This window comes from Acomys minous (assembly GCF_964271855.1).
Source record: "Acomys minous genome assembly, chromosome: 7".
Taxonomy (NCBI): Eukaryota; Metazoa; Chordata; class Mammalia; order Rodentia; family Muridae; genus Acomys; species Acomys minous.
The window spans coordinates 63,405,874-63,676,561 of NC_140488.1; the positions used below are offsets into that span (position 1 = coordinate 63,405,874).

At 34.2% G+C, this 270,688-nt stretch overlaps 1 protein-coding gene and 1 pseudogene across 6 annotated transcripts; both read right to left on the bottom strand.

Annotated features, from left to right (window-relative positions):
• Nucleotides 1-2,124: 2,124 nt before the first annotated feature.
• Nucleotides 2,125-239,821, bottom strand: KLHL4 (kelch like family member 4). 5 transcript variants are annotated; one of them, XM_084790426.1, is made up of 13 exons: nt 239,692-239,821; nt 237,966-238,088; nt 101,116-101,180; nt 32,710-32,874; nt 32,016-32,152; nt 30,724-30,920; nt 26,322-26,534; nt 15,954-16,140; nt 10,675-10,899; nt 8,873-9,035; nt 6,962-7,174; nt 3,935-4,106; nt 2,125-3,449 (listed from the first exon to the last, which is right to left on the bottom strand). In XM_084790426.1, exons 2-13 carry the CDS (start codon nt 238,041-238,043, stop codon nt 3,390-3,392), a joined length of 1,875 nt encoding a protein of 624 aa, XP_084646552.1. In that variant the 5' UTR covers nt 238,044-238,088; nt 239,692-239,821; the 3' UTR covers nt 2,125-3,389. The 5 variants fall into 5 exon arrangements, with proteins under 5 accessions (XP_084646552.1, XP_084646553.1, XP_084646554.1 ...); XM_084790427.1 differs by lacking the exon at nt 239,692-239,821 and adding an exon at nt 238,319-238,397; XM_084790428.1 differs by lacking the exons at nt 237,966-238,088; nt 239,692-239,821 and adding an exon at nt 114,822-114,838.
• Nucleotides 104,643-223,770, bottom strand: LOC311601988 (thymidylate synthase-like; annotated as a pseudogene). Its single transcript has 3 exons — nt 223,459-223,770; nt 105,299-105,549; nt 104,643-105,078 (listed from the first exon to the last, which is right to left on the bottom strand). The product of its transcript is annotated as a thymidylate synthase-like (transcript).
• Nucleotides 239,822-270,688: the final 30,867 nt, after the last annotated feature.

Genomic DNA, 270,688 nt, shown 5'->3' on the forward strand with positions numbered 1-270,688 from the left:
CACTTGTTATAAGAATGTTAATTAAGAAATCATTTCATGTAGTGGTTTGAGTGAGAATGGCCCCATAGACTCATGTATTTGCATGCTTAAACCTTTGGTGCACTGTTTGGGAAGGATTAGGAGGTGTGTCTTTGTTGTAGTAGTTTAGTCTTTTTGAAGGAGTTGTGTCATTGGAGGTGGACTTTGAGAATTCCAAAATCCATTCCAGGCCCAGTATCTTTCCCTCTCTCTGTCTGCTACCTGAGGATCAGCATATAAATTTCTTAGCTAATTTTCCAGCCCCATGTCTGTCTGCTTCCCTCTCAGGACAAAAATGTGAAACTGTAAGCAAGTACTCAATTGAATATGTTCTTTTATAAGACTTGGTAGCCTAAGACCATATAGTGGGGGAGGAGGTCCCCCTCGGTCTTAGACCTAAGGAAGGGGAATAAGTTGAAGTGGGAGGGAGCAAGGAACAGGAGGATACAAGTGATGGGACAACAATTGAGCTGTAATTTGAATAAATTAATTAAATAAAAAAATATATATTTAAAAAAGTGTTACCTTGGTCACAGTATCTCTTGTGATAGAACAGTAGCTAATACATTTCTCTACCTTGGACTGCTTAAATTAGCACTGGGAAATGGTCTCAATAATACATAGATAGGAGGAACTGTTTTCACTCCATTTCCCAGCTATGTTTCACTAGACAAATATAGCTATGCTTTTGTGTTTTAGGCTTCTGTAGTTCTCGGATCCCTATTGGTCATTTGCACTCAGATTTTTGGACTTCATTTTGCTGCTCATTCTAAGCTAGAGTGGCTAAGCATGCTTTTCAAATGCAACTGTGAAATGGTAGCCCTGGGCATAATGTGCATTTCTCCTAGAAATCAATAAGCATTTAAATGGAACCAAAGCAAGTTGTAAAATAAAAGATGACATTCCATGAATACTTGTTTGACTAGGCATTAGCATGTACACAGTTCTTTGTTGATACCATGTAATCACTATTTTAACATTGCAAACCTGCTGTAAACAAAGGGGTATTTAAATTCTAACTTACAAAATTGTTCACAACACTGATTTGGGGAAAATTTTTTTAAATCTAAATCATCTTACCAACATCTCACCCATGTTATGGTAAACTAATGAAACTCATTCAGTAGCAAAGTTAAATACAAAAGTCAAGAAAGATGGGGCTAGGTGAGAAGAGGGATAACATTAGTAGGAGGGAGAAAACAGAGGGTAGTTAAATAAATATGATCAAAATACATCATGTACATGTAGAAAATGTGACAGTGCAACTCAGTATTATGTATAAGCAATATATGCTAAAAACATTAAAAATTCAGCAAGGTCTTATGTGTGTTTTATAGCCTCTCTGTGTCATTTTATCTCACCCCTAGACATGGAAACATCTGTAGATTTTGCTGAGAATTACAGACAAGTCTCTTCTTGGTAGCCTGCTATCCTTCCTCTGAGTGCCACCGGGCCTCCCCATCCAGGGGACATGGTCAAATATGGGGCACCAGAGTTCCTATGAAAGTCAGACTCCACTCTCCACTCAACTGTGAAGGATGTCCTGTCCATTGGGTAGATCTGGGTAGGGGTTCAAAGTTTACCACATGTATTGTCCTTGGCTGGGTCCCCCTCAGTCACAGTCAAAGGGGAATGGAGTAAGGGGAAAGTGGGAGGGAGGGAGGAATGGGAGGATACAAGGGATGGGATAGCAATTGAGATGTAATATGAATAAGTTAATAAAATATATTTTAAAAAGAAAATAATTACAGACAAAATAAAAACAACAGAGGAACCATATATTAGTAGTCAAATATTTTTGATATTGAGGCATTGCAGCATCAGAATGATCAGCATGCACTGGGCACATTCTAAAAGCATAGTCCAGTAAAAGGATAAAGATTTATACTATCTGAAATTCATTATGAAAAGTTAGTATGCAAGCTGTCACTGTGGGACAGTAAGCTGGGCTGGTTTGTGTGTCTGTTTTTACCATTTATAATGCTGTGGTGATTGGCATATTTCTTATATTATGTGTTGAATTTATTTTTAAATATAAATCTCCTTGAAATACTATAAGCAAATAAATGGAAATAAAATGTTCAACTAAAAAAAAAAGCATAATCCTTATAGCCAGAGGAAAAAAATTTTATTTAAATTTAACTTGTGAAAGTACAAACACCTTTGTGAAACTTTTGCTGTGATTTAAAAAAAATTGATAGGTAGCAGTAGTACATTTTCGAAGGATCTCTCTGGATTTTGTTTGTTGCTTTGATAGTCAACAGTACAAAGTTAATTGAAAAGAAGATATAGAAATCCTATAATGAAACATATAGTTTTATCATTAGGTAAGATGAATTAGCATAATAGTTAAAAGCTAAAATATGACTTAATAGTCTTTTATTTTTCAAAAAAGTAGTAATATATGTGTTCCTACAATTTGCTGCTGGACAAACATTATTATGAATTTTAAGAAAGCAAGTATTGATAGGGAAAAGGAAATTATAGAATTAACTATGCATATTAAACATATTAGTGTTTCCAAGTATTAACATTGTGTATCCTTTTCTCAATTATAATCTTCTTTAGAATTGTTTAAACCAATTTTTTAATTTAATAGAAGGTGTTTACAAAGAACACATTAAATGTTTGAAGAGAAAATTTCTGTACACATGAAGCCCTCACATTTAAAAGCTCAGGTCACAGTATGTATCAATATGATATTCACTGTTTCAGAATATAGATTGTATATGTGACATTATACTTTCCTGTAAATGAATCTAGCAAGACACCACACCATTAAATAAAACATCTACATGTGTATTTTGGCAGATAGTTAACTGAAAATAATAGGCTTGTGAAAAGTTTGACATAGTGTGATTAGTATAGTAAATTACATCAACGACTCTGTTTCAACTTTGACACAGAAAACCTTTTCTTCTTGGCAATGTGAGGTATTATTAGCTATGTGAGCTTTTATTTGAAAACTAGACATTATGCTTTAACACTTCTGTTGTTTTTTGAATTAAGTTATTCCAGACAGTTGAGTACCTTTATTAAAGCTTGTTTTTACTTCCCATATTCGTACATGAAAATTGTTAATGCAATCATCACCTCCATATATTGCCCACTACCAAATGTTCATTCAATATTTTTAAATTTTAAATAGCCCATTGGATTTCTCATTAGTCTATAATCTGAGACAGAATACACACTTAACATAAACAAGTAGTCCACTTTTAAGCTTTGTTTTCAGCCTTGTGATTGTTAACACTTTCAATTATAGATAAGAATGATACCACAGAATTTAGTTTGCTTATTAATTTCATAAAAGAGCAGTTTTTCTTCATTCTTGAAATAATTCCATTTCCTTGCATTAGCTAATGATAGTTTCAGTGTAGCTTCACAACTACAACACAGGCGCCAGCTCTTCCGATGTTCACAGGGACTTCCTAAGACAAAAAGAAGAAATGAAACAATGTCTTTAGCATAACTCAGAAGGTTGGCCTTCAAAGAGTCTTAACCTACTTTGAACTTTCACATTTTCTAAAAATAAGAAAACTGCAGCCCAGGTCATTGTAGACTGTTGAATGCTAATAGATCGTAGCTGGAAGAGTAGTTGATTTTGGATAAGTTTTACATTTGTGAAAAGTTTCTCAGTTAAAAGGGCACCACTAATGATATTGCTCATCAATTTTTGAGGATTAATAAAATAATGGATTCCAAGAGCTTGAGATATATAGTAATACTGCCATTCTCTGTTAGTGTTCTTTTATGCTTTGAGAGATTAAAGAATGAAAAAGTGATATATAAAAATAGAGTCTAGGTTTCTTAAATACTGTGTAAAGAAATATGAAATTAAATCCAAAATTAAACTTAAAATCTTTCTTTAAATTCTGAAAAATACTCATTTAAAGATTTTTAAAAATAACAGTACCTCTTTCCATTCATCTTTCTGCGCATCATAGGATTCAACAGTATTCAAATAACTATGGCCATCATATCCACCAACCACATAGAGTTTGTCTCCAAGAGGGCACACGGCAACAGCATCTCGAGGAACACTCAAAGGTGCCACAGTTGACCACGAATCACGTTTGGGATCATATCTTAAGAGATGTAGGAAGACAATTGAGAAATAAAATCCAGTAATGTAATAATGAAAATTAATAGGTTTTAATAAAACGTGTTATGGTGTAAAGGGCAGAGTTAGAAACATTGCAGCTATTAAGTATAGGATTGCTATTCATGAAAAAAGAATTTTCATTAAGGAACATGTATATGACATAACAGGCTTTAGTCACAAGAGGGCGCACAAAGCATTGGAAAATTTTCAGCAACTTTGAAGTGTATGTTAAAAACATATTATTGTACAAAATTGTTTTAGCTACTCTGGGATTTTTGTTTTTCCGTATGGAGTTGAGGATTGAGGGAACGCCTAGTAGCACTCAGAGGAAGGATAGCAGGCCACCAAGAAGAGACTTGATACCCTATGAGCATATACAGGGGGAGAAGGTCCCCCTCAGTCACAGTCATAGGGGAGGGGAGTAAGGGGAAAATGGGAGGGAGGGAGGAATGGGAGGATACAAGGGATGGGATAACAATTGAGATGTAATATGAATAAATTAATAAAATATATATATATTTAAAAAATAAATAAAAAAGTGTATAAAGTTAAGTAAATTATACATGAAATAATCTCTAATCGTGTTGAACTATTTGTAAAAGCACATAGAAAGTATTTTTATATATCACCTTATACTAATTTCCTTATATTAATATTACATCCTTTAAATTTTAAATTTTTCAATAGATATCTAAGATATCTCTTTTTAACTTGTATGTGAATTTAATATCAATTCAATAACATTTTAATACTCTTGGAAAACTATAAATTATCAAGACAAACTCTATGTATTTATATATTATTGAATGTCTTTATTGTATATCCTTAGATTGTTATAGTATGTTCAGACCTAGAATTAAATCTCTATAGTTGATGTTTTAAGTGCTGCAGCTTCCAAGCAATGTTGTAAGTTGAAGCTATAGTCAGTTAAATCAATGTACTTATTTGTACAGAGTGAGCCAGAAGTTGCAGAGGGGTGTCCATGCATATTAACATCAACTCTCAAGTCTTTTCTACTCATATATAATTAAGTCCATATTATCAGGTTATTACTTAATTCAGAAAATGTTGAACTGATAGGATTTTGGCTTATTTCTTCATTATTGGCATTCTTGTGGATTGAATCTGGGTTCTTAACATGGTTGACAAATGTGCTAACTCTATCACTTTCTATATCCACAGCCCATGAAATATTGAATTTTTGGAAGAGAGTGAAATTGTTATGTTTACAATCAGTAAAGACGTGAAGTGGTAGTTATCAAGCCACACATTATTTCATCATATTCAATTTAAAATAGCAATGCTTCTTTCCCTGAATCTCCTTTTTTTTTCAGTCAGTCTATACACACACACATAAATTCATATTCATTCTAATGGAAATGTCTAATGATCTTGAAAACACAAGAAAATTAATTATGATATTGTGAACAAATTATTTGACTTCTTGGACTGCATTTAAGTTAATATTATAGAAAAAATAATGTGTACTGTTTGGGAACCTTTTAAGTAAATGCTTGTATGTTAAATAATGGCTAAGAGAATTCCAGGATATTGGATATCCATTATTTCAACAAATAGTAATGTCAGAAAAATAAAGCAATTTACTGGTTAGTTTTTGACAATTAGATACAAACTGGAATCACTGGTAAAGTGAAAGTCTCAATAGAGGAATTGCCTTCATTAGATTTTTGCGTGTAGGCAGCTTTGTGGGTATTTCCTAGGCTAATGCTTAATGGGAGGTAGTGCAACCCACTGTGCCATCGCAGTGCCATCACAGGGCTGGTGGGTCTAGGTTTCATAAGAAAGCAAGCTTAGTAAGACTTGGGGAACACACAAGGAAGCAGTGTTCTTCCATAGTCTCTGCTTCAGTTCCAGGCCCCATTTCTTTCTTGAATTCCTGACTTGGATTCCTTGATCATGCATTATAAAGGTATAAACTTAAACAAATGTTTTCCTCTCTTAACTTAGTTTTGGTCAGTGTTTTCTCGTAACAGCAGAGAAGTAAACCAAAAAAGTAGAAACCTTTCTTTTTCTTTACTTTAGTGACTTTAAAAGTATGTGACTCATGTGTGTGTGTGTGTGTGTGTGTGTGTGTGTGTGTGTGTGTATGCATGTGCACACATGCTAGCAAGAAAATTCCAAAAGAAACTTATGTCTACAAAATACAAATTCTAAATACTCCATGAATTTCATTAAAGGCATAATCCCTATATCATCTGAGTCTTCTGATATCCAACGGAAAGTTTGTGACTTGGTGACAATACAGTTTTTGGAACTGTTTTTATACCTACACATGCTGTCTACTTTGAGAAGCAATGCAGACAAATGATCCTTATTTTAAGCAACACATCATGCTCTATTTATCTGAATGAATGTTTTCCACTCAAATTAACTCATCTTTGAGCAAGGAAATATTTATTTCAGTAAGTAAGGTCATTGTTCAAAAAATTAATTTTATTTGAAAATTCTGCCTATATTCCTTGGTAACACTTTTAAAAATCACTTTGAGAGTTGAGCTGAGTTCAGAACCAGTAAACTTAATTTGATTTTATTCTGATGAGTTGATTGATATCTTTTCATAAAATGCACTTAAGGTGTAAGGGCATTTATTTCTTTTGTGACAATACTTTATAACACAACTAACAGAAATATATTTCATAAAGTTTTATACTAAATTTTGTAGACATTTACAAAATACCTTGGGTCTAAGCATAAGGGTAGATAGAATGTTAAAAAGAGAAAATATACTGAAGAGATTAACATATAAGTATATTGCATTCTGATAGCTGCAAATTTTTCTCACTAAATTTTCCAAATAAGAACATACATAAAAATTACCTTTCCACACAGTCAGAGAGCCTGGAGCAATGGTTCGGAGCTGGGGCATCATGACCCCCTACAACATACAAGTATCCATTGTGTGTTGCTACCCCTACACCTCCACGTCTTTTGGACATCGGGGCACACAGACTCCACTTGTTAGTGTGTGGATCAAAGTACTCCATTGACTTGAGGCAGGAACTTCCATCACGCCCACCAATGGCATACAGCCTAGAAAAAATATAGACGTATATTCATTCATATATAGGTGCTCATATTCACACAAAATTCATTCACAGAAATGAGAATGAAGGCGTTTTTCTCATACTTCATAATGAATATTCTGTTTCATCACTATTTACAACAAAAAGTTTGTGGTTTGTGAATGGGTACTTATCTGTGGGACTTATTTCTGCCTCGCAAATTCCAGACATCCTCCTTTCATTTTTGTCACAGTAAATTTAATATAATACTAAAAGATTCAGAAAACAAGTATGTGCAGAAAGCCAGAATGTATCAAATGGTTTTACACATGTTCCCAACAATGATTTTCAACAATTACAGGAGGTCCAACTGCTTCACTTCACACTTTATGTCAGGCATAAATTGTTTAGTATGAAATATATCTCCTAAAATATATTGATGTAAAACATTTAAGAAGACAGAATAGAACTGAGAAGGTGGGTTACCATTAGGAAGAAAGTGTAGCTACTACACTTTCCTAGTTATTTAAAAATGTCAATTTTTTTGACATATAATACTTTAATTTACATTTCATTCTCTAATAATACAGATGATGAGCATTTATTAAGCCACATGCTTGCAACTTTCTTTCACATTGAATATTGAATAGCAGAAACTCAGTAAAAACAGAAACATAAGTTCAAATTGATTTGAACAAGGTGTGATGTGTTGAGGGGATTATGGAACTGAATCGCTTAATATCCTCAGGTTAGATCAATCAGTTTAGGGCTATGAGAAATCCCAAAATATTATGGATAATGGGCTGTAAATATTTTCTATTTCTTCTTGTGTTGAGTTCTAAAATATATCTGTGCTTATCCTTTGCTGAGCTCCCTTATTTGCTCATTTTATGCATAGCCCAAGTACAAATTCCAGAGTCACATAGCTCTTTTAGACACTGGCTACCCTATTGTATGAAATTACTATCATGTAAGCTGTCCCTGAAAACAGATATAAGTAACATTATAGAGACTAAGCATGGTATATTTAGTAATATATGTATAAACACATATGAATGTGAAAACAATTAATGAAAAAGAGGCCCTAAATTTGAATGAGAGAAATGAACAGGACAGTTTGGAGAGAAGAAAAAAAATGATGTAATTATATTATAATCTCAACAATAAGGAAAAAAGTAAAAATAACATAATTATGTGGTACTAATTCAATAAGTGGAAGCATCATTAAGTTTAGTTTATTAGCTCCATCTCATAGAAAGAGGAAAAAGTAAAATTTTCAGTAAAAAGCCAGATGGAATTTACGACTTATAAACCTTCAATTCTCTGAGGAATGATAGTTGAACAAAAAGTTATCTTATTTCTAAACACTGTCAAACAGATGATTTTATAAATTTAGAATAAGTAGCAATGCAAAATGTGCCATTTATTTGTGGTAAATTAGAAATGATTATTCACAACAGTGTTCCTCAAATATATGTATATACACTTTTCCTGATGATCTCATTAAAATGCAGATTATAACTCTTTTCATGTAGGGATAAGATGCAAAAATTAGCAAAAAGAATTTTGATATTTCTGGTCCTGGGACCAAAATTTGAATAGAAAGTCTACAAAATATTTAATGAAGCAATTATTTTAGACAACCATTTTCTATTACAATAGAATGTAAGGGAAGTTTCCCCAAAAACTTTTATAATTTCTAATAAGGATGTTCACTTAGGCTTACTTGTTGTTTAATGCAACAACTCCAACTGTGCTTCTAGGAGTTGACATGCTGGCTACGTAATTCCACTGCCGTCCCTCAGGATCCCATCTTTCTACAGTATTTAGATAACTCCATCCATCGTGACCTCCAACGGCATACATTGGTCCTTCAAGGGTGGCTACGCCTAAAGGATAACATAGTATGAGGGAATCACCTAGATATGCCTTATGTAATACTTGTATTTTCACTTTACACTCAACCAACTGCTTATTTTTTTTCTATTTTGTATCTGAAATAGTTTTCTGTTCATGTGAATATTTTACTGATTCCTGTATGAGACTAAATGTGGTTTAATTGCCAAAAACTTCCACTAATCACTATATATCATGGAAATCTATCATTCTTATATCACTAAAATCAAGAGAACTAGTAGAGTATAATACCAGTAAATCAATTAAAATGGAAAATAACATTTTTCTAGCATAATTTCAACACTTTATTAATGCAAACACAGACATGCTAGGATACTTAACATAAGATAAACCACTATTTTCATCCTTAATGTGGAATTCTTTTCAATTTAAATTTGAATACAAAATTAAAATTATTTCCTTGAGATAATTCAATAATCATCCATTTTTTAGGATAATCTGTAAGTTTCTGCCTCTCAGGACTCTAACTGGCCTTTTTTTTCCACTTTAATCTTAATCAGAATCTCATTGTGTTTTGTACACCCATCTCATGTACATGGTTACTTACACCTGTTAGACTGTATTTTTAAAAGTTTGCTTTTACTTTTTTACAGGACATGCACATTTATAAGAATTACATTGCTATGACAGATAATAACTATTTTAAATATTATTTAACAGAAAAATTTATCAAAGCAAATGAGGAGAAAATTCCAGTCCTGGAACTGATACTTAGTAGCTCAAAAGAAGTCTATTGAGCTAATTAGAGAAATAACTCAGTAGTTAAAAGTGGATACTGATCTTGCCAAGGGTTCAGTTCTAGCACTTATGTCTGGCAACTCACAATTGCCTGTAAATCCAGCTCCAAGAGATATTGAAACTTCTTTTGATTTCCAAGGCACCATTCATGTGTTAATAAGCCCACAGTTAGACATGTTAAGCTACACACAATTTTAAAAATCAACCTTAAAAGTCTATTGTGTAAAAAAACAATGAAATACTCTATTTTTCAAATATCATAATATTAAAAACACATGGAACATAAGATAAGGAAAAATGTATTTTGACAAATATTCAGAAGAATTAATTTTCCCTACTACTCTACATGACCTTACTCATTCTTAAACTGTTTAGAAAATTCTGCCTTGAATGTACTTTAGAGTTCTGATCAACAGAAGTCCTAATCATTAATATATTTATGCTAGACCTACACCCTAAATTTTTCAATGAATGCAAATTTGCTTGTTGTGCCATGAGTAATTTTCTAACTACAACTTACAATGCTTTGCCATTGTAAAGAATGCTATACTCTCAACTGACCTTGAAGAGAGTGTTGCATTTTATATTCTACATAAAATTTATATTGCTTTTTATATTCTTAAAATATTTTTTTCTGAAAATTATCTTCTCTGAGTTGGAAACCTTTCAAAAGTGGGTAGAATGGATATGGAATTAAAATATAACTTTATGTTAAAATTAAAAATTTCCTTGAGCTTTTCAGGTTTGCTTAACCTTCCAGGAACTTTGAAGCCACTGTGAGTCTTTAAATAATTCCTCATAAACTGCATCTAGATTAATTTTAAAAGCTTTCCTGTACATTTCTGAGAAATTATATACCTTCAAATATCTTACCTAACCCATGCCTATGTGTTGACATAGGAGGCATCACAACCCAGGCTTTGGTAACTGGATTAAAACATTCCACAGTATTCAAAGTTTTTAAGCCATCTCTTCCTCCCACAACATATAGTTTATTGTCAACAACCGCAACACCAAACTGAAGTCTACGTCCGCTCATAGTGCCAATTTGGATCCAACTGTTGGTTCTGAGGTCATACTTCTCAATTGTAGTGGTACCTGTTAAAGATGCAATTAGTAATGATAAAACCATGTTAAAATTCTGACTTAGCTTATTTCATAGTATGTGTTATAATTTACAACATAGCATGAGGAAAAAACTCAAATTAACAAGCTTAGATAACAGTACTAACTAAAATAAAAGGCAAGCAGTGATAACTCTACCACTTCTGGGTTAAACTGGAAGATTGAGAAGAAAAGAATTTAACATATGGGGCTCATGTCATCAAAATATGAGGTACATGCTAGTATTAAATATAATATGAAATAAGATAAAATAAAATATTACTAGTGGTACCAACACAGGTGTCAAACATATATAATAATAAAAAAGTCCATATCTTAAATTATTTGCATATGTGTGTGCGTCTGTGTACTGATTTAAAATGAATTAAGCTTTATATAGGTGACTACATAATTAGAAATTAAAATTCCTTTCAAGTAAGTTCTTGGCATTGGTTCTCAAAATGTTATATAAAGAATTGTGGCCAATGGTATAGAATTCTGAGGAACTATCTCACTGATAAAAGTTTTTCTTTAAACTTCTGAAATGTCAATTTAGTGAAATAGTATAATCTCACCAGTGCAATAGTACATTCTTTTTATTACTATAATCAAATTTTCACTTATGTAGACAATACATTTTGTCATTCACCAAAGTCACTGCTTAGTATGTTCAGTTAAGCTTGCTTTTTCACTATGGTAAGGCTTCTAATGAAAAAATAAAAGTGAAAGTTGGTCAAATTAGTATTCACTTCTTCAGTTTACTGAAGCCAGTGAATTGAGGTTTCAGGGAATCTTACTTGTATAAAATCAACCACAGGAATAAACAAAATACTTTCCATGCTCTCTTTGTGGGAAAATTAATTCATTGTGATGGTGAAGATAAAGTTAATATCTGTAATATTTTCATTGACTGTAAAGCTACACTGTAGGGTCATATAAAGGCAAAACTTCAACCAAGCATATATTGGTTCTAGTTAATTTACTTTGGCTCAGGTCATCTTTTCTTCACTAAGCATATTTAGATGATAGATTTAAAACTGAAATAGATACAAATTAATATATGATTGCACATTCAGTTTTTTGTGAATGTTTTATGGTCCTGTTTAATTATTCCAATTTTCATAAAAATTTCTTATCTTCTGGTCTATTTTATTCTGTTTTAATCATTGAATAATAGCATAATAAATTTATATTATTATTCAAAATTAAGCTGTGCTAATTATTAAGAAAATATAGGGTAATGGAAAGGTGATAGGTTAAAATATTAGCCAAGGCTACATGAATTAGCTATCACAAAAAAAATTGAATTTGAAATATTTAGATATGTGCCTTGTTCCAGGGCATTAGGGTAATGATAGAAGGGTTTTTTTTAATAACTTCTTTACTATAATCATAAAGTTTTGATTTGTAATTAAGTAACTTGAATTATATTTTCTCAGTTCCTTTATTCACTTTCACTGACAATTTCTTCAAAACTTAAAATTTGGCTCTCATCTTGGTACAGCTCTCTGATGCTTCTTTTATGATACATCATAATAGGTACTAAAGTTAGCATCAGATATTTGTGTGATATCTATGTCTAATTAAGTAATTCTGTATTTATGACATGATACAGAACCAAAATCAAATATGAGAGCACTATATTCCTAGCTATTAATAAATGAATTCTAAAAAGCATCTTTAAGGTAACTGAAACAATATACTATAATGCAAGGCATATATAGTAGTGTGAAAACTGTACTGAGAGATGCTTTTTCAATATAATGTTTATTTAATTATTTATTATTATTATTTATTTTTTACCAAAAACTGATATTTTTATTATTTGTTTATTTTAATTTCAAATTTTATTTTTATTTTTTTATTAATTAAACCAAAACACTAAGAATGTACCATTTATATAATTTCTTATTGTTTCATGGTTCTTCCTGCTAAAGGTAGTTTATTGTGTTATGTGTAATAATATAAAGATATATGTATAAAATATAATGTTTATTTATATAAGCAAATGCAACCATTTACTTTTTTTTTTTGCACTTAACACTTAGATTTTGTATCTAACTCTTTACTGTTTTAATGTTGTTCTTAAGGGTTCACACTGGTTTTTAAAGAGCCCATAGGGAGAGTTTTGTGTCTATCCCTTCTAGAATAGTGGCAATAGAGACAAAGGCATATATATATATTTAGTACAAATTCACTCAATAGCATTTCAAGTTTATCTAATCTTAAAATGCACAATGTTGAAATAATGGAAGCTCTTTTAATTACTATGGTCAGACTTATGATCTGTTGTCAAAAGATAATTGAAAATATGAGCTCTTATTGTTTTCCTAATTTTAAGCGTTTTCCCATAGAGATTTTTATGGTGTCTCTGTATATCAGGAACTCAGAGAAGGCACCTAAAACTGAAAGATTTGACTGCTTACCAAACTGAACTGTAATTGTAATAGAATTCATTTACAAAAATTTCCTACTTCCCTTATCTTTAGAATAAGATATAAAGCTGCATGTACTTATAACTACTTTGTTGTTTTAAAAAAAAATCCATCTTTTAAATTTAAAATAGACAATAAATTCTTGAAAACGACAAAACAGAAGTAAATGCAAAAAAAAAAAACATGCACACATAAAATGTTTCTATACTGTACCAGAAAAATGGCTCAGTGGATAAAGGTGCTGGTAGCTAAGCCTGATGGCTCGAGTTTGATCCCAAGGAGACAACTGCTGCCTGTAAATTGTCTTCACATGCACACTGTGACACACATATGCTCACACATACAATTAATAAATGAAATAAACAAACTCCTCAACATTTAAAATTGTTTCTATATTGCAGAGTGTGCCTTTACACAAACCACATGTTAGATAGAATTTATAGCTCAAAAGTAGAACAGTATCTCAGCATGTTCATTTAATTTAAGAACCACAAAGCTGTTAAGTTTTTTTTTTTTTTTTATTCAGTGCAATGATGCCAAGCATAGTGGCTCATGTCTGTAATCCTAGCACTTTAACTGATCCAAGAGGACTGCCATGACCTTTATGTCAGTCTACACTATGGAAAGAAAAACTAAACCAAAACTGAAAAACAAAGCAACAAAAAACAATAAAATACCAAACTTTTAAACAATTATGCTATCCTATAATATTTCTTATTTTCTGAAAAACACTAGTTGTATGATGTAGTTCTACAATGTTGGAAATTTGCATCCATTTATAAGCTCATTTTCAGAAGTGTTGAATTTGAAAATTAATCGTCTAGATTTCTGTCTTTTTGTTTTGATTCGGTTTTGTTTAGTTTGGGGTTTTTTGTTGTTGTTTGCTTTTTGAGAAGTTGTTTCTCTGTGTAGCTCCGGGTTTCCTAAACCATGCTGTTTAGATCAGGCTGGTCTTGAACACAGATATCCACCCGCCTCTGCCGCTCCAGTGTTAGGATTAAATAAGTGTACCAGCATCATCACCTGCTTTCTTCTAGAAATCATATATTGAAATTTTTCTCTATAATATGGCAACATTAAAGATGTTTAGATTTGAAGAAATGATAAAATGAAACTATTACCCTCACAAATGAATTAATTCTGCTCTCACAAGACTCTGGTAGTTATCATGAGAGCAGTCTATCCCAAAGTAAAAATTCAACAACATTTTTAAGAAAAGATAATAATAGGGAGAAAAAATAAGAGAGGTGAATAACAACAAACTATATAATATGTATATATAAAAGTGTCATAACTATTCTATTCTCAATTAAGGGACAATAATAAAAATCAGTTTTGCTCCTCTATGCTTTTTTCTATTTTCACTTTCTCTTTTATCTTTCTACTTTCCACTATGTTAGACTTCCAGCTCTATTTTTATAAGTTTCTATTATTTTAAGTTTCTCAGACTGAGACTTTTATAGTAATAGAAAATTCACTAATTGAAAAAGCTTTGTAATTAATTAACATATTTTCTATGTTCTATTAAAAATTTGAACTAATATAATGGATTTTCAATTTCTAGTTCATTTTGTCAATTTATCAAATATAATTTCAGCTTTTGAATTTTCAATATAGCTCTAAACATGATTTACATTATTCAAAATCAAATTATAGTTATAAAATCCTTGATCCATGTTGTAGAGATGATTCAGCTGGCTAAAGCACCAGCTGCTCTTCCCCATGACCCAGGTTCTATTCCCAACACTAACATGGTGGCACAATACCATTTGCAACTCAGCTTCTGTGGGACCTGATGATTCTTTTAGTCTCATTGAGACTATATTCATGAGAATCAAATATGCATATGTTTCCCAGACATGCATGAAAATAAAACACCCTTTCATATAAAATAAAATAATAAAAACTAAATCTTTGCTTCATCATATGAGCAAAATGTATTGCAAGAGTGAATAATCACTTACAATAACCAAAGTCATAGACAAAATATGTTCAAGAAGGGGAAGGCTAATGGATTCAGAAATTTCTTATTTCATTTCATGGAATTATTATTTATGTGAAGTCAAGCTTTTATTGCAAATTTGAAGTGATGATCTTACTTTCAGCACTTTAGTATTTTTATAATTAGTCTTTTAGCATGTAGCAGAGAGCTGAGAGCAACATCTATAGGTCACTATTCCATTTGTGTCAAAATACACTTGGATGCACTTATCTCTTTTACTTTTCACTTACCATATAAACCTATATAGATTATATGGATATAGATGATAGATAGATAGATAGATAGATAGATAGATAGATAGATAGATAGATAAACAGATGATAATGTCCCTGAAAAGATTTGATAGGGAAAACTGAATATTCAAACATAGAATTGTGTCCATAAAATAAAATCCCTATTCAGAGTTAATTCAATCCTAATTATAGGATTAATGATCCATAAGATAAGAAGGAAAATGAGATCACAAAACAATACCCTATTTATGAAAACCAACTTCAGATACAGTTAGATAATAAAGATTCAATCGCATCCTCATAAAGTGGAGTTTGTTAGAACTATCTCTTCTTTTTTAAATGGAAATATTTCTCAATTGATTAATGTGTTGCTTTTACCTTTAGCAGCATCCATACCTCCCACAGCATAAAGTGCACCCACAGTTGATTTTCTAGGTTTGGTACGAGGGCTTTGCAACATGGATCTTCTCTCAGGCAAAAGATGATACTTCATAGCTTCCATTAGTAGCTTCTGACACTCCAGATCATCAGTAAACATCGCACAGTTTTCCAGATCTGCAAGTAACTGGAAATAAATGGTACATTGTACATATATCAGAAGTCCAACATCAGAAATATTTTTCTGTCATACAAAAGAGTAAGTATGGAAAATGACACTTATAAAAATAATTACCAAAAGTAATAAAAATGATTAGCTATAGTCACACAAAGTCGAGTATCTTAATCCATTGTTTGTGCATAATGCAATAAATTGATATGTTTGTATATCTGGGCTATCAGAGATGTCATAGAAACATGCTGTGTTAAGATATAATCCACTGCAGGGGTACTGTATTTTCATCATTACTTGAGAGCATTATTCTAAAAGTATATGCTTTTTAAAATGAGGTAATGTATAATGTGAATAACCAGTCAAGACCATCAAAGTAGATGATAAATTCTATCATTATGTGATACAATATGGGATCCTAAATAACACTGATGAAATATAAGAAAATAATGCTCCCAAAATGAACTGGAGAAAAGTCATGGACAAATTTCATAATGCTAACATGTATTCTATTCTTTCTTTCTTTCTTTCTTTTTTTTTTTTTTTTTTTTTTTTTGGAGTATTGGATATGTGCTGTCATAGTACATGAAAAGAAATAGCAACCAAGCTTGCTGGAGTGAAATTATTAATCAAATCTCATAAGATTTCTTGACATTTCCTTCTTTTTTCCTGGAAAAGTGCAATTTTGTTTTCTTTCAACTTGTAGTTTCAGGTAAATCACTATTTTGAGTTGCCTGACAAAGTTGTAGGTTTTTAAAAAAATGTGTTCAGTTTATATCCTGATTGTAGCCCCTTTCCTTGTTTACCTCCCAGTCCCACCCTCTCTCATTTATCCCCCTCCCCCTTCCCCTAGTCTTCTGAAAGTGGAAGCACTCCTCCCTTATCATCTGACCTCAGCCTGTCAAGTCTCATATAGACTCCCTGCATCCTCTTCCTGGGTGGCCTGGCAAGGCCGCCCCATCAGGGGGAAGTGAACAATTAGTGGGTACCATATTCAAAATAGGTTTGAAGACTAAGATACACAACTTTTTCTAAAAAACACTTTATAGATTTATCATCTTTGTATATTTTATTTCTATCATGCTCATCACATATTAACTAGTCTAGAAAGCTTACATGTGCATGTCATTGCCTATCACTAACAGCATGAGGAAATTTTTACATAAACATATTTTAGGCCTACAGCATTATTAGAGTTGAGAGAACAAGAGTTGTATGTTTAGATATAACATATCCCTTCATTCTAATACACAGAGCTTTAAACTAATACCTACTGAAAAATATAAAATCTACATAAAGAACTTAAATTCATGAGCTTCAGATACAGAAAGACTTCTCAAGATTTTGCATACCTAAAAATATCTGATGCATAGGTTAAGACATATATTTGTAAAGCTGATGCTAGACTGTGATTGGCTAGTCTGAGTAGGGCCTAAAATCTTAGATTCTAGGAGAGGCCATGACGGGGACTCCAAAACAAAAGCATCTGAGTTTCCCAGATGAGAGGAGAGCCCAAGAGTGGCAGGAACTAAGTGTTTCAACCTCTGGCCACACAACTACTCCTGCCATCATTAGGAAGCCTTGCAGGTTCTGGGGCATACAATTCCATCTTCTAGTCACCTGAGTTCTGGGATCCAGAGAAATGGTCTCAGCTTGTGGTCCAAACCTCTACCTGCCTCCCTGATGAGACCTGCCAGACCTTACGAACACACAAGATCTTGCTCCAAGATGATGGTTCCCATTGTTCACAGTGTCTGGCCATCTGAAGCTAAGTGACTGTGAAGTAAGAAAGCTGGTGGCAGGGTTCCTGACTCCAGGACTTCCCATGCTGTCAGGAGGGCTTCTGGGATCATAAGGAGACCTGTAGGCTAGACATCCCACCTCCAATACCTTTCCTGTGGATCCAAATGAGACACAGCCACCTATGAATAACTTTGGCCTAATCCCTGAGATCCAGCTGCCAGGCCACCATACACATCATCCTGAAGAGGGCTGCTCCAGGAACATCTAGCCTCCTGCCCAGTGTGCTTCCCCAGAGAATCCAACAGGCACCAGAAACAACCAGCCAATGTTAGAGACAACCAGGTGGCTAAAGGCCAGCCTAAAATCAATCAAAAGAAGCCAGAGCAATATGACAACAACAGAACAAAGTTATGCCACTGAAAGCTGCCCTGGATACCATAACATACAAAAAATAGAATAAAATTACCTTAAATATATGCTTTATATGCTTATGATGATGCTAAAGAGGAAATTAATAAATCCCTGAAAGAAATACAAGAAAACAAAAGCAAACATATAGAGACCTTTAAAAAGGAAATTAATGAATTACTTAAAGAAATATAGAAAAGCAGAAACAAAGAGGTGAAGGAAATGAATAAAATGGTTCAAGACCTGAAAATTTAAATAGAAAAAGTAAATAAAACACAAAATGAGGAAATCCTAGAGATTGGAGGAAAACAGAAAATACAAGAGGAAACATCACCAACAGAATATAAGAGATGAAAAAATAATGTCAGGTGTAAAAGATACAATCTAATAAATAAATACATCTGTCAAAGAAAATGTGAAATCTAAAAAGTTGTTGACTGAAAACATTTAAGAAATCAAGGACACTATGAAAAGACAAAATCTAAGAATAGTACGAATAGAAGAATGAGACGACTCCCTTCTCCAAGGCATAGAACATATTTTCAATAAAAGCATAGAAGATAACAATTTCCCAACCTAAAGAAAGAAATGCTGATAAACATAAAAGAGGTCTACAAAACACCAAATAGATTAGACCAGTAGGGAACATCTTCCTGCCATATAATAAGTAAAACACTAATGTACAGAACAAAGAAAAAATACTAAAAGCCACAAGGGAAAAGGGCCAAGTAGCATATAAAGGCAAATGTACCAGAATCACACCTGACTTGTTAACAGAGAGTCTAAAAGCTAGAAGATATTAGGCAGATGCCTTGCAAAACTAGAGAGACAACATATGTCATCACAAACTACTGTACCAAGCAAAACTTTCAATAACTATAGATGGAGAAAACAAGATATTCAATGACAAAACCAAACCAAAATAATATCTATTTTCATGCCAAGCACAATAAAAGATAACTAGAAGGAAAACTCTAACCAAAGAAAGTGAACGACACTCAAGAAAACACAGGAAATGAATAACTTGACTGCAGAAAAACCAAAAGAAGAGAAACACATAATATACTGCAAATACCAATACAAAAATAACTGGAATTAACAATCCTTAGACATTAATATCTCTCAACTTCATTGGACATAATTTCGCAATAAAAAGACACAGTTTAAGAGAGTAGACATGTAAACAAGGCCCATCATTCTGCTGCATAAGCAAAGCACACCTCAACAACAAAGACAGACATCGCCTTTGAGTAATGGGCTGATAAAAGTTTTTCCATGAAAGTAGACCCAAGAAGTTAACTGGAGTAGTCATTTAATATCTAATAAAATACTTTCAACCAAAAGTAATCAAAAGAAATGGGGAAGAACACTTCATATTCACCATAGGAAAAATCTGCCAAGATGACATCTCAATTCTGAGCATCTGTGCGCCCAATAAAAGAGCATCTACATTTGTAAAAGAAACATTGCTAAAGTTTAAATCACACATAGATCCATATATACTAATAGTGGGAGACTTCAAGACCTCATTCTCACCAAAGCACAGGTCATCGAGACAGAAACTAAACAAAGAAATAATGGTCCTTATATTGTTCTTGGTTAGTGCAATAGTTTGAGCAGACCCCCCAGGACCCTGATCCACACATCACGATGTTCTTCTTGTAGGTTTCTAGGACCATCTGGGTCCTTCTATTTCCCCATCTCCTATATTTCTCTTACCTAGAGTATCAGAAGGATATCCTCACATCTATGCCAATCTCCTGGTAAAGGAAGACTTTTGTAGGACTTGCCTTTTGCATTGAACCACTACTCTGATCTACCCAATGGACAGGAAATTCTCCACAGTTAAGTGGAGAGCGGGAACTGACTCTGACATGAACTCTGGTGTTCCATATTTGACCACCTTCCCTTGGTGGGGAGGCCTGATGGTACTCAAAGAAAGAAGCAGGCTACCAAGATGAGACTTGATAGCCTAGGATCATATAGTTGGGGAGGAGAACCTCCTCGGTCTTAGACCTAGGGGAGGGGAATAGGGTGAAATCGGGAGGGAGGGCGGAATGGGTTGATAGACGAGATGGGATAACAATTGAGTTGTAATCTGAATAAATTAATAAAATTAAAATAAAAAATAAGAAAATAAATAATGCAAAGAAGAAAGGAGTCAAAGATACAGCAACAAGTGTGAAGGCCATAGAAATAAAATAGTAATGTGAGATCTGTTTTCCATCTCTATAATTTGACTCTTAAAAATGATATATGAATGGATTTGAAGTGGTCTGTTGCCATTGACACTGGCTTTTGTTTCTTGTCATAATGCTTTTGAGATCCATTCACATTTATTTCCTGTATCAATAGTTTGCCCCCTTTTAAGCTAAGTGATAATTCATGATATGAATATACAAGTGAAATATTTACCAGCTAAAAAACAAGTGGGGTGTTCTAGCTTCTAAACTTGAAATGTACCATCAGGCCTCCTCACCAAGGGGAGGTGGTCAAATATTGAGCACCAGATTTCATGTCAGAGTTAGTCCCTGCTCTCCACATAACTGTGGAGAAAGAATAAGCAGGCTACCAAGATGAGACTTGACAGCCTATGACCATATAGTGAGGGAGGAGGTCTCTCTCGGTCTTAGATCTAGGGGAGGGGAATAGGGTGAAAGTGGGAAGGAGGGAGGAATGGGAGGATACAAGTGATAGGGTAATGAGTTGTAATCTGAAGAAATTAATGAAATTAAAATTTAAAAATTAATTTGAGATGTAAACCTGGTTTCAAAAAAAAGGAAGAATGGTTCTAACAGATATCTACTGAACATTTCACCCAAACACAAAAGAATACACCTTCTTTTCAGCACCTTATGGAACCTTCTCCAAAACTGACCATATACTTAGTCACAAAGCAAGCCTCAACTGATACAAGAAAATTGAAATAACCCTGTATTTTATCACATCAACACATTTTAAAGCTAGACTTCAACAACAACACAAACAACAAACAGTCTACACATACATGAAACTGAACAACTCTCTACTCAATGACCACTGGGTCAAAGAAGAAGTAGAGAAATAAATTAAAGACTTCATAAATTCAGTGAAAATGAAGGCACAACATACCCAAACTTATGGGACACAATGAAATCTGAGCTAAGAGCAAAGTTCACAGTACTAAGTGCTTTCATAAAAATTGGAGATAGCGTATACTACTAATTTAATAACACACATGAAAACCCTAGGGAGGAAAGAAGCAAACACACCCGGGAGGAGTAGATGGCTAGAAATAATCAAATTCAGGGCTGAAATCAATAAATCATAAGCAAAAAGAACAATACACAGAATCAACGAAACCAAGAGCTGATTCCTTAAGACAATTGAAAGATAGACAAACCCTTAGCCAAACTAACTAAAAGGCAGAGAGACAATATACAAATCAACAAAATAAGAAATGAAATTGAGGACATATCAACAGACACTGAGGAAATACAAAGAATTTTCAGGTCTAATTTCCAAAGCCTGTAAGCCACAAAATTGGAAAATCTAAAAGAGATGGACAGTTTTCTTGACATTTTCCACTGGGCACAGTTTAGTAAAGATCAGGAATACAATTTAAGCATGAAATACTTATGAAATAGAAGTCATTAACTTCTTCCAACCAAATAAAGCCCAGAGCCAGATGGTTTCAGCATAGAAATCTAACTTGCCTTCAAAGAAGAGCTAATAAAAGATACTCCTCAAACTATTCCACAAAATTAAAACAGAAGGGCCATTGCCAAACTGATTCTATGAGGCCATAGTTACCCTGACACCTATACCACACAAAGAACCAACAAAGAGAATTTCAAACCAATTGCCTTGTGAACTGTAACAGGAAAATACACAATAAAATACTCACAAACTGAATCCAATAACAAATCAAAAATGTCATCCACCATGACCAAATAAACTTCATCCCAGTCATGCAGGGGTGGTTCAATATACAAAAATCCTTCAACGAAATCTACCATATAAACAAACTGAAAGTAAAACGACCACACATTCATCTAATTTGATGCTGAAAAAACATGACAAAATCCAACAGCTATTCTGTTAAAAGCCTTAGAGAGATAAAAGATACAAGGCACATATTTAAACACAATAAAGTCAATATATAGCAAACCAGTAAGCAACATCAAACAAAATGGAGAGGAACTTAAAGCAATTCCTCTGAAATCAGGAACAAGACAAGGCTGCCCTCTCTATATCTATTCAATATAGCACTTGGAGTTTTAGCTAGAGTAATAAGACAACTGAAGGAGACCAAGGGGATAGGAAATTAAGAAGTCAAAGTATCTCTCTTCATGGATGATGTGATAGTACACATATGTGACCCCAAGAATTCTATCAGAGAACACATACAGCTGATAAATACCTTGAGCAAAGTGGCTGGATACCAATTAACTAAAAAATCGTTATCCCTCCTTTATACAAAAGACAAATGCACTGAGAAAGAAACTAGGGAAAAATCACCCTTCACAAAAGCAACAATTATAAAATATCCTGGTATAACTCTAAACAGGCAAGTGAAAGTCCTGTATGGGCCGGGCGTGGTGGCGCACACCTTTAATCCCAGCACTCGGGAGGCAGAGGCAGGCGGATTGCTGTGAGTTCGAGGCCAACCTGGTCTACAAAGTGAGTCCAGGACAGTCAAGGCTACACAGAGAAACCCTGTCTCGAAAAACCAAAAAAAAAAAAAAAAAAAAAAAAAAAAAGAAAAAAAAAGAAAGTCCTGTATGACAAGAACTTCAAGTCTTGGAAAAAAAGAAATTGAAGAAAATATCAGAAGATGAAAAAAATATATCCCATGCTCAGGGATCAGTAGGATTAACATACTAAAAATGGTCATCTTAACAGAAGTAATCTACAAATTCAATGTAATTGCCATCAAAATATCAACACAATTCTTCAGAGACCTTGAATGAATAATTCTAACTTCAAATGGAATAACAACAACAACAACAACAAAAAAAAAAAAAAACCCAGATGAGCTTAAACAATTCTGAACAATAAAGGAACTCCTGAAGGTATCTCCATCCCTAACCTCAAGCTGTACTACAGAGAAATAGTAATAAAAACTTCATGGTATTGGTATAGAAACAGACGGGATGATCAATGGATTATAACTGAACATCAAGAAATAAACCCATACACCTATGGGCACCTGATTATTTGATAAAAAAAACTAAAACGGTACAATGGAAAAAGAAAACATCTTCAACAAATGGTGCTAGACTACCTAGGTATCTACATGTAAAAAATGTAAATATGTCCATATTTATCACCTTTCACAAAACTCAAGTGGATCAAAGACCTCAACGTAAATCCAGAAACACTAGATCTATCAGAAGAGACTTGGCACCTTAGACAACTTCTTGAACAACAGTAGCTTAGGCTTTAAGATCAACAAATAATAAATGGGACCTCATGAAACTGAGACACTTCTGTAAGGCTAAGGAAACTATTAATAGAACAACAAAATAGTCCATAGAGTGGGAAAAGATCTGACATCTGACAGATGGTTAATATCCAAAATAGGTTAAAAAAAAACCTCAAGAAATTAAACACCAACCAACAAAATAAACCAGTTAAAATGTAATTCAAAGCTAAACAAAATTCAGCACAGAGGACTCTCTAATGGCTGAGAAGCACTTAAAGAAATAGTCAACATCTTTGGTCATCATGGAAATGCAAATCAAAACAACGCTGAGATTCTATCTTAAGCCTATAAGAATGACCTGAGATAAAAAACTAAAGTGAGAGTACATGTTTTCAAGGATGTGGAGAAGGGGAATTCAACCTGTACAACCACTTTGGAAATCAATCTGTTGATTTCTCAGAAAAATTGGAACCAGGACTACCTCAAGACATAACTATACCATTTCAGGGAATATACCCCAAAATTGCTCCAGTATACTGTAAGGACATTTGCTCATCTATGTTCATAACAGCTTTATGCATAATAGCCAGAATCTGGAAATAACCTAGATATACCTCAAACAAAGAATGGATAAAGACAATATGGTACATTTACACAACGGAATACTACTCAGCCATTAAAAACAAGGAAATCATGAAATTTGCAGGCAAATGGATGGAGCTGGAAGTGTTCATCCCGAGTATGGTAAAGAGCACTCAGATAGGCACATATGGTATGTGGTCATTTATAAGTAGATATTAGCTATATAATAGAGGATAAGCATAGTATAATGCACAGATGAAAAGAAGCTTAGAAACAAGTAGGACATCCATGGATGAGGATGAGTTCAAATCTGATGCAATTTGAGGTGCTGGGGATGGGTTAGTGGGGGCTACCCCTTTTCTGAAGAGAAAAGGAGGGTGTAAGGGGGGAAAGGGTAGGTTCGTGGGACTAGAACGAGAGACGGGAGGGATCTATGATCAGCATGTAAAGTTAATACACAAATTAAAAATGAATTTAAAATATAACTTAGATTCTAAAACATTGAAAGACAATGTCATGATTAATGAACATCATTTTCCTTTATAGAGTCATCTGTTGATGGCCATAATGGTTTATTCTATATCTGAGATTGTGTGAATAGGGTTACAGTAATTATGACTAAGCAGGTAACTATGTACATAGAATGCTGAGTTAGAGTTCTTTAAACATATTCCTAGGATGGTGAAGCTGGATTATATAGCTGTTGCTCTCTATTCTACATTTTAGAGGATAGTTCATACTAATTTCCTTTTACTAGTTTAATTTCACTTATTAAAGACATAAAGAGGAACTAGATAATACCATTTGCAACATAATGGAGGGAACTACAGATGATTCTCAGCAAAACAAGCTAGCCATAAAGATGAATATCACCTTTTCCAGTTATATACAGAATCTAGTATTTAGTTATATATATGTGTATTTATGTGTATGTGCCCCTTCTACTTTCATGGCATGTGTATTTGTGGGGAATAAAAGAAAGGCAAGAGGAGGTGACAGTAAACTGAATATCAACAACCTATATTAGATGCATATGAAATGTTATAAGGAGAGCCATAATTTTGTATGCAAAATTAAAAATTAAAAATAATGTCAAGTAAGGATTTTTCACTCCATTAGAATGGGAATAACAGCCACATTAGAAAAGAAAATTTGCTTGGCTTTAATGTTTTTTTGTGAACACATATATAAATAAGTAACAGCTGAAAATTAAGGGAGAAATTATTTGTACATTAGCATTTGTTATACTTAATCAGAAAAAGTTTTATAAAATGTATTAATTTTGCATTAATCTTACAAAACACTTTTTTTCTCAAAGTAAATTATTTTGAACTTATTAGACCAATTCAATAAATAAAAAAATCCATATTATTAATATGTTCTTCTATATTGTACATATCATACTTACCTTTGATTAGTTTTCAAGAGAGATATAATGTGTGATTAATATAAATGGTACAGTTAAGCAATGGCCCTGCATTGTATTTGAGCAAAAGTTAATATTACAATTGAACAACAAATGAGATAATCTTGGATTTTACTTAAGTACATTTCCTTTTAGAATTATCTTTCCTTTAATCCTTCAGTTCAGTATGCACAGTGAGAATTCCATTATAATGAATGCATCTGAAAGGACAGGAGCTTGCTTTCAATTACCAGAGATAATTACCCATGTTTGTAGGTATTATCCATGATCGATTCCTCATAAAGCCCCTTACACAAAGCTGCTATCTTGATTATTACCACTTTACTTAGAAGGTGAGTGGAAATAGAAAAGGAGGCCCAGTCATTTTCCTCCATTTTTATAATGTATTTGTCAAGGGAAGAAAATGAAACTGATGGATATTACAACATTGGGCATCATCTAGGTTAGTCTTTTAAGCACATTTCTTTTCCCCCCATTATTAATGCCTTTAATTGAAGACCTTTTCTATGGAATAAGTTCTATACACACCATTATTATATATTCTTTGAAAGAAATGACAAATAATGACTGGTTTGATGCCTAATGGTAATTTAGAAATCTAATTTACTTTACCTTGATAAAGTTCCATACCTGTGGTGAAAGTAATGGCAGTCTGATATAAGAAAGCAGCTTCGCCAGATGTCCTTGCCTAGTCTGAGAATCATGACTGACCCACTGCATAAGAGCATGGAAAATTGTTTCTTCATCAGGTACATTAATGTCATCACTACACAGAAGTTTTGAAATTTCATTAACCGGAAGGAGAAGGAATTCTTGGTTCTTTATTACATCAATGAAATGTTCCTAAAAAGAAACAACATCTTCTGATACAGTAGTTAAGAAGCTGCTTAATAAAATAAGAACATTTTGGTCACAGCAGCTGCAGATAAAAAAAAATACAAAAACTTTATTTTGTTAACTTCCATAAAGTTCTGAACACACATTTTAATACATCTTATGTTAAATTTGTAATTGTCATATATTTCATCTGGTAAAAAAGTATAAGCAGATATGTTTCAACTTTTCATCAAAGCATCTCTGTAATTTCTAGTTCTTAAATATATATTTTTGAAAACAGTTTATAATATTTTTACAGATGAAGTTTAAATACAATAAATTATTGTACTCTTCTAATAATTAAACAATTACTTTTTTATCTGGACATCTATGTCAGATTCTAAATAATTGGGGACTTTGAATAAATCAAGTCATTAATTAGCCTCTATTTTAGGAATTAGTGAAAGCATCCTAAGAGCTCAATTTCCCATAAAGTAAAAAACAATGCTGATAATTCCATAATAATATGCACATGCTGTGAATTCCCAAACTTGCATGCCTATTTAGACAATGAACCTTTTGTGATTTGAGACAGAACTGATGTTCATAATGTAACAAACCACTCTAGCTGATAATACTCCCATTTATAGAAAACCACTGCAATACTGTTTCACACATTAATAAACAACTATGCAAGTGTTAAGTAATCTCTATGGGATCTCATGAGGGGGTGGCCTTACTTTAATGACAAACTTACAGTACACATTGCTTGATCTCCTATATAATGAGCTGAAAATCTGAATTTAAACATTAACATCTGAAATGGTGTTTACTATATTTTCTCAATTATATAACTTTCTTTTCTAGGTGGTAAAGTAGTTATAGATATGTTAAGGAAAAGTGCTATAATGTTCAAATATATAATTAACTGTCATTGTTATCTTGCATTAATCCTGAAACTGTATTCCTCAAATGAAAATGGGAAACCTGCAATGGAAAAATTCAATGTATAAATTCCACCACTTAGTGTGCTACTTGAAGTGCTATGGTGAGTTAGTGGGAGGCCCTACTTTCCTGGTAGGGGAGAGGGGAAGTGGGAAGAGGATGGGACCAGGAGGAGAGGAGGAGGAGAGCAACAATTGGGATATAAAGTGAACAACTAAATAAATTAACTTAAAAGTTTTTAAAAATCCTACTTTATGCCAAAGTGGATAATAGCGAAGTTTTTTTACATTGCCAACATTGAAAATTAAAGTAATGGTATATAATTATCAACATATGTAATATATAAGCATAAATTATACTTTGTGATGCAATTACTATCACTTAAATTTGTTGTCTCATAAGAATATTGAAAATGATGAGCATTACGGAGTAGTGTAAATATATCAAAACATTTTTGCATGCCACTATGGTATTTAGTACTGTAGAGAGTAATCATTTTAAATAATTTTATTTGAAATTATTGTTAACCTAGTGCACTTCTTATTATGCAATTTTGCCCAAAATCTTTTATGTTTCATTAATCATTTAAGATCTGTATTTAATTTCTTATAACATTTAAAAATAAATGTACTGCTTATCACATTGTGAGTACTTACATGACAGACAGAGACTTTTAGGTGCCAACTTGGGGTATGTATATGGGAGAAATTGCAGATGGAAAACCACACAAATCAGTGTAGGCAAGCTGCTTTCCTCATTTTACCAATGTAACAATAATTTATGTGCATTATAATGTATTAATGACTAACTCTGAGCCACCAGTAATGCATTGGTGTCATGTTAAAGAAAGAAAATAATTTCCCCTTGGAGACCCCCTTAAAGTCATTTAGCCAAGATTACAGATTTAATTCTCTCCTTCATACTCCCTGTGTGTTCAGTCCTTTCTGTTTTGAGTCTGAATTTGTGCATGAATATGTATCTGTGACTGACTCTTTGTATTTGTGTGTGTCTCTGTTCCTGTAAATAACAAAGAATGATATTTTGTATTAAGTCAACATCATAGAAAGCATCACACAGTGAAAGTATGGGATACTCTACAGAAATCCTTAGCAGAATTTTATATTAAGTCACTGGCTCCAACTGATCCCAAATGAGCCAGGCAACAAACATTGTTTATTAACCAATATTCATGCATATTTACTTTCAATCTTTATGGTAGACTTCAAGAAGTTGTTTTTAGCTTCTGTATTTAATGCTTTAAACAAATTATATACAGAAATAGTCTAGGTCAAAAGCATGGAAGAGGATATAACTTCAAATTGTAGGTATGCATTATCTTAGGTTGTGAAAGCTGATTACATCTGAAATGCAAAGGAACTAAGATTGTTTGGGACATTGTTTTATTAAAATCAGGCTAAACAAATAGTTTGAGTATATAGTAAGAGAGTCTTAAGTCTTAACAGACTTCAAAGTGTGCTAGTAACTCTTGCTGTGAGGTCCAGCAAAAGCTTCAATCTCATTAAATTTAATTGATAGTTTCATAATATTCCATAGCCACAATAATTGAATACCTACTTTGTCTAACATTATTTTCAGAAAGTAATTTTTGCATTCTAATCTTATCAATACAGAATTGTAAAAAAAATTAAGAAGCATATTTTTCTAACTTTATAGTATTCAGAATAGATGCTAATATTATTGGATAGAGGGTTAAAGACAAAGCCCTATTGGATTTTTATGGACATCCTGCTTAACACTCAGTTTGGAGAACACAATACAAAGAGGAAGACAAGTTCATTTTGACCAACAAAAATAATTCAAGTTGTTTACCAGAATTTAGTTTGTCTGCAAGAGTAAGATACCAGACAGGAAACTGTTAATACTTAGTTCAAGAATTTAAGCAATTAACAGGAAGTGTTCATGTTTGTCTTTTATGGTAAGAATAACCTTTGAACTACATAACTGCTTTTTTTTTTAGATTATATGGCAACTGTATTTAGGACAGAGGACTATAAATAGCATAATTAAATAACACATTGTAAAATGTCATCTGTGATAGTGTGATTCTCAACATACTGGTATTGATTCACAATTGTATCTGAATTTTATGTGCTAATATTTAGAAAACTGTACATATGAGTGCTAAAAATGTTAGTTGAATTGAATAACTCTACATTCAGTTATGTATTGTTCACTAGTATACAAATGCCTCTTTTTAAACTTTTAAATGATTTGAGTAATTTAAAATTTGTTCAAAGTATTTATTTTTTGATAAAGTTTAAAGAGACCCATCTTTTTTGTAACCTATGGCTTTAGAGGTTAAAAAAAGTTCATTCCTTTGTATCAGGGAAGCAATAGTAATCACAGTAAAAAATTATACTTTATATCCAATGTCCAATTTTCCTTGACCATCTATGTTCTATATGCCTTTTGATTGTAATCCAATTAAATAAAGATAGTCTTAATTAGTACAATTCTAAATAATGATTGAATGACATATTCACTTGATTCATTATAACATGGTAGAATTAAGAAGGATTTTTAAAGTTCAATGAATAAAATCAAAATTGTTTTAACCAAATCACAAGGTTTTTCTAAGATAAAAAAGCCAATTCAATAAAATCATTAGAGTTACTAATCTTGAGGATCTGATGTTATTTGCATTTTTCTTTTCTTCTCTTGTTTTCTGAAACAGGGTCTCATGTATCCCAGGCTGGCCTCAGATGCTGTATGGAGTTGAATATAACCTAGAATTCCTGAGTCTACTGCCTCTAGAATACAGGCTAGAATACAGATATTATCTACAGTGATCATTTATGAAATGCCTGTAAGTTGAACCCAGAGTGCTGTATATTCTAAGCAAACATTCTATAAACTGAGCTGTAGTCACAATCTTAGCACTTTTAATAAATTGATTAATATTTAATTTTAACAGAAATTCTAGTTTGTACAATTTTACAAAACTAATTGCTAATTATGCAGAAAGTCAGAGAGGTAATGTTTTTACTACTGTAGATTGAATTAGAAATACAGAGATGTTCAATTTAATAATAAGTAATATTTTAATTTTCTGGAGCTTAGAGATTTAATAAAACCTTTGTTGTTCTGAAATGAAAAATTTTGGCTGAGTATTACTCAACTAAACAAAAAGTTTTTCTATTATATATTATTAAAAGTTACCTAAAACTAGGTAAGTTTACACAGGTTTTCAGTTTTATCAGAGAAAGTATATATTTTTACAGTAAGTTAATTTGAAGCAAATGATTTTTACCATGGTGTACTTATGTGCCACATTCTGAAGCTCCACACAGCCCTGGGCATCTCCAAATGAGCGAATTCCTAGGCAGTTTGAAGGATGAAGCTGCTTTATGAGGAAATTGCAGCAGACATCAATGACCTGAGTCAGCTGTAAGAGACATGCTGCGGCCAGCAAATTCTCAATGGTGTCTTCTCTCAGTTGCAGAACACCTAAATGGTTTGAATTTGTAAAGAATGATTATACATCACATAAAATGGAACACATATATTCCAGGTGATATTTCTGTTGCCCTTTCTAGGGTATCTATGCATTTTAATGTTTAGTAGCATTGCTAGGAATGTGGCTTAAGACTAAGAAATATAGAAGAGTCTGTGTACTTATACAAAAGGAGGAAAACTGATGTTAGACAAAATTATACAAAATGACTGTAGCAAATGAATAGAGAATATTATAAGGAATAGTTACTTAATGTTTTCTTATTTGCTTAAAGCCTGCCTTTCAATTTTATATTAATCATTTTATATTTCATTCATACATAAGAACACCGCTTTGAATTTATTCAATTGTAAGTTATTGATCACATATAAATGAAGCTGGAAAACCTCACATTATGAGTTCTAGAATGTAGTATCATATTTCCTAAGAATGATAAAACTGCTCATAGGCATAGTAATTATTTTAATGGGCATAGATCTTGTAAACAAGGGATATAGAAATATTTTCTCTATATTTTGTATGTGCATTTACTATCTGGTAAGGTTATAGTTGTCCAAGAACTATGCTCAGAATTACCTCTGACACTGTCTCAAAAAGAAGAGACTATTGCAACGAGTTCACAAATGAAACTGCTAATTTGCCTTACCATTTTGACATTGTCACTTATGAAGTTATAATTTATACATAATAAGTTTAAATTGATAAGCTTTAATCATATGTTTATAATGCTCTATCTGTTGTTTTAGAAAGCATTACTGATATATTATTGTAAACATTTCTAAATGGACTATACTCTTATGTTTGTTTATAACATTCTGCAATTCCAATTCCAGGATCCAATAATCTTTTTTGGTCTTTCAGAGCACTTTCACATTCATTTATTGTCTGTTAATAGCTTTCTTCTCTCCTGATAGCAATATTTAGCAGTATACTCTATATTTTTATTATTATGATTAATCTGCTATTTTGTCCTTTTTCAAAAACTTTTAGAAAGTTATTAACTGCTACATGGTATATTTTTCATACTTGCAGCACATAAATACTTATAATGTGGAATTAATGTTAGTTAATAGATATTGAAAACTTACCTGTATAAGCATACTGCACCAAAGAATTAAGTGCATGTGGATCTACTCCTTCCATTCTGACCTCTTCCTGTCTTGCTTCAAGCACATCATTAGTAAACATTGCAGCAAAATAATCAGACACTGCACTGAGAACCAATCTATAAATATAAATTTTGAGTCAATACTTATGTTTGTCAATAGCTTCACAAGTAATTATGCAATGCTTTCAAAAGTTTGTAAACCTTATTAGTATGCCATCTCTATAAAAATTTACAATTTTCAGAAATGCTTGGGAGGCAGAGCCAAGCGAATTTGGTGAAGTCTATGTTAGCTTAGTTGACATAGCAACTTTCAGGCCAGAGAGGTATACATAGTAAGACTCTGTATTAAAACAAACTGACAGCCTATTGTATATGTGTGTAATAATATAAATGTATATGTAAAAATGTTTAACTAATAAAAGAGGAAAAAAACCCTACAAAATATCATTGATGTTAGGGTAATTAAGCAGGCTGACACTTTAAAATTTGTTATACTTTGGTTTTTATCATAACTGTCTCTAACTGTGGCTTCCTTAAATACTGGGCAAGAAAATATTAACTTTTCAATATTTCAAAAAAATGATCCCCCCATGGTCCAATATATAATCAATTTTCAAACTCTCCCTCATTCTTCTTATACCCATTAGATGTTCTGGCAGCAAAAGGATACCTACCGGTGAGCTGGGATTTTGAGAGGCCCAGCAATAAGCAGCACATCACACAATTTTTTCTCTTTCAAATAGTTTTCCATTTTACAGAGAGTATAATTTGCATGGTTTTGACAACGGAAGTGATCCTCACAACTGCTATTCATTTCTTCAGGTTCCTGAACCTGTAGTCTAAAAGTTAAGTTAAAATAAGAATATGAGTTATCATTTCACTCTTTTACACTTAAACTTTCTCCTAATTAAGAAATATGCATATAGTAGAAATCTACTCAAGACTTCTATATAAAACGTAAAGATGTAACTATTATTACTGACTCAACTTCTCAACTTACATTCAGATGAAGAGTCATAGTATTTTTATTCAGAACAACATTACAATTATATGTTCCAATCTGGTATTTTTATGTGTATAAATATAATCAACAAAATATCACCCCATTTTGTGCTTAAAATAAGAAAAACAATAAGAGATAAAATATCAAAAAGCAACAACAACTAACGCAGATAAACATGACATCTTTTTTTTTTTTTTGCAACTTCTACTAATCCTAGACATGAGGCTTGCTCTGGTGTGGTTGATGTACACAGTGACACTCAACTGGAGAACAGTGATTTTAGGTTCATTTATCCTTCTCAGTGCTCTGATTTTGTCTGGTTGAAACCTTACTGGTCCTATGCATACTGTCATAAATTATGTGAAATCATATGTGTATCAATCATTCTGTTTCTGGAAGAGACTATTTCTTTAGAGTAATCCACAACTCCTGGCTTTTACAATCTTGATGATTATAGTCTCAAAATACCATAACATTTTTTTACAATATAAAAAAAAATCAATACAGGCGGTAAACTTTAAACCCCTAGCCAGATCTAGCCAATGGTCAGAACATTCTCCACAGTAGAGTGGAGAGTGGGATATTACTTTCTCACATACTCTGGTGCCTCACCTTTGACCATGTCCCCTGGATGGGGAGACCTGGTGGCACTCAGAGGAAGGACAGCAGGCTACCAAGAAGAGACTTGATACCCTATGAACATATACAGGGGGAGGTAATCCCCCTCAGGAACAGTCATAGGGGAGGGGAATAAGGGGAAAATGGGAGGGAGGGAAGAATGGGAGGATACAAGGGATGGGATAACCATTGAGATGTAACAAGAATAAATTAATTTAAAAAAAAAATCAGAAAACAACCCTGTGTATTTCCATCATGAACATCCATCTTTCAATAGTTAGTATCTGAAAAAATATAAAGGTAATGAAATTGATACGAATGAAAGTTGATTTTAAGTATTCTAAATATTCAACAATTGTAAATTTATATACCTACACAAACAAACAGGCTTCTACTCAGTAGATGTTATACAGTTGGACAGTTGGATAAACTCATTAAAATATATAACTTATTTTCATGTACTAGTTTCTATCATTTATTTATTTGTTTTTTATTAGCCTATGTTCACTGTATATAATTATGAGCTTAATGAAAAATTTGTTGCCCTTTGTAATGTTAGGCAAAAGTATAGAATTTCAAAGATTTAAAGATATTTTCTTTTAAAATGTTGATGTTATAATTACAATGTTTTCCCCTCTCATTCCTCTTTCTGAAGCTTTCCTTATACCCTTGTGTTCTTTTTAAAATTCTTGCCACTAAAGACTTTTTCATTTAATCATACGTGTTCCTCTCCATATATTTTATTATCCTTTCTCTTCCAACCCATCCCACTAGCACACTATCTTTTCAGTTATATTCATCCTAATACTGTTATAAGAAGTCTCTATATGTGAGCATGACTCTGTAATCATAAAATATAATTATATTTCCCTACTTCAATCAAGTCTATATACTTTTGATGAGAGTTGTTTGAATGTATAAATGCCTATTTGACCCAAAGCAATTTACAAATTTAGTCCTGTATCAATAAAAAATACCTAGAATATTGCCCATAGATATGAAAAACTGTTAACATTCAAATGTAACTAGAAAAGACCCCACATAGCTAAAGCAATCTTGACTTAAAATTAGACTTCTGGATGGATTGATGAAGCATAAAATAATATCTATGTGTCATTTACTGTTTATGAAGTAAAAAGACTCCACCACCAATGAGATAGGGAAGTTGTAAACATCTGTGACTCAGAATGTTGTCCTGCTCTAGAAGATGTAATTTACATTATTATAACTTCTTTTATTTTGTCTGGGTGTAGTCTCTTAGAGACTCTCTTTTGAAGACGAAACTGACAAGGAGTGGATGTTCTGGGAGATGAGAGGTGGAAGGGAAGTGGAGGGAGGGGAAAATGTGATTGGGATGTATTGCATGAATGAATAAAACAAAAATATATTTTCAATAAAATTTAAATAAACAAACAAAAATAAGTAAACACAAATAAAATCTATTCCAAGGAGAATTCAATCTTTATATTGCTCTCATTTTTTCAATTCAGATTTATTTTACTGATACTTTGTTTTTCAATTCTTTGTATATTCTGAATATTAATACTCAGTCAGATGTATAGCTGGCAAATAATCTCTCACAGTGTGTACTTAACTTGATGTTTTCTGAACTGTATATAAGTGGGTTAGTTATATTTTTGGTTTTATGGGACCACAGTTATCAATTACTGCCTTAAATTTTTTACTTAGTTCAGAAATATTTCATATATCTATATCTTCTAGGAGTACCTATATTTTCTTTAGTGGTTTTAACATTTTGATTTTCAATTGATATTTTTTGACCAACTTGAAATTAATTTTTGGGCAGAGTAATAGATATGGTTCCAAATTCATTATTCTACATGTGAACATGCAGTTTTCTTAGAAGCATCTGTTGAAGATTCTATTGTTTCTTTTTGTACATTTTTAGCTCTTTGTCAAATATCAAATGACTACATTTACAAATAAGTCATTTTCTCGTCATCTATTTTAGTTCATTGATTGAAATATCTGTTTTTCTTTTAGTATCATGGTGTTTTTACTATTATTGTTTTATAATATATTTTGAAGCCTAAGATATATTTATATATATAGTAGAGTATATAAATTATATAATATTTTTTAAATATAAGATGTACATATACTGAAAATATATATAATCCCTTAAAATTAGTAATAATAATAGTAATGAAAATGATGATGACGCTCAGGATTGCTTTGGTTATCTCAGTTTTTTTCAGGTTCCCTAGAACTGTTAAGATTTAAAAAAAAATTGAAGAATGATGTGGGTGTTTTGACTGGGATTGCATTATCTTTATAAGTTGCTTCTTGTAGACTGGTTATTTCCACAATATTAATTATACTGATCCTTGAACATATAGTATCTTGATGTTTTCTAGTCTTTCTCAATCTCTTCCTTCAGAGACAAGAAGTTTCACTGTAGAAGCTTTTTTTATCTCCTTGGTTAGATTATTCCATGGTATCTATTGTATTTCATGTTACTGTCAATGAAAATATGTTCATAATCTATTCCCAGTGGAATTTTTGTGGTGTATAGAAAGGCCAATGAAATTTATAAGTTGATATTGTACCTTGATACTGTGCTGAAATTATTATTTTTTTTACATGTTTTCTGGAATCTCATATATAATATCCTATCTTTTGCAAGAATACCACAAAGTCTGTTGTGAAACTGTCTTTCCTAGGTATGGGTTCAAAAATTAAACCATAACAATGGTAATAACATTAGAGATGTTAATATGGAATTGAAAAATTCTTATAGAGTCCCAACCTTAGAAAAAATGACAGGCACACAGTAGCTACATGGTAGAAGAAGAATTAGCTTCTTCCATGCATGAGGCCCTTTATTGGTTCTGTAAAGCAGTATTATAAACTTTACAATCATATGCACACTACCAACAAAAGTAACTAATCAAATTGTACTGATATATAATTGTGCATGAAATACATCCACAAACACATATATACAAAATATAACATTAATAATCAATAAAAGGCTATAAACTTGAGAGTGTGGGGGCATGTGAGAGATTTAAAAGAGGGCAGATGGGAAGGTGAAGAGAGAGAAGAAAATCATTTATTTGTATTTCAAGTATAAACAATATAATTATAACTAAAAATAATAGATTATTATGTTTTCTATGAATGTGCTGTATCAGTTTTGAAAAACATCTTCATTGCATTGATATGTTTGAAAACGTTAGTACCTTTACTAACTCTGACTGTCTTCACTTGCTCCCTCTCTAATATTCTGCTTATTCACTTCTCAACTAGTTCCCTTCCTACTTTCACTAGCTTTGGTTCAAGGATTTTGCAGGCAACTTATCATGTTTTAATATCTCCTCTCCTTTAATGATTTAATTTACATTAATATGTCAATTAATAATTTTGTATATAATTGTTTAAGTTATTACCAAGTACTTACTAAAATAGAGGAAAATTCTCAATGGAGATGAGAGGTTATTTGGAATTGTGTGACAAGATATTATTTTATTCTGAGTTTCTTCAGACCAAATTTGGTTAAAGGCAAAATATTTTTAAATAACAATTTAAATTTGTACTTAGCTATAGTACCTTTTATTTCTATCATTCACTTTTGAAGCCTAAATTTTCTACAAGGATGAGCCCCACATACGTTCACAATCTTTCATGTAAGAACCACAAGATACTCAGTTGAACCGTGGGAGTGACAAGTTTTCAATATTTTAAAACAAAGACGTAAAACTATATTCAGTCACTTTAAGAAATAAGAAACTAGTGTTTGCAGAGGTGTAGATGAAATGTAGCACCCTAAATATATATCTTAATCTGTAATATTGAACACAAACCTAATATATGCCTTATAATTATTTGAGAAGAAAGTAATGAAACAAAACAGCAAGCCACAAACAAAGCCAGTCTATTTTCTTAACATGACTTTAGTAATTTCCTAGAGTTCATGACATTTTTCCTTAGCCTCATTTTAGATACTATATTATTAGGTCAGGTGTGGTACCACATTAGACTGTCTTTCATTCATGGTGCTATAACCACAGTTTGTAACATGAGAGTGGGGAGCATAAGTAGTCAATAGAAGCATACTCTATGAGGTTAAACAACTTACATTAAGTGAAATCATAACCACGTATTGAATTAGTTATGCTGTGCAAATAATTTTATCTTTCCTAACATTGACTTTATCTGACAAAATTGGGGTAAAAATAATATTGATTCTTCTGTCCCTGGGGACTCCATTAGCTAACAGTGCAGAGTCAGCTTTGTTCACTCCTGAGGACCATTTCAGCTTCCTTTCTAGCCAATTCCCATTCCTTTGATTGAGCCACTGCTATTAGAAAACACCTTCTACCAGGAACTCCATTGGCCACACCAAGCTGGGACTCAGGTAGGTATTTTCATTATTCTCTTTTTTTCTCAAATCTTTCCAGTGTACCCATAGTCCTATGCCCCCATCACTTCACCTCCACTCACTGAGGAGTCAGTCTTTGTGAGGACCCAGACTTACTCTCCTTAGAGCTTTTCAGCCCTCCCTTTGAGAAGATCTCCATTCCTTTGTGTCAGTTACTGACACCTAGAAACACTTTCCACGAGGGGTCCAAGGTAGCCACACTTGGCTGGGACCTGGGTAGGTAACTCATTATTCATCCGGTCATCCATTATGATCATTTTTGTCTCACCCTCAGCATTGTAAGAATTTGTTTACAGGTGACCCTCCTCCAAACTTCATTAGAGAAAAAAGACAACCTACTTAATAAATGGTCTTGAGAACACCTGGATAACTAATTGCAGAAGAAGAATATAATGAAGATCCTTCAATCTGTACAAAATGCAATTTACAGTGACTCAAAGAGCTCTGTATAAAGTCTGAAATGCTAGAAATTCTGGATAAAAAGTATTCAGGATATAGATTTAGGTAAAAAAAAATTTCCAAAGAGAATCCCAATACAACAAGAAATGGTGCTAATAATTAACAAACAGGATTACTTAAAAATAAAAAGTACAGCAAAATAATCCATTTTCAGAATGAGCAGACAGAATATATAATGGTAGAAAATCTTTGGCATCTATACTTCAAGCAAGGGCTTAGTATATAGAATTGATAATGAATTTTGAAAAATAACAAAATATATGATAATCATCTCTACTAAATAAAACAGTTTTCAAAAGAAGAAATGCAATAAATGTTCTTAGAAATGTTCAATACCATTAGCCATCAGCAAATTAAAATAAAACTTAATTTGTAATTCCATCCTATACCAGTCAGAATGGCTATCATTATAAAAAGTTTAAATAACAAATCAGTCAAGCAAACAAATGAAAAATGGCCCCCAAAATGCTAGTGAAGCTAGGGGAAAGAGAAAAATTTATTCAATGCTGGTGGGAATTTAAAATGGCATAACTATGACAGAATTCAGAATATGCTTCTGGGGGAGAATTTTATCAACAGTATTTGACATCACATACTGCACTTCTGACATACCAAGGAAAATACGACAACCAGTGCTCTAATGGTGTGACTTAAATAGGAGTAGCCACTTACTTTCTTATTGTATATGAGCCCTCTTCTACAGGAGAGAATTCATATCTGGTGCTGTAAGCCAAGTAAAATGTACATGCCTATGCTGATCATAAGCCCTACTTGTACCAGGAAAATATAATGATGATGATGATGATGATGATGATGAGATGATGATGATGATGATAATAAACCAAATAAATATAATGATGCTTTATGACTCAGTCATGTCCCTTTTTGGGATATATACACAAGTAACTTTATATCTTACCATATATATATCGCTGCCTGACATAATAGAAAGGAAATGAACTGAAACTGTATGCCTAGCAATAAATGAATGGATAATTTTTACCTATGTGCTACTTTTATCCACAAAAATTTTATTTAGCCATATAAAAAGACTAAGTTTTCAGAAAATGGGTGTGAGACAGATAAATACAAGAAATAGCATAAGGACCTAGAACATCACTTGGCTTAGGTTATATACATACAATACTTCTTTTTTATTATTATTTTTCTTTTTTAATATACATTCATATTATGACAAATATATACATTACACTACATACAGCAAGAAGAACCATGAAACAATCAGGAATTATATAAATTTTACTCTCAGAGTTTTAGTTATTTGTATTTGGCAACCTTGAAGAAAACATCTTTCCTCCCTTTGTGAATCTAAAATTGTGAATGTATGTCAGTACCTCTCATATCTCATCTCTATCAACTAAAAACATCTATCTAGACCTACAAACATCTTAACCCTTAAGCAAATAAGCTTAATTGTAAAATTAAACTATCTTGTCTTCAACTCCATCAGAGACTTGAAAAGGAATAAAATTAATTACCTGAGCAAACAGGAGGTACAGGTTAGAAGCTTCCAAAATGAAAAAAAAAATAACAAAGACAGTTTGATGCCTGATCAGTCACTCAAAACTCTCTATAATGTTGGAGGATCATCTTCAGCCTTCTAGCCCAATATATCTAATGGATATATTTCTGAGGCAGGAACTGTTGAGGATTAGCTTAGCCTGTCTTGTCAGAGTTCGGCCATTGACTCCTCCTGCACCCAAGCTTGCCCATTTTTAGGCAGAATTCTGTCTGTGGTACAAACAAGGACATTTTCCCCAGTGGCTTGTTTGCCACAATTGGAATCATATCCATAAAGAGGTTCTTTTATGCTCATCATCTTCTTTGAGGTAAGGTTGGTGTTATGAGAAATTAACCTGACTTATTGTCAAAGAATCTTTAAAATAATAAAAACATCTTTAAATGCCATATTCTGTAGGTCTTTGAGATTTTTGAAGGCATTGTCTATTTTACCTTATCTATCTATAGAATCATACTTATCTGTTAATCCTAGTATTTATATTCTTGTGATAAAAATAGACTAGCAATTGACATGACCATGATTTGATCTACTTACAATCAACTTGTGCAACTTAATTATCCTAAACAGCGTGCAATAACACTCTCAAGGTATTGGAAGGAAAACTTGCATTATAATTGAGTTTTATGGGTTTAATACCTTAGAATATATGTGTGAAGAATAATCTTAAGTTTGAATTCTATACCAATGTATCAAAATTAAACTTATTCTGGATTAATATACAAAATTCTGTACTAATAAATTAAAAATAGTCTTATTTCTGAGTAACAATTAAGGCCTTAAGTACACACCTCTTCTAATAGTGCACTTGCCAGCCTAAAACCTTCATCTATACGTACTATCCCATGCTGACTTGTTCTAAAAGTATACCTATTAGATCTAGGACCTCCACCTGTTCTGAAGTTCAGGCACCCTCCACTCTGAACAATAGAATAAGTTTCTTCTCCACTTCTGACAATATTTTACAATGAATCTCTAATACCTCTGAGATAAAGTTAAGGGTAAGAGGGACAATAGCCTGAACTAGTCTGGGATACATGGCTAATAAATGAGTCTATGTCTTTTAAGTAAATTCTTACAAAGAATCTCTTCTTATTATCTTATGTCTAGGCATATTTTCCATACATAAGACTAAAATTGAAACATCATGGGAAAGGACATATAAATTAATAAAAAGCTTACATAATCCAAAATAGAGAACCATCCACACTACATCTCTTTGCAACCAAATTGCTCTTTCTCTTAAACGTCACAAAAGAAACCATAAATAAAAATATTATCCCAAGATTTTTTCCACTTACGTAGATTGCTGTCAACTTTGACAGCAAAGCTCTTTCTTATCTGAACTATGTATTTGCTTTAAATAAAGTTTCCTCACAAGTTTTGCAATATTTCTGAGCCTTATTTCAATTTTAAGAATAAGAAGCTGGAAACAACTGACACACATGCTAAAATGCAGTATCAGATGGGACTGGAAAATATTACATTTAAATGAGGTCATTCAGGATCAGAAAAGTCAGTACTTCATGATAGTTTATGTTTTCTCTCATATGTAAATGTTATTAATTTAATGTGTGCAAGTGCATGCACATGTTCATGCAAACATACATGCATGCATGCAGAAATGAATGTGAGTAGAGTCTTAGAAATTAGGAAACATGCCCTTAGAAGGTTAAAATGAGGAGGGTCTTTAGAGGAGGGGCAAATGGGGCATGGGTAAAAATATATATGGTACGATAAAAGAAAGGATACTGGTAGTAGAAGAAAATAAGTAGTGACCGGGGAAAGAGAGATGAGAGAGAGGAACAGCTGGGGCAAAGAGTATCAAGTTAAGATAGTTATGTATGCAAATATCACCAAGCTTACATTTTATGTGTTATTTGAAAGCAATAAAGTAATGAAAACAGAAAAAAATAAATTACACAATATAAAATACTTCATTAATAAAAACACAAAGTAATCATCAATGCAATTCCAGAAACCCAACATCATTATATAAAAAGAATACATGTAGTGGCCAAATGGAACTTATCCTATGAAAGTTGATTCAATGTTTAAAAGTTTGCCAATATTTAAAACCCTTTAAAGTAATGAAAAGTAAAAAAATGTGCCAATCAAAAAATGGTGCATTTGATATAATCTAATAACATTTTCTGATGAAATATGGGTTTAGAAATTATCTTACTTAACTCAGTAGGTGATTATAATGATTAGAAGTTCACATCTAATTTAAAGATTAACAAAATCATAACAATATAAAACCACATGCCTCGCACAATGGATATTTTCAACAACCAAAATGAACCAAATATATTTTAAAGAATAATCAGTCTGTACAGCATTATTTGTACGCGTATTTTCAGAGCTAACAACCACCCCATCGCTGTGGTCTTTTTTGGAGAAGACTTTCTCCCACTCTCAGCCTTCCTTAGTTGCCTATAGTTCTATGTGTAGTGTTGAAACCTCATGGGCTTGCCCCAATCCACTTTGGCATATCTATTGGTGTCATCCTTGTTTAATTTTAAAGATATGCCTTAATGAAAAATAAGTATTAGAAACAAATAAGCATAAAAATTAAAGAAGCTATTTCTCCAAAATTTCAAATGTGGCATGTCATGCTAGCATCTGATTTCTTTCACCAGCATAAATACTTTGTTTAAATCATAAGCAAAATAATAATAATAATAATAATAATAATAATAATTCACATGTATTTTAAGAAATGAGAAATCTTGTACATTTTGAGCTACTCTGTAAAATGACACATTTGGAGAGAAACATTGTTACAGCTTCTCAAACAAGCATGCAATTTAAGCAGCGGTAATTCTAGATATGGACAAAAAAAACAAAAGCAGAGACTCAAGTAAATATTTTTACAGAAATACTTACAGCATTATTATGTACAAAATATACAAGTCATAAACAATGCACATACTCATCTACTAGTAAAAAAGTAATATATTATTAATAATATATTCATGGGATAAATCATTTTCATATTAAAAGGATTAAAATATTGACACACACTACAACATGATCAAGAAGACATGTTTCAGAAAAATAAGCCCCACAAAAAGTAGATAAAACTATGTGGTTTTATCTTTAATCTACAACACTCCACACCAACACAACAGAAAATATAAAGTTAAACAAAGAAGTGACTAACAGCCTAAACAGATCCATAAAAAATGAGGAGAGGGAAATAGGAATAAAAAGTCTTCCAACTAAAATCTGTTCAGGTATAGATGAATTAACAGCACAATTATATGAGATTTTCAAAGAAGAAATACAGCCAGTCCTACTTAAACTCTTCAAAAAAAAAAAAAAGAAAAAAAGGAACAAAAGGATTATTCCCAAACTCCTTATCTTAAACCAGTGTTGTTATAAAAACAAAACCATTCGATGAGCACACACACACACACACACAGAGAGAGAGAGAGAGAGAGGGGGGGGGGAGATCTCACAGTTATAAAAATCCCAAGTAAAATATTAGTAAACTGAATAAAAGCACATATCAAGACTATTGTGCACCACAGTCAGGTTGCCTTTATCTTTGCAATGCATGGTTGCTTCAAAAGTCAAAAGAATATTGAGGAAAACATAATCTAATGTTTAGCATTTGGCTTTAATGGAAAGTTGACATACTAGCTGTAAGAATAAACTTTTATTCCTACAAGCAGTGAGTAATAACATTTAAGCGAAAACTTGAATTTTTATTTGTACTTTTCATCCTGAGACGAACAGTAGTAAAGTTAATATAGTTGGCCCTTGGTAGAAACAGTGTTCTTTAAGGACTTCTTCAATTTCACAGCACAGCACAGTAGTATTCAAAAGCTCATATACACACACACTTCTCAGTGAATCATATTGCTTAAAGAACTATTGGGAACTAAAGTACATAGAGTACTGATTCTCGAGTTGTCTACTTAAATTGTTTCTCCTCTGGCATCAACAGAAATTTCATCATTGGTCTACAAGTATAGCCTTTCAATAAAAAAATCAATAATATACACAATGATCCAAGAAAATAATTACAAAGACAAGGTGGATTATACTATCTAATCTAGGGGCTTCTCTAGCAAGGAAAAGATACGAGTTCCTAATTTTTGTGCTGCTAATATTTATGTACATATGTGTACCAGAATTAATATGTTCAGAGGGTTATGTAAAAATTCCGTATTCATAATTTGTTCTTTATTTTTTACTAGGTAGGATGTCTGTTATCTGAAAATATGTATGAAAGAACAATTATTATAACCAGGATGAAAATTTTAAAAGAAAGCACTAGACACAAATTAATATTTCAAATAAAAAAGTCAGTTACTAGGTATATAGAGCAAATGCAGGTTTTTATAGTTAAACTTGCACTTCTCATAAACAAATACAAAAGGAAAGCATGTTGTCATAAATTATTTAAAACCAAAAGCATACAAGTTCATTGTAAGGAAGACTTTTTCTGTCAGAATTTTAATCAGGTATCAATTTGATGGCTCATTGAAATAAAGAATTTTGTTTTACTCAAACAGAAATTCTTTGACTAGATTCATATAGGCCAGTAAGATTTTATATGAAAAAATTTCAGTGACTATCAATGATATTTGAAGGCAATAAATGAAATTATAAATTCAGTAAAGGTAATAGTTTTAATTATCCATTGAAAATTTTATGATTAATATATTTTGATGATATAATATTACAGGGACAGAATTTAAAAAATACCTTGATTAATAAATTAGAATTTATCATAGGTCATTGGCTTTCAAACATTGATCAACTCCCAATAGAGAAATTACATTAGTAAACTGCTGGCAACATGTTTAATCAGCACTAGATCCTTAAGCCAAAATTTAGACTTGTTCAAGAAAGTGTACTACCCAGGTTATAATCCATAAAAAACAAAGTTGGCTGATTTGATATAATACTTTGTATTGTGTTTCAAAAATTAATTATTTAAAATTTTAAACATTATTTACTTAAACTAACAATGGTTTGTACAAAATTTGCAATTGAATGCTCTGATAAATTGCAACTTTAAACTATTTACTGATAGGTGGAAAGAGTTAGAGGGGATGAAGAAAACAAGTTCTAATGAATCAATATGTGTAAACTTTATATGAACTCACAGAGACTGAAGCAGCATGCACAGGGATGTGTGAATATGATGGATTTCAGTTCAGAGTTTTAATGGGACTCCTGAGTATGTGAACAAGTGACTGTGTCTCCCTTTCTCGTGCTGCAGTGGAATGTCCCACACTCATTGGCATATGGTCAGCAATATTTGGACTAAGAGGACAACTAGATAATTAATTATTTAGCTAACTCCACAAAGGAGTTAAGCCCAGAAGCTTGTCTTCTGGAAGAATCTACAACCTGTGAAGATAACACTAAATATTATCCACCTATTAGTTGTAACATTATTTACAAACACAGAAACACCTAAATTAACATAGATGAATTAAAGGATAAATCCCTGTGTATTCATGAAATATGAATCAGTACTGGAAAAATATTCTTATTATGTGAAATATAGATAAATTTGAAGGATTTTGTGCTAGACGGGATTATGTAGCAATAGCAAGACAAAACTACATTACTTGACTTATATGGTGTGTCCTCAAGACTCAAACTCATAAAAAGGTGGAGTGGAAAAGTAGGAGATTATGAGTAAAGGCAACATGTAATTGTTGTAAGATCATGTCAAGTTTCAGTTATGCATGAGGAATAAATTCAAGAGATCTGTTGTACAATATCATTATATAGTTAACGCTATAGTGTGCATTTAAATTTGTTAATAACTTATACATAACTTGAAGTATTTTTGTCACAATAAAACAATAAACAAGTAACATATGGAAAATGTATTGGTAGTCTACAAATGAACATGTTCCTACTGTAAGTAGTAACATAAAGGCCATGGCTATTTACAGCTAAACAAAAAACAATGATGGCCTTGAAAGAAAGGAAGTAACCTCCAAAAATAAATGCGGAAACTCAGCTAGATGTATGATGGCAAAATATTTGGGCTATGAACCATTTTTTTCTAATATTCCTTAAGTTGTATGCTGCCTATCTAGGTTCATGCTATGAGAAGTCTTAGAAGCAGAATAAACAATATTGTGAAAGGATTCTAAAAACAAATGCTACTTGGCAATGTTTACATTTAAGTATCATGATTTTATTTCAGTACAAACACATATTCCTTGTATACATAAAAGGGCTAGTCATTTATGAAAGTACCAGTAAGTGCTTATATTATACACTTCAACCAAGAAGTACGTATTAACACACACACACACACACACACACACACACACACACACACACACACATATGTTCATGAATATACATGTGTGCATACACTCACATCAGGAGTTAACATACTGGGGTCGAAAGTTTAATTCTTGTAAGCATGTTTTTCTACTTTAGCAAAAACATTGTTTATGACACAGTTTATACTGTGATTTAGAATTTAGTATTATAATTGTTGGTATTCATGTTTGTTATTCATTAAAATGTAAGTGAATAGAAAGCATGTTTTAAAGATATATTTTCCATTTTAACTTATCATACATTTATTATACATTCTACAAATATCTATTGGACTTAAGATCATGGATAGAGGTACCTTCTACATGCTTTTTTGCTGTTTTCTATCAATATCAATTTGCTGTAAGCTTTATTTTAGTTTTCTTGACAGTGTTGAGAGAATCCTGATGAAATAAAGTGAGTCTAAACACAGTGTGAAATCGAAACACTTCCAAAAGAGTAAGCTAGAATAATCTACTGAGAATGGCCAGAAATTTCAAAACTTTATGGAGCTCAAAAAAGTCTGTCAACCTAAAATTTTTTTTCATTTTTTTCTTCTAAGCAATAATAATTTTATGTCTCTCAGTATGGTTCTAGAATAAAGGTGGACAAATTACAGCTTGTGGGCTAAATAAAACCAGCTATCCACTTTTAATGCATCATGAACTAGGATGACACTTTATAATTTTGAAATGTGCTGTGGAAAATTAAATGTTCAATATCTATAAATATGGCTTTATTGAATCTCATCCGTGTACAAGTTACAAAAGAGCAAGTATTATTATTTCCTTTATTTAAATATTTATCCTCTGTGCTTTATAGAAAAGATATATTCACTTATATGTTAAAACATTCACTAAATTGATTTTCAGAATGTCCATCTAGAACACCTAGAAGAGACAAAAATAAGCTATATTATCATATCTTATACATTGATAGTTTGATTTAATATCATGCAAACAAGACACTGATAGAGGGAGGAAACAGTTGAATTTCTCTTTCTTCCTTAAAGCTTTAATTTCAACATATCATTAAAAACCTTATAGATATACACAAGAAAAATATATGTATATACAATTAAAATCATCTAATTAGAACATTGATGCCTACCATCTAATATTGAAGCTGATGTTTCTGGAAGTCTGGCTTTCTACATGGCTGAAAGGAATTGATTAGTATTCTTCCTTGATCACATTCTTTCTTTTTTTTTATGGACTCTATTTTTTAGTTTTTAAATTTAAGTTTATTGTAATTTATTCAGAATACATCCTGAATTTTATCCCCTCACTTGTATCTTCCCATTGCCACTCACCTCCCTTCTGACCTATTCTCCTCCTCTAGACCTCTGAAAGAAGAGGACCTTCTCCCCCATCATATGGTCACAGCATATCATGTCTCATCTGGATAGCCTGCTTCTGTTTCAAGAGAATACACATCAACTTCTAAATAATGCTTATCTAGGGGAACAATGTCTCCAAGTGCCTCAGAAATATCCCCATTTTCTTGCCCTTGTTCATGTACCAGTGCATAAAAGTACATTTGACATACATCAGTTGAAACTTGTGGTCAGGTAAGCCCAATCCTCAGCAATTGCTCTAGTATTGCTCAGCATGCAAACAGATCTCTGTACTTTGGTCAGATCTCCACTTTGTACCATAATGGGGTGGGGGGATGGTAATTAATGCTAACTCTGAAGCCAGTGGGATACCAGTCTGCAAACTTGATGTTGTGCTGGGTTTTGATGGTGGCAGTAGCAGCGCTGACATCTTTGGGAACCACATCACCACTGTACAATAGGCAGCAAACCATGTATATACTATGGGGAGGATCACATTTCTCCATCTCTTGGCCAGTTCATAGCAGGCATTGGTGATTCCAGCTACAGAAAGCTGCTTATAGTAATTTTTCCCATCTTAGATTACAGGGGCATATGTGGCCAGAAGGAAGTGCGTTCAAGGGTAGGGTGCCAGTTTGGTTTGAAATTATGACATATAAACATTCAAGGCTTCAACCAATCTGAGGGAAGCAGTGATGTAATCTACAACGTGGCTTTAAAAAGTAGTTATGATCAGTGTAGGTAAGGTAACTGTGGGTTGAGTCTCAATATTGATATTGCTAAGACAGATGCCATAGATGGCCTGATGTTCTACCATGAAGGCATAATCTGAGGTGGTGTGGTTGATGGGTAGAATTGTAGAGCTCAACAGTGGCAGTGGAAACCTAGGGTCTGGGAAAATTGAGAACACCAGCTTGGATTTCTCTCCATAATCAATAGAGAACCATTCCATCAGCAGAGAGTAAATCTAGGGGCAGTTCCCCTGCAAAAATCTGTGGAAAACAAAACAACAACAACAACAAAGCCCTGAAGATCTGTGCACTAGTCACACATCTTGAGAATTTGGTTCAATACAAGGTCAATGTTCTCTTTCCCAGTGGTGTAGTGGCCACTAGCATAGTTGCTCACAACTGCTCACCTGTGATGAGCTGGTCAAGGTGGAAGAGCTGAACCAAAATTTATCAATAACTGTGAGTCCTGTGACTACAAACACTGCCCTGGGCACATTCCTTCCTGGCTCACTAAAGAAGGTGTTGTAGGACTCATCTTCTCCACCAGTGGTCTTTTCATTTGGCATGTGGCCATTAGCGGGATGCTACGCTTTATGCAGTAGAGCTTTCAGCAGGCATTGTTTATCTGCACACCACCCTATCCAACATAGATCAAAATGCATTAACCCATGGTAGTTACAGGTTAAGGAGATCAGGGTGACAGAAATGGAGACTGGGTTCCAATTACAGTTTCCAACAAGCTACGATGTGAGGTAAGTGGCACGATCAACTGCTGAATTTCTTATATTCCATTCCTTGCTTATATAACAAGAAAATATTAGCTTTGAAATATTATTCTATAAATTTATTTTAGCAAATCATATTAATAATAGACTGGAATGTGGAAATCTCCAAATGCCAAGTGAAGGGATAATAAAATAACAAATATTTATCATTCTATAAAAGAACTAAGTGAATCAGAAATTACTGTTTAAGAGGCATTTTTTTCTTACCTCAAAGCAATGCTAGCTACATTTGCTTAATTATTTTCATTTTCTCAAAATATAAATGAAGCATACTCAAATTATTAAGAAATATGGACTGACAATGCTAACATTTGTGGAACATTTGTGGATAGGAAAATGTTTCAAATGTTCTCAATTTATTTTCTCAGCAAATATTTCACACAGTCATATGAAATATTTGTAGCTACTCTTCATTTCATAGATGAGAGAAATTCAGGCTTACAGATATTAAACAGTTCACTGGAGTTTATAATAGCATTAAATAGTATAAATGGCACTTGGAATTAGATACTTTGCAAAGGCATTAAACCATGCCTTTCTATACAGAATGTGCAAGAAACACAAATTTTATTTGGAGGCAGCAATTTTATACTCCATATAGTAAACATTTTGGGAAGTTGGTTTCCTTAATTTAAAAATAAATTTCACTGCTTGTGTCAGCTAATTATTCATTTAACATATTAGAAATCTAGTCAGATTGGTTTTTCCTCATTCTGTTAGTTTTGTAAAGGCAACAATGGTGAATATTTTAACAAATTGACTACAAACTGACAGACTAGGAAAACAAAGATGATGTCAGAGAAAACAAAGAGGAGTTACAATGTCACACTTTGTTATCCATAACAATTACCAGTTAATCTCTCCACTTGGAGCCAGCAGCAAACTGAAAAATCAAAAAGTGAGAGGAAAACTGTCTTGCATTTGCCTCCAGCAAGATAATATATTTAAAAATCAGCTCAAGGATGATTATAGTGATGTTTCCTTGAAATTCAGAGATTTAAGAAACTAATCTTGACAAAATTCCATTTCTGCTTGTTTAGTAAAAGATCACGATGAAATGCAAAGATGTATTGTTGAAATGGTATATGATTAGGTCAAGATCACTTCACCATAATTCATTCCTAATTATTAGGTAAATTGCACTTATGGAACTTCAATTTAATCATTTAAAGTAGTAGAGCATAGCCTCAGACAATTTTCAGTTAGAATAAAATCTCTTACTTCATCAGTAATGTCTATATAACAATGTATCTATACTTTATGATGTTATCTTTTATTCAATAAAATCATTCTCATGTATTCACTTAAAATTAAGAGAAGAGATGTTCATCTTATCTTTCTCATTTTGGTTGTGTAATTTTTATTCTATGTCCTCTTTTTAACAAAATTGCCATCCATGGTCAAAGGTAAGTCAGTTATAAAGATTGACATGGACAAGTGAAAATGCTGCTATGAGAGATGAAATAATAGCACCATCTTAGGATCTCAAGAGACTCACAATATGACCCTCCCTACCTAAGTTTAAATGATTCAGGCTGTTATTTGACATCATCTTACTATTAAAGTAGAAATATTGATGATATTGCATAAGTTCAAAACCAATTTATTTAATATTTAATATAAAATATTTAATATTTAATATAAAAAATATAAAAAAATAAAAAAGACATTAAATGTTAGGTAGTAAATGAATTATACATGATGTTATTTTAGAGTATAATGAGTCAATTTTTGAGAACTATTTTCATTTTTCCAGGAAAAAATTAAAAATGAGTATAAAATACATACCAATCTTTTCCTTTCCAAATGTCTACAGAATTTACCTTGTACTATTTTTCTTCCCATGCCTTGTAACTTCATCATAAAGACCAAAATTAAATAGTAAACAGTAATGAAATGTCATTTGATTGATGGTAATAAGTCAAGAGAATACTTATTAACAAAATTCTTTGTAATAAATCTTATTTCATCTATAATGGCATATATGAAGATTCTAGCTGCTTACAGCCTCTGATTAGCTTATTGTCACAATATGTGAAAAAGTTTTTGTACATATAGTATTATCATAGTAATTTGGAAAAATTATAAAATCAACAAACAGGTTTTATATTAATGTTGGAAGCCATACAATATGTTTTTCTACATTAGGTATATAGAACACTTAAGATTATGAAGAAATTATAAAACTGTGATGTTCAGCAGAAGAGATAAATTTATTTTCCATGTAGAGCCGAGGTTTTAAAACAACAATATTCGCTTGGTTAAAAAATGTTATATGCATTCTAATTATTAAAAAAAAAAGAGTGAGCTGGATGCAGTGGTGCAGCACTCAGAAGGCAGTGGTGGCAGAACTTTCTAGGTTTGAGGTTAGCCTTATTTACATACTAGGTTGTACAGCAGCCATAGCCAGAGTATACATTGAGACACAATCTCCTCAAGAAAATAGTGAAAATGACATTGAATTTAGAAGAAAGTATTCTATCCTCTTTATTCCTCTTTGGGGATACAATAGATGATATGTAATATCAAGAATACTGAGGAAATTGGAAATTACAGAGATAATAGCATAGAATTAATCAAAATGATTACAATATCTTACCATTACCACATATGAGTGTTCCTTTTTGTCACTGTCTATACAAAATATATATAATATATTTTCTGTATTCTTGTTTTAATATTTTTTAAAAGGACATTGCAAGCTGTTTTATCTATTTTAGGGATACTCTTTCAAATTCTAATATAATTACCTCTCCTCAACGTCCAGCTATATCATTCGTGTGCATATACTGAAAGGACTCTATGTCATACTCCAAATGTACTTGATTATCAATGTTTTGTTGCTTCTCTATTTATAGTAGCTAGAAATTAAAAACAGAGATTAGGCAACTATTAAGGGTTCAGCAGGGAGGAGGAACAGTTTCAAGAAGGAGGAAATAGAATACATACTTTCAGAAAGATAAAGGGAAAAGTAGAACAGGGCAATTATGGGGAATAATATGGGGGAGGGCAGGATAAAAGAGAAAATAAAATATAGAAAATGACACCATAAGGCCTTTTAAAAAGCCATATGAGAGCAGACTACTTATGAAGCTTCCTTCAATATATATGTATATAAAAGGGATTTAAATGAAGTCATCATATAACAGGAAACAATGCTTCAATTAGACATTTCATGCTACCAAGTAAAACTCTCCATGCCAGCAATGGGTTATATGCTGTTGAGTTATTGGCCGAAGGGGTCCTATAATACCATTAAAACATTACAGGCTACTGAAAATGCTATTGATTACCCTCCACAACCCAATGGTAAGTCCCTGTTGCTGAAGAACAATGTCATTCAACATGGAAATATTTAGCTTTGCCTAACTAGAAGCTTCATTCCTATCGATTATAGTACACGGTGCTGGAAGACACTTTCTACTCTACCAGAGGCAGAAAGTAATCATCATTATCACCGAACTATAAAACCTGTGACTGACATCAACAACCTAGCTGCAGAATGTACCATTGCAATACTGACACAAATGTTATGGGAGTAAAAAGAGACATTCTATGAGATGGAACCCAAGCAAAAGGTGGTTAATGAAGCCAAGAACATTATACTAGATAAGTTAAAGTCCTCGGTGAAATCCTACTGCCATTATTGTATTTATTAGTAATAAAGTGACTCCTTATTACTGATTACTATACCCATATATGTCAGTTCATCACTGAAACCCTTATAACAGAATCTTCTTGTAATAGATGGTAACTAACAGAGAGGTTCCCAACACAGCTAAATATTGTTAAATGGGATGGCTCCACCAAACAAGGATCTACATAGAAGAGAAGGTGGAAAAGTTGTAAAAGCCAAGTATGGTGAATGAATCCAAAGAAATAGTGCCTTCCAGAAATAACAGGACTGACACACGTGTGAACTCACAGAGACTGTGGCAGCACACAGAAGGCCTGCACACCCTCAAGCTATACAAAATCCTAGCACTAAGGTGTAATTAACACAAATTCCTGTCACTGATCAGAAAGCTATTTTCAATTTATATGGGCTAGAAAAGGAAAATAAGTTTTCTACAATATGGTGCCACTAGTTATATCAACCACATTCCAGGGCAGGCTTCAAGCCCAGGAGTAGTTGACCAACACAAGAAGAGACTCAACTTTTGTTTAGAAGTATTTTGTTTTGCTTTTTTTGTGTAACTGGCTCTTTGTTATGTCTCTTTTAATACTTGAAAGAGAAAAAAATGTGAAATTAGGAGCATAGATAGAGGGTGAGATCAGAGAAGAGCTGGGGGAAGGACTAGAAAATGACTTAAATGTATTGTATGAAAAAATACTGATACATATTATATTCATAATTATTCCTTAAAAGAAAAAATAAAGAATAAACATTTCATGTGGTCTCCTTTATTTACTCTGTAAATGACTTGACTACAATGTGAGGAAAAAAATGAAAGGATTTTGCAACACTGTCCAGAAGTAAAAGCAATTTGAAAACAATATCAGGTGCAGCATAGGGTCTGTTTTATCTTCTTACCTTGTTTCTTGCAGTAAACCCTTGAGGTTAAACTGGAGGAAAACAATAGAATGGACAGTGTGTGATGGTGAAACTCACTCACATAGTAAGTAATATTTAATAGTGAATTTGAGGACTTATTATACTTTACTGTAGAATTTTAGCAAACTGTCAAAAAATAGAAATCTTCCTTTAAAACAACATTTAATAAGTTCAAGTTTTGAGCACATCTTTTAATATCTGAGACATCTCTCCAGTCAGCTACAAATACTTTGAACTACAAGAATAACCTGCTTGCAATATACACTGGTGCAATAGTGGCACAAAGGATTGTGAAAATAATCAACTATTATCTGATTTATGTTAATGCCCAATCCATGAGATGGAACCCATCCATACACCTACAATTTTTGGATGGCCAGGAATATGAGACCAGAAATGCCAGGAACCTAGGGAAAACCCAAACATTACTGCTATGCTAAAGGAAGATACCAATAAAATGACTCCCAATGACTGTCTTCGATACTCGTAAATGTGTTCCTTGTTCAGCCATCTTCAAAAATGTTTCCTTTGGTAGCAGATGAGAATAAGTACAAAGAAAATATGCAGTGAGACACCTTGGAATATTCAGTCCTAGATGGGAATTCTCCGAGAAGTTACTCCACTAAGGACCCAGGGAACTCCAGGAAAAGGAAGGCAGAAAAAGTGTAAAAATTACATGGGTTAGAGGAATCAAGGCCTTCTAGACACAACAGAGCTCATATACATATAAACTCACAGAGCCTATGGCTCATGCAAAAGGTGTGCATGGATCTACATCAGACAGGGTCCTAGGGCTGAGAGAAGTGGTCACATGCCCCAGTCCTAATCCAGAAACTATCTCCAATTGATAGACACTTTTAAAAATTAGCTTTCTCCAAAAGAGTTTCATTGGGAAAGCAAACCATTTTTAAGGATGGGCTCCATGCCTAGCAGTAAATGGCAAATAAAAATTGAGTCAACATAATCATTGGAAGTTATTTGTCTCCTAATGTTAAACCAGGGTTTGTTTTAAAAGTTTTACATGACTAGTCCTTTGTGAATACATTATGCATATATATAATATATATGATAATATATGTATATATGTAGTATTTTGTGTATATTTATTATGGCTTCCTTTTAAAATGGAATTCCTGTATGTGTGCACATATGCCTGTGTTTATATGCATTTTATATGCTTTTTATTTCACTATAGTTCTTGTGTGATCTGTGCCCTAATTTTGTTTGTTTTCTTACTTATTGCATTTCATTATTGTTCCTTAGATGCATATTTATTATCTAGTGGGAGACAGAAAAGGTGTGGATCAGAATGGGAGGGGCAATAGAGGAGAACTGGGAGGAGTAAGAACACGGGTAATCATAATAAAAATATATTATACGACAAAATAATCTGTCTCAAAACCAAACCATACCATATCAAACCAGACAAAATACTAGAAAACATCACAAACAGCAATTCATTAACTTCTTTTTATCTATATTACTAACAGGCAGAAGCCAATAAACAATGGTCCTTCTTTACTGACTTAAATTCCACAGTATCTGCAAAGGCCCTCTTTTGTGATGGACAACTTACGCAGACTAAGACCTACTTACAAATTGACTACTCATTATCTATATTTGCCAAACGAGGTAGCAAGCTCATTTAACCACATATATTCTATAAAGATTTGTGAATTATCAAAATGCATCTTTGATATGATAGGATTACATTTTCAAATGGCACAGTTAAATTAAATACTTAATCCAACAAAGTTCTCTGTGCAAATTTATCTTAGTATTTTGTGTTTTTCGTATTTTTGTTCTGTTTTTGTTTTTGTTGTTGTTCTTGTTGTTGTTTAGTTTTGTTTTTTTGAGAGAGAGAGTTTCTCTGTGTATTCCTGGCTAACCTGGACTTGATTTTATAGACAAGACTGCCCTTGAACTCACAGAGATCTGCCTTTCTTTGCCTCCTAAGTGCTGGGCTAAATGGTGTGTACCACTACACCAAGCTAATTTTGATACCTTTCAACTATAATGCTAAGTTCAGACTGATAATTTTTTCAGAATGTAAAAACAAAAGATGAAATTGAGAAAGAAGTATGGTGAGCATCCAGCAGTTAGGAAATCTTGTTTACAGTTCTGTTTTTTCCTATAAATTGGCTGTGGTTAATTTATAGTTGATATTTACATTGTATATTTATGTAGTTCTTTAAAAGCCTTTCAAACTCAGAGATACCATAATATTTTAAAATGTGATTATTATGGGCAGCTCAATGAAAATAAAATGATCAGAATTCTGTGCAGCAGTATGGTTTAACCTCAGATATACAATAGCCATGAAAATTTGTTATGGGACCTGAGGAAGAAATGGAAATCCTTTGAGTACTGTGACAGAACATGATTGGCAGAATAAATATTTTCAGCATAGGTAGGATTATATTAGCAAACTTTCAAACTACTCATCAGAGAGTTGGGTAGAGTAAAGGTGATAATAGTACATTATTGGTTATTTTATTTTTGATATTGGAAAATGAAAACCAAATAAAGTTTTCACATTGCTGCATTTATTTCTATTCTTGAATTGAGCCTTTCCCCATTTGTATTTTGAATCATTAGACTTACTGTCCTACCCTAAACACAAAGAGACCTAAAGTAAGTTGCTGCTGTTGTAATTGCATTTAAGGCTTTTATGGAGGAAGTGTATTTTCTTTTTCTCACACCCACCATTTTTAAACCATTCTGAAGTGCATTGTAAACTCCTTAAGGAAATGATCTTTAACATATTTTCTTTTCTATAGTAGAACTTAAGTAAGCCCATTAAATATCAAAGTCGTACACGGCTTAAATAATGCTATGGACTATTTATTAAGCATTTTCCTTTCGAAATATTATGAGAAGTTGTTACTATAAATCCCAGAAGTTTCTCAAAGGAAAAGCTGATTGCAGTATCTTCTCTGTCTCTAAGGCTGCATTGTTGTGGTCTTTATAGCCTTAGAGAGTTACTAAGGGTGCTCAATTTTTTTATATTCAAGCTCAGTTTTTAAGATTAGCTTTACATTACTAATGCTTTTTGTGCTACTTTTACACCAGAGTCAGTTTCTAGTTTTATATATTTACCAAATAAAGTGAATATTGCTTCTATTCAACTCCCTTTATTTAATCAATTTTCACTACTCCTATATCTTGGACTATACGATTATGTTTCTCAGTAAAGTTTAGATGTGAAAATAAAAAGTGCTTGAGCTAACAACCTGATATTTAGAATCTAAATTATCTTAGTTTCAAGGGGATGAATTCTAACACACCAGGCCTAACATTTTCAGCATTTTTGCTTATTATCATTAATCTTCCCTTGCCTATATACTAATAGAGTAAGAAACTGAGAATAAAAAGTGTCTGGGATTAAAGACAGCTAATTATTACCCTAAATACTTGTATTTAAACACATTCTTAAACTTTATGGTAGGAAATAGGCCCATCTATTATCTTATGATATGTCTCATTTTTATTTTATTGATTGCAATTTCATTCGCAGAGGAATTAAGAGTATATTGCTTTTTTGTATTATAAAACTTTTTTAGGCCTTTTAGTAAAAAAATCTAAGTTTGTTCATTAACATTGATACAATTTAGAATTATAACATATAATGAATAGAAAAAAACAAGTTTCTTGGAGTTTTCAAATCCTGTCATGTTATGTTTTGAGATTCAGGGACAATAAATTATAGAATTTTCAAAGTTATGCTATTTTAAATATGCTAAATGGCCAGTTACCTTACTGGAGACCAGTATTTTGAATTGTTTTTAATTGAATATTCCTATAGGGTAGAATTGTAAATAATACTAAAATTAGGCTACTGAGAACAAAGAAGAGTAGGAAGAGTAAAAGGTAAGAGGTACATTTTTTACAATAACATTTGAAGGTTAACAAAGGTTAAGTCACTATGAATAATAAAGGTAATTAAATGAAGATTACTAAAAAATTTAAGGGTCATTTATGGAAGTTGCATAAACATGCTCATTGGCATTTTCCCTCCCAATGTAAATTATACTGATATATAATGTATTATATCTATTAGTGGATTTGGAAAACATAGTTTATATTGTTTCCAGAAAACACACACACACACACACACACACACACACACACACACGCATAATGTTTTTGTTTAAAATATCAGCAATTCCCTTTTTAGCATTACAGTTGGATGATTAAAAACAAATTGATTTAAATTTTTCTCACTTATCATTTACTGTTCTTAAGTACTTTTAAAAATACAACTAGAAAATTGTCTCTTCTATTATGCCTAAACATTTGACAGGCTCTTTACTAAAATTATCTGAATTGAATAGAATAAACATAAATAAATTGTACTCATTGGCTATATGATACCTGTATCATTGGAAACTAAAGTTTTATATAATGATTAATGTTTTATATGTATTGAAACTTACTTCTAAAAAAGCAGAAGACAGCAATGTAAATGAATTTTAAAGTGATAAGTGATGTTTTTATTTGCAAATATTAATAAATATTCACTGTTACTAGTATCCATAGTATATTCAGCGATTAAAGTGTGACATTTTTTAATGGGTAACTGTGTGATATTATGAGTTCTATACCAATATAATTGTTACACACTAAACAATAATCATGGAGAATTTCATCTGGATAAGACTATTCCATGTTGTTATTAAAACTTTAGTTAACTACAATAGGCTTGTCTTTAGAAAATTATATTGTCATAAAACAGAATATAATCATTGGAGAATGAAAATCAAGATCATTATCATTTTAATTGTTGTGGAAGAATACTAACATATTAAGAAACAGCAAATACTCACTTACCATAATTGTATATAATCCACTAGTGTTGACTTAGAAAATCTATTTAACATGAGGACCATTGGCTTTAGTTGCCAGAAAAGAGACTATGGTCAAAACAAGTTTAAATCTATTTAACATGAAGATAACTGTATTTGTCATAAAAGAGACTATGGGCAAAAAGAGGTTAAAAGTTGAGCAAAAGATTCCATTTCTAAAACGTTTGGAATTACTTCACTAAATTTAAATTAAAAATGCACTATATTTTCAGTGAAAGATTTTAAGAACTCATATATTCTGTATAGTTAACTTTAAGTCACATTCAAGAATTTGTAACCTCAGCTCTTCTATAAAAAATAACATTATAGTTTATTTCTAATTCTTCCATTTGAAATCAGTTTCTGTTGAATAATGCAGTGTGAAGTTAAATAATGCAGGCCTTGTTCCTTAGAACACCACACTATTTTTGCATTGCAAAAAGATATGAAACCACACATACCCAGACAAACATTTCACAGAGAAATATCAATTATCCATATGAATAAGAACTCTACAATAAAAGCTTTCTTTAGAAAGTACAAGAGAGGGAAAACATGTAAAGATTTGTGTGTGTGTGTATGTGTTCATATGTGTGTGTGTACCAGGAATATAGTAAATGTTGAAAGAAGGTGAATTTTGGATATGCCAGCTTAATACCAGTTACTACCATCTCCCTTTGCTATAAACAACTATACGTCACTATGGACTAGCTAATAATTCACATTCTTTTTGCATTGTTAATGCTTTTTTGCAAGAAATTTTACTTACAGCAAAGCAATTCTGAAATTATAGGATTATGAACACTTTAAGAGTTGTCATTGTTATTAGACAAAATTCATGAGGTTTTTAACCAAAAATTACATAAATGTTTTATATTATTAATCCTTAGAATTCTTTAGAATATACTTTTGAATGAAAGAATGGGGAAAAAAAAGAGTGAGACACCTGTGGCTGTGCCAGATAAATTATCACATTTGGATTTCTTAAATAGAAATATTGATGTATGTTTTGTGTATTTTAAACATGTACCATGCATATTACCCCAGATATAACAAACATGTTTGTATTTTGTTTGTATGAGAACACACATGCAAGAGCACAACTTTTTATTATGGAAATTGGAGATTCTGTTGTTAGAGAAAATTAGGCCTCTCAATTCAGTTTCTCTATAGTTTTATGCACTGAGCCAGGCATATGAAATAATCAGTGATAATATGCATTGTAAAATGAGATGTGGTAAACAAGTTTTTACCTATTCAGTTTTTAGAGCATTGCTATTCAGTACTATTTTTTCTTTTCTTCTTGGTTCTTCATTTGTGCCTAAATAATCTTCCACATTTTAAATTTATCATTTACTTAAGATAAAAATTTGTTTCTTTTTTTAAAAGATGTATTTATTTTTTATGTATATAGTGCTCTGCCTGCATGTACACCTGCTGGACAGAAGAAAGCATAAGACTAGATTGTAGATGGTTGTGAGCCACCATGTGGTTCCTGGGAATTGAACTCAGGATCTCTGGAAGAGCAGTCAGTGCCCTTAACCTGTGAGCCATCTTCCCAGCCCAAAAATTTGTTTCTAATGCATATAAAAATGTGTGATTTATAAGTAAAATTGCCTTTTAAGAAATATACAAACTCTGGTGCCCCATTTTTGACCACATCCCCTGGATGGGGAAGCCTGGTGGCACTCAGAGGAAGGATAACAGATCACCAAGAAGAGACTGGATACCCTATGAGCATATACAGGGGGAGGAAGTCCCCCTCAGTCACAATCATAGGGGAGGGGAGTAGGGGGAAAGCAGGAGGGAGGGAGGAATGGGAGGATACAAGGGATGGGCTAGCAATTGAGATGTAATATGAATACATTAACAAAATTATTTTAAAAAGAAATAGAAACTAAATTTATCTTTTCCATAAATAATTGCAAGGCTTCCTGTAATACTGTAACTGTAACCATGAATATTGTCCTGGTGATATTTATTGTATTTTAATGTATTCACGTTACATCCTGATATCCTCTCACTTTTATCTTCCTGTTCCCAACCTCACTCCCTCTTCTACCCTATTCACCTACACCAGATCTCTGACAGGTGGTGTCCTCCTCCCCCACCCTCTGACCACAGCCTATTAGTTCTCATCTGGAGGGCATGCATCCCCTTCCTCTGTGTGCCCACAGGGCCTCTCATCAAAAGGACAGTGATCATCCTGGTGATGTCTTACACACATATCATCCTACCTTGCAATTTATATTTATTTTTAAGGAGCATTAGACTAACGAGTGATTAAAAGACATATTTTACATCTTTCGATGTAACAATCACTTGCACATCTAAAACTGGTTTCTTAAAACACATTTCATGCCAAGAAATAAAGATGATGATGACATCTTTAAATTCCTCTCATTTGTGCATTATTATTTCTTTATTAATATTATCTTTCAAAACCTCTCTCCTCTCACTGTTTCTATTACACACTGTGCTAGAAGATTCTCTGGCCTTTTAATGCACCTAGTACACTTCAGTCATATGATCATTGAAATTATTTTACTTTCTACAAATACTACATGGCTGGCTCTTTATTTTATCAGAGAGAATATTAGAATAAGTTTGAGAAAGAATACTAGAATAAATTTCATCATTTTCAATTTAGACTTCCTCATATGCTTTAATATTTTCCAGGTAGTTTTCATATTATCGATTGGTTTTGGGAGAGAGTGAAATCCATATTGAATTAGTCTCTATGTGAGTAATTTTTGTGTCAAAAATTCAACTGCATGGTCAAAGGGTATACACCTCTTTATATGAGGCAAATTGTGTTGGACTGGAGTATCCAGTTGCTTAGATAGCATAATACCACCATGGATGCAGGATGTCTGGGAGGTCACCACTGTGTTCATTGAACATGGATATGATCATAATATCACCAAAATAAACAGAGAAATGTGCACGATTTTGTTCATCACTTAATCTGAGCATATTTTTTACTTCCTTCAAAGGGGACATATAGCACTGATTTACACAGAAAAAGTGATGTTAAGGACTCTTCTGTGAAACAGTGACAGTGACATCATACTTGTCTGACATTTGTGGGTAAGGAGCTTGGTGTCTTTCACTGTACTTGAATATTTGCTCAACTTTGCTTTGGATATCCTATCACTATGTGAAAGAATACTTCCTTTTCCACTCTATCCCCTTTAATTTTTTTAAGACCACTAATAGCCATTTAAAATGTGTATTTTGGCTGCTTACCCCCTCTTTTTCTCTGTCTATGAATATTAATTTATAATATGTATATACTGTGAAAATCGATTATTACTTTTGATTATTTTCTATTGCTAGCACCTAGCAGATTTCCTGAAGAAACTAGATACTCAGTATTTGTGGATTTACTTATTGAAAAATTCTGTCATTAATACAGTTCTCTTTTCCTGTTCTATATTGATATTTACAAGGACAGCTACAATTTTTCAAAACAATTTTTTGAAAAATAGAAAGTGATGAGTGAAGGCAGAATATTGAGTCATATCTCATAGTCTCAAACTAGAAAGATATACATATTAATACATCTATGCAGCTGTGAGTTTTCCAAAACCTTACAAGTCCAACAGATAGAACAGCAGCAACACGATCCTCATTCCTTTTGATGTTCTTAAACTAAGAGCTCTTTAACTGTCAGCTTAAGGTTTAGGCTAGTACTGTAAACATGTCACATTCATTTGATTTAATAACTGATGTCGATTATATGTGGGTTAATTTTAAAACTGTGATTTTTCACTAAACAATAACACAATTAATTACATAGGAGCATTCAGCTATGGCCATAGCTAAATATTGTGTCACTTAGAATGATCATAATGTAATATTAAAATGTTCTTCATTGGAAGTTTATAGTTGAAACAAAGAAGAGAAAAATCTTTTCTTGAACAAGGTAGTTACAGAAAAACAAAGATGCAGAGTTGGCAGATACACTGATGAGAGCAATAGTGATATACTCATCATCACAGTGCTTAACTTTTCCTTAATATACTACATACTTGTGATTCATGCTTGTAAGTATATGTATGAGATTTTAATTATTGTATCAAAATACTAATAAAACTACAACATGGAAAATTTAAAAATCTGGGAAAATTAATAAGACTTACTTTGTTATACAAAATACTTGTAAATTAGTCCATTATGGATTTAAGTTCTATAATACATACAGAAAGTAGAATATCTCAGCACTCTTTGCTAAGGTATCAAAGCTCACCCATACTACTATCATGAGTCTCCATATGAGTTGCTGTTTATTTGTTGTCAAAGTAATTGTATCAAGGATGTGGCACACTGATGCCAAATTGGCACACTCTTTTCTGCCAATTCTGCAATCTTGCTGCAGAAAAGAAAATAAAGTAGCAAGAAATCCCAAAGCTCTTCCTTGAACTCTCTTTGAACAAAACATGGAAATTTATAATATGTGCTAAGAGGATAATAAGCCATAACATTTTAATTAATAAGCTCTTCAACTTAGTCCTTTCCTGAATCGTTAGGCTTGGCACACTTATAAATACTTCCTGTGTTTATTTTAAGAAAATACTAACTTTCCTATGAAAATTTCAGTATTAGAAAAATTCTTTGGAATATAAGGAATGTCAAAATCATAAATAAAATCATCTGGTGATACTTTAGACTGGACATTTTCAGTCATTTTCTTCTAGCACTTAACTTACTTTACTCATTTCTATTCTATTCTGTTTTAGTCTCAGAAACTAAAATAATTTTCTTAGGAAATGGCAGTGAGTTTTTAAAGTTTGTATATAGCAGAAGTAAATATATGTATTAGTCTTCAAATTGTCCTTTAAAAAGTATAATGAGGATAGTTAACAGGAAAATATTTTGATTTAAAAACTCTGACTCTATATATTCTGAAATTCTTTTAGCTGTATTAAGTTCAGTTTTCAATCTTTAGGTAAAGAAAAAATGCATATGCTCAGAAAGAAACACCTGAAATCTTAAATGATCTACATTACAGGCAATCTAATATTATGCTTAAAGTTATCTCACAAATTCATTACACAGTTACATTTCATTAAGACCGAGTTCCTTTAAAGTTCTAATTTGATTTGTCTCTATCATAATGTATAGAAACTTATAGAAACAATAAAACATTTTCTAGATATACTGAACAATCTCACACAATGAGAAAAATACTACAGTCCTTAATAGAAACACATGTCAAGCTTCAAGATTTCCAAAGTTAGTTTCCCTTCATGATAGATTATTTTGTGATTTTTCAATACATCAAAACAGGTTCCTTTTTCTAAAGCAGTTTTAAAATATAATTTCAAATAAAATTCGACTGTGACTTAATCAAATTAATAATCTATCTTTTTGTACCGGCAATACAAAAATAAATGGTGTAGTAGGTTTACTTGTATTTGGCAATACTAGAAGACAGAGTAAACATTTCTTCCATTCAAACCATAGTGGTGAAAGCAATTTAGGATTAAAATCACATGTTACAATATTTCTACCCCAAATACACATTCTGTTTTCTTAGCTCATTTTAAGGCCTTGAAATACTTGGCATTTCCTATTTTAAGATCTCGCTCATGTGAGCAACTTTTTATTACTTGCCTAATGAACATTTCTATGTTTACAAACTAGCTGTGAAAGTCATGCCACTTTAAATGACTCTCAAATCCCAAGGAATTTTATATATTCTCTCTTTAAAAGATACACAATTTCAAAAGCATTACCATATCCTAAGTAGTAAGCAAGGATATGCTCAACAGTTAGAACTCGTATGTATTTTTCTCAAAGGTAACCCTGTTCATAAAATCAAAAAGCGTTCTGATTTAGTGCATTTGTCAAAACTATCATTACTGTTGGACATCTAAGCTATTTAAGATATCTGCAAAGGTTAGTCATTTTAAAAAATGGCTCTTAAAACAAAAAGAGAATTCTGAGTAGATAGGGAATGTAATAAAAGTAAACCTACCATAGGAAAAATAACTTCCCATTAATTATCAAAATATATGTGTGATTACAGTGTTCTTTCACAGGTAGGGGTTTATTGAAGACCCTGATTGGCTGCATACAACCTCAGCGATTATTGTAACACTTCTATTTAGCACGAAATGAGACTTTTCTAGAATAAGTTAATCTAGGCTAAAGCTTTTGCTTACATAACCAAAAACTCATACCTTGCTCTAGAATCTTCTATATTGTCATCACTCATCATCTGCAAATCTCGTGAGCGCTTGTCACAAGCTTCTTTGAGCAAATTTCCTTCTGGAACGCCTTTAGGAGTGTCTTCATTTGCTTGAAGATGTACTATTACGTTTTCTTGGTGCCAATTCTGAAGGACTCTTTGATGGGTAGGGGCTGGTCCAGGCACAGGCGTCAGTATATTGTGGTGGACAGGACTATTGCTTTTCTTCAGTCCGTTTCTGTCCCGTGAGTGGTTCTTCAACCTGCCCTGAACCGGGGTCCCTCTATGCTCATATCCTTCCTGCTGAAGGCAGCTTCCAGTGTTAGGCGATCCTTGAGAAGGATGACTAAACCATCTCCAGCGCAGCCTCAGGATCTGTTTCACATCAAACTCTTTCTTGCCGGACACTGACATTGTTGCTAGAGGAAAGACAAAAGCCTTCTCTAACAGAAAGGAAATGGAGCCTTTGTTATCTCTTGTTTCCCTGCCTCTTGTGTAGAACTAACAAAAGCACAAATGCTGAGAGAGAGAGAGAGAGAGAGAGAGAGAGAGAGAGAGAGAGAGAGAGAGAGAGAGAGAGCAGTCTTTCCTGCTTTCTCTCCCCTCCCCCTCTGCCTGTGAATACTTCCAGTTTAGCTGAAGCAGAAAGCTGCCGCTAACAGTGTAGGTGGGAACCCATACTGACAGGATGATGAGGTCAGACCTTAAACAAGTAAATCAGCTTAGCACAGGAAAGCAGTTACCACAAACACGCTCCAGCTGCTAGATTTGCAAACTCACAGCCCTCATGCCTAAACTCGTAAATATCTAATCCAGCTGCTTTGATGCCAATATGCATAGCTTCCACTTAAACTCAGGCTTGTGAGTAAAAGCAAACTGTTTAAAGTCACATCTACACCCCTCCCCCCACCCACTGTCATAGTCACTCCTTTATAGCCCACTTTTAAAACTGTGCCAATTTGTCCCGGGAGAATTAGTCATGGTGAATTCGTTATGATCTATTTTGAGATTCTTCTTATGGAAAACTTGAATATAGCTCATTAAGGAAAAGCATCGTATCCTCAGTCCTCTTATGCATATCTGCAGTTATTATTTGCAAAGCTCTTCTGAAAATGTGACGCCTTCTGTGTAAACATTCTACTCTAAAATAGAAGCTATAAAAATCATAAAATCATGTTGATTTGCTGTGACTACTCCCCCACATGCCTACACACACAAGCACACGTGCACGCATGCACACACACACACACACACACACACACACACACACACACACACACACTCATCCCACTAAGTTCTGTCGGAATAGAAACTAGCTTAAGCTAACATATGGAAAGAGAAACAGTGTTTTTTTGAGTTAGATTGAAAGAGATGTACTCTATTGTTGACCATAGCTTGAAAATAATCGCATCATTCTGACCATTCTGGCCTCTCACCTATAAAAACACCTCTTTATCATACCATGTACTATCACAGGCAGTGATAAGGCTTATTTTCTTTGTTCAGAAGTCTTTATAAAAGGATAGAGCAAAACATGTTTTAAATTAACTCAAAATCACCATACTGTTATATACTGTTATATACTTTGACATCTGGTTCAGAATAACTATTTTATGTCAAGGCAAATATTTCTAATTCACATTAACGTATAACAACAGTATAACGCAAACTTCATTGTACAATTTGTTTTAAAATATGCCCTGATCTTCCGTCTTACACTCATTCATATTAATAAAGGGGAACTTATCTTAGCACATCTTTAAAATCAATACTGAGTTTGTAAGATTTTGAGTTTTGAATTTGTAGTTAATGAGCTGTGTTTTCCTGAAGAAGACACTTTTTTGCATCTCAGTTTCTTCAGATGTAATATGGAGAAGCTGAATAGATCTCTAAGTATATACAAATACCAATATAAAATTATTTTTAAAATAAATTAGAGAAGGAAATTAACTCTTATAAGTTTGGGGTTTATCTCCAGTTGTGTATAAATAGAATCACATCCTTCCCTTTTCCATATCCTTTTGTAAATATGATTATTATGCTATGGCTAATTGACAGGGCTACACAGTATCCATATACTTGATTAGACATTTATTTGGCTGTTTCTGTGAGGGTGTCAGTGTAAGTTTAATATTTACATTAACAGAGTGATGAAAAGAGATTGGCATTATTCATTGTGATACAGCCAACTAGTGGGATGCATGCATCTTTGTACAGATTTGAACTAATGTTGGCTCTTCCTGGAATTTAGACCTGAAATAATTCTAACATGAACTACACAAGCAGAGCATGTGCATCTCCAGCTTCCTTGCTCCATATCTGAAAATCCCAGCCTCAATAATCATATAATTTGTTCCTTTGTCTTTATAATCTCTCTCTCTTCTCTTCCATCATGCACCCTATGAGTTATATTATCTAGAGAACTCTGGCTAATGCAGTAGGTTTAACTGATATCCAAAAGTAATTAAATATATACTAATATAATATAGAGCTCATTTTGTGAGTTATGGGTGATTTATTCTCATCTCCAAATTTCTAATCTATTTTCCCATAGATTCTTTAGTCCTAGTGTTAGCAATTATAATGCCTGTCAGCTTTATGGCCAGTACTCATCATGCTAATAATAAATAATTGAATAAAACATCTGAATAGTTCTTTTTATAAGTTCAATGTGCACAGAAATCTAAATCTGGAGTCCTTTTATATTATCTAAGTATGTAAGACTCCTAGTAAACACCCAGGATTCAGCTTATATGTTTTAGATTCAATATATACAATACAATGTTGCACAAAAACAAAGTAGACTGTTGATACCAGATGGAATAAATAAATAAATAACTTTAATAGATGTTGCCATGGTGTGTGGCAAGAATAAGGATAAGAAGTACTTTATCTAGTAAACTTAACTCCAAACAATGCTAAAGTTTGAGTGTAGGTTCCCCAACAAGAGTTCATGTTTTGGAAGCTTCTTTTGCTATGTATCAATGAGGAGCAATTGCCGGACCTTGAAGGGATGGGACTTATGGAAGTCAAGTGTGTAGAAAACCTAATATTAGGAAGAACTGACGTAGTTATCATAGAACTCAAAATTTACCAGAGCAAAAAAATGCCAACATTGATTCTTGAGTCATTCTTCAACTTCCTGCTTCAGTATGTGATTTTCTCCCCTCTTGCATGTGCTCCTACCACAATGAGGGCATTAAGCATATGCTTCTATTAACTAGAAGCAAGTTGCCAAAAGTTCTATTGTTTGGTACTCTAAATAAAAAAAATCACAACAGTTTAGATAAATTCAATTCCAAGATGATATCACATGGAATCTAGGAACATATTACAGAAGTATTAGATTTCTGAAACATTCTACAGCAGAAAAAATGTACAATGACAGAAAATTGGTTACTGTAGTTATTTAACTTTAATTATAATACGTTATATTTAATCATAAGTAATAAAATTGGATGATGTTCTTTTTAATTTGTAGTATGTTTTCTTACTTTACAAAAAATGTGATAAAATGGATTTTAACATAAAACAACTAAGTGTATGCACCCATGTGTGTTTTACAGTATTTTCAACAGACTCCTTTTTTTTCTAAAACACTTTTTCCCCGTACTTCATTTTGAAAACAAAAAAACTTGGGTATGAGTTGTATAAGACCAATTGGTTTAATATATCTACAGGTGTATATACATCAATGTCTAAACATTTGAAAAGAGTATAGTTAGATTTACTTTCTAAGATTTCTGGAAAATAAGAAAATTCAGGAAGAACTTAGAAGTGAATTTAGAAATTTCAGTGTAACAAAAAAATCCAATCTCAAGGTTTGTTTATTTTTTAATTTTTAATTGGTTCATTTTACATCCTGATTGTAGCCCCCTCTCTCATCACCTCCCATTCTCACCCTGCTTCCGTCATACCCCTTTCATCCCTCTTCTAGTACTCAGGAAGGGGGAGCTGTCCTCTCCTAAAATCTGACCTCAGCCTGTAAGTCTCATCTGGACTGCCTGCATCCTCTGCCTCTGTGACCTGGCAAGGCTACCCTGCCCGGGAGAAATAATCAACACGTGTGCATCAGAGTACATGTCAGAAGTAGTTACTACTCCTCCTCAAATTATGGGACCCACAAGGAAACTGTGCTGCCTATCTAGCACATCTGAGCAGATGGTGTAGGTCCTCACCATGATTATCCTTGGTTGATGTATAAGTCTCTGCATCCACCCAATGCCCAGATTTGTTAGCTCCATGGGTCTCCTTGCAGAGCTCCTGACCCCTCAAGGTCCTTCTATTCCCCAACTTTTCCATAATAGTACCTGACCACCACCCCAAAGTTTGGCTGTGAGTCTCAACATCTGCTTGGATCCCCTACTGGGTGGAGTCTTTCAGATGACATCTATGGTAATCTCCAGTCTTGTTCGTTCTCTATTTGTCTTTCTGAATGAAAATTAAGCATTCTTTCTGTAGTCCTCCTTGTTATTTAGTTTCTATATGTATGTGTATTGTACTGTAGTTAGCCTGTGTTATTAGGCTAATATTCACTTATAATTGAATGTATACCATGTGTATCTTTCTCTGTCTGGGTTACCTCACTCAGGATGATCATTTCTAGTCCCACCCATTTGCCTGAAATTTTCAAGATTTCCTTGTTTTTAATAGCTGATTAGTATTCCATTATGTATGCCTCAACTTTTTAAGTACAGGTTCAGTATATGTCATAATTACAAACCATGTGATATAATCTGAACATGGTGGAGCACACCTTTAACCCCAACACTTGGGAGGCAGGGGCAGGTGGGTCTCTGTGAGGTCAAAGACGTCCTGGTCCACAGAAGGAATCCTGGACAGCCAGAGGTACACAGAGAAACCTTGTTTCAAAAAACCAAAACCAAACAAACAACCCTGCCAAAAAAGTCCTGCAATGCAGTGTAGAGAGTGTACATTCAAGTGTTGAGATGCGGAAAGCTATACATACATTCATATAGCATAAACCAAATTATGTCTTGTAGATAAAAACTTTTAAATTTTAAAGTTGCAAATTCTCTATAAAATAGTAGTATAATATTCATTTTTTCCTCTACTACAAAAGTACACTGACGAACATACAAAACTTGACAGGGACAAATAGCATATGTGTGTACACATGTAAATTCATAGTTATTTTATGTAATATAAATTTAAGAAGTATAGACAATAATTAACCAGCTCTGCCAATTTTATTAATGTACCTACTCAATTTATCACAGTTAACAACTTAACAATGTACTTTGCTGATAATTAACACTTTTATTCAAAATGTATTCAAGAATGCGAATGTCTTTTGCTCTCCACAGCAAAGATTGGTGAAGAAATGAAAAATACAAAAATAGTAAAACCTTCTTAAATATAATAAGAGTATAGCTACAGTGTATGGATTAATTAAATTTGAAATTGATTGAATTCAGTATCTCAGGGAAATACTGGAATGCATAAATTGAAACTGTACTTTGAATATTTATTCCTGGTGTTCAATATTGATCAATTGTGGAAATAAAGATGTGAGGGAACTTTTATTTATGTCATTGTAAGATTTGAGAATTTTCAATGTTGACTTGCCATCAGATGTATGTGAAAATATACAGCATCTTCAGTAATAAGAAATTTAAATTACACATACAATGAGATATCATTGTTGCATCTGTTGGCTACTGTTAAATAGGTCCTGAACCTACGGTTTGGGAAACATTATAGAGGAGGGAGTACAAAGATGTTAAGCACCAGAAGACTAGGAATGACAGCTGTAAGATTGTGCCTCCTAGATATGGCTGCTTAATCAAGACTCCAAAAGTGTCAATATCAATAGACATACTAATGCAGATGGGAAAAATCTCATGGAGTCCCAACACCTAGAGAAAGAACTACAAGCAACTAATGACTGCTGAGTGTAAGAGAGTTAGCCTCTCTCAGAGATAAGCTTCCTTAATGGTTATCCGGTACAAAGTGGTAATAAAGAAAAAGAGGTTTTCTGTTTAAGAAGGAGATGGACATGGAAGAGGGGAGAGAGCGGGCGGGATGAGGTCATGTGGTAAGTGTTTAAGGAGAAAGGGGAAATGACATAATTATATTCTAACTTAAAATATGTAAAATAAAACAAAAGTCAGGGAGAATGGTCAGGTAAAGGATACTTTATACAGTTGATAGGGTAATAAATCATTCTTTGTAGAAAGAGTATAAAACTATCATATGAAACAAGAGTCTTACTATTAGATATATTGATAAAGGAGTTAATATCAGTACATTGAACAGACATCAGTACTACTATGTTAGTTTAACAATTATTCACAGTAGTAAAAATATGGAAAGAACTTAAATGCTCATCTATGGTTGGATATGTTAATAATTTCATGTAAGTACACAATGGAATACTCATTGGACTTCAGATAAAGAAATTATGTCACATGTGACAACATGACTGTATCTAGAGAACATTATGTCATGGGAGAAAAGAAGGCCCAGAAAAACAGAATTAATATCATCTATATATACATAGAATCAGAAGGAATTGAACTCACACAAGTAGAAAATACAAGGATGATTATCAGTGCAGGGGAGAAAAGGCTTCAATTGAGAAAGGGGAGATATTAGTCAATGATCACAAAGTTTTAGTCAGAGGCCAGAAGTGAATTATATTATTCTATTACACAGTATAATAGATGTAATTAATAATGATAGATTCAGTGTTCCAAAATAATTGAGGAAAAAACTTTTATGTTCTTACTATAAAAAATTATAAATATTTGAAGACAAATTCTGCCAATTATCTTTAGTTGACCCTTTAATAATATAGACATATCAAAATATTACATTTTACAACTTTATGTATATATATATATATATATATATATATATATAATTCTTTGCCAATTAATATAAAAAATAAACTTCTTTGCCAACTTACATATAGATGGCTGTCAAAGTGGGGAAAAAGGAGAAAAATTAATTACTGAGATTCAGAGGTTAGGAAATGTTTTTTATTAAGATTTTAACACAATATATTTTTATTCTTGTTTGTCCCTGCAGCATCCTACCCATATCCTTAGCACCCATCTAGCTCATGTTTTACCCACCCATCATGCTTTTCCATCATTCAATGAAAACCTATGTTATTCAACATGGAGATGAAATAAAAATAAAATGCAGGAAAGTGGAGATTGATGCTGCTACCCAAAATACACAAATTAAGAATAATAAAATAAAGATAACTTATTTATATGTATAATTCATATACTATAATTAGAATATTATTTAGAACTATAATGTGTGGAAGAGAGCACTGAGCTCATAGTTACAAAATTCTGTTTGTTCTTGTTTATATATCACATTGTTTCATGTAAAGAGTAACAAGTAAGCATATTTCATGAGTAATTCCTTATACTAATTACCTATAAAATTGAAAGAAATTTACATGAATTTTATATAACCAGAATATTTATCACTCTTGGCGATAAGAATTATGACAATACATGAAAACGAATTTAAATATCAGTTTTCACTGTAAGCATTCCAGGTAATTGGAAATCCCAATTAATATCAAGCCTGAGTGAACATATTTATATTGATGCTAATAATAAGCCAAGAGCTAAATTCACAATTCCTATTTCTTTCAAATATGATTAGTGTTCATTTGGTCATGCAGAAATGATGAGTTCCATCAAAAACTTACAATGTATATCTGAGATATTCTGAATAAAAATACATTTAAAAAGAGCTTCCTAGGTTTTTGAGAACAATTGCGTATAGCAATATTCCTGAAATACACAAAGACATACAGTGAAGCAATCATAGTTGCCTAAAGAAAAATAATTAAAGGTATAGTATTCTCAGCTTCCTTACCAATTCCATGCATGAGAAAAACATTATCTCACACTTCAAGTTTTCTCTATAAAAGAAAGCAAAACCCAATACAGATTTTTCTAGTGTATGAAATGTTTTGAAGAAAGGTTACTTAAACTAGAAAATATTATTTCTCTGTGTAACAACACTGGTTGTCCTAGGCTTGCTTTAAAGGAATAGAAGGGGAAAGAGGGAGGGAAGGTGGGACTAGGAGGACATGAGGGAGGGGGCTACAATCAGGATATAAAGTGAATAAATTAAAAATAAACAAACAGTATGAAACTCTAAATTATAAAATATTTATAGATATTTAGAAATAAGCAATGTATGTAAGTACCATTATATAGTTATTATTAATCTATTTGGAAGCATTTTTCTGTCTAACAACTGCCATGACAAAATATATTAAAGTCCTTATTTGTCAATCCTAAATAAATTAAAATATAACAGAATGAACAGACACAGTGGAATTATTGGAATTGTGGTTAAGTGTTACATTTAAAGAAATTGCGGTTCCTTTATCAGAATGTAAATAAAACATTCTTCAAAGAGCTAAAAATCCACCTAAATATTGCCATTATGTCTTGTGAGTACATGTGTTTAAATGCCAGTTTAGCATGATCAGAAACATGTAACAAGAAGACATATAAATATGTGTTGTCATAGAAAAATGCTACTGAATTAGGGTCAGAAATAAGAGAAAGGTGTCTTGATTTAATGTTTTTTCAAGATCTTTATCAATGTTTAAATTTTTATATTAGAAACAAATATTTCACCAACACATTTGATTAAATTTGTTTAATACAATTATATTGTCATAACAATATAAAAATAAACATCAGTCTTATCCAGCTTTAAGCCCTATAGACTGCAATATCAACTGGTCTGGAAAGACCTTCCCACTGATGCAGTAGTGGAACAAACCTCACAAAAGTAACCAACCACTTTCTGATTGGATTTAAACGCATCTCCAAAAGTTGAAAATTACACCTTGTACCATTGTTAGGGCATAAATCTATGGATAGGCAGGTTATTAGACCCCAGGAACAAATCTAAAACTGTTTATCTGCTAAGTACTCTGTTTATCACCACACTCGTAGATTGGTGTATCTACCATCTCTCAACCTGAAAAGCTTCTCTTTGTAGAACATGGAGATTAGTAAACTGACACACAACTCATCAATGTATAGAGAAAAAGAGACTGCAGAGCAGATGGAACACTTATATCACACCCCATTCTTCCAAGGTTCAGGAGTCGTCACAGAAGGTGAAGTGTAAAGTTTGACATAAGATTGAGAAATGTTTGATAAAAACAACAGGAATGTGGCATATATGAACTCTCACTAGTTTGTGATAGCATACATAAGACTTGAACAAAATGAAGTGAGAAAAAAAAAAATCCCAGCATGGAGAGAGGAGATGGGCATAAAATCCTACAACTAGATGAGGAGCTAATGGTGATTGACAGACGCTGGGAGAGGGAAAATTAGTTTTCTTTAATTATAAGGCCCTTAGTAGGATAACGGTGGCCAAGTAGAAGGCTATACATCAGAATGAAGATATGATAAATTGGTTTTGATGTTTAAAAAAAATGAGGACACACATTTGAGTGGGCAGATTTGGGAGGAGTTGTAAGATGGCCAAAAATAGTCTACCAGTGTATTTGGTAGAGAATGGAAGACAAGAATCTGCAAAACACAATAATGTATGGGTTAAAATATTATCTTATTGCATATATTAAGCAAAATAAACTAACATAAATACATATGTACATAAATAGATATGAATTCATGTACATATATATTTGGGTATATATTATAAGGTGTATACAGGTGAGGTTTAGAATATATATATATATATATATATATATATATATATATGTATATATATATATATATATGTGTGTGTGTGTGTGTGTGTGTGTTTGTGTATAACATAAATTTAAAAGAATGATATACTATTAATGAAATTTCTATCAATATTACTAAAGATCTTTGTAGACGTAGAAAGAATACAATTAAAATATATGAGGGATAGTATAAGCCTTTAATATGTAAAAACAGTATCAAAAGTAAAAATATAGAATACAGGTGAAATGAAACAGAGTTAAGTACTGTGAGATTAAAGTTTGAGTGGGAATGTGGTAGGCGGTTGAGAAAAAGGAGGAGATAGTAGGCCCTTTAACCAAAATTAAAGATATATATATATATTCTGTGAAAACCTTAAGTCAATGTGCTAATTTTGAAATACAACTTTATAAAAGAGAACTGGAACAGAATTACCCTAATTTGGGTTCAATACCACTCCTGGAATATATGAATTATTAAATAAAATCTCAGTGCAAGTTATCAGATTTCTCCTCATGAATTATTGATAAAGGAGGATCCACAAGTCATTAAAACAACATGGACTGCTGTAGTTTCCCTTGGTTATGTACATAACTTTATAGTACGGCCCTATTACATAAGATACCACATACTTTGGTTAGCGAACACATTTAAATAAATATCAAACCAACAGGGAAACTTCTTTACCATTGACTAGTTGTCATGGTACCAGAAAATGTTGTGTAAGCTGCTGAAAGAGAAAAGCCAATGGTCTTACCCAGCACTGAACTCAGCATGCTGCAATAATGAGCAGTCAAGCAAAGTATGCACACTGGTGGATTAGTGGCAAGGCTGTTAATGGGTAACTAACTACTCTCTGATTGGAATTTACATCTGCTCCCGAGGAGATGATTTCATGCCCAGTACCACAATCCTGGATAAAAGCCTTAGGGTAGGCATAAGCCCTAGGGTATTTGCTGTTGTTCTTTTACTTAATGGCTAGGTTGTGAAATTGCCACTAAATGTTTATGCTTAAACCTATAGACCTAGGCTACTTTCAAGCTTGGCTGGAAAAACTTCTTTTTTGCAATGGATGGCAGTTAGTGGAGAGGTGGAGAACTATTATAAATGCTGAGACTAAGAGACTAGGTCATGGCCGTAAGTGGGGCATTAATATTAGCCTTAACACCAAAGTTAAGGGAACATCAGAAAGAGAATGTTAAAGGAATGTAAAAGCCAAAGGACAGGAGTGCTATGAAACACTGTATTTGCACCATGATGAATCTGACACACTCATGATTTTATGCCAGATAGAGTGACCTGCAGAAGAACCAGAATTCTGCTGTAGATGGGATTGATAATATCAAAGTACTACTATGTCATGCAGAGCTACTTGTTTATAGTTTCTGGAAGAAAGAGGCATATTTTTTTTTTAAAGAATGTGATATCTGATAGGATTCACAAATTCCAGGTATGACTCCACATGTAAGCAGGTGGTGGTGTTGGTGGTGGTGGGGTGATATTACTGGATTTAATGGCTATTTCTTTAAGATAGGAAGTTTGGAAAGGCAAATAAAAAGACATGAAGTTTAGAGACGATAAATTGTAGAAGTTGCAGGAGATAAGTACAGGTTATTTATGATGTATATAATTCTCAAGAATATACAAAAATTTTAAGAAACAAATAAATTAATTAATTGAAAAGCAACAGAAAAACCAAACTCTCGTATAGTTCAAATGAAATTAAATTTTTAGAAAGAAAACAAAGGATTAAAAAAAATAAAAGTAAGAATAAAAATTAGGAGAAATTACAATACATAACATTCAACAATAGGGTTTTCTATCATATCTAACAGCAATCAGGACTTTTTGATGTTTACTGAGATAAGCATACATTGATGGTGAAAGTATAGAACTTAAAAATTAATACCGAGTTATGACCAGCTGAGCAATGTTTTTCAGTTGGGTCTCACTCTGTGTCAAGACAAATCTCAAAGTTTTGAATTCAAGTAATCGTGTCATCACATTTTTGGAGTAGATTGTACTATAGGGCTCTCCTTTTTATTCTAGCTCCAGCTGAATTTTGACAAACTTATAAAAGTAGCAAAATGAAAAGTAAGAATAAGAGTAGTGGAAGGATGTTTCAGAGGTTAAGAGCACCGACTGTTCTTCCAGAGGACCTGGGTTTGGTTCCCAGCAACCACATGGCACCTAGCAACCATTTGTAGCTCCTGTTCCAGAGGATCAGGTGTTTTTTTCTGGCCTCTGAGGGCACTGCACATACATACATGCACACAAAACATCTGCACACATTAAATAAAAATAAAAATTTTTGCAAGATATGTAGCTAGCAAGGGACTAGGATTTAGAACACATAAAGAACTCAATGATATGGAAAGACATCATTTAGTTAGAAAATAGACAAAAGGCTCAAGCTGACATAGTAGCAAAATGAGTATAAAGATGCAATTTTAGCTAGTACAAGGAGTTATTCAATATATTTGCTACTAAAAATGTAGATATACAACATGACTCCGGTACTGTTATTGTAAGACTATGGATTGCCATGTGTTAAGGACTTGATCTCAGTGAATTGTTTTCTAAAATAGTGAGATTTATGAGAACCAATAATATTATACACTGATCATGCTCAAAAATGGATTATTTGGAAATCTAAGATAGTGTGAAGGAGATATGATTAATTCTTCAAATAACTGTCAAGCAAAGTGGGCATCTTTTCTCCATTTCCTTCACACTGCTAAACACAGGGTAAAATAATATACTTTCATGTCTTTGCCTTCAGAACTGTGTACCAAAATAAATCTTCTCTCCTCTTAAATTCTCTACTGTTTTAGGAACAGAAAATGAATTAAGAAAATTACATTTAATGTTTTGGCAAAGATGAGATTGCAACACTGTCAGGTATTGGTGTCTAGAATGTCAATCAGGCATAGATTACAAAGCAGTAATACAAAGTGGTCTAACCATTTTGAGATAGTGTCTTCTAAAATTAAATATATGACTGCAATACTATCAGATAGTTATACTCTTGAATATGTTGTTCCCCAAATAATTAAAATTCATTTTCATGCAAAAGCATGAATCATGGCATATTTATTATTTTGATAGTCCAAAGTGAAAATTATGCATATTTATTTTGATAAATGAATAGTTAAAGAATCTATGGTATGCAATAAAGACCGATTTCAACAACTGAAATTAATAGAAAATGTACAAGCTCACAGAAACTGAACAACTCTCTATACAATGACAACTGGGTCAGGGGAACAAAAAAGGAAAGAAATTAAAGACTTTCGAGACCTCAGTGAAAAGAAAGGAAAACATATCCAAACTTATGGAACACAAGTAAAGCAGTGTTAAGAGGAAAGTTCATAGTACTGAGGGCTTTCATAAAGAAATTAGAAAGTTCTCATATTAGCATTTTAAAAGCACTTCTAAAAACTCTAGAACAAAAAGAAACAAACACACTCAATAGTAGTAGATTCTAGTCAATAAGCAAAATGAAATCAATAACTTAGAAACAGCAACAACAACAAAAATACAAAGAGTCAATGAAACCAAGAGCTAGTTCTTTGAGAAAATCAACAAGATAGAAAAACTCCTATCCAAACTAACTAAAAGGCAAGGGGAGAGTATCCCAAATAACCAATGTTTGAAATGAAAAGGATATATAACAACAGACATGAAGGAAATCCAAGGAATTATTAAGTCTTACTTCAAAAGCCTGTATGACACAAAATTGGCAAATCTAAAGGAAATAGATGGTTTTCTTGACAGATTTTACTTAGCAAAGTTAAATCAAGATCAGGAAACAGTCTTATAACCTCTAAGGAAATAAAAGCAGTCATCAAAAGTCTCCCAATCATAAAACTCCCAGCGCCAGATATTTTTAGCACAGAATTCTACCAAATATCCAAAGAAGAGCTAATACCAATACTTGCCAAACTATTCCACAAAATAAAAACAGAAGGAACTTTGCCAAACTCTTTCAGTATAGCCAGTCACCCTGATACCTAAACCACACAAAAACTCAACAAAGAAAGAAAATTGTAGACCAATCTTCTTTATGAACATTGATGAAAAAATACCCAATGAAATTCTTGCAAACTGAATCCAAGAACATATCAAATACATCATCCACTATGATCAAGTAGTCTTCATCTCAGGGATGCAGGCATGGTTCAATATACAAAAATACATCAATGTAATCTACAATATGAAAAAACTGAAAGAAAAAATTACATGATAATCTCATCAGATGCAGAAAAAACATTTGACAAATCTCACACCCCTTCATGATTAAAGTATTTGAGAGATCAGGGATACAAGATCTATAATTAAGCATAATAAAAGCTATATACAGCAAGCCAATAGCCAACATCAAATTAAATGGAGAGAAGCTAAAACAATTTCACTAAAATCAGAGACAATACATAGCTATCCATATCTCTTCAATATAATACTTGAAGTTATTGCTAGTGCAATAAGATAACTCAAGGAGATCAAGGAGATCCAAACTGGAAAGGAAGAAGTCAAAGTACTACTACTCACATATGGTATGATAATATTTGACACCCAGAATTCTATCAGGGGACTCTACAGCAGATAAACACCTTTAGCAAAGTGGCTGGATACAAAATTAACTCAAAAAAGAAAAAAAAAATCACAGTAGCCCTCCTGTATACAAAGGACAAGTGGGCTGAGAAAGAAATTAGGCATACAACACCCCTAATATTAGCTATAAATAATAAAGTATCTTATTGTAACTCTAACCAAGGAAGAAAAGGACCTTCACATCTCCGAAAAAAGAAATTGAATGAGATATCAAAAGTCGAAAAGATCTTCCATGCTCATGGATTAGTCAGATTAATGCAGTAAAAATGTCTATCTTATGAAAAGAAATTTATAGATTCAATGCAATTCCCAACAAAATACAAATACAATTCTTCACTGACCTTGAATAATTCTCAATTTCATATGGAAAATGAAAAACTCAGAATAGCTAAAACAATACAATACACTAAAAGAACTTCTGGTAGTATCTCCTTCCCATCCCTGAGTTCAAACTGTACTACAGAGCAATAGTGACAATTAAAAAAAGCTGCATGGTATTGACATAAAAATAGAATGGTTGATTAATGGGATCAAATCAAAGACTTTAAAGGAATCAAAAACCATACAATGGAAAAAAGAAAGCAAATTCAACAAATAGACCCACATTTATTATCCTACAATAAAGTCAAATCCAAGTAGATAAAAGATCATAACATAAAGCCAGAAACACTAAATCCATTAGAAGAGAAAGTGGGAACCAGCCTTGAACTCATTGGCACAAGAGACAACTTCCTTAGAAGGGCTCCTTCAGGCTCTAAGTTCAACAATTAATAAGTGGGCTCTTAAGACACTGAAAAGCCTCTGTAAGGCAAGGACATTGTCAACAGAACAAAACAGCAGCTTACAGATTGGGAAAAGATGTTCACCCTCTACATCTGACCAAGGGCTAATATCTAAAATACATAAAGAACTAAAGAAATTAAACACAAATAAACCAAATAATCCCATTAAAAATATGGTACAAAGCTACATAGAGAATTCTCAACAGAGGAATAACCAATGACCTAGAAACACTTAAAGAAATGCTCAACATCTTTAGTCATCAGATAAATGCAAATCAAAACGACTCTGAGATTCCATCTCACACCTATCAGAATGGCTAAGAACAAAAACCCAAGTGACAGCACATGTTGAGGAGGATCTGGAGAAAGGGGAACATCTCTCCATTGCTGGTGAGAGTGCAAACTTTTACAACCACTGTGTAAACCAACCTTGCACTTTCTCAAAAAATTGGAGATAGTACTAACTCAAGACACTTCTGTACCCCTTCTGGGTATGTAGTCAAAATATACTCCTTATACTATAAAGACATTTGCTCAGCTATGTTTATAGCTGCTTTATTCTTAATCTCCAGAAACTGTAAACCACCTTGATGTCCTTCAACCAAAGAACAGATAAAGAAAATATGATACATTTACATAGAGGAATACTATTAACATTAAGAATGTAACATTTATATAATTCCTGATTTTGTCATGGTTCTTCTTGCTATAGGTAATATATTGTATATATGTGTAATAATATAAATACATATGTAATTTTTTAATTAAAAAAGAAATGGAATGAATTCCAACCTGAAGTTCATATACTTGCTTTTGGCATTTGAATGTTGATAAATGGTGTCTGATTGTCACTTAGGAATCTTGAATGCATCTTTCCATAAGTTCTTTGTTACAATTGGAAGTTTCCATAGGTACTATACAAATGCTTAACCAGAATAATGGAAAAGTAATTATTATATGTTGGCTTTTTTGTGTTATATCTATTAAGGTTTTGAAAACAAGGAAATCATGAAATATTCAGGCAAATGGATGGAACTAGAAAGAATCATCCAGAGCAAGGTAACCCAGACCCAGAAGGCATATATGGAATGTACTCACTTATAAACAGATATTATCCATATATTAAAGGATAAATATACTGCATATCATAGACCCTGAAAAGCTAAGTAACAAAGAGGGCCCACCTAAGGGCCACCCTCCTTGAACCTCACTCTGATGAGGAAATAGAATAAACAATTGAAGAGGAAGTAGCGAGGGAACTTGATAGGAGAGTGTAGGGGCAGGTAATCAAATGTGGGGAGAATGGGAAAGGGATGTTTCAGGGCCTGGAGATAAAAGGGAAACCAAGGGGAGACATCACTGAGACAAACTGGCTACTTTGACAGGGTAGGCTACAGGGAGGATATGTGGATATCTTTAGCTGAACCTTTTACCAGAGTGAGACAAGAGACTGAGGAGACCACCTTCTAGTCAGGCAGGATCTATTGTGGTGGGAGAGGAATACAAATACACCTTCAACTTCAAACCAAAATATACCATGCCTATAAGAAGTGCTGAGTTGTAGTAGAGACTGAAAGAATGATCAACCAATTCCTGGCCCAACCTGAGACCCACCCCATTGGAGAGAGCCAGTAACTGACACCATTAAAGATACTCTGTTATGTTTACAAACAAGAGACTAACTTAACTGTTCTCTCAGAAGTCATCCCTGAAGCTGATAGAATCAGATACTGAGAATCACAGACAAGCATTAGAGAGAGCTCTAGTCTTGTGAAAGAGTGGGAGAGAAGGATAGAAGAACCCTGAGGAGACAAGAATGCTGCAAGAAGACCAAAAGAGTAAACTAGCCTAGACCCATGGGGGCTTAGAGAGACAGAAGCACCAACCAAAGACCATGGCTGGACTGAACCTAGATCCCCCTACACATATGTAACCTATGGGAAGTTTGATCTTCAAGAAGATCTCTAATAAATTGAGCAGGTTCTGTGTATGACATGTACTCTGCTGCCTGCTTTTGATCACCTCACCCTATGTGGGATGCCTTCCCTGGCCTCAGTGGATGAGGACGAGCTGAGTCCTCATGTGGCTTGATGTGCTGAGATGGGTTGTTGGGGTTACCCCTTTTCTGATGACAAGAGGATACACGGAAGATGGTAGGAGAGAGGGACTGGGAGGAGAGGAGGGTGGGCACTATGATCAGGATGTAAAGTGAATATATAAATAAAAAATAAAATTTAAAAAAGAATCTATGTTATGTATGTATAGTGGTATCTTATCAGGAAAAATAATGAATTTCTTATACATGAAACAATTTGTGTTAATTTCCAATAAATTGTGCCTATTTGAAAAGGGCTATATCCAAAACCAATTATTTCTATTATATTATGATTTTAATCATTATGATACTATTTCTATTATATTATTGAAAACACAAAGTTATAAAAAGGAAAACAGTTGCTGATTTACAAGAATTATAGACAAAAATGAGTATAGATTTGTCTTTTCTAAAATTTAGTTTTAATTTATATATATTCACTTTCCATCCCTATCATTGCCATCTTCCTCTCCATCCAGTTCCTCCCTACCATTCTCTTCCACCTATAGCCCTCTCCCTTGTCCTCAGAAAAGGGGAGGACTCCACCAACCTACCAGAGCATATCAATATGCATCCGGACTGAGTTCTTCCTCATCCCATGAGGATAGTGAAAGCAGCCCTGTGAGAGCAAAGTGATTGAAAGCAGGCAACAGAGTCCATGTCATCAATTTGTCTTATAAAAGGATATCACAGTGTTTCTCTTTGCTAACAAAACTATTCTGTGTCCTGTCTGTATCCTGGTTTAGATATCATACCCACTAGTGTTTTGCAAGATGTCAAACTGGGAAATTGAGTAACAATGCAAAGTCTTACTTTTATTTATTTTAATTGCTTGAGAATCTACAAAATAAAGTGAAACACACTGCCTTGGTATTGAAGCAATGACCTTATTTTTACCCTGGAAAATCACTTACAAAATACAACCACCTAATTTAAGCAATACGCTCATGATGTATCTCTTTTACAAAGTATCTTCCAGTTAAACTCAATTCAATAAATTGCTGAACAAATTTAATAGTTTATCTTAAATAGAATGAGAGAAAATATTCTGGAAATATTCTTAAATTTCTATTAAAATGAATCACATTTGAATTTGTATGACTCTGTTGCTAGCTAATCACTTGCAAAGTTGGAAAATTACTTTTATACAAAAACTAGGTTGAATAATTATTAGCAGAAATGGGCACTATTTAGAATGGTTCATATTCATTTACTGAGCTTTAACTGTTTGAAATCTATTTTTTGAACTAAGAATTTCATCACCTACTTAGTTGAGCAATCCAATGTCTATCAGTGGTAAGCATTGCTAAGTAGTTCAGCACAGCTGATTCAGATATACATTTTAAGAGTTTTACCACATGGTTTCATAGTCAATTATGCCATCTAAATCAGACTTTAAGCTACTTCACAGTGGTAAACAAATTAAATATTTGCAGGTTTTCTCACCCTGCCCAATATAGTAGGAGTGTTTTCTAAATCAAGACGGATGCTGCTCAGCTAGATGAATTATATGTGATGGATTTATTCATTCCCTGAAGTAGTAGAATCCAGGTGGCAGCACTGAATCTCCAAAGGCAAGGTGGTCATAGTCATTTTAATGGGTTGCATAGGCAAAGTAATATCATAATGGCTTGATCCAGAATGAGCACCACAGGAAATGTGATTTTTATGATTGCATGACTCCTATGGACCTTAGTACTGGTTAATCAGTCATGATATTTCTAGTCATGAAATAGATCAGAAGACTACTTGATATTTGTTGATCTGTAAAAGGAGAAAAATAAACTAAAACAAATTAAATACATTTAACATTATATTTATTCATGAAGGAATCATAGCCCATGATCCAATTATAGTTTTGTGGATCATGCATAGATATTTCTCTAACAGGAAGGATAAGTTATTGTACCTAGGACAACCCACCTTGAAGAAAGGAACACAATACAGCATGGCCCTACTTGGGTCAATTGCATTCCTTAATTGGATATATTACTGTGGTTCACATATCAAGTGACTCAGAAAACTGCTAGATTTAAGCAGGGTCTAGATAGGAGAAGGATATTCAATCTGTCCAGGCTGCTGTGCAAGTTACTCTACCAATTGGGTCAGTGGTATCCAATGGTACTTGAGGTTACAGCGATATATAGGAAATCTGCTTGAGGCCCTTACAAACTTCAATAGGTGACTCATAGGAGAGACCTTTGGGATTTTAGAATAAGGTAGTGCTGTTATCAGTAGATGACTATTTTCTCTTTGATGGGACAGTTCCTGCTCTGTGGACCTTTGAGTAAACTGAACACTTAACAATGTGCTACCAAGTTACCATGTGACTTGAATTTCCCATCATGAACTGTGTATTATATGAAAGATGAAGTTCTAAAATAGATGCTGAATAGTAGCAATACATTACCAAGTGGTAATAGTATATATTTGTTTGAACCCTAGCAGGTCCTGAATGCACAAACAAGTTATATGAAAAAGCTACTCATATTCCTATGGATTTTACTGCTGTTAAAATGCTGATTGTTCACAATCTGCGTCCGTAGTCTTGTGAGGTGACCCCTATTTGGTTGATTGATGGAGAGAATAAATGTATCTTGTTAATGATGGTTCTGCAAGTTATGCAGGCACCACCAAGAAGTAGAAAAATGCAACATTTTAACACATTTCAGGGACAACCCTGACAGACACAAGTAAAAATATCTTCACAGTGGGCAAAACTTCATACAGAACATGTCATATATTTTGTTTGGAAGAAGAAATGGTCAGTTTTGTGATTGTTCACAGGTTAGTGAGCTGTAGTCAATGGAAAGGCTAGATAGTCAGAAATTTTGAAAGAACATGATTAGAAAATTCATGAGAAAGACAAGTGGAGAAGTAAGTGGATAGATCTATCCAGTGGGTAAAGGAAGTAAAGATACCTGTATCTCATGTGAATGTTCATCAAAAGGTGACTTCAGCTGAGGAGGAGTTCAGCAATCAAGTAGATAAGATGGCCATCCAGTGGCTATTCTTCCTCTTTCCTAAGCCACTCCTGCCATTGCCCAAAGAGTCCATGACCAAAGTGGTCATGGGAGCAGAGATGGAAGTCATGAATAGGCTCTACAACATGGACCTCCACTCAACAAGGTTGACCTAGTTATAGCTTATGCAGACTGTCAGATATGCCAACATCAGAGACCAACTCTGACCCCCAGATGTGACACCATTCTCTGGGATGACCAGCCAGGGACATGATGGAAGACTGACTACATTGAGCCACGTCTTTCATGGAAAAGATAATGCTTTTTTCATTCTGGACAAGATCCCTATTCTGGGTATGGATTTGCCTTACGGTACACAATGCTTCTGCAAAAAATACCAAGTGTGGATTTACAGAATACCTTATCCACCATCATTTTATTCTACACAGCATTGCTTTTGACAAATGAACTCACTTCACAGCTAGAGAAGTGTGACAAATTACTATCACATATGTTTCTAAACTTTCATATGTGATAAGCGAAATTCAATTGATTTCATTAACTCGTATCTGCTCTCTTGTAATCTAGTACTAATGTAACAAATGTCTCTAATAAGTGATTGTAAGGCAAAGAACAATGTGTAGCAAATTTCGTAGTATTTTATCAAGTTAAGAATACAAAATCAATGAACAGATTAAATTGAATTGGGGCTTGAATGATGAGAAAATTTTTACAGGCTAATGATGTCAGAATAAAAGATGTTATAACAAGTATGGCAATAGATGGCACAGACCTATATGAAGACTAAGAAATATGTGGAATTTAGGCATGTCTAGAAGATATACTATAGGCAATCAGTAGCTATATGAAATTTTATGGTCTGTAATAGAGAAAGAAGTACTGTGACGCAGGTGTAATACTACCTTAAGGCTTTTTTATAGACTGAGGCTGTGTGTTTCTCCTTACTTCTCCACTCCATTAAAGCTGAACTTACCACCCTGATACACCATAATTATTTTATGCAGTGCAAGAGATGTTATTATAACTTAAAAGAATTATAATGACTTGGCATATGTATAAGTTGTCATTTTCTAGATAGCTAATAGTCGGCTTGCATTCACAATAATGTGTGACTACTGAGCATCATCTAAAAACAGTAAATTAATGGACAAATTCTGACATGAATAAAAGCTATGAACAATTTGCTGTACTTCAGAAAAAGCCAAACCTGTGAAGACTGGGTCAATTATTGTACATATGGCAGCAAAGTAAATTGTGGAATATGTTTTAGTTTCTCCTCTTAAAAGGCTCATCTCAAATTAAGTTGAAAATGTGGAACAAGAAACATGTTTCATTAAAAAATGGAAACAACATTGAGTTGAGATTTTCTTCATTAGTCCTTTAGGTTTACAACACTAGTTAAACTTTTAACATGATAATGATGAGATAGGAAAGAATATGAGTAAAATTGATTATCAAAATGTGTGAGCAAGTACTAAGTGGGCAGGAATCACGATTACTTTGTTCCTCTCACTTGGTGCATTGAGGAACCTTAAATATGCTATAGTTATATACCTATATTGATTGTAATTTCTTATTTGAGAGTCTCAATTCTAGCTATATTAGAGAACAATATAGTACTTGTTCTCAACTTTTCATCTGTTTTTACACATTCTTTTCCTATTTTAAGAATCACCATTTTTTCTCTAAACAACTCAAATATTGTCTTTCAGTACTTACATCTACTTGCCCCATATTCACTGATCTTTCCTCTCTTCTGAAATTAGGATTATTTTATCCTGGTACATAAGTAGTTTTCAGTATGTTCTTGGCTACTGTAAAAATATAGCCTTCATTTTCATTTGAAAATTTTTATGAAATTTCCAAAGATGTAATGTCATTCAGATAAAATATCAAATAACCAACAAAAGTTCCATTTAGCATAGTCATCATCTCTTTCCTGGCTAAATATGTCATTTCCTTTCTAAGTACTTCATTTTTATCAATTCACTTAATTCAAAAGTTATGTATCTATATGTCTTTTACCTTCCCAACAGAGAATAAAGGCTGATACACAAGTAGCTACTAAAGATATAATTAATTGATCTTTAAACTAATTTACATCAATGCTTTCCATATGATTATACCATGTTAAGTATTAACACAAACACTGTATCTTACTGTAAACAATTGTCATTAGAATTATAGCACATTTTTCCTTTTTTGTAATGTATACATTTATATTATTACAGATGAATAAAATACACTACATACAGCAGGAAGAACCATGACACAATCAGGAATTATATAAAAGTTATATTCAAAGTGTTTTGGTTATTTGTGTTTGACAGCTTTGAAGAAAACAACTTTCCTATCTAAGTGTGTCTAAAATTCTGAATGAAAGTCAATATCTATCATATCTCAGCATTATCAACTTAAAGCACCAATCTAGACCTAAAAACATCTTAACCCCTAAGCAACTAAGCTTAATTTTAAAACTAAAGTATGTGGTCTTCAACTCCATAAGAGATTTGAGAAGGAATAAGCCTTAAATTCCTGAGCACAGTTTATAGATGAATAAAACTTCATTGACTATAGTGCCCACATTTTCTTTGGAACAATGAAGTTACATCATTTCAATGAAACAAATGAAAACAAGGACGATAATTTTACATAAAGCAAGCCAAACATAGAAAACATTGTATGTCCTAAATGTGTATGACATACTTGTATAAAAATGTCATAATGGAAACTCATTTCATTTGTTAAAATTAACATATGTTAATAAAGAAAATTTGAAAGAATTCTATCATACTTTATGATTGAGAACCTAAAATGATGCAAATTTTGGCCTTTGAATCATTTTAAGTCACCTCATTAGGATTGCTTCAATAATGCAATCATCATTCCAGATAATAATAGGTATCTATAGAGAATAGCATTTTTATTACTCTACATTGTTATTAGGAGATAATTAATTTCATGAATATATTCTGAAATCTACATGATTCAGAACATTTCCATTTAATATTCTCTTAGGAAATTCCACAGACACATTCCATATATCCCTGCAGTATTACATGATTTTCCTTTCAAGTCAGATATTACAGTCACAAAATGACTTAGGAAACCTAATAGAACTACTGGGGCAAAGATTATAATTATTTGAAATTAATATTGAAATTGGGAGTAATGTTTCTTTGGAGAATTATATTATAAAATTAATAAAATAATATGGAGCAATAAGGTGCAGTTTTGTAAAAGTAAATTACATGGATGTTTCATATTAATATTAAGACATGAATGCTAGATGTAGGAGAAATAAATTTTTTGATATGTAAAGATACAGAAAGAAATTATGTTCAGGGAAAATAAGATCTCAGGCAAAATTAGAATAGGAGGCCCACAGTTATAAAATACAAATTTAACTATTATTAATAAAGTAGAGTACTTTTATTTGAATTCTAAAACATGGAGTCTGGCCACAGAACCCTGAGAGAACATGGAGACAGAATGAAATGATAATTGGTAAAAGTAAAAATGACACTTGTTTATACTGAGCGTTGCTTGGATCAGTAAAGCACCAGATAGAAAAAGATCCCATTGAACACAGTATCTCTTTGGAAAAAAAAAAAGACAGACCAAGGCGAATGTCCACTGGCAATAACTCAATGTACTGAACAAGAGATCCAGTATTAATTATGTTCCATTATTAAACAATAAGTATTGGGCTCATTTTTATTATGTTCCATTTTGAAAACAGAATGTGCTGGTTATTGGTATAGCTATACTTCTAGGGAAAGTAAGGAACATAAAAGGGGGCATCACACTGATGATTGCACAGAACTTAATGGTGCCTTTGGAGACATATGCACTAGTTCTGTCACTGGAGTTGTCACCAAATAACTTCACTCAAATATGGAGTTCCTCTAACTTCTACTGGCTGACTATGGAAGCAAATTATTATCACCAAAGATATTAAACTCCAAAAGAGACATCACACCCAAGCAGGGAGCCTAGCCAACAGTGAACTCTAACCAAAATCCTAAATAACAGCCACACCCAATCAGTGAGCCTAGCCAACAGCCTGCTTGACCTTGGAGTCTAACTGAATAAACAAACAGCAGCCCAAAAGCACATGAGCATACAAATCATACTGGTAAAATACATGTATAAACAAACTGCAACAGTGGTAAATAAATCAAGTATAACCTTAATATAAAAGTTTAAAGAAAATAATTAAAAATAACAAAAGCCACTAAGTTGTATTAATGGATATACAATGTAGAAAATATAAACATTTGTGTCAGTAACACAAAGCATGTTTGAGGAAGCAACAATGTAGAGATTTCATCTATGATTTAAGTTGCTACCAATTTTGTATCCATATATATTTTTCTGTCTATGTTAATAATCAGATGTGCTTTTCTATACCTCATGAATAAATTATTCCTCTTGTATAAAATAGTACCAAAGAAACAATAACATTTCATTTACAGGACAAATGATATTATATTGCTGATTGTACACAATGTACACACATTATAGTTTTAAATTAATTATAAACAAATTTCAGAGTGCTTGTTTCAAGCATGAGGAACTCTGAATCCTTATTAAGACTCCAAGTGTGGAAGCACACAATTGGAATCACAGGGCTGGGTAAGTGGAATGGTTTCATTCCTTAGAGTTCATTCAAATCTACATAAATTGACAAGCTTCAGTTCCTAGTGAAAGATCATCTATCAATTATCAAAAGGTAAAATATTAAATATAATAATAAATTTTAATAAATACACTAATAAACAAAAATGTAATAAATAACATCCTACAATATTAAAATATATTATTGAATTTAACAAACAAATTACAAAGAAAATAAGTTCAAAGCACTGAGAATAATATTACTTCAATTAAACAAGCAAATTACAAAAATAATCAAAGAAAACTTAAGTCAGATGAACTAAGTTTACTTCTACAGAAATACTGCTGAAACTTCCTGATATTTTTGTGTGGCTATATGCCCTCCACCCTGACTGTGCTTCAATGGTATTCAGATCTTTTTGTTTTTATCTTAACTCTCAGCATTTGAAACAACAGATTGATGTTTGGAGTTTAATCCTAGAGCCATTTAGTGTTGATGTTCAAATAGAATGTAAAATCAGGCCCATAGCTTAATCAAGTTTAGGCATTACTTCTCTGTATAGAATAAGCTTTCCATAGAGTTAGCAGGTTCTTGTTGCAAAACTCAGATGTTTATGAAATGTTCTGAAGGTTCAAATGGTAGTCCATAGGTGGCAGATACTAGGGTCATATCTGGAGTGGATGATGCTACCTGGAGAGGTGGACAAGGCATGGAGTCCTCTGGTTACAGAATGAATGTTGTGGGTGTTGTGGGTGTTCCGACCTGGTGGATTTCCTACAGCCCTCTTTATGTGGTACACAGGCCATTGTATATTATTTTTATATATTGGAGAAACATTACAGTTTTTTACTAACAATGATTTTCTAAAAAATTTATGGAAAAGACACATGAAGTAAGATGCTGTCACATGTAATTATCTTAACTGGCATTAGTTCCCCACAATTAATTCCAAGAGTATCCATACATTTCAGCATCAATTATTTTAATGACTCTAAAACATATATTTTTAAGTGAATAAAAAATCAACATCATGATTACTGTCAGTGATATAGCTTCAAAAATGATATCAAAAGCATTAAAACTAGGCAAAGTCTTACTTTATGTGGAAAAATGGAAACTAAATTATGTTAAAAATAAGCTTTTTAGCAATATTTCATTGATAGCTAGGTTCTAAATTTGGGTCTGAGACACATTTAATGTAGTAATTGGAAATTCTGAAGAAAATAAATTTTAATTGATTGTACAAGTATTCTTACATCTGGCTTCAAAGAGTTTAGAAGTATTATATCTATGAATAAAGTTTCTCTATTATGAATAATCACAAAAGCATATCTTCCTGTATAATGTTATGGTGTTAACAAAAGCACAAAAATACCTTCCAAAGTAATAAGCTCTTTGGTAACTGATAGGCAATGTACTTGGGGAGTTGTTAGTATGGAGAGATAAGAATCATTTATTTTTTTAATTTTAACTGATTTATAAATAATAGTCCATGTGTTCCAAATATAACTTTTATACTGTAATTCATAAGGTAACTACACTTTTGTATCATTCCTTACAATAGTTACACACACACACACACTCACACAAACACATACACACACACACACACCTCAGATTTCTTCAAACTCAAATAATCTATTATTTAAGCTGGAGATGAAATAGATAACAATATTTAGTTAGTATATAAAGGCAAATTTGTGATTATAATTAAAGTAAGAGCAAAGTAAATAATTACTTATATTTTTCTTCCTTCCTTGCTCATAATAATGATTTCTTAATTAATAACTACTATCTGCTAATTAATGGAATTCCACCAAAAATCAACAAAATAAAAGCTTTTAATAATAGAATTGTTTGTCACTGTAACAACAACAAAAATATTATTACTAGCCAATTTTACCCTTTGTCTACAACACTCAACTCCTTAAACTGATTAAAAACAAAAGCGCACAGGTTGAATCATACTACCCGCTGGCAGGCACTGCACTGAAAACAACCGTTTCTATTAGACTTCAATTGCACTTCAATAGATTGTTTTAAACTCCCTGGACTTCAACAAATTGGTAAAACCAAGTATATGAAATTACACTCTCTAGGTTGTTTTAAACTCCCTGGACTTCAACAAATTGCTAAAACCAAGTATATGAAATTACACTCTCTAGTGACATTTTAACCCACAGTGACAAGGCAGGAATTAGTCATCCTATATCTGAAAGTGTGTTATCAAAGGAAACTGATTAGCAAAAATCCATAAGATAGTAATGTATAGAAGTATGGCTTCCACTTAATGATATGTTTTTTCCTCATTACTCTAAGCACAAAAATTTATGTTGTACTGAAAGATACAGAAAAATTCACTTTAAGTGAAAGGAAGCTCCAGGAGAGAAGAAATAATTTAGAACACTGTACTTTTTAGCTTGGGGCACTTCTAAGATACAGTTGTTCAACAAATCTTTCAAAGTTTGTTGGTGAAATCCCTTTGTCTCTGAGCCAGTGATTGCAACTAGAGGGAATCAGACACAGGAAACTAAAAAAGGAGTAACTTGCTGCCTTACTGAAGTCATCATGAGCACAACTATATACACACTAATCCTTAATGTCCTTACAGTTCCCAAAAAATCTATAACGAAGTTATATAACTCTTTTTAAGTAAGTACTGGACAGTGTCTAACCACAAAATGACTCTCTCAATCTCTTACATTCTTTATACCCTGCTCTTCTTTGTTCACTTTCATCTAATTAGCTTGACTCTTAATTAAGAGAAAAAATAAAAGCTATAAGTGTCACCACATGCCCTGTATTTGGCACAGACCTTACTTGTAGTCAAGAAATCTTTAATACATTTTATAAAGTAAGCTATAGAAATCACAAGACCTGTATGTATTTGCCAAAAACAATCATACAAAGGATAATTTATTCTCTAAAACGGGAAACAAGAATATAAAATGTTTATCACAGACTGAAGTAGTTCCTTAATGACATAGATCACTCTTGTTGTTCTTTCTATCCCATGCAGTGCTTATGAATAGCAGGAGATTAATTAGCTCTATTAATTTTTTAAGTACAACTAATAAAAAATGATATTTCAGATGTTAGAAAAGATTCAGGGTTTATGTTAAATTTAAAAGCAAATGTACTGAATGTTTCAAATATGAGTCCCAAAGATACCTCATAAAATTAGCATAAAATTATGATTATAATATAATATTGTTTCTATAAAGCCATATCACTTGTCCAAAAATATCATTAGTGAATTTGAATTAAGTTAAAAAAAGGTACAAAGTGTTTAAGAAGCTTTGGATGCTGAAAACTATATAATTAATTTATTTCAAGATTTACATTTTTAAAGAAAATGAACATATGTAAAAGTACAGGTAATCATAATATCTACTAATTATGACAGTATGATTTTTTAATACTTTGTTACAATAAAAAAACACCTACCTTTAAAGAATTACCCTTTCAAGTGTTAGAAATTATAGTACCACAAAAATGAGACTGCTAAATAATATTTGTTGTATATGTAAAAAATATTTGAATTTATGACATAAGGAAAGTTTAAACAATTAATGATTACATTTAAATGTTTATATGTTTGGTGAGTATCTAAAAATTTTTGAAATGTCTGCAGGTCTGAAAATTATAGTTGCAAGTACATACATTAATACATTGGTTGATGTCCATACACATATAGGTGTTTTCCTCTTTCAAAGTAAAGTCTATTTTATTCAAATTTTATATGGTCTTTTAAAATAATATTCAATTACCCAAAAGTTTTTTACTTACTCTCAGATGTCTTCATTTTTATTATTATTGATAAAACTGAACAGACTATATGGTACTAATAAAACTGAAATAAAAATAATAGTGCTAGTACATTTCAAAAGGATTTAAGTTGTGTTAAACTGGTGACAGAAGTTTAAAATGTTAGAGGTGGGTGGAAATGGGGAAGAGGGCGGGAATGTGAGACCAAATGGAAAGGAGAGAGGGGGCTATTATCAAAATATATGTGAATAAATAATAAATTTAATTTTAAACTTTTTAAACTTCTCTACCATATTTCTAGAACATTCAATATATCTATGCAGTAAATTAGTAACCTTAATAATTCTTAAATAGTAATTTTCTGCTAGGCATATTAGCTCTTAAGTACCACATTGAAATTAAAATTATTTAGTTACATTAATTCCTTACAATATTATATTTAACTTCAGTCAAAATTTCTTCTCACATGCTATAATATTTGAACCATTAATTTAATATTTTCTTTAATTTATCATAATATATAAACCTAATTTGTAGCTACTGTGAACATTATGCTTTCCAAAATTTTTATTTAAATGTCACCAAATTTAAGCAGAGCAAATTTTGCCAAGACTTTTTCCATGGAATTATTAATTGTATCTTATATCAAAGAACATAGTAGTGAGGAAAAATCTTCCAGGTTATAAGAAATAGGCAATATTCTACTACGTATATTAATGCCTAATATATATTCTGGATGAAGTAATCTTGACTCAGAAACATAAATATTCCAAATTTTTCGTTTGGTTGGTTGCTTGGATATTTTTTCATCTGTGCATATTAGTTTTAAATGTTCAGAAGTGAGTGTTTTGTGCGGAATGCCCATAGAGGTAAGGAAATTACTAAGGGGCTATGAAGAAGACCTGTAAAGGGGGGGCATACAATGCACCAATATAAAGGATTAAAAGGGAACAATGGAAAGTTAAAACTGGAATGAAGGAGTGGAAGGGAAGGCAGAGGAAGAAATGTGGAAGAGAAATAACTAATGTGATTCAAGAAGCCAGTGTAGATCTACTACTGTGAAAGTTTCCTTACACACACACACACACACACACACACACACACACACATTAAAATGTCATTTCATATAACAGAGTCACAACAACTTTAATGTACATGTGAGATTAATACGAAGCTCAAATCTAGGAATGACTCCTTTTGGAGTTGTTGGCCAGTGAGGTACCATATACGTGCAAACTCTATAGGCTCTTGCCATTCCTCTTGGTTACTGTTTTAGTTCAGGATTTTATTGCTGTGATAAAACAACATGACCAAAATAGTTGAGAAGGAAATGATTGATTTCAGTTCATAGTTTCACATCTCAGTCTGTACTGAAGAAAGTCAGAACAGGAACTCAAATAAAGCAGGAATCCAGAGGTAAGAACTGATACAGAAGTCAGGTAGAAATGATGCCTAATGACTTTCTCTCACAGTTTACTCTTCCTGCTTTCTTATAGCACCCATGACCACAAGCTGAAGGGTAAAACCACTCACGGTGTTGTGGGCCCTCATGCAATGATCACCAATTTTTAAATTGGTCTTCCCAACAGACCAATTTTGTGGAGATGTTTTCTCAATTAAAGGTTTCCTCTTCTTAGATGATGCTAGTGTCTATCCAGTTGACATCAAACTAGATCACACAATTGATATCTTGCCAACTATATACTCAAACACATAATTATTCAACTGCAACCTTCTCTTTCTTTTTTTATTTCCAAGATCTCTTATTAATATTAATATCACAATGTAGAACAACTTTAAATGCCACAGCTTTCTAGCATTACTAAGAGGCAGTCTCACAGCAAACTCTTTGATTCATATTTGCTGAGTCTTAGATATCTGGATTTGTTTTCCAGATGTGTCTATTGGGACTGGATTCCACATATCTGAATTTTGATTGGTTATTGTATTCAGTTATGAATACCAAAACATGAGCTGAACAAGGACAGCAATAGAAATACTGTGCTGAAAGCAGAAAAGACCACATTACATCAACCCTATACAGAGAACTATAGGCATCTTAGAAGTGTTGAGAGTGTGAGAAATAGTCTTCCACAGGAAAGATCAGGAGCAAGAATTAGTTATCAAATGCCAAATGATGAACCCTAAAAATAAACCAGTATAATTATACAAACTATGCAAGTTGTATTTATGTATTTAGGAATATATGCACACACATAATCATATATTCATGCAATGACAATTAATGGAAAAGGAAGTCATAAAATTTAAAAAGAGCAAAGAAAGGTATATAGTGGGATATGGAGGAAGAAAAAGAGGGAATAATGTAACTACAATCTCAAAAATAAAGAGACATTTAAAATAGAATGAAATTTAAACATGATATTTTAAAAAGAGTGCAACATAATACATATTCATAACTTTTAAAGGTTTGGTTTGTTCACAATGTTAAAGTTCAAGCCTCACTAAACTGTCCAAATTCTCTAAAATATAAACAGTCTCTCTAAAATATCCACTGACTCTATAAGTGTACAGAGTACCCCTAAAACATCTATAGCATCTCTAAAATATTGATAGTCAACAATATCAAAAATTGTGCGTTTGAGTATGGTGGTGCAGGTCCTTAATTCCAACTTGTTCTATATTGTCAAGCTATACAACAGCCAAGCTACCTAGTGAGACATAAAAGAGAAAAATAAAAACAAAACAAAAACAACAAAAAACAGAGCTTAAAAATGTTAGTCAAAATATCTCTTCAATTCCATTTTTTTTGACTGTGGGCTTCTTTAAAAAAATTAAGTTAAATATTTTCTTACTTCAAGATGGAATGACCAGGACACATTCTCAATCAAATGAAAACAAAGCAAAATTCAATGGTATTAAAAGTTAGGTGCTTGATGTCTGGGACCGAATCACACTTCCAGGTTCTTAAGTCTGCCATTACACAGCAGGGACAACCTGTTTTTTAGGTTGAGGCCAGCGCCACCACACAGCTGCTGTTGTCTTTGGTGGTCATACTGGCATCTCTAAAATTCTGAGATCTCTGTCATTTGGCTGTACCTTCACTAATAGTATCTCTTAACATTTCTTCAGTGACTGCTACCCTATCACACAGTGCCAAAGCTCAGCTGCTTTCCATGTCCTCTTCATCCCGATAAGTCTGTTATCACTTTACACATTACCAACCTTGCCTTCCAGCATAAGATACAGCCTTAGCCCATTCTGGACCATAGCTTCTGTGTGCTGACTCTGTACAGTTGCTTCCCAAAAGATTAGCCAGATCAGAAATTCTGGTCTCTTCTTAATTTTAGCTCCAGGTGTTTAGCATCCATTGTTTCAGAAAAACTAAGGATTAACTCTAATGCATAGTCTCTAGTTAATCCTAATGCTTCATTTTCAGTGTAACAGATACTACATGTTCTTAACTCACATTGTCACACAAATGGCCCTGATAGTGTCTTAGCTTAGCCTAAAACTTTATAAGATGGCTTTCTTTATATGCAGTGCTCTCAGCATTATCTTTTAAGTTTCTATAAAAAAAACACAGTGGAGTAATTTACTCAGTTAATGGCCCCTCTTCCAATGACTCTAGTGTATATAACACTGATATAAAATTATCCAGCACAGTTACCATCCAGAACTTGATAGCAGGTGTCTATAGCTAAAATCAGTACATATTTGAGTTACAGAATATGATAAAACAAAACAACCCCTCCAAAAAAAACAGCCTTATACAAATCAGTAAGTCTTAACCATAATGGTTAGCTTTCATAGTGCTGAAAGGGACTGTATAAAAACCAGAGGAAAAAAGCAATCATCAGTGATACCTAGTGATGATGCTTGCAAGATGCAATAACAGGACTGAAAATACACCATGTAATTAAGGCATGTATATCATGGGATTGTTCAACCACTTTTTGATTGGATTTAAATCTCACTACACAAGATGAAACCCATAACTGGCACTATGATTAGTTCAAGAATCTATGGCATTCAAAATCACAGGTGATAAAGGAGAACCTATTAGTATTCCTAACTCCAAAATCTTAGCACAGATATTTACTATGTAGCTTAGGCTTGTCTTGAGTTTCTGTTCCCCATGCTTCCACCTCCCAATTGATGACACCACACCCAGCTAATAATAAATTTTATCAATTTTAAGAGGTACAGATGGAAAAGGGTGCTTTGAGTTTCTTTGTAACTGCAATTGTAATTTTTCCTTAAGGAGATTCACTAACTTGAATTATAAATTTACATCTTGCCAATGTTCTAATTAGCATAATACCTAATCTAGGAGTTCTAGGGCAGAGTAGAATGTCCCTTTCATAATTAAACTAGAAGAAAAGACATTTGAAACTGGTGTCCTACAACTATAAATTTAAGTCATTGTTAACAAAAGATGAAGCAATACAATAACTACATTTTAAGATTTTGATAAATCAAATGTTTCCTTATTTCTTATAATTTAGTTGTAGTTGATCATTTCTGGCTTCCCAACCTCTGATGATAATTTCAGTAAATATAAATACCTGATATAAACAACAATAATACATTCACCTAATGATTATTTATTAGTTGTCTATATATTCCAATTGTTATACTAAGCACTAGGAAATAATAAGTAATTTAGCTGTATGCTCTGCTTTCAAAATTACTAGTTCTAGCAAAGAAGTTGGACAATGAATTGACAAGTTAGAAGAAAGCAAGGTGTTGTATTAAGTACTTTGAAAAATACAAACATAACGCTATTAAAGGAAATGCTTCAAACAAAATAGATCCCAAACATCAAACTAAGGACTGTCCGTGGATTGGCCAGATGACCTGAGGTCAGATCCACCCATGCTCCACACCCTGAAATCTAATCTGGGCTAACAGACTCAGAGTATGGTGGCCTGAAGACCCACAGTTCAGTCTGTGACAGAGTGAGTGCTAGTGCAGCTTTATGGCTGGCATGTGTCTAGGCTTTGGAGATTGATCAGAGAAGTCAAGAGTATAAGCACAGAAATCAGACACCACATGAGAGAACAGTTTATAGTTAACTAAAACAATTTGATGAATACAAAATAAATAAAGATACATACATATATATATTTCAAAAATAAAACACAAAATAGTTGATGAATTAGATAGGATCACTAGAGGGAGGGGAACAAAGGAGTCAAGGATGCTCTCTTGGTTTCATTCTTGGTCAATAGAATTAACATTGGTGGTATTTTTCATAATGTGAAAGAAAAAGGTGGGAAATACAAAGTCCCAGTTTGGTTATATTTTTAAAGAATCTGTGTTTTCCTCAGCCAGGATTACCAAGAAAAGAATGGGTGTCTGACATATAGTTGTCAATAAAACCACTGTACTTTTTGAATTTTTTTCAATAAATTTTGGCATTTTAGAAATACAAAAATAGGCTCTAGTTAATTATCTGCCGAGATAATTATCCAGCAGTGGGTATTCATGTCATACACAGATAAGTGAGGACTGTGTCTACACAGTTGGAGCTCTTCAACTTAGGGATATTTAAAACCAGGAAAATGAATGAGAACACCTAGGAGAGCAGACAGACAGACAGGAAGGTGAATTGGGGCTCTTATCAGGCTGGATAAAGAACTACTTGAAGCAACTAGCACTTTCATTACTCTGACGGTTATGCTATCTTATAGATGCAGTTTTTGCTAACTCTGATGAAACCTTATCATCATCATGCTTCATAATCAACAAGTCTTTCATCAAAGTTTCAGCAGTAGAATCACTTACAAAATTTTATTAGTACAATGTCAATGTTTTCTTTAATATTTGTGTCATAGATTTTTATTAATGTTTTCTCAATTTTTTGACATATAGATAACTGTTATTCTAAATTCAAAGAAACTTTTATTTTTAATATTTTTTGCATAGATCTTCTTATAGCCTCAATATGTAAGTCAAATATTAGAAACAAATGCCTAATCTCTTTATAATTTGCTTTAGCAATCTTGCAACTCAATGATTCCTCTGTGAAGTCTCAGATGATTTAAACCTGAATACTTATGGAGTCTCATGATACTAAGATATGCTCATGTCCTTCCTATACAGGTTCCCAGATTTGCGCTGCCAACAATGGAAGTCATGTGTTTCCAGAGGAAGGTCAACGTCTTTGGCATTTCCTGCCTGCTGGGATTTTACAGATACTCACTTTTGTTTTTGTTCTTTTAGGTTTAAACAGAAGTTTAAAACAAGATCAGTTTTGAAAATGCCACATCACCTCAGTTATGTGACAAAATGTATTTTTCTTTTTTTTAACTTTAAACTTATTTTTTATTTGTTCATTTTACATTCCAATTGTAGCCTCCTCCCTTGTCCCTTCCTGGTTTCACTCTCCCTGCCTCTTCCCTCTTTATTCCTCCCCTACTCTTCTGAAAAAGAGAACCCCCAGCACATCAAGTCACACCAGGACTGAGCTCATCCTCTTCCTCTGCAGCACTGCCAGGGGGTGTGATCAAAAAGCATGCAACAGAGTCCATGTCAGAGACAGCCTCTGGTCTCCATAGTAGAAGATCCACATGGAGACTGAGCTGCTAAACTGAAAAAAACCTCTGTAAGGCAAAAGACATCACCAACAGAACAAAATTACCTCCTACAGACTGAGAAAAGATCTTCAACAACCCTACATCTGACAGCAGTCTAATATCCAAAATATATAAATAACCCAAGAAACTAAGCACTAACAAACCAAATAATACCACTTAAAAATGTATTTTTTTGTTGAGGGAATATCAAATGGCTGAGAAGCACTTAAAGAAATATTCAATGTCCTTAGTCATCAGGGACATGCAAATCAAAATAACTCTGAGATCCCATCTTACACCCATCAGAATATCTAAGATCCAAAACTCAAGTGACAGCACATGCTGACAAGGATGTGGAGAAAGGGGAACACTCCTCCATTGCTAGTGGGAGTGCAAACTTCTCCAACCACTTTGGAAATCAATCTGGCACTTTCTCAGAAAATTGGGAATAGTTCTACCTCAGGACAAGTTGCATTTTAAGTGCTCTTAAATAATGACTTATTCGCAATTCTGATTACAAATATTTTCATCATAAATGCAGACACATTTAATTCTTATTGAGCTATCCATATTAAGCAAGGACTTTGGACAAAGAGGAGGTGATTCTCTATGAGATACTTATATTTTACATAATTCATGTGAGAAAGCTAAAAGAATACAGATCTAAAAAATTCTTTAGTGATTCACTAATTGTAAATGGTGCAGTAAGAATTCCATTTCAGGAAGTCAGGTTATTATTTTACAGTATTTGCTGTGTGTCCCTCTGTCTCAAAATGGCTATTATGATGATTCCTGATTGGCCATGAAGTAGTTATACCCCACATCACATTCCATCTCAAAAGAACAAATTGTGCCTCAGTCTTACACCCTGGCCACATATCTAAATACTGTCATGAAAAATAAGTTTCCAGTATACTCAAATTCACAATAACAAGGTGTTTTCCTTGACCCTGGAAATATATATGTGAAACAAAACATGCTTCAACACTTAAATTTTAAAAGAAGTTACATTAAGCTACCTAACTGAGATTGTGACAGGAGAGACTTAGATTAGCATCATTGAACAATGTGGAAGATTTAATTTCTCTCCTGAAATTAACTGAAAACATTTAAGCCACAGATAGAAACTGAGATGCAAACACGAAATAATGTCTGAATGGAGTTTCTCCAGATGTCCACATACCGGTAATTCTGCGGGTTCTCCTGCACTCCTCTTTTCAGTAATGCAGCTAGATTTCTCCCAGTAGCCTGAAAATGAGTAAAATAACGTTTACATTCCTTTATCTTTCTACAAATACCCTTTAGATACACACATATACACAAAAGATGGATGCTACAATGACTGAAAACACATTCCTTCTAAAAATGTGTTCATAGTTATTAAAAAATGATCTCTGAATTTCTGTGGTCATGTGAGTAGTTTCAAAGCCTTTGATCTTAATGAATATGAAGACTATGTAATCGCGTTTCATGCATAATATGAAAATGTAAGATTTTGCTTAATTCAACTCAAAATAAAATAACATACATGTCAAAATGAAAGACACTCAAATATATAAAAGCAAAATATAAAATTTCTGCAATCCTCACTTACACCTTATTAGGGGATATTTGATTCTATAATTCTTCATGAAATTAAAGATACATTTTTTAGGTAAGAAGCCATTATAATAAAAAATATTATTCATCTTGATCTGTATGACTCAACAGTCAGCACTAGACATTGAAAAATATAATTAACTCTTTTGAAACATGGCTATTCCTTTTTATTCATTTTAAAGTTATATTGAATTATATGCCTAAATTATTTTATTTTAATTTCTAAGTCTTAGCTTTATAGTAAAAGACAACTCTCTCAATCACTCCTCCTTCCTCCTTTACAAAGGGATGTGTGCATATATGCCTCTGTCTATGTGCACATATGCCTTGATTGCACATATGTGTGCATAGGTGTGTGTGTGTGTGTGTGTGTGTGTGTGTGTGTGTGTGTGTTTCTATAAATGTGTCTGAAAATTCTATTAGTTTTCCTCTTGGATATTAGTTTTAAGCATTTAAAAAATTAATTTCCCTAACATTCTGAATATTTATTGTCATAAAGAACAGCTTTAGATATAAATATAACTTTTAAAATACTTGGCAGTGGTATCTGCTACCTATGTTATTCAGGTATTGCTATACTGACAGGAAATAGACAATCTTCTTTAAGGTACCCTTTTCACTGAAAACAGCAAAGGCAAATATGGTAACATGTATAGTACAATGAACACATTGACAATATATGAGGTTCCCAGTACCTAGAGATCATGATTCTTTTCACTTTTATTCAAAAACTGTGTATAAACACAGATGTTTGATACAATATTCTTACTTACATGAATGGACACAAACTGTTTCTGTAACAGAAAATATTTGATGCACAGAGCTCTGCATCACAGTATGAGAAAAATTCCCTCAAGAAATGTACTTTGTATTCCATTAACTGTATTACAATAACTTCACATTGCACTATTTGATGTCTCTAAATGAATTATTAGTCTGTTTTATATCCACTTCCCTGACTGGCTGAAATTGATATATTAGACTTTTGGTAGTTTTATTCTATTCTCTTTTTACAAAACAGAGAGTAAAAAAAAACCATTGTTAAAATATATCATTATATGAACAACATGTCATTTCAAGATCTTCTAAGAAGGAAATTACAATAGATAAGAGAGTTCACTGATGAGTTTGTACACTACATTTTTGAGAACATTTGAAAAAATTGTGAGGTTCTGAGAACAGCATTTTTCAGATCTTCAGTTTTTCCATTTATAAAGGCAGATCAAATTACAATTACTATATATGTAAAATATTTTGTAATTCTAAATCTCAAAATATAGGATTCTACATTTAAGTTAATAAATATATAAAATATTATTACAGAATAAATACAAAGATATAAAATTTCCTAGACTAGAAAAAAGAACAAAGATAAATAGATGTTTTTCATCCGCTGTAGTTAACAACAAATTTAAAATTAACATAATTTTGTAGTAGAGTGGTATGCATTAATAATTTCAATGTATACATAGGCCTAATGTCTACTTAGAAATAAGCTGGTATCATCCCCCAAATTACTATTATGTATACCTCTGTACAAAGTAGCACTGTTATTTGAGAGATTAAGAAGAAGTCACAGGAATAATAATATGCTTGTAAAATCGATATATCTTTTTACAGTCCACCTGACTTACAAAACACTAAAATATAACTTATATTTTAAAAACTTATGTGTGGCTATTTAACAAGTTAAATCATGATCAGTTTTTTAACACTAATCACATTGTGGTATTCAAAAATAGCAGTTAATATGACAAAAGGAAATCATGAAATATGCAGGCAAATGGATGGAACTAGAAATGATCATCCTGAGAGAGGTAACACAGACCCAGAAGGGCACACATGGTATATATTCACTTATAAGTGGATATTAGCCATATAGCACAGTATAAACATACCACAATTCACAAACCCAAAGAAGTTAAGTAACAAGGAGGGTCTCTTTGAATCTCAGTTAGATGGGGAAATAGAATAGATAGCAGACATGGATTAAGAGAGGATTTGGGTAGGAAAGTGGGCGAAGGAATTGAGGAGGCATCAGATGTGGGAAAGTAGGGAAGGAAGGGGGAAGAGGGTTTGGAGCAAAAAGGGAAAAAGACGGTGGGTGCATCTCTGAGACAAACTAGAGCTTTTGCACTAGGTAGGCTCCATGGAGTATATAGGGATGACTCTACCTGAGCCTCATAGCAGTGTGAGACATGGAGACTCAGGAGGCCAGGCAGGACTTATAGTGGTGGGAACTGAACACCAATGCACCTACAAATCCTTCAACCCCAAATTTGCCCTGCCTACATGATGTGCAGAAATAAGGATAGAACAGAGATGAAGGAAATGTCCAACCAATGCTTAGTCTAGCCTGAGACCCACCCTATAGGAGAAAGCCAACCCTTGACACCATTTAATGATATTCTGCTAGGTTTACAGACAGGAGCCAAGTATAACTCTTCTAAGAGGCCCCACTCAGCAGCTGATTGAATCCAATGCTGAGATTCATAGACAAGCATTAGGGAGCTTGGGAGGTCTTGTGGAAGAGTGGAAAGGAAGGAAGGAAGGAAAGACTAAGAGGGGACAAAATGCCACAAGAAGACCAACAGAGTCAACTAATCTAGTTAGACCCATGGGGGCTTACAGAGATGGAAGCTAAGGAGCATATATTGACTGGACCAAGGCCCCTTACACATATGTCACCTATAGACAGTTTGTTCTTCATTTAGGTCCCTTAGTGAGGTGGGTGGGCGCTGTCTATGAGTTGGACTCTTTTGCCTGTTTTTTGATCACTTCCTGGTAAAAAGGCTCCCTTGCCTGTTCTCAATGGATGAAGATTATCTCAGTCCTGATGTGACTTGTGTTGGTGGTGGGGTTGGGAGGTTGGGACTGGGAGGAGAAGAAGAATGGGGATACAACTTGTAAAGTGAATATATAAATTGAAAAAATTAAGACAAAAGTCAGGGACTGAACAGATAGCTCACTAGTTAAGAAGACTGGCTACTCTTCCAAAGGACCGGGGTTCAATTCCCTGCACTCACATGGCAACTTTTTAATTATTGGACGTGGATTATACCTTTCAATCGGAAAGTCTTCAATTTTGAAAACCTCAGTTGTCTCAAGTTTTCAAAGGATTTTGACCTTTGGGAAAGGTCTCGGTTCTCGCTGAAGCTGAAATTACAGCAGCTCGATATGGTGCAGGTAAACATGTGCATCTCATAAAATATGAACGAAATCACCTGGCTGCAGGCCTGTGGTATGGGCAATCATGTAGGTGAGCAGAGCATAGCTGTCAATGTTGAAGTGCATGTCTAGAACCATATCTTCTGACTGCTGGTACAACTGGCATGACAGCTCCTATTCACCACATAGAGTTGACTGAGGGCACGGCAAGGAGGAAGTGCCATCAGAGGAAGATCTTTTGTATTCCAGCACACATGATCGTTCTTCTGTCATCAGGATTGGTTATAATGGTGTCAATTATTTTTGCAGCTGTTCTCCTCCTTGCCCGAGTAATCTGAATCCATATCTTTAGTAGTTTGCTTCCCCTGGATGGGGAGGTCTGGCGGCACTCAGAGGAAGAGTCTTGATACCCTATGAGCATATGCAGGGGCAGGAAGTCCCCCTAAGTCACAGTCATAGGGGAGGGGAATAAGGGGAAAGTGGGAGGGAGGAAGGAATGGGAGGATACAAGGGATGGGATAACAATTGAGATGTAATATGAATAAACTAATAAAGCATATTTTTAAAGAAAGCAAAATGCCTCCACTAGAAAATTTAACCAGGGCCCAGGTCCCCTTCCTGTCAGCCAGAGAATCCCAGACTATCCAAAAAGTCTTTAGACCCATTGGCATTCCAGATTCTCACTCCCTTGGAAGACAGTTCTATAACATTTGTAGATCCCTTGAATAACCATACCAATTCCTCTAATACACCCTTCCAGAACACTAGATGGTTGTGAGCAGAGGACATTCATGTCTCAGGCTGTATCATGCCTGTATACTGACAGAGTGCCAGTGCCTGTACAGTACTCCTTTTTTGAAAATTAAACAATTTTTATTTTTTACATATACATTTATATTATTATACATATACACAATAAACTATCTGTATCAAAAAGAACCATGGCACAATCAGGAATTATATAAGTGTTACATCTAGTTCTGGCTATGTATATTTGACAGCCTTGAAGAAAACATCTTTACTATCTTGGTGTCTAAAATTCTGAGTGTAAATCAATCTCCATCATATTTTGCCATTACTATCTTAAAACATCTAGCTAGACCTAAAAGCATTTTAACCCCTAAACAACTAAGCTTCATTGTAAAACTAAGTTAGCTGGTCTTCAACTCCATCAGAGACTTGAAAAGGAATAAACTTGATTAGCTGAGTGTGCTGGGAGTGCAGGTTAGTAGCTTTCCAACTAAGAAGATGATAGAGACAGTTTACTATCTGAATAGCCACCCAAAATTCTCTATAATGTTGGAGCATCATCTTCAGCCTTCTGGCCCAATATATGTGACAGACATATTTGTGAGGCAGGAACTATTGAAGACTTGCTTACCCTGTCTTGGCAGAATTTGTCCATCAAACCTGCCTGAATCCAAGCTTGCCCTCTTTTGGCAGAAATCTGTTTGTGGTAGAAATGAGGATATTTTTGCCCAGGGGCTTCTTTGCCACATTTTAAGCCATCTCCATAAGGAGGTTTTTGATGCTCATGATCCTATTTGAGGTAGGCTATGCGTTGGCAGGTGTTACCCTGTCTCATTGTCAGTGAATCTTTAAAAATAAACTGATATCTACAGAACATTTCTCACAAACACAAAAGATTATATGTTCTTTTCAGCATGTCATGGAACCATTTTAAAATTGACCACATACTTGGCAACAAAGCAAACCTCAACAGAGACAAGTAAATCAAAATAATCCCTTGCATCTTATCAGACCACCATGGATTAAAGCTGGAACTCAACAACCAACAAAACAACTGAAAGCCTAGAAACTCAATGACATCTGGGTAAGGGACAAAATAAAAAGAGAAATTTTAAAATTCCTAGAATTCAATGAAACAGAAGGTACAACATACTCAAATCTATGGGACACAATGAAAGCAGTGCTAAGAGGAAAGTTCATAATGCTAAGTGCTTTTATAAAGAAACTGGAGAGATCTCATACTAGCAACTTAACACCTGAAAGTTCTAAAACAAAAGAAAGCAGACACATCCAAGAAAAGTAGATGGTTGGAAATCATCAAACTCAGGGATGAAATAAATAAATTGAAAACAAAGAAAACAATTCAAAGAATCAATGAAACCACGAGCTGGTTTTTTGAGAAAATCGACAAGATTGACAAACCTTTAGCCAAACTAACTAAAAGACAGAGGGAAAATATTCAAATCAACAAAATCGGAAATGGAAAGGGAGACATAACAACAGACACTGAGGAAATCCAATGAATAAAGTAATAAAAGCATTTTAAACGTCATATTATGCAGGTCTATGAGGTTTTTAAAGACCTAATCTAACTATCCTACCTTATCTTTCTATAAAATCATATCTATCTGCCACACCTAAGATGTACATTCTTGTGATGAAAGTAGGCTAGTACTTGACATGACTATGATTTGATCAACTAACAATTAACTGGAAAATATCAATATTTCTAGATCTTGGAAGCAAATTTGATGTTTAAGGAGAATCTCAGATACACACAGGATTAGGAATTTAGCTCAGTGGTAGAGTATAGGCCTCTGGATTTAAACAATTCTTAGCACTGTAAACAAAAATTACATCTTCTGAAATATTCATATATACTATTTTATAGTTCTGTTAATATTTTATTAGTATAATATTTTATAACATTCATAATTATGTCTCTCATTTATGTTTAATTATTGTATAAGTGGTATTTTTATTTTCTGCCAATATGTATTCCTAGTAGTTCACAAACTTAAATGGTTAAAAATTTGTTATGCTTCTTTTAATAAATAAAGAACTCTCATAATTCTTCTTCTCTTATTGTTTCAATGCTGTTATATTTCCTAGCCACTACCATCCAGGGTATAGACTATTGGCATATTTAATGTAAATAAAATATGATAATATAATTTATTTGTATGGCAACGAGAGAAGAAGAATATATTTAGGTTCATGTGATTGTACTACCTGCTATCAAGCCAAATAAAAATTATTTCTATTCTTTATTCTCTTAATATGGTACACAGACAACTAAATTAATTCTGTTGGGAATAAATTCTAATGACACCTTCATTGCAAAAAATAAAGAAATAAAATCAGTATGAGAATTCTGCATTGAGACACATAGGTACTACATGATTGTTTATTTTCTAAATTCCTAAAAATGAGTAAGTATATCTGATACAGAAGTTCAAATGTTTTCTAAGCAAAAGTACTTGCTTAACAAGAGTTCTTAAAATAGTATGTGGATATTTCACCTTTGTTTGTGAGCTTCTCACATTGTGTAGTCAAAAACTGTGATGAAAATTTTCTTCACACTATTCTGTCGGCAAGTCAGATATGTTTACTTTTAATTCTATTCTCTAGCACTTCTTTTTGTCAAATGTAAAAAAAATAGCAATCTTTGTCACTTTTTTTCTGATGATATAGAGTATAAACCCTCAGGAAAAATGATTAATGCAGCTTATGCTCTAAACACATTTTACAGGCACCATTAAGGAGGGAATAAAACGCATTCTGATACTGCATAGTAACAATGCTTTGCCAACTTAATTCTCAGAAGCGGTGCAGAGCAACATCTGTATTTGTGATTCTGATTTATTTATAAATATTTTCATCTGAGTTTGAAGAAATGTTATGAAAAAGTAAATATGAAATCTATAAATCTATCCTTTAGTTAATGTGCATATTATTTGTATAGTGGTAAAGAATTTTTTTTTTATAATTTCTTGAGCAATATATAAAAATAATAAAACTGCATCACTTATCTACTGGATTTACATGAACAGATTTTAAAGAGTTTGCATATGTTTAACTAAATTATTGCATGTGATTGCAAATTCAGTTTATATAAACATTCTCATAAATTTTGGCGGCCGCTGAAGTTTGTAACTGGGAACCCTCTGGCAGAAGCAATTGGTGTGGTAACCTGTGTGAATTGCTGTGGGAAGGGGGACTCTGTGCAGGTTTTGGGCCCTGAGACCCTAACTGAGCTCGAAGCGCAGTTTGGGACCCACAACCCAAGCTCAACTTGATGGTAGGCTCATGCCCTGAGACCCAAACTGGACTTGGTGTGTAATTCAGCCACTGAGACCCTAGCTGAACTTGGCGGGCAGTTTGGGTCCAGAGACCGTAGCTGAACTTGGCACAAGGTTTGGGCCCAGAGTCCCTGGCTAAACTTGGTAAGCAGCTTGGGCTTAGAGACTATAGCTGAGCTTGACACACAGTCCGGGCCCTGAAACTCTAGCTGAACTCGGTGAGCTCAGCATGTGGTTAGGGCCCGTGACCCTGGTTGGACTCAGCACTAACTGGACTAAGTGCGTGGTTAAGGCCCAGACACCCATTTGGGTCCAGAGACACAAACTGGTCTCAGTGTGTGTGGTTTGGGCCCCGTAACACTAACCTGGACTCTGTAAGCAGTTGGGGTCCTGAAACGCTACCAGGAACCACAGACCAGCAGAGCATCAAAGCTCTGGGACTAAGGAAATCTCAGGGAGACAGAGAGTAGAGTGGCAGTTAGACCATTTGACTCTTTTTGCTTCTGGGTTAACTCCCTCAATTAGACCACCTACATCTGACATGCTTCAGTCCCTGGAGAGCTCCAGTGCCACAAGGGGACATTGAAGGCTATGGATACTTTGTCCTGACACAGCACATGTTCTGAGACCCATGACAATTATAGGACCCACAGTCCAGGGAAACAAGGGATAACTGGCTGTGAGAGACCCAAAGTAGAGGGCTGCCCTGCTGCCATCCAGACCAGTGAAGCATCAGAGCATCTGGCCTAGGAAAATCATAAGAAAATGGGTGAATCTATCCTCAGACTCCCTCCACCCAACTCTGGAAGCTAGCTGCAAAAAAAAAAAAAAAAAAAATAGAGACTGCAAGATGACTAAAGGACACGGTAAAATCAATCACAAAAAAAGAAAAAACAAAAACAAACAAACATAAAACAAAACAATATGGTGTCTCCAGATCCCAGCTATCTCAAAGAAAACAACTCAGAGAACTCAAACACAATGGAAATACAAGAAAATGACCTCAAATCCTTAGTAATGTGGATGATACTGAAGGAAAAAAATAAAATTCACAATCAAATGCAGGAAGACGTAGCCAAACAGGTGGAAGACATAAAAGAGGCCTATTGAGAGGCACTGGAAAAAATTTCAGGAAGATACAAACTACCAGATGAAGGAAATCAATAAGACTGTTTAAGCTGTGAAGGCCTATGAAAAGGCAATAGAAGAAACTCAGAAACATATAAACAATCCAGATGAAAGAAATAAAACAGTTCAAGAGGTGAAGATGAAAATAGAATCAATGATAAACACACAGAAGAAAAATGGGAATGTGAGAGCTCAGAGAGGAAGACAAGCAACACAGAGGTGAGTCTGTCTAACAGAATTCAAGAGATGGAGGAAAAAATATCAGGTCTAGAAGATAAAATCATAGATCTTGAAGCAACAATTTTAAAAATGCTAAATCTGGAAAAATCCTGACACAAAACATCCAAGAAATCAAGGATACCATGAAAAGAAGAAATCTGAGGATAATAGGCATTGAGGAAAGAGAAGATGCCAGACTCCAAGGCCCAGAAAATATTCTAAACAAAATCATAGAAGAAAACTTCCCCAATCTAAAGAAAGAGATGCCTATAAACATATAAGAGGCCTACAGAACATCAAATAGAATAGAACAGAAAGGAAAAACTTCCTGTCACATAATAATCAAAACACAAAATATACAGAACAAATAAAAATATTAAAAGCTGCAAGGGAAAAGGGCCAAGTGACATGTAACCACAAACTCATCAGAATTACACCCGACTTCTCAGCAGTGACCATAAAAGCCAGAAGGGCCTGCACAGATATCCTGCAAACCCTAAGAGACTACAGATGCCAAGCCAGACTACTTTACCCAGCAAAACTATCAATAACAAAACAAAATATTCCTTGACAAAAACAAATTCAAACAGTACCTACCCACAAATCCAGCTTTACAGAAGGTACTAGAAGGAAAACTCCACCCCAAAGGGACAAGCTGCAATCAAAACTACACAGGAAATAGATAACTACACCATCCCAAAAATATAACCACACAAACGCTCTACTGAAACCAATATCAAAATTAAGACTCTTAACTGTCACTGGTCATTAATATGTCTCAACATCAATGGTCTCAATTCTTCAATAAAATACACAGACTAACTGCATGGATGCATAAACAAGATCCAACATTCTTCTTCATTCAAGAAACACATATCACCCTTAAAGATAGACATTACTTCAGGGTAAAAGGCTGGAAAAAATATTCCAAGCAAATGGTCACAAGAAGCAAGCACGTGTAGCCATTTTAATATCAAACAAAATAGACTTTCAACAAAAATTAATCAAAAGGATGAGGAAGGACACTTTATACTCATCAAAGGTAAAGTCAACCAAGATGACATCACAATTCTGAACATCTATGCTCCTAATACAAGGGCGCCCACATTTGTAAAAGATCTGCTAATGAAGCTTAAACCACACATTGATCCCCACACAATAATAGTGGGAGACATCAACACCCCACTTTCACTGAAGGATAGGTCATTGAAACAGAACTAAGCTGAGAAATAACATCATTAACCAATGCCATAAATCAAATGGACATAACATATATCTACAGAACCTTTCACCAAAACAAAACGGAATATACATTCTTCTCTGCACCTCATGGAACATTCTCCAAAATTGATTATATAGTAGGTCACAAATCAAGCCTCAACAGATACAAGAGGACTGAAAAAGTACCATGTATCATATCAGATCACCAGAGTCTTAGGCTGCACTTCAAAAACAACAGAAATAGCAAAAAGCTTACACATACATGGAAACTAAACAACTCTCTACTTAATGACACCTGGGTCAGGGAAGAAATAAAGAAAGAAATTAAGGACTTCCTGAAACTCAATGAAAATGAAGAAACAACATACTCAAATTTATGGGATACATTGAAAGCAGTGCTAAGAGGAAAATTCTTGGAACTAAGTGCCCTTAAAAAGAAATTGGAAAATCCCACTTAAGCAACTTAACAACACAGCTGGAAGCCCTAAAAAAAAAGGAACAGAAACCCCGAAGAAGTGTAGACGTCTGGAAATAATCAAACTCAAGGCTGAAATTAATAAATTAGAAACAAAGAAAACAGTCCAAAGAATCAACAAATCCAAGAGCTGGTCTTTGAGTAAATCAACAAGATAGACAAACCTTTGGCAAACTAACTAAAAGGCAGAGAGACAGTATTCAAATCACAAAATCAGAAGTGAAAAGGGAGACATAACAACAGACACTGAAGAAATACAAAGAATCATAACAACTTACTTAGAAATCAAATATGCAACAAAATTAGAAAATCTAAGGGAAATGGGCGATTTTCTTGATCAATTTCACTTGCCAAAATTGAGTGAAAAACTGATAAACAAGCTAAATAGTCCCATTCCCCCTATAGAAATAAAAGCAATCATCGATTGTTTCTCAAAAAAAAAGAAAAGAAAAAAAAAAAAAAAAAAAGCCCAGGACCAGATGTTTTCAGTGAAGAATTCTACCAGACTTTCAAAGAAGTGCTAACACTGATACTTGTTAAGCTACTCCAAAAGATAGAAATGGATGGAACATTACCAGATTTATTCTAGGAGGCCATAGTCACATTAATACGTAAACCTCACATAGACATAATAAAGAAAGAGAATTTTAAGAGCACATTCTCTTATGAACACTGATGTAAAAATACTCAATAAAATACTCGCAAAACGAATACAAAAACACATCAAAGATATCATTCACCATGACCAGGTAGGCTTCATTCCAGGCATGTAGGGATGGTTTAATATATGGAAATTCATTAATGTAATTCAACATATAAACAAACTGAAAATAAAAAACCAAGAAGAGACTTGATACCCTATGAACATATACAGGGGGAGGTAATCCCCCTCAGGAACAGTCATAGGGGAGGGGAATAAGGGGAAAATGGGAGGGAGTGAAGAATGGGAGGATACAAGGGATGGGATAACCATTGAGATGTAACAAGAATAAATTAATAAAGGAGAAAAAAAACCACATGATTATCTCCTTAGATGAAGAGAAAGCACTTAATAAAATCCAATACCCATTCATGTTTAAAGTTTTGGAGAGATCAGGGATACAAGGCACATACCTCAAGATAATAAAGGCTATATACAGCAAGCCAATTGCCAAAATCAAATTAAATGGTGAGATACTCAAGGAAAGTACTCTAAAATTGGGAACAAGGCAAGGTTGCCCACTCTTCATATTTCTTCAATATAGTACTTGAAGTTCTAGCCATAGCAATAAGACAACAAAAGGAAGTCAAGGGTATCTAAATGGGAAAGGAAGAAGTCAAATTATCCCTATTTCCACCAGAGAACTACTACAACTGTTAAACACATTCAACAAATTGGCTGGATACAAAATTAACTGAAAAAAGTCAGTAGTCTTCCTATATACAAATGACAATCATACAGAAGAAGATATTAGGAAAACTACACCCTTCATGTTAGCCACAAGCATTACAAAATATTTAGGAGATTAAGTGAAGGACTTGTTTTAAAAAAAAATTTAGACTCTGAAGAAAGAGATTGAAGATGACATGGGAAGATGGAATGATCTTCCTTGCTCATGAATGGGGAGAATTAACATAGTAAAAAAGGCCATCTTACCAAAAGCAATTTACAGATTCAATGCAGTCCCTATCAAAATACCTACACATTTTTTTAAAGATAATGAAAGGTCAATTCTCAATTTCATATGGAAAAACAAAAAAACCAAGATTATCTAAAACAATCTTGTACAATAAAAGATCCTCTGGAGGAATCTCCATAAATGATCTCAAGATGTACTTTGAAGCAACAGTAATTTAAACAGCATGATACTGGCACAGTAATAGACTGGTTTATCAGTGGAACTGAATTAAAGACCCACATATGAATCCACACACATATGATCACTTGATTTTTGACAAAGAATCCAAATCCATTCAATGGAAAAAGGATAGCATCTTCAACTAATGGTGCTGGTCTAACTGGATGTCTACATATAAAAAAGGAATTGGACACATATTTGTCACGATGCACAACTCAAGTCGAAGTGGATCAAAGACCTCAACATAAAACCAGAGACATTAGACCAGTTTGAAGAAAAAGTGTGGAAGAGACTGGAACACATTAGGACAGGAGGCAACTTCCAGAACAGAACACCACCAGCCAAGGACTTAAGGTCAACAATGAATAAATGCGACCTCATGAGGCTGGGAAGCTTCTATAAAACAGGAGACACTGTCAACAGAACAAAGTAACAGCCTACAGACTGGGAAAAGATCTTCACCAACCCTACATCTGACAAAAATCTAATAGTCAAAATATATAAAGAACTCAAGAAATTAGACACCACCAAACCAAATAACCCAATTGAGAAATGGGGCTCAGAACTAAACAGAGAATTCTCAACAGAGGAATATCGAATGGCTGAGAAATACTTAAAGGAATGCTCAACCTCCTTAGTCATCAGGGAAATGCAAATCAAAACAACTTGAGATTCCATCTTACACCCATCAGAATGGCTAAGATAAAATATTCAAGTGACACCACATGTTGATGAGGATGTGGAGAGAGAGAGGAACATTCCTTCATTGCTGGTGGGAATGCGAACTAGTACAGCCACTTTGGAAATCTATATGGCACTATCTCAGAAAACCAGGAATAAGGCTTCCTCAAGACCCAGGTATTGCACTCCTTGGAATATACAGAGAAGATATCCCAGCAGACAACAAGAACATTTTCTCAACCATGTTCATACCAACCTTATTCATAATAGCCAGAAACTGGAAACAGCCTAAATGTCCCTCACTAGAAGAACTGTGGTACATTTACACTATAGAATACTATTCAGCTATTAAAAACAAGGAATTCCCGAAATTTGTGGATAAATGGATTGAGCTAGAAATGATCATAATGAGTGAGTTAACCCAGAAGCAGAAAGATTCAAATGGTATATACTCACTTATATCTGTACACTAGCCCAAGGGGCATGTCCCACGAAAGCCTTCACTTACCAGGAAACTGAGACAGAGGGGAGGACATTTTATTGGGACTCTAGATGAGAGAAGCATGGGAGAATGGCAAAGTAGGAGGATCCATAATAGCTTTTTTTCAATCAATATTATTCAGTCATTTTCTCCACTATGGATTTTTCCTTTATTGAATTTTGTTTATGGATGTGGTGCTGGTAAATTTTTCACTTGCCTGAGATTATAAAGAGATTCACCTTGACCAATCACGGAGCCATGCTACTCTACTTTAGTAAATAACAAAAACAAAAAACTGCAAGGCAAGTTTTTTTTCAAGATTCAATAGTAGATATTGGTAATGTCCAACAGTTGCCATGGCTCCCTACAAAATAGCATATTTAAAGTTCACCATTTAAAAGAAACACATCAAAAAGAGCATCATGCTTACAGAAATTTGTGATTATGATAATTTACTGGTTATAATTTTATTGTACAAGGCATACTATAACTTTAAACATAGAGGCCTAGAAAATAAGGACATTAGCAATAAATAGTTCAAGCATTCTAAAACAAGTCATTAAACAACATTACACAAGATAAGCCATAACCACCTAAAAGCATTGAAATTGAAGAGTTATTTTTTATTTCTAAAAATAAATTTTTAAACCTGAAAAACTTGTGAAAAGGGTCAGACAAAACATAATCCATAATTTCCTCAGATTATCTCTTAAGAATAGAAGCTAGGATACTGAATCTTTTGTTTAAAGTTTATGCTTTTAAAATAACAATTTTAAAATAAACAAAGCAAAGAAAATATCTGTCATTTAAATTTTCTATTTGCACCTGAACTGTCCTAAATTAACTATTTAGAACTATTTAAAAACAAAAAGAATGTGAACTTTGTGTATTATTTCTTTTATAGACTTGTCTTCAAGTCAACTTGACATATCTAGAGACATTTTAGAAGAGAAAAACTCAGTTGGGAAAATGGTCCCAAGAGATTTATCTGTCAGCAACCTTGTAGTGCATTTCTTTGACTCATAGCTGAAATGGGAGGCTCTAGCTCACTCTGGGCCACACAGCCACAGTCTGGTGGTCCTGGGTGCTAAGCTGCTAAGCAAGCCAGTAAGAAGCATTGCTCCATAGCCTTTGTAGACATTTCTACCTTCAGGATCTTGCCTTCAGTTTCTACCCTCACTTCCCTGGATCATGGAACACAAGCTGAAAGATGAAATAAGCTCTTTCCTTTCAAAGTTGATTTTGGTCATAGTATTTTATTGCACAAAGGGAAACCCTAACTAATTATCCTTTTATTTTCATTAAAGTGTTGTATTTCTTTTGACCTTGTCCATGCAAGGCAACTCTTCTATCACAAATCTATAGTGCTAGACTATTTTCAGCTTTAATTTGTGATAAGGAATTGCTCTGGTTAGATTTGATACAGACTTGATAGATCTGTAGCCAAGCAAATTTTGAATATGAACTCCTAATTCACCCTACTTAACTATATTATTCCATAATATATTTTGCTTTTTTATATTTTTTGCTTTTTTGTTTTATATTTGTTTTTGTAGAAAGAGGAGGAGAGAGAAAGAGAGAGATCAAGTTGAATGGGTATGGGAGAATATGGTTGGAATGAGGGGAAGGTGAATCATGAAAACATATTAAAAATATATCCTATGAACAAATTTTAAATAATAACAAACATGGACCATCAAAGGCAGGTAAACTTCTTTAAATATTGCTTTAATATTCAGGTAGGACTGTATTTTAAACATACTACTACCAATCACTAGCCCTGCAGTTAGAAAAGAAAGGAAATAGAAACAAATTGGAAAGATATGTGTCTACGCACAGATGATTAACTTTATATGTTGAAAACCCTGATGATCACACACATATATGCATGAACACAAGTGCAGCTAATAGAGAATCATGAGAAAAAAAATAATGCTGAGTAACACAAATCAAACCATCAAATCTGTGACTCTTCCAAATACTAACAATGAATACTTGAAGAGTAAATTCAAACAATAATTCATATCACAAAATTTTAGAGCATAATATTTAGGAATAAACAAAATGAAATAGGTAGAAAATCTTGGAAAGTGACAACTCCAAAATATTGAGAAAGTAATCAAATGAGATAAATATAAATGGAAAGATATTATTTGTTTATGAGTTAGAAGAATTAATATTGTTGGGAATCTACTCAGACCTAGATTATTCAGTACATGCCTTTATGCAAAGCCTTTTCAGTGGATTATGGAATCAAATTTTAAGTCAGTTTTGGATCCATAGAGAGACCAAAATAGTATATAACTATGCTATGCCAAATTATGTACTGATTAAAAGCAATCTTCATAACAATTTCAGTAATAATTCTTGTGAAAAGAGGAAATTCTCTTAAAATTTGCATGAAATCTCAAGAGACCCTGGGCAACAAATTTAACTTGAAAAAGAATATTAGGGGCCTTATATATCCCAATTTTTAATGTAGTTTTTCTCAGAGGACAAAGTTATTTCTCTATCCAATTATGATTAATAATTTGGAGATAATGAATCTAATAGAACTTGCATTACTAGGACACAGGAGTTAATATATTTCTCTACGACAATGTACAGATATGGCTTGCTAAATAAGGATGAGTTTTTGTTGTTATTTTTCTTAAGAAAAAGCCTTCTATAGGTAATTAAATGGATTCCTAGACATTCTGAATAGAGTACCAATGAATATGGTTCAACAGTGAATTAAAGAATAGGCTATCTTTCTGGTTCTGGGTTACTTCACTCAGAATGATTGTTCGTAGTTCCATCAATTTGCCTGCAAATTTCAAAATTTCCTTGTTTTTGATAGATGGACAGTATTCTATTGAGTAAATGTGCCATAGTTTCTTTATCCATTCTTCAGTTGAGGGACATCTAGGTTGTTTCCAGATTCTAGCTGTTAGAAATAAAGGTGCTATGAACATAGTTGAGCACATGTCCTTGTTTTATGGTAGAGCATCATTCAGGTATATGTCCATGAGTGGTATAGCTGGGTCTTCAGGTAGAACTATTCCAGATATTCTGATAAAGTACCAGATTGATATGGTGTGTACAAAGTGGGTGTACAGGTTTGCAGTCCCCCCAGCAATGGAGGAGTGTTCCTCTTTCTCCACATCTTAACCAGCACATGCTGCCACTTGAGTTTTTAATCTTAGCCATTCTGATAGATATAAAATGGAGTACCAGGGACATTTTGATTTGCATTTCCCTGATGAATAAGGATGTTCAGATATTTTTAAGTGTTTCTCAGCCATTCGCTACTCCTCTGTTAAGAATTCTCAGTTTAGCTCTGTACCCCACGTTTTATTTTTTTTTCATTTTTTCCTCCTTTATTAATTTATTCTTGTTACATCTCAATGGTTATCCCATCCCTTGTATCCTCCCATTCTTCCCTCCCTCCCAATTTCCCCTTATTCCCCTCCCCTATGACTGTTCCTTGTGGGAAGCCGCGCCCACATTCGCCATTACAAGATGGCGCTGACACCCTGTGTCCCATGCTGACAAACAACTAATCTGCGCATGTGCGAAGGGATTTTCCACTCGTTGTGCTCTGCCTCTCCCGTGGCGTCATCTCGCCCAATGAGCAACAGCCAATCAGGGACTGACACATCCTAAGCAGAGGACAGTTTCCTATATAAGGGATGGGTTTCTGCTGTTTGGTCTCTCTGTCTCCGTTTTTCGTGTTGTAAGCTTATGCTCTTCCTCTCAAGAGACAGTAAAGCTTTACTGCAGAAGGATCCTGTTTGTGTGTGCAGCGTCGTTCTTGCTGACGAGACGGTAACGCTAGCCACATATGGTGCTGAAACCCGGGAAGACTACACCATCGTCAGCACCTTCAGAGAGCCCCTGACTACAGGGAGGATTCAGAACTGCAGGGTTGGTAAGTTCGGAGAGGTATGCATATTTCTGAAATTCTTGGGCTGATTCTAGCTGTAATATTTGCTGCCGTAATTGTTAAGAAGGCAGTAGATGAAGGACAGGTCACCCTAGAAGTTCAGGATAGCATGTCAGAAACTGAACGTAGTGAGAGGCTGGGTGCGGGCGGGAAGAAGAATGCCCGTAAAAAGAAAAAAGCTCAGGACCCTCCTGTAAAAGGAGTGCAACCCCCCTCAGGACCTAGTTTACCGCCGAGAAAAATATCGCAAAGGTTTTATCCTTTAAAGGATCTTGAGGCATTGAATATTGATGGCTCTACGAGCTTTAATACCTCTGACAATGAGACTCCTGATTCGGAGGAAGAAGCCGAATTAGAGGAAGAGGCAGTCAGGTATGAGGAAGAGAGATACCACCCAGACGAACGAGAGGGTAATAAAAAACCCTCCCTCAATTCATCTCGCAGGGTGGCACCCACTGCTCCTCCACCCTACGAACTGCCGTCTGGATTTTCCTTCTGGCCGGAAAAGATTCGTAAAAAATTACATAATTTTTTTTTCTGTGTTTGAAACAGAGAACGGGGGTCGAGTCCATGCTCCAGTGGAGTTCAATCTAATAAAGGACTTGGCTGAATCTGTTCACAAATATGGGGTTAATGCAAATTTCACCCTGGTAATGTTAGAAAGAATTGGCGCTAGTGCCCTAACTCCTTCTGATTGGCAGATGGTGGCCAAGGCCGCACTTCCAGATATGGGCCAATATATGGAATGGAGAGCCCTGTGGTTCGAGGCCGCTCAAACACAGGCTCGGGCCAATGCCCTTGCACTTACCCCTGAGCAGAGGGATTGGACCTTTGATTTGCTAACAGGTCAAGGTCAATTTACTGCAAATCAGGTAAATTACCATTGGGGAGCTTATGCTCGGATTTCACAAACTACAATTAGACAAGTTTTTCAGTCCGCGGTAGAGTGGGGGAGGGTTCTCAGGTTGTTGAGACAAGTTTTTCAGTCCGCGGTAAAGCGGGCGACGGTCAGAGACCCTTTAAAAGTGGGAAACTCTTCGTCATGTCTGATCAGGGCGGCTCAGAAAGGGCTGCTGAAAACTAAAGACTTGAGAGACTCATGCTAAAAATGGAGTCGCTCGCGCAGAAACAGCACGAGGAGGGTAGGAGGAGGAAGAAGGCGGAAGAGGCCACGCCCGAACGAGATAATCCACCATCTTGGCGTGCCTCGGAACTGGCACCGCTGCCTTATGCGGACACTTCACCTTTATCAGCACCACAGGGGAACTATCATTCTCTGTGCCCAGAGGTTTGGAAGCAGGCTCGTGCCACCTTCCCAGTGTTTGAGGATGCCAACACCAATGGCCATGATTAATGGAGGAGCATTTGGTAATGCTACTCTCAGCTGGAATACATCTGATCTTTTTAAAACTTCTAACAGGTGGTTCAGCTCGGATGCAAATGGAAATGTCAGGGTTATGCATTACATCTGTGCCATATAACAATTTTACATGTGCTGCTAATTTGTCTAAGAGTCTTTCAGCTTATCTCCAGGGGAACTGGTCCGCAGAGTTTGAAGAGATCTGTGCACCGCCATTGTTACACTCGTGGATGTATCTGCAGCTGATGGCCTTGCCTCTTGGATTCAACAAGCTATGTATCATCTTAAGGAGTGGGCAGGTATCGGGGCTTTAGCTATGGCCCTTCTGATTATCAGCTTCCTCTGCCTTGTGTTTCTTCGGCGCTTGGTCATATCCCGAAACAGAGACCGTGCCCTAATTGCACAAGCCTTCTATGCTATTGAGGCTGGACAGTCCCCTCAGGCTTGGCTGGCGGCCTTTAAGTCCTGATCCTCGTCACGTTCGGGGTGCAAGGCAAAGCACTGCACAGGAGGTACATTGTTTGCAGTTAATGGCTTCCTGGAGAGCACGTCTGATTGCATGTGGGCTGACACCCAAAATCCCACCTCCAGAAAAAGGTGTCGGTCGGGTCCAGAGCTAGGCTGGGGCCGAGCCCCTAGCTGAGTTCTGTTGTACATCAGTGGCCAAACTTCAGGGCGGGTTCCGCACATGATCAAGGTGAATAACATGGGTTATGGGCGGTCATACATCAGTGCCCTCTGGAGATCAGACCTCTACTCTCACCCGTTTCGTCCTGTTCTTACAAAATAAAACAGGGGGGACTGTGGAGAGCTGTGATGTGCCATGCCTTAACAAGGCGCAGGCTTCCGCCTTCCGCCATCCCGACGGCGAGCGCTCTCTAAGATAAACAAGTCCTTATGTGGCAAAAGGCTGTGCAAGGGTAACTGGTGATCTGATGACGAGCAGTCCTGCTCTGACGCTGACCTATGAGGAGGTGACACCTGGCATGAGCTGATTGGCCCTTGAGTTGTACTTAAGCTTGGCCTTTCCCTTCTTCGGGGCCATTCCCACTGAGCTAAATCCTGAGTAAAGATCTGGAGAAGTCTGGTTGTTGGCGTCTTATTTCCGCTGGACGGTCCGACGCCGACAAGTGGTTTTAACTGGCCCAACTGGGCTGTGAACAAAAATTCCCTGGATTATGTGTTACCTCGGTTCAATATAAAAATTTCACTAAAGCAGCTAATCTGTCAAAGAGTCTCTCTCAGTTTATTTTACAGAATTGGACAGCGGAGTTTGAACAGACCTTAAGAGAATTGCGGACTGCTATCATTCAAGTCAATTCCACACGGCTGGATCTGTCACTTGCTGAGGGATTCTTGTCGTGGATATCCTCAGCCTTCTCCTTCTTTAAAGAATGGGTTGGGGTTGGATTGTTTGGAGCTGTAATCTGCTGTGGATTAGTGTTGACCCTATGGTTGGTCTGTAAACTCAGGGCTCAAACAAAAAGAGACAAGGTGGTTATCACCCAAGCACTTGCTACTTTAGAGTCTGGGACCTCCCCTGATATATGGTTAACCATGCTTAAGCAATAAGTCGCTGGCTGCTCAGCTCTTGCACCTTCAGAGTCTCATCTCATTGCACGAGGTAGAGTGAGTAAGCTTCAGCAGCCCTGGAGAGTTGCATAGCGAAGCATTGCAGTAGAATGGCTCTGCGGCATATATGAGCTAATTCTAGGGAGGCATGTCATCTTGCATGAAGGTTGCGTGCCCCAGTGTCCTTCCCCCAGAAAAAACGGCACAGGGCCAGGCTATGACCTCTCCGGGTGAAGAGCTTAGGGGAGAGTTGTGTATGCAGGCCTGATATTTTGTTTGGGGATTTGACCTCTGTCTCCACTCTCCCTATTGGGTGTCTTATTGCTTCTTAATAAAAAGAAATGGGGGAGATGTGGGAAGCCGCGCCCACATTCGCCATTACAAGATGGCGCTGACACCCTGTGTCCCATGCTGACAAACTACTAATCTGCGCATGTGCGAAGGGATTTTCCACTCGTTGTGCTCTGCCTCTCCCGTGGCGTCATCTCGCCCAATGAGCAACAGCCAATCAGGGACTGACACATCCTAAGCGGAGGACAGTTTCCTATATAAGGGATGGGTTTCTGCTGTTTGGTCTCTCTGTCTCCGTTTTTCGTGTTGTAAGCTTATGCTCTTCCTCTCAAGAGACAGTAAAGCTTTACTGCAGAAGGATCCTGTTTGTGTGTGCAGCGTCGTTCTTGCTGATGAGACGGTAACGCTAGCCACAGTTCCTGAGGGGGATTACCTCCCCCTCTATATGATCATAGGGTATCAAGTCTCTTCTTGGTAACCTGCTGTCCTTCCTCTGAGTGCCACCAGGTCTCCCCCTCCAGGGGACATGGTCAAAGGTGAGGCTCCAGAGTATGTGAGAAAGTAATATCCCACTCTCCACTCTACTGTGGAGAGTGTTCTGTCCATTTGCTAGATCTGGGTAGTGGCTTAAGGTTTACCGCTTGTATTGTCCTTGGCTGGTGCCTTAGTTTGAGCGGGACCCCTGGGCCCAAATCTGCCTATCATAATATTCTACTTGTAGGCTTCTAGGACCCTCTGGGTCCTTCTACTTTGCCTTTCTCCCATGATTCTCTCATCTAGAGTCCCACTAGAATGTCCTCTCCTCTGTCGCAGTTTCCTGGTAAGTGAAGGCTTTTGTGGGACATGCCCATTGGGCTAATATGCAGATATAAGTGAGTATATACCATTTGAGTCTTTCTGCTTCTGGGTTAACTCACTCATTATGATCATTTCTAGCTCTATCCATTTATCCACAAATTTCGGGAATTCCTTGTTTTTAATAGCTGAATAGTATTCCATAGTGTATATATACCACAGTTTCTTTATCCATTCCTCTACTGAGGGACACTTAGGCTGTTTCCATGTTCTGGCTATTATGAATAAGGCTGCTATGAACATGGTTGAGCAAATTTTCTTGCTGTGTGCTGGAGCATCTTATGGGTATATTCCAAGGAGTGGAATAGCTGGGTCTTGAGGAAGCCCTATTCCCATTTTTCTGAGATAGCACCAGATAGATTTCCAAAGTGGTTGTACTAGTTTGCAATCCCACCAGCAATGAAGGAGTGTTCCTCTCTCCCCACATCCTCGCCAGCATGTGGTGTCGCTTGAATTTTTGATCTTAGCCATCCTGATGGGTGTAAGATGGAATCTCAGCGTTGTTTTGATTTGCATTTCCCTGATGATTAAGGAGGTTGAGCATTTCTTTAAGTGTTTTAATTGGGTTATTTGGTTTGTTCATATTTAATTTCCTGAGTTCTTTATATATTTTAGATATTAGCCTTTTGTTTGATGTAGGGTTGGTGAGTATTGTTTCCCAGACTGTAGGCTGTCATTTTGTAGTGTTGACAATGTCTTTTGCCTTACAGAAGCTTTTTGTCTCATGGGGTCCCATTTATTAATTGCTGACCTTAGAGCCTGAGCTGTTGGTATTATGTTCAAGAAGTTGTCTCTTTGCCAATGAGTTTGAGGTTCTTCCACATGTTTTCTTCCAACAAATTTAGTGTGTCTGGTTTTATGCTGAGGTCTTTAATCACTTGAACTTTAGTTTTTGTGCATGGCGATAAATATAGATCTATTTGCAGTTTTCTACATGTAGACATCCAGTTAGAACAGTACCATTTGTTAAAGATGCTATTTTTTCCATTGTATTGGGTTGCCTTTTTTTTTTTTAAATCAAATGCCAATAGGTATGTGCATTTATTTCTGGGTCTTTGATTCAATTCCATTGATCCACCAGACTATTTCTATGTCAATACCATGCTGAGTTTTATTGCAGTTGCTCTATAGTATAGCTTGAGATCCAGGATGGAGATACCTCAAGAAGATCTTTTATTGTACATGCATGGTATATACTCACATATAAGTGGATATTAGACAAACATAGATGTCCTCTGAAAAAATCCACCCAACAAGGGATGGGGACAGATACTAGGACTTGCAGCCAGACTATAGGTGAGGTGTTTCAAGTTGTATGGAAGAGATGGTGAATGGAAGGATAGGGGGAGTTTTCAGGAACTCCACAAGTAGACTATCAAGGCTGACATTGTGTGAACCAAGTGGGGCCTGCAGGGACTGATACACCAGCCAAGGACACTGCAAACAGAGGACCTGGACCTCTTGTTCTGGTGTAGTCAATGGACAGCTCATTCTCCACCTGGGGAATGGGCAGTGGGGGACAGCCTTTGAGAAGATCTCTGATGCCCTGGATTTGCTTACTCTCACTTGACAGAGCGGTTCTGTCAGAACATGGAGGAAGGGGATGCAGGCTGTCTTCACGAGATATGCTGGGCTCTGGTCAGACAGTAGGGGAAGAGGACCCCACCTGTCAGAGGTCTAGGGGAGAGTAATAAATCAGAGGGTGGGGAGAGTGGGAAAAGGAATACAAGAATGAGGGTATTACAAGCCAGATATAATGTGAAGAAATAATAATAATAATAATAATAATAATAATAATAATAATAATAATAATAATAATGGAATGTTGAGTCCTTTTTTAAAAAGTAGAAAATTTGGATTTCCTATTGGGTTAGGAACACAAAATTGTACAAATACTATAGAAAACAATAGAATAGTTCCTGAAAATAAAAATATTAATATTTTTATATGGATCAGAAATTCTGGTGTATATACCAACAATTGCTATCAAGGAGTTGATTAATGATATTTGTATCCTTATAATCATAGAAGCATTAGTCACAATAGAGAAAAATAAATATAAATATAATCCAACTGTCCACATACATAAAATATTTTGTTACTTGGATTTAGAAAAGAAGAAAATTCTGGCATATGATACAACATATGCACTTTTAATATATGATGTTAAGTGAAATTATACATGAAGAGAACATAAATTGAGAAAATGCCTTCTTTCAGATTGTATGTAGGTAAATTTTTAGGTTTAATGACTGATGTGAGTGTGCTAATCCAATTAGAAAGGGTACCACCCTTGGAGTTAAAGTTCCTGAGTTATATAAGAATGAGGACTGAGCAAGTTATGAGGAGCCAGCCAGGAAGCAGTGTTCTTCCATGGCTTCTGCTTCCATTCATGCCTCATAGTTCCTGCCTTGAGTTTCCAGCCTGACATGTCTCAGTGATGGTGGACTGTCACCTAAGAATTATAAGCAGAAATAAACCCTTTCTCCTCATATTACATTTGACTATTGTGGGATTTCCCCCCCTCCAGCAATAGAAACCTTAATTAAGATACCAGAGTACTCATATTTACAAAGACAAAACATTTGAAGGGTGATTGCAAGTGCTATAGAAGAGGATGTGATTTGAGGAGTTCAGTGAATATAGTTACAGTTTTGTACAATAAAGGAGATTTTAGTAAATGGCTGCTGGTGTGACTTTATACCAGAATTACTGAATATGTACATAAAATGGTTATGATTGTAATTTTTGTTATTAGTATTTTGCCACAAATAACGGTATAAGAGCTCAAGAATCTCAAAAGCATCTGTATTACAGGATATGGATTTGGATTATTTTCTTTTCTATTAAAAACTTTCATTTCAAATCCATAGTCTTTCCTTTTTATTGAAAATAGATTATTTTCATAAAATTTATTCCGATTACAGTTCCTGTACCACCATCCCCATCCTTCTCAATTCTTCACTCAGCCAAATCCAAACTTTTCTTTCCCTTTTTAATTAAAATATAAGAAGTTATCAATAAATATAATAAATAAATAGATAAGGAGACGATGGATAGATAGATAGATAGATAGATAGATAGATAGATAGATAGATAGATAGAAAGACAAATCAAACTAGAAAAAACGGATAGGAAAAACAACAAACAGAAGTAGTCCTTACTCCCCATATTATGGAACCCACAAGGATACTGTTTTGCCTATCTACTATGCCTGAGCTGATGGTCTAGGTCCAAACCACGCACAGTCCTTGGTTGGTACATCAGTCTCTACAGAATCCCATACTCCACCCAGTTTTTTGGCACCATTGGTCTCTTTATGGAGCTCCTGATCCCTTCAGGTCCCTCTATTCTCCAACTCTTCCATAAGACTCCCTGTCTCTTCCCTGGCATCTGATTGTGTATCTCAGCATCTGCTTGGATCTCTTGCTGGGTGGAATCTTTCAGAGGACCTCTATGGCAAGCTCCTTTCCTGTTCCTTTTCTTCAACTGCTTCCAGTGTCTAGTCTATTTGTACTTCTGAATGTGGTGTTCTTTGCCATGTGGCAGCTTTTCAGTTTCATGTCTATTAATTGATGTTCCCAGTGCCCCTGGTATTGGTGTTCTATTCAAAAAGTGAGTTCAAAGTTATTCACTACTTTCTCTATTAGGCTCAGTGTATCTGGTTTTACTTTGAAGTCTTTTATACATTTGGAGTTGAGTTTTGTGTAGGATGATAACTGTAAATGCATGCAGATTCTTCTACACACTGACATCCAGTTCCTTAAGCACTATTTATTAAAGATGTTGTCTTTTTTCAGTGGGTATTTCTGACTTCAATATCAAATATCAAGTGTCCATAGGTGTGTGGGCTATTTTGGGGATCTTCAACTTGCTTCCATTGATCAGTGTGTCTCTTTTGTGCCAATATTATAGCTCTGTAGTAAAATTTGTTATCAGAGATGGTACCTCCAGCATTTCTGATATTACTCAGGATTTTCTTGTATATCTTGGTTTTTTTTTCCCATATGACTTTGATGATTGCTTTTTCCAGCTCTGTAAAGAATTGTGTTGGTATTTTAATGGGAATTACATTGAATCTATAGATTGCTTTTGGTAAGATGAGCATTTTTACTATGTTGGTCCTACTGATCCATGAACATGGGAGATATCTCCGTCTTCTGATATCTTCCTCAATTTCTTTCTTTAATGTTTTAATTTTTTTATTTTACAGGTCTATAAGTTGCTTGGTTATAGCTGTCTCAAGATATTTTTATCTTTTTTGAGGCTATTGTGAAAGGGCTTTCCTGATTTCTTTCTCAGTCGAATTGTCATTTGTTTACAAGAAAGTTATTGATTTTTTTTGTATTTATTTTGTATCCTACTTTTTTGATGAAAGTGTTTGTCTGTTGTACACATTTCTCTGTGTGGCTTTTAACTTTACTTATATATACAAACATCTCATTTACAAATAATGATATTGTAACTTCTTCCCTTCTTAAGTGATCCCCTTGATGTCCTTCAATTGTCTTATTGTGCTGAGACTTCAAGTATTATATTGAACAGGTACTTAGACAGTAGACAACCTTGTTTTGTTGCTAATTTTAGTGGATTGATTTGAATTTCCCTTCATTTATGTTGATATTGGCATGATACTGATGTAAACTGCATTTATTATGCTGAGGTGTATCCCTTTTATTCCTACTCTCTCTAGGTTTCTTCAACAAGGGGTAATGGATTTTGTCAAAGGTCTTTTTCTCCATCTAATGAGGTAATTATGTGATTTTTGTCTTTCAGTCTGTTTCTAATGTATATTATTTAAATCAGTTTACTCATGTTTAATCATCCCTACATCTCTGAGATGAGGCCAACTTTATTGTTCTTTGATATTTACTTGTATTCAGTATACAAGTATTTTATAGAGACCTTTGTATCATGTTCATAAGTAAAACTGGTCTGTAATTTTCATTCATTCTTATTTTTCATGTGGCTTAGGTATCAAGGTAACTGGGTTTATAAAATGAAGTGTACAGTGTTCCTCCTATTTCAATTTTAAAGTATATTTTAGGATTCTTGGCATTAATCCTCCTTTGAAAGCATGGTAAACCTATTTGTCATAGCATATTTTAATTAGATCTTATGTTTCTTTTTTTATATATTTATATATTCTGGATACTTATTTATTAGATGTTAATTTGAAAATTAATTTTCCAAGTTTGTGTGCTTTCTCCTCCTTTCATGAATTGATTCTTGATATACAAAAGCTTTTTAGTTTTATGAGGTCTCATAAAATAAAATAAAATTATATTTAATAGTATGACAAAAAATTAATACATTACCAGTGTACCAGTACATTATTCAGACATGGAACATGGAAGAATAGATCTAGAAGTGACTTGGAAACCATCTTCCTGAGAACTAACATTTAGAGTATCAGGAAGTGCCATATAAATTACTAAAGGAGAAATACAATAAGTAGGCCTATATAGCAATGCATTCCTAAAGACAATGTTTTAGTTTCTTTTCTATTGATGTTCAAAGAATCATATCCTAGAGTAACTTAGAATCAGGACAGTAAATAGGACAGTAGAAAGGCATACATAACACTGGAGTAGTGGCCAAGAACTTACATCTTTAGCCACAAGCCAAAGAAAAAAGAAAAGAGAGAGAGAAAGGGCCTGGCATAGGTTTTTTGAAACTTGTTTCTGTCAAAGACAGAATTTTGCCAAAAAAGTGGGCATCCTTGGATGCAGGCAGAGGCAAAAGCCAAACTCTGCCAAGACAGGGTAAGCAAGTCCTTAATGGTTCCTGCTGCACAAATAAGTCTGTCATATATATTGGACCAGAAGCCTGAAGAAGATGCTCCAATGTTATAGTTTTGGGTAACTGTTCAGGCAGCAAACTCGCTCCATTATTTTCTCATTTTGGAAGCTACTAACCTGCGCTTCCTCTCTATTCAGATAATTAATTTTATTCCTTCTCAGTCTCTGATGGAGTTGAAGACTAGATGATTTTCTTTCAAAATAAGCTTAATTGTTTAGGGGTTAAGATGTTTGTAGATCTAGATAGATGTTTTAAGCTGATAAAGATGAGATATGATAGATATTGATTTACATTCAGAATTTTAGACTCACCAAGATAGGAAAGATGTGTTCTTGAAGGTTTCCAAATACAAATAGCCAAAACACTAATAGTGTAACATTTATATAATTGCTGAGTATTTCATGGTTCTTCTTGCTATATGCAGTTTATTATATATGTGTGTAATCATATAAACATATATTTGAAAAAGAAAAATAATTAAAAATAAAATAAAATAAATAAAGAAAGAAACCTTGAAGCCCACTCTGAGTCATATATATCCTCCAAAAAGGCCACACCCTCTAATCCTTGCCAAAACAATTCCAACAACTAGAGACAACAGCATTCAAATATATTAGTCTATGGGTACTATTTTCATTCAAACCACTACAGGTACAATTGTGGCAGTCATATGTTGATGGTAAACAAAATCTGTCTAATTGGATTTAAGGTCCACTCAATTGAAGGAGACTCATGTCTGATACTATAATCCTAATGGACTACCTGTTGATGGAGAGGTTATAAAGCTTCCACATTTCCTTACTTCTGCCACTTTGCTAAACAAATATATTTTTAGTTGTATTATAAATCCTTATCTTCATACTCACAGAGATAAGTGCCACATTCATCCATCTTTAAAGAAGTTGTTGTTGATGTATATGGTGACAATTACAGAGATTTATAATTGATTTGAGCAGAGTAAGTGAGCATGGTATGCCCAGGAATAATTGATTCATCTACAATGAAATCTGCACACATAAACCTCAAAGAACGCTGCAGAAAATGGGGCAGAAAGATGATAAGAGCCAAAGGACAGGGATGCTTGTTACGAGATAGTGTATTCTAGACTAGAGAAAATTCATCCTTTATTTCTAAAAAATATGTTTACTTAAACAAGACTGCGTAATTACAACACCATAACTGTCTTTCTCAAACCCCCTTGCCTCTTGGATCACTTTAACTTGGAAACATCTAAAAGCAATATTATTTATGACCACTAACTTTTTATAGTTTTTATTATTATTGTTATTATTATTATTTTTTTAAATTATTTGTGTCTCCATGACCTGTATTTTCTGATCTTTGACTTCTATGTAGTCCACTTCCCTAACCTTGCAGCATCTCTGCCTATAGCCATGCTGAATGATTGGCCAAGAGCTGGAGGCAACTTCCTTGAGACAGAGATATCGCAAGAAGAAGGGAGGGGTCAGGCATCCAGTGAGCATAGCCACAGAATCAAAATCCTCAAGTCAGAGTCTTAGCTTGACTTGGAGAGTAATGGGCCAAGCCAGATTGTCACTTGGGCCTGGGCAAACCAAGGGAAAGTGATGTAATCTTAGACCAAAGTCAAGTTAGAGGCTGAAATGCCCTCTCCCTGCGAACAAAGGGAAAGATGTGTACCTAAGCAACAAAGCACTGTATTTTTTGTTTGTTTGTTTGTTTTATTCTTTTTTTTAAGGCTACTCTGACAATGAGACATGTCAGATCCTGGAAGTACCCCATTTGGCAACAGGATGATGAAAATTGAAGAGTCTACATTAGGAAAAGGCTTCATCTATGGCAAGATAGTCACTGGGGAAAAGATAAATTCCCTTACTTCAACGCAGACAGAATGCTGTCCAAAACTGACAAAATTTGAATGTGGGGAAGTAGACACTGCCAAGCCCTGTCAAAGCAGAGTAAGCAAGTCTTTTATAGTTCCTACTTAACCAGTATGCATACCAGATAAATATACTAAGCAAAGAAGATTGATGCTCTAACATTATAGAAAAAAATTGGAACACTGTCCAGGCAGCCAGCTGTCTTTCCTGCACTTCCTACATACTTAGGTAATATTTATTTCCATTTTAAGTCTCTATTTACATTGAAGACTAGATAGTTATAGCTTTACAATTAAGCTTAGTTGTTTCTGAGTTAAGATGTTTTCAGTCTAAGAAGATATTTTTAGATAGGCACTACAAATAAAAATAGGAAATTATTTAGGTATAGAACTCTAAACTCATCAAGATATGATATATAGTAGAATACTTTCTTCTATGTTGCCAAATGCATATGGATTGGACATTGTAAATATAAATCTTACATAATAGTTTTCATAAATATTTCATAACTATTACTGTATGTTTGTTTATAATTGAAAGAAAAATAACCTTTTATTGGACTACAAATAAAACTGTAGAAGGAATATCTTGTGTATTGTATGGATGCAACACCTGTCAATTAAAAAACCTATGACGTTTGGCTGAGGCAGGGAACTGGTGGTACATCCAGCAGGCAGAAGGGATTCTGGGATAGAGCCAGGCTCAGAAGATTGAGCTGGGAAAATGTGGGGAAGATGGATGCATGGTACCTGAACCTAGCTAACCCACCATGTGTTGAGATGTAAATTAGTATAATGGGTTATTTCAAGATATGAGCTCCTCAGAGAAAACCCTAGTTATATGCCCAAGGTATTTGCAAATTGATTTTGAGAGTCATGAGTAATTATTCCAGAAACTAAGGGATGGGAGGGAAAAAACTCTTACTATTGCCAATTCTTGCATTTTATGCATGTCTTGCCATGCTGATAACTATTCATAGGTGTTGCTGCTGGGTAGAAATTGAGCAATACTTTTTGGAACTATAGAAACTAAACTGCACACAAAATGCTTTCTGCTCAGATACAGGTTGAATCATCTGAGTCCTGTGCTTTTACTCTGCAGTGTTTTCAAAAATAGGTGCTTAACTTCTACCTCTGGAAGACAACTACAGGATATATAAATAGCCTATATTGTTTTAAGAGTCATTTGAATTACCATTCCCACACATTCTAAGAGAAGTTTTCTCATTTCTTGTACTGTGGGATTTTTCTGTCTGTAGTTCTTGTGGCAAACAATGTCAGCACAACTGTCATCGCTCCCTTTAATAAACATAAATATATTATACATATATATTCTACTTTGAGGTAAGTATAAATATAAAATAATATGATTTCTTGGTGCTTTGTTGAACAACCTAGGTCTTATTTGTCTCTGTATCTTCCATCTTTTTTATGTATGTTTTTTGTTTAAATTCAGGGGTTCTTGAGTCTAAGCTGTGAACTGACAAATCAGAATATCCAATGAAATGTAACAACTGCATTTTATTCTTGTTTTCCATCCTTTTTAAGTGACTCCATTATATTAATGATTTTCTAGATTTAAAGATCACTGTATTATGATACTAGGATTTGTATTTTCCATTTTCTTTAACTTTGGCAAGGGTATTACAAAATATTTCTTTGTTGTTGTTGTTTTTATTTTTATTATTATTGTTCATGCAATGTATTTTGATAAAATATGTCCCCCACATACTTCCCACGTCTCTACCCACTCAGATTCATGTTATCTCTTCTCTTTTTATCATGAGCTAAGCAAACAAACAAACAAAGAAAATCAACACACACACAAATATGGAGACAAAGAATGTTAAAACAAAACATAAATTTCAAAGCCAGGCATGGTGGCGCACGCCTTTAATCCCAGCACTCGGGAGGCAGAGGCAGGCAGATCGCTGTGAGTTCGAGGCCAGCCTGGTCTACAAAGTGAGTCCAGGATGGCCAAGGCTACACAGAGAAACCCTATCTCGAAAAACCAAAAAAACAAAACAAAACAACAACAACAAAAAAACATAAATTTCACAAATAAATATCATGGAGTTCATTCTACATTAGCCAGTGACTCCTGGGCATGGGACCTTCCCTGGATTGTGGCTAATTTACACAATGACACTTCTTTGAAAGAAACTGATTTTCTCTTTCCTACCAGATATCAATTGCAAATAGCTTTTTTGTTAGGGGTGGAATTTTGCATCTACTCAATTCTTTTCATTGTTAAGATTTTTGTCTGGTTTGAGCCTGTGCAGGTCTTGTGTTTGATGCCATATTCTGTGAGTTCATCTGTTGTGTCAGGAAGACACTGTTTCTTGTTATCTTATCAAAAGTGATCTTACAGTATGGTCACTCTTGCAGGCCATGGGAACTGTAGCCCGGTGATTCTAATGATTATCTTTCTGTTGGCTATATTTCTTCTTCAGGAGCATGCACAGTAATTTCTAGCTCCATAAACACTACTAAATAGGAGGGAAGGTATTAGTTGGGCATCAGATCACCTTCACCATATTTCATTACATAAGTAAGCAGTATTTTCAGCAACACAGCTTAACCATCAAGTAGTAAAGAACAACCAATAATGTTGACAATATCCTGTGGTGTTTTGAGTGATATGAGGACCCCTTTGGCCAATGACACAGCAAGGTGTAACTAATTTTTGACATTGTTATTTTTTTTTAACTTGGTGACAGAATATATCTACTTGGGGTATTGACTCTCCCATTATATGGTGACTCAAGTTAAATTCTTTTCATATATGTATAATGTTTAGAAAGCTTCTACAGTAGTATGTTTGCAAATGATTTTTCAAAGGGCTTGTAGTGTTAATTATTTTTTCCATATTTCTTTCCTTATCCTGCTCTCACATTCTCTTTTCCATTTAATCCTTCTCTTACAGATTCCTTTTCATGTCTCCATGACACTATACTTTATTTCCCTCTTTTTTTCAAGAGACTGCCTCCCTGCATTAGTCCATTAGTAGGTACCTAAGTTTTTCTTGTTTTAACACTCATCTTGAAAGCTTAAATTCTTACTTAGTAGAGAAAACACGGAACATTGGGTTTGGGGGATCTGAGTTACCTCAATCAGAAAAACCTGAGTTTTTCATAGTTTAATTTTTCTTAATAGGAGAATGGTGTCCCACTGTGTAAATACACACATTTTTATTATTCTTTCACCAGTTAATATATACCTTGACTATTTCTAGTTTCTGTATGTTATAAATTGAACAGGAAGAACAGAAATGAGAAAATATCTCTAATAAATATAGATTCCATTATCTTCAATATAGATATAGATTTCATGTAGTCTACATACCCTAGAGTAGAGTAGAATACCCAGATTGAGGTAGATCAACTTTTTACTTATGGGATACTGCCACAATTATTTCCACAGTAGCTGTACCTGTTTGCACTTCTACTAGCAATCAAAGAGCATTTTCAAAGTAGTTTTATTTTGCAGTTCTCTGATGTATAACTGTATTGAACATTCTTTTTTATTCTGATTTTTTTCTTTTTCTTTTTATATATACATTTATACTATTACACATATATACAATAAAATACCTACAACAAGCACAAGCACGAAACAATCAGGAATTATATAAATGTTACATTCACAGTGTTTTGAATATTTATATTTGGCAGCCTTGAAGAAAACATCTTTCCTATCTTGGTATGTCTAAAATTCTGAATGTAAATCACTATCTATCATATCTTATCTTTATCAGCTCAAAACCTTTATCTAAACCTAAAAACATCATAACTACGAAACAACTGGGCTTAATTGTAACACCAAACTTTCTGGTTTTCAATCCCATCAGAGACTTGAGTAGAAATAAAATTATTCGTCTGAGTAGAAAGGAAGTACAGTTTAGCAGCCAAAATGAGAAAATGACAGAGACTGTCTGCTGTCTGAACTGTTACTCAAAACTCTCTATAATTTTGGAGCATCATCGTCAGCCTTCTGGAGCATTCTATAAGTGTTTCATCTTTAGAAAACTCTCTGCTTAGCTCTTTATCCCATTTTAATTGCATTATTTGGTTTTGTTGATGTTCATTCTTTTAGTTTTTTTATATTCTAAAGAGAAACCATCTAAGAGATATATAATTGATATATGGTTTCCTATTCAGTAGGTTTCTGCTTTGCCCAATGATGGTCTTGCCCCAGAAAAGTTTTTCAGTTTCATAATGTCCCATTTATTAATTGGTGGTCTGAGTGGCTCTTGATAAATATCACAAAAGAATCAAGACATATGAGAGAGAAAGGCCCCTTTCCAAAATATATTCTAAGTGTATTCCACTTGTTCATATTGTTAGCAAAGTTCTTACTGGTACCTCATTCCCTTATATCTATATATTAACCCAGAAATTAAGAGCTTAGCAAAGTTAAATCCTAAAAAGTCACACCACACAGTAAGAAACAGAGTGGGCTTCTCTGATTCAACTTTATATTCTCTCTCTTTCATTGCTAATTTTTCTCCTGAAATGATTTATTTTTTTTACTTATTTATGACATTCAAGTTTATCTCTTAATAATTTCCTTAACTATAAATATTATCACTATTTTGTTTCTACACTAAGCACACCTTAATTTTAGAACTAGAAAAAACCTGAGTAATTCTTTTGAAAGTTTATGAACAGTGGAAATAATTAATGCTATTTAGATTTCTAATTTCCATATTAGCATACCCAGCATGTTCCAATATATGTATCACTTTCACGCTTGCAAGCATTTTCACTTTACTTGTAGTTATTTTTTATTTATTCTCTTATATATTGCACCTCAACTACAGTTTCCCCTGGCCCTTCTCTTGCCAGTTCCTGTCCTCCCCCCAGATCCACTTGTTGGCATTTAAGTAGTGGCCTGTAGGTTGCTTAGCAACCTATTACCTCATTACCTGCCAGGCCAAGTGTGCTAGACTATAAAGGGGCCAACCTGCCACCTTGTCTCTCTCTTACTTTGTCTCTTATTCTTGCACTTTCTTTAAGGGTACCTCCACTGTCTCTCTGTATCTCTCTCTCTACGCTCATGACTCACTCAGACCCTAAGTCCTCCCTTTCCCTTTCCTTAAATATATCTTTCCATATCATATCTGTTGTGTGCCATCTCATTTTTAATGATAACACTACTCCTGTTTCCCTTCAGAAAAGTGCAGGCCTCCCAGGGATATCAACAGAACTCAAATTAATAACAATAAGTAGGCACATATCCTTATATCAAGGCTGGATTAAGCAATTCAGTAAAAGTTAGAAAGCCCCAAAAGCAGGCAAAAGAATCAGAGACAGCTCCCTCCTGCTCCCACTGTTATGAGTCCCACCAGAACACCAAGCTTTATAACTACAACATATATATAGAAGACATAGGTCAGGCCCATGCAGGTGTAAATGTTGCTTGTATTTCTTCAGCAGAGGGAATGAGATGAGAGCCATACCCAAGCATTATGAATACATGGCTTGGGATGAGCCCAAATTGCTTCTATCTAAATATCCCTAGTCCTAGGCCTGGAATCTTCTAACCTCCTTACAATCTAATCTTCTGCAAGCCTGGAACTTGAAGGCCTCAGCTTTCATTCTCCATCTGCTAACCTAGACCTATAATGTTTCCAGCCTCTGAGACTTACTGAGGAATAAGCTCACCCTTATTAGTTCTTTCTGAACTCTGGCTGGTTGGTTCAACCCAACTCTTCTGGCTCAAAACTCCTCCCCAAGCTGACAACATGGCTTATCGTGGTTTCTCACTGAATTTCTCTACTTGGAAAAACTGTCTCCAAACCTCATCAACTGAACTATACAAACTCAATGGCACTGATCTGTACTGTACTCCAGAACTACTGTACTGTTTACACAAACTCTATTGCATTCTCTCTATTGCTCTTAAGTAGCATCTCTGACTCATTCTGTCATATCTTTTCTTTGATTCATCACTTTGTCCTTCAATAGATGTCATTGTTTGGGCTTAAAGGTATGTACTAAAGGCCTGTCAGTATTCCAGCCACAGCGATTAAAAGTGCATACTAAGGGTGTATCTGTATTCCAACTAGATCACATAAACGTAGGTCTTTGGATGTGATCCCTTGCAAAAGTAGCCATGTTGCTTGATTAAAATCCCTGTACAGTTGATTCTGTAGGTACTGTTCTTGTGGTGTCCATTACTTCTTTGGCTTCTAAAAATCCTTCCTTTCTCTCTTCAAAAGGATACCCCTAGCTCTGTCTAATGTTTGGCTGTGGGTTTCTGCATCTGCTCCTATCAGTTTCTGAATGAAACCTCTCTGATGATGATTATGTTAGGCTCTTGTCTTAGAATATAACAGAATATCATTAGGAATCATTTCATTGAAGTTATTATTTGGTAGCTCACCATTAAAGGCATGGAATTTTCGTCATATTCTTAAAATTGCACACCATTTTACCCCATTCCTTCATTCTATATCTCTATTGCTGAATTTACAGTTTCTCATGGATTTTGATAGTAATTTGTATGAACTTCTCACTATTGAATCTACAGAACTTGGACTAGTGATTGGTATATTCATGACAAATATTCCATAACTGCTACACAAATGAGTCAATTAGCAAACAGTAAGATCTAGTTTCTAATTTTGTGTGTTTTATGTGTGGCTAGTTCTTACTGAACTTTTACACTTTTTATCTTCTTGAATTTTGCATTATTTCTCCAATTTTCCAACTTTCATTTCAGTCTTTAATCTTGGTTGACTATAGAGATAAAATAATTTATCTTTATGAACTACAAAATGAGTTTCTGAGTTTGACATGACTAAAGAAAGCATAGTTGATAGAGGTATGCAAATATGCCTCAATATTTTCACACACACAAAAATGAATAATATATTAGAATAAAAATATATCTAAGTAACTAGGCTTGGTTTCATAATTGTACTGATGGTTACAAACTATTCATAATGTTTTTTCACTGATGTCCATTTGACATAACTAAACAGAAAGGGACAAGAACATTTTTCTCTAGTATGTTTTCATGACATATAATGAAAAGAGTAAAATGATAGAATTAATTATCACAAAAACATATAAAAGTTAAAGTATTTTGTAATGATACTCTCTTAAGGTTTTTCTGTATTCATAATTAGGGGTAACTAGGTTCATTAAAAGAGTTTAGAAATAGATCCTGATCCAACATAATGAAGTGCATAATAATCTCTGATTTTATCAATACATGTTGTATCTCTGGCCTTAAAACAAATAAATGAAATTTGTTTTATATGAATATACTTAATAACATTACAAATGCAACAGTATTTTAACATTAGATGGTGTTTTTATTTTTGATGAATAGATAATTCAGAATATCAATTGGTATTACATACTAAAGTCTAGCTAATTTATTCAATTTCTTATATATTTTTACAATATATGATTTTCGATAATTCTTTTTCTGTTAATGATATATTTTTAGAGTATTATTGCTGTTATGATACCAAATGAAAAAATTAATGATATAAATGGGATTTTTAGACTGTAATAAGAGAAAAAATTACAATATTTTCTGTAAACAGAAATAGTTCTCTTATGGAGTAAATAATTTTGTTATAATTTTATTACTATACTGAAAACCAATCAATATTTGTATGTTGTTATTTTATCTCTAATAAAAATTTTAGAAAACAAAAACAATAATGTTGGAGTAAAATAATGATAGTTATAAATACCTCAAAGAATGTAATGCATATTTCTGTAAGCTTTTGATACTGATTTCTTCTCATAGAATGTCTAACCTTTTGTTTAAAAGCTTGTGTAATTGTCTGTAAAAAGCATTTGAATGTAGTTAAACAGTAATTGAATTATTTTTTTCTCATCTATTACCTGAGTAGTTTTGGGGCTCTGTAAAGGGAAAAATCAGAACCTAATTATTAGAACAGAGTGAGCTATTCACCTTGTGAATAACTTTGTGAGCTGCAATTAATCTCGAATTGAAGTTTGTGTGCTTTTATGAAGTGAATTTATTGAGCCTTGACACATTTTTTCCTTCATAATGGAAAAAAAAATAGAAGTATATACTCCTGGGGAATCAATGTTAGACCTCAGAAATTTAATAGGATTTTGTATCCAAGTTGCCATGGAGATTTGTTAAGTACTATTGAGTCTGTGCTTCTGGGTACTGATGGCTTCTGGTAAAAGCTTCATCTTCTTTTTACTCAAAGGTCCTAACAGGAAATTTACTTGAAAGAATCAGGGCTAACTTCATTCATTCTGTCCTGAAAGATATTAAATCATACTTTTCTTGTGCCTCTTTTCTTCCTCTGTCCCTCTCTTGTTTCCCTTTTAACAATGCATAAAAAGTATTGTTATTAGGAAACATATTATTGAGTCAGCGTGGCTCAAACCTGGAACTCATTAGGACAATTGAAAGGCCAATAACGAGAGGAAAATTAAGCACATTAAATTATCTCCAGTTGTCCTACTTTTATTTATTTTCCTTAACATATGCTAATTTTCTCTATTCAAAATCTAAGTCATGTTATGGTCTGTTCTAGAAAGTGCTTTATATTTTTATTCTTTATATACATAATTTAATATTGAACTTTTTTATCTATAACCACTGCAACAGAAATTTAAATATTCCATTAGGACTATTTGTCTACTGGCAAATAAAAGACAAGATCAATAACATACATATTACAAACAATATGAAAGAGGTGCCTGAGAATATATGTGTCCAGATTCTTGGTTGTTCAAAGGTGAAGCGATAATATCTCTTTAAAAATATTTAAGAATTTATGAAATATTTGTAAAGTCAAGGGCTTTAGTAATCAACAATAAAAATACTCAGGCTTATTTGAGCATTTTAAGTTAATTTAAATAAAGCAGGGTATGGCTACCAGACAACAAATTTCTCTTTTAACACTATCTTCATGCAGTTGTTTATCTTTCTAATGTTGTTTCCTTAAATTTTAAAATTGAGAATAATGGTAACATTTCCAGATCACAGAATTATTTTCATATAAATTGATGATATGAGTTTAAAAATATCCTGACCTAAGACAGAGAATCAAACATTAGCAGAGACCAAGACAATTTTCTAACTCTTTTTCCCAGAAAACTGTTGTCAGGCAATCTTGTCCAAAGACTAAGAAGCCTGATGCAGAAATACTCAAGTCTGGGGGTGGGGGTTGTGGTACCACAAACCTCTCAAATAAAACATTTATTAAACACCAAAAAAAATCAGAAAAGTCTTCATAATTATAAAATAAAGTTTTACAATTATTTTCAAAATGGAGGTAATAATTTCGGTCTTAGAAAGTTGTAGGAATTGCTCATAAATATGTAAGACTCAGATGGTAAGGAACAGAATGGGCTTGCTGGTTCAATTTTACTTATTTATTTATTTAACAATGTACCTATTATTTTTTCATTTTTATAAATTTTATTAATTTATTCATATTACATCTCAATTGTTATCCTATCCCTTGTATCCTCCCATTCCTCCCTTCCTCCCATTTTCCCCTTACTCCCCTCTCCTATGACTGTGACTGAGGGGGACTTCCTCCCCCTGTATATGTTCATAGGGTATCAAGTCTCTTCTTGGTAGCCTGCTAGCCTTCCTCTGAGTGCCACCAGGTCTCCCCATGCAGGGGACATTGTCAAATATGGGGCACCAGAGTACGTGTGAAAGTCATACCCCACTCTCCACTCAACTGTGGAGAATGTCCTGTCCATTGGCTAGACCTGGGTAGGAGTTTCAAATTTATGGCCTGTATTGTCCTTGGCTAGTGCCATAGTTTGAGCAGGACCCCTGGGCCCAAATCTGCCTATCATAATGTTCTTCTTGTATTTATTTTCATTATTTTATTTTTTAAGAGAATAATTGTTGATCTCATGAACTTTAACCTTTGTCGTTTATATTCTGTGCAGATATTTGCATTTATGTATGAAAAATATATTTATTACTTAACTAAGTCTAGAAAGGGATCATAGCATTCAATAACAGTATAATCAATAATAACGTATTATACTTCATTCTGAAATTAAAACACAATGCCTTATAAAAATTCAAAAAAGAGTAATAGTAAAGCAAAGATTTAAATAATGTATGCATCTCTCTAGGTTGCATGAATTGCTTATCAAAGCTAATAACATTAATTTTAAAATTAAAACCACAATTTGTTGATATAATTTTATTGAATGATATTTTTCATTACCACTTATAAAAGCTAGAAAAGCTAGAAAGCAAATAAAATAAGAGTGAGCAACATTCAATGTCACACAGAAGCAAAAGCCAAGTTTTGTTGGTGTATATACTAAGTATTTATTAAATTCTAAAATAGATATTAGCATGGATTTATGTGTTATAGAAGTACAAATAATCCCTATCTTGTAAAAATATTACAAGATTAGTGGTTTTGAACATTTTAAATTTTTAATAATCATTTGATTCCTATTTACATTGAATGGATCTCCCAGATGTCTACTGAAATAATTTCTCTTTCTCTCCCCATTCACTAACCATGGAAACTATGCCACACCTCCTAATCCTTTAAATCTTATCAAATAGTTTCAATTCCTGTTGACTAAGCATTGTAATTGATGATGTTTTGGTATAGTTGATAACATTTAGTTATTCCAGTAAATAACTAAAATCCCTGTACATCTTGCAAGCAGGGTAAATTTTGGGTCAAAGTTTTTGTGTGTGGGTTGATGTTCCCCTGTGAGTCTTGTGGAAAAGTCAGGGGAAGGATAAAAGGACCTGGAGGTGACAGGAGCTCCACAAAAAGAACAATAGATTCAACTAACGAGGGCTCAGAAGGGCTTGTGAAGACTGAGGCACCAAGTAAGGACCATGCATGGGCTGTACCTAGGCCCTTTATACATATGCAGCCAAAGGACAGCTCAGGCTTCATGTGGGTTCTCTAGTGTGCTTTTTTATCACTCCCCCTTTTGGAGTTGCTGGGCCAGACCACAGGGGAGGAGGACAAGCAGAGTCTTGATGCAACTTGATAACCCACAGTGGGTTAGTGGAGGGGGCAATCGCCTTTTCTAAGGAATAGGGGAAGGGGAAAGAGAGAAGGAGGGTTGGACCTGGAGGAAAGGAGGGATTTTGTATTACAAAGCAGTTTCTTAATTGTAGACCACTGGAAAATCAAACAGGAAAAAAAAATATATATATATATATATATATATATATATATATATATATATATATATATATATATATATATGCATTTTATTCCAAAGTAGAGGCATGGCACATAGTAAGGAAATGGATGAAACCAAGAAAGGCAACTATAGTTCCTATAGGTCCATATGCAATGTCTGGAAGTATAATTTAAAAAACTTACACAACTTTACCCCTACAGTTTTGTTGCTCACAATATACATCTCGCCATTCCTCTCTGATGGACTGGTTACATCACAAGTATGCAGCTATACTTGGAAGATGTCTCAAAGTTTTAGCATTTACAACATCAGTGACTCACCACTGCAGCCCTGTCTTCACCTTCACATATTTACACAAGGCCTCTCATGCAACCTTCTGTTTGCATGCTCTCTTGCATCATTTATTTCTGTAACTGTAGATGAGTAATCTACAAACCTTTCACTTTTGCATCATTTACACCTACCTCTACAGGCAGTACCACAATGTTTCACTACCAGCTTTTAATGGATACTCTCTTCTGTGAATTAGAAGTACATTATTATTATTATTATTATTATTATTATTATTATTATTATTATTATTATTATTATTATTATTATTATTATTATTATCAGCCTTAGGCTCTCCTTTACAAGCTATTGCATTCCTTGGCATATATCCAGAAAATGCTCCACCATGCAACAAGGACATATACTCAACGATGATTATAGCAGCTTTATTCATAATAACCAGAATGTAGGAAAGATTAAGCTTTGTCTCAGGTGGAAGTAGTCTTGGCGGGCTTTACCCTTGGGGCACACCATGAATACCTTGTGAGAGACTGTTTGGAGCCTTCCTGGGCTTGGAATTCAGGAAGCCTACCTAGGAACTCCACCGTGGCTATTGTTTTCCTAATTGACCCTCAAAGGGAGAAGGGACCGCCCTTTGCATATGACTGGGAAGGTGGGGGAGAGAAAAACAAGAGGTAGAAGGAGAGAAGGAGAAGGCGCGGAGAGAGAGGAAAGGACCGGACCAGCTCGTGGGACTGAGACACCTAAGGACCCGTCCTGCCGAACGGATTCCAGGAGGTTTTAATCTTCTGTCCCTTTAACCTTTTTTTCCTTCTTGTATATGCTAGTTGGGTTGTATAATAAAGTTTAATTGTTAATAAACTGAGCCAACATCTGGCGCCCGATGTGGGGCCCGATGGGTTCCACAATCCCTAATGATATGAGGGAAGATTCAGTATTCCACGGGATAGAAATGTTGTTTCAGGGTATTGGCAAAATTGCAACTGCTGTTGCAAAACTCTTTCCTGCATTATACTTAGAGGGAATTCTTTGTTTTCTCATTGTCCTTTTATTACAATATTTCATGCTTAGAAGGATTAGAAGACAGGCTAATGGTATAGAAAAGTCGGAAGGGTCAGTAAGTTCTATCCTTTTGGAAAAGATTGCAGATTTGACTGGACAGATAGAAAGGCTGAGGTATGAAAATGAAGGGATGAGAAAACGGATAGAATTTTTGGCATTTGGTAGTGATGAAGGACAGAAAATAGAGAGACCGGAAAGCCAGAAAAATCAGGAAGAGTCAATAAGCTCTATCCTTTTGGAAAGAATTACTGACTTGACTGAACAAATAGGCAAAATACAGAGAAAAGTGGAAGGGTGGAAAAGCAGAAGGCACCTTTGGTTAAAAAGGGTGGAGAAGGTCAGAAACCAGAGGCAAAGGAAGCCAGACCGACCAAAAGGTCTTTGGAAGTAAATGTACCAGTGGAGGATACTTCCACAGTCACCCAGGCACCTTCAGCTTTTCCAGTCACTGTAAGACATGTAATCGAGCCAAATGGTGCTGAGGGTCATGACGAAATAGCCTGGTGTCCTGTAGACATGATGGATTTAAAACATTTTAAGGAATCCATCATCAGATATGGTATGCATTCTAACTTCGTTAAACAAATGTTAAACAGCTGGGCCTATCAGAATAGACTTGTTCCCCAAGATTGGAAAAATTTAGTTTCAGCGGTATTGGAAGCAGCACAACAGTTACAGTGGTTATCATGGTGGCGAACAGAGGCTATAAAAATAGAACAAGAAAATATCGCACAGGGAATAAATATTAATAGAGATCAGTTACTTGGTGATGGACCATATACTAACATGAGAGAGCAAATTCAAGCTGACGATAGAGTGATTGAACAATGTCGTAAGGCAGCCTTGAGAGCTTGGGAGCTGGTAGAGGAACCTGGGAAAACAACTATTTCTTTTACTAAGGTGTTCCAAGGACCTCTGGAGCCCTTTACAGAATTTTTGCAGAGATTAGGATCTGCTATGGATAAGGCGATGCCAGATTCTGATAACAAAAAGGCATTAAAACTTATCATGGCTTATGAAAATGCAAATGCTGAATGTAAGAAGGTGCTTAGACCGTTAAAGGAAAGAGGCGCTCCATTAGATGACTGGGTAAAGGAGACAGTTAATATCAACTCTCAGGAATATCAGAATAATATTGTGGGACAAGCTTTAGTCAGAGAGCCCAGATATCATAATACTCGGTGCTTTAATTGCGGTCAAATCGGTCATGTGCAAAGAAACTGTAGAAATAGAAGGCGCACTAACCCAGGAGAAAACGTAACTTATAGAAGAGAACAGGGGGGTTCTGGTTATGATGGTAATGAGGTACCAAGACTCCCAGGGTACTGTAGTCGCTGTGGAAAAGGGAAACACTGGGCTCGGGATTGTCAATCTAAGCGAGATGTGCAAGGCAATATCTTGCCGACGGGAAACGGCAGGAGAGGGCCATCGGCTCGGGCCCCCGTAAACAATGCCAGCCGAATTCCTTTGGCCAGTCAGGAAGTGACAAACCCGCAGGAAAACGGGAACTGAGTGTTAGCGATCTAATGCATGCTACTGAAGGCAGTGCAGCCTTGGATCTGGCTTCAAATATGTCTCTTACCCTAACTCCTCAGGTTGAATGTTACAAATTAAATACTGGTGTTTTTGGACCTTTGCCTTCAGGCACAGTAGGATTGGTTCTGGGAAGAAGCGGGCTGACTTCTCAAGGTTTTATTGTGCATCCTGGTATTATAGATGGAGATTCTAAAGGGGAAATAAAAATCTTGGTATGTGTGAAAAAGGAGATGAAAATTGATGCCGGGGATAGGATTGCTCAACTCCTACTGTTTCCTTACATTAAGGGCAAAGCCGCTCCAGTGGAAAGGACTGGTGGGTTTGGGAGCACAGGGACCCGTGTGTTCTGGCAAACAGTAATTAATGATCAGAGACCTAAGTTAATTATACAATTGAATGGTATTAAAATAGAAGGCTTGGTAGACAGTGGAGCTGACGTCTCCATCATTTGCCAGAAGTCTTGGAACCAAACTTGGCCACTTAAGAAGGTTTATACAGAAATTGTAGGAATTGGCAAGTTATCTCAAATAAAACAAAGTGTACAGTGGCTTGAGTGTGTGGGACCAGATGGGCAGATAGGGAGGCTGAAACCCTATGTGGCTGACATTCCTATAAATCTATGGGGAAGAGACCTTTTACAGCAATGGGGTACTCAGATTACTATTCCTGCAAATACTGAGATAAAGAAGGTTGAAACAATGGGTGAATTGGTATGCGCTTCTAGGGAAGAGATTAATGTAAGTGATCAGAGGCGACCACCAGCTATGCCCATTGTCCAACCTCAGAATTCTTCAGATTTAGAGTGTCAAAATTTATGAGGGGCCACTGCTGAGATACCAACCGCCTTGCCCCTAAAATGGATTTCAAACAGACCTGTATGGCAGGAGCAGTGGCCCTTAACAAAAGAAAAGTTACAGGTGCTTCACGGTTTAGTGCAAGAGCAGCTGGAGGCTCAACACATCGAAGAATCTTCCAGCCCCTGGAATTCCCCTGTGTTTGTGGTAAGAAAGAAATCAGGTGGTTGGAGAATGATAACAGATTTGAGGGCCATAAACAAGGTGATTCAACCCATGGGTTCGCTTCAACCTGAAATTCCTTTGCCTTCCTTATTACCTCGGTCTTGGCATATAATTACAATTGATTTAAAAGATTGTTTTTTTTTACCATACCTCTACACGAGAAGGACAGGGAAAGGTTTGCTTTCTCAGTACCTACTCTGAACAGTAATTCTCCAATGAAGAGATATCATTGGAAGGTACTTCCACAGGGAATGTTAAATAGCCCAACTTTATGCCAGTATTTTGTACAACAACCTTTAGAAATACTTCATAAGCTGTTTCCTCAATCTATCATATACCATTACATGGATGATATTCTGCTAGCTGATTCTGATCCTAGTATTGTAGAAAAAATGTTTCAGGAAGCACAAAGAATTCTGCCATGCTGGGGATTACAGATTGCGGTGGAAAAAATACAAAGAGGAGATTCAATTACCTATTTAGGCTATAAAATAACTGAACAAAAAATTCGACCACAAAAGGTACAGATCCGTAGAGATCAATTACAAACTCTTAATGACTTTCAGAGATTATTGGGCGATATTACCTGGTTAAGGCCTACAATCGGGTTAGCTACCTATGAGTTAAGTAACTTGTTTCAGATTTTACAAGGGGATTCGGATTTAAACAGTCCTAGGTGTTTAACTGCTGAAGCAGAAAAGGAGTTAATTCTGGTGGAACAAAAACTTCAAAAGGCATATGTGGATAGAATTGATCCTGAACTTGGTTGCATTTTGGTTATTTTGCCTTCAAAACATTCTCCTACTGGGCTTCTCATGCAAAGGGAAGACCGGATTATAGAATGGATATTCCTGCCAAATAAACAAAGCAAAAAATTGCAAACACATATAGAGAAAATTTCTGAATTGATTACAAAGGGAAGAATAAGGTTGCGTCAACTGTCAGGGATGGACCCGGCGGAAATTGTAGTGCCTCTTACTGATTCTGAGATTATGTCACTATGGGTAATTAATGAAGATTGGCAAAAAGCTTGTAGTAATTATTTGGGAGACATTAACAATAGATACCCAAAAAGCAAACGTATACAGTTTATAAAAAGAACTAATTGGATCCTTCCAAGTATTGTAAAGAGGTCACCAATCTCAGGGGCACCCACCTTTTTCACAGATGCAAATAAATCAGGTATGGCTGGTTATAAGTCTGAGAAAATGACCAAGGTGATTAAAAGCCCATTTACATCAGTTCAAAAATCAGGATTATATGCTATCCTTATGGTTTTGTTAGATTTTCCTGAACCTCTTAATATAATTACTGACTCTCAATATGCTGAAAAGGTTGTTTTGCATATAGAAACTGCTGAATTTACTCCTGATAACACAGAATTGACTACTTTATTTATAGAGCTGCAACAGGTCATCAGAAGCAGAAATTATCCCTTGTATATTACTCATATTCGATCCCATACAGGTTTACCAGGTCCATTGGCACAAGGAAATGAAGAGATCGACAAATTATTGATAGGTAATGTATTCGAAGCCTCCAAATTTCACGAAAAACATCATGTCAATGGTAAGGGGTTGAAGAAAAGATTTTCTATCACTTGGCAACAAGCTAGAGAAATAATTAATAAATGTCCTACATGTTCCTTATATAGTCAACTACCATTACCTGCTGGAATTAATCCTAGAGGTAACAAAAGGAATGAAATTTGGCAGATGGATGTGTTTCATTTTGCAGAATTTGGAAAAATGAGATATGTGCATCATACCATTGATACCTATTCAGGTTTTCAATGGGCAACTGCCTTAAGTTCTGAAAGGGCTGACTGTGTGATTACTCACTTACTAGAAATAATGGCATTTATGGGAATACCTGCACAAATTAAGACTGATAATGCTCCTGCATATGTGTCCCTTAAGATGAAAAACTTCTTTATGTATTATAATATAAAGCATGTTACTGGTATACCTCACAATCCCACAGGACAAGCAGTTGTGGAAAGAGCTAATCGTACCTTAAAAGAAATGCTTATTAAACAAAAGGGAAGGGTAAAGACACCCAGGGATCGATTAAATAATGCTTTGTTGACTCTAAATTTTCTTAATGTGAATGATGAAGGGACGTCAGCTGCGGAGAGACATTGGATAATAGAAAAAACTGAGGAATTGGGGCAACCAATATTCTTCAAGGACTTGGAAAGTATGAGATGGAAACCTGCAGTAGTTTTGAGATGGGGTCGTGGGTATGCGTATGTTTCCACAGGGAGTGAAAATATATGGCTACCAACTAAACTTATAAAGATTAGATCTGACCATATAACAAGTGAATCTTAAGAGCTACCTGGTTCTTAACAGCTTGACATTGTTCCTTACAGCTTGGAGAACTAATGCCCTCTTCTGTCCTATTGGTGTATATGCAGGTAGAGCCCTGTATTTGCAAAAAGCAGGACAATGCTGAAGACAGCAGGCAGCATGGGTGATTTAACCCCAAAAGCATGCCTCTGGCACCTCGAGCAAGATGCCTCAAATGATGTTCCCTTGAAAATTATATATGTACTAACATACCTGTACTAATGATTTATAAAGTCTGCTTACTTTCAGAGCAAAAAACAGGACAATTATGAAGATCGAACTTCTGCCTCTGGCACTACTACTTCTTCCAGAAATTGCATGCATATTAACAATAAATCGGCTAGCCGAAAGGATCGATCCCAAAAGGACTGGACAAAAAACAGCTAGCTTTTCCAGCGCTTGGCCAATATATTATTTTTCTTGGGTACCCGAAAAATATTTTTCTCTTAAACAGCATCAAGTAATTTTGAGAACACGACGCCCCCATTCCCAGTAGGTGGGATGTGTGTTTTTGGTGGGTTACCAATGCTCATCTTTGCCTAACGGGGTTATTTACAATTAATAAAAGTTCATTTGGGGATTTCTTTCTTCTATCTTTCTTTCTCTCTTACTTTCTATCCCTCTTAATATTAAGAAAAAGGGGGGAAGGAAGGAAGGATACAGGATTGTAGAATAAAAGGTAGATTATTGAATCTACTAACTTAAAAAATTCTACATTGGTATTGTAGATTGATGGAAATTTAAGACTTTTGATTGATGGAAATTTAAGACTTCAACTTTTGCTTCACATTGATATGAACTTAAATTGTATATTCCATTCATTTTTGCCTTATGTATTGTATGTTATATGTTGACAAAATATTGTATATTGTATGTCAGAAATTTACGTTCTTTTTGTTCAATGTTTATTTGATGTATTATTTGTACCACTAATGTCTTATAAAAAACTGTTTGGAATCATCGGGGATAAAAGTTGGTATTTAGTTACGTAGAAATCCTATTAGATACTCACTTTGTTATAGAGCAGGTTTGTTTAATAGCTTGTCTATGTCTTCAAAGGAATAGATTGATAACTGTAAGAATAGATAGATTTGCTCTTCAAACTCTTCAGAGATCCACAGAATATGGCATTTAATGATGAGGGCTTTCCTGACAGAGAGAGACATCCGCTCCTGGCCCCTCTCCATTTGCATCATTGAAGATGGGGGCTTCAAGAGACGCTGGTGACAGAATGGTCACTAGACGGAAAAACTGCTCTGCTACTGCTCTTATCTCTACGGCTGATGACAGGCTGACTGTCTGCAACGATCAACAATGATGCTGGAAAGATGACTGTCCAGCTTTAAAGAGAATAGATGGACCAGACCGTCGGATTTCCTGCTTCAAAAAGCAGTTCGTTGGATGTTTTGGGCCGAAAGGCTGAAGACTGATTGCCCCAATGAAGGAGAGAATTCGGTGACTATCCAGGCAGTCTGCTCTCTCTGTACTCTGCAACTTGGAAGTTGCCTGCCAGCACTTCCTTTATTAGATAGATTTTCCTTCTTGGGTCTCTGATGGGATTGAAGACTAGATAGCCACAGTGTTACTAGAAGCTTTAGTAGATTAATAATTACAATTTCTCATGAAAGAAAAGGACTCTCTTTGGTAGGATAGTGGTATACTTTCCCTTAGGTTAACAAGTATAAAAGGACTTTGTTATGTTCTTAATTCCTGATGAGTATGTATATATGTATATATGTGTATATAGTTCTTAATTTTTTAGAGAGAAGGGTGAGGTGTAGGAAAGATTAAGCTTTGTCTCAGGTGGAAGCAGTCTTGGCGGGCTTTACCCTTGGGGCACACCATGAATACCTTGTGAGAGACTGTTTGGAGCCTTCCTGGGCTTGGAATTCAGGAAGCCTACCTAGGAACTCCACCGTGGCTATTGTTTTCCTAATTGACCCTCAAAGGGAGAAGGGACCGCCCTTTGCATATGACTGGGAAGGTGGGGGAGAGAAAAACAAGAGGTAGAAGGAGAGAAGGAGAAGGCGCGGAGAGAGAGGAAAGGACCGGACCAGCTCGTGGGACTGAGACACCTAAGGACCCGTCCTGCCGAACGGATTCCAGGAGGTTTTAATCTTCTGTCCCTTTAACCTTTTTTTCCTTCTTGTATATGCTAGTTGGGTTGTATAATAAAGTTTAATTGTTAATAAACTGAGCCAACACCAGAACATGGAAACAACATAAATGTTCCTCAGTTGAAGAATGGATAAATAATTCGGAACTTCTTATGAAAAAAAAAAAAAACAAAATAGCTAAAACATCTTATACAATAGAAGATCCTCCGGAGGAATCTCCATACCTGATCGCAAGCTATACTATAAAGCAATAGCAAATAAAGCTGCATGGTACTGGCAGAGTAACAGGCTGGTTGATCAGTGGAATTGATTTGAAGATGCAGATAAGAATCCACAAACATATGGTCACTTGATTTTTGACAAAGAAGCAAAATCTGTTCAATGGAAAAAGGATAGCATCTTCAACAAATGGTGCTGGTCTAACTGGATGTCCATATGTAAAAAAATGCAATTAAACCCATATTTGTCACCATGCACAAAACTCAAATCTAAGGGGATCAAAGACTTCAACATAAAACCAGAGACACTAAGTCAGTTAGAAGAAAAAGTAGGAAAGATCCTGGAACACATTGGCACAGGAGACAAATTCCTGAAAAGAACACCAGCAGCCCAGGCCTTAAGGTCAACAATTAATAAATGGGACCTCATGAGCCTCAGAAGCTTCTGTAAGGCAGGAGACATTGTCAGCAGAACAAAGTGACAGCCTACAGACTGGGAAAAGATCTTCACCAACCCTACATCTGACAAAGGTCTAATATCCAAAATATATAAAGAACACAAGAAATTAAACAACACCAACCAAATAACCCAATTGAGAAATGGGCCTCAGAACTAAACAGAGAATTCTCAACAGAGGAATATATAATGGCTAGAAACACTTAAAGAAATGTTCAACCTCCATAGTCATCAGGGAAATGCAAATCAAGACAACTCTGAGATTCCATCTTACACCCATCAGAATGACTAAGATGAAAAATTCAAGGGACACCACATGCTGGAGAGGATGTGGAGAGAGAGGAACACTTCTTCATTGCTGGTGTGAATGCAAAATAGTACAGCCACTTTCTAAATCTATCTGGCACTATCTCAGAAAACTTGGAATAAGGCTTCTTCAAGACCCAGCTATTCCACTCCTTGGAGTATACCCAGAAGATGCTCCAGCACAGAACAAGAACATTTGCTCAACCATGTTCATAGCAGCCTTATTCCTAATAGCCAGAAACTGGAAACATACTAAATGTCCCTCAGTAGAAGAATGGATAAAGAAATTGTGGTACATTTACACTATGGAATACTACTCAGCTATTAAAACCAAGGAATTGTGAAATTCATGGACAAATGGATTGAACTAGAAATGATCATAATAAGTGAGTTAACCCAGAAGCAGGAAGAGTCAAATGGTATATACTCACTTATATCTATAAACTAGTCCATGGGATATATCCCATGAAAGTCTTCACTTACAAGAAAGTGTGACAGAGGGGAGGACATCCTATTGGGACTCTAGGTGAGAGAAGCATGGAAGAATGGGGAAATAGAAGGATGCATATGGTCCTAGAATCCTACAAGAAGAACATTATGATGGGCAGATATGGGCCCAGGGGTCCTGCTCAAACTATGGCACCAGCTAAGGACAATACATGCAATAAACTTCAAACCCCTACCCAGATCTAGCCGATGGAAATGACATTCTCCACAATTGAGTGGAGAGTGGAGTCTGACTTTCACACAAACTCTGGTGCCCCATATTTGACCACGTCTGCTGGATGGAGAGGCCTGTTTTCACTCATAGGAAGCAGGCTACCAAGAAGAGACTTGATACCCTATGAGCATATACAGGGGGAGGAGGTCCCCCTCAGTCACAGTCATAGGGAAGGAGAGGAAGGGGAAAATTTGGAGGGAGGGAGGAATGGGAGGATACAAGGCATGGGATAGCAATTGAGATGTAATATGAATAAATTAATAAAATATATTTTTTAAAAGGAGATTGTATTACATTTACATTATGGAATACTACTCAGCTATAAAAAAAAAAAAAAACAAACAAACAAGGAAATCCAGAAATGTGTGGACAAATGGAGGAAAGTAAAAATGATTATACTGAGTGTCTTAACCCAGAAACAGAAAGATTCACACCGTTTATAATCACTTATAATTGCACACTAGCCCAAAAGGCATGTCCCATGAATGTTTTCCATTACCAGGATGTTGGGACAAATATGAGGACATCCTACTGAGACTCTACGTAAGAGAAATATAGGAGACGGGGAAACAGAAGTATCCAGAGGATTTTAGAAACCTACAAGAAGAACATCGTAATGAGTGGATCAGGGCCCAGGGGTGTCTGCTCAAACTATTGCACTAAACAAGCATAATACATGTAGTAAACACTGAACCCCTACTCTGATGTAGCCAATGGACAGGACATCTTCTACTGTTATGTGGACAGCAACACACGAGCTCTGGTGCCCCATATTTGATGACCTCCCTTTGAAGGGGAGCCTTGGTGGCACTTAAAGAAAGAATTGGCAGACTACCAAGAAAAGACTTATTAGCCTGTGACCATAAAGTTGGGGAGGAGATCTCTCTCGGACATGGACCTAAGGGAAGTTAATAGGGTGGGGGTGGAAAGGTAGAAGGTATGGAAGGATATGAGTAATGGGAGAACAATTTAGTTGTAATATGAATCAGTTAATAAAAAATTATTTTTAAAAAGGAAAAAGAAAGAAAACTTTCCAATAGAGATTAAACTTCAACATAATTTCTTCATGTCCTGCAATGTAAATATTCAACCTTTTCATCAATATGTTCTTACCTCCATGCCTGGAGGGTAAGCAAATGAAATTATAATGACTGTAATTGTTTGAATATGGTGGTATTTGAATGAGAATGACTACCAAATCACAAGGATGTTGATTGATTTAGAAAAAATTTCAAATCAGCCACTCCCTCCTTCCTCCTTTTTTTCATTCTTCCTTCTTTCCTTTCTTTCAAGTAAATGACAAATTAATTTGTTAATTAATTAATTGATTTCTTTCAATTAAGTAATCAATTAAATGACAAAAGACATGATTAAGGTATTACAAATTCAACTAAAAAAGCTTCATAATTTAATATTCCAAGTCACATCATGAGAAGGTTTAAAAAATTATGGAGACAATATAAAGATTATTGTTTCAGTAAAATACTAAGATGAGATTCGATGCCAGGAGATTTGCATAAAGTAATTGAGGTTTTTTTTTTTTTAGAATTATCTTTAATGTCTGTGTGTGTGCATGCACATGTGAATATGATGTGTGTATATGCAAACACCTTGGATGTTTCCATCAGTTGATTTTTGCCTTGTTTTTGAAATAAGTTCTAGAAATAACTAGAAATAACTAGAAATAACTAGAAATAACTAGAGCCATAAGAATCTGACAATCTGTCTCTGATATCCATATCTATCTCTGTGATAACAAGCATCTCATGTCATGTCAAGCTTTTTACATGAATGTTGGATATCCAGTCTCAGGCAGTCACACAGCAAGATCTTTACCAGCTGAACCAACTCCAATGCCCTTGGAAATCTTTTTGTTGTTGATGGTGGTTGTGGTTGTTGTTTTTAGAGAATGCACCTATATGAGCTAATAGACTTCATATAATGCAGATTGCTTCCCATGGTTTGAACATATCTCATCCTTTCAGTTAATGTCTTAGAACTCTGTCAATCAATGCTATTATATTCAAAGGCAAATTTTTAAAAATAAAATCACTGAATTTAAAAGGTCATTATAGTGTATCATAAAGCAATTAGAAAAAATGCTAGTCTACAGACATTATAGTTGTTGAAGTGTTAATGCCTCATTTAGATACATATACTTGAATACTGTGCCCCAATTTGTAGAAAAGTTTGAGAAAGATAAGGAGGTGTGGCCTTGTTAGAGGAGGTATGTCACTGGTGACTGGCTTTGAGGTTTCAAAAGACTTGTACTATTCCCAGTATGTATTTCTTCCTTATATTTGTGGTTGAAGTTGTGAGCTCTCATATGTTTCTTGTATGACCATCATTGATTTAACTTTCTGAAACCATGAACTTCTCTTTTTATAACTTATGAGTTGTCTTGGTTATGGTGTTTTGTCAATACAATAGTAAAGTAATTAATTCAGACACCTAAATGAGAAAGTAATCATGCTAGCACACTGAAGATAGCCATGTGCACACTAAGAACAGATGACATCTCTACACTAAAGTTCATTGGAGCATTATTAATAAGAATAAAGATGTAGAAAAAACTTAAATGCTTATTTCAGAAGAATATATAGAAAGTTGAAGCATATGCATATTTCACACATATATTTATATAGGCAAAGTGTGTGTAATCACATTATAAAATATCATTAAATCTAGAAAAGGTAATTATTAAATTGATTATACCATGAACCGAATTAGAGAATAGTATGGTAAGTATATAAAACACTGGGCACAGGAAAACATTTGATGATCTAGGTTATGTTTTGAATATAAATAATGAATTCTCTGAAATACTTGAATGTAGAGACTCATGGCAGTACAAGGTATTGAAAAGAAGAGATGAATGAGTGTTCAACCATAAGCAAGATAAATATATATTCTTTTTAATTTTCAGGGAACATTATGAAAGTTGGGTTAGAAATAATGAAGGAGCCAAAAAATAAAGAGAATGGTTATGAAATTATACATTCAGGACAAGGCATGGCCATTCCAATCAAGAGATCACAGTATCAGGAGATGCATGCACTTTCTGCAGAGCAATCCACGTGAACAAACAAGATATGAATGAAGTAGAGGATTATAGACCCTCACTATTCACTGCTGAACTATGTATTACTGTTTTATTCAGGAAGAGGAAAACTCAGTGCATTCAGTTGTGTGCTCAATGGTGATGTCATAAGGTTCCATTGGATATTTCTAATGTAACAGTCATATAGATGGCTCTGGATAAAATAAATGGCTCACACACAAAACCAAAAGTCATAAATCTTGTAAAAAATTGGAAGGTTGTGGGAGATTGATAGAAATGTCAGGAAGATAAAATGTAGAAGGAAGAGAACTATTAGAACATATTGTATGCATATGTGACTTGTCAGACAAGAAACTTTAAGAAAAATGACAACCTCCTGAACAGAACGCAAAAGCTCAGATTCTAAGATCAATAGTTATTAAATGGGACCTCATGAAACTGAAAAGCTCTGTAAGGCAAAGACACTGTCAACAGAACAAAACAGCACCAGACATACTGAGAAAAGATCCTCACCAATACTACATTTGATAGAGGGCTAATATCTAAAACATACAAAGAACTCAAGAAATGAAACACCAACAATCCAAATAATCCAGTTAAAAATGGAATACAGAGCTAAATAGAGAATTCGAAACAGAGGAATCAAATGGCTGAGAAATACTTAAAGAAATAGTTAATGCCTTTAGTCATCAGGAAAATACAAATAAAAACAACTCTGAGATAGCTAATATCAAAAACTCAATTATCAGCACACGCTGGTAAGGATGTGGAGCAAGGGGAACCTACCTCCATTGTTGGTGAGAGTGCAAACTTCTACAACTACTTTGGAAATCAATCTGGCACTTTCTCAGAAAACTTGGAATATCTCTACCTCAAGATCCAGCTATATCACTCCTGGCCGTATACCCAAAAGATGCTCCACCATACAAGAAGGACATTGCTTAACATGTTCATAGCAGCTTTATTCATAATAGCCACAATCTGGAAACAATATAGATGTCCCTCAACAGAAGAATGAATAAAGAAACTATGGTACATTTACACAATAGAATACTACTCACCTATTAAAAACAAGGAAATCTTGAAATTTGCAGTCAAATGGATAGAACTAGAAAAAAATGATCCTGAGTGAGGTAACCAAGACCCAAAAAGATATTCATGGTATATATTCACTTATAAGTGGATATTAGCCACATGATGATAGACACCAGAAGTGGTTGAAGAGAAGGAACAGCACAGTAGCCTACCTTAGAAGTCCTCTGAAAGACTCCATCCACTAAGGGATCAAAGCTGATGCTGAGACAAACAGCCAACTTTGGGGTGGAGCAAAGGGAGTCTTATGGATGTTTTGGGGGATAGAAGGACCTGGAGGCGAGAAGAGCTCTACAAGGAGACCAATGGAGCAAATAAATCTGGCTGGTGAGTGGTTGGTGCAGAGACTGAGTTACAACCAAGGACCATGCATGATGAAGACCAAGACCTTCTGCTCAGTGTAGCAGATAAGCAGCACAATCTCCTTGTGTGTCCCACAAATTAGGAAATAGGGACTATTTCTGACATGGACTCTTGTGCCCACTCATGGATCACTTCCCCCTGGCTGGATTGCCTTTCTAAGCCACAGAGGAAGAGGAGGTAGGCAGTCCAGATGAGATTTGATAGACTGTAGTCAGATGATAGTGGAGGAGGGATCCCCCTTTCTAAGGACAAGGGGGGGCAGAATGATGAAGGGAGGACGGGAACAATCAGTAGCTATGATTGGTATGTAAAATGAACAAATTTTTAAAAAGTATCACTGTAAATCTCAGTACATGGTCTATGTATCATACATGAAAAATTAAATGCCACTGATAACTATTATATTGAACTAGGTATGTAATGCCATTTTGTTAGTTATATGGATCAAATATCCTGAAACTGGAATTGCAGGCCATGATGAGCTGTCATTTGGGTGCTGAAACTCAAACCTGGATCCCTGGCAAGAGCAGCAAGTATTATTAATATCTGAGCCATATCTCCAGCCCCAGAGTATTCAGACTTTTCTTTAAATGTATAAAATATTCTATGAACATGAAATCCTCATTGTGTTCTGATATTATTTATGCCAAATATTAGCTAGTATATCTATACTATGCATGATTTACACATGTAATTATACTCAAAAGATTGATTTGAGTTTTGCTTTTCATTAATTTCACAGTAAAATATAGGATCCATATAAGTTTTTCTGTCTCTTAATTATTAGAAAAATCATTTAAGAATCTAGCTGAACCAAGTGTATAAAACATATTCTCTTAAATAAATATTGGGTAAAATTATATCAGTGTCGGTAGGTATCATTTTATCTAATAAAAACTTAAAGAATATAATTTGAAAAAGTTAGAATAACTGGGACAGAAATCATTTGGAAACTGAAAAAAAATGACCTTGCTGAAACTACAGTGTAGTCAGTACAAAAAATGAATTTTGTTTTCCAGTCTCATAGAGGTGGAAGAGTTCAATCAATCACATCACTTGGTGGGTTAAATAGTAGATGATTGTGTACTTGTTTTAGAAAATAGGGAATTTATCTTTCAAAGATTCTATACTGTCCCAGAACTATTAAGTGATCAAAACCTTAATGAGAAGGTAAACTTGACTTACAGCTTACATAGTATTTTCTAGATATTTTGTGTCACTGGCAATAAAGAATGCCTTACAATGGCTGTGTAAATATTCCTTTGCAGAGATAGTACCTATTTCTCAGCTCAAACAAGATACTTAAAATATTAAGGAAGTTGAGATGCCATTATAATCTGGGAGTATAGAGTATTTCTGAAGTAGAAATACTGCTTCAATGCCATTTGTTTTTCAACTATACAAATATTTACAAATGTTCATGTATAGAAATTCATATCTACAAACTACATTGTAATTAAAATAAACCTAAAATGGAGACACTAACTATTAAGCCTATGGTAACATTAGAAACTGATAACATTTATTGTCTATCTAAATTTCTACAGAAAAAAACTACATATGAAACTACAACATAGTTCAATTTCTATACTGTACATTCTTACTTTGTGAGAATTTATAAATACAAATTTTGATTTATATGAACTTATAGCTGATCTTGTGCATGTGAGTTCTCACATGTGTGTGTGTCTATGCATGTGCATGTGTTTGTGTGTGTGTACATGTATGTATGTGTAGGCCATGAATCAATGTTGCACATATTTCTCAAGTGTTCACAGGTGTTTTAAGAGAGGACCTCTCACTGAACCTGGAGCTCATCCATTATTTTACTTTTGGCTAATGAGGTGCGTGTGCAACCCAGCATGAGAGTTACACAAACACACCATTAACATTATACAAAACTTTTAAGTGGGATCTGGGATGCTAACTGAAATCTTCATGCAAGCACTTTAGTCCTCTCTAGCCCAATTATAGTACATTTTAAATGCAACTAGCTTCATATATAAAACTTAAAGTTAATAAAAATTCATTTCAAAAGGACTTTTTTGGTAAAAGAAATAACTAGTCTTTCTAGGTCTGTTAAAAATTTTGACAGGGATTGCACTGAAACTGTAGATTGCTTTGGTAAGATGGCCACTTTTACTATGTTGATTCTCCTGATCCACCAACAAGGGAGATCTTTCCATCTTCTGATATCTTCTTAAATTTCCTTCCTCAGAGACTTGAATTTTTTTCATATATGTCTTTCACTTGCTTAGTTAGAGTTCACCATGATACTTTATGGGATTTTTTGTGGCTATTGTGAAGGGTGTAGTTTTCCTAATTTCTTTCTCAGTCCATTTGTCACTTGTATACAAGAGGGTTACTAACCATTTTTTAGATGATTTTATATTCAGCTACTTTAATGAAGATGTTTATCAGCTGAAGAAGTTCCTAGGTATAATTTTCAGGGTCACTTATGTATGCTATCATATCATCTGCAGATAGTGATACTTTGACTTCTTCCATTCTGATTTGTATCCCCCTTGATCTCATTTAGTTGTCTAGCTAAGACCTCATGTACTATATTGCTCTATCTAGGACTTCAATTACTACATAGAAAAGATATGGAGAGAGTGGACAGATTTGTCTTGTCACATGGTGAAATTGATTTAAAGTTCTCCCCATTTAGTTTGATTTTGGCTATAGGCTTGTTCTATATTGCCTTTACTATGTGTAGGTATGTGCCTTGTATTCTCAATCACTCTAAACCTTTAACAGGAAAATGTTGAATTTTGAACAGTGGTGACAGTAATTTGGTAACTGCCCCATGGCAAGACATACAAAGGAAGAGGATGAAGGATATCTTCATGAGACCTAATAGGCTGTGGCCAGACATTGGAATAGGAGGGCTCACCAGGTCTGGGGGAGAGGAATAGGGCAGAAGATGGAATGAGGGTGGGACCTGGAAGATAAGAGTGAGGGGCTAATGTGGAGAGCCACAGATAGCAGCACCCCCTGCTGCTTCCCCAGTGCAATACGCCCCCTTTAGCACATGTGCAGTGCGCCCCTTTTGCGCATGCGCAGTGAGTAAACCTTATGCGCATGTGCAGTGAGCAAGCCCCTTATGCGCATGCCTGAAGGCATGATGTGAGGTGGTGTGATTCGAACAAGGCATAGCGTGAGGTGGCGTGATCCAAATGCACCAACCAGGAGCGACGACATGGCAGTTTCTGATAGGACCAGGCACACTATAAAGGTTCTGTGGGAGCTTTTCCCGGGATCACTCTGGTAGTCAAGGATCCTGAATAAAACTGCTGCAAGAAGAGTTCCTGGTGTTGGTGTCTTTACTGCTGGTCGGGGGCGGCATCGACGGGCTAACAATCAGGATGTAATATGAATAAACTATAATAAATAAAATATACATAAAAAAGAAATAAATAGTGTAGTGTTTAAATGTCTTCTATACTCTATGTGGTGAGATTTCTAGCAAAATGTACATTTGGAACTTATCAGCACTTCCAGTTGGTTACAGTAAGGTTTCTTGATATATAAAATATTATGTAAAGAAACTAGAATAGAATATTTAATCTCTGCTTCATGGAATAAAACAGATCTGGATTGTTGCTAAGCAGTCAGCTGCTTTTCTCAGTATAGTATTAATAACTGTACTACCAAAGTTAACACTTTAAACTGTGAAAATTCTGTCAGTGGAGTTGTTTTCCAAATGATCTTGAACAGCACTTTAGCACCATTTTTTCTTTATCATCCACATTATAATGCTGTTCATTCCTGATGAATTCAGTTCATTCCCAGGCTCAAAATTCTGCTTCATTAGCTATGAAAGAAAATAATTCAGAAGTACTTCATAGTTCTAAAATGAAACCATTAATTGGCTTGAGTCACAAAATATTACTTATACAGCATCAAAATTATTTTTGGCCTAAATGTCAGTTAAACAAGGTGTGATACTTTCAGTGTGCCCCACGAGATTCTAGTGGTCAATTTTTGTTCTCTCTTTTGTTAGTTTTGAGTTGTAAGAGGCTTAATAAAGCTATGTCCACAGGAATTTTGGTGTTACAGCCATAGCCTTCTTCAAGAGAGTGGCTTGCTGGAAATTATGACCAACTCATACTCAGTATCTTCTTCCCATGGGCATTTTTCCCTTACTCCATTAGTTGAGATACAGCTGAGCTGACCCTCAGCAGGAGCCAAAGCTATGAGGTCACTGATTTTGAATTTTCCCATTCCTATACAATGAGCTATAAAAACATCTTTTCTACAAAATAATATAATCATAGTGTGTTAGAGCAACAGGTATTTGGACTATATCATAAGAAATCATACAACATTTTAAATATTACAGTTCATTAATTCATCAATCATAGAATACCTATATTATTTGAACATCTTAGTTATTGTGGATAATATTTCACTAAATATATGATTCAGGTATCTCTTCATACAGACACAGGAATCCCATAAAATGCACAAAACTGGAAGCTTGTATGTATGTATGAATGCATGCATGCATGTATATGCATATGTGTTTGCTTGTATGTATGTATCTATGTATGTATGTATACATATATGTGTCACATAATATTAAAAATGCCCTGAAACAACATTATAAGGAAAAGAACCTCCAAAGAGTCCATTGAGTTTGTTTGTTATTGGCCGTCTACTGCTGAGTATTGGGTCTAGACTTAAAAGTAGTTTGTTTCTGATGTATCAGCCAAGAACAATCTATGCAGAGAACTAGATACCCTGTTCAGATGTAACCAATGGAATGCCTACTCTCCACATGGGGGGACAACTGTTGCTGAACCTCTGACATGCACTCTGGTGCCATGATTTAGTCTCTGCCCCTTGATAAGGCAGCTGGCAGGCACACAGAGGAAGGGGATGCAGGGTATCCTGTTGAGACCTAATAGGCTGTTGCCAGACATTTGGAGTAGGAGGGCACCCCCTGTCAGAGGTCTAGGGGAGGGAAGTAGGGAAAAGAAGGAGGGAGAGTGGGAATGGGAAGATAAGCAGGAGAGGATAATAATCGTGATGTAATGTGAAGAGATTATTATAAATAAAATATTCATAAAAGAGTAGTTTGTTTCCCCAGTGAGATTTCCTGGTAAAAACTAATTTTTTATTTGCAAGTGGTTATCAGTTGGAGTTAGGATTAAGGATGGGAGCCTATGTCTATATCTCCTCTCAGCCTTAGGACCCCATCTGATGCAGATCCATGCAGGGCCTGTGCATGCTGCCTCAGTCTCTATGAGTTCATATATGTGTATGCTGTGTTGTGCCTAAAAGGCTTTGTTTCCTTAGTACTCCCTATCCTCTTATTCTTACACTATTTTTCCTCCTCTTCTGAAAGTTCCTTGAGTCCTGAAAGGAAAGATTTGAAGAAGACCTCCTATTTAGTGATGAGTGTTCTCACTCTCCAAGTAATGTCTGTCTGTGTGTCTCTGTGTTTGTTTCCATCTGCTTCAAGAGGAAGCTTCTCCTTTAAAGGCTGACCAGACCCTGATCATTCCGTGAAAATAAGTCTGAAGTCTTTTTTTCTATAGCTTCACTACTATATTTTGTGGGGAGTTATATTTGTATATTATAGCCATCCTGAGATGGTATGATGTTTTCTTGAGGTGTGTATTTGTATTTTCTTGACAGCTGAGTGCAACCTTATGTGGCATCTGAAAGAAGTTTTTCACTAATGGAGTATCTCTTTGGAACAATGATTTACATATTTTAGAAGTCTATCCAGAAGATTGATGAATGATATCAGAGTTTTATTTTATCCCTTTGAGAAATTTTCTCAATGATTGATAAATTTACTATCAACAGGTCATTCCTTATAACACTAATGAAGAAATCTTGGTGTTTTCTTTTAAAGCATGGATGGTAATGTGTGTTTTGATTAATTTAGTTTTGATACTCATTTCGCAGTTCATAACTGTAATCACATTTGTAAATGCATTTCTATAATCATTACTTCTAAAAAAAGTTATTTTGCATTTGTATTATAGCCATTCTAACAAATGTAACATTAAATCTCATGATTTCGTTTTGCATGTCTGGTGATACTGATCATAGATCAGTATCTATTGACCATTTTATGTTTTTTTTCATGACGTTTATTTCAGTATATTTGTCTTGAATTTATTCAAGCTTTTAATTTTCTATTGATTCATGTGGGTTACTCATGGATTTTGAATATCAATTTCTTTTCTGATATACACTGGGAAATATTTTTCTCCTTTATTTTGCTTATTTTTATCATTTAACTCGGTTGCTACTTAATTTTTCTTATCCTTTCTTATGCTGTACAGAAAGAGATTAATTTACTGTGATACCAACTGTGATATTTTGCTTTTGCTCTCTGATAACTGTTTAGTGAAACAATTATCATATTCAATTTTTTTAAGACTGATATCAGTGAACAGTTACTAGGAGAGTAACTATTTTTCTAAGAGTTTTACCATTTGAGTCAAATGTTTACACAATAATGTATTTTGAGGGGATATTTGTTTATTGTATACAACAAGTATTAGATCTCATACTTTTGCATATTTGTGTCCAGTTGCCCAATTCCATTTATAATAAAACATTTCCTTGTGCCTATGTGCGTTTTTGTTATCAAAAAGTTTAGTTTATTACATATGTAGTAGATTTCTGTGGAGATATCTATTCTGGTCCATTGGTCTATATATCCATTTTCTGCCAATACTATGTGATTTTGATTTTCATGAAAAATAAATGTGTCATATATACATACATAGATATGTCTATACACTAAATATAATATTATTTCATCATAGAAATAAAGAAATCCTGACATCTGAAACAAAAAGGATGAACTGAAGGGCACTCTTTTAAATGATAAAAGCCAGAAAAAAAAAAGATATTGTGTGATCTCATGTATATGTAAAATATGAAAAATCCAACTTAAGAAAATAGAATAAGCAACTATTGTGATTTAAAATAGGGGTTGTAAAAAATGAAAGGGGAGTATAAAAATATTTAGAGATGCTAGGACAAACAGTAGATTATAGAATCTACTATTCAACTTAAGCCCTTAATAGTTACTTACAAATAAGGTTGATTTGATTCATCAATATAGAATTTTATATATTGATACAATATGAGTTTAATTTTGATACATTGAAGTAGAATTCAAATTTAATAATATAACTCACATGTTATATTTCTACTCTAATATGAGATATTGTATGGATACAGCTCAATTAATAATTCATGGTTTATTTCAAATACTCTGATAATTCTAATGCAAGATGTTTAGAATAATTAAGTAATGCAAGTCAATTGTTATGTAATCAACTCATGGTCATGTCAAGTATAGAAATATACATCCCAGGTTTAAGTTTAACAGATAGATATAATTGTATAATTAGATATGGTCTTCAAAAACCTCAGAGACCTACAGAATATGGCATTTAAAAGTGTTTTTTATCATTTTAAGCATTCTTTGACAATAAGATAGGTTAACAACATCCAGCTTACCACAAAGGAGATCATGAGCATTGAAGAACCTCCTTGTGGAGATGACTTAGAGTTTGGCAAAACAACCACTGGACAAAAAAAAGTCTGTTTATCTGCTATAGACAAAATTCTGCTTAAAATGAGCAAACTTGTATGCAGGCATAGTCAATGGCCAAGCTCTGCTGAGACAGGGTAAGCAAGTCTTTAGTGGATCCTGCTTCACAAATATGTCTATCAGATATATTGAGTCAGAAGGCTGAAGATGATGCTCCAATGTTACAGAATTTTGAGTGACTGTTTAGGCAGCAAACAGTCTCTGTTATTTCCTTCTCCAGTCACTGATGAAGTTGAAGATCAGACAGTTTTAAATTTAAGCTTAGTTGTTTAAGAGTTCAGATACTTTTAGTTCTAGATAAACATTTTACATTGATAGATTTGAGCTTTGATAGATATTGATTAGGTTCAAAACCTTAGATTCCCCAAGATAAAACATATTTTCTTCAAGGTTGCCAAACACCTTTTGATTAGACATTATGTGTATAAGTCTTACCTATTGATTTTTATATTTTTTAATAATTGTTCTTACTATATATAAAAGAATGGCCTTTTTATTTAGACAGAAAAGGGGAAATGTTGGAGAATGGTCTGATATATTTTGATGCTAATTACTGCTTGCTGTCTCTGTGACCCACCTTTTGAGCATTAAAAGGCTATGGTAAAGCAAAGCAGATAGGTATGGCAAAGGTTCTGGGTTTGAGGAGACAGAGACAGTCTTGGGAAGAAGAAAGAGAGACCCAAGGAGGCGAAGAGAGGAGAAGGAGGTCACCTCATCATAGGTTAGATGGGAGAGAAGCACGTGGCCAGCGTAGATGGGGATTTGGCCCAGATGAAAAACATTAATAAGTATATGGGATTATGTATGGGAGGCAGCTTGATAGAAATTATTAGAAACCAATTGCATGGTGTTGAAGCAGGGATCCTATACATGCCCCACAATGGGGAGTAGTATAAAGGATTAATGTCTGCCTTGCCCCAGGTTAACTAAGGCTATTTTAAATTGTAACAAGTGTCTTTGTCTTGATTGATTGCTAGCAGGTTATACAAAAGTAATAATAACTACAGGCCAGATAATAAACATTCTTAGGCCCTACTGATAATTAGTAACAACAGTCATCTTTTCTTCAAAAATTTTATCATGTAATTGAAAAGCAATTTATTTCAAAATTTGATATACAAGCTACACATAAAAATTTTTCATTTTATTTTCTTGTCTTTTTTAATCCTTTGAGAATTCCATACTTGGATATAATTAAATATATGCTTGTGATATAAAATTTATGGAACTATTTCCACATTGTAGTTTGTTATTAAAGTAGCCAGAATCTGTAATATTAAATCATCCATCATAGTTCATATTGCCACATAATAAATTATTTCTTATTCACAACGAGATGAGTGGTATGTTTGTGTCAACACATCTAATGGCCTTGAATTGGAACTAACAGTAACCCAAAGTTTTTGAGTGGTACAATTGCAGATGTAAGCCCCCAAAATAATCCCTGATTTCTTTACATTTGTTCTAAAGATATCGAATGGTAAGACGAAAAAATCCTATGTAAAGAATTTACAATACTCAATGACAGTTATTAATAGTTTGTAAGATAAGAGGTAAATGTCCATGTCTTTTGCTTCTATTCTTACCTGAAATATAGTTTGACTAATCCAAACCACAAATACTCAACATTTTGCCAAATTTACATAATTATATAAAAAAGATGAATTCTCCTTCTCCACTTAGTCATCTAACAATAAAATGAGGTTTGTTACAAAGAGGTAGAGAGAAAAACAATTTCTTCTTTGGCAATATATTTAATGTTCTTCATCTTTCCCTATTTCCTTTAAGGGCCTTTGTGTCACCTCAATTACATTTGGCTAGAAAAACGAATATGGTTGGCTGAATAGAAATTTTAAACTGTGTAAGAAAATGAAATGTTTTTTCCCTTTGTGCTGATGGACCTCCAGTGACCTATATAAAAAGGTTTGCATGAAATTAACTCTTAACACATCATGTGCACTGAAATGTTATATAAAAATCTAACTCAATAACAGACAAATTACAGACAAGATTTTCTCAATATGTCATCTAGATAAGTGTGCACATATATGGACATGTATAAATTATTTTAAAATTAATACTTCTATTGAAATATCTTGTTTGCCCATTGAAAATGTGTGTGGCTATGTCTGAAGTATTGCTGATAACTGCTTTTAGGAGGAAAAAAATCTGATAAATTATGTGACAATATAGCTAAAATTTCTTTTCTGGATTTTGTAAAATAAATGCAATGGCCCATCTTCTTCTATCTTTTTAAAACTAGGAAAGAAAACAAAATAATGTATGATTGTATATCACATTGCATTATAAAGTATTGATCTGCCTTGGAGGAAAAGCAATCTGAAGAAACTTGTGATGACAGTTTGGGAAAAGTGATAATCAGAAATTTGGAAAAAATATCCATCAAGGTGCTGTATAATAAGTACATGTCAGTCTTGTTTCAGCTTCATTTTGAGCTCCAAACATGTAACTAGACAAAATAAGCCTGTTAGATGATTATGTAAAAAACAATCCCAAGTCAGAATATTTACTGAATATATTGAAATTGAATTTTCAATGGGTAAAATTGGAGATGAAGCTGATACTGCTGTATTTTCCTCCTAAGAATATTTGTTTTTGCATTTTGAAATCAGTGTTTAAAATAATAGGTTTTATTATGACATTGTATGCATGTATTCTTGAAGGTGATTATATAAATGTCTAACTTAAATATTTAACTTGTAATAACTTCTACTAGATATGTAAATGAAAATATTAAGTCAAAGCAGAAATTATGAGAAAAAAAAAACTTCAGAGACACTGCTTTCAGCTTTCATTTATCCACAAACTTTTCAATACTTTTACAAAAAAACAGTGGAGCTACAATTTCCAGTACAAATAATAGCTTTTTAATGAATACATTTTAAATAATATTTCTTTTTTGATTAATTTTATTGGCCATTTTGGGGTGTGTGTGTGTGTTTGTGGGTGTGTGTGTGCATAAGATCCTGCAGAGGCCAGATGCATTGAATATCACTGAAGTTGGAGTTACAGAAGCTATGAGCTGCTTTATGTGGGTACTAGAACCTAGGTTAAGGTCCTTCAAAAATAATATGGTTTCTTAATAAGTGGAACATCTCTACCACTCCTACCACATTATCTGTAAAAGCTGCTGTTTATTAATAATCTTCTTTGATAATTTAAGCATAAATGCCAAAAATTTACTGTATTTAATCATTTTAATATATGTGTATTCTAGAAAAATGTAATTAATACAGTCAATTGTGATCAAAAAGTAGCAATTTTTAGAGTCCATACTGGTTCTAGATTTCTACTGCAATATTCAGTATTATATGCAATTACTATGATATGGTGGGGTTAACTGGTCATTAAGAACTTTCCTACTGTCATCTATTAGGACAGGCATAGGTCTTAATACTATGTTAGGTAACACCTCTTTGTCTGCTATGGTGCTGCTTTGAAGGCTGTTGTGAGCCCAAAGGCTATCCAGGAAATCTAATCACAAAAATGGTGATGATAGAAAGTAGAGTCTCTGTGGGATGATTAGGTGGGCAGATGCTTCATTAATATAATTATTGCCCTGCTAAAGGAGGCCAGATAGAGACCTGTCATTCATTCTGCCATATGAGGACACAAAGAAGTGCTTTCAATAAACTAGAAAGCAGATGCCAGTCTACACATATACTAAAGCTAATGTGATCATGAAGTGTTCACACTTCAGCATGTGTGAAATAAATTTACATTGTTTATAAAAACAACGAGTTTACAGCATTTGTTATAGTAACCCAATAGACTAAGATATATTTTCAAAAATGTCTGTTGACACACATTGCTTCCTTGTTCCATCTTAAGAATTGGTTAACATGTTACTTTCCTATAGCATGATCCATTTCTCAAATGAACTTATTTATCTTAAGTGATATAAACATTTCAATGAAAATATTACAGCATCAAAGAAGTTCAGAATAAACACACACACACACACACACACACACACACACACACACACATTTGAGCTCAAAATAGGAAGTGTTTATTCTCTTTAGAATACTAGTCATGTTGATAATGCTGGTCACTACCTTTTGAATCCATTTAAGTGAACCTACTAAAATAATATGTAGTAGTTGGCACTTAATACATATTTAACTGATAAATATTTGAACAGCAATCATATAAAATTCTTGAGAAACTAAATAAAAAATTAACATACCTAATTACCTTCACTTGTCACTTTCTACAATTACAATTTTCAATTATGGCATTTCATGTTCTTGAATAATAACATCCTATTACAAAGAGTAAAAATTTTGTTTACTTCTCTAGTGTCTTTTACTTCTTTGTAGACCACATTTTTCTCCCTAAAGTTTTAAAAAGTTTGCTCTTCTATAAAGCAATTGCTTCCTAAACATTGCAAGCAGTATAGCTACGCAGTTTGTTAAGCTACTGCTTCTTTTAAAGGTAGACATTTTTATCAATAAAAAACATAAGAATTAATTAAAATATATTGATAAGATATGAGGTAAACTTAAGGAAAGTGATCTCATTATAATTTGGTGTCTGTAGATAAGATGCATCACTACATGAAATCAATACATCTATACGTACTGTTTAAATAACTTAAACATATGTCTTCATTGATGTTTTTGAGTAGCTCCAACTATCTAAATTCTAGTACAGCTCCAAGATATTCAATGTATTTGTTCTTTATAAACACCTGCAGTCATGTGCACATCTTGGTCACATGAAGACACATACCTACATATAAGGAAAGTAAATTTTTTATCGGAAAAAGGATAAGTATTTGGAATGTAGTTAAGAGCAATGCTGGTGTAATAAAGTAGCAGTGTTAGGTTGCTGAATAAGATACATGACCTTACTAGCCCTGCGTAAAATAACCATGGAGGATTGATCCTCCATGTTTTGCTGCCAACATCATACCAGCCTAGAGTGATAGGACATTGCTGCTATGTAAGATATAAGGACAAAAGGTTTCTATGACACTGATTTTGTACGTACTATGCCTAAACTCATAATTTGCTAAAGAAGCCATAGGGAGAATATGATATGGTACATTGATGGGATAATATATAAAGTATTACATAGCATATTGATACCCTAAGACCCTTCTTAAGAATAAAGATACTTAATAAAATCATTTTCTTGAATTGGTAGAACCTGCATGGAACTGGTATAGAAATAGATCGGTGGATCAATAGAATCAAACCAAAGATCCAGAAACAAACCCTCACACCTATGAACACTTGATTTTTTACAAAGGTGCCAAAACCATACAATGGATACAATAGAAAAAAGAGAATTAAGCTATTAGAGTTGAGATAATATAGATATTGAATCTCATTTGGAAATCTAGACCCAACAAGACAGGAAAAACACTTACTTCAAAGGAGATGAATGCAGATGGCCAAGTCACTATGAATGTAACATATATAGTACTCAGTATTCTCATGATTGCCACATGGTTCTCCCTGCTCTATGTAGTTTATTTTACACATGTGTAATAAAATAAAATTATATTTAAAAAAAGAAAATATCTTCAAAGAATGTTCCTGGTGTAACTGTTGTCTACATATAGAAAAATGAAAATAGATCTATATTTATCACCCTGCACAAGTACAAGTGGCTTAAAGATCTCAACATATCACCAGATACACTAAATCAATCAGAAGACTAAGTGGGGAAGACCCTTGAATTCATTGGGAGAGGAAACAACTTCCTGAACAGAACACCGATAGCTCAGGCTCTAAGATAAACAATCAACAAGTGGGACCTCATGAAACTATCAACAGAAGAAAACAACAACATACAGACTAGAAGAGATTTTCAGTAACCCTACATCCAACAAGGGGTTACTATCCAAAATATATAAGGAACTCAAGAAATTAACACCACCACACTATATAACTCAATTAAAAATGGGCTACAGAGATAAACAGAAAATTCTCAACAGAAGATTATCAAATGCCTGAAAATCACATAAATAATTACTCAACATCCTTAGTCATGAGGAAAATGCAAATCAAAATGCATCTAAGATTCCAGCTTACACAGGTCAGAATGGCTAAGATCAAAAACTCAAGTGACAGCACTTGATGGCAAAGATGTGGAGAAAGGAGAACAGACATTCCTCCATTGTCAGTTGGAGTGCAAACTTGTACAACCACTTTTTAAATCAATCTGGACCCAACTGTACCATTCCTGAGCATATACCCAGAAGGTGCTCCACCATATAGCAAGGACATTTGCTAAACTATGTTCATAACAGCCTTGTTGGTAATGGCCAGAAACTGAAAACAACCTAGATGTCCCTCAAGTGACAAATGGATAAAAAAAACTGTGGTACATTTACACAATGTAATACTATTCAGCTATTAAAAACAAGAATATCTTGAAAATTGCAGGTACATGGAAGGAACTAAAAATGATCACCCTCAGTCAGGTAACCTAGACCCAGAAAGACATGCATGATATATACTCACTTATAAGTGGATATTAGCCCAACATAGATGTCCTCTAAAAGGCTCCACCTAGTGTCGGGTCAGGACAGATGTTGGGATTCCCTGCTGGACACCAGGTGGAGCTGTGGGGATGGTATGGAAGAATGGGAAGGGGCATGCAGTGACCAAGAGACTTCAGGAAATCCACAAGGAGACTATCGATGCTGGTGGATCTGGACCCAGGTGTCCCTGCACAAACTGTTACATGAACCAAGGACAATGCATGCAACAAAAATTGATACCCTGTTCAGATGTAGCCAATGGACAGCTCATTCTCCACAACTGTGAGAATAAGCAGGGACTGCCTCTGACATGAACTCTGATGCACACACCAGACGCACAGAGCATATGAATATTGAATCTGAACATAAAATTCCAGTATATAGTTGCTGAGGCAAAAGGATAGCCACAAGATTAAAAGTAGCCTGATCAATAAAGCATATCTCCTTTCAGAACTACATATTGACTCTGTCTCTGTCTCTGTCTTTGTCTCTTTTTCTCTGTTTCTCTTTGTCTTTTTCTCTGTCTCTCTGTTACACTCTCTGTTTCTCTCTCTGTTTCTCTCTCTGTCTCTCTGTCTCTGTCTCTGTCTCTCTCTCTCTCTCTCTGTCTCTCTCTGTCTCTCTGTCTCTGTCTCTGTCTCTGTCTCTCTCTGTCTCTCTCTGTCTCTCTCTCTGTCTCTCTGTCTCTGTCTCTCTGTCTCTGTCTCTGTCTCTGTCTCTGTCTCTCTCTCTCTCTCTCTCTCTCTCTCTCTCTCTCTCTCATACACACACACACACACACACACACACACACACACACACACACACACATAAGTATTTTGTAATTTCAGTGTATTACCTAACAAAATTACTGATTACATTTTTGATAGAGTGAGAAAAATAACAAATCTGTAGTCTTGTATGGTCTACATAAAATATGTATCATTTTAAAATATAAACTGCCTAACATTTCATTCAATTTTTGTGTACACATTTGTACTACAGAGTCTGGTATATATACTAAATAAACAATAAATTATTGAATACATGGATTAATAAACATAGTTACTTAAAGTTGTATACATTTGGTTTAGGTCCAAAATTATAAAACTTACCTAAAAAGCTAGTAAAAACAAGTCTCACCTAAAGGTGATATGCTCACATAAAACTTACCCTTACAATTCTACCATATGTATTCAGTACTTTAAGCTTTCTCACAGATGTGTTTGTTCACGAAAAGAATGCTGTGAAATTCTATCCTTAGATAACATTACACCATACTGTGGAAAATCTCATGATACTGTTTTGTTTCCACTGTCAACAATCCTCTGTGCTCCCATTGTTCTTTAGTAACCAGCTTTGTTATTTCAGGGAACAGGCAATCAAAGGCTAGTTTCCAAACATATATCCTATGTAGTAAATCTTTGTCCAAGCTGTCATTCAAGAATGTAAAACCATTCCCTCAAAAACACGTTACATATGCTAGTCAATTACTAATGCTTTCAATGAATTTTCACCAAGAATTTTTATTCATATTATATCAGAAATTGATGCTTTTTTTCAAGTTAAAAGGCTTATTCTTTTTCTAACTTTAAATTCATTGGATCTCATAAATGAAGTCCCAGAAAGCATCAGGGGTTTATATGAACTATATAAGTTTTCAGAACTTGATTTGCAAAGGATAGTTTGAGAAATCAGTTATGCAGAAAATTTATAAGTTAATCATGTGGAAAATAAAATCACATTTGGAACACCTATACTGTCACCTTTCAAATTTATGACTGACAACTGTAGTATGTGAGTTTTCTAATATTTCATATAAACTTTCAAGCATTATATCTCTATATAGAGAGCACTCTATTATTATGTAAAAAATAATTCAATAACATAAGGGAAATAAAGTTCAGTAAGTTAAAAACAAAATTTTCTTTGAATCCTCAATATTTTTGTTACTTTATCAAACTCAATGTAAGTAAATCCTCTGCTAAAATATTTCTTTATACATGTTATTTTCTCTTACTTGCATTATTTAATACTTCATTATTGTTTGTGTATTTTGTAGACTAAAAAATTTAAAATATTTTATATATCACCTATAAACAGTAACTTCATAATCTGGAAAAAGCAGAAATTTAGACACTGGCAGAATAAGAATTAGTCAAATTTTATATTCCACAGTACTTTCTATTAGAGTAATTGATTGCTTTTAAATTTCATGTAAATTTTTAAAAATGGGAAACAGAAGTAGTCACAAGGATATAGTACATTACTGAATGTTACAAAAGTATAGCCATTTTAAAATGTTAGGGCTAATTTTAGGCATTTGTCCAGCACTCCTGTATCTTCTTTCAGTATCAAGACACATCATTGTTAGACATTTTTTCCTCACAGCAACTTACATCTTTCACAAGTTAACATTTTTAAATGTTTATTTTTAGATAATAAAGTATTACTTTGACATGAGAAAAAGAACAAATTATTTATTTTACTGTTAAATAAACTAAAACATATTATATCGTCCATTAGTAAATTTTCATGTCACCTTCTTTAAATTTTTATATCCTCTCATTATGAAAAGTACTGAGTAATTTTCAGCTTACATTGGTTCTCTTAGTCTTTTGTAATTGTTTGCATTTATTAAGCAGGCATACTCTAAATGCCTTAAAGCCTTTCATGATAAGAAATACAGTTTTCACTAAAAACTTTTTAAGGAGCTGGAGAGATGGCTCTGAGTTAATGGCTGGAGGCACTCTTGCAGGGTACTCAAACTTAGCGTTTAGCACCCATGTTAGTTGGGTAAAAAAATATCTGTAATTCCAGCTCCAAGGAAATCATTCACTCCTGGCTTCAGTTTACTCTAATACGAATTGTGCAGTTTAAAAGTCACACTTCTTATTTGATAGCATTTGAGGATCTGATGAAATATTTTAACTTATAGATTTGACATAAAGTATGTTTATTTTCAGGCAGGATACACATAAATAAAAATGAAAATAAACATAAAATAGAACTTATTTAAGCAGGAAACTTATTTTGAATTCTCTAAAAACTTAGAGAAAATAATTTTAAATAGTCATTATCAAATATTTCTCCCATTTTATGATATGACCTTTTAATATAACAAGATTTGTTAGTTAATTGTGATATTTGCTTTTCTTTTATTCCAAAGGAATAATTCTATAAATTTGGCTACATCTATTCAATCACTAAATGATTTACAATTTCATTTCAGACTAAAAACATAAGTAGTTTGAGATTTAGAAAAATACTTCTCTCTTTAAATACTTTTGTCTTTTAGTTAAAGGTATAGAAGTATAAATGATTTAACAGTTCTTGTATTCTGCTTGAAAATAAGCACATTTATGTCAAATCTATAAGTTAGAATATTACATTAGATGCTTAAATGCTATTAAAAAGAAGTATGAATTGTAAAACTGCATAGTTTGTATTATATTAAACTAAGATTATCATTTGTATCAGTGTATTCATATGAAATTCTTCTTGCAAATGAAAAGAAAATAAAGTTAAATACAATTTTTTATTTGTTGAAAGTTTAATAATTAGGAAATTATAAAAAAATATTTTAAAATATAATTATCATATACTATGCCATACTTTACTCCTCTTCTATAAATTATCACCATATCTGTATTTGCATTTGCCCAGTACATTTTAATTACATGTTCTCCTAATATTATACTCACTGCAACCATTTTTTCCTGTTGTCAGAGTGAATAGCCAAAAGATCCCTATAGAAAAGATCAGTGTGCATATTCTTGGCTGCATAGTTACTGTAACCAAGTGTATGAATCAGAGTTTTAATTCATTTTTCACAATGTTTCAAAAATACTGGTTATATAGAATATTATTATTCTCTTTATAGAATTAAACCTTTTAGAGTTTGTACCATATGAACAATGATATCTAAGACATTCAATATATATAATAATAATATAACAAATGATTTTTAATATTTAAAACAATCACAATAAGTTGTCAAATGGCAGTGGTAATTAAAAATTAAATACCTAACATGAGCTGAACAAGGATGATTCCAATAATCATGCCAAAGAGGATGGAGAAAAGACCTTGAGGCCTCAGCCATGCCCAAAGAATGACAGGCAATTAAAGAATACCTACCTAGGGCAGGAAAAATAGCCTTCCTCAGGGAAGAGCACACCAATCAGAAATCCAGTAACAAACAGCCAGCCCACACTTACAAGTAACATTATACAGGTTCAGGAAATTATATTAAGGAATATATACATGCATGTCTGTAACAACTGTTAATCAGAAAAGAGGCCATAGACTTGAAAGAGAGCAAGGAGGTGTATATGGGAGGGTTTGAAAGAAAGACAAGGAAGGGAGAAATGTTATATTATAGTTTCAAAAATAAATGAATAAACAAGTAAATAAATAAAGCAATCTACCTCATAGGAGTGCAGATAAATTTTACAATGATTCAGTTTGGGCCCTAAAGAAGGTAAGGATAGGACATACTATCAATAAATATTCTGCCTAAAAATGGGCAAGCTTGGATGCAGGCAGAGTTGACTGCCAAACTCTGCCAAGACAGGGTAAGCAAGTCCTCAATAGTTCCTGCCTCACAAATATGTCTGTCAGATCTATTAGGCCAGACGGCGGAAGATGATGCTCCAATGTTCTAGACAGTTGTGGCTGACTGCTGAGGTAGCAAACTGTGTCTGTTATCTTTTCATTTGGGAAGGCTCTAATCTGTAACTCCTGTGTACTCAGGTAATCAAGTTTATTCCTTCTCAAGTCTCTGATGGAGTTGAAGACCAGGTAGCTTAATTTTACTATGAAACTTAGTTGTTTTGTGGTTAAAATGCTTTTAGATCTAGAAAGATATTTTAAGTTGATAATGACAATGTGTGATAGAGATTGATTTACATTCAGAATTTTAGATGCAACAAGATATGTTGTCTTCAAGGCTGCCAAGTACAAATAGCCAAAACATAAGAATGCAACAGTTATGTAATTCCTGATTGTTTCATGGTTTTCTTGCTGTAGGTAGTTTATTGTATTTAATGTTTAATAATATAAAATATATGTAAAATATTTAATAAATAAATTATAAAAAATATTATGGGAGAGTTGACAGGCAACACATGGTAACAATACCCTTCACAATAATGTTTCTATAAGAAAAACTCTTCTTTTGTGCTCATCTTTGATTGACATAAGTAAAAAAAAAATTTGATGCTTTTTAAAGCACTGAAAAACTTTTAACTTCAGTATGCACCCTACCTTTCATAGAAAATTTATGGAGCCTGTGAGTATAGGGAAAGCAGTTCTTTTTTTTTTCTTCTTAAACATAATTTATTCAGATACATCCCCATTATTATCCCCTCATTTGTATATTCCCCCTCCTTCCTTCTTTCACCCTATTTCCATCCCATAGGCCTCTGACACATAGAGATTGCAAAAATCAACAGTCCATGCATGGGCTCTTGTGTACCTACAAGGATTGACCACGTGTCAAAAACATGAGTCATCCATGTACTTCACTCAGGCTATTTTCAGAACTGAGTAAAAAAGGCAGTATTTTATTTTCAGTTGTGTACAAAGTTTATGCTTATCTACTATATGACATTAAAGGAGTAGATTTACTAAGCTATAATTACAAATAACATGCAAATTTTCTTTTGTGTATCACTACAGCTCAAGTTTCAGTGTTTTTATGGTACTTGGAAGAAATAAAATCCTACTGGAAACAACAACCACAACAACCACAACAAAAAACCAAACCAAAACCAAAACAAAAACAAAACCAGAAACAACAAGAAAAAAACATTTGTTATTACTCTGCTCATTGTGTAACAACTAATAAAGTTTTTCCTTTTCTGTTTTGAGAGTTGAAAGTTTTCTTCATATGGTCCTGAGACCATAACAGAGTAATTTAAAGGGTTATCACAGGATAAAATGAAATCCTAGCACTGAGAAGCAAATATGTGCATCACCTTTAATGAGTTTATATCCTGCTATAGATTCACTTGCATATACATGTTCACTGATGCTCTGTTTAGAATAATTAGTAAATGAAACAAATCTAGATACCAATCAAAATATATGAAACACTGTGGTACACATACAGACTTCAGTATTATTTAGCTGTAAAGAAAACTCATAAAATCTGCAGATAAATAGCTGCTAATTAGAAAAAAACTGTATTATAAGAGTCAACTCAGGCCCAGAAAGCAAATGTCATATTTTTTGTCCATATGTAGACGTAGATTCCAATATTTTGTTGTATGTGTTTGACTTGGAACACAGTGGAATGCAGTAAAGTGGGTTTTCTGGAGATACATTAGGGTAGAATGTACAGTAAGGTGATATTTTCAATGGAGAGATGCATGACTAATCAAAACTCAGATAATAAGAGACTGTGTGTTTATATCTAAAAAGAAAATATCTCTATACCAAATATCACTACTACCATTATCAACAAAGCTTAAGGAATGTCATGGAACAGGTGATGAAAAGAATGTGACAGCTGCAGGATTGAGATGAGTGCTGTGAAATGGTGTCCTCTAGACCTAACATGGCTGCTACACTTCTGACATCATAGCAACCAGAGACACCTGTGCAATGCCTGAAAAGATGAAGTTTAGGTATACATAGAATAGATGTTCTCCAGGCCAACTCTTTACTGAGGAGCTAAAAGTTGTTGAAAATTATTTGAAAGAGGGATAACTTTTTGTTGAGGATTTCGCTACTGGCAGGATTCCCATGATCTGATCTAATGAATGGCCACATACTCATTTACTTATGAACACACTAATTGGATTCAGTTTGTCATAAAATGTTGTTTTCAAAAAGTCATAATATTTTTAATATATTTATTAATTTATTCATATTACATCTCAATGGTTGTCCCCTCCCTTGTATCCTCCCATTCTTCCCTCCCTCCCATTTTCCCTTAGTCCCCTCCCCTATGACTATGACTGAGGGGGACCTCCTCCCTTTGTATATGCTTATACAGTATCAAGTCTTTCCTTGGTAACCTGCTGTCCTTCCTCTGAGTGCCACCAGGTCTCACCATCCAGGAGATGGGGTCAAATATGGGGCACCAGAGTTTTTGTGAAAGTCAAACTCCACTCTCCACTCAGCTGTGGAGAATGTCCTGTCCATTGGCTAGATCTGGGTAGGGGTTTGATGTTTACTGCACGTATTGTCCTTGGCTGGTGCCATAGTTTGAGCGGGACCCCTGGGCCCAAATCTGTCTATCATAATGTTCTACTTGTAGGTTTCTAGGACCCTCTGGAACCTTCTACTTTGCCATTCTCTCATGCTTCTCTCATCTAGAGTCCCAAAAGGATGTCTTCCCCTCTGTCCCAGTTTCCTGGTAAGTGAAGACTTTCATGGGACATGCCCCTTGGGCTAGTGTCCAGATATAAGTGAGTATATACCATTTGAGTCTTTCTGTTTCTGGCTTAAATCACTCATTATGATCATTTCTAGTTCAATCCATTTGTCCACAAATTTCGAGAATTCCTTGTTTTTAACACCTGAGTAGTATTCCATAGTGTAAATGTACCACAGATTCTTATCCATTCTTCTACTGAGGGAAACTTAGGCTGTTTCCATATTCTGGCTATTATGAATAAGGCTGCTATGAACAGGATTAGCTTCTGTAAGGCAGGAGACACTGTCAAGAGAGCAAAGCGACAGCCTACAGACTGGGAAAAAATCTTCACCAACCCTACATCTGACAAAGGACTAATATCCAAAATATATAAAGAACTCAAGAAATTAAACACCACCAAGCCAAATAATCCAATTGAGAAATGGGGCTCTTAACTAAACAGAGAATTCTCAACAGAGGAATATCGAATGGCTGAGAAACACTTAAAGAAATGCTCAACCTAATTAGTCATCAGGGAAATGCAAATCAAAACAACTCTGAGATTCCATCTTACACCCATCAGAATGGCTAAGATCAAAAACTCAAGTGACACCACATGGTGGTGTGGATGTGGAGAGAGAGGAACACTATTTCATTGTTGGTGGGAATGCAAACTAGTACAACCACTTTGGAAATCTTTCTGGAGCTATCTCAGAAAATTTGGAATGAGGCTTTTTAAAGACCCAGATATTCTACTCCTAGGAATTTACCCAGAAGATGCTCCAGTACACAACAGAAATTCATACTATTAGAAATGGAACATGATGAGGAGTATGTGGTGGATGTCATGGGGGAAAATAGGAGGGCATATATGAGTATATTCCATTGCATACATATTGTATAATATATCTAAATATAATATATAATATATTGTGGAATAAATGAAGTTACTGTACATAATCTGTTATATATATTATATTATATAAACATATTAAATTAAATTTGACAAACAAATTAAATAAATATTATCTAAAAAAGAAATATTATTAAATGTCTCTGAGTTGTATATATTTTAAAACATAAAAACATAAGGGATTTGAATTTTATCTTAATTAAGATGTTATTAAAATGTTTTTTGAAATATAATATCAGCCTTCCTCAATCATTGCAGGGAGTTTGAAAGTCAATGGTTAAAAATGAGAGAAATTGGGGAAGAAATTATTGCTGTAATAATAAGGAGAATGTACCATATGTCCTATACTTGACATCTATATTTTAATATACATGCTTATTCTCTAAACTAAAGTAGGTAATAATGGTTATAGACTCAGCTTTCAAAAGAAGACATGCCCATATGAAGTATCCTTGCCCCAAGTAAAGAGCTTACATTTCATACTACATATTAAATAATATTGTGCTTCACTTGGAGGAGTAATGAGTTTTTGTGGTGATAATAAAAGAATTATTGTTGTTTTTGCATTTGTTCTGAAATACTCAACAACTTTAAATATTTTTTAATTGAGTAGCACTGTTCTTTATCACAAAGATAATTTATTAATTTAAGGTTTAAAAGTGGTGATTCAAAGATGATACTCCAACATTACAGAGTGTTGGGCAACTGTTCAGGCAGTAAATTGTCTCAGTCATTTTTTCATTTTGGAAGCTGCCAACCAGCCCTTCCATTTCACTCAGGTGTTTAAGTTTTATTTCTTCTCAAGTCTCTGATGGAGTTGAAAATCAGATCATTTAGTCTTACAATTAAGCATAGTTGGTTAGGGTTAAGAAATTCTTAGATAGATGTTTTAAGTTAATAGAGATGAGATATGATAGATATTGATATTCATTCAGAATTTTAGACCCAACAAGATAGGAAAGACATTTACTTCAAGATTGCCAAATACAAATAGCCAAATCACTATAAATGTAACATTTATATAATTCTTAATTGTCTCATGGATCTTCCTGCTATATGTAGTTTATTTTATTCACATGTAATACTATAAATGTATATATTAAAAAGAAAAATAAAAAATCATTAAAATGGTGCTTATATTCTGTTCAACTTACTGTAAGATAGCAATCAAACTCTCTTCTTTATTGCAAACCTTACTTTCATTTTCTAGAGTTTTTAATTTTATCCACACTCATCAAGCTTTTGAATACTTGCAAAAAGGCTATAACATTTTGCAGTATATATAAACATTATACTGCTAGTTCAATTTTATTGGTATTATTAACAATAAAAATAACAAAAGTAAACTATCTTGATTTTACAGACATACATTTTCTTTAGGGAATAACTGAATTACATATTGTCTAAGCAACAACAAAACAGATTTCAGTAGCCTTTGGGAAATTGTGCCAATCATTATAAATGTCCTTTTATTGTAAAAGTTCGAAAAGTGTGTTTTGGAGACAGCAGAGGCAGAAACAATGAATCTTTCTGTTAATCCATAGCCAAACATACTTATATAATTTTTCTACATAATGGATCTGGTTGTAGTGATTAAATATTTACAAAATGATTTTATACTGCATTAAATTTATTTTAGTACATTTTTAACTTCATTGACAAAATTATATTAAACAAATGCATGTTTAACTTTTATTTAAACTATAAAAGACTTAAATAGCTATCTATTGGATTTTTCATGTGCTAAAATGTTTTAACTGAAGAGCTTTTCCCCTTTACTGATAATAGACTAGATGGGCTTCCTTGTTTCTTTTTTTCAGGAAATTGAGTTTCCACTCTTTGATTTGATTTGAAATTTACATTCTCACTGCAAATGTAAAGACCATCAGTGATTAAGTAAATATTTTGAATTTAAGCTTTTCATACTAAGGCACAAGTCATAATGATACTTATACTGCACTGTCTTATATTTTAATTATCATCATAAATAATAATTTGTTACATATTCAAATACAATTGCATTAGGTTGTTTAAAAATTTTATCTCATGTGTCTTCCATAATATAGCCACCTTATGTTTTAACATGTTTAAGGACTTTAGAGAATAAGAGTTATAGATAATAGTAATGAACAATCAATGAAATTAAACTTTTGGCTTTTTGCCTTAAATCAGTCAATCTGCTATAAAATTTACAACTGTGTTCTATTGTTACAGACAAATATTTTGAGTAATATAAATTTTATCTTTATTTTTGTTATTAATAAACATTTCTTCCTTTGCAGTGACAGACTTTTGTACAGGCCTCTATTTACTTCCTGTCTTCTGCACAGTAACGTGCTAACAGATGTTTGCATTTTACCTTAAAAAATGTGTTTCTGCTTGCACGGAAACTTCTAAAAAACATTTTCCATTGTACTGCCCACAGAAGTGACATTAAACAATTCTGAAGCCAGACATCGTTTCCTGAGCTCAGTGATTTCTACATTTTTTTAAAAAGTTGCAGTTTAATCAACAGTCTCTTGGTTTTAAAGCAATCCATTCAAAGATTTAAACTATTTTAATTAGGAAAAATCCTCATATGCTACCTAATTATTTGAGAATTATAGAATTATTTTAATATTCCATTGAAAATGAATTGTATACTACAACACTGACAGCATGGAAATTTATTCTTACTATACATGGATGTTTTCATTTTAAAACATCACATGAGAGGAACTGATTAATATATGGTATATCTTCATGTTCTAAATTCTAGTAGCTTTGAAACTTTGTCTTGTCAATATAATAAAATGGTCCTTTAAATTTTTGTTGTATCCCAATTTGAGGTTGGCATGACTGTATGTATGACATGACCTTGACAGGAAACTCTTTTTGCTGATAAATATTTTCAGCAGAGTAGAAAGTTACAAAATAAGCATCAAACTGACAATGAGTGGGGAAAGAATCTTAGTCACAAATATCCTCAAAATATAAAATGCCTTGGAGTAAACCAAATCAAGGAAATGAAAGACTTACATAATGAAAATAGTAGAGCACAAATGAAAGAAACTGAAAATGTACCAGAGGATAGAGTGATGTCCTACATGCAGCAAGTGGTATGTTTCCTATGAAAATGACTATGCTATAAAAAGCAATATACAGAGTCAATGCAATTCTCATAAAAGTTTCAATGAAGTTCTTCAAAGAAATGGAAAAACGATCTGAAAATTCAGATTGAAGCTAAAAATACCTCAGCTACCAAGAACCATTCTGTACAAAAACACTGCTGAAAGTAGCATTATTCCTGGTCTGCAAGTTATATTCCAGAGCCATATTAGGAAAAGCAGTGTGGTACTGGCGTAAAAAGTAGACATATGAATGAAGGTACCTACAACTACCTTGGTTTTTACAAATATGACAAAAAATACATACTGATGGATAGTAGCAACTGCAACACACATTGCTTGGAATGAGCTGAATAGCTCATACAGAATAACGAACTTTGAGCCTTTTCTCTCATGTAGCATACAAATCAATTGAAAATGAATCCAAGAGCTTGATGTTGAACCTGAAACTGAAACTTCTAGAAGAAAAGTACTACACTCAGGATAAGGCTTAGTCGAATAAGGCCTTTCTCACTAAGGAAATAGAAACAGCAATCAATAAGTGAGATTTTATGAAATTAAAAGCTCCTATACTGCAAAAAGAATCTCAATCTACTGAAGAAGAAAATCTTGTGGAATGGGGAAAATAGTCTTTCATCCATTATGTATATCTGACAAAAGTAGTGTCTAAAACATAAAACAACACAAAAATGAAGCACCAAGAATGTAAACAAATATATTAAAAGTAGATATTGAATTGAACAACATTCTTTTTTCTGCAGCAAACTATTTTATTTTATTTATTCATTTTCATTGAAAATAGATTCTTTTTATCACATAATACTTTTCCCCCTCTCAACTCCTCACAGTTCTTGTCTTCCTTCCCTCTCATCTACATCCACCTCACTTTATATTTATCATTAGAGCAAAACAACTTTCTCAGAGATGATAATATAAAATATGATGAGATAAAACAAAAAGTAGCACATCAGAATAGGACAAAAGAAACCGAAGGAAACATGCCCAAGAAAAAAAAACACAAGAAACATGGAAAGCACTCACTCAGTAGTCCCATAAAAATAGTAAACTGGAAGGCCATAACATATATTCAAAGGATCTGTAGGGTAAAAAGACACATAAAACAGTCAAAGTCATAGGAGAGGGGAATAAGGGGAAAATGGGAGGGAGGGAGGAATGGGAGGATACAAGGGATGGGATAAGAACTAAGATGTAATATGAATAAATTAATAACACATATTTTAAAAAAACAAAGCAAAAAAAAACTGCTCTTAAGTGTAAGAGGCTTGCCCAGCAGTAGATAGCCAATTGAAACCAAACTCAATGGTATCTTTGGAGGTTCCTTGTGCTACTAATGTCTTGTCAAGGATTTTTAGAAAATTATCCTATTTTTCTATTTTTTATTTTTTGTTTTATTTTATTTCATATGTAGTGTATTTATATTGAAAATATTTTCATATTTATATATACATATTCATATATATATGTATGTTTTTATGTCTATTTACCCAACAAAGTTCTTGAAAGTAGTAATGCAAATAGGTAATAAACATATAAAAGCTACTCATCATTCTGAGCCATCAAGAAACTGAAGATTAAAACTTCATAAATATTCCATCTTTCACCAGTCTGGTTAGCTAAGTATATAGAAACAAAGGTACACAAATGATAATGAGTATATGGAGAATAAGGAACCTATATGCCTTGTTGGTGGAAATGTGACCTGACTCAGCCATTATAAAAATCAATGTGGTGGTTTCTCAAAAACAAATAAACAAATAATGCCAGCACCATGCCATTTTTATTACTAATGCAGCTTGAGATCAGGGAAGGAGATTCCCCTGAATGGTTTTTATTGTACAGGATTGTTTTAACTATTCTGTTTTTTGTTTGTTTATTTTTTAATATGAAGTTGTTTATTGATCTTTCGAGGTATATAAATAGTTGTGTAGGTATTTTGATAGGGATTGCATTAACTCGGTAGAGTACTTTTGGTAAGATACTCATATATACTGCTAATCCTAATGATCCATGAGCATGGGAGATCTTTCCATCTTCTGAGATCTTCTTCAATTTTCTTCTTCAGAGAGTTGAAGTTTTTTTCATACAAGTCTTTCACTTGCTTGGTTGAAGCTGCACCAAGATATTTAGATGTTGCTCAACAGAAGAATGGATAAAGAAATTGTGGTACATTTACACAATGGAATACTACTCACCTATTAAAAACAAGGAAATATTGAAAATTTCAGGCAAATAGATGGAACTAGAAATGGTCATCCTGAGTGAAGTAACCCAGACCCTGAAAGACACACATGGTATATGATCACTTTTAATTGACTACTAGCCCAGAAGGGATGTCGTCTGAGTGCCTCCACCCAGCAGAAGGTCTGGACAGATGCTGGAATGGGGAGATCAAAGAACCCAGAGGGTTCAGGAACCCCACAAGGAGACAATCAAGGCCAGGGGTTCTGGATAGAAGGATGCCTGAAAAAAAATGTTGCCCCAAGGACAGTACATGCAGTAAACCTAGACTCCCCTGTTGAGATATAGGCAATGGATAGCTCATTCTCAGTGGTTGTGGGGGCAGCAGGGACTGCCTCTGGCATCAACTCTGGTATCTTTGATTTGATCAATTTCCCTTGGTGGGTAGGGCTGACAGGCACACAAAGGAAAGGGAAGCAGACTATACAGATGAGACATGCTAGGCTGTGGTCATATGGTGGAGGAGGAGGTTTCCTTCTTTCAGAAGTTTAGGTAAGAGGGTGGAAGAGGGAAGGAGGGTAGTAATGGGAAGATACAAGTGAAGGGATAACAATTGGGAAGTAATCTGAATAAATTATAAAGCAAGCAAACAAACAAAATCCCAAAACTAGAAGTAGATCTATCATATGACTCAGCTATATAACTACTGTGCATATAAACAAAGGGCTCTATTTCTTACCATGGTGGTAATGTTCATTTATGTTCATGGCTGTTCTGTTCATATTAGCAAGAACCTTGTAAAAAGCTAAGATACTCATCAATTGATGAATGTATAATGTAATATGATAAATACATAGATTAAAATTTATTTGTCTGTAAAGAAAAATGAAATTGTGAAGTGTTTAAGCACATGAATAGAACTGGAAAACATTATACTGAATAAAATTACAGAGACGCAGAAAGAAAATGTCATGTGTTCTCACTTATGTGTGGATTCTAGCATCAAATATTTAAGTTTATGTGTATAATTTGGAGTATCTTTAAAAATCAAGGTATTAGTATAGGAAAGAAATACCTTAAAATATGGGAAATAGTAGAATACATGTAATACATGGGGGAAAGGAGGAATAATGGAGAGTGAGATACAAGCAGAATGAAGGATGGTTGGGTAAAAAGGAGGAGGCATGGGTGAAGTAACAATTGCTAAGGATGTTTGAGGGAAACATATGGAAAATTGCTATTGTATAAGCTTTGCATAAACATATATTTATATATTCATATCTATATATGAATATAAAACATTTTAATTTGTGGTACCCTACATAGTAGATAATGTCCCTCTTAGAACCGATACGTTGCAAACAAAACCACAGTGTCAATTGTGGGACATCTTCCATTGCTTTTTTTTTAATGGAATGTGTCCTGGAAACCTATCAAATAAGGCAGAGCATTTGGTTTGCTCTTAGTTGCCAAAAAACAAAAACAAAAACAAAACAAAACAAAACAAAACAAAAAACAAAAAAAAAAAAAACATGACATTTAGAGCCTGTTGCAGAAGACAGCAAATATTTTGGACACACCATACAGAAAAAATAAAGTTGCTACTCATCAGGATGTTTTCTTCTTTCTAATTAGGATTTATAGTGCCGGAAGATGCTATATAGGCTCCTGGTGAAAAATTATGGCATCACATGCTCATTCATCTATTAACTCTGAGAACTACAATAATGACCATCATGGCAAATTATACCCAACGTTGAAAAAGTGATACTGAATGTTGTCAGTGTAACCATTTTTTTCATTGAGAAGCATGTCGCATAATAAAATGTATACCTAGTACTATGAATTTAGCTAAGAATGCATGTCTGAGTAAGCCATAAGCTCCAGTTTTAAGCCTACTAGTATTAATTTATTAAGAGGGCATTTTAGTATTTCTATACCCATAAATTAGTGTAGCTCTCAGACACATGAGATAAGTTTATGGCAAGGAATTCTGTCAAATAATTTTGTGGTTCATCACTTTTTCTGCCCCTCAATTAGATATCACATTCTAACATGAGTGCTTCCTGCTATAAACTAACCTTACCTCCATTGTTTGGGATTAAAGGTGTGTACTAAGGCAGGCCTGTATTCCAGCCAGATCATACTGTAATCTAGAGTATGTCTGCATTCCAGCAGGACCATATAGACCTGGAAGGTCTTTGGATATGATTTCTTGCCAGAGCTCCATGGTGCCGGATTAAAATTCCTCTGCAATGTAAATCTGTTTATAATGTCATTAAAATTCAATATTAAGTTCTCAATAATTTATTTCCAGTAGACTAAATTGTTATTTTTCTAAAATTTGTGACTTTTTCTTTACATGTTCCATATACACTCATATCACAGAATCAGTTAACCTTCTACTTCTTGCATAAATCCTAGTATCTGTGTCTTTTAAATGTATTTGTTTTTCTATATATGTTGTTTGCATATCTTTGAAACGGCTTTCTGACAAAGGCTTTTATAACTCTCATCTGACTAACCTTAAACTCTATTGTAGAAAACTCATGCCTGCTACTATAAATGAACTTGTATTTTTCTCATCTTTATCTAGGTGCCATCTCAATGTCATTTGCTCCAGTTTGGGGTGATTTATGATACACTTTCTGAAGCAACAATATGAGGTAATGCAAGACAAGTTAATTTATATAAATGCAAGTTTGTTGGAAGCAGCTCTCAGCCATGCAGGGGTAGAAGGGGGAGAGAGAAAGAAAATCATGCAGAAAAAGAGAGAGGAGAAGAAAAAGTGTAGAGATGCAGAAAGACAGATTGGAGACCTACAGGAGAGAGAGAGAGAGAGAGAGAGAGAGAGAGAGAGAGAGAGAGAGAGAGAGAGAGAGAGAGAGAGAGAGAGAATAGGGAACCAAAGTGTCTGGATTATATAGGGAAAAGCCAAGCCTCTGGGAAAGGGGAAGCCCTGCCCCTGGGCTGGAGAATGCCATCTGTGCCCTGCAGCAGGTAAGGAACAAGACATGCTGGGAGAAGCCCAACATAAAAAAAAAGCCTAACAATTTCTCAGCTTTCTTCCATGATGATATGAAAAAACTTCCCCAGAGTCAGTTGACTGTGGTGTTCTCCATCGGTATTCTTTTGTCTTTTATTTTAATATAATCATTTTTCCTCCAACTTCTGGTTAGATGATAAGCTCTCTCTTTCAGCAGTGTGAAAGTGAACATATCTTTCAAATAATTTTATTGTTTTCAATATACTACACCCAACATCAACTATTCCTTGTATATCACCCTTACCTAATAGCACCCTATTCACCCTCCCCAAAGATAAACCTGTAGTCTGCTATTGGAACAGAAAAATACAAACTTCTGTGCAGAGTTGCAGAGGAATATACACTTATTTTTGAACTGCAAAATCTCTTTAATTTTATGATGTTTATGGTGCATTTGGAAGTACATGGAGCCAACGATTCTGAAGAATTATGAGAAGCACAGTCTAAGTTCCACAAGGAAAGGGGCATTTTGCTTGGTCTTATTTCAGTGCCTGTATCAGTCAAAACCCAGGCTATATCTACCTAGAGCATCCTTTATCCACTTAATAGATAAGTGCTTAATTAAAAAATAATGTTAGCATTAGGTGTGCTGTACACACATGTAATCTCCGATCTCAGACCTCTGGAAGCCAAGGCAAATTGACCACAAGATAAATGCCAATCTGGACTACGTAATGCTATCTCAAAAATAACAAAAGGAGGAAGGAGAGGTGGCTCAGCAATTTTGAACATTAGCTCCTCTTTCCAGAGCAGCACAGCACAATCCCCCTCCAACAACATGACAGCCCACAGCCATCTGTAATTCAAGTTCTAGGAAAATTTGCACTCTCTTCTGCCTTTCCACATTTACCAGCAATGCATATAGTGTACACACACACACACACACACACACACACACACACACACACACACACACATGTGCAAGCGCAGGCAAAACACTGAAACACATAAAATTAACAGCTAAATGTTTTATATAACAAAAGGAAGGAAGAAAAGGAGGGGAAATATCATGGCGGGTGTGAGAGAAAAGGGGAGAAGGGGAGAAAAGAAGAAAAAATATGAGGGAGCATATCTATATGATTGAAAGTGAAATTTTATTTTTACATATGTTTATGAAAGTACAAGAAGAAATAAAATGATTTTATATTTTCTATAAACTGAGTATCCTATAAAACATTTTGCTGCTGTGCACACAATTCTGTAAATATGACTCTGAGTATCAATCCTTGAGGTAATGCATAATTATATAATCATACAGAGAGAATCTACTATTGTTTTGTCTTTGTCTGTCTGTGTGTCTGTGTGTGTGTCTGTGTGTGTGTCTGTGTGTCTGTCTGTGTGTCTGTCTGTCTGTCTGTCTGTCTCTCTCTCTCTCTCTCTCTCTCTCTCTCTCTCTCTCTCTCTCTCTCTCTCTCTCTCTCTCTCTCTCTCTCTCTCTCTCTCTCTCTCTCTCTCTCTCTCACACACACACACACACACACGATACTAACAAAACAATGCAAAACTTCAGTCCCAAATTGTAGAAATATTCACCTAAACTGCTATTTTTCTGTGGAAAGGTTTTATTCAATTCAAGCAAACACTACTGATAATTAAATGTACGACTTACTATTAAATGATGCTGTATTTTTGAAATTGCTTGTCAGAGGATGGATAGAAAGTGCAAATCAGAGAAAATAATGAGTGATGAAAGGCAAGATAATGAAGATAGGAAATATATTTATGTGTAGAAAGAATAATTTTAAAGCCGCAAATTATATGTTTATGTGCCAATCATTTTATTAAATTTGAGACCTAGAGATCATTTCTATTTTATTTTCAAAAGTTAGTCATTAAAGACAAAATTCCACTGTAAATATAGTAAAGTATTTAATGAAATTCATTGTTTTCATTTCCTGACAATACTGACTTCTGCTTGAGAAGATAATGTTTCCTCATTCCCCTCTTTCTCCCAGCACTATGTTAATTTCTAACTCAAGATGTCCCTCTGCTGGAGCTTAGGATTTTTGAAATATACACTGTATCTTGTGCAGGACATGCTTCTGATTGCTGAAATGTGTTATCTGAAATGCTCTACTACAACCACAGTATGATACAAATGAGTTTTTCTAATGAAAAACAAAATACAAATACAATACAGACATCCAGATTTACAGAAATCTTCTTAAAAACCACACCCAACATCAATCAGCTTTCTTAGTGCAAACCCAAAGTCCATCTAAGGCTACTCTCACTTTCAAGAAATAGCTATTCATTAAGATATAGCCCAGACCCAGAAAGACACACATGATATTATTCACTCATAAACAGATTTTATCCATTTAACAGGGGATAAACATACCACAATGGACAGAGCCAAATAAGAAAAGAAATTTGTGGATAAATGGATTGAGCTAGAAATGATCATAATGAGTGAGTTAACCCAGAAGCAGAAAGACTCAAATGGTATATACTCACTTATATCTGCATATTAGCCCAAGGGGCAGGTCCCACGAAAGACTTCACTTACCAGGAAACTGAGACAGAGGAGAGGACATTCTAGTGGGACTCTAGATGAGAGAATCATAGGAGATTGGCAAAGTAGAAGGATCCAGAGGGTCCTAGAAGCCTACAAGTAAAACATTATGATAGGCAGATTTGGGCACAGGGGTCCCACTCAAACTAAGGTACCAGCCAAGGACAATACAGGCGGTAAACCTTAAACCCCTACCCAGATCTAGCCAATGGACAGAACACTCTCCACAGTGAGTGGAGAGTGGGATATTACTTTCTCACATACTCTGGTGCCTCACCTTTGACCATGTCCCCTGGACGGGGAGACCTGGTGGCACTCAGAGGAAGGACAGCAGGTTACCAAGAAGAGACTTGATACCCTATGATCATATAGAGGGGGAGGTAATCCCCCTCAGGAACAGTCATACGGGAGGGGAATAAGGGGAAATTGGGAGGGAGGGAAGAATGGGAGGATACAAGGGATGGGATAACCATTGAGATGTAACAAGAATAAATTAAATAAAAATAAATAAATAAATAAATAAATAAATAAATAAATAAATAAATAAATAAAAGAAAAGCAACAAGGAGTACCCAAGAGAGGATGTTTAAATCTCACTCAGAAGAGAAAAATCTAATAGACAGAGGTAGTGGTCAAAGAGAGGGGAGAAGTTAGGAGAGTGAGTACAGAGAGAAATAAAGGTTGAAATCAGACCTCGGAAAGGGGGGTGGGTACATGGTGGAGAGGACAGAAGGTCTGCAAAGAAAAAAGAAAATTCAGGTGGGGTTATCTCTGTGACAAGCTGGAGATCTAAGTCAGAATATGCCTCTGGGAGGATATGGGGGACTCTAGACAAGATTCCTAGTAACAAAGGCCATGGAGACCAAAGAGGAAAGCCCATAACTCGACAAGACTTGTAGGGGAGAGAGGAGAACACCAACCCACCCACTAAACTTTAATCCAGAACTTACCATGCCTACTAGATGCACAAGGATAATGGTAGAATAGTTAGAGCAGAGGTAGATGGAATGTCCAACTAATGCCTGGCCCAACCCAAGACCCACCCCAGGGAAGAGAGGCAATCTATGACACTATTAACATTAACAATATTCTGCTATTCTTACAGAGAGGAGCCTAACATAGTTGTTCTCTGAAAGGCTTCACTCAGCAGCAGTTTGAAAGAGATGCTGAGGCTCACAAGTAAACATTGTGCAAATCAGAGAGAGTCTTGTGGAAAGGGGACAAGGAGGATAAAAAGACCTGGAGGTAACTGGAGCTTCACATAAATACAGCTGCTCAATATTCTAAAAGGGTGGCATTAGGCTGGGAGAGGATATCAATTAATTACATGGCTAAGGCACAATTACCATATCAATAAATCCCTCAAGAAGGAGATATTAAATCAAAAGAAATTCTAAATTTTAGTAGTTATATTTATAAATTACTAGCATTTGGGGGCCAGTTTAACACCAATACATTTTCCATTCTTGTAAAGGATGATGTAATACTGATGTGCTGGTTCCCTATTTGTTAACTTGTCAGAAGCTAGAATCACATGGGAAGAGGGAATCTCCATTCATAAAATGCTTCCATCCTATAGTCCTATAGGTAAACCTGTAGTGCATTTTTTCTATTAACGACTAATGTGAGACGGCCAAGCCCATTGTAGGTGATGCTGTCACTGAGCTGGTGTTCCTGGGTTCTATAAGAAAGTAGCCTATTCAAGGCATAGAGAGCAAGCCAGTAAGCACCATTCCTCCAAGGTCTGACTCCAGATGCCTGTTTTAGTTCTTGTCATGTCATCCGTCAGTGATGGACTGTGACAGGAAAGTGTAAGAGAAATCATTTTCTCCCCAAGTTTGTTTTGGTTAGTATAACTAAAGGCAAACTAAGGCAATTCATAAGGCCTATAAGAAGCAAAAATATATGAATCTACCTAGTTTTAATTTTGTTTACTGTGATATTTGAGGGTTAAAAAGATATATCTATGTAAAAGATGCCAAGTGTGTAAAGGAGAGCCAAAGAATATTAAATTATATTGAAGTAGGCAAGAATAAGTTTAGTTCTCTGTGAACTTACATTTGGTTTTGGTTATGTATACAAACAAAGCCTTCTTATAAGTATTTGACAGTTAATCCTTCACTTGCATGTATTTTATATACTCCTCTATAAACAAGGCCTCTAGAAACTTCTAAACCCCTGTTCTCCTTACTTGTGTTGGGCTACACATACTCCCATCTCTAAACAATGTTATAAGTTTCCTTACCCCAGGTAACAAGAAAATTTTGGCAGTTTATATTCACACACTTGGAGAGTTTCCAGAAATGAAAATTAGAAAAAATCAGATTTAGATAGGCTTTTGGTGTATATACACTAAGAAGAAACTGTTCTCTGGTAGCCTGTTTAGAAGAATCTCCTATTATCCTATGTCTGTGCATTCCTGGGCTTGCTTATGAATAAAATCACTTGCATTATTGGAAGAGACACATGAAGTAGAAAAAATAAAGTGTTTACCACTTATATTCTAAAAACATAAATTTATGTTTATATAAAATTGTTCTACTTACTTTTCATTAAGTACATATTGGGCCATTTACAGTGATACAAGCCTTTAATCACAGTTCTCAGGAGGCTGAAGCAAGTGGATTTCTGAGAATTCAAAACAATCCTAGTCTACATAGTAGCTTCTAGGCAAGCCAGGATTACATGGCAATATTTGTCTCAAGAAAAAAAAAACATGTGTTTGTTATCGTTCAAAAATATTTGTACCAAATGTAACATTTATTAAGACACAGATACTAAAAAGTGCAGTTCCTTGAAGATCTGTGAACTTGCTGACGGTATTAGCATTTAGCAAAAGAAAGTGGAAATGTTATCTTGATACTGTAAATCATTAGAAGAATGTAAAAATTGACATGAGTAAATGATGCCCCTCCCTCATTTTCTTACTGTGTTCACAGACTGTAAACCAAGCTGGTCAGTAACTCACTTTGTAGTCCAAGGTGATGTCAAACTCATGACATATCTCCTATTTCAGTTTTCTGAATATTAGTAATAGAGGGATGGATCACTGTTCAAACTCAGCTAGTAAAGCTCTCTAATTAAACCAGCAACTCTAAATTAAGAATGGTGTACAGGAATTGTAGAGAAGGAGGGTTTTCTGATAACTAATTTCTTAGACTAAGGAAAGACAGTGATTAAAAACAGACAGCAATAGGGCTGGAAACGATAGGGCTGGAAGTGAATGATCTTCTAGTGGACCTGTGTTCAGTTCTTAGTACTGTGTTGAGCAGTTCACAATTACCTGAACTCCAGTTTTAAAGGATCTGGTGCTCTCTTTTGGCCTCCACAATCTCCCACATAAAAGTTGTGTTCACTTACTGAACCAAAAATAGAGTGATTTTTTTTTTCAGATACAGGATTTCTCTGTTACACAGAACCCTGGCTGTTCTGGGCTTTCTCTGTAAACCAGGCTGGCCTGGAACTCACAAAGATCTGCTCCTCTGCCTCCTACATGCTGGGATTAAAGGTGTACACCAGCTTTAAAAAATATTTCACATGCAATGTTGTTTTGTCTGCATATATCTTGGAGTTACAGACAGTTGTGAGCTGCCATATTGGTGCTGGGATTTGAACCCCGGTTCTCTGAAGAGCAGTCAGTGTGAAATATATATATGTGTGTGTGTATATATATATATATATATATATATATATACATATATATATATATATATATATATACATATATATATATGTGTGTGTGTGTGTGTGTGTGTGTATGCATACATATGCGTATATTTTGGGTTTTTTGAGACAGAGGTTCTCTGTTTGGCCTTGGTTGCCCCGGAAACACTTTGTAGACCAGGCTAACTGGCCTCAAACTCAGAGCTCTTTCTGCCTCTGCCTCTGCTTCCTTGAGCACTGGGATTACAGGTGTGAGCCAACATGCCATGCTGCAAGTGAACCATATTGAGATGAAAGGAGCAAAAGAACTTTAATTTTTAGACATCTTCAGATGAAATAGCAAAGTCTTTTATTTCATTGGAGACTAATTAGGTTACTTATCATTTATGTAAAATAAGAACAGAAATTAAAATGAATTCATTTTCCAATTTCTTAAATATGTTTACTGTTCTCTTTTTCTATGAGTTCAACAAAACTAAAAATAAGTCTTTTAAAATTTATTTATGATCTTAATTATCTACCCCTTCAGTACAATTCAAATCTCAACAAGAATGTTTGACTAGTTGTAAAGAAAGGGGTGTTTTTAATTTTAATCTTTTTCTAAATTGATCTTTATATTATATTTTGGAAAGAAACAAGTAGAGCAACATGAGCAACATTCAGGAGATTAGTTTTAGAAAATAAAACTATAGGTTTATTTATTTTCAACCACCTTACCCCAAGTATCTCACCTTTAATACTGATCAGTATAAGAAAGGTAAAATAATAAAGTAGAAATTAAAAGAAAAGACTTTTAGAATCTTTTATCACAGTTTGCTGGAAACTTTTAAATGCTATTGAATCCACATTCATTTCAGCTTTACTGACCTTATGTAGCTACTAAAGATTATAAGAAGTGCCCAAGGACATAGGATCTTGTTGAAAAATCTGCAGGAAATTCATTAGACTAAATGTTTATTTGGTGTTTGGTCATCAATCTGAGGTACACTAAATATCAGTACAATATTTTTTTTTCTATTTATTTATTTCACCTTTCAGCATAATAGTAAGATCTTAGGCTGCCAAAGCTGTTTTCTAAATGATATTCAATTTTCTATTATTTAATCTTGTTAGGTTTTTTTGTATTCAAAGGCTACTCCCTAATCACTACAGATTATTATCTTGCTCACAGCTCCAGGAAATAAATTAATGAGATTTTAAATCTAAGTCACAAGAGCTCACTATTGACATTTAGATTTGGCAAGTAATTTGTTGTAAACAAAGAACAGATCTTAAAATAATCTATAATCAGTGAAAAGTTTATCTTGAGCACTTTAAGCTTGGGGAAGCATTTTTTTTTTTTCTGAAGGAAACAGAAAGGAGCTGTCATTTTCACTAGGACAAATGGATCAAATAAAGAAATCACAGGAAAAAGATTATTGCCGTAAAAACAGAATCTAGGTACCTTAAATTCTGTGAAGTTTAAAATCATATATCTTTTTTTGAGATTAGAAATCCTTCCACAGTGAAGCTATCTGATATTGGGAACCACAGCCTTGTAAATGAGAGCTGGCCTTAGTTGCAGTGGGCAGTAAACAAACAACCACCACCACCACAAAAAAAAATCCCTATATTCTCAATTTAAAGGAAATCCTAAAAGGAAAATCTCAAACAAACAAATACATGTTTCAAACTCCAGCTCTCTGGGCAAAATATTATCATTATGAGAAAACAAGCATTTGCCTGTATTCTATCCACCTGAAATAAGTACCTAATTTCATACTGTAAATAGTGTTTTCCATCTGTCAAGAAACTCTATTTCTAGATAATATTTAAAATTATATATCCTACAATGTATACAAGTAAATGCCACAGGTAAATAGTTATAATTAGATAATGGGTAAAACAAAAAAGTCTGTTATAGTTTTGCCTTAGCATTATAATCATATATTTCCATACATAGATGTACTTGGGAAATAGGAATGCAAATACTTGAGAAAGGAGTTTAACTCTAAAGAAGTATTTTGTTCAGCCAGTAATATTATTCATGTACATATGAAAACACCATTTATATCACTACAGATTGTAGAGGAATTTCAATGTAACAACATGGCTGTTCTGGCAAGGGATCACATCTAAATATCTTCTATGTCTGTGTGATATTGCTGGAATGCAGACACACCTTGGATTATAGTATAATCTGGCTGGAATACAGACATACCCTTAGTATACATTTTTAATCCCTAAAAAGGAAGAATAGATTATAGATGGAAGATTAGTTTATAGAAGGAAGATTAGTTTATAGAAGGAAGCTGACATATTAAAGTCATGTCTAATTGAGAGGCAGACAAAGTTATGAATCAAGGAAAGATTTGACAGATGAGTCAGAAACAGGATATGCTCTGTGTGTTACAGTTTAGTTCAGTTCAATTCAGTACAGTTCGTATAGTCAGTGTAGTCAGCACAGTCAGTGCAGTGCAGTTCATGGAGTTCAATTGCAGGCTTTTCTCCCAAGCAGAGAAATTCAATGAGAAGCCAATTAAAATCAACCAGCATGGACTGTAGTTTGAGTCAGAATAGCTGAGTTGAACCAGCTAGCCAGAGTTTAGAAAGAACTAGAAAGGGTGATCTTATTCAGCAGTAAGTCTCAGATGCTAAAATAATTTAGGTCTAGGTTAGCTGATGGAGGTTGGAAACTGAAGCCTTCATGGTCCAGGCTTGCAGAAATTAGATTGTGTGGATGTGAGGTGCAAAGAAAGTTAGATAGAAACACTCTGGGCACAGCCCAAGCCACTTGTTAGCACAGCTTGAGTAAGGCACTCATCTCATCCCTTTATCTGATGGAATAAAAACAATATTTACCAAGTGCACATAATATATATGTTTGTGTGTATGTGTGTGTTTTCTAAATGTAAGTGAAATCAACCAGCTAAAAACATATTTTTCAAGTGAGTTAAGCTATCTCAGGGCCAGTCAGTATAATAAGCAATCCAAAATTAATGGGTACTGTTTTTAAGCAAATATGAAATAGAGGTTATGGTATACATGAGAAACAATAAAAATCATTCAAATAGAAACACAGACAAATATTTACATGTACACATATATTCGTAGATACATATATCCACATATCAAACATTAGTGTTCTATGGGAAAACATTTAAGATTCTAATAAATGTTAGTTGAAGTATTTGAAAATATATTTAAGTAATTTTACAGGTTCTTTTCTAGATTGAACTATTTTTTATAATGTTTATAGTGTGTGTGTGTGTGTGAGAGAGAGAGAGACCATCCCAGATTGACTTATTTTGTTTCCATTGTTACATGTTAATGTGCAATATGCCCTGAGAAAATGTCTATATAACTTGTCCTTCTGTACCTCTTCCTTGTAGTTAACCTTAATTTTGAATGTAACCATTTTTGCTGAGGCCAGTACAATGATTTAGTAAATTATTAAACTTTGGAATGGCTTTGAAAACCCTCAAAACTAGCACATAGTTTCAGAAATTAGGGTGGTCTTGTGTGGAATGTAATTTCTTTTTTAGATTGTATGCTGTGGTGGTTTAAATAGGAATGACCCCTCCATAGGCTCATGTGTATGATGAATACTTGGGCCATAGGGAGTGGGACTATTAGAAGGTGTGGCCTTGTTGAAGTAGGTGTTGCCTTCTTGGAGGACTGATGTCATTGTGGAGGCTGGCTTTGAAGTTTTATAATCTCAGGTCTGCCCAGTATGTCTCACTTTCCTTTTGCTACCTTTGAATCTGGATATAAAACTCTCAGCTTCCTCTCCAGCACCATGTTTGCATGCACACTGCCATGCTTCTGGCCATAATGATGATGGACTAGTCCTCTGAAATTGTAAGATGACCCTGATTAAATGTTTTTCTTTATAAGAGATACCATGGTCATGGTGTCTCTTCACAGCAATAGAAACACTAAGTAAAACATATATTTTAATTTTGTTTTTAATTGTCATATATTTGAATATTTTTATAAGACATTGTATTAGTTTGCTTTAACTGTCAACTTGACACAACTTAGAGTCACTTCAGAAGGGAATCAAAGTTCAGACAGTGCCTGAGTTGCATGGAATGTGGAAAAGTCTGTGTGGGATTGTCTTGATTGCTAAATAATGTAAGCGAGACTAGCCCACTGTGTTGACACCATTCCCTGGGTAGGTGTTTTTGGAGTATGTAAAAAAGCTAGGTAAGCATGAGCCTATAAGTAAGCTGGAAGGCATTGTTTCTCCAAGGCTTCTGCCTTTGAATTGATGCTTCAGGTCCAGCCCTTACTTTTATTTAAGATATACTGTGGCATAGAAGTAGAAGCCAAATATTTCTTTCCTTTTCTAAATTGTTGTTAGTCAAAATGTTTTATTAGAATAACAGAAATCAAACTAGGACAAGCATAATATAATATTTTCTTTCATTTATAAAGATGACTGTGATAACTCAGGATAATTAGCATACCTATTACCCCAACCTTTACCATTTTGTATGCTGAGTATATTCACAATAAATTTTCAGAAAACTATATTAATATATCTTACATCGGAAAAAGTCACAGCTACTTTAAGAAGTATTGCAATGTAGCAGAAAAACATATGAAATTTCACTATTTGGTTAACACCAAGAACTTAGGAAGCACTGCAGTATAATAAATTCTGACTTAGGAAAAAAAATAACAGCATTAAGAGATTCCACTCAAATTGCAAATATCAGTATTCAGTGTTCATTTCTGTATGGTATTATTTTAGACAATAAAAATGTTAAATATGCTTCGGGAGATTATCACATGCTTTCTAAAGCCCGTAGAAATAAACAGAAAATAATAGAATGCTATGAATTAGAAATATTTGTAGCACATTTTAATTTATTTTACAGTACTGATATCTGGTTATTCTAAGATGAATTACGTACGTAACACATTTAGTCTTTCTAAGCAGCAAGATTTTATTTTAGGCTAAATTATAAATTCTGCCAGTAGAGGGTGCTAACACTTTAAGATAGATTATAAAATTATTTTTGAAATTCATATTGCTATAAGCCATTCTGATAAAAATGTTCTTGTACTGATGAAAGAAAATTACAAACTACATTTGAGAATATTATTATAATTATGTGTTATCTTTCTTATTTAGAATCTTATATTTTTAGAGATCTTTCCTATATATTCTCAAGTTGTAAAATAACTAAAAACTACCAGTTGCCATAACTATCACTAAGTACACCAAAAGATAAAGTAGTTGATTTCAAATTATCTATTATATTGAAAAAACCATGTTGGTAATTGGTAGTAGTGACCAAATATCAAGGAAAATAAATACGTTGGCAGAAAATACCTGGAATTTCATTTTAGTGTAAGGGAAAATATCAAAGTGAGTTTTTGGGGAGGCAGACAATTTTGGAATTAGTGTAGAAAGTGTTTAAATTTTTATTATTTTGGCTTCATTCAGAACATTAGTGACATATGGAAGCACAGTTATATTGATTAGATAAATGTACCTAAAGAATAAATGACTCTTAGGAGAATGGTAAAAAAAAAAAAAAAAAAAATATATATATATATATATATATATATATATATATATATATAGAGAGAGAGAGAGAGAGAGAGAGAGAGAGAGCTTTTGTAGATAAAATTCTTTATGAAAATCACATAACCTGAGAAATAAAATTACATTAGAAACAGCTAAATGCAGATATAATTACAAAGAGAAACCCAAGAAACGTTTTATTTTCTTGTCAGTCCCTTTAATAAGTATAATGTCTCACAAGATTCAGGAAAAAGGTGAGATTCTAATTATTATGAAACTTTACTCTAGCTCACAAAAGTTCAAATATGCATGATGGAAAATGTGAGCATGTACCTTTGTAGAAGTGAAGAGAAAGATAAGCATATCTCCTTGCACACTCTGACCCCTAGACAATAGTTCCTTCATAAGAAAATGTTTAACTGGCAGTCTTGAGTAACAACCGGAACCTCAGAATGTGATGTGGCCTAGGAACTTACATGCTAGTGAAGATAATTGATCTATAACATTTAAGGTTATAGTGATACTATAACTAAAAATATATTGTCAAAAAATCAATGAAATGGCATTATAAGTTTTAAATTTTATTATATGGATTTTAGAGGAAACTTACATTTCCTTCAAGCACTAAAGTAGATAAAATGAACAGAAGAAATTATATATTTAAGATTATTTTTCTCTAAAATATGCCAGATTCTGACAACATTACAACAAAATTAACTAAAAACAGTGTGCATTTCAGGGTATCATTTAATTTCCTTCAGAGCAGAGAGAGTAAAAAAATCTATTTCAGTTTAAAGTAATCCTTTATACCAAGCTTGACAAAGCTGCCTGATGAATCTGAAAGCCAAATTGACTCATGTAAATACATACAACAAAATAATTATAAACTAATGAAATTTATTACTCATTTAAAAATTATATACATGACAAAACACAGTTTGTTACCAAAATATGAGTGTGATACAAAAATCAGTAAATCTATTATGATAACTGATTTCTCTAATAAATTAAATGAAATAACACACGTATGCACAAAAACAAATTTTCTCTAAGTGCAGCAATATTATTTGTCAAAATAAACTGTCAGTTTCTGTCAAGGAATCAGAATGAATTGAGAATAGAAAATATCTATTATATACAACAAAACATGTCTGTCTCAGCCATACACATACTTCACTAGAATCCTATTTCAAGGAAAAGATGAATGTATGTATATTAACAAGTATTGCTATAATTACTATTTTAAATATTTTGCAAGTTGCAACATTTGTTTAAAATATTTAGAAGAAATAAAATGGATAAATATGAGAAAGGAGAAAGATATTTATTTGTGGCAAGCAACTTAATTGCTGCAGAAAAACTCGAGTCAAAAGCTGATAAATAAATACAATAATTAGAAAATTTTACATAATTATCTTCATAAAAATTGTATTTGGTAGGATCTAATAAATCTAGCTTTTATATATGAAGAAAGAAAGCATAAGTGCTTGAATAAATTGCTTCAGTGTACACATCTAGAAAATAAGAGAGACAGTATTTATTTTTAATTTGGTTTGAATAGTTACAAAGTACATTTTAAAGGACAATACTCTATATATCAATTTAATAAGAACAACATAGTGATAAAATAAAATCACAACATAAAATATTAAAGCATTTTCAGAAGAAAAAAATTTCTGTGAACCCCCCCCCCCTTTATACTTTAAATCTGAAAGAATATGGAATAAATATTCCATGCCATTGGACAATGACACGAATTTTTTAACCAAATTTAAAGTTAGTAAAGAAGAATAAATGTGAAAACATGGTAAATATAAAACTAAAAATAAAGAGTAATGAGAAGAGTAGCACCCTACTTATTAAAGATAGTGAGTAGACTAGCACCCTACTTATTAAAATATTTTAATTGGTCAGACTGAAGCTGTACATTTTGAGATAGGATTTAATAAATACATGGTTTGTTAGCATTTTTTAGTATTCTGTAAGATTTCCTTAATCCTTCATACTTTCTTGTAATTCATTTTCATATTTTGTCTCATTCAATCCTTGTAGAAATCTAAGAAGAATATATCATGAATATCCTAGCTTTCCAAGGAGGATAATTGCGATGTGAAACAACTTGCTCATTAACTAGTTGGGTAAAAACAGTGGTGTGTATAGCAACTGAAGCTGCATTTGAATCACTACACTGTATGTTAAAAAATGGAAGTTAAGGAACAGTCTGAATATTAGATAAACATTCAATGTGCAGTGGCAATCACATTTAAAATTGATATGAATGAGTTGGCTAAGCTTGCAAATTATAAGGATAAGAGTGGTGTTGAGGACATTGGGGTAAACTAATTACTTGTAACATCTTGCTCACTAAAAAAATTTGAATAGATTCAAGAGTTATATTTTCTGAAAGAAAAATATTGTGGAATTTGAAAGTTTTTTCCTAAATACAAAAGGAAAAAATGCATAAAATAAAAGACAAAATAAGGTTGAGGTGTAGCTTTATACAGAAATGTTCACCTTTACTTTCAACCATAAAGCCTAGTATTACCAAAACCTTACACAAATAACTAATGTTGGCTTTTCACAAAGGTGTTTTACAGCATACATTAATAATTTTATGAATATCCATTAAAACCCTAAGTGAAGTATGATTTATTTATAGAACAGAATACAATAAGAGAACTAAGGATACATATACATATTATACAGTAGACTAAATTGCAGTTGCAATTATTTGTTTGAATCACTAAGTCAGAGTCTAGAGAAGATACTTTATTTTGCACATTACCCAAACCAACCAAACATTTTGTATTCTTATGTGTATGAGGTTTTCATCTGTGTTCATGTGAGTATATGTAAATGTGTCTGTGGATGAACATGAATATTTCTATGTTTGTGTAGAGTCCAGAGGTTAATGCTCAGTGTGTTTCCACCTTAGTTTGGTGTTCTTTCCCTTTATTTTTTTAAATTATATTATAGTTATATCATTTACCCTTTCCCTTTCTTTCCATAGAAACTTCATACATACTTATGCTTGCTCTCTTTCAAATTCATGGCCTCTCTTTTCCCTAATTGTTGTTACATATACAGAAAATATTTTCATTTGATAGACACTGATTAAAATAAAGAAGATGTAAAACATGCTCTCTGGCACACTTAAGCAAACTGGGACAGCTCCCAAAGCAGGCTGATACCACACATTTGCTTGCAGAGCCATTGCAGCAGTTACAAATCTCTTTCTTGTTGAACACACATACACCAGCATGCCTTGTTTGGAAATAGAAGGATCATTGCACTTTAGTGTGTGAACTATTACTCATTCAAGGGCTAGGCAGCAAAATGGACTCTAGATGAGAGAAGCATGGGTGAATAGCAACGTAGAAGGATCCAGAGGGTCCTAGAAACCTACAAGTAGAACATTATGATAGGCAGATTTGGGCCCAGGGGTCCTGCTCAAACTAAAACACAAGCCAAGTACAATACCCCTACCCAGATCTAGCCAATGGTCAGAACATTCTCCACAGCTGAGTGGAGAGTGGGGTATGACTTTCACACGTACTCTGGTGCCTCATATTTGACCATGTCCCCTGGAGGGGGAGACCTGGTGGCACTCAGAGGAAGGATAGCAGGTTACCAAGAAGAGACTTGATACCCTATGAGCATATACAGGGGGAGGAAATCCCCCTCAGGAACAGTCATAGGGGAGGGGAATAAGAGGAAAATGGGAGGGAGGGAAGAATGGGAGGATACAAGGGATGGTATAACCATTGAGATGTAACAAAAATAAATTAATAAAATTTTTTTTAAATGTAGAACTTCTCAAAATCAGTTTGAATTTTAAACTCTGAATATTTAAAATAGTCAAAGACTTCTTCATCTAAATATGTCTTAAAGGCTATTTAAAGAACCATCCTTTTTTTGTTTTGTTTTGTTTTTGCTTTTTTTTTTTTTTTTTTTTTGGTAAATCTAATAAATGCTGTTTTGCCATTACCATCATACTGAAAATTGGTTGAATAATGTACACTGTTCTTGGAATTAAAAATGCCGATATAGCCAGGTGTGGTGACACAAGCCTGTAATCCTAACACTCAGGAGGAAGAGGTAGGTGGATCTCTGTGAGTTCTAGGCCAACCTGGTCTACAAAGCAAGCCTAGAACATCCAGGGTTAACATAGAGAAACCCTGTCTCAAAAAACCAAAAACAAAAAATGTTGATATATATGTTATAGTAAATATGGACATGTCAAGATTTCATAATGAAAGGTGAATGCACATAAGAAAATGTGCAATTTGGTTCAAAGCCAGCCTAATCTACATAGTGTATTTCTATACAGGCAGGGCTAAGTAGTGAGATGCTTTCAAAACAATAATAATTTTAAAAATCTAGGGGAAGGGGGACATGAGAGAGTGTGAGAGGAAGGTGGGTTGGGAAGTGAGGAGGATAGGGCTATGACCAGGATGTAAAGTGAATAAATAAATTATATATATGCATATATATACATATATAATAGAAAATTTAATAAATCACTTATTTTAATTTTGTAGTAACAATAAAATCTGGAACATATATGTATCTATAACTTGACAGAATAAGAGTGTAGTTGGTGATATTATGATATGCTGTAATTTCTTTCATAGAAATGTTCTGGCTTTAGAAATTTCCTAACAAGAATATAATTTACAAAGTAAAGACAAATTAGATTATTTAGTCAATACATATATAGGCAAAAATCACTAAGAGGTCAAAAGGTTTAGGTCACCTCCCTTAATCTACTTTTCTGAGCTATCCATTCTTTCTTCTAATTTTGTAGATAATTTTTAAATGGATGAACAAAATTCCACTGGGTATGTATGCCAGAGTTTTACTGCTTATTCACTCATTAAAGGATATTTAGGCTGCTTCCATTTCCTCACTGTGAAAAAAGCCACAGTGAACATGGAAGTATAGATATCCCTGTTATCAAGATGAACTAAACTCAGAAAGACAAAAATTTTGTATGCTCTCTTATGTGTGGATATACCCTGTAGCGTGTGTGTGTGTGTGTGTGTGTGTGTGTGAGTGTGTGTGTGTGTGTGTGTGAGTGTGTGTGTGCGTGTGTGTGTGTGTGTGTGTGTGTGTGTGTGTGTGTGTGTGATGGCAAATGTGGGTAAAAGCAAATAAACTAGAAAGGAAACCAAGATATAGAAAAAATAAATGCTGAGTGTTAGGCCTTAGGAAGTACATATATAAAAAAATGAGCTCAAGCTGGATTATAAAATGATTTTGGAATTTTAAATAAAAGACAGCTTTCCTCAGGAACTTGAGAAGCAGGTTTTCTTCTCACGAAGGTGTCATTTCCCTTATCCTCTGGCAGAAGCAACACAGGGCTCTCCATTACCGTATACCAAAGGTTGCATATCAATGTCCATGTGGGCCTTAGTTCCTACTGACAAGTACTTCTTATACATTTCAAAACCCTCATGTTAGCTTCCTGGCCCTTCTTTTCTCAGTTTCCTGCTCTCTTTATACCCCCTGTTTCCCCTCTCCTGTAGCTTTCACTATTTTGGCGAGCTGCACTATTCCACTCCTTTCATAGATAGCCATGGTCATGTCCAGTCTACTTCTCTTTCTCTCTGCTCTAGACTCTTTCTTATGCCTCTGGATATTATTCCTCTGTTATACACAATAGAGCCTTTCTCCCTCAACCATGAAGAAGGCATTTCAGCAGTTTCTTTACTGTACATACCCTCACATACACTGTAGAAGGGCTGGATGAAGGCAAATGGACACATGTTAAATGAAAGAAGAAAAGAGATAGATGGTTGGAAAGGGGGAAAGCTGTCAAGAAGGGAGGCCTGTGGGTGATGAGGAAGGGATATAACCTGATTAAAATACAGTTCCATCTGAAATGACAGCTGGTACCATTTGGGCCAGTCTATGAAGAATAGCCTTACTTGAAAGTATATCACTGGAACCTGGCTCTGAGGTTTCAAAGCCTCATTTCTTTCCCAAGCCTCTCTTTCCTTTTCTGTTGCAATACTTGCCATTGAATATATAAGTTCTTAGTTTGCTACTCCAGCTAACACATCTGCCTGCTACCATGCCTTGCTTTAGTGTGTGAACCCTTATTCCCTAGGAAGAATAGGACCAAATGAACTCTTCCTTCTATAAACTGACTCTGGAAATGATATTTGATTAGAGAAACAGAATAGTAACTAATACACAATGAAAGGAAATACATGTAAATCTATCAACAATAAACTAAAAAGCTTCTGCACATCTTATGAAATAATAAGCTAAGTGAAAAGACAACTGTTAAACATAATAAAACAAATGTAAATCATGTATAATAAATGGTTACTTGATAGAACAGATAGAACATACTAGGAACTCATTCAGGTAAATGACAAACAAGAAAAAACAAAGTACAAATATTCCTATTAAAATAGACAAAAGACTTGAAAAAATGTCCAAATGACAAACATCCATATAAAAAGATATGTATCATCACTAACTATGGAGGAAATTAAAATAAAAAAGATATTAGTTTATAACTTTTAGGGTAGGTATGCTGAAAAAAGACAGAAAAAGAGTATTGGACAGAAGATGAAGAAAATATACTACTTGCAAATTATCATAGACTGATCCAAATATTTAGAAAACAATATAAATATAATTGCCATTTGATCTAACCATACCAATTTGCGTATATAGTCAAAGAAAATAAAAATGGTGCACATGTAGATATCAGAGGACAATTTTCAGGAGTCAGTTTTCTCCTTCCATCGTGGATTATTGAGACAAAATTCAAGTTTTCATGCTTACATAGCAAACATTTACCCAATGAGCATTTTCACAAACCCACATCCATAGCTTTGTTCCTTACTTACTTACAGTTCACTCATGTTTGCTAATTTATGTCAACTTGTCATAAATAGAATCATTTGGAAGAGAAGATGCCAACTGATAAAATTTACCCACAAGATTGGTCTATAGGCAAACTTATAGTACATTTTTTTATTTGTAATTGATGTACGAAGGCCAAGCTCATTATGGGCCATGCCAGTCATGGATTGCTGGTCCTAGGTGATATAAAAAAGGAAGCTGAGCAAACTATAATTGAACATGCTAGTATGCCATACTCACTCCTTGCCTCCACATTTCTACCCTGTTTGAGTTCTTGCCCTGACTGCCTTCAGTGATAGAATGTGTTTTTCCATAAAAGTTAAACACTTTCCTGTGTGTGTGTGTGTGTGTGTGTGTGTGTGTGTGTGTGTGTGTGTGTTTTATGTGTGTGTATGTATGTATGTATGCATGTATGCATGCATGCATTCTATCAGTTATGTTCTAATAAAGAGCACTGACTTGTCTGAAATTGAGGACACTTCTCCCCTGCCTCCACCATGCACACATATTTGAATCTAGCTTTATCTTGCTCAGATCTGCTGCATTCTGTCACAAGCAATGTGAGTTCATATACACAAGTGCTCTGCCATGTTCAGAAACACTATTTTGTTGCAGTCATGTATGACCTCTGGCTCTTACACTCTTTCCTCCTCCTCTTCCACAGTACATTTTGGATCATAGTAGAAAAAGAATGTGATGAAAAGACCTGTGTAGGGTTGACAACTCTGCAGTCTTATTCTATCCATGGTGACCAGTTAAAATCTTTTTTAAAAGTTTCTACTATATAAGAGTTCCATATGGCACTTTCAAAAGCTTTTAGAGTTAATTATCCTTCCCCATATGTTTTCATTTTCCCTTGTGTCCCGTATCCCATGGCCCCCTATAGTTTCTGACCTCTCTGTGTCTCCCAATTTTAAACATATATCCAAAGATCCAAAGAATTTAGGCCAATGTTTTTTGGAAATTTCATTGAGAACAAAGAAGTACATTTTGCAGTTTATTTTAATAGTATATATCAGTTACACATCATGAGATTCCTATGACATTTTCACATATCTCTATGATAATTTTGATAGTAACAACATACCCTGGGTTCTCTCTGTTGTACTCCTCCAGCTTTTACTAATCTTATTACTCCTAATTAACTAGTCTGGTCATGTTTTAGTATCCATTTTGTTGCTATTTATCTGTTCATTTATTTGGTTGGTTTTATGTATTATCTGATGAGTTTTCATAGAGTGACTTACAGCATCATAGATGAAGAGTTATTTATATGAATATGGACACCTTCCCAATGGTTCCATTGTCAATGAAAATGTATCTCTGTCCCCCAGCAATCGCAGTTGGTTTGGATACAGATAATTCAGTTCCAGTTTTACTTTAATGAATTAATATTTGAACACAGAAAAAATTAAAGAAAGTGTATGTTGAAACATATGTTACAAAATGATAAATTTAGAAAAATATAACCTAAAATGATGCTTTAGTTTTTTTCTATTAAAACATAGTTCAATCTAGATCTTCTATTCCACTCCTTGGAATATACCCAGAAAATGCTCCAGCACACAACAAGAACATTTGCTCAGCTATGTTCATAGCAGCCTTATTCATAATAGCCAGAACATGGAAACAGCCTAAATGTCCCTCAGTCGAAGAATGGATAAAGAAACTGTGGTACTTCTACACTATGGAGTACTAGTCAGCTATTAAAAACAAGGAATTCATGAAATTTGTGGATAAATGGATTGAACTAGAAATGATCATAATGAGTGAGTTAACCCAGAAGCAGAAAGACTCAAATGGTATATACTCACTTATATCTGCATATTAGCCCAACGGGCATGTCCCATGAAGGCCTTCACTTACCAGGAAACTGAGACAGAGGGGAGGACATCCTATTGGGTCTCTAGGTGAGAGAAGCATGGGAGAATGGGGAAATAGAATGATCCAGATGGTCCTAGAATCCTTCAAGAATAACATTATAATGGGAACATTCCGTGCCCGGCGGTCCTGCTCAAACTATGGCACCAGCTAAGGACAATAAGTGCAGTAAACTTTGAACCCCTACCCAGATCTAGCCAATGGACAGGACATTCTCTGCAGTTGAGTGGAGAGTGGGGTGTTACTTTCACATGAACTCTGGTGCCCCATATTTGACCATATCCCCTGGATGGGGAGACCTGGTGGCACTCAGAGGAAGGGTAGCAAGCTACCAAGAAGAGACTTGATACCTTATGAGCATATACAAGGGGAAGAAGTCCCCCTCAATCACAGTTATAGGGGAAGGGAGTATGTGGAAAATGGGAGGGAGGGAGGGATGGGAGGATACATGGGATGGGATAACAATTGAGATGTAATGTGAATAAATTAATAAAATATATTTTAAAATACGAAGATCAACCTTTGCACTTATAGTTTTTAATTTTTTTGCACACATTGAGATGAGAAAATTTAAAAACTTAAAAGAAAACAACTTATTTTTTTTTCCATTTCTGCATATGGTATTTTACATGTTACTAAAACTGTAGTAATTTTGGTTTTAATAGAGAAGCAAGAAGAAAATAACTATACATTCTTATTTATACATTAGAAATTATGAAAGCATACCTTTTAACAATGCCAATTATATTACAAAAGTGACCTGATTCCAAATTATATTTTTGATAAAATGAAGCAGATCACTTGCCCACATTGTTAACATTTAAGATAGTATTTCAAGCCTCTAAACAAACACACGAAGTTCACCTTAAAATAACCAAATATTTTTGTTTGTTTGTTTTTTGCTTTTTTGTTTGTTTTGGTTTTGGTGGGTTTTTGTTTGTTTGGTTTTTGTTTTTGCATTTTTTTATTTTGGTTTGGTGTGTTTGTTTGTTTGTTTGGCTTTCGAAGACAAGGTTTCACTATGTTATCTTGGCTATCCTGGACTTGCTTTGTAGACCAGGCTGGCCTCGAACTCAGCAATCCACCTGCCTCTTCGTCTGGAGTGCTGGGATTAAAGGCATGTGCCACCAAACCTGGCCCCAAATCTTTTGTCAATACCAAAAATCATGATTAACTTTTAAATTCCTGAAATTCAGGTAGACTTGACAAATATAAGAACATTTAATACCAAATTTTCAAGAGACATTGGCAGAAAAGGGAGACATAAAACAAACAAGCAAAAATCAAGAGACAGCTGATCCTACATATTGACAAAACCTAATACAAGCCTCCATATATAAATGTTTCAAATTAAATATGCCAAGATTGCAAGTACTAGTGCTATAAATTCAATAAAATGAAACAAGAAGTGAACATGGGCTTGTTACTCAATTTTTTGCAGGAATAACAATGGTAGACAGAAATTTGCACCTTCCTGTTTTATAACCACAACTGATTACATCAATTTAGAATGTAGTTTTAAATATATAACTTTATGGTTATGAAAAAAAAAGTAGAATTCTCTTTAGGGTTGCACCAAGGAATTATAAACTTAGTGCTCTCTAAGATTCTATGAGTAACAACAGAAATCAATGTGTTTTTTGTGTCCTTACCCTTCTAGATATCAACACAAAGTTACATTAAGATGTGATATGTTACGTATTGATTTACATTCAGAATTTTAGACTCACCAAGATAAGAAAATGTTTCCATCAAGGTTGCCAAATAAAATAGTCAAAACACTATAAATGTAATATTAATATAATACCTGATTGTTTCATGGTTCTTCTTGCTTAATGTATTTTATTTTTAATATGTATAATAATATAAATATATATGTAAAAAATTAAAAATGTTCATTTAAAAGAGCAACAGTGGAAATCATGGAATAATGTTCAAATAGTAATCCTCTCTTCATCATATCTCTCCTACTGTCCTACTGACCAATAAAGAACCTTCAGAATTCTAAAAGAGAGAGAGAGAGAGAGAGAGAGAGAGAGAGAGAGAGAGAGAGAGAGAGAGAGATTTCCTTTCCCTTGGACAGATGCCTAGATAGTTGTAAAGCACTACAGATTAGCATGGCTGAGCCCCCTAAAACAAAGAATTTAACACTCCCTACCTGACTATGGAAGAAATTCAAATCAGTTCTCTGAGAAACCAAACTTCAAAGTAGCCTCCCAAATGGCAAGAAAAAAAAAGGAGAAAAAAGACAAAATGTCCTCGTTTCTACCACAGGCAGAATTCTGCTTAAAAATTGGCAAGCTTCCATGCAGGCAGAGTAGATGGACAAACTCTGCCAAGACAGGGTAAGCAAGCTTTCAAAAGTTCCTGACTCACAAATATGTTTGTCAGATATATTGGGCCAGAAGGCTGAAGAAGATGCTCCAACAATATAGAGAGTTTTGGGTAACTGTTCAGGCAACAAACTGTCTCAGTCATCCTCTCATTTGGGAAGCTCCTAGCCTCCACTTGCGGTATACTCAAGCAATCAATTTTATTTCTTTTCAAGTTTCTGATGGGGTTGAAGACCAGATAGTTTAGTTTTACAATTAAGCTTAGTTGTATATGGGTTAAGATGTTTTTAAGTCTACATAGATGTTTTATGTTGATAATGATGAGATATGATAGATATTGATTTACTTTCAGAATTTTAGACTCACCAATATTGGAAAAATATTTTCTTCAAGGCTGCCAAATACAAATTGTCAAAACACTTTAAATGTGTAATATATATATATATATATATATATATATATATATATATATATATATATATATAATCTCTGATTGTATCATGGTTCTTCTTGCTATATGTAGTTTATTGTGTATATGTATAATAATATAAATGTATATGTAAAAATATTTTTAAAAGTTTGTAAAAATAAATGACAACATTTAAGGATCACAGATCAAGAAGAATTACAAAATTTCAGACTATAGAGTCCCCATGGCATTCAAAACTAATTTCTCTGTCTCATCAGATCAAGGAAAGTAAAGAAAAATAAGATAAGAAAAAAGAAACATGAGAAAAAGTGTATTGAATAAAAATGATTCCAGCAGCTGCAACAGCTCACTCAGTCTTTGTATCAAGAAGTCAACTTGTTGTGAGTCGTTCATATTAAAAAGATATTTCTTTTCTTAATTCAGCTCAATAAAATTATAAGTGGAGCTATTATGGCAACAACCAAGTCCCTAGCAGCTCCAACAGGCTAGACTCAGCCACCTGTCCCCAGTACATTAGTTAGTGAAAATCAGTAAGAGGAGAAATTTTTCAAACTTGACACACTAAAAATTGTGCACATTTAAAGGCTTGAGGATCTCTCAAAGTCCATCTTCCCATTGGGAGAGACAAATGAGAGAGAAAGAAAGAAAGTAAGTCAAAAAAAAAAAAAAAGAAAAGAAAAGAAAAGAAATAAAGCAACCAGTTGTAATACTGTCTTCTTTACAAAAATTCCTATTATATGGCTGTAGACATGGCTCATTGGATGAGAACTTTTGTTTCTCTTCTAGAGGACTCATGATCAATTCCCAGAAACCCACATGGCAGTTCAAAACTTTTACTAACTCCAGTTCCAAAGAATCTGATTCTCTCTTCTGGCTTTTGCAAGCACTAGGCATGTTTGTGGTGCACCAATATATATGAAGACAAAATGTCCATAAACATAAAGTAATGAGATAATCTAAAATTGGTTTAAAAGTTTAAGGGGTTGATGATAAAATATATAGCAAATTATAGGGAAGCATATTGTATATTTAGTTTGTAAATGATAGCAACTTGAGGACTTCAAAAATCAGTAGAGCTATATTTGAAATATATTTTATTTATAAGTAGGTGTGCACTGTCCAAAAATAAACTACCATTTTAAGACAATAATATTCTTGGAGCTATGTAAGCATAATTGTATTTAGTAATCACTTTCATATTCCCCTTATTGACTTTGACAACCATCCTATTAAAGGCTAATGTGAATTAACAGCTACATATCCTTCTACTATAGGAAGTCACATAATAGACCCTTGTTCATGAGATTTTCACTAATATATATATATATATATATATATATATATATGACTATATATATATATATTTTATATATATATATATGACTAAACATATCTTGTTGAGTTGAAAGTTTGAATAAAACATAGACTATTTAGATATCAACAATAGTGTATTTCTCTACTTTATAAACAAACTCAAAAACTTAAGATGTATGTATCTTAGCTTTATGTAAAACTATTTAGTGCTCATTACTTAATTTTCATTTGCTGCTTGTGTTTTTTTCAGTGATAAATTATAGTCATGTAATTGTTATTTGGTACTCCTGAATAATTTTATAAAGCCTTTAAAACTGTTTTCTCTCCTATTTCATTTCCTTTAATATTTATACAAACCGGGAGCTACACCAAAATGGCATTGTTGCATTGACAGATTACAATATAATAGACATCAATAATTCCTAAAGCCCATGCTCACTGTAGTGATTGAAATTGCCAAAATGATATCAATGGCACTTAAAAGACCTGAAAAGGTGATAGATTGTAAAGGTTGTACTTTAGCAATCTAATTCAGTGCCATAAGAACATGAAATAACTCACCGGCCTATCCTTGTAAGTAATCTAACAATCTAAGTGACATTTTAAAAACTCACACTCCTGTTGGATGACTCTCTGAGGACATGGATGTTATTTGTGCTATTCAAACATAGAGGAGAGCTAAGAAAAAACTTAGTGAACTATATAGAAATAAACAATACTATAGAAGTATCTATAAACTGTAGAGTACCAAAAAGATTATCATATGAAGCAAATTTTTAGATGCTTATAGACAAGATATTCATATCTGCATAAATATTAGGCACATTTGTCTTATTGAATAAAAGTCTTATATTATTAAGGTGTATCCTGCTGTATATACTGTAAGTTCTTTATATCTGATCTTATCAATGCTAACAAAAAAATTATTAAAAATAAATTGAGTAATTAATTGATTTATTATATGTGTATGGGTGTTTTGCTGCATGTAAATCTGTGAAGTACTAATATGCCTGGGGCCTAAAGAGTCCAGAATAGGCTTTTGAATCACCTGGATCTGGAGTTACAAGTGGTTGTAAGCTGTCCTCTGTTAATACTTTGTTCTATTTATAGGTATGGTTGTTAATGCAGATATCAAACTAAATATCATCAAACATATCTATTAAAATAATGTGTCCATGGACAAAAAAGTTAAATAACATTTAACAGAATTCTAAATAATTTTGATGCTAATATTTCCACGTTTTTGAGATATGCATTGTTTACTCACCAAACTTAATATGATGACTCTAGAGTAAGCCATTGCTCAATCATGTTACTACTCAATCGTGTTGTTACATATTTTAACTCTGAAGTAAATGTCATTCTTTACTTTCCATTAATAATATGGATGCAATGAAATCTTGTTGGCCTGAAAGAATTCATAGATAATTTAGATTATTAACTATATTGAATAGCTAACCTGAAAGGTATCCTTACTTGAAATGAAGTTTGGTATCTTTGAAAAACTGAGAGACTGATTTGTCCTCAAGTAAAAACAAAATTAAAGTCACATATTGTAGAAAAAAACAGTAGTAGAGCTAAATGAAAAATACTAAAGCATGGTTATTTATAACTGAACTGTAAATATTTTATTTTCTTATTCTATGTAATATCATTCTTTTGTGGGAATATCTGTAGTAAGACATAAATGAATAAAAATATTGTATTATCTGTAAGATAATACCCAATACTGAGTATATTTATTTTATCTTCAAAAATCATATATAATTGAGTTTATAAAGGGTATTTCTAGTGTTTCTTAATTTGTTTTATGAATTAGAACCATGAAAATATGTATTTATGTGTTGAATACTTATTATTTATAAAAAGTCCATAATTTTAAAAAATTATTATATCAAAATTTCCATCACTATAGCTCTTTCTTAAGCATCCTATTATATTTTTTCAGCATCTATAGTTGTATCACATTAAAACTCCTTATTACAAAATACTTTATTAACATCAGAAGACAGGCTTAGGACACAATCTATGGTTGATTGATTTTCCTGAAAGCTACTTTAATACTGAAGAAGATTATTCTTCTCTAGAAAGACTGACAGAATGTAATAAATTGTATCTTCAATCATTTTCTATTTCAATTAAATTAAAACAATCAGTTAATATAAGCCTAAATCCAAAGCTGATCCCTGAAATTAAGAAAAAGAACAAAAAAGACCAAAATGGCTTTTTCATTTTTAAAACCTTACAGTACCACAAACATAATTACTAAAATATTACAAAGTACATGAAAACAATTTGAACTTGGCTGACAGAGTTCAGAACATTTTACCTTTCCATTGGTACCCAATTTATATTCACCATTAGATACCTGTCTTAATTCATTATTATTATAAAATAATCTTACATTAGGTAACTACAATTATAACCAGTTGAAATTTATTTCACATAGCTCTATAAGGGGAGATATGTGCATGTCTAAGATGTCAGTAAATTCCGTGTCTTGTAAACGTTTATTTTTTTTCTTCAAAAGGGCACCTTCCTCCTTCAATCTCACATGGTGAAAGGGCGACACAAATCCCCCTTTAAGTGTCCCTTAAGGGCAGAACCTCATGACCATATTTTAGTGATGGTGTTACATCAGGAATTAGTTTTCAATGTCATTTTTTAGGCTCTAAAAATATTGCTTTATTTTTATTTTCTTTTTATGCCACTATGTTTTTTGTTTGTTTGCTTGCTTGTTTGTTTTAGATTTTTTGAGCGGTTTCTGTCTGTTCTCTCTCTTTTCAAAATAATGTGTTGGCTTTTATCATGATTGTAGCCTCCTCCCTTGTCACCTCACGATCCCCCCTCCCTTTCTCTCCCACCCTCCCATAGTCCTCAGAAACGGGATCTGTCCTCCCCTAACATTTGACCTCAGCCTATTAAGTCTCATCTGGACTGCTTGCTTCTTCTTCTTCTGTATCCTGGCAAGGCTGCTCTGCCACAGAAAAGTGATCAACAAGTGGACACTTGACTCTGTGCCAGAGGTAGCCCCTACTTCCCATATTATGAGCCACACAAGGAGATTCTGCTGCTTATCAAATAAATACATCTGAGCAGAGGGTCTAGGTTTTCACCATGCGTTGTCCTGGGTTGGTGCATCAGTCTCTGTAGTACTCACCTCCTCTGCCTGGATTTCTTGGCTCAATTGCACTCCTTCTGAAGCTCCTGTCACTTCCAGGTCCTTCTATCCTCCAATTATTTCATAAGAATCCCTGTGTTTCACCCAAAAGTTTGGCTGTGAGTTTCAGCATCTGCTTTAATCCCTTACTGGGTGGAGTCTTTTAGAGGATCTTTATGGTAGGCTCCAGTCCTGTTCATTCTCTTCAACAGCTCCTGATGTCTATTCTATTTGTCCATCTGAATGAAAATTAAGCATTATGCCTAGGATTCTCCTTGTTATTTAGCCCCTTTAGATTTGTGTATTGTAGTGTGGCTATCCTGTATTATGTGGCTAATATCTGCTTATAAGTGAGTATATACCATGTGTTTCTTTCTGAGTCTGGGTTATGTCACTCAGGATGACCTTCTCCAGTTCCATCCATTTGCCTGCAAATTTCAAGATTTTCTTGTTCTTAATAGCTGAGTTGTATTCCATTGTGTTCATGTACCATAGTTACTTTATCTATTATTCAGCTGAGGGACATCGATGTTGTATACAGATTTTGGCTATTATGAATAAAGCCGTAATGAACATAGCTGAGCAAATGTCTTTGTTGTATGGTGGAGCATCTTCTGGTGCTTTTTCATTAAAAAATATTGCTTTATAAAATTTCCTACCTTAAAGTTAAGCTTTCATAAGTATATGATTTAATATTCAGCATCGTTTCAGTATTTTTGATAAGATACTGGTAGCAGAATGAATTAATCAGTTTATATTTTCAATTTATTATGATCACTGCATAAATAATTTTCTAATTTGTGATTTTCTTTAAATTCAAAATAAATTACCCATTCTAAATTCCACTAACACAACAAATTATCACTATATGCTATGAAAATAATTCACCTCATTACAAATATTTTCATTTTTCATTCTTTGGCAACTTCATACATGTTTATTCTGAGTTGTCATCTTTTGCAATCCCATTACCTCTCTCATACCCCTCCCATGATGAATTCCTTCTTCCAAAAAGCATCACTCTTTTTTCTATTAATAAATTTATTGAATCACTTTACAGCCTGATCCCAAGCCCCTACCACTTCTCTTCCCAATCCCACCCTCACACAACCTTCCCAATTCCCCTCTATCTTTCCCCCCCATGGGTACTAACCCACTCTTGCACGCCAAGTTGGAGCAAGGCTAAGTGCATCCTCCCCGACTGAGGCCATATAAAGCAGGCAAAGGGATCCAAAGACATGTAACATAGTTAGAGAAAGAAAGACCCTACTCCCATTGTTAGGAGACCCACATGAGGACCAAGCTACACATCTACTTCCTATGTGTAGGGGGTCTATATCCAACCCATGCACGCTCTTTGGTTGCTAGTTCAGCCTCTATGATCCTTCACAGGCCCAGGTTAGTTTACTCTGTAGGTCTTCTTGTGGTGTCCTAGACCCCTCAGGCTCCCTCAATCCTTCTTCCCACTCTTCAAAACTCCCTAACTTCAGGCTATTGTTTGGCTGTGGGTATCTACATCTGTTTCTATCAGCTGCTGGATGAAGCCTCTCAGAAGACATTTACCTAGTTTCCTGTCTGCAATCATAGCAGAGTATCATTAGTACTGTCAGGGGGTGACTCTCTCCCATGGGTTTTTTCTCAAATTGGGCCAGTCATTGTTTGGCCATTCCTTCAATCTCGGCTTCATCTTTATCCCTACACTTCTCGTAGGCAAGACAAATTTTAGGTAGGTTTCTGAGTGGGCTGGTGTCTTTCTACTTTGATTTGTGTGTTTTTAAATACATCATGCATAATTTCTTTCATGAACATGAATGAAGGGTTATTCATGAAAACAAAAGCAATTTCTCAGTGTTATGTAACTGAAGAAAATGATACACAAACACAGCCTGAACCCATTAATTTACTATATTTTTTCAGTGAGGTATGAAGCCTCATGAGACTCTACCTAAGGAGGGATGAAATGGTGACAGTTGCAATCATTCACTCTTGTTTAAATCTTGCTTAGTTAACCACTCATGTTTTTATGAGTGAAATGCCTATATGTCACTGTTTTGCTGCACTTCTCATTTCTGATTTTCATATTCTTCCCTCTCCCACTTCTGTGATGTTCCCTGAATGTTGAGAAGGGTGCTAGTAATGTTCCACATAAGAATCAACACACCACAGGACCTTGTTCTTTGTATTTTGCCCAGATCTGAGTCTACATTAGCTGTTTACGGCTAAAAGAAGCTTAATTGGTGATGTTTGAATAGAGAACTAGTCTATGCCTATATCTTGATTTTCACCATACATGTGCCTAGGTTGAATGATACCACCAATACTTCTGCTGAAATTTAAACCCTATTGTGAGCTTTTAGGCTATAAAAGGAATCATTAAGAGATGATTAGATCTCTAGGGCTCTATCCTTATTAATAAAATAATGAGTCAAGGAGCTAGCTGGAGAACAAATATGATATAAAAACCATCTTGGCTTTGTGCCTTTTACACATCTTTATGGCCTGCCATGGTCTTTACAAACATGGAATACTGTAGAAAAACTTTGTCTAATGCAGCCTTTCAGTGGTAGAATTCTAGCATCCAGGACTCTATAGAAATAAATTTATATTATTCATAAATTATTACAATTCACATAATCTTTTATATTTTAGAGATTATGATAGAGAAAGCATTTGACTAAAATGCAATAAAATTAACAAAAATGATAAAGAAAATATTTAAAATTTAAAACCTTTGTGAATATGACATGATTTTTAAATTGAGAAAATTTATTTTGTGTGTGTCTGAGGAAAGTAACTTAAATACTTATACTTATCTCCTCATAGAACAAAACAAACTCACAACATACTATACACTCTCACAGGTCTAAAGGTTTTTTCCCTCAGAAGGATAACATGAGAGTTGTCCCCAAGTTGTATGAATGAAGGGCTTGGGCTGTGCGTAGAGCATTTCTGTCTCTGTTCTAGCTATCTAAGTATCCTTACACCTAGGCCTGTAAACTTCTCACCTCCTATACTCTAGTCTTCTTTAGGTGTGGACCTTGAAGGCTTCTGCTTCCCCAACCTTTGCTAACAAGTCTTAGAATGTTTTGAACTCCCGAGACTTACTACTAAATAAATTCACATTTTCTAGTTTTTCTCAACTCTGGCTGGTTGGTTCTACTCAGTTGTTCTGGCTTAAACTCCTCTTCAAGCTGACTGATTAAGTTGGCTTCTCTCACTTCTCACTGAATAGCTCTACTTGTAAATACTGCCTCTGAATTTCATGAACTGAAGTGCACTGACTGTACAAACTGAATGGAATTGATCAAAACTGTGTGAACTCAACTACTTTCAAGTCAACTGTAAGAAATGAACTCTCTTCCTCTCTATCCATGCACTGCTTTTAAATAGCTTCTCTCTTCTGTATGTTCTTACGAGAGTTGGGGATATCCTATCTCTGACTCATTCTTTCATATCTTTCTCTGATTCATCACTTTATCTGCCCTCAATTACATGTCATTGATTGGTATTAAAGGTGTGTACTAAAGGCATGTATGTATTCCAGCCAGATGGATTAAAGATATGTATCCCAGCCAGAGGAATTAAAGAGTATGTTTGCATTCATCCAAGTCCTTGCCAGAGTAGCTGTGTTGCTGGATTAAAATTCCTCTATACACAAGTACTTTGCTTTGATAGGTGTGATGGAAATAAACTGGTATAAAAATTAATGTTTGCCTTAGTACAGTAAACTCAGACAAATGGTACACTAAAAAAAAACTTTCCTGGTAAGTGAAGGCTTTCGTGGGACATGCCCCTTGGGCTATTATGCAGATATAAGTGAGTATATACCATTTGAGTCTTTCTGCTTCTGGCTTAACTCACTCATTACGATCATTTCTAGCTCTATCCATTTATCCACAAATTTTGGGAATTCCTTGTTTTTAATAGCTGAGTAGTATTCCATAGTGAAAAGTACCACAGTTTCTTTATCCATTCTTCTACTGAGGGACATTTAGGCTGTTTCCATGTTCTGGCTATTATGAATAAGGCTGCTACAAACATAGTTGAGCAAATTTTCTTGTTGTGTGCTGGAGCATCTTCTGGGTATATTCCAAGGAGTGGAATAGCTGGGTCTTGAGGAAGCCCTATTCCCATTTTTCTGAGATAGCACCAGATAGATTTCCAAAGTGGCTGTACCAGGAAACTGAGACAGAGGGGAGGACATTCTATTGGGACTCTAGATGAGAGAAGCATGGGAGAATGGCAAAGTAGAAGGATCCAGAGGGTCCTAGAAACCTACAAGTAGAACAATATGATAGGCAGATTTGGGCTTAGGGGTCCGGCTCAAACTAAGGCACCAGCCAAGGACAATACAGGCGATAAACCTTAAAACCCTACCCAGATCTAGGCAATGGACAGAACACTCTCCACAGTAGAGTGGAGAGTGGGATATTACTTTCTCACATACTCTGGTGCCTCACCTTTGACCATGTCCCCTTGAGGGGGAGACCTGGTGGCACTCAGAGGAAGGACAGCAGGTTACCAAGAAGAGACTTGATACCCTATGATCATATACAGGGGGAGGTAATCCCCCTCAGGAACAGTCATAGGGGAAGGGAATAAGGAGAAAATGGGAGGGAGGGAAGAATGGGAGGATACAAGGGATAGTATAACCATTGAGATGTAACAAGAATAAATTAATAAAGAAAAAAAACCTTTCATCTTTCTAATTACATATTCTTGATTTTCAGACTCTTAATATTGTATATTTGATGGCAATAAATAATTTGTTCTATATATCTAGAGTCCAGTCTGACTGATGAGCATAACTGTCTGTAATTTTAATAGTGCTAATGACAATTGTTATTATTTACTTCCAAAATTTTCTGCCATTCCAATTAACAATTGATGATTCTGTCAAATGCTTCTATTTCTCTTACAGAATAGTGACCAAATGTGCTCAGAAGCCACAGAACTCACTTAGAGCTCTCTGCAGTGAATATAGTCTTCTAAACCCTAGCCATAATAATTCCTCTTGGTATCAAGTCACTAAACACATCAGGCAGTGTTTACTAGCATAATTACTGATGTAGTCAAAGATAAATTACTATAACTGCAAAAATTTCCTGAGTATTGCTTTTTGTGCTTTTTGTTATGTAAGCTTATAGACATCTATACTACTTGAACAAAAGGTGATGTTCCCAAATGAGGTTCACATTAGAATCATATAAAATACCAGATTTGTAATCTGAGAGGTAGAAAAAGGGTATAATAACTTTATGGCTTTGGGAAAATATACCTCTGCATAGTTGTTCACCACTATTTAAGTATCCTCTAATAAAATCATTTGACTCAACTTGATCTACGTGAATGAATAGTAATTTGAACTATGAGACCCATCCCTGTTTGATGGCAGATGTTAATTTTATATTTCCTTAAAAATGTCACTTGGGCCCTAAACAAGTGACCATTAGATCCAAAGGTGAATCAGTTTGTAGGAATTTAAAGTGAGCATTTTCCTCAATGTGGTAAGGGCTTGAGCACCACTTTGATAAATATGGTCTTCCACATGATTATGGGGACATCCTTAAACATGATAGGAGCTAAAAAGCTTGTTTATATCCATTTAGAAAAATCTCATGAGATGGCATTAGGCAAGGGCATCAGATGCGAAGAGCATCCATCCTATTGAACATACACTGCATACTGTCAGCCCATAAGAAATTTACCACATTAGGAATGGAAAGAAGTAATTTTAACGAGAAAGGAGTATGTTGATAACATCTTCCACAGTAGCTTCTGACTTAGCACATTATATTCTGAGTCCAACTTGGCCATCATTGTTCACAGTAATCTCTCTCTCTCTCTCTCTCTCTCTCTCTCTCTCTCTCTCTCTCTCTCTCTCTCTCTCTCTCTCTCATTCCAGTCTCTTCTTCAGCCCTGTAAAATACCAGCCACAGGTGTCTCTCTCCCCCTTCCCTCCTTTGGGGACTCTGCCAAATCTTGAGCTGTACCAGGTTTCCTCCAGTGAAATACTATTCTTTCTTACCCTCATTCTCACCTTCACCCTGATAACCACCTGCTTAGAGGTATCTCACCTTCTAGCTCAATTGCATTCACTAGAAAGTTCAACTCTTGATTCAGACTCCGGGTCTCCCATTACCTTTCATCTCTGTCTCTCTGGACAATTCTGTCATCTCACCATCCCTAATTTCAAGTTTTACTGTACAGTTATAAAAACAAAACAGCATGATATTGGCATAAAAACAGTCATGGTGATCATTTGAAGTCACAATCATACATAAGATCTCACATGCTTTGTGTGTGTGTGAGATGTGATAATTAAGTTTAAAATCATTCACTAGAAACAGTGAGGCATTGAAACAAACCTTAACACTGAAATGCCATGCTTGCTCACATACGTAAAATTTGTTTTAAGAAACATGGAGTATAGATTAATAAGATATTATTGTAGTTTTGTATACTATTCTGTGTCAGTAAGGCCAGAAAAATAATTTTCTCCATTATGAGATTACTACACTAGATTAAGACAAAAGTTTCTTATTCCTTATTTTCAACATATGGCTTATGTTATTCACTTATATAAGGATCATAATGTTTGTTCAGTAATACATTATTTTTGGTTAGGCTCCTTCATATTAGATTTCTTTTAGATTAGGACAGAAGAGACTATAACTCTTCTGGATAATGAGGCACACTCTTGGGTAAATGAAAATAAAAGTTATTCTTTTTTTCTTTTAGGTGTAGTCAAGACACATATACACTAAAATACTATTTAAGTAAATTATAAACGGTAACAAAGAACGTTTAAGAATATATTTATATTCCAAGGAGTGGGATAGCTGGGTCTTGAAGAAGCCTTATTCCCAGTTTTCTGAGATTGCGCCAGATAGATTTCCAAAGTGGCTGTACTAGTTTGCATTCCCACCAGCAATGAAGGAATGTTCTTCTCTCTCTCCACATCCTCACCAGCATGTGGTATCACTTGAATATTTTATCTTAGCCATTCTGATGGATGTAAGATGGAATCTCAGAGTTGTTTTGGTTTGCATTTCCCTGATGACTAAGAAGGTTGAGCATTTCTTTAAGTGTTTCTCAGCCATTCGATATTCCTCTGCTGAGAATTCTCTGTTTAGTTCTGAGCCCCATTTCTCAATTGGGTTATTTGGTTTGGTGGTGTCTAATTTCTTGAGTTCTTTATATATTTTGGAAATTAGAACTTTGTCAGATGTAGGATTGGTAAAGATCTTTTCCCAGTCTGTAGGCTGCCTCTTTGTTCTGTTGACAGTGTCTCCTGCCTTACAGAAGCTTCTCAGCCTCATGAGGTCCCATTTATTAATTGTTGATGTTAAGGCCTGGGCTGTTGGTGTTCTGTTCAGAAAGTTGTCTCCTGTGTCAATGTGTTCCAGGCTCTGTCCCACTTTTTCTTCTAACTGATATAGTGTCACTGGTTTATACCCAGAAGATGCTTCAGCACAGCAAGAACATTTGTTCAACCATGTAAATAGCAGTCTTATTCATAATAGCCAGAACATGGAAACAGCCTAAGTGTCCCTCAGTAGAAGAATAGATAAAGAAACTGTGGTACTTCTACACTATGGAATACTACTCAGCTATTAAAAACAAGGAATTCCGTTAATTTGTGCACAAATGGATTGAACTAGAAATGATCATGATGAATGAGTTAACCCAGAAGCAGAAAGAGTCAAATGGTATATACTCACTTATATCAGGACACTAGCCCAAGGGGCATGACCCATGAAAATCTTCGTTAACAAGGAAAGTGGGACAGATAGGAGGACATCCTATTGGGACTCTAGGCGAGAAAAGCATAGGAGAATGAGAAAATAGAAGGTTCCAGAGGGTCCTAGAATCCTGCAAGAATAACATTACTATGGGCACATCAGTGCCGAGGGGTCCTGCTCAAACTATGGCACCAGCCAAGGACAATATGTGCAGTAAACTTCGAACCCCTACCCAGATCTACCCAATGGACAGGACATTCTCCACAGTTGAGTGGAGAGTGGAGTATGAATTTCACACGTACTCTGGTGCACCACATTTGACGATGTCCCCTGAATGGGGAGGCCTGGAGGCACTCAGAGGAAGGATAGCAGCCTACCAAGAAGAGACTTGAGACCATATAAGCATTTACAGGGGGAGGAGGTCCCTCTCTGTCACAGTCATAGGGGAGAGGAGTAAGGGGAAAATGGGAGGGAGGGAGGAATGGGAAGATCCAAGGGATGGGATAACAATTGAGATGTATTATGAATAAATTAATAAAATATATTTAAAAAGAATATATTTATATAATTTGATATAACATGATTATCAGTTGGATCAGTAATAGCAAATCTATAGTATATAATAAGATAATTTGTATAATTGATTGAACCTTAATTATGTGGCAAAATTTACATTATGTTATATATATGAATATATGCATATATACGTAATATTATCACTGTAAATTACATGAGTCATGTGAAGATGACATAATTAACACTTTTAAATAAATCTATGCTAAGTAAATATAAATATAAAATAGTTTATAGTCACTGAACATAGGATTTCTGATGAAATGTCTTATTATAGAAGCACATGATTTACCAATGAAATTCAGTACATTTCAAATCTAATTGCATTAATAATATTTGTATTTATCTCTTTCATTTATTTTGGGAATCTCTGCAGAAAAGCATCTTAGATGTACTAGCACTAAAACAAAGTTTATATTTTAATAAATACACTGATCTTTTACGTTATAGTTTGTATTGCCTCTTGCAATTGTCACTTTAAATGCATAATTAAACTAACATGAAACATGTAGTTACAATGGTCCTTCTGTCACTGTCCTCAGCTGCTGAAAGATCCAAGTTCTCCTGATTATTTTTCTCTTTTATTCTTTTTTTTCTTTTGGTTGTAGATTCTTTATTTTCGTTCTCATTTTCCACATCTTCTTCTACCTTTTTTACTGTCTTTTCTTCAGTGACTTGCTCCTTATCAGTGCGAAGTTCTCTGCCCATTTCCACATTTACTGATGTATCTGCCATTCCTGACAGGTACTCATTGTTTCCAACTATTTTGTTCATGGATGTTTCTGGAACCTTCAATTTCAGGCAGTCAATTATACTTTTCAGGTTCATTGCAAGTGTTCCACAAGTTGACCTCTGCTATCTCTGTTGCTGCTTCACTTTGAGAAGTGTCTGTAGGGATTGGTGTTACTCATCTTTTTTAAAATTTTAATTTTATTAACTTATTCAGATTACAACTTAACTGTTATCCCATCACTTGTATCCTCCCATTCCTCCCTCCCTCCCACTTTTACTCTATTCCCTTCCCCTAGGTCTAAGACCGAGGGGGAATTCCTCCCCACTATATGGTCCTAGGCTATCAATTCTCATCTTGCTTGCCTTCTTATTCTTTATTTGAGTGCCATAAGGCCTCCTCATCAAGGGAAGGTGGTCGAATATGGAGCACCAGAGTTCATGTCAGAGTCAGTCACACTCTCCACATAACTGTGGAGAATGTCTTGTCTAATGGGTAGATCAGAGTAGGGGTTCAATATTTACTACTTGTATTGCCCTTGGTAATGGATCTAACAGATATTTACAGAACTTTTTACCCAAACACCAAGGATTATACTTTGTTCTCAGCACCCTATCGAACCTTCTCCAAAATTGATAACATAGTAGGGCACAAAACAAGCCTCAACAGATAGAAGAAGACTGAAATAATACCTTGTATCCTATCAGATAACCATGGCCTAAGGCTGGATTTCAACAACAATAGAAACAACAAGAACTCCTACACACACATGGAAACTGTACAACTCTCTACTTAATAACACCTGGGTCAAGGAAGAAATAAAGGAAGAAATTAAGCACTTCCTGAAATTCAATGAAAATGAAGGAACAACATATCCAAATTTGTGGGACACATTGAAAGCAGTGCTAAGAGGAAAATTCATAGCACTCAGTGCCTTTATAAAGAAATTGGAAACATCACAAATAAGCAACTTAATGACACTTCTGGAAGCCCTAGAAAAAAAAGAAGCAGAAACACCCAAGAAGAGTAGACATCTAAGAATAAACATACTCATGGCTGAAATCAATAAAGTAGAAACAAAAGAACAACTCAAATAATCAACAAAACCAAGAGTTGGTTCTTTGAGAAAATCAACAAGATAGACAAACCATTAGTCATCTTTTATCAGTGATTCCTCAAGCTGCTACTCTTCAATGGGTTTGGCAGACTGATAACCCTTCCCACATTGCTGGAGTTTTTAGTTTTAGCTTAGTTTAGTTTAGAATCATTTTGTAGACAAGACTGGCCTCAAACTCACAGAGTTCTGCCTGCTTCTGCCTCCCAAATTAAAAGCATGAGCCACCACCGTTCAGCTGGAGATTTTTTTGAAAATTGTCTCTCATACCTGGAACTGATCTACCTGTCTTTTCCCAAGGTCTCTTGAAATTCATATTCAACTCTGTTCACAAACTGACAGAAACCTGCAAATCTACAGTGATTTAATTAAAGTTTGTTCTAAAAATAAAAGGCAGTTACTACTGCAAAAAGACAATTTGCATTTACAATAAACTAGGATATTTTTTCTGTGAGTAATCTGCTGAGATTATAAAAATTGTACATATAATGTTACACTAGATTTTAGAGCCTAAATGTTGTTGACCATTTGAATATAGAATTCTCACTATAAAAACCATTGAGAATGGACTTAAAGAAGATACTTTAATGCATATGTATTATTTAAAGACTCTTTTTATTTAGTAAGATCTAGCCTAAAAGATAACTTGGGCCTCTATCACAAGAGTTTGAGTTTAAATCTACCAGTCTGCAACAGTAAGAATGATCTGAACTATACGATTTTGTCTTCAATGCCCCTCAGATAGTTGAGAAGAAATAAAACTTAAATTTCTGAGTGAATCAGCAGTGTGGGTTAGCAGTTTCCAAAATGTACAAATTGACTTAAGACAGGTTACTGCCTGACCAGTCACCCAATACACTTTATAACGTTGGAGCTTCATCTTTAGCTTTCTGGCCAAATATTTCTGCCAGACTGTGTTCGCAGGGCAGGAACTATTGAGGACTTGCTTACCCTGACTCGGCAGAGTGATGCAGAGTTCTATGACCAAGTTTAGCTGGTTAGGGGACAAGATCATTTTAGATCAAGATAAAGAAGTTAAGCTATTAGAGTTGAGATAAGATAGATATTGAGTCTCATTTGGAAATTTAGACACAACAAGACAGGAAAAACACTTACTTCAAAGGAGACAAATGCAGATGGCCAAGTCACTATGAATGTAACATATATAGAACTCATTATTCTCATGATTGTCACATGTTTCTCCCTGCTGTATGTAGTTTGTCTTATACATGTATAATAAAATAAAAGTATAAGAAATTTAAAATCTAAAAAATAAAAAGAATATTTTGAAAAAGGTTAGATTATTGTATTCATAAAAAGTAGCCACCTGTGTGAGGCTATAAGATACAGGTAATTAAAATTGCCAACTTTTGGCCAGGAATAGTAGCACACACATTTCACTCCAGCACACCTGTGCAGCAAAAGCAAGTAGATCACTGTGAGTTCAAGGACAGCTTTTCAAGGCAAAGGTAGTCAGTGTCAAACCAGTGATACCCTGTTTCAAAACAAACAAAAATAATAATTGTCATCAATTACCTGTTTAAATATTTATGCAGAATGAAAGGTACAAGCTCTCACCATGGTTAGGTATTCAAACATGAACATGTGTACATTAAGAATCCCTTAATTCCCTAATATTTCTTCTGTTCTTACAGATACTGTGTATGCCAAATAGAAAATATCTGTGTATTCTTTCCAAAATAATAGCTGCCTCACTTTCCTGTGTGATACAGATTAAGTTCCTATTTTGTCTTTTTGTTATTTTTGTCAGTGCTGGTGAGCTGAGTGCAGGATTTTGTCCATGATAGGCCCTGTAACACTGAGACAAATTTCCAACATCTCCAGTTAAGTAAAATATACATTTTATTAAATTAATTACAGTTAATCAGGTGATAGTGACATGAGACTTTAATCCCAGTACTCAGGAGGTAGAGACAGGGAGATTTCAAAGTTCCAGATTATCCTGGTCTATAGAGTGAGTTCCAAGACAGCCAAATTTACAGAAAAACACTGTCTCAACAAAGACACAAACAACAAAAGATTAATTACAGTTACATTTTTGTAAATTCTGTTGCTGAAAACCAGGATAAAATAATGCATAAGTCCCTAAACGAAACTAAAAATATTATTGCTTACATTCCAAACCTAGTATTTTACATTGGAAGAAAAATGATAATGAAAAGGCATTTAAGAATGAAAAAGCTGAAAAATATGTGTTTTAAATAACTTTCATCTGGATTTAACCTTTTGTAGTATCATTGAGGCTCCAAGAAGGATGTTTAAATATCAAACTAAAGCGTCCAACAAATTTTACTATTGTGCAGCATTTTTGAGTTGTTACATGAAGTACTCCTCCTTGGCAGGATCTTAGAAAGGTCATTCTGTAAAAAAAGATGTTATTTCCTCAAAATTAATACAGAAAAATAAGAGAGTAAAAGATCCTAAGTAGCTAACTAAGCTGAATGTTAAGAGTAGATTATTGAATCTACCCCTCAATTTAAGGCCTTATTTATACTCACAAATAAAGTTATTTTTAATTAAGTGGTATATAATTTTTGTTTATTGATGTGAAATAAGTTTAATTTGGATACATTGATATAGAATCCAAATTTAAGATTAGTCTTCACACACATTATATATATTTATTCTCTAATATGATGTACTGTATCCATACAACTCAATTATAATGCAAAGTTTACTTCCAATACTTTGAAAGTGGTATTTCTGGCTCTTTAGAATAATTAAGTAATACAAGATAAATTGTTAGTTGACCAAATCATGGTCCTGTCAATTACTAGTCTATTTTTTATCATAAGAATATACATCCTAGGTTTAATATATATATATATGCATCAAAGAACTTCCTTATGGAGATGGCTTCAGATGTGACAAACCAAATCCTGGAAAAAATGTCCTTGTTTCTGCCACAGATAGAATTCTGCCTTAAAATGAGCAATTAATACTCAGCTAATTAAGTTGTATTCCTTCTCAAGTCTCTGATGTGGTTGAAGACCTTACTAGAAAGCAAAATTGTTTAGGGGTTAACATGTTTTTATGTCTAGATAAATGTTTTCAGTTGATAAAGATGAGATATGATAGATATTGATCTTCATTGAGAATTTCAGACTCACCAAGATAGAAAAGATGTTTTCTTCAAATTTGCCAAATATAAATAGACAAATCACTGTGAATGTAACATTTATATAATTCCTGATTGTTTTTTTTTTGGTTCTTCTTGTTGTATGTAGTTTATTTTATTTATGTGTAATAATATAAATGCATTTTTTAAAAAGAAAAAATAGAGGGTTCTATAAACCAAAATAAAAAAGTAAAATAAAATGTAGTACAGCAAAGAATGAAGTTGAAAATATGGGAGCATACATTAGAAAAACCACTTTGACTCTTGGAATTTTGCAAGTGTAGTGCAAATGTAAGGAACTTTGTAGTTCAGGTTCAAAGTTTAAATTGTAATTCTGTAAGGTTGTCCTCTAATTCTTGACACTTCTCACCAAAAATAAAAAATGACATGTATCAGTGAAAGATGCAAGTAATGGTCCTTCACCTTATAGTCTGTTTTTTAGCAAGGTAAAAGCATTAAATAATAAATGTAAGAAATGATGTGCATAAGGAAATACTGTCAGAAAAGCATTTCAGGGAAAGCAGCAAGCTAATATGTATGCCTAGAGGTTAGAGCAGAATCTGCATGTTACATACCACAAGATGGCTAAAGCAGAAGAAACTAGTAAATGACAGCATTAAAGGAAAACAGCAAGGGGAAGGGTGAGAAGATAATTAGGAAATTTGTATGCATTGTAAAGAGTTTGGCTTTTTTCTTGACTAAATGGTTTTTGACAGGATTACTCTAATTGTTCTGTTAACACTATATAGGAATATACATAGATGCAGTCTATTTATAGGGTCTATATATTATATGATAACAATTCAGACCAGTGTGATACAGAATTGGCATGGTTTGATTGAAAATATATTTTAAAAATACAACTAATTGGTTTTCTATTAGTTTGTATGTAGATGTTAAACACACAAAGAGTTGCGTGAATACACACAGAAAAAGCTATTCAAAACATCTAAAATATATTTAGTATGAACAGTGTGCAGAGCAGAGTCACCATAAAATGAGACATGTAAGATCTTGAAGAAGCAAGTTATGAAATATAAAAGATTAGGTGTTTGTGAAATAATTAAGTTTTGGTATTACTATAACTTGACATATATAAATTATTTTAGCTAAAACTCTTCAGAACTTATCTAGCTCACAAGAAAATTAAAACATGCAGTTTTGAATGTTGGAACATTATGTCACTTGTTTAGTTAGTTTACCAAAAATAAATTCTATACATGAACATATTTATTTTGTTAAAGTTTTTTTACATTATTTTGTATTTCAAATGCAAATCTATACACCTTGCTATAGTGAATAAAATTTCTAAAAATATTTTGATTGCTGTGGACGTTGTTTATTAAATAAGGTGTCCTCTTGGGTTTTTCATTATTATCATTATGAATTCAGAATAAGTCATGTTGAATTTTATAACAACTAAAAAATGCAATTTGACATTTTTAATATGAATACCGTGATGGTATTTAAAGATGAACTTGAGCTCTGCTAATTCTATTAAACTGCTGCTTACCAATGAGCTATAAAGTCTAATTAATCATTTTGTCGGGTTTGCTTTCTGAAGCTAGTCAATATAAATTTGAATAAATAGGAAGCTGCTGACCCAAGAACTCTTGAATATTCTAAATAGTGATGCAGCAGCTGTACAATATTGTACTTAGAATCCTGTCATATAGCAACACATCCATGTATCTGTCAGGCTACCATTCTGACACATAGAACCTGTTCTCTGTGATTTTAAATCTTCCAATAAAAGATTAGATTATTCCATAAATACACACATACATATATACATATTATTATGTCAGAATATGCAAAATTAGGTTTAAAATAAATATATTTTACTCAGAATTTTTATAGATGACATTGCTAGGTGACTTGTCACATCCAAATGCTTCAGAATGTTGATGCTATCTCACAGTAATGAAAAGTGATGGATGATATTCAAGAAGTAGTAATGCCCTATAATGATATGTGTCAGCATTTTTATTGGTCACTTTCAAGAAATATTTGTAAAAGTATTCATAAAAATGTTCAGGAAAAATCATGTAGATTATAGTGAATTTGAGTAAAAAAAGGAAATACATAATTTACTTTAGCATTAACAGCTCTTGAACTAACTAGCCCACCCTATTTATATGAATTACTTACCAAAACTCTGTAGTCTTGAAAGTCTTCCCTTGCTGTCCTGTCTTTGCCTAGACTGTACAGTATACATTAAGATTTAAGACTCAAAAACACTTTACTATTTGCCAGTTAATATTCAAAAAATGCAAAGTGCTATAGTAATAATCACAGGAAATCTATAAGAATTTGATCTTAACATGTAATAATTATTCAAATAAATCATCAAAAATGTATTTTGCTAATAGGCTAATAAAATATGTCTGTAGGTAATTGATGGCTTGTGGTACTGCTAGAGATACTGACCTCATTTACATGATACTGGCTTTAGTATTATACTGGATGTAGGATTTTTGTAGAATATGAATGACGTGATTGAGATTTCAGAGGAAGGCCTAGAAATCTATGCAATATGTAACAATTTTGGAATCTCTGAGAGCAGTATTTTAGAGAATGTTTAAAGGTATAAAAATGAAATTCAAGGTGTCATAGAAACCCAAGACATTAGAGATGTGAGAAATATAGAAAGTCAGCTGAAAGTAAATCACAGATAACCAGCAGAGAAGAATTGTAAGACAGGCCCTGTAAGCTATATTAGGTAAGGCTAAAGAAATAGAACAATTAAAAAAAGATCCAGTGCCTAGGATACCATTCAAAGGAACACCTCATTATTGCCTTCAACTAGGGTCTACCTCTTACTACATCATTCATATACAGCTAATGACAATGAAATAGCCCATTTAGGAAATTAGTTCCCTGATGTCTCCTTTCAAAGTTCACAGAATGCTTATGTATGTCCCCAAAGATAGGTATGGAGCTCCAGGACATAATGTTTTCTCTGCTGTGTTTTTGTTTTGCTTTAGGAATGTTTTTCCTATGTCTGTTAGACTATTATATGTTTGAAGCATGTGAATTAATTTTATTTTAAAGGATATCACAGATGAAAGTCAGTTTGAGTCTCAAAAGAGACGTTCAACTTGTGTTTACAACAATGGTGGTTTTTGTAATAATATGGAGGCCCTTGAATAGTAACTAAATAAATTTAGCATTGCAGTTCTTGAATGAGTCACTTTTCTTGCTACTGTGACAAAGTGCCCAACAGCAACAATTTCAGAAGAGAAAGATTAGTGTTAGGGATAGGGTACTTAAGATTAGGGATAGGGTTTATTTTGGTTGGTGATTTCAGGGGAAACAGTCAATCCTGAGAAGTAAGTCATGGGAGATGAGCTAGCTTGTTCTGCATTAACAGGAATTTGTGGCATAGCTTGTCCTCATTTTAGCCGATTGGAACCAGAAAAAAGAAATTCTGAACCAAGAGCAAATGAAGCCTGATTGTAGTACTTTGCTTTTGCTAACTAGGTCCTAGTCCTAAGATTTCTACAACCTCTTCAAACAGAATCACGAGATAGGACAAAATGTTCAAACATGTGAGCCTGTAAGGGACATTTTACAGCAGGATTACAGAATTGTGGTTTGAATAAGATTGTCCTACATGACCCTACATCTGACAAAGGCCTAATATCCAAAATATATAAAGAACTCAAGAAATTAAACACCACCAAACCAAATAATTCAATTAAAAATGGGATACAGAACTAAACAGAAAATTCTCAACAGAAGAATATTGAATGTCTGAGAAACACTTAAATAAATGCTCAACATCCCTAGTTATCAGGGAAATGCAACTCAAAATGACTCTGAGATTCCATATTATATCTATTAGAATTGGCTAAGATAAAAAACTAGCATATGCTAGTGAGGATGTAGAGAAAAGGGAACACTATTCCATTGTTGGTGGGAGTTCAGTCTTGTACAACCACCTTGGAAATCTATCTGGAACTATCTTAGGAAATTGGCAATAAATATACCTCAATACCCAGCCATACTACTCCTGGGCATATACCCTAAAGATGTTCCAACATACAACAATGACATTTGCTCAAATATGTTCATAGTAGCCTTGTTCATAACAGTCAGAATCTGGAAACAACCTAGATGTCCCTCAACTGAAGAATGGTTCATTTACACAACAGAATACTATCCAGCTATCAAAATTAAGGAAATCTTGAAATATGCAGGCAAATGGATGGAACTAGATATGATCATCCTGAGTGAGGTAATCCAGACCCCAAAAGACCCGTATGGGATATACTCATTCATAAGGGGATATTAGCCAGTTAATACAAGATAACCACATTACCATACAGAGACTCATGCATTAATCAATATCCATGTATGATGTGGACCTAGACCTTTTGTTCAGATGTAGTAGATAAGCAGCACAATCTCCTTGTAGGTCCTATAATATGGGGAGTAAAGACTACATGGACTTTGGCCTCCCAAAATTGATCACTTCTGCCCTGACAGGGTGGTGTTGCAGGCCACAGAGGAAGAGGGCACAGGTAGTACAGATGATATTTGATAGGCTGAGATCAGATGTTAAGGGAAAAGTGCTTCCCTTTCTGAGGAATAGGGGTGGGAGGGAGAGGGGATGAGGGAGGAAAGGTGGGATCAGGAGGTGATGAGGGAGGGGTCTACAATCAGAATGTAAAGAATTCAAACTGCAGAACAAGCAGGTAACTTATATTGCTAATCCCACTACATGGGAATAGCTCTGAGACTGGCTGAGACATGAATGTCTATGCATAGACAAGGCTTCTTGTTGGTCACAGAATCCATGTGACTTATTAGATGCCGTCCCTTATATGGCATGAATGAAGATTTGTAGATGTCTTACTTCTGCTCATACAAATAAAAGAGAACAAGCCTTAATTGTTCTGTGCATCCCATACACCTCATACATTTATTATTATAGGACTGTATAATGCTTGTGAGAAATTATATGTTTTCAGACCAAAAGAACCAGACACTAATTCTGGATCAGACCTGACAGGATTGATTCCTCTCAGCATTCTGGATGCTAACATCCTGCATCCTTCATGGTCCAGCACCAAGTACTTCAATTGCTGTTACTTATCAGAACAGCACAGCCCTCAGGATAGCTTCGAAGAATGCTTTCTAGCCAATTGGTTCAGCATTTCAGATGGTTCCACACAGGGCTCTAATTAAGCCTGTAATTTCTCAATTAGAAACTGTACCACAAATGCTATTCCTAGCTTGTTTAACCATTTCTCCAATTTTATTTTGGCCCCTACAAAGGTTTTATTCACCCAGATCAGCCAGAAGAAACCTTAAGCGAGTGGTGCCCCATTTTCCCTAAGGGAAATATGGGTAGGTTTTGCTTGCTCTTTTGGGATATAGATGTTATTTTCATTGGGAGTTGGTTATAAGTTATTACTGGTCTTATACAGAAGGAAAACAAGATTGGACTCAGGGATGTCTCACTTTAACTTTACCTTTCTTTTTAACATTATTTTATTATGTTTCTTTTTTAACATATATACATTTATATATTACACATGAATAAAATAAACTACATGCAGCAGGAAGAACCATGAGACAATCATGAGTTATATAAATGCTACACTCATAGTGGTTTGGCTATTTGTATTTGTCAAACTTGAAGTAAACATCTTTCCTATCTTGTTGGGTCTAAATTTGTGAATGAAAATCAGTATCTATCATATCTCATATCTATTAACTTAAATTATCTATCTAGATCTAAAAACATCTTAACCCCTAACCTACTAAACTTAATTGAAAGAGTAAACTATCTGGTCTTCAACCCCATCAGAGACTTGAAAAGGAATAAAACTTAAATGCCTGAATGAGCTGGAAGTGCAGGTTATCAGCTTCCAAAATGAAAAAAAAAGAGACAGTTTACTGCCTGAAGAGTCACCCAACACTCTCTATAACGATTGTGCATCATCTTTGGCCTTCTAGCCCAATATGTCTACCAAACATATTTGCAAGGTAAGAATTACTGAGGACTTGTTTACCCATGTTGTCAGTGTTTGGCTGACAACTCTGCCTGCATCTAAGTTTGCTGTACTTTGGCAGAATTCTTTCTGTGGCAGAAACAAGGACATTTTTTCCAGTGGCTGGTTTGCTACATTTGAAGCCAACTCCATAAGGAGATTCTTTGATGTTGATCATCTTCTTTGAGGTCAGCTGGGTGTTTCCAGGAGTTAACTTGTCTTGCTGTCAAAGAATCTTTAGAATAATAAAAAATCTTTTAATGTCATATTCTGTGGGTCTCTGAGGTTTTTGAAGACTTTATTTAACTATTTTACATTATATATAAAGAGTATCATATCTAGCTGTTGAACCTATGATATACATTCTTGTTCTGCTATCTTTCTTTCATAGTTATGGCAATAGGAGTTGAAAAGAAAAAGGATGGATATAGCAATATAAAGGGATGATACAAGAAAAAGTAGATTATCAAATCTATTCCTCACCTTAATGCCTTAATTGTTACTCACAATTATATAATTTTGTATATTGATGTGAAATAAGTTTAATTTGGATACACTGGCATAGCATCCAAATTTAAGATTAGTCTTCACACATTATATATATTTATATTCTAATATGATGAATTGTACCAAAGCAACTCAATTATAATACAATGTTTACTTCCAACACCTTGAAAGAGGTCTTGCAGGTTGTTTAGGATAATTAAGTATTACAAGCCCCAGTTAAATGCTTTCTTTTTAAAAGATTTGCTGTGGTTATTTTATTTCTTCACAGCAATAGACGTCTATGAGAATACTCATGAATGTTCAGGAATAAGAGGTGAAACTTTATCATTTAGTTATAATATGACTCCAAAGGCTCATGCTTTGAAGGGTTATTTTCTTATTCTTTTTTATTTTGAATATTAAATTATAATACAAATTCTATTTGAAAATAAGACATGAATTATGGAGCTGATTTTGTAGGTAACTCTAAATATTTAGTGTACTCATCATATGGATTTGGAACATTCACAAAATTCATTATTATTTTCTTCCAGGTCTGTCATCCCTTTCTACTATTTAATTATTACCCATACAATGAAGATATGCAAATTTAAGGGACACCGACTATTCCATTCCTAGATAGTGAAAATAGTAAAAGATGACTGAGACATTAGGGGACAAACTTCCTCAGTGAGTTATTTAATCAAATGAAGTAAATTGCTAGTAAGAATTGGAGTCAGGGGTAGGAGAGAGGGCCCCAGGATTTAAAGCACTTGTTACTCTTCTAGAGGACTTGGGTTCAATTCTCAGAACCAACCTGAGGGTTTATAATCATGTGTAACTCCAGTTTCAAGTTATCTAACACTCTCTTCTAACCTCTGCAGATACCAGGTATAAATGTGATACAAAAACATACATGCAAGCAAAATACCCATACACCCAATTTTTTTAAGTAAAAAGAAGAAAAATAGAGGCCTATCATATGATCTAGGCACACTTCAAGTGTGTTTCTAAAAGGAATATCTTGTCTCTGGAGCCTTTTTGACTTTCTGTTTTTACTTCTTATCTGCCACAAGATGAGCACATCTGCTCCTACATGCTCCCTCTTGCCAAAATTCATTGCTATACAACAGTCACGTAAACAACCAACCCAAGATTAACAAGGAACCAACACTTTGGAAATCCAAACCCTGTCTCCTTCAAGTTGTTCTCTGGGGGTATTTTGTTGTAGCTTACTAGCACAGCAACCTTCACATAACAAATATGTTAACTAACAAGATACAGTTGCTTCTTGAAACGTTTTCCCTAAAAACTACACATACATAGTTCATTTTCAATTCTAATACTAGAGTTTTGTAAAGAAAGTGTGTTTGACACCACAAATATTTGCACCCATTGATAAGGAAGGAGTATATATTGAAAATAATGTGAAGTTTTAATTCAATATGATGCTGAGATTATTTTTTTAATCAGTAAAATCTCTCCTTCTCTCTCTCTCTCTCTCTCTCTCTCTCTCTCTCTCTCTCTCTCTCTCGTTCATGTGTGTGTGTCTGTGTGTGCGTGTGTGTGTCTGTGTGTGCGTGTGTGTGCATGTGTGTGTATGTGCATGTGATATTGACATAGGAAATTATTTGGAATTTTAATTGATGAAACATTCAAATCACACAAGAATTTCTGCCCACTCTTTTGTTATTTTCTGTTCTATTAACATGATGCTCATCTTCTTTACACTAGATATTTTCTATTTAAGTCACAAGGTATCATTATCACCACATTACATATAATCATAGGAGAATAATCCAAGATATATTTGTTGTTTAAAAAATAAAACATGTAAAGCAACAACACCACTGAAATCCTCTCACTGAAGATGAAGGGCAGAAACTGCTTTTCTTCATGAGATTAACAGGGATGTTGTTGTGTGTTTCTGTGGCTGGTCAAGGACAATTTACAGTTTAGTTGCTGTGAAAAAAAGACTTGTTGATTTGAATGCATTCTTATTATAGCTTCAGGTAGAGGATGATAGATTTTGCTGTCATTGTGATAAACTACAACCAATGTGATTGCAATACCAAAATAAATAAAGCTCCAGTATATGTACTTGGTTCTGCTACTTAACTATTAAAAACAAAAGCTTCCTTTGAGAAAGTTTGATTTCTTTAAGTAGTCAGTTTTGTTTCAGGCTAAGAGATAAGTTTTCTAGTACTTACCGTCCTCTCTATCATTCTGCTTAAAGATATGCGCTTGTACAACTCTTCTTCTGAAGCTACAATGCAATTATACTTGCCTTGTGGCAATAAATAAAAAGTAACATCTGTTTTGTAGGGACTTTTCATATTAAAAGGATCAGAGATGGTACTTTTCCCCTCTACATTTTCTCCCTTTGTTAAAACAAGCCATTTAGTAAATGGTAAAAATATAAAAGTGGAAAAATAACTGCATCTACAGATTGAAAGAGTTGAATAACGGATTTTGATTCCATAACATAAAAATGTTTATAAGTTTATAAAATTTGAAAGATCTATTTCAAGAACAAATAAATAACTGATATGTTTTATTAATATTTGCCCACATGCTTTTTATGTTACTCTCCAGTCATAATTATCTTTTTTCTGATTACCTATTCTTTTTTTTTTAAAGATTTATTTATTTATCAAGTGTATATTAAGTGTTTTGCCTGCATGTACATGTGAATGCCAGAAGAGGGCACCAGATCTCATTATAGATGGTTGTTGTGAGCAACTATATGGTTGCTGGGAATTGAACTCAGGACCTTTGGAAGAACAGTCAGTGCTCTTAAGCTCTGAGCCATCTTTCCAGACCCTCTGATTGCCTATTCTTTAGCACAGTATTTTGTGGTCCCTTTGTTGCTAGAAGTAACTACACAATTTCTGATGCAAGTTTGTAACTTCTCCAAACCTTTATACTTGTTTACTCTTGGCAGTGGTATTTGAGTAAAACATGAGTAAAAGCTTATTAGTATTCTTAACATCTTTGAGACTTGTAGAAATACCCTGTGATTTCTTTTTGTCCTATTACACCTCTGCTTTTACCATGAAAATAATCTTCCTTGGGAAAAAATGTTAGTTTGTTATCAAGGTCTCTGTAATGAAATCAATGTTACAAAGCAAGATTCAGGCCATGATTCAAGAAAAAGCATAAGGTGTAAAAACATTTCAAGCTCTTACTAGTCAATGTGAAGCATACTCAATAATCACTCAGAACATGTACTAAAGATCCTAGAAAGATCATGGGTAAATAGTACCCACTACAGTAAAGGATATTTTATGCCTAACTTACAAACAATAAGAGCATTTTTGAAAGAATTAATCATCAGCACATTTCAATTAACTATCTCCTAACACAAAAGCAAAAATGATGAGATGAAAACAAAATCCAGACAGTAAAAAATGTACCACTCACCGTATCATCTAGCTTCCAATAGAAATTATTAATGAAATAATACTTATAAACTAAATAATACCAACCAGTGGAGACAGATCACTTGTTGAGTTACTAATAAAAGGCATAAGGGGTTTAAATTTCTTGTACCTGTGAGATGCCTGCTCTCCTCTCTATGTCTCTTCCTCTGATGGAGGATGAAGGATTCTCCATTTTCTTTGCAGACATAATTAGTTGTTCAAGGCCACAACGTTGATTTTCCTTTGTAAGACCCTGTAAATAGGAAAAGTGGGTGAGATCACAAACTTGTTTAGAAGACCAACAATAATGAGATAAAATTCCTGCAAATGGATGGAACTAGAAATGATCATCATATGTGAGGTAATCCAGATGCAGAAAGACATGCATGGTATATATTAACTTATAGGTGGATATTAGCCCAACATGTATGTCCTCTGAAAGACTCTACTTAGTGGGAGATCAGGGCAGAATCTTGTACTCACTGCTAGACTGTGAGCGCTGGAAGTGGTATGGAAGAATTCGGAAATGGAAGGATGCAGAGCGTTGTGGAACCACACAAGGAGACCATCAAGGCCAGCGTATCTGTACTCGGGGTTGGGGGCAGGGCGAGCTGCACAAACTGTTGCACCAGCCAAGGACAATGAATGCAGCAACCTCCCTGTGTTTAGATATAGCCAAGGGACAGCTTATTCTACAGTTGTGGGGGGGGGAGCAGAAACTGCAACTGACATTAACTCTAGGCCTCTTGATTAGATCACCTCCCTCCCCATAGTGGAGAGACCAGGCAGGCACACAGAGGAAGGGGCTTAGGACAATCAGCATGAGACCTGACAGGCTATGGTTAGATGGTGGGGGAAGAATTCACCTTCCATCAGAGGTCTAGGCCAGGAAAATAGAGTAGAAGAAGGAGGGGGGTGGGAGTGAAGATGCAATGGAAGCCATAACTACCAGGGTGCAATGTGAATATATTATAATTTTAAAAAGGAAGGAGAAAAAAGAGAGAAAATTCTAGCAAAATATTCACAAATATCACAAACCCAACTTACCAAGGAGCAACCCTTGGTTATAGATTCAGACTCTCAAGTCTATCCTTACTGTAATGTCTTGCCTTCTATTACATAACCTGTACTTAATTTCTGTCTCTTCTCATGTTGTGGTAGATATAAAATACCTAGTGATGGTTTATTTCCTTACATCTCAGTACACTACTTACCTCTTTTCTATTTATTGTTGTTGGAGACAAAGCCTAGATCATGTCCAGAAATATATATTGAGTTCATTTTCAGACTTTTTTTTTTCTTGTGGACTAGTCTGCTTTGCCACTTACGCACTTGTGATAGATTTGAAATTTAAGGGGGCAGCAAAATTAAGTATGATCGAGTTATATTATAAAATGGAAACTCTTAAGCAATTTTTACAAAATCTGAGCCAGGTATAATGGTAGAGCACAACTTTAATCTTGGCACTTGGGAGGCAGAGGAAGGCCAATCTCTGTGAGTTCAAGGCCAGCCTGGTCTACAAAGTGAATCCAAGACAACCAGGACAACAAAAAAAACCCTTTCTTGAAAACATACAAAAAGTTCAGAATCTGCACCTTCAAGTCAAAAGTTACCTCTTGGTACTTTTTCATTATTTCTATTTGGTAAGGAGAACCATTCAACCAGAAAAATAGGGCTAATGTAAAACCAGCAACCATTTTTAAGCCCAGGGTATTAAACTTAAGGATTTATATATAACTATTAAGTCTACAGGTCTACATTATGGGGTTCTTCCATACAAATATAGTTCATGGATCATACAAATCTCAAGAAAGGCCAGCGGAAGGAATCTGATACACAGTTTGTCCTGTACTCACCAGTCAAGGGTTGGTAAATGGAGTCTCCTCGAGTTTTCTGAGATTCTTGTGACTCAACACTCACAAAAAGATGATGAGGTTTTGAGGCAGGATCTAATGCACTGGACTCAACCAGTCTTCAGTCTGGTCTACAGCATGCCTCCCTCCTCTTGTCTCTTTCTTTCTTCCTGCCCCACTGTTTTTCAGGGGAAAGTAGCTATCTGCTATCTCCCCAGCCTGTTCTTTAGAAAAACAGATTCCTTTTGTATTCTAATCTGAATTTGCAGGGTTCCCATATAAAGATGTTTGGCTCTTTGTAAATTTTGTCTGCTTTCTGCATTTTTGTATCCGTGCTATGCAATTCAAGGTCATTTGGAACTCTTTTTATCTTGGCCAGGACTTTTGGGAACATAATATTCTCTAACTCTCATGTTGTTGTTCCAAGAGAAAAATGTGTGCCTTTTCAACATAATAATTATATTAATTCTTTGAGAAATTCATACATGCATATAATGTATTCGATCATATTCACATACTGCTCCTCCTTTTAACCTCTTGTAGATTCACCCCTACAAACAGACTCCCTAACTTCATGTCTTCTTTTTTCCTTTTATAGAAATAATCCAGTGTATCAAATCTGTGCTGCCCACATACGTGTGAGTGTGGTATCATCTATTAGTGTATGGGGGTTACAGCCTTAATGAAAACTGACTTTCTCTGCATTGGCACTAACTAACTCTCAATAGCACTTCAGTTTCAGATGAGTGCTTGTGAGCCATTTCCCCACAATGTTGGAATGTTGACTATCTTGATTTTGTGCAGGTTTTTTTCTACAGGAAATCACAACTGCAGTGATTTAATGTATGCCTTGGCCCTGTCATGTCCAGAAAATAGTATTTTTCACTCATCCTCTCTGACTGCTGATTCTTGCAATCTTTCTGCCACTTCTTCTAAAATGTTCCCAGAGATAAACAGTGTTTAAAAACAATTCAAGCAGCTGTAAATTCTGATTAATATTTATAGTAGATAAGGACCTTATAATTTAGCAATGTGTGGAGAAATAATTCTAGTTTTTTCATTGTGTCATAACTATTATTATGATGAATCTCTGAATAAGTTGGAATTTTGCTATATTATCCCCACACAATATAGTGAAGGAATTAAAGTTAATCACACCATAAGAAAGAGTGATATGCTTCATTTACTACCACAATGAAAGGAGTCAGTCTGCAGAAACAAAGAAAAAATATCTCGTATTTTTTTTCATTCTAGCTTGACATCTATATTTGCATTACTTGATTAGAGATGTGACTTGAAATATTGAATAACATTATAATTAAAAACATCTTAATTTTCAAAATACTAGCTTTGCGATAGAAAAGATAGGTAACAAAACATGAATTTCCCTTACTTCAGTACTTAGTGCTTAACATTATAAAACTATCTTAGCCATTGTACTTCAAAAGGACAGAAATATTATAAAAAGACATGTAATGTATTATATAATGTGTGTATATATATATATATATATATATATATATATATATATATGTATGTATATAAAACAACAGACACCAATGATGAAGCTCAAGTTTCTGTCTAAGACTGAAGCTCAGAAGCTAATTGACTTCTTAAATAAGTAGATTTATACATTTTTTAAAATTGCAAAATTTTAATCAACATTCAAATATTTTTTCTGTGTTTTTGCTTTTGCTTGTCTTCTATAATAAGCTAATTGATTTATTGATCTTTTTATTTTATTAGTCTCTCACCACTTCCTCCCTTCCAACTCCTCCCTCCCCAGCCACTAGTCATCTACTTCCTTTCAGAAAATGGTAGGCTATCCAGGAATATTAAATAACTGTGGAATACCAAGTTTCAATAAAATAAAGGACTCCTCTCATATTGAGGATGAAGAGACAACCTAGTAGAAGGACAATGGTCTCAAAAGTAGGCAAAAAGCATCAAAACCAAGCCCTCCTATCCCTGTTAGGCATCCCACAAAAATATCAAGCTACAAAACAAGAACATATATGTAGAGGGCATCAGTTAGACCCATGGAGGCTCCCTGATTGTCCTTTCAGTCTCAGATAGTTCTTAAGAAACCAGATTACTTGGGATTTCTTTTAGTGTCCCAGACCCTATTGACTCCTCCAATCCTTCCTTCCTCTCTTCACAAGGATTTGGCAAGCTCCAATCTAATGTTTGGCTGTGGGTCTCCACATCTGTTTTCATCAGCTACTGGACAAAGCCTCTCTGATGACTTTGGGGGTAGGCACCAATCTGATGGCTTCTTCACTTCCTCTTAAGAGGACTTTGATTTCTTTCATACAATACTTATTTTTATTCTGTCAATGAAATACACAGAAGATATAATTCTAGTAAAAAATAAATTAAAGTGTTTTAAAAAGAGATTTAGAAAACAAAAGTAGATAAACAATATAGTTGAAAATAGAAGTATAATTATTAGTCTAAAAACAGAGACAAAAAGGAATGAAAAAATGGAATTTGTGAGCGTTCCTATTACATATAAATATATTCATTGTGTCATTTAACATACTCAATATACTCCAAGAAATAAAATCTCTAATGGACGGCCACTAAAATATATAATAATCAGATTATCAAAAATAAGAGTTACTCTTAAAATCAGAAAGGAAAAAATGATCATCTCTAAAGGATCCTCAATATCACATTAATTTTTCATATTTTTGTCATATGATATAAGATTTGTAGTTCTGCTATTAATTAGAGAGCACACGACTATTAATTTCTGAAGTAACAAAAATGAAAGAAAAGATATATAAGACATACTGTTTTTTACATTTTATTCTTATTTCATATCCTAGTGAATATTTCAGCAGGATTCAGAGGAGTTTCTTGTTACAGAAGCTGAAGGTTAATGAAGAGGCTCAACTGGTCAAAGTGAATTGTATAACTGTTTGTTGACTTTGTGAGTTCTATATAAAACATTCATATTACTCCCTTTGTCATGAAGGAAGAGTACAGAAGAGAGGACAGAAATGCTGTAAGTGCCAGAGATGAAGAAAAGAGTTATGGAGCACTGTCTTCTGGATATGCTATGATTGCTGCAATCATGAATACATATCAAATATGACCACCAACATATGACCTGTACAAAAAAAAGACATGGGTGTGTGAAGTGGAATAAATCTTGAGTGAATGTGTATTGGTGACATGGTCACAGCCATGTGAAAGACCTCAATGCTTTAGAACCATGAAACTCAGAAGCCACCTTTGATTCAAGTAGGAATGTTTATAATTGACCAGTGAGTATGAAAGCTATCTATTTCATCTTTGTCTTCCTAGATAAATGCAACCTGAGAGTGTTTTTCTATAGAAACCTCCCATTGAGTCTAGCAACTCCTTGTCCTTATGAGAAACACATTCAGTTTCCTGATTACATCTTCTTCAGAACCAGCACGGCCCGCCAGATCCCAACTCTTCTGTATCTTTACATTTCTTCTTTATCTGCATTTCTTCATTCCCTCATTGCTCCAGGTAGTTTCCAGGATCAGTCCATGTAGAATGAGGTACACGGGATCTGCAAGAGGTCTTTTTGAGAAGAAGAGGCAATAAGAATGTGAGACAGATAAAAGAGAGTAATGGAATCTGAATATGGTCACAATACACTGTATACATGCATATCAGTCAAAAAACTAAATTTAAGAAAAAGTTTTATGCTGCAAAAGTTAAGTGGATACAAAGTCAAATTAATTTTTATGACTTTTTAATATTAAAAGAGATGTTAAGATTAACTATAAAATACTTATGAAATATACACATAAGAAAACAAAAATTACATAAAAACAGAACACAAAAGAAAATTACAATAGAGAAACTAAGGGTCAAAAGTCTATACATGCTATTGAAGACAAGCAAAACACTGTAAAGTTAAATAACAAAATCACAATATTACTTCTTTCAAAATAATTATTTCAATGGAAACAAGTTAGACTCACAAATCAGAGACTATAACTGTAATAGCCAAAATGGGCAATTGATCTGTTTGTTTTCTATAAATATTTTACTCTAGATTCAAAAATAGAATCAGTTAAAATTTGTCATGAGAAAATTGATGTTTCATGTAAATAGTAACCAAACAAGAAATATTAAGATGCAAATACAGTTTTTTTAAACTTTAATTTAAAATCTGCTACAAGAAACAAGAAAGTATAATAAATTATTAATAAGCATTGTAAAGGAAGATATAGTAATTACAAATAATTATATGCATAATAATATCTCTGAAAACACAAAGTAAAACTAGCATAAGTGAATTCTGTTTTGTAATACTTGAGAAATTTGATATCATACTTTCATTAAGACACACATTATCCAGAAAACAGATACATTTTATAATTGTATTTTTGTCACCCTTTCCACATGCACAGGGCAGAACCATCACATCTTAGAATATGACTGTATTTGAATATAAAAGATAGATATAGATTATAGATAGATAGATAGATAGATAGATAGATAGATAGATAGATAGACAGATAATTAAAATAAAAGATCATTGGGTTGGATCCTAATCCAAAGTGACTGTTTTATTTTTTATTTTGCTTTATTTCTTAATTTTTGTTTTTTTTTCCAATGTGACTGTTTTAAATAAAAATTTTTGACAAAGCTTTGCACAAAGACTGATTGAAGACATACAGAGGAAATAGCCATCTTCAAATCAAAAGAAGAAGGCCTAAAAGAAAGACAATTTGAAAATACTTTCTCTTCTAACTTCTATTGTCCTTGAATATGAGAAAATGAATTTCTGTTATTTGATGGACTCTGTCTCTAGTACTTCACATAGCATTCTTGGAAAATTAATGAAAAATCTAGGAGAAAGGGTGCAGGTTTTGTAAATGTGTATACATTTGGAAATGTCTTTTAAATGTGTGGTAGCAAGAGGTGGGAAGAGTTTCCTGATGAATGTAAGAAACAAGCCTGCATTGAAGAAACTGCTATAGAAACATAGATTTTAAAAAGCAATTTTGGGTGGGCTCAGAAAGAACAAGCAAATGCATATATCAACAAGACAGAAGAAGTCAAGGGGAACGAATGACAAGCAATATAATAAATCAGCTAATCCTAACAAACCTATACAGATCACTGCCCTCAAATGGAGAATATATTCCTTTCAAACACAGATGAGACATTATCCAAAGCTATCCACATTTTATAAAATGAAAGAAGTCTTAATAAATGTAAAAGGTAGATACCACACAAATTATCTAACTACAATGAAATGAGTTTAGAAAAAACAAGGAAAACATGATATTTCTTTACCCATGGCAATAAGATTTAAATGCTTGTTTTCACCACTAGTTTTCAGATACTGACATTCTAGAAATAGTTGATAGATTAAATACATAAGGACAGACAGACAGACAGACAGACAGGCAGACAAACAGATGACAGACATGAATTCAAATTTCACAGAAAGTAGTAAAATTTCCTCAATTCTCAGGTGATGTGGTCTTATATGTAGAAATCCCTGCAAAATGCTAACAGAGTAAGTAAATGAGTTAAGCAAATTTGTAAGGTTTAATCAGTATTTGAAATTCAGTGGTATTTTACAACGTGGCAACTACAATTTTGAAAAAAAAATAATTTTTACAGAGCATGCAGAAATGATTAATATTTGGCAACAAATTCAAACAACAATATGCAAAATGTATGTTGAAATAGAAAATATATAGCTGAATTAAAATTTAAAAGACCTAAGGGTTTTATTTTTTGTTTTTTTGTTGTATATATGCAATGCTAGAATTTCAACCTAAGGCCCATGTATGCTAGCCAGGGACTATGATATTGAACTCTATTATGGCCCATAAAAGATCTAAATTAATAGAAACACACCTTGTCTTTGTAGATGGGAAGACTTACCATTGTTGAATAACTAATCCTACTTTCAGAAACCTAGGTATTCAATACATGTGGTTTGTTTTTGTTTTTGTTTTGTTTTGCAGAAATTGAAGAAGCAGATCTTGAAGTACATAATGAATGGTAAGAATCTCTGAATATAAACAATCTTGAAGAAATAATTTTTAAATGTATTTTATTGATGTATTCATAATACATCTCAATTTTTATCCCATCCCTTGTATCCTCCCATTCCTCCCTCCCTCTCATTTTCCCCTTACTCCCCTCCCCTATGACTGCAACTGAGGATGACCTCCTCCTCCTGTATATGCTCATAGGGTATCAAGTCTCTTCTTGGTAACCTGCTGTCCTTCCTCTGAGTGCCACCAGGTCTCCCCCTCCAGGGGATGTGGTCAAATATGGGGCAAGAGAGTTCATGTGGAAATCAGTCCCCACTCTCCACTCAACTGTGGAGAATGTCCTGTCCATTGGCTAGATCTGGGTAGGGGCTCACAGTTTACTGCATGTATTGTCCTTAGCTGGTGTCATAGTTTGAGCAGGACCCCTGGGCCCTATCTAGCACTATCTCAGAAAATTGGGAATAAGGCTTCCTCAAGACCTAGCTTATCCACTCCTTGGAATATATCCAGAAGATGCTCCAGCACACAACAAGAACATTTGCTCAAACATGTTCATAGAAGAAATACTTTTTAAGGATATATAATAGTCAAATTTTAAGTAAAATATAGAGATATAGTATAGGTAATAATACACAATACTAATACTGGCATAATCACAGTTAAAAATACTAGTAAGATAGGATAAAAAGGTCTGCAGCATACACTAACTTATATGATGTCCTAGATAGCATTAACTATCAATTTGTCATATCCTAGAATGACATGAAAAAAAAAACGAATCTCAATTAGGTAATGGGTTTTCTCATGTTAATCTGTGGATATGTCTGTGAAGATTTACCTTATTTATTATTTGATAACAGAGAAAAAAAACACTGCAGGCAGTTTCATCTGTAGGCAAGTGGCTTTGGATTGGAAAAAGGAAACCAGCTAAGCAGCACGCCAGACAATGAGCAGTGTTCCTTCTGCTTCCAGGTTTCTGGCTTGAGTTCCTGCCCTGCCCTCCAACACTGATGTACTATTACTTGGAAGTGTAAGCCTGGTAAACCCTTTCTTCTTTTAAGTTGCTTTCAGTCATGGTGTTTATTACAGGAAAATAAAAGAAGCTATAATACATGGTCAATTAATTTTAACAACCATTTGAAATCAATTCATTGAGGGTTTAGACAATCTGAAAAAAATGGTACAGAAAAAACTTTGACTATATACCCAGGAGTGATATGTTTAGATCACATTAGTAGATTTAAGGATCATTGAGAATAGACTGCTCCCATGATTAGCTCTGAAATCCTTATTTCCCATATCCTTGCTAGCATCCTAATTTTAAAAAGGAAATAGTATAATTTCTCTGCTAAGTGTATTCTCAAGATTTAAAATGACTTGTAGGAGGAAGATTGAGGTAGCAGATATTTCCTTTTTTTTAAATTTTTTTTTTTTTATGCTTGAGAAGGCTTGCAGTCAATCTTGCAATATCCTTGGCTTTTTTCACCAGTTCAGTTTATACAGGTCTCAGGCATGGGAAAACAAAGAAGGTTACTCTCATGAGATAATGCTAACACTCTCACAGGAAAAACAGTGTAATCTCAGTCAGCTCTCAGCCTAGAGGACACAGTGAATGTTTTCTGAAAGTCTGAAGACCTTGAGTGTATACTTGGCAGAACATCTTGTTTAATCACTGTCTTAGCAATTCTTGAGATTCTTTTTTTGTTTTGGTTTTCTGTTTTTGTTTTTGTTTTTTATTTTTTAATTAAGTTATTCAGATTACATCTCAATTGTTATCCCTTCACTTGTATTTTCCCATTCCTCCCTCCCTCTCTCTTTCACCCTATTCCCCTCACCTAGGTATGTGACAGAAAGGGACCTCATCTCCCACCATATGGTCACACCCTATCAAGTCTCACCCTAGTAGCCTGCTTATCGTTTCTCTAATATTTCTTGAAGCCCTTTGAGGGAACATTATTTCCTCCAGGTAAACCCTAATTTTACAGGTTTGGGAGATTTTTGTTTTTTGTGGTTTTTTTTTTTTTCAATTTTGTTTTGTTTTGGAGTTTTGTTGTTGTTTGGTTGGTTTTTTTTTTTCTTTTCTTTTCTTTAGTTCTTTTTAATTTACTCTGTTAGATGATTTTTGTCAAAAAACTTGAGTTCTGAGTTCCCTCTCTATGCATGGGTCAAGACATGACTTTGTAACTTTCTCAAAAGTTGACAAAATTCAGGCCTGAAAGAAAAACAGTGGGGACACAAGAAGAGATAGGAGCCCCTAACCTAATTGTGGTTGAAGATTCTTCCATCAGCTCAGAATCAAAAATTCTAATGTTTACAACATTTTCATAAAGTCTTTCTCACTTTATAAGTCTAATAAGTACTTTTTTTTTAGGATTTTCACTATAAACTCCATTTATAGGAAAAGACCAATTATACAAACATTGAGGTTCCAAGTTTTGCCTTGTCAGAGATCATTATCATATCTAAAGCACTTCTGAAGTCACTCTATGATCTCTCTTTTCAAAATGAGAGAAAATTAAAAGAAGTTCTTAGAGACCTTTTGAGATGTAACTTGAGAGCCATTAAAATGGTATAGATGGCTAATCCTAAAATACATAATTGTGGCTCTCCTTTGAGAAGATTGTGTTCACAGTTTGATTTTTCTTATTATTTTTCTAGTGACTTTTTATTTCCTTTAACATTTGAATAGATATCTACATTAATTATTTTTTTACTTTTATAGTTAGGAAGCATGTAAAAAGTATATACCATTTTTATCTATTAAAATGCAAGTTAAAGCTACTTTAAGATCATATGTCATCCCAGTCATATAGCCATCACCTAGGATACAAATGACAACAAATGCTGCCATAGCTGCAAGGAAAGGGGAATGGTTATATACTACTAGTAAGAATGTAAAATGGTGCAGCTATTTTGGAAATAAATCTGGATGATGCCATAAAAGCTTTCTCCTTGGCAGATAGTCGAGGGTGTTCTACTAAAGAGATATTGGCATAGCCATGCTCATGTCTAGTCTACTCATAATAACAAGGAAATGGAAACTGCCTAGATGTCAAACAACTGATGAATGGATAATGAAAAAATGTGGTATATTTGTTCAGTCACATATAATTGAGTTATAAAAATCAAATTATGTGATTTTTAAGGTAAATGGGTGGCATACTGGTAGGTTACACTTGGATCCTAGCCTTAATTCTTTAGTTTTTTTTAACTTGTAATACATCCAGATACCAGGGAGTAGAAAGAGAATTATGTGACTGTGGAGGTTATTTTAAGGGAGTAAGAAACATAGAACATATGTAAAGCAAGCAAGAGAGAAAGAATAATGGTAGATGGGTCAATTTACTCAGGGAGGAGGATGAGATATTATCAGAGATGAGGGATTCATGGGGGAAATTAACCAAACAAACAGAATATTAAAAAGCCACATAGAAACCTAACATCCTGTAATCCATTTTAAAACATATAAGAGACTTTGAAAATGCATAGTGTCCTTGGCTAGATAATAGTAATACTAGAATTGAGTTACTAAACAAAAACTGCAATGCCAGGTATAAAATGACTACTATAGGCATTGTTGCTCAAGGAATCCACAGAAATCCTGAAAATAATGCAAGCTTTTGCCATTCCTCTAGTTTCCATACCAGAACTATTTTATAAGACCTTATTTCTGAAGATATAATACACTGACAAAATAAAGAGAAATAAAACATGAACTCATCTGAAAACTACTCTGGGTGGCTAACTTTCATTGTATGGTGTGGCTAGCGTTACCGTCTCGCCAGCAAGAACGACGCTGCACACACAAACAGGATCCTTCTGCAGTAAAGCTTTAATGCATCTTGAGAGGGAGAGCATAAGCTTACACAAGTAAAATGGAGATCCCAAACAGCAGAAACCCATCCCTTATATAGGAAACTGTCCTCCGCTTAGGATGTGTCAGTCCCTGACTGGCTGTTGCTCATCGGGCGAGATGACGCCACAGGAGAGGCAGAGCATAACAAGTGGAAAATCCCTTCGCACATGCGCAGATTAGTTGTTTGTCAGCATGGAACACAGGATGTCAGCGCCATCTTGTAATGGCGAATGTGAGCGCGGCTTCCCACAGTATGGGATAGGTGCAATGCCAGATTCTAGCAGTATAAAGTTATCTCTGTTGTTACTAAGCTGTCAGCTTTATAAACTAGAACACCAAACTGTTCAGCAAGAAGTGTCTTCTCCTGCAATAGTGATACAACTGTTATAGTGCTAACTAATCACTCTTAGCTTGCCTTTAAGGCTGTTCCACAATGGACAACAAATGCTTAATACTATAAACTTAGTTCAAAACATACGAGGTTTATTTTTCAGGAAGAACATAATACTGCCAAGTAAATTAACATATCATGAAGACATTTTCCAAGTACCTATTTTTTACACTCATACGCAAAAGCTACTCTCAACCTTAATCAAAGAATCCTTTCTTTGAAGCAAATTGAGTGACTGCAGAGACCCATGCTTGTACAAGATACTTAGAATGATAATATGAAACAAAAAATGGTATCAGTTTCTTAAGGATCAAGGATCATTGAGAAAGAGGGGTAGAGAGATTCTAAGAGCTGTAAGATAGGGGAAAAGACAAACAAAATGTCATTGTCTATATTCTGCATGGACACAGACCTGTGGTCAAACAGATAGCCCTACTTTTTGTGAAATAAAATAGAAAGTTTTATGGAAAAGAGGTTTGTAAGGAATATGGGAGACTCAGAGGATTAGAGACTAAAACGCTTGAAGAGTAATATGAATGCATTATATACATGTATGTAAGAAGTAAGGAACAAAATTATTGAGAAATTATTTTTAAATCTTTAAAAATGAACTACAACTCAGAATCATAGTGTCTGTCCTGAAATTCACTTCTTCACTGAAGCCATCAATCTCAGTTTAGCCTGAATGGAATGCTCTGAAAAGAATTCCACGGCTTGGATATGTCAAGGAATAGAACCCATGAAAATGTGAAGGTATGGAATTGTGTCTCCATTCCTGCCACTGAAGATAAGATGAAAAAGAGAGAAAATTGCCTCATCTCTTAAGAATTAATCTAAACAGAATCATTTATATGTTAGTTACTTTTCTATTGCCCTGAAATACACTATAAGTAAGGCAACTTTGAGAAGAAATAATTTGTTAATGGCTTGCTTACATTTCTGAGGGTTTGTCCAGGAACATATGGCAGGGACTATTACATCAGGCAGGCAGCCATTGCACTGGAGCACTAGCTGGGAGCTTATGTGTTGATAAAACAACCAAAAGTCTGAGAGAGAGACAACTGAAAATGATGACATCAGCCCCACCGTCCATTAAAGAGTGTTGTAAGATCTTCTTGTGCACTGTGTATTAAGATACTGAGTATGCCCCAAATCTGGTTGCAGTCCAGTTGTGGGCATTGCCATTTCTATGAAGACTCTTCTGTCTCAATGTTGTATAAAAATTGTTCTCTATCATCTCTGATTAGTTAATAAAGAAGCTGATCAGCCTATCCCTGGGCAGAGAGGACAGAAGGCAGTACTTTAATTTCCAGTCAGGGGATCTGGGGTAGGGACCAGAGGAAGAAGAGAAGAAGGTCCAGAGGGAAGAAATCACTATGAGGAGGTTGCTATAAGGAGTTTGCCATGAAGACAGAGAGATGGAGCAAAAACAGACAAGGCAAGATTAAGATGGCAAGTAACATGGCGCATGTAGCTTGGAAATAGCCATGCTAGTCAGGATAGGTTAGAAAAGATCAATATCTGTCCAGCTGTATTGCTTTTAAGCCTATTAATAAAATGAATAGGTATATGTGCCATCATTTGGAAGCTAGAATAGGAAGAGAAAAAAGCTTTACAATATTTTTACAAAAGTCACAGTGCTGCATACCCATGAAGGAAATGGTTCAATATAGTCAACCTATCACCACCAAGTTAACTGGTTTGTAACCACAAAGAATGATGTCAATATTGGTGGTAGCTTACTATTTGTCTCTCTTGCTGGTAGACTTGACACTCAGTGTAGCCTTGGTGAGTAGAAATCTTTTGTAGTGCACAAACATACCTGAAATCATACCTCTTTCTCACAGACCCATTGGAAAATTAAAAGTATAGATTTGAAATGACAGTGACATTCCACAGAGTGATCAGCTGATTTTTTTCATCATTTGATGAACAGTTACATCACATACAATTATCTTTATGTATTTACACATTTGGGGGTTCTAGCCACATGTTTCTTCCCCCAATGTCATTCTCATTAATTATACAAACATACGTACTTCTGTCTCTGATCATGAACTGAAACCACAGGTCACAAGATATACAACAATGTTCTGACTAGTATGACATTTTCCTTTATGTATGTTTTTAAGAGTTGTTCCAGAAAATATCTGTAATTCACTAGTTTTCCCCTTCTGGGTGATACCTGCACAGGATGTAGAACCATCAGTAAACCAGGCCTTATTCTTCTCTTTATCAAAGAGTCAACTGATCAGAAGGCATATTCAATGAGGCTATACATTAATGCTTAAGAACATAAAGCATTGTAAAAGGACTGGAAAATATAAGGCATTTGACAACTGCTTTATGTGATTTGCTTATAACTTGAGAATTTGTTACAGTCTGATTACATATATACCACTTAGATAATGGATTGCTGCTGTGTATGGCTTATGGCTCCATGTGTCAGAAAACAAGCTGTCATAGTTAAGAGTACTATTGCTGAGATGAACCACAATGACTAAAAGCTACTTGAGGAAGGAAAAGTTTATTCAACATATGTTTCTACCTTATAGTTCATTATCAAAGGAAGTCAGGACAAGAATTCAATCAGGACAGAAACTTAATCAGGACAAGGACCTGGAGGCAGGAGCTGATTTAGGGTCCATGGAAGAGTGCTGCTTACAACTTTGTTCCTCATGGCTTGCTTAGCTTGCTTTCTTATACAACCCAGGAACATAAGCCTAGGGATAAGACCAGCCACAATGAGCTAGGCCCTCTCATATAAATCATTAATTAAGAAAATCCCCTACAGGCCTACCTACATCCATACCTTATGGAGACATGTTCTAAATTCAGGCTCCCTCCTCTCTGATTACTCTGCTTTATGTCAAGTTGACATAAAACTATCCAGTATACCAGCTCATGATAAGCAGCTCAGGTCTCATAGTAACTTGGTGGCCATTTCTCAAATGTTCATTTCCCACTATAGGCCAAGAGCTGTCTCTCAAAGGTAAACAGTTATCCTCAGATCATAATTGAGACTAGCTCAAAAAATTCCAAGGGTCACCACTCTGAGTCACTTACAAAGGTCTGCCAGAGACACTAAATAGGATCTGTAACTCCTCAAAAGTGTCTCAGACTATCATAGTGTCTACGGTGTCGTATGGCACAAGTGGTGGAACAATGGCACAGCAGTCTGTATTTGATGAAGAGTCTTTTCATATTCTGTAGCAGCTTTCTAAATCTCTTTGTCTATGGACCAAACTAACACACTCAGGTGAGGAATGCATTGCCTCCAGAATCCCAATAAGTTCAATATTGTGGTTAATTTAAATGGTATGCCTAATAAATGTTTATTATTTGGCTATAATTATTATGGTGGTATTCTCTAGCCCACTATCAATGAAATAAAGACACAGATAGCTGTTGTATTTTTTAGAACATGTCTTTACCTAGAGCATGGCCTTCTAAACTAACCTTACCTCCCAGCCCCATCTCAGGCTGTCTCCCACGATCCCAAAATACTTGGTAATATTTTACATCTCCTCCATCCACACTGACCAAATATTGTGATCCTTCCCATTTAAATACCAATGAGATATGAAATATGTGCCACACAAGAGATATGATAATGAGAAATTTATTATATGAGCATGGGGAGAGAAGAAAAGGGGAAGAGGGGTACCATAGAGAGAAACAGATAGAGAGATAGGGAGATAGAGACAGGAAGAGAGGAAGAAAGAAAGAGGAAGGAAAAGAATAGGAGAAAGGGGAAATGTAGGTCTGTCCTTTTATATACTGGGCAGGAACATGCAGCAGATAGACTTGGGCAGAATCCTAACAATCCCCCCTTTTCCAATAATTAAAAAAATGAGGACATTGGATTTTTTTCATGTAAGGTAAGTTTTAGTATATAAATGGAGGTTCGTTGGAAGCAGCTTTTGGCTGTCATGCAAGGAGAGAGAGAGAGAGAGAGAGAGAGAGAGAGAGAGAGAGAGAGAGAGAGAGAGAGAGAGAGAAAGAGAGAGAGAGAGAGAGAGAGAGAGAGAGAGAGAGAGAGAGAGAGAGAGAGAGAATGTGCAGATGATATGATGAAGGGGAAGGAAAACACTCTGTCCTGAAAAGTTTACAGTAGAGGGCAAGGTATGTCAGCCATGTCCTGCAGCAGATAAGGACAACGGGGTGCTGGGAGAACCTGGAGCTATTTGTCCCAGGCCTGGAGCACACCATTTCAATCTTTTGTAAATGGATAAGGAGTGAAGTAATCAATCATGCTTGACTGCTTCCTGCTGAGAGTAGGGAGCTGACAAGGGGCTAAAAGACTGAAATGTTGGCCTGGTCATGGAAAAGCAGGCTGTTTTATTTGCTGTCCAGGGTCTGAGAACATTTTCAGCTAGGAAGGGCAAATCAGGTCGAGCTGACATGATCTGTGATGTTGAACTGGAGCACCTGTGGATAACTGCTTTAATGAAGCCCTGGATATAGGAATCCTGGCAGGATACTAGGACGTATATGTGGGCAAAAGACAAAGTTAGTAGATTAGGGAGAAAATTCCCTTTAGGTGTACATTTGAAACCTTTTGGAGAGCAAGGAGAAAAGGTTTAAAAATAAGAAAAGAGACAATACTTGAAAATTAAGGAGCTTCCTTCCATTTTACCTAATTGCTGGCAATAATTAAAAATGTTTTCTTATAGATCTGTCAATGTTTGGTTTTAGAGGTGTGGAAGATTAGCAGGCCTTAATATGGGCATAGGGATTTGAAATTCTTTTTTTTTTCTTGTTTTTTCTTTTTAAATTAATTAACATTATATATATATATATATATATATATATATATATATATATATATATATATATATATATATATATATATATAACAAACTACCTATAGCAGAACCATGAAATAATCAGGAACTATATAAATGTTATATTCTTAGTGTTTTGGCTATTTGTATATGACAGCCTTGAAGAAAACATCTTTCCTGTGTTTGTGTGTCTAAATACTGAATGTAAATCAATCTCCATCACATCTTGTCATTATTCACTTAAAACATCTCTTTAGACCTAAAACATCTTAACCCCCTAAACAACTAGGCTTCATTGTAAAAATGAGCTACCTGGTCTTCAACTCCATCAGAGACTTGAGAAGGAATAAACTTAATTACCTGATTATGCTGGGAGTGCAGATAGTAGATTTCCAAATGAGAAGATGACAGAAACAGCTTGCTACCTAAACTGTCACCCAAAACTCTCTATAATGTTCGAGCACCTTCTTCAGCCTTCTGGCCCAATATATCTGACAGACATATTTGCGAGACAGGAACTACTGAGGACTTGCTTACTCTGTCTTGGTAGAGTTTGGTCATTGACTCTGCCTGCACCCAAGCTTGCCTTTTTTAGGCAGAATTCTGTCTGTGGTAGAAATGAGGACATTTTTCCCAGTGGCTTGTTTACCACATCTGAAGCTATCTCCATAAGGAACTTCTTTGAATCTCATCATCCTCTTTGAGGTAGGCTGGCTATTGCCTGGAGTTAACCTCCCTCATTATCAGTGAATCTTTAAAATAATAAAAATGTTTTAAATACCATATTCTATATGTCTCTGAGGCTTTGAAGACCTTATATAATTATTTTACTTTATCTTTCTATAGAATCATATCTGTTACACCTAAGATGTATATTCTTCTGATAAAAGTAGACTAGTAATTGACATGACCATGATTTTATCAACTAACAATTAACTTGTGTGACTTATATCTTGGGATATAGAGAGTTATTATCAATGGGAGTTCATTACAAGATAATATTGGTCTTATTTAGAGAGAAAGCAAGGGATTTAGACTCAGCAATGTCTCTATTTTCCTTTATCTTACATTCTTCGGTTTGGAGATAGGGGTTTAAAAGAAAGAAGGGGGAATATAGAAATATATAGGGGAGATAGAGCAAAAAGTAGATTAGTGAATTTCCTCCTCAACTTAATGCCTCAATTATCACTTCTTAGACCTTATCGTATTTACAAACCATATTCTTGGAAACTTTAAGACATAGGTGAAATTGCTGTGAGCAGCCATTCTCCTTTAGCTAAAAGAATGGTCAAAGTCTGTATCTGTGACCTTTCCTTTAAGTCTGTTAACAAGGTAGACTGTATGTAGACCTGACAGTAGCTCTAGGAGTGAGGCTTAAATTCTCTTGCATACAAAAGGATTGGGAAGGTATCTGAAGCCTGTTTATCCTCAATCTGAGGTCTGTAAGTAAGGCAAACCAGTTTGTCTTTCTAACTAGTAGCTAGTAGTTTTAACTAGCTAATGAATTGACCAATGAAGGAACATGGCAGATTACTTTGGGCTAAGGAACTAATTGTCTGTTTTCTAGCTATAGAGGTAACATCAATTTAGCAGTCAACATGATTAGAGATATGAGAAGAATAAATTGTAACCTAAATGAATCCATGTATCAATAAAAATGACAGGTATGACTATTCATCATATCCCAGTAAATAAACAGTTGTCCTAATTGTCTCTTGGGGCAACATGGCACCATAGGCAGGGAAAGTTTGGCATTAGGGACAGAGGACAAGAGGCTATTTCTGTGGAGGGAGAACATGGAAGAGACTGACCTCACCTTGTATTCAGCAATGTGAGACAGTGACTCTCTGGGCGTCCAGTTTGTCTATAATTCATGCTGGTCCATAGCAGAGGGCACAGTCTTGGGAGAAGTTTTTCCCAGTGGTCAGAATACAACAATCCGGGCTTGAAGTCCCCTGCCATTGTGCAAAAATCTTCTTAGACCTCGGGAAACTACTGTTATGAGCTGGGAATCTTGTTTTTTTTTTTAATAATAAATTTACATCTGTTAAATGGCATATTCAGTATATCTCTGACAAGTTTGAGAGTTAACATATTTGAGTTATGAGTTCTTTGTATCCAGTTACCTGCTCTAAACTATACTTTGCAAACATAAACTTTGTTATTCTATATTTGACCTTTAAAATATAATTAATCACATTAGTTCTTTGAATTACTAAAAATTGATTCTTTAATATGTGAAAGCACTTGATCATTTATAAGATCTTAAGAATTAAAGACTAGGAACTTAGGAATTGTTCCAGTTAAGTTTGAGTCTTAAAATTTATAAACACAGACCATAAAAAGAGAGCAGAACAATTTCCTCTGTGATTAATAATATCATATTTTGAAAATGAGGCTAAATGTATTTATAAGGTAGTGATTTATGTTTTAACATCATAAACAAAAGAATATTAGTATAAAAATTATAGAATAATTTTTAAAACTGTATCAAACCCATCATCCAGGAAGCCTATAATTGAATCCAGGGCAGCTGGTAAATGGAGAAACAACATTTATTTATTTGTCTAGCAATTACTAAAAACAGAAGTTGGAAATAAAAACATTTCAAACATCTCTCTAACAAAGAAGGTCCCCTTAGACACCATTGCCCATTCTCAGACCAATGTATTGTAAGGCAAAATAATTGTTTCATAAGGTTCTCAGATATTTTAATCAGAAGTTAATCATTGACAGTTGGCCCCAATTAGATTTCATACTTTTTTTTAAAAATTTAACCCAATAGTCAGTCTCCTCTAATTAGCCATAATGGTTTTATCATTTCTTGTCTTTCCTGTCAGCTCCTATCACATGTTGTCTGTGTAAATCAAAATGAGAGGTACAATTAACAAACACTGAGCACACAGAAGCTCTTTTAAGCAAGGTAAATTGTTTTGTGAGCAAAAATTTTGAACCAACTAAAATTTCCCTTTTGCCTCAAGCCGTGTATCTCATAGGGATGTTACCTTATGCTTGTCCAGTTGAAACTTGATCCAGATGCTAGAAGGAAAGATATTTTATGGAGATACCTGGGAAGTTACTATCTTCATTGAAAAGGACAAATCTTTAAATACTTTAAAGTGCCCATATCTCTTATTTTTCCACTATACCTTCTGCAACTTTAAAAGAAAGATAAGACTACTATTATTTTAACGTAAAAATTGAATGATGGTTAAATATCTTCTCTGTATCCACATGAGGTGAATTCTTGTTATATACATGTTAGTCTAATTTCAATGCTCATATTTAATATGTGAGGTTCATGGGTCTCATGGGACTGTGCCTTGGTAGGAGATAGATTCGTTCCTTCACAGAACTGGGCTCCCTAAAAGCAGAAAGTAACCAAGTAGCTGTCTTGCTATCTTTTGGTTCCCTCATGAAAATAGTGATGTTCATAAATCTTCCCATTATCACTGAGTCTTCAGGAGGTCCCTGTGTTCCTAGAATATCCTGTGCCACTGTCAGTCAGCCAGTCAATCACATTACAATTCTCTTATAATGTCTTTATTTTTGAATTTTACCTTCTGGATGAATAATTAAATCATAAACTTGAAAGATCCCAAGACAACAACACAGATTCTATTGTTATGTGGTAAGTTCAATACATTTCCTGTATCAGAGTAAAGAGGTTTGTTTGATTTTTTACTAATTATGTTTATGTTTTTGTTTAATATTTTTAGTAATTTTCAAGAATTTCAAACACTTTTGAACATATTCACTTCCTCTTTCAACTCAATTTTTTTTTCCTTCTTAACCTCCATTCCCTTTGGAATAGGGCCTACATGGTACATGTGGTCTATGTACCATGGGTCACAGCATTAAAGAAAACTGACTCCCCATCTCTCAGTAGCTATCAAATGACAATAGCTTTTCAGCTACTGGTGGTACTTCCTGTCTATCTTTACCCCTCAATGCTGGGGTTCTGTCCATATTGAGCCTGTGACAATCTTGTGCATGTTGTCATAACTGCTATGAGTTCATTTGTATAACTATACTTTTGTCTCTGGAAAACAGGTTATTTGAGCATACATACAATTTTTGGCTCCTACAACCTTTCTTCTCTCTCCTGCAAAGATCTATGTGCGTTAAACTCAGTATATTTTGAAGTATATTTAATGGAGTGTTATTACATTATATTAGAGGTGGGAAATTGACAAAATAAGCCATATGAGTAGAATTATTCTTATGGAGTACAATTATTTCATAGATATATTCAAAATTATATTAAAAGACAGGCAGTCAAACAAACAATAGTTTATATGCAATAATCACTGTCATATGGATGCAGGGTTTTTTTTGCAACAATGAATGATGTGGAAAGAAAATGCAAAATGAATTCTCAGATAGGCAGTGGCTATGAGAATATATCACTCACATGACCTTTATAAATATAATTACCTGAAGACAGGTTACAACTGAAAAATTGATTAAATATTAATGTCAAGTCAAGAAAAGTAGTATAAAAGTGCAGCTGATGAGCCTTAAAAATCAATGACTCATATAAAATTAAACATATAATATTGCCAACATAAATGAATGTCAAAAAAACCTGAAAAAACTGTTAAGTGTCAAAAACCAATAATGGTTTATAATCTTTGATTAAATGAACTTTATTCAAAAGTACAGAGCGGGGGGGGTAAAAATTAAGTACTCTAAATCATACATCATAATGAATATAGTAATATTTCAGGCTTTCCTCCCAAATGAGTTGCAATATATACAATTTCTATACAAATGCATCTGCAATTATTTAAATGTTACTGGTTTAAAATTAGAGTTATATCCTGTGCTTCTAAATATTTGCATTGCAATATATTGGAATAAAGGAATATTAATAATAAGTCTCCCTAAACTCCCTATAAAATAATATACTCAAAAGGTAGTATGAAAATCAGTTAGTTATGTCTTTTACAAGATATCTAACTTTCCTATTACTTAATGCTTTACCTTAATAAACTATATCTATATTAGAGAATATCAAAATAGTGTTCAAATTGTTTAACATTTCTGTCAATGAAATAGTTTAAACATACTACTTGTTAGAGGCTAGTTTTTAATATGTCAGCTATTCAAATATAAGTGAGGCTTTAAAAACTACATGTAGTGAGGATATCAGATATCATCTTGAGATTAAATTGTGTTTATTTAGCATCCTGAACACTCACGAAAACTGTTAGTATTTTCATGTAAGCCAATACTCTCACTATATACATTATTGTGTCAAGAAGGGCATATAATTAAATTGACAAGGGAGTATGCTCCGAAATTAATTTTAGATTAAGAATTTGCTTTACAGATAACTGAGGTAATCTATGGCAACTATTTTGTCTGCCATATTCCTCCACTCTCTCTTTATTCCAGTATATAAAGAAGTTGTCACAGATTTTTTTGTCATCTTGACACAAACCTAGACATACCTCAGAAGAAGAAATCACACTGCAGAATTCCCAATATCAAACTGCACTACAGACATGTCTATGTGGCATTTTACTGCTTGCTAATTCATTTAGCAGAGCAAAGCCCACTTGGGATGGTGGTACACATAGCCAGGCTGTTTAAAAAAGAAGTATGAAAAACCAGTAAACCACATTCCTCTATGACCCCTGCTTCTGTTTCTACTTCTTGCTTGAGTTCCTGCTCAGTCTCCCCTCAAGAACTGACTTTATTTGGAAGAGTAATCCCAACAAACCCTTTCAAACCCACATTGCTTCCTGTCATGGCATTTATCATGACAGAAGGCAAACTAGAACAAAAGTCCTATAAATAGTGAACAAGTCACTAGAATTCCATTACTTAGTATATATGATTAAATAACATAATTTGCTCAGCCTTGTATCTGAAATTCAATGGAACCTGTTATGCATATTTCTTTTTACTTTTTCTTAGAGTGATTCCTTAAATCACAGATATGCTTAAAGGTGGATAACACAAGTTTTTTTAATAGTCTAATATTTATGGTGTTATATTTTATTAGTATAGAAAAAATAAGTATGACTCATTACTCAAAGTAACCTACTTACTTCCCACTACTTCAGTTTAGAACAATTAAATACTTTAAAATTATATATATATATACATATACATATAAATATATATGTACACACACACATACACACACACGTGTGTGTGTGTGTATGTGTGTGTAGGCTAGGCATTGTACCTCATGTCTTTAATACTGGTACTTGCCGGCAGAAGCAGTTAGATCTCTATGAATACAAGGCTGTCATAGTCTTCCCATAGTGAGTTCCAGGCTAGCAAGTGTTACTCAAAAAAAGTAAAGAAAAATATATTATTTGTTGAATATAAATAATAGCTTATATGGCAAATGCATATTGACACAAACATATAATATTTTAGAAATAATCTAAATATTACTATATATCGAGAAATCTTGTTTTAGAAATTAAAAGGAAAAATATATCAAATAAACTAGTTGCACCAAGATTCATCTAGATCCATCTATGGTTATATTGTTAGTAGAAATTTTGTGGAACCACACCTGTGTTATATGTCCCACCTAGGATGACACAAGTACTTAGAAATGTGGGTTTTTCCCCCTAGGTTCTTAGTCTCTCTATTAAAGGAATTTCTAAGGAGATGATAGACCTATAGATAGATAGATAGATAGATAGATAGATAGATAGATAGATACATACATACATACATACATACATACATGCATGCATTCATGCATGCATACATACATACATACACAGATAACAGCTTGAGGACCATTTTCTTATACTTTAAAAGAAAAATTCCATGCAAACAAGAAATAAATCTTGGTAATTTGATTTTGGAGTTAGAGATGGACATTTAACAATACAATTTAAATAAACAGCCCTGTAGCAGAAGGTGGAAGTATCCAAAAAATAAGTGAGAAAACATAGAATTTTGGCAAAACATGTTGAAATTGTGACCATAACTTGAAAGATATTTAAAAAGATAAAAGAAGGTAAAGGAAAAGTTATACTTATAAGCCTGAAGCTGGACATGGTGGCACCTGCATTTAACCCAGCACTCGAGAGGCAGAGGCAGGTGAAACTCTGTGAGTTCAAGGCCAGCCTGGTCTACTAAGCAAGTCCAGGACAGCCAAGGCTATATAGAGAAGCCCTGTCTCAAAACACCACAAAAATGTAAGTCTGCAATGTAAGCAGTTTTAATCTATACATATGGGTGTGGATTCATAAATGACTATACCAAGAACAGGCCTTCTGGAAAAGAAAAAAAGCTGCTTTTGCATGGCTTAAGCCTTTCAAAGAAATGTTCTTTTATTCAGGATAGCTTAAAATATATGCCTCCACCCAGGGCTAGAGACAGAGCTTTTTTTGAACAGGAGAAAGTAGGGTGGCCCCAAAAGGCTTGTAAATAGCTCTGGTTATTGCTACTGTAATATTCGCCTTGCTAAAGAGGTATCCCTCAATTTAGGAGATGGGTTAAAATTGGAGAATAGGTATAATTTTTTCTCTTGTTGAAAATCTAGCAATCAAATTATACAGCTCTCATGGCAGGGAGTAGTCATTGGACTGAAATTTTAGTAGTCTACAGTGCTCATTTGGGAAGATTTAAGTAATCAGAGCTTTATACTGGTTTGCCTGACCATGGAACCAAGGACAATCTGAAGTTATTGAAGTCAGAGTCTCTGCCTCTACACTGCCTAGCCATTTTCTGTCTCTCTTTACATCAATATTAGTTACTTTTCCACTTATTGTGACCAAATGTCTGGCAAAAAGCAAATTGAAGTAGAGGAAGTTTGCTTTGGCTCATGTTTTGTGTATATTGTTCATCATGGCAAGGGAAAGTGTGCATGACAACGTGGGTTGCAGTGAAGAAACATGAGCCTTTTTAAAAATGTTCAGCTTTAATCAACGAGTTCTCTCAAAGAAGTATTATGTCCCTTTGATAGAAGCTATTATGCTTAACGAATTTCTTACATTATTTCTCATGCTACAGGATGTTCCAAGATCATCTGCATTTCTTTTCCTTGTAATAGGATCAACTATTTCACAAAGATATCTGTGTCTTTTTGTTTGGGAATATTAAAAATATAAACAATTGGGCTAGGTGCCCTGTGGCTAATCGTGCTTATTTACTACAAAGAACTCTCAATTGATGGAATAGCAATTTAAATTCCATGTACATACACATCCATAAACACTCCTGTATGTATGCACATACTAATCTAAAGATGAGGCTGTATTTCCCCCACTGTGCTTTGACCACAATGGTCATTCTAACTTTCTTCCGTTATTTATAAATGCCATTCTATGGCACAGCAAAAACTCTAGGCTATTTTAAGAAATTATTAAATAGTTCAAGGAGCAAGAATTTTGTCTACTTTTATCAATGTAATTTAATGACATGTAACATTGCAGTATGATCCTGCTGTGAATGAGATTTTATGTTTTTGTGCATATAATGAACATCTGGTGGAAAGTCGTTTGAAGTCTTCTATAATCAGAGAAAGAAAAGGCAATAAAATGTTTAGTGTGCTTGTTACTCAATGACTTTAAATAATTTTTCCTAATCACTAAGTCTACAAAAACTTTTCAAATGTTAAGTATTTTAAAAAAGAAAAATTTTGAACTAATAAATACTCAGCACATTAATTGTAATGTTTAATGGAATATTTTAGGTTTTTGAGCAACTCATTTAAACAATTAAATTTTTCTTTGATATATAAATAAATGATTTAAACTTATGGTTTATTAAATTAGATGAATCTTTAAATCAATAGTATAACTTGTGTGGAAAATTCTCAAAACTTCAGAAAATATTTTTTAGACAGCGATCTGTCCTTTCATTTTATGATAATTATTTATTCTAAAATTATTTATAACATATTTATTTCATTTAATATGGAATTTTGCAATAATAGTCCACTAAAATCCTGCTTCATTCATTTATATTGATTTACTACTTTCCTATCAAAATAAGACATCAATAAATTAATATTACTTCTATTGTGTGGGGGAAGTATGATTTATATCTTTAAATGTTGTATACTTGTAGGGGTCATTAAACTGAATTATAATGATACAAGTTCAAAGTTGTATGCTATTATACCAAAAGCTAAATTTGGTTAAAAACTTTTTACCTTTGTTTGTTATGTAATAATATTAATATAATTTTAAAAATCATAAATATATTATTTATGTTTAGCTTTGTTGTTTTCTGGTTAGATGTTTTAACTATAATATTTTTTACCATAGCCATAATCTTGGTAAAGTGTTACTTTTGTAATGAGTACCAAATAATCTAGAACTATTTAAATTCATCATAATCACAAAGAAATGCTGCTTAGAAGGCTTTTAAATATTTACTTTACAGGGAATTATGATCTAATTTACCTTAGAAATTGTCCATGTGTATATGAACACCAGTTCTTTTCTTAATATTTGATACTTTTAAATTATTTACAATCAAGAAAGCACTGAAAAAATGACTAAAGATATCTTTTAAAATTCAATTACAATTCAAAATATTTCATAGTAAATTTTATAATAAAAATAAAACAATTTTACTATGTGTGAAGACTAATGTTTTGGCACATACTTTAATTCTAGCACTTGCAAAGCTGAGGCAGGCATACCTTTGTGAGTTGGAGGTAATCCAGGAAAACATGAATGCAAGTTGTTAGTTCCTTTCATCAGTTTTGGATAAAGTTACAAAAGAAAATAATAAACTAAACAATAAAATTTACTAGCTTTAGGTACTCATAAACAATTGTAAAGTTTGTACATGTGCCCTTGAAGACAATTTCTTCAGTAGACACACATATAAGGCTAGAGAAAAATCAAACCCATACCCCCATTTATGAGAATACTTGACTTTCCATGAAAATTTAATTTCCAGCATTGAAAAGAGTCAGCAGTTAAAAATGGTGAATCTTTGATGTGCAGGGGGATCTTAAAGAGATTGACATCATTAATTCCTCAAATTCTGATAGGCCCACTCTTAGGACAGAGTCTTCACACATTAGGACAGAATGCATTCTCACCTTCATCCACTGCATTGTTGTCTTTACTGACCATGACAGAGGGAATTCATGTTTTATGTAGCATAGGCAATGACTTTTCTTAAAGAATATAACAGCCAACAAAAAGCTGGTGTCCCTGAGAAATCAACAATCCTACAACAATAACTATGCCCTAGACATATAACTACTGTCTAAAATAAGCAGCCTGGCAGAGGTGAGATATATAGTGGTTAATGAGTAGGTATGCCACATAATCATACCGAATTTGAATATCCTAATCCACTCAAGCAAAAATCTAGAGCATGAACGTGAAAATGTGTTTATAGGTGTGAAACTATGGTTAAATGTTTTAATTTTAAATTTAAAACTGGATCCTGCTGAATCTATTTATGATAGCACACAGAGCAAATATTCTACATTTCATATAATACCAAGAGTTTATTTGATTTGTTTGCTGAATATATGAGTAGGTAGCTGTAGTGATTTGAATATGCATGGCCCCCATAAACTCATGTGTTTGAATGCTCGGTCTACAGGAAAGACACTGTTAGGAAGTATGGCCTTGATGGAATAAGTGTGGCCTTGTTGGAGGAAGTGTGTCACTATGGGGGCAGGCTTTGAGGTCTCCTATGCTCAATATATGCCCAGTGTGACACATCCTCTCCTTATACTTCCTGCAGATCATGATGCCGAACTCTCAGCTACCTCTCCAGTGCTATGTCTGCTTGTATGCTGCCATGCTCCCTGCCATGATGATAAAGAAGTAAACATCTGAACTGTAAGCCAGCTTCAATTAAATGTGCTCCTTTAAAAGAGTCATGGTAGTGATGGTTTCTCTTCTCAGCAATAAAACCCTAACTAAAACATTGGATTACTGAGAAAGAACTAGAGATGCCTGATAGCTCTTGCCTTAATGTTGAAATAATTATAAGGTTCAAAACTTGAAATGATATATTGCATTTGTTGTTTAAAACCCAGTCCTCATAATTGGGGAACTCAGAAGACAAAAAAATAGCATTAATATAGTTTTACTTTTGTTAACTTATATTACTACTTTCACTTTTATATATTTATTTTTTGAAGTTTATACATAGGTACTTGGTTTTTATTATTTCTATCCCACCTTCTCCTCTCCAACTAGTTTCATGTATACCTTATTACCTCTCAATTAATGATCTCTTCTTTTTAAATTATTATTGTTTTATATACACTTATACATATACACATAGAGCTATATAAATACAATTTTAAGTACATTTAGTGTTTCTCATCAATATATGTGTTTAGGAATGACAATTTGGGATTAGATAACCTGTCAGGTGCTCATCCTTGGAAAAGACTGATTTTCCCTCTCTTAACAGACATTAGTAGCATATAGCTTTTCATCTAGAATTGGCATGTCAATTGATATTGTCGTTTTAAGAGCCTTCTTTAGGTAACCATTTGTTAAGGCTTCATTCTATGCAGTTTCCATGTCAGATATAGAAGACATATCTCATAGAAAGCATTCTAGTTCTCTGCATCTTACAATACTCCAGCCTCTGTTTCTGTGATGTTCTTTGAACCTTAGGGGTTGTGATGTAGATGGATCTATTGAGAATTGGTAGTCTGTGGTCAACTGTTCACATTATTTTTACCAGTTGTGGATTTCTGCAATGGTCTTTGTCTGCTGAAAAACTATTTTTATTTTCATATAGCCTAACATTAAGTTATATTTGAAAATAAGCATATCATCTATCATATGATATTCATGCATTATGAATTTCATATAATCAAATATTCACAGACATTCCAATGGAACTTTAATGAGAGCTACTATTTTTTTATCACTACTACACATAATTTAGACAAAGTATCTGTGAAAGCAGTAAACTGCAGCCCATAGTCAGTGTTCCATTTTGCACGTTACAACTCTGCCTGCTTTCTGTGAGGCCTTAAAAACCCATAGACTCCAGGTAAGCCCCCAGCCCAACACTCAAACCATTACCAGCCAGCTCCCCTGAAAGCACCACCAACAGAGGTAAAATGTACCCCATACCATGTGTACAATTTCCCAACCCACAACTTTGCCTATATTCTTGGAGTCCTACAGTCACCAGGGACAAACAGGTAAGTCCATACCCCAAGTCCTTGCCTACCATATTCCCCTAAAGTATACCCATCATCCCTAAACCAACCCTTTGGAATCCATTTCCATCCCACAAAGCAGTCTGTTTTCCTGGATGTCTGACAACACCAGGTGCCCTGGTCATGCTGTTACTAGGGACTACAGAGGCAAGTGTAGCAATCAAAAGCACAGAGTCCATGCAGACCACAAAAACCCCAGTGGAGATAGGCTATGAGCCCAAACACTACCTACTCCCCCCCATAACTCCAGGATACTCAGGCCAGTAGATAAAGAGAAAACAGAAACTAAAAAACAAATAAACAAACAGACAAAAAACCCCACCAATCCAACAAAGATGAACTCAAAATAAGCAGCTAAGCCTATAATAACTGCAAAACCCAGATAGCTAAAGGCCAACATAAAAACACAATCAACAATAGCCAGGGCAATATGATACCACTAGAGTCCAGATATGCTATTACAACAAGCCCTGGATATGCTAACATAGGTAAAACACGAGAAAATAATCTTAAGTTCAATCTTATGAGGACGATAGAGGCCTTTAAAGATGAAATGAATAAAATTCTTAAAGAAACACAGGAAAATACAACATAATAGGTACAGGAAATGAATAAAGATGGTCAAGACCTGAAAACGAAAATAAAAGCAGTACAGAAAACACAAACAGACAAAATCCTAGAGATGAAAAATCTAGGTAAAAGCACAGAAAAAAGCACATGAATTATAGACATAAGCATTACTAAGAGACTGCAATAGAGGGAAGAGAGAATCTCAGGTGTGAATTCCTCAAACAAAACATCCAGAAAATCCTATACACTATTAAAAGACCAAACCTAAGAATAATTGGAGTAGAAGATACCAACTCAAAAGTCCAGAAATTATTTTCAACAAAGTCATATAAGAAAAGTTCTCTGACATAAGGAAACAGATGCCTATAAACATACAAGAAGTTTACAGAATAACGAAAGGATTAGGCAAGAAAAGAACATCCTCCTGCCACATAATAATCCAACCACTAAATGGACAGAAAAAAAATATTAAAAGCTGCAAGGGAAAAAGGTCAAGGAAAACATAAAGGTAGACTCATCAGAATTACACCCAACTTCTCAATAGACACTAAAAGACAGAAAATCCTGGGCCAATGATTTGCAGTCTCTAAGGGACCACAGATACCAGTCCAGACTTCTATATCCAGAAAAAAATCTCAATCATCACAGATGGAGAGAACAAGATATTCTACCACAAAACCAAATTCAAACAATATTTATCCATAAATCCAGCCCTACAGAAGATAGAAGAAGGAAAACTCTACCCAAGGAGGTTGACTACACCCAAGAAAACACAGGAAATAAATAATTGCACATTAGCAAACTAAAAGAAGGGAAACACACACACACACACACACACACACACACACACACACACACACACACATTCTCCCTTTCTTCTCCGAAAATGTTCTGAAAAAGGGAGGCCTCCCATGGATATCAACCCTCCTTGGCATATCAAAGTGTGTTAGAACCAGGTGGATCTTCTACTGTGGCTAGGCAAGGCAGCCCAATTAGGGAATGTATAACAGAGTATCATTAATTTTGTCAGGGATGGGCTCTCATGGCATGGCTTTCAATCTAAAGCAGTTGTTAGTTTGCCATTCCTACAATTTCTGCTCCTCCCAGTGGTCACTGAGTAGAAAGTTGTTCGGTATCCATGGTTTTGTAGGCTTTCTGTTGTTTCTCTTATAATATCAAACAATTATAAGAGGAAATAACATTGTTTAAACTCATTTAGTTGAATGAAATACACCTTTTTACAGACCAGCAGAAATATAGCAATACTTTACAACAACTAGGGAGATTACATGCCATATTAATATTATTATTGTGTGGAAGAAGTTTTTTTATAAAATGTCAAAAATGGCAAAACTGAAGGGTGCAGTGTCTGTAAATCTGGAGATTCCTTGAAAGAATTACATACATAGGAAAAAATGGTCAATGACACAAAAGATGTTTTATAAGATCTCAATTAACAGGTTCCAGTGTTCAGATGCTATGACAGAGTGGCACAGACTGAGTAGTTTGTAATAAACACAGTTGATTTGGCTCATAGTTCTGGAAGTAGATAAACACAGGAACAAGATTCTCATATCCACCAAGTATCTGTTGAATAATAAAGTCAATGACAGTACATTCAATATAATGAAACAGAAGAAAAAGAAGGTTCACCCACAGTTTTCAATCAGAAGCTCAACCCAAAATAAACATAAAGAACTGATAACATCACCTCTTTCTTGAATGAGGTAAGCACGACTTGATGTCTCTGTGCCCTGACTCAAGAACATGGTATCTTCAGTAACAAGTTCTGGAGAATAATCAAGAGCAATATCAATAGTTGTTTTGTTTTGGGAGGCATCTATGAAAACCCACTCATATATAGCTAAAAAGGTGGTAACCAATTTTTGGCACTAGGCTATTTATTTAATATCGTATTGTGTCTGGAGATGTCAGTCTCCCTGTATATAGTATCTCCAGTTCACTCTTCTCTCTCTCTCTCTCTCTCTCTCTCTCTCTCTCTCTCTCTCTCTCTCTCTCTCTCTCTCTCTTCTCCTTCTCTGTGTGTGTCTGTGTAAGTCTGGGTCTGCGGTGTCTGTGATTTTGTCTATGTGTCTATCCATGTGTTTTAGGTAGCATATATCATAATGGGTTTTCACATGGATTTTTCAATGATCTTTAGTATTAGTTATCTTTCTCTCTACTCTCTTCTCTACTCTGTCTTTCCATTCCCAAATCCATTTAATCCTCTCTTTCTTCATTATTCCCCTTTAATGACTTGGCTTCTCAAAATCATTTACAATTCTTGCTTAGATTTTATTTATGTTGCTAAGAGAATATTAAATCTACCACACAGGTTAAACATCTTAAAAGCAACAGGCTTTATAATGGTTTAAGAGTTGTCATAGATACTTTTCTGTTGCCTGTGAAAAAACATTATAACAAGTCTTGTCCTTAGGGTTTTATTGCTCTGAAGAGATTCTGTGACCACAGCAAATCTTAAAAAGAGAAAAAATTAAGTTAATGTATTTATTTATTCAGTTATAGCTCAATTGTATTCCCCTTTCTCATCTTCCAATCCTACCCTTCATCCCACTTCCCTGAATCTCCCTCTTCTCTACTCCTTGGAAAATAGGAGCCTCCCTCACCTATCCATCCTAGAACATCAAGTTGCATCAGGACTGAGCACATCCTCTACCATTATGGCCTGGGAAGGCAGCAGTGCCAGAAGGAAGTGATTGAAAAGCATGAAAGAAAATCCTTGTCTGAGACAGCACTTGATCCCCTTATTTTAGGACCAACTTGATGACCAAGCTGCCCAATTGGTACGTATCTATAGGAGACCTAAGTCCTATCTATACATAGTCCTTGATTTGTGGTTCAGTCTCCACAAGCCTGCGTGTTCGCAGGTTATTTGTCCCTGTTGGACTTCTTGTGTAGCTCCTGTTACCTTGGGGTCCTCTTGTCCTTCCTCCCACTCTTCCACAAGGCTCTCTGCACTCCGCCAAATGTCTGACTGTGAGTCTCAGCATCTCCTTAGATCCATTACTGAGTGGGAACTTTAAGAGGACAGTTAGGCTAGGCTACTGTCTGCAAGCATAGCAGAATGTAGTTAATAGTGGCATGGTGTGACCAGGTATTAGTTGGACACTCCCTCAATGTTCCCTCTTTCTTTCTCCCTGCACATCTTTTAAAGAGGGTAAATTTTGGGTTGAAGTTTTTGTGGGTGGTTTGGTGTTTCGCTCCCTCTACTAGGAGCCCTGTCTG

Bases quoted from the DNA above. Each gene is read 5' to 3' on its own strand.
- KLHL4 (XM_084790424.1), bottom strand. From the start codon at position 65,227: ATGTCAGTGTCCGGCAAGAAAGAGTTTGATGTGAAACAGATCCTGAGG. The intron at 10,900-15,953 runs GTAAAAGCAACA...CATCTTTAACAG, and splicing joins AGGTATGGATGCTGCTAAAG to GTACCACTACAATTGAGAAG. The intron at 7,175-8,872 runs GTAAGCCTAAGT...TATTTTTTCTAG, and splicing joins GTTGTTGCATTAAACAACAA to GCTGTATGCCATTGGTGGGC.